This window comes from Mugil cephalus, chromosome 21 (assembly GCF_022458985.1).
Source record: "Mugil cephalus isolate CIBA_MC_2020 chromosome 21, CIBA_Mcephalus_1.1, whole genome shotgun sequence".
NCBI classification, from domain to species: domain Eukaryota; kingdom Metazoa; phylum Chordata; class Actinopteri; order Mugiliformes; family Mugilidae; genus Mugil; species Mugil cephalus.
In genome coordinates, this window is record NC_061790.1 from 18,574,316 (window position 1) to 18,862,673 (window position 288,358).

General features: G+C 41.3%; 13 protein-coding genes and 1 non-coding gene across 22 annotated transcripts; 6 read left to right on the forward strand and 8 right to left on the reverse strand.

Moving 5' to 3' along the window:
* Nucleotides 1-7,569: 7,569 nt before the first annotated feature.
* rpf2 (ribosome production factor 2 homolog) lies at nucleotides 7,570-13,759 on the reverse strand. Its single transcript, XM_047574525.1, has 10 exons — nucleotides 13,612-13,759; nucleotides 12,781-12,913; nucleotides 12,619-12,656; nucleotides 11,670-11,709; nucleotides 11,512-11,593; nucleotides 10,334-10,410; nucleotides 9,863-9,962; nucleotides 9,648-9,750; nucleotides 9,363-9,507; nucleotides 7,570-8,071 (listed from the first exon to the last, which is right to left on the reverse strand). The coding sequence occupies exons 1-10, from the start codon at nucleotides 13,632-13,634 to the stop codon at nucleotides 7,880-7,882; spliced, it is 933 nt and encodes a 310-aa protein (XP_047430481.1). The 5' UTR covers nucleotides 13,635-13,759; the 3' UTR covers nucleotides 7,570-7,879.
* A 4,735-nt stretch (nucleotides 13,760-18,494) lies between these two features.
* Nucleotides 18,495-25,642, reverse strand: amd1 (adenosylmethionine decarboxylase 1). Its single transcript, XM_047573584.1, has 9 exons — nucleotides 25,321-25,642; nucleotides 21,217-21,303; nucleotides 20,378-20,504; nucleotides 20,171-20,273; nucleotides 19,724-19,766; nucleotides 19,340-19,484; nucleotides 19,131-19,223; nucleotides 18,890-19,045; nucleotides 18,495-18,782 (listed from the first exon to the last, which is right to left on the reverse strand). Exons 1-9 carry the CDS (start codon nucleotides 25,431-25,433, stop codon nucleotides 18,639-18,641), a joined length of 1,011 nt encoding a protein of 336 aa, XP_047429540.1. The 5' UTR covers nucleotides 25,434-25,642; the 3' UTR covers nucleotides 18,495-18,638.
* A 1,232-nt stretch (nucleotides 25,643-26,874) lies between these two features.
* cdk19 (cyclin-dependent kinase 19) lies at nucleotides 26,875-74,162 on the forward strand. Its single transcript, XM_047574555.1, has 13 exons — nucleotides 26,875-27,135; nucleotides 33,661-33,736; nucleotides 53,158-53,268; nucleotides 54,021-54,161; nucleotides 61,857-61,914; nucleotides 62,647-62,778; nucleotides 63,901-64,044; nucleotides 64,254-64,323; nucleotides 64,418-64,490; nucleotides 65,619-65,716; nucleotides 65,874-65,952; nucleotides 68,680-68,925; nucleotides 73,097-74,162. The coding sequence occupies exons 1-13, from the start codon at nucleotides 27,008-27,010 to the stop codon at nucleotides 73,220-73,222; spliced, it is 1,482 nt and encodes a 493-aa protein (XP_047430511.1). The 5' UTR covers nucleotides 26,875-27,007; the 3' UTR covers nucleotides 73,223-74,162.
* Nucleotides 74,163-92,769: 18,607 nt separating this feature from the next.
* tab2 (TGF-beta activated kinase 1 (MAP3K7) binding protein 2) lies at nucleotides 92,770-131,474 on the forward strand. 6 transcript variants are annotated; one of them, XM_047573359.1, is made up of 8 exons: nucleotides 92,775-93,353; nucleotides 108,898-109,003; nucleotides 119,575-119,765; nucleotides 120,372-122,052; nucleotides 124,446-124,606; nucleotides 125,631-125,721; nucleotides 126,692-126,787; nucleotides 129,332-131,474. In XM_047573359.1, exons 3-8 carry the CDS (start codon nucleotides 119,664-119,666, stop codon nucleotides 129,469-129,471), a joined length of 2,271 nt encoding a protein of 756 aa, XP_047429315.1. In that variant the 5' UTR covers nucleotides 92,775-93,353; nucleotides 108,898-109,003; nucleotides 119,575-119,663; the 3' UTR covers nucleotides 129,472-131,474. The 6 variants fall into 6 exon arrangements, with proteins under 6 accessions (XP_047429318.1, XP_047429319.1, XP_047429315.1 ...); XM_047573361.1 differs by lacking the exon at nucleotides 108,898-109,003 and having other exon boundaries at nucleotides 126,692-126,772; XM_047573360.1 differs by lacking the exon at nucleotides 108,898-109,003 and having other exon boundaries at nucleotides 119,578-119,765.
* Nucleotides 131,475-132,173: 699 nt separating this feature from the next.
* On the reverse strand, nucleotides 132,174-143,116 carry LOC124998807 (probable ribonuclease ZC3H12D). 4 transcript variants are annotated; one of them, XM_047573364.1, is made up of 6 exons: nucleotides 142,977-143,116; nucleotides 138,761-139,188; nucleotides 135,937-136,076; nucleotides 134,987-135,221; nucleotides 134,794-134,900; nucleotides 132,174-133,586 (listed from the first exon to the last, which is right to left on the reverse strand). In XM_047573364.1, the coding sequence occupies exons 1-6, from the start codon at nucleotides 143,055-143,057 to the stop codon at nucleotides 132,625-132,627; spliced, it is 1,953 nt and encodes a 650-aa protein (XP_047429320.1). In that variant the 5' UTR covers nucleotides 143,058-143,116; the 3' UTR covers nucleotides 132,174-132,624. The 4 variants fall into 4 exon arrangements, with proteins under 4 accessions (XP_047429320.1, XP_047429321.1, XP_047429323.1 ...); XM_047573365.1 differs by lacking the exon at nucleotides 142,977-143,116 and adding an exon at nucleotides 140,421-140,574; XM_047573367.1 differs by lacking the exon at nucleotides 142,977-143,116 and adding an exon at nucleotides 140,266-140,413.
* Nucleotides 143,117-147,405: 4,289 nt separating this feature from the next.
* ppil4 (peptidylprolyl isomerase (cyclophilin)-like 4) lies at nucleotides 147,406-159,040 on the reverse strand. Its single transcript, XM_047573470.1, has 13 exons — nucleotides 158,885-159,040; nucleotides 158,519-158,586; nucleotides 157,240-157,304; nucleotides 156,348-156,465; nucleotides 156,122-156,264; nucleotides 155,541-155,637; nucleotides 155,308-155,424; nucleotides 155,082-155,206; nucleotides 154,866-154,932; nucleotides 151,728-151,839; nucleotides 151,487-151,583; nucleotides 151,181-151,319; nucleotides 147,406-148,616 (listed from the first exon to the last, which is right to left on the reverse strand). Exons 1-13 carry the CDS (start codon nucleotides 158,952-158,954, stop codon nucleotides 148,404-148,406), a joined length of 1,431 nt encoding a protein of 476 aa, XP_047429426.1. The 5' UTR covers nucleotides 158,955-159,040; the 3' UTR covers nucleotides 147,406-148,403.
* On the forward strand, nucleotides 159,011-163,988 carry LOC124998860 (glycoprotein integral membrane protein 1-like). The gene is made up of 8 exons (XM_047573471.1): nucleotides 159,011-159,177; nucleotides 159,328-159,399; nucleotides 159,708-159,807; nucleotides 160,195-160,349; nucleotides 160,694-160,853; nucleotides 160,957-161,186; nucleotides 161,849-162,012; nucleotides 162,118-163,988. The coding sequence occupies exons 1-8, from the start codon at nucleotides 159,088-159,090 to the stop codon at nucleotides 162,221-162,223; spliced, it is 1,077 nt and encodes a 358-aa protein (XP_047429427.1). The 5' UTR covers nucleotides 159,011-159,087; the 3' UTR covers nucleotides 162,224-163,988.
* Nucleotides 163,989-166,013: 2,025 nt separating this feature from the next.
* On the reverse strand, nucleotides 166,014-171,169 carry LOC124999063 (katanin p60 ATPase-containing subunit A1-like). The gene is made up of 10 exons (XM_047573809.1): nucleotides 171,090-171,169; nucleotides 170,862-171,001; nucleotides 170,098-170,302; nucleotides 169,762-169,877; nucleotides 168,988-169,093; nucleotides 168,757-168,915; nucleotides 168,176-168,302; nucleotides 167,859-167,993; nucleotides 167,321-167,447; nucleotides 166,014-166,737 (listed from the first exon to the last, which is right to left on the reverse strand). The coding sequence occupies exons 2-10, from the start codon at nucleotides 170,954-170,956 to the stop codon at nucleotides 166,539-166,541; spliced, it is 1,269 nt and encodes a 422-aa protein (XP_047429765.1). The 5' UTR covers nucleotides 170,957-171,001; nucleotides 171,090-171,169; the 3' UTR covers nucleotides 166,014-166,538.
* A 64-nt stretch (nucleotides 171,170-171,233) lies between these two features.
* LOC124999064 (glycoprotein integral membrane protein 1-like) lies at nucleotides 171,234-174,556 on the forward strand. The gene is made up of 4 exons (XM_047573810.1): nucleotides 171,234-171,423; nucleotides 171,526-171,755; nucleotides 172,418-172,581; nucleotides 172,687-174,556. The coding sequence occupies exons 1-4, from the start codon at nucleotides 171,279-171,281 to the stop codon at nucleotides 172,790-172,792; spliced, it is 645 nt and encodes a 214-aa protein (XP_047429766.1). The 5' UTR covers nucleotides 171,234-171,278; the 3' UTR covers nucleotides 172,793-174,556.
* Nucleotides 174,557-176,580: 2,024 nt separating this feature from the next.
* Nucleotides 176,581-183,308, reverse strand: LOC124999126 (katanin p60 ATPase-containing subunit A1). The gene is made up of 11 exons (XM_047573901.1): nucleotides 183,163-183,308; nucleotides 181,672-181,834; nucleotides 181,444-181,583; nucleotides 180,680-180,884; nucleotides 180,344-180,459; nucleotides 179,570-179,675; nucleotides 179,339-179,497; nucleotides 178,747-178,873; nucleotides 178,430-178,564; nucleotides 177,895-178,021; nucleotides 176,581-177,311 (listed from the first exon to the last, which is right to left on the reverse strand). Exons 2-11 carry the CDS (start codon nucleotides 181,831-181,833, stop codon nucleotides 177,113-177,115), a joined length of 1,476 nt encoding a protein of 491 aa, XP_047429857.1. The 5' UTR covers nucleotide 181,834; nucleotides 183,163-183,308; the 3' UTR covers nucleotides 176,581-177,112.
* Nucleotides 183,309-184,232: 924 nt separating this feature from the next.
* Nucleotides 184,233-189,419, forward strand: ndufaf4 (NADH:ubiquinone oxidoreductase complex assembly factor 4). The gene is made up of 3 exons (XM_047573902.1): nucleotides 184,233-184,453; nucleotides 184,582-184,676; nucleotides 186,934-189,419. The coding sequence occupies exons 1-3, from the start codon at nucleotides 184,318-184,320 to the stop codon at nucleotides 187,243-187,245; spliced, it is 543 nt and encodes a 180-aa protein (XP_047429858.1). The 5' UTR covers nucleotides 184,233-184,317; the 3' UTR covers nucleotides 187,246-189,419.
* A 1,873-nt stretch (nucleotides 189,420-191,292) lies between these two features.
* gpr63 (G protein-coupled receptor 63) lies at nucleotides 191,293-201,411 on the forward strand. The gene is made up of 2 exons (XM_047574493.1): nucleotides 191,293-191,750; nucleotides 197,157-201,411. The coding sequence occupies exon 2, from the start codon at nucleotides 197,272-197,274 to the stop codon at nucleotides 198,502-198,504; it is 1,233 nt and encodes a 410-aa protein (XP_047430449.1). The 5' UTR covers nucleotides 191,293-191,750; nucleotides 197,157-197,271; the 3' UTR covers nucleotides 198,505-201,411.
* Nucleotides 201,412-213,878: 12,467 nt separating this feature from the next.
* ufl1 (UFM1-specific ligase 1) lies at nucleotides 213,879-222,485 on the reverse strand. The gene is made up of 19 exons (XM_047574252.1): nucleotides 222,280-222,485; nucleotides 221,906-222,051; nucleotides 221,725-221,753; nucleotides 221,522-221,619; nucleotides 220,680-220,794; nucleotides 220,378-220,508; nucleotides 219,550-219,608; nucleotides 219,321-219,467; nucleotides 219,030-219,205; nucleotides 218,743-218,922; nucleotides 218,536-218,662; nucleotides 218,019-218,141; nucleotides 217,677-217,797; nucleotides 217,408-217,574; nucleotides 216,388-216,518; nucleotides 216,173-216,253; nucleotides 215,848-215,933; nucleotides 215,557-215,737; nucleotides 213,879-214,591 (listed from the first exon to the last, which is right to left on the reverse strand). The coding sequence occupies exons 1-19, from the start codon at nucleotides 222,354-222,356 to the stop codon at nucleotides 214,379-214,381; spliced, it is 2,388 nt and encodes a 795-aa protein (XP_047430208.1). The 5' UTR covers nucleotides 222,357-222,485; the 3' UTR covers nucleotides 213,879-214,378.
* Nucleotides 222,486-276,785: 54,300 nt separating this feature from the next.
* On the reverse strand, nucleotides 276,786-276,858 carry trnam-cau. The gene has a single exon. It is a non-coding gene; the product is annotated as a tRNA-Met (tRNA).
* Between the last annotated feature and the right edge of the window lie 11,500 nt (nucleotides 276,859-288,358).

Below are 288,358 nucleotides of genomic sequence, written 5' to 3' on the forward strand. Positions count from 1 at the left end.
GCCATCTGGAAGTGTGTCATTAGCCAGCCTTCACTGAGATATGGAGGGAGACAGAGAGCAGATAGCAAGACAGGCAGAGAGGTGAGGAGGGAGAAAGCAGTAGCGTGGGTGAGTGACAAAGAGGCGAAAAGGCAGCTAGTACAGAAAAGTGAAATAAGAGAAGTGAATTCAGATGTCTATTTATCGAGGATGAACTTATCTCATATAAAATTAACCATCTCTCAACAAGAATGATGTGTGTTTCTGAATCTTGTCACATTTCATAGGAGACATACTGTATGTTTGTCCACTGCCTGTTTTTGAATGAATCAGCCACTGAGTGGATGGCAACCACACCACCAAGTTTCAAAACTGCTCTTCAAGGCTTCATAGAATGAAACTGATGAAGGAAGACTTTTGTCGGAAGTGTAACAGACAGGTAGGAACTTTCCTCCGTTGTGTATGTGAATGTCTTTTAGTTGCACCTTTCTGGAGTAAAGCCGTCAGATTCCTGAGCAGTTGGCATGACTCCATGATTCCTCTGACCCTAGACTTCTGACTTTTCTCATCTTCCATACTGCTTAATCCTCACTAGGGTCGCGGGGGTTGATTGAGCCTATCCCAGCTGGCATCGGACGAGAGGCAGGGTACACCCTGGACAAGTCGCCAGCCTATCACAGGAATAACACATAGACAAACAACCATTCGCACTCACACTCACACATACGGTCAATTAAGAGTCACCAATTAGCCTAATGAGCATGTTTTTGGAGGTGGGAGGAAGCCAGGGTATCTAGGTTGATGCGGTGGTTGAGACAGTTTCTTGAGAGTGTATGCTATAGATTAAACGGAAAGAAGAAGAAGGGAACATCTCCTGGTTCCACTTCTGGACTCATATAAAGACTGATGGGGACCTTGTGCCCACTCCAACGGTGCCTGGCCTTCCTGTATAAATGTGATTTTACTCCTTGTGTTAAGAGGCAACTTGTCGCCCTCTACGGGTCTGCATTTGTGTTTGTCTCCCTTTTGCCTCAGGTTTGCCGAGCAAAGCTGCTGCTGGTTGTTATGCTGGGGCTGGACTGCTATCTCACCTGCTGCTCATCATCCAGTCAGGCTGTCAGTTGTTAAAAATCTAGAATCCTGTAGGGAGCAGGGAAGACTGTACTAAATTTCATGCCAATGCATGCAGTGGTTGAGATATTACCCTATAAACCAAAACATGTCAGACACAATGTGGTGACAGAGGAGAAGCAACAACATCCTTGTCCTTTAAGACACTAGGGCACTAGGGCCTGGCAGGCTCTGTGTAGGGGTGCTCGCTGTGGACGTAACCTCTGCAGAAGGATAAACGGCCTATTTTGGTCAATTTAGTTAATTTCCTGGATGGGGTAAAGTATAGAAAGACAAATGCCAAGTTAAAGAAGAAAGACAGAAACTGGAAGAGTCGAGGAACCAAGACAGAGAGACAGAAGGAAAGAGCAACAGACAGGGCTGCTGATGACTGGCTGATAAATGCCACCCTCTCTCTCCACACAGCCATCTGAAGCTGTTTACAGCCACTCAACCCTCAGCAGATGGCCATCCATTTTGTATGGCGAGCTTCCAATCGAAGTGTTTGTTAACAATGGCCCCCAGCCATTAGATCAAAGCTAACAGTGATCAGATGGCATTTTTATGGAGGAGCCCCTCACATGCGGTGTCTCCCGAAAGCTCAACTGTCAATAAATGGGTGCTGGTACCAAGTGCTTATTGATGAAAAGACTCAACTTTACAGGGAGTCAATAGGCTGCAAATGGTGGCGGTAAGTAATTGCCTGCCGGTGCACTGGAGCACATTCCTTGACATCAAAGGGGAACAGTTTATGAATTCTGAAGCCGGTGCTCAGATTTCTGACAAGTCAGGCAGCATCAGTGAGCTGGGCAGCAATGATGCTCTTCCAGTGTCAGGAATTAGCCAATTAGGAAGCTGCTATGTCATAAGTATGTAGCATGAAACCAGTCCAAAGGTTATCATCACAGGAATTCACTAGATCTTAAACTGATCAAGTATCTGTGGGATGATCTACAGAGGCCCCTCCCCTCAACCCAGAGGACCCAAAGACCCCCACTAACAACATTCTGTTACCGTAACATGGGACCCATGTCCATTCTCTGATGAGTCTATTAGGCAGGTTGTTATAATAGATAGATAGATATAGATAGAGAGATTTGTGTATATGAAATGACAGATTTTTCTGTGTGATATTATGGATGGTCTTTGATTATTACTATAACAATATTTATTCGTAGGGCTTTAGTTTTGGGAGACTGCAAAGTTTTGTTAGCAGAGGTTTGATGTCTGTTTCCTCACTGTAAACAATGAATAATAAAACCAATAGTTCTCTAGTATGTAGCCGTGGACTGGTTTCTATCAGACAGATGCTGCCTGTCATGACGCTCTGGAAAGCATGGCCGGTCGAAGCACCTATTCCCCATGCACTGGCTCGAGCAGGCGGCTCAAATCAACCACTGTCTATTTACAGGAACACTTTGATTGCTCCCTGTAGGCTAATGGTTCATCCTCTGTGTTGTGTCTACTCCCAGGTGATGGGAACAGTGGGCCTGCATGGGACCATAATGAATATGCAACATGGCCATGGTCAACATGGCTCTCTAGCATCACCTACTGGCAGACAGGGATTAGATTTAGATGGAGTTAGAACAGTTGCAAAAATGAGATTCTGTCTTTTTAACTGGCTGCTTAAACAGCTTAATATTCATGCTAATGTGTTTGTATCTGTGTAATACTGAGTGTTAACTGTGATTAAGGTGATTGTCAGGGTTGGCCCTATATATTTCAGTTTTTTGGCTTCAAAGTTAAAACAAAGTTATTGCTAACGTTTGATAGTAAACAATTAAAACATCACCATGTGAAACAGCAGTGGTGTTTTCTAGCAGTCATTGGCCCAAATCACAGGCAGGCTGATTGTGCCATCTGCTGCGTGTGCATGAAGTGAATGTGAGAGATGCGAGCTTGTGTATATGCCGTTGTGTGCGCAGTTTTACATAAAAAAAACTGACTAAAGCCAAGGAAGGCCATCTTCCAGGCCACCGTTAGCTTTCTTGCAGCTCCTGTGATCTCAGGCATCTACGAGCCAAATGCTCAGCTGGCCTCCTTCTGCCTTTTGTTCATCTCACTGACAAACAAATGGACTGGGGAAGGGTTTCTAATATATAACATTAAAGAAATAAATTTTTTAGAACAGTTCCAGCTATTCAGAATTGCACAACAATAAACTTGAATGACTTTTAGCCCCTATGTTGAGTTCAAAAATTCAACTTGGCCTTTTCCTTGTTTGTTTTCTTTAGATCTCCATGCAGGTTTTCAGCCACACTACCAGTCATTTGAGGCAGCATCAGAGCACAGCAGGGCTTTGAGTTAAATGCTAACACGACCATGATAATGCTTGCATGCTGATTGCAGCATCTCAGACAACCTGTACACCAACTCAGCCACACTGGAAAAGCCCGCATCCATCCACCAAGCAGATATTGATACATTTCACTCACTAGATCATGGAGCCAGACCAAATGAATGTCATAGGAACTTGGGGAACTATGGGGAATATATATATATATTTATATATAAAAGAAATGAAAGGTTTTACTATGGGTTAGGGTTAGTCAGGGCTGACTTTGATTTGACATCAAGAATCTTGTGAATAGTAAACTTACAAAAAGAAAGGAGTGTGGGCTGTTCTGGACTCACTGCCAGATGAAGTGAGCTTGTGTGTCCGAATGTGTGTGAGAGGGAGTCCAACAGAAGGTAAATCACCGAGCTATTTTGTGCTTCACATACTCCAGACTTCAAAGGGACTTTAAAATGCATTAGTTCTGTCACAACCACCCCCACCATCCATCCATCTCTCTCTGTCTCTCCCCCACTCCGCCTCAGTGTATTCTCAGACCTGGATTCTCTGCAAAAAATAGTCAGATGCAACCTCAGTGGTGTGACAGTAGTAGTGCAGCTTTTCTTTGATGTCTGATTTAAGTGCCTGCTGTGCTGCATAATGAAACTTAAGCTGACCTTTGTGGAATAATTTGGCATTACAAACTCAGAAACAAAATTGTCCTTGAAATATGTGCAGTGTGTGTGTATGCCCTGGGAAACCTGTTGGGGTCCTGAATTTGCACAATAAATTCACGTTGCCATGGGGACAAATTGACAGTTGACCCAGGGTAGCTCCCCTGGCCTCAGAGGCTAATGTGATATGATGCCATTCTATTTGCTGCAAACTGTCCCCATTTACTAGACATATTCAGAGCATGTGTATGATGTATGAGAGAGGTTAGCTAATACTGTGCTTCCTTAGCTGTCACTCCATCTCAGGGAGTCTTTCCTTAAGTAGTACTATGAGCATTTTAAGCCTCACTATATATTTTGATGTTAATCATGTGTTGAAAATGTGTAAGAAAGAACAAGTTTGCACATCCTACTGTAAATTCAGACTCCTCCTTAGTAGTTAACCTTTTGAACTATTTCACTGAATTTGAGAAATCAGGAAAGACATTCAAATAGGATGGGGAAAACAGACATCAGTATTAGTTTCACACGTGCATTCCTAAATGTAACGCTAAACAGGCCATAGGCAGTGGCAATTTACTCATCCCTTGCACCAGATCCAAAGAAGGGGAGGCAGCTTTCAGTGTATATGCCCCACAAAAATGGAACACCTTGCCTGACACAGTTACACGTGCCACATCAGTAGTCATCTTTAAAAACAGATTAAAAATAAAAAAAATCAGAATGCTGTTGAAAAATCTTTTTTCAACAGCATTCTGGTGAGCTGTGCGTGTGTGCATGTGTGGTTGTACGAGTTGGTACGCATGTATGAGTTTTAGTGTGTATGTGGTAAAAATGGCATACATATGATTGTTTACTTGCACTTATACATTTCAATTGATTCCAAACTGATTTTTATGTAACAGTTTAACGGCTGTGCTTTGTTTTGTTTTTTTACTGTAGGTTTTGTATAAAAAAAAAAAAAAATCATTCTCGGTAACATCTCACTAGTTTCCTGCTAGGGACTACTCTGAGCCACCTGAATAGGCTCGGTGGATTAAGGACAATCCCACTCTGCAGGATAAATCTGCATGAATGAAGGAGGACCTTGTGCGGCAGAAAGCTGTAGCTGTTGTTCAACAGAGAGGTGAGGATACTTCAGACACGGGTGACTTTTGGAGAACAATGTGGGCTACACCTTATATCTTCTGAAGAACCTGCAGAAGGAGACTTCAGAAGTCTGCATGGGTGAGGGGCATGATAGGGACAGTGGACTGTCCTTTGAAAACTATGCTCTCTGTTTTCCTGAGGTCCAGTCTCTTCTCACTTAAGGGTAGTCGAGTGCGAGTTGAGTCAACCTTTCAACTGAAGATGACCAGAGGCCAAGAACACTTGTAAGGACATATGAGACAGCAGAGTTGATGGATATGCAGACTTTGCCAGGTTAACTGGGCTGAAAGCTGGTTAGATGTAGTGATCTAGAAAGACTCATCCAAGTGCTGTTTAAAGACGTTACAATAAAAAGTAGGTGAGGCCTTTGGGATTACTTGGACTTTTTCATGAATTGGCCATAAAATGTGTTCCGATCTTCACCTAAGTCACAACAATAGACAAACACAGTCTACTTAATCTAATACTGCACAAAAAATTATATATTTTCGTGTTTTTATCGAACACAACATGTAAGCATTCACATGTCGATAACTGGTTGACCCTCCTTTGGCAGCCAACCATAACCTTCCTGTAGATCAGACCTGCTCAACAGTCTGGACAGGAAAAATTTTGATCTATTCCTATTTACAAAACTGTTTCAGTTGAGCAATATGTCTTCTTGGAATGTGTGTTGTGAAGTGCTTTCTTGGGGTCGTGCCACAGCATCTCAGTCGGGTAGACAGCAATCCGTCCAGACCCTGAGGCAGCAGACAGCCCCAAACCACGATGCCCCCTCCACCATATTTCACAGCTGGAATGAGGTTTTGATGTTGGTGTGCTGTGCCATTTTTTCCCCCACACATAGTGTTGTGTGTTTCTTCCAAACAGCTCAATTTTGGTTTCATCTCTCCACAGAATATTTTGCCAGAATTTCTGTGGAGCTTCCAAATGCTCTTTTGCAAACTTCAAATGTCCAGCAACATTTTTATTTGTTTTGTTTTGTTTTTTATAAAAGATGCAAATGTAATGCATTTTACTCACCAGAACATAAGAAACTATTTAGAGTTTTCTTCTGAAGGCTTGGGCAGAAAATCCTCAACCAAATCTATTTCTTCTCCTCCTTCAGTCAGTACAGTGACAAAACCTCCATTAAATCACACAACTATATTTTTGCAAAGCTAGCAACAGATGCAGTTTGCTAGCTGTGGCTAACGGTGACAGCAACGTTTTCTTGCTAGCAGGCCCTGGTTGGTCTGATTGTTTGAAGTAATCAAATTAAGTAGACTGTGTTTGTCTATTGTTGTGACTTAGGTGAAGATCAGAACACATTTTATGGCCAATTTATAAAGAAATCCTAGTAATCCCAAAGGCTTGACATACTTTTTCTTGCAGCTTCTTTAAATGGCCCTTGGTTGACTCTTTGTAGATCACCACATCTAACCAGCTATCACCATTTAATGGCAATCAACTTATTTTATGCTGCAGGGCCTGCAGAACTGATTTTGAAGGCCTCCAGGCAGGTTTCTTTGACCCTAGCAACAATCATAACTGAAATGTGACTGGATAAGAGCTTTTATATGAAAATACATGTTTAGAAGCAGCGTAGCCAAGGGAAAAGAAATGGAAGAAAGCGAATAGACCTCTAGGAATTATTTAATAGGTATTCATGGAAAATATAATCTTTTATATTATATATTTTTTAGGCCCGCAGTGAAGGTCTTGCAGGCCTTAATGCCCGCTACTGATGTAAACACAGGGTGGAGGCATGGCTCTGCCAGATTTCTTAAGTTACTACTTAACCAAAGTAGTAACAAACTATGGCCTACTGGCTGGACGACAGTTGTCAGGAAATGGAAAGAGAAGATAGCTTACCATACTCACATGGAGGCATTGTAATGTTGTCCATGCACCTCAAAAAAGCTTGCTATAATTACAGCCCAGTTATTCATGCTACTGTTCAGACTTGGAGGCAGACAGTTAAAACACTTAAACTGAGAATTCTTTACAGTGCCAATCTCTGCAAACCTGTCCTTTACTCTGTCGACCAAGGAATTAAGGTTGTACAATGTTCTGATAGGTAGGAGGCAGTCAGGTACACAGGTGAGGATCTGCTACATCCTTAATGACCAACTGGTGGAATGTGAACAGACCTGAAGGCCGCTGATTACCCATTTGGAGTAAACAATGTGCTGCATGCGAGTGTGTATGTGGCTCTTTTTCATCTTGTTTTTTTCAATGTCCGTAGTGTTGAAGACTGATTGACTAGAAATGTGTATGGCTGGCCCTTAGGCACATAACAGAATATAAGCATGGAAATGCTGACAATAAGAACCAATGAGAAAAACAGAAAGTCATAACACGATCATTTCATCTACTAAATGACACCTCTAAACCAACTTAGAATGTAAAAGACACCTTTATTTCTGTGAATGTAAGTGAGGCTTTATAACACACATTACTGTAGAAATATATGAATGAAATCTGACTAAATAAATGAGCTAGTTATCGTTCCTGTGATTAATCATGCTTACACATTCATGACAGTCAGGACAAAAACACCTGGATATTACAACAGGGAAATGAAGAATAGACGTGCATTTTGTTGGGCTGTGCCGGCTCACATGTCAAGTCCTTGACAGTTACACCCGTCAATGACCAGCTAACAGTCTTTTAAAGTGATGGACAAGGAAAAGTACTAGAAGCAGCTTCAGCTCTCCACTTTGGCCACTTTAGGGGCCTGCGTGTCTTGTTCTTCAGCCACTTCCTGTCCCTGCCCCTTCCTCTTTCTCAGGCCCTTCATCTTCCGTGTCTGTAGCTTGGAAAGATCCTGCTTCTGCATGTGCACCCGACCAAATTTGGTACCAAAGGCATCAGTGGAAATGTTCTTCTTCTTCTTGGGCTGTAGCAGAGAGGAAAATAAGCAGATGTTTTGGTTTGATAAATAGACGTTTACTCAAAGGTTTTTATTTTTGCAGTTATTTTGTTGTCTTCTGAATGAGTCCCTCAGCAGTATGTCTATATTAACTAATGACAACATAATTAGTAAAACTGACACACACTATTTGTAGCACCAGCCTTACTTTCCCACTACTGACACCTCTCCCTAAAACACCTACCCACATCATCTTTACTCTTCCCTTTTTAGAATTCTGACATTTATATTAGTAGTCTTTGAACATGCCAGTCCACACTATAACACTGACTAATTAATGATTTCAGCACTTAGTTCAGACTGGGGAACATTATCAGTGTATTCGCTGCAACTGTAGGCAGGCATTTTTCATCCTCTGGCACCACCTTCAGGACAAACATTGTATTTTCCTATCATCCAGTTAAGAGAAACGTGGAATTCAACATTCTACTATTTGGCATTATGGTGTACACCGAGTGGCCTCAAGGAGGCACTCTATGTAATGTCCTGTCCTCTAGATGGGAGCAGCAGAACTGGTAATCAGTAAATACATACTAAAAAAGTTATTCCATAGGAAAGCATTTGTTTTGATTTTGTGTGTAACAATGGGTACTTTTTATCAACTATCCAGTTCAGTATTCCTATTCTCCGCATATAATACTACAAAAATCACACTATACACCTTATTGGAACCACGCTGAGTCAAAATGAATATTTTTCGGCTTCTGACAGACAAATCGGCCAATAGAGCATCCTGCAATTGGCCAACGACTGCAAAATGTCTGAACTAAGCCCCCCTAGAGTTTAACTGTGAACTGTCCCTTTCACTGGCTGCGTTTCAATTACATTTTTTTGCAAAAAAAAGCAATATTTCTGAAATTTCATCAAAGTGCTGTGTTTCAATTGAAAGGTGTTTTTTGAATGAGCTGCAACTCTCGTAAAGTGTTGTCTCATGATATCTCTTAAATTCTGGTCGCGCGAAACCAGTGTCATCTCTGGTGACACCAGTGACGGGGAAATGCGGGAAAAGTGTTTCCATTGTGTGATAAACTTTTATATCGATGCGTCTGAAAAACACCTAATGAGAGCATAAAAATGTTTTAGTGATATTTAAGAGGTTTCTCCAAATGTTGGCATTTCTTTTACCAGTTTTTATCACGATATTTAGGTTTTGGCATTTCTAGGTGAAATGGAAACGCAGCAACTGAAATATCCCATCAAAGGAAGGCTGAGGGAGTCACTCTAGACGTCCAGGAATTCTGTTGTGCATGACACTTACCTTCAAGGCTTTGGGCTGTCTATGAGCCAGCTTGTACAAGTCATCAGAAGCCAGATGCGTTCTTCTCAAGACGAAGTCAAACGAAGGCCCGATCTCCTCCAGCTCGATCCGCGGCGTCCGACACCCAGACTTCTTCAACAGACACCTGCAGTGACATTAAACGTTTGTTTGTCTGGATGTAAGTGGCCAAAATATACGAGTGGCTGGTGCACAACAAAATTCAATCACAGCCTTAATTTCTCTAAACGAGATGCAAGCGTGATGATGCAGATTTCATTTCAGTACCTGTAGCTGCGCAAATAAATTTTCCCATCCAGGGCAGTGAAGTGTAGAACATGTTCTAAACCCGCCAGGCGCACTGCAGGCACAGTGGGACCTCGGAAGAAGTCTGAGACACAGAGGCAGAGAAAAGGACCAGGACACAATGGATCACTGATTCCATGTAATGATCATATTCACATATTGTAGTGACATCTTTAATGAGGATGATGGCTGCATACCTATGAGCAGACTCTTGAGACGTTTGTGGTCGTTCTCTGTATCAAAAGCCTCTCCTGCAAACACCAGCATCGGTTTGGTCCCTTCAGGACATTTACTGGCCTGGAACAGAAAACAAAAACTAGGTTTTAGGAGCTTCAAGAAAGGAGTGAACTGCTCTGAAATCAACTCTCAACTGGAAACTAGCGAGGTACTGCACAGGATTCTGGTCAGACGGATGCAATAGCTCAAGGACCTAAACTCACAAGATGAAGAATGGCTAAAGAATAATTTTTACATTGCCGCTTGTGGACTAAATAACTGACGTAGCTAGGGCTAGAGGTGTTGGTGTGTTTTAACTAAACATCATTTACTGACCAGACTGTGATTTCATCCTGGACCTGTAAAGATTTTGTAATCTCACTAACCCCTGTATAAGATGGCTCATCAAACTTCCCCTAACAGATGACACATAGAGTAACAGTGTTTCTTACCTTAATCTCACTCAGGGAGACGTACTTCTCAATTCCAAGTTCAATCATATCCAGCACGTGGAAGTCAAACAGACGACCTGCGATTAGAGCAAAGGGAAACTGTTACGCACATATCATCTGGTCTGTCCAGCTTCAAAATCAAAACCAGAATTCTGCCTCTACGTCCAAACTTCCGTACAGGCTGGCATTCTACTCAGTGTGTTTATTATCATGAGGCCGGACATAACCTGACCAAACTCCACCCCTCTGGTAGGCGCTACAGATCACTGTACGCCAAAACAATCAGACACAGGAAGAGCCTGTTCCCACAGGCCATCAGTCTGATGAACAATAACAGTAGGGCGCTCCAATCAACTTTTCTGCAGTTCGACCACGCAGTCTGTTTGAAACTGCTTCTTAGAATACTTCATTTAACTCATTTACATGCGTGGTTCCAACATAGCCTGTAAATAAAGAACAGATCCTCAAAAGTAGAGCCAAAGCAAGTAGAGCTCCCTCTGGTGAATGGACGCAGTATAGATCATAAGCTCCAGGTCCTTCATGGTAGTTGATGGGATTTGGAGTAAATCATTTAGTTTGTCTCATTTCAGGTAATTAATATAATGCTGATGCATGTTCAAGTATCAATTTTCTTAAGTTTCCTTTAAGTATTAATTAAATGAAAATGTCATTGATAACACAGGTTGGCATAACTTCACTCTCAAAAATTACTGCTACTACTACGCTGCTCATATCCCTGGGAAAATAGAGCCAGTTTGACCAATGCCAGAAGAATACTGAACATGGATAGTTGACAGAAAGCAGAATGGTGCAAACATTGGTCACACATAAAAAGATGATTTATTTGATCAGTGTGGAAATCTGTGGTGGGTATTGTTCAGTATATCTGGGGGCACATATGCCAAAACATAGATACACTGGCTATGAAAAGTCTATAAGCTGATGTAATAGACTTTTGTCCCTTTTAGAAAGTACAACCGTCACCTGTGTAGTTAAGGTTTTTATTTAATTTTTTTTTCTCTGAGTTGTGCCACATAGAAATCTTTTAAAATAATGTTAGAACAGTTTTGATATGACGTACTTTTGTTTCATTTCTTGTTTCATCACTTAATCCTGCTGATGTAATATGGATATTATTAAACAGCTGAGTGAGCGAGTGAGTGTGAGGTAGACTTTACCAAATATGAGATTATTGGGCCGTTTCTTGTTGTGTGAGCCAAACAGAAACAGAGAGCAGTCAGTCTTCTTGGAGAAAAACTCCTAATAAAGAAAAGATTAGTGAGAAACTGGTGCAACAGTAAGGAAATGTTGTGGGTCTGGGATCTTATGAACTCACCAGCGACGTGGAGTCCTCAAACGGTCGAGTTATGTTCTTCCTGAAATGCACATACAAACTTTATCAAGGCGCAAACTGGACATCACGTACACTCAGTGACAATGAGTTATAACCCTGACTACCCGAATCACATAACGTCAGCAGTAGAGACAAAGTTGTTGTTTTTGCTGTGTCAAATTCAAGCCAAAACAATCAACTGAATCATGCTTTTACATTACTACATGTTGCCTTTACTCCAAAAAAAAAGAAAGAAAAAAGTAAGAAGAAAAAAGCCATTTTGACTCCTGGCATTTACACATCTGAAAAAAGAAATAAGATAAAACTTTAAGAGTCAAATATTTAGTTGTGGGATCGGGTATACAAGTCAGTGACACAAGTAAAGATTTAGTATGTTCTTTGGAAATGTTTATCTTCAGTGTGGAGGACCATGTTTCTGTCGTGGGTCTGGGCTTGTGGTCCTGTTGCAGGTTAAAGGCGCATCCAATGAGAGTGGAGGAATTGTCCTGCACACTGCCTGACAAAAATGTGTCTGAACCCTACTTAATTCATATGCTGGGTTTGACCTCCTCCATGTTTCACTGATGTGATGAAACGGACCCATTTGGAATTATGAGCACTTCCTGGTTTTCACTACACATGAAAGTCTATATATCTTTGGCAGATGTCTGCATCTTTCCACACAGCAGTGTTTATCCTACCATTAAAAGGTTAACTTCATTTAATTTTATCTTCTATATAGCACCAAATCACAACACAAGTCATTTATGGTTAATTTTCCTATAGAATAAAACATGTACTTTCTGTCTCTACATGGACGAGCTTTACAGACATGATCTAGAACAACCAAATACAGAGTTAAAACTGATGAGTCTGTAATTGCCAATACTACTGATAAAATATATTTTTTAAAAAACATACATCACATACATAATCTCCTGATCAGACTTACTTCTTGTAAAGCACAGCATTGGGTTTTTTCAAGGAATACTGTGGGAGACAAAGTATGTAAGTTACAGCTCACATCTTACTATCAAGCAAACCAGCAGATCAGAAGTCCTAAAACAAGTTAAGACAGTGTGATGCGTAAAATCTGCGTCAGTGGGTTACATACTATGTCTTTGAGGGCCTGGGTGATGGTCTGACTGGTGTTGCCGCCTTTCATGATCATGGCACTCTTTACATCCTCCGTCAGTTTGGGCGAACGGCTCTCCAAGAAGCGCTTTGAGCGCTTTGTCTTGGGTTTTCTGGTGATGGAACACGAACACAAGGAACGGTGACGACAAACTGACAGAGCCATTCAACTCTACAGAAAGAAAACTGTCCCGATCACAGGGCTGTCAGTTGCCAGAAATAACAGTAGTTAAAGGTTATACTGTATTGTTCTTGTAGCACTGATGAACTTGGCAGATATTTTCCCAGTATTCTCAGTCAATCTACAGTATAAATTGAAGGTCACTATTATGAGACATCCATTTCAAGACTTTAACACTTTTTTTAAGACTTTTTTTTTTTTTTTTTTTTTTTAAATCACCACCTGTTGATACACTAACATGTGATTTACAAAGCAAATAATGTCAAAAAAAGTTGTTCCTCCAGTGCTTTAATGATATGATAATACAGACCAGTAGAGGGCTGACAACAGGATTCACCATTGACTATTGTAAAGCAAAGAGCAGTTTACACACGAGGGAAATGCAGTTCATCATAACTGCATTTCCCTCGTGTCTCGGTCCCACGGCATAAAACCAGCTTATCTAAAGGGGAGGTAACTAGGCCTCTTAGTGTTTTACAGAACTTTAACTGGAAATGAGTAGCCAGACGACAGGCTGAGCTAACGTTAGCAATCTGATCTTTTCCCGAGCACCGAACAAGCTCATTCTGGACAAGACAAATACAAACATGTAAACACCTTAACAGAAGGCGAACGAGGTATAAAACTTACAATACTCCGCCTAATTGCGTCATTCTGTCTTTAATGGTGTTCCTGGCAGACACAGTGACTCTCACGCTGCCGTACAGTCCACGTGAAACACTGCGACGGAAGACAACAGTGGTTTCTTTTTCTTCGTTGGTCCTCGAACGCGGTTGATATCCGGTCACAAACACGTGGCCGCCATCTAGTGTCGGAACAGCAGCCCGCAGCTCCACCTGTCCACCAGAGGAGCTACAGAGCTGAATAAAATACATAGTTTCACTCTATTAATATTTTTCTTTTCTTCTGCTGTTCTGACAGGACTGCTGTATAATTGTATGAACATAATCCTACAAAACGGCAAAACACACATCTGCGAAGACAGGGGTTTTCATGTAATTTTGGGGAACGACAATGTCCACACCAAAAGACGTTCTGGAACCGCTGGGAGTTTTATTCTGAAAAAGTCAACTAAAAATCCACTATACTCTTGAACCATAGAGGAAGGCACAGTGTACACCAGCGTCAGTGTGTTGGAATGGATCATAAGCTTGTGTTGTGTACCAGTATCATTTGGTGAGGAGTCCTTAAGTGCATGTTCTCTGTTTCTGTTCCTGTGCCGTTCATGGTAATTCATACAACTACTCCAAAGTGTGCATCTTGGCAGTCTATATGCCTGAATGTAAGCAAAAGCAATAAAACATGTCACTGTCAATGAAGCAAAGAAAATGGACATATATCAAATTAGTTGGTTCATATATCAAATTAGTTGTAAGCATTTAAATGTTAAAAAGCATGTTTTGAAACATTTCAAAGACATTTTTTGCCAAACAGGAGAAGTTATTCCATAATTTACTACCATTAAATTGTTATGAAATTAGACCTCTGCAGGTTAAACTCATTTACTTCTTTATTTTTGTTCTTTCTTATCTTTCTAATTTAATTTTCATTAGCTATAACTCCCAGTAGTCTTTTAGATGACACCTAAAGGATCTCAACAGAATTTTTTGCCACTAAAAAAAAAAAAAGATTTTTTAATTGTGTATAGTTAAACCAGGATTAGCATCCTTAATCAGTGACATCTGTGTCATCTGTAAACATTAGTAGACTGAGAGTATTTGAGACATCTGACAAATCCTTAATATGAATGGGAAATAATGATGGGCCAAGAATGGACCCCTGCAGAACCCCACAGAGTAACCTGTGGGCCCAAGTAACCCAAGTATTATCGGCAAAATCTACTTGAAGTGGAAGTATTCATTACAAATGGGCTGCCAGTACTTGCACATGAATGGCAGGACCCTAGGTTTCCCAGCAGAATATATATGACTTGGGTCATTGTTATTATTACTGACCCATTGACTGGCTCCTTTAAGTCCTGTAAGGTGCAAGGTGTTGGCATATAGATCGGACTTGTTTCTCTAGCTCATCCTAGAGATGCTCAATTGGAGTGACATCTGGGGAATTTGAAGACCAAGTCAACACAGGCTCCTCAAAGCATTCCTGAACTGTTTTTGCTTTGTGGCAGAGAGTACTATCCAGCTGGAAGAGGCCACACCAGTCATGGAATGCTGTACCTTAGATTTGCATCTATGTGCAGTACATTAGTAAATTTACACCACGGCCAGTTTGGAAAATACAATTACAGATAATTAACTTACTATCTTTAAACTACCCAGCATACACAAGTATACAAATTTCTGTCTGATTTGTGATGTATTATTCCACTTTTACTAGACTTTAAAAGCACAACTTCACTTGTGGTGGGTTATTCACATCTTTTCTTATCTTGTTGCCGTACAGAACGATGTCAGAGATTCTGCATTGGGGAGGTGCACAAAACCAGATAATTACGGAGAGCCTAGAGCGAAACTATTCTGAGTTTCAGCTTTCATACCAGAACAACTTAATCTACTGATCCGGCAAGCATGTAGGATGGTTTCGGTAGTGTGACTTAGGTTTGGTGTAGTGTGATGCACGGGTTTGGGGCTGCTGCACTCACAGGCAGCTTGCAGTAATGGATTCAATTTAAAATTCAGAATTGTACCAAAGGGAACTTGAAGATAATTTGAGGCCTTTGGTCTGAGAAACAGAATTATGTTTGTTTATGAGGTTTGTTTACTGGTTTGGGAGTGACTGTTAATGTTGCTAGACCATGACAGCAGAATGCGGAACTGCTTTGTTCCCAAATTCTCCAGACAAAAAACACTCCAAGAAGACAGTGACTGAACAGGTAAGTAACTTTTTTTATTGAAGCATCAAGCTCGTAGCACAGATATATTTAGCACATCTTGACCATCCAAAGAATGGCAAAAGAAAGAATTAGAACAGCAAAGTTTCTCCTCCAGTACATCCTGCAACTGCACCCTCTCTCTCTCACCCGGGGGTGTGTGTGTTCATGTGTGTGTGTGTGTGTGAAGGAGGGGGGGGGCAATAAAAGAACATATTCAGAAGATGACCTAACCAGCTTCCCGTAACTTCACAACAAAACTGTTTGGAACACTGGTAAAGAAAGACACATCAGAATACAAATTTGGGACACAAAGGGCAGAATGAAAACAAAAATAAAAATAAAATAAGAAAAAGATTGGTCCGCAGCAGAAATACAAAATATCTTTTGTATAAAATTCTACAACCGTTCAACTGCAAAAATGCATCTCGAGTTCGCTGTATAAAAATAAAAACAAAAATCGCAACGATCCACACTAACAAGGCAGAAATTAAAGTTCCTCGAACTGCTTAGAGTAGTTTTGGACAGTGCTAGTTTAACTTCTTCAATAAAGATGAAGGAAAAAAAAAAAGAAAAGAAAAAAAAAAAGAGGTTAACAGTCGCGGCAGATTACAGTCAAGTCGTGTGACAGCAGGTTGAGTGTAGTTCATGTAAGAGCAGAGATTGGTCCTCAAGAAAAGAATGAAGTCACTCCAAAAAGCCATGGTAGACGAACTAGAGTCAAACTATTCCAAGTTCCAGCTCTTGCATGACAGGTCTGAGTAGCCAAATGCCTCTGGTAGCGTCATCTGCACACATTTCGGTAAGATGTACTGCATTGTAGTACTCTAAAAGCAAGGCTTTGTCGCATCTCAAACTGCATTCTCTGGCAGGAGAAGTGCAGCGAATGCCACTGAGCTAACGACAGTGGAGAAGACGAGCCATGGACGCTTCGGGGCAATGAGAAAACCTCACTTGCTTTCAGCACTTGTCTGCAACTTGAATGAGTTACCAAGAATCACCACCTGCCCAAAACCCATCGGGATGGGGCAGTTCCAACTACGTTATCGGCGAAGCACGAAGACAAGAAAGGAGGAGAAGACGGCGCTACGCTAGACTGTCAAGCAACACGGCACTAGTAGTCACATAGTGTCACAGTTTGTTTTGTTTATTCAAAAAAGTAAAATAAAAATTAAAAAAATAATAAAAAGGAAAAAAAAAAAAGAAGAAGAAGAATGCTGGTTGGTGCACATTTTTGACCGACTCACTACATTCTGGGCACAATAAATCTAATAAAATGGCAGTTAATGCAGCAGGTACATGTGGAATGATCCGGGATCACCCTGGCATGCTCAGACTGGTGGGCCTTTATTGTGCGCTTACAGATTTCTGTATGGGGCGGAAAGAGACAGAGAGAGGATGGATATTATGTGGGAAAAAGAAAAATGCTTTGCTGGGCAACTAAGCAAAAAGTGTCCGATTCATTATTTCCCATTCAGAGTGGGACGCTGGCGCAGCCAGGTGGGCTGGCTCTCGACACTGTCATGATTCTGGGGCCGGTCTGACTCTGGTGAGGGGGGGGGGGGACAATGGCTTGTCAGCAGAGAGCATTGTGAGTGGTGCCCATGTGGGAGGGAAGAGGAGGGGGGCGTGCTCTCCTGAAGTCATACATTCAGCTCAAACCTGGTCTAGGCTTTTCTCTAGAGACGTGTACATTCGAAAAGACGCGTGGACAGGCCACTTTGCATGGCTACATTCAGTCCTCCATTTAACAAATTCACGTGAATGTGGAAACCGAGTGCTGAGTACGACTGAGAGGTGGGGTGGGGGTACAGGACCCAGAAGCTTCCCATAGACACAGCATGACGTTGGGGGGGGGGGCGGGGGAGAAAGGAAGCAGAATGGGTCCAACAAAGTGCGCACGTTGAATGTCTTCAATGATTCATATGCAAGCAACAATAAAAGGCTGTCTACTCGGGGAAACACACGGACTACGTGATTGTCGAGGTGAAGGAGAGGCATGACAAGAGGTGCTGGGAAGAAATAAGAGCTTCAAAAGCCCAGCAAAGCAGAAATCTTCTACTTTAGTGCAGCTCACAGCGACCAAAGCCTGCGTACTGACCAATAAGATGCAAATCTTTGTTCCAACAGTGCAACGTTACACAGCAAGTACGGCATGTGAAAGAAACTCAAATGTGTCCCAACAATGCCAAAATCTTACACTTATACATTCAATCCGACTTGAGACAAGAAGGTTGGCCTCCTTTTCGTACCACAAGGTTTTTTTTTTCTTTTAAATAAAGTGCACTCAATAACTGGTAGTGACTCGTAGACAGCAGTCACAATGGAAAGCTAATTGTTTGGGGCCGCTTTGATCAAATTAAAATTTTTAACAAGGGGCTATGTGGAGTTTACAAGAGGCAGACTGATCTGAGCATGTCAGGGCCCTGGCCTAGTGTGGGCGGAAGCCTTGTCTGTTGGGGATGAGGGGGGAGACCTGCAGGAAGGAACCATTGTACTGGGAACAGGTGGACATTCTCAAACAGAGCGTGTTTAATTCCTCTACATGCACTTCAAGATCACAGCAAGAGTGAGCTAGAATATCAAAACAGAGAAAAGAGCTTTCATGCAAGAGATCTAGGTCACAGGTACAACAATGCAAACAACTCAAACTGGAGGTTAAACTAGAGGCGGCGGTGCCACCAGGACACCATGAACGACGCCAGCAGCAGAGGGGGAGGGAGGAGGGGGAAGACGAAAAGCTCTCCACTGGTGGGTGAAGCCGGCCGCAAGGGTGGAGCCCAGAGGGCCCACCTTTCTTTTTGCGCCTCTTCTTCATCCTCAACCCTCAGCTCTGCTGGTTCTGCTGGCGGTTCTTGGTGTAGCTTGTGAAGACAAAATTGTAATCGTTAAACTGGGCCAACTGGCGGTCGAGGCGCTTGTAGCCCTCGAGCTTCTGGGGAGAAGAAAAGACACTGCGACATTTGGAGCTCTGCAGGAGCAAACACAGGGGAAAAAAAAAAAAAAGAATTACTTCAAGATGCATAAAAAAACAAATAAAATCACAACACTACACACAAGTTTGCATTTTAATCGCACCTGATTGACAAAAAGCGTAGTCACAAATTTTCCTGGCTTGAACACCTCCACAACCTTCCTGATGAGATCATCGTAAGACGTCTGGGAGAGGTTGGTTTCGAAGCTGACGTAGGAGAACTCTGGCTCCGGGGTGATGTGGATGGTCCAGTAGGTTCCCTGGAGAAGCAACACAAAAAGGCAGAGCAACATTAATGAAGTGTCAAAACGTGACATGGATGCAGGAGGGATGGGCCTCACTCACGTCAGTCTTCATTCCATTCATTGAGTATCCACAAGGGTTGAACATTGTGGCGTCTATCACAGAACCTGGTATCAGGTCACGAATTCCACTCATCTGAAAAAAAGCAGCAAATGAGGATGTCAAAAACCCTCGGTTCCACAACCGTTCACATCCAACCACACGCCCAGGTGGATTCTGGGAGAAAATGAAAGAACTCGACATCCACTTACACGAGTGACATCACTTGCAGAAACACCATCTTTCATGTAGAACTGGTCCATGATGGCTGGATCGAGGTCGCTCATCAGAACTTCCAGCGTCTGATCCGCATGTTTGTTCTCCCAGTACTCTGGTAGGTCTAGAGTAAACAGGTACCTGTGGGGGACAGGCATGGAGGCTTTGTTCAGATGACGCCCTGATGAGAAGCTTTTCACCGCCACCTTGTTAGGTGTTTTTAAGTATATGAATCAAAATGTCACGCAGCAACATCATGCTGTGACTGAAACCACTTCAGTAACCAAATGTTGCTTTGTTAAAATTTCTGCTTTGTACACCAACGCTCGCTACGGAAAATTCATTTAAGATACAGACAGTGTGGATTACATGGTGCTTACCAGCAGTCAGAGTTCAAACGTCCCATGCAGTAGGCTGCACCATCTGAGAAAATAAAATAATTTACAAAATAAATAAATAAAAAGGGGAGTACAGAAATATTATATCATGGCATTGCCTGTATTGTCTATTGAATTTCTAGAGCCTAAGGTCACTTGTTCCCTGTCAAATAAACAGACAAGTATGAATACTAATCTAACGAGACATGTCAAAGCAGTGCATGTCAAAATAGTCCCTTCACAGTCAAGCTGGAGGGTTTGAAAAAAAAAAAAAAAACTTTCCATATTTTTCAGCCCTTCTCACAAGAAAAAATTTTAATCAAATATATTCATTATAAATTACACATACACACACTGAGCCTGAATCAGAAGCAGACCATTTAAAAATGCAATTTAAAAACGACTTATTTGCAAGAAGGAGAAACAGGAATGCAGTGCTGGGTTACATACTTGGGAAAATCTGGCTGAGGAAGTCCACTTCCTCCTGGAAGTTTCGATGAGGGAACTCTTGATGGGTAGGCTTCATAAAATTCTTGCGGGAGTAGAAGAAATTCTACAAAATGACACAGATGAGATGAAAGCCTTGCCCATTAGGATTAAAGCTGCATCAATTAAAATGTCCTACATGATGTTGTCACAAATATGAATGTGACTAACCTCGATGGAATCGAAGCCGCAGTACTCCCTGGCAAGTTCCAGCAGAGGCACCAGTGCTTGCAGTAAGAGGGTGGTTCCGCATGTCTTCAAAATGAAACGTCTCTTGGAGACAAACATGCTACTCTCACTGTGAATGGAGAAAAACATAATGTGTTAAACATGTTAACAGCAAGCATAATTCTGTAGCACTGTTTAAAAAAAAAACAACCATCTTTAAGGAAGCCAGACAGCTTTGATCAGCTTAGGAGCGCTGAGTGACACTGAGCCGGAGGAACGCACACCTTTCATGCGGCTTTGGGTGAGAAAAGTTATACCAGAATATTGTTTAAACTGTTTTAAGTTCCTTGTGTTTTATGCCAAGTGGAAGAGCAGTAATTACAGGGAAGGTACAATAGTTGGTTTAAGTCAATGTACAAAATCCATTCAATACTAAAGCAGGTTTAAAGCCATAAAATAAAACGTTTACTGATAACACTTTAAACTACAACCAATACAACAAATGATTCATGAGTGAATCATTTGAGTGTTTTTATATATATATTGGGACGTGGCCAAAAGACATGAAATAAACCCTGTTACATAACTGAATGCAAACCCATTTCCTGGTTGCCAGGATAAGATTTACATAAACCTGCCTGACTTGTTTGTGTGGCCACTTCGTCCATACCTGTCTGCATGGTAGATGTTAGAGTTAACTCTACAATGTGTCATCATCTGACCTGACGTGCACCGTTGCCATCGGTGGCAAGCGGCTTACAGGTGACCGCTGTCTAATCCTGCCTGCCTTCTAATCGGGAAAACCGGGGGAGATGTGCTGCAAGTACAGACCCAGCACTCACCTGAGTATATAAGCTTCCTGCTTGTCAGTCTTTGTCACACTTATGATCAAACAATGCACATTCTCCAGAAGTTTGTCCCACTCAAACCTAAAAGAAAAGAGAGGGAAAGCAACATTTAGTATTTTGCCATTTAACAATTGTTACCTACTTGTTTAAAGCTCTGCTCGAAGGAAGAGAACATATTTTGCTAGTTATATGTATGTGAAACACACACTCTAGAGAGCATGTTAAGTTGTTTGGACAATGTCTTAATAGGAAAAGCACACACAGCCTTCTCCAGTAATACCCTGCAGGGAGACATTTGGCTCCTTGAATCCATGGTGCCAGTGGAGATATCTGTAAACAAAAGAGCAATAATCCCAAATGGACCTTGTTGTGCTGTTGCCTTGAAGACACAGACAAATCACGCATTCATCTGACGGGGGGGAGAGGGGGGGACAACAACAACACAACATTGTAAGTGACCAGACGAGGTTATTAGCAAAAATACACGACTGCAGAACAATGAGGATGTGTGCAGTCAAACAAAACTGAAAAATGACCAGCTTAGGCTGTCTCTCCTGCACAACACATAGACTGCTCCTTGCTGCCTCACTTAGCCCCCCCGCCCCCTTCTCCTCTCAAAAGGCAACTGCAGTGAAAATTCAGCTGCGTCACGTTCTCGCTGCAACCTTGCAAGAGCGGCCTGGGCCCATTCACATTCTCGTGCTCGGCCACTGGAGAAAGCTCGCGAGAAGTGTGAACCTCAAAGGAGAATTTGCCAGCAGCCAGCAGCCAGTGTTGCCCCCCCCCCTCTCCCCCCGGCACAGAGAGAGACAGGACTGTATTAGCCCCTGGAAGAAAGAAATGTGCCCGAGTGGCTAACCAGACTGTAAGCAGTGTTCTTCTAACTGGCAAGCAGGCGTGAACTGTAAATGTTTTTGTCAACTAGTTCAATTACATGCGACAAAAACAACTGAAAAAGACTTACCGCAATTTTATTTTATGCAAGCTGCATACAATTAGATAAAACCACTACTAAAGCAAATATTGTGTGCCAGACTCTTCAGGCAAGTGGTCTACAGTCTTGACTCTGCTATGCAATTAAAATGTCCCACTGTTTCACACCTGAGTGATCCCCATATGAAAAAAAAAAAAAAAAAAAAAAAAAAAATCACAAGGCAAATTACCATGCAAATACCTTATTTAAAGACAGGAAGCAGTAATTGAGCAGTATTTCACAGTAAATCTTTTTGGCCTGTGACAGAACAAACACCAACAATGAGAAAAGGCTTGGCTCCCCTTAGCGAAAAGGTCAAGAACCCTAGTATCACGCATGCCAGCTCACCATCACAGTTTACTGGGACACTTACAGGAACTGAGCCATGCTTGAGTTGTTTCATCCCGGCCTTTTCTGTTCGACAACTCCAGACAGAATGACGCAACACAACACTGGCGACTCAGGTTTTGCCGAGCCAGGTTTGTAGTTATCTTGATCATGGTTGCCAAACTGAGTCTCAAGAAAGTGAGTTTGACACGCTCAGTGTGGTCTGTTTATTAAGCACTGTTAGCAGAGGGGTGGATGAGATTTACAGATGGCAAGAATTTGACTCTACAGGTGGAAAATGTTTACATGGTCCCACGTGCGCTTGCATAAAGCATTTACTAAGAAACAAACCCAATAGCATTGGTGTTTGGTGTAAGCTTGTCAGGCATGATGTGATCCAGATTCATGGCTGTGGCAAGGCTATGTCAGAGTTTTATGGTTCACTATTTTACACATGATGACATCAGAGCCAGTGCAAAATGTGTGCTTCATACCAGAGGGACAACGTTACTGAAGACCTGGGTCAGCTCCCGTTTCAGTGTGAAATGTACACCAGTGGCTATTTCTGGTCGCTCAGCAGGATCGGATTTTCCTCAAAGAAAAAGTGATCTCTGGGAAAGGACCAACTTGGACCATCCATAGCAAGAAGACACAAAAACGGACAATTGCAAATGCAGAAGTCTGCCTGCATGGATGGCTGAGTGTTTCAATGGTGATTCGCGACTAGTTACCTGACATTCACTAGAGGCAGCCATAAGCTGCCACCGAACCTTGAGGAATGGCAGCCGAGGTAATGTGAGCGAGCTCGGCATTTGTGAATCAGATGCCCTTGTGGACTTATTTGGACATTGGCTGACGCCCAGCAAAGCCTGATCCACTGACAGTGTCCCTCTGAGCCTTTAATCTGCCCGCTGGCTATAAATTAATGCCAGTCCCCATTCACCCTACTGGCCACGCATTTTCCTTAAACCGACCTTTGTGATCCCGTTAATGGTCAGAGAAGTCACTGATAGTGGCAGCAGACTGAGGCGAGTGAATGAGGTGCTGGGTTCTATAAATGATAAACCCTAGATGGGAACGGGAAATGTTTCCTCAAACATAGGTGGAGAGGGCTGCAGGATCATTTCTAACCATTTCTGATCAGTGATTGCAATTCTGTGGATACTATGACACCTCTAGTTACTCCGCTCAATTCAAAACTTTATTAACTCCTTAAAGGACAATTCCATTTGGCAGCTCGCACACCACCACATGCTCATAACACAAACGCACACAACAGAGACAGAAAGAAAAGAAAAAGGTTGGCAGTTGTGTGCAACCTGCAACACATGTACGAATTTGGAAAAATGTTTTCATTAAAAGGTACATGTCTTTATCTCAGTGCCCTAATCTCACTATGTAACTTGTTTTACTGGGCACAAGCTTAAATCTCAAGGAACAAGTGAAGTTTGTGGTGCTTGAAGGGCAAAGGTCAGAAGGCTTTCAAGCAATTCACGTGGATTTCCCTGGAATGTCACATCGCTTTAATTTTTTTTTTTTTTTTTTTTTTTTTTTTTTTTAAATGCAGCCAAGTGCCTCCAAGCAAATGGCAGCAGGGAGACCTTCTAACCAATCAGGGAAACTGGGAGGGGAGTTCCCGCATGGATGCAAACGTGACCGGAACAAGGACTACGAGTAATTTTAGTAAAACTTACGCAGCACATCGTGGGACTGCCATGCTGCAGGGTTTGGAGTGCAGGGCATGGGGAGGGGGGGGGTCATGGGATCTCATCCCGAAATGACTCGTGGATGACTTAGTGTCTCTGCCGTTTCAGGCAAATGTTTTTATCCACTTCTAATAGGCTGATGGCAAAACAAAGCCACCGCAGGTGTTGAGAAACCGGACTTGAAGACGATCTACGAATCGGGACTTGTGCGTCTGTGCCACCCAGACGACACGAGGTAACGACCGGCGACCACATGCTTGACATCTTCAGGAGCCCCCCCTCCCCCCCGTCGGTGAATGACGCAGAAAGAAATAAGCTCATTCTAGTGCAAAACAAATTCCATTACCTCCTATTAAATGTCTGAAACTAATGGAGTGGTACACGTCCGTGGAGTAATAAAACGCGTGCGCACCAATATGAGATTTTAAGAGAAAAAAAAAAAAAAAAAAAAGGAAAAAAAACAGGTTCAAGCCCGCCTAACGCAGACAACAGTAAATAAACTTGGCATATAACGACGACAAAGGACGTCACTTATTTAAAACGACATGGTAGGTATTTAAAGTTTCACTACAAGTGAGAAATCAGGGGGAGGCAGGTGAATATTTCAACATCTATTTCTACCGGGAACTAGCTTGGAGTTACGTTAGCTGGCCAAACAAACGGGTCGTCAAAACCTACTGTCAAACCGTTTATCAAACGTTTTACAAGTTATCCGTGGTTCACTGTAACAAGTGAGGAAGGGGTCGCGTCAGAAACATGTTAATAGTCAAAAATGTCTCGGGGTGAAGAATGAATGACTCAGCTCAGAAGTAGCACCGTTCAAGGGGGAGGTGGCCATTTTCCAATGACGACGTTAGCGAGCGTACTGGTGGTGGGCTCCGGGAGCACAATTTTGGTTTCTTTCCTGGCTTGCTAACTAAATATGTACCAATGCGCACGGGGACTAAACCGCCACATGAAGCACGGTTTTATGGCCTTTTTTTTTACGTGAAGTGAGGGCATGCGGCCAAGCATGTGGCTGGCGTTTCCGCCGACGTTTACACACGCCACCGAGGGCTCACACTGCACCTGAGTCACTAAAATGACACAAACCTCGGGATGGTACGGAGGTCTCCGGTTCCTTTGGCCTCGTCCTGCCGAGAGAACCACACTTCCAACAGCTTCTCAGTCCCCTCGAAGAAATGTGCACCGTTATCTTCCATCATGAGACAACAGACACCCAACAAAAAAAATAAAAAATAAAATAAACGTCGGTTATAACGTTTATAGCTTAATTAATCCTTCCTCGGTCCGTTATAATTTATTGAGGTACAGTCCTTTAAGCAGTCCAGGTGTTGATTTTCTTGAGTTACCGTCTTCCCTTTTGCAGAGAATACCGTTAGCGAGTGCTAGCTAATATCGCCGGCCATACTGTGTAAAGCGCTGAATGGAGGGGTGCGCGGTGGTTTTATTTGGCGAAATATTACGTCACTATCAGGTTAAGCCAATCACAATCCCAGCATCCCACTTTGCGATTTGTGATTGGTCCAAAAAGCTATCAATCATAACAGAAAGAAGGGTTCTTCACGTGATGTTAGACATAGCTACACATTTTACTGCCTGTACTTAGTTTTATCTAGATCGAGGTAAAAGGTAAAATCCACTATATTGTAGCCCATACAACCGTTTATAAGATTGATATAATAATATAACCGTAAGGGTTGGTTTTAAGTTGGACTATTTTACGTAAATTACTTCTACAATATACAATATAGTGTATCTGTATATTTTATTAAGGCTTTAAACAAATGTGTAAGGTATCTCGTGTGGGCTGGTATATTTATCGCTACTGCACGTTCTTCATTTATTAATTTACTATAGCACTCCACATATACAATTTTAAATCTGAATTATAAAGTTTCTGTCATACTATGTAGTTTAAACACTGACGTCTTTAAGGGAACAGAAAACACACAGATTAGTATTTATAATCTGGTGCAACCCAACTCTGAAATCCTGCTTTTTGTGATGTTTATACATATTTTGTAATTGTGTTTATTAATGAGAAAACAAGGACGTGTCCTTAACATTTTGCCCACCTCTCCAGCACAAACCACGCGGTTGTCTAAAGAACTATTGATAAACGGATTGCATTAGATAGACTGTACTAAATAAAACTTCTAATAAAACGAATACATCAATTCCTTATACTATTATTATACTCCTCTGCAAATTACTACAAGTACTACTACTAATAATAATGATAATAACAATAATCCGGTAAAAGGGCAGCGGCAGTTTGACTTTGTTAATTTACATCTTATTCTACAAATTAAAAATTAAGAATCAAATCAAGAGTCTTTATTGTCATTATGTCATAACGAAATTGCAGCGACACCCGGCTTAAAATCCACACATATAAATAACGCAAACATTTAAATGAAACACTTATGAAAAATATAAAACAGTTAACAGTAATCTCAAACCGACGGCTGCATTTTTGAAGAGCGTTCATGAGTACGCAAAGTGCAACAAACCGCAGAGAGAAACGCGGGTTGTAGTTTCTTACGTCTGCGCCTAGTAGCTGGCGAACCGCGGCGTCTGCTCCAAAGAACTACCTTACCCAGCGAGCCTTGCGCGCCAATTAGAAACGTCAACGAGCCAGTGAACATTAAGCGGAGCAGACCAAAATCCCAAACAAGGAAATGGTGGGGGAATAAAACGACCAGATTATTTAATTAATGCATGTAATAATTAATATTTTATTTTATTGTAAATTAAGACGTATTTATGGGTTAAAATGGATTACGACTTCAAAACAAAGCTGGCGGCCGAGAGAGAGAGAGTAGAAGATCTTTTCGAATATGAAGGTTGCAAAGTGGGTCGAGGCACCTACGGGCACGTTTATAAAGCTAAGCGCAAAGACGGGTAAGATAACCGTGAACGTTATTGTTTGTACTGACATAAAACTGACTGCAGGATGCATTTTCTGAACACACCGCTCGGTTTTGTGTAGAACGGGGCGTTAGATTTGAGCCTCCCCGAAGCGATAACCCGTGTCTCTGTGTTTTTGTTTTCATGTAACGCACTCAGTCACTCACCGACGGTCCCCCCCTACCCACACACATACACACACACACACACCTCCTCCCTTTCCTCCTCCCCCTCCTTCTCTTCCCCAACACCCCCAAACAACACACCAAAGCCGCGGTGCTGTTTATAATTTGACAAGTCTCTTCTTCGCGGTGGCAGCTAAGGTAGTTTGCCCTTAATGTTTTTAAACGCACTGGGGGACACTGGTATCGCGATAGTGACATTTCAGCGTGTTTTCATAGGCCCAGTTTCAGCTCCGTGCAATGCCAAACTTTTTTTTTGGACTTTAGGTTGATTGTTAGTCTTTCCCCATTTGCTCTTGACAGTCACTGTCAAGCATACGACAGTCCAATGCCTCCAGTGTGTGAATGAAATGTATATAACCGCCACAAGAAGATGGACAGATATGGTCTCACATTTCTACTGCACTGTGCCAACAATGTCACTTATTCGTTACTCAAACTGGCAAATTCCCAACCCACAATTGTACTTGCCAGTGCAGTTTTATTTGAATAGTTCAAGTCTGGAGTTTTCAGATTAAGTTGACTCACTCTGACATAATGTGGGCACAGTTAAATGAAAGAAATGCACGTGAGCAGCCCTTTTCTCTCCATTGTGAGCATTATGTCCTCATGTGAAAAACATCTTTTTTTAATCCTTGATGGATTTTTGACTGTAGTCCACGGTTCAGATTCACAGAATACTCTTGTCTTAGTCGAGGTTGTTTTGTTTGTTTTACAACACAATTTGTCAATGTTGTGTTCAACTTTCAGTCATATCATTTTGCTTATTATCCTTTGAAAGGAGCGTTGCTAAAATGCCTGAAACACTTTACAGTATTGTTGGTTATCCTCAAAAAGCCAGTGTTGCTATGATGGCAGTAATGTCATCTTATTATCATTCCAGTACAGTATCATTAAAATTTAGTCAAGCCATAATTCTATGCACCCAGGTTAAGGGAAGTCTAATATTAAGGTTGCCTTTTGTATCAACCCTCATATGCAATGAACTAGTAACTGTTGGGATAATAGACTGCTCCAGGATGGTAACATACAGATGTGATTGGTCTCCAATACATGTTATTAGTTACTGCTGTTATTGTTGCGTAGAAGCCTAGGACAAGGATCAGGTATCAGTCAGGTGTGTTCTTCATCTGCTTGACTGGTCGAACACACCAGTCCAGCATCGGCTATCACTGTACAATGTTTGTCGACAATATATGTACTGATATTGATGCTATTAGCGATACCTCTTATCGATCTGATTCTTTATCGATTCCGTTATCAATTCATCCTGTTAGTTTTTGGTTTAGGAAAAGCAGGCGTTCGTGGTTTTGTGTAAACAACAGAAATTTTATGAGTTTCTACACAGCAGTTAAGAGCTTGTATGAGTACACAAATAGGAAATTAGTCACTGGATCCTCACTAGCACTCCTCGGCTGAGACTTAGCTGCACTTGTTGACCAGAGATTGTCGAACACATGGCACTATCTGTGTTTAATGCCAAATCCTTCAGCTTGTTGGTGGTGTTGCTGTTCTTGCTTGAAAATACGATGTTGCATAAATTGTACATTGCGCTGTTACAGTCTCTTCTGGTGAAGTGAAGCCACATCTTCGACTGTTTCTGTCTCTCCGCCATCGCAGAGATGTGATGTGAATGACGTTCAGTTTGAAGATTCGGTGCGAAAACACTAGATAAGGGGAATCGATAAGCACGAAGGCTAATGATATCTTTGAATTGAACCAGTTGGAACTGGTTCTTTTAAAGAAATCCCTGTTCAGGATTCCGAGATATTGTTGCACCCATTTCCAGTCAAGTGACACCTCAGTTGAGGATTCCTATTGGGAAAGCTTACAGAAAAAAAGCTCTTGATTGTAGTAGTTCTTGGGGAGCTCTAGGTTTTCACCCTTAGGGAGTCTCCAGAATGCTTACGCCAGAAGTGCCTAATGAAATCATTTCGGTTCATCATTGACTCACTGAGTTGTAAAAGCTGAGTCAAGGCTGCAGGGACTGTCTTATCTGGTCCACCTCGATGACCCTGGGATAATAGAGATGTGATGCGAGGGTAAAAGGTGAACACAGTTATGTCACAGGCGGTCCTTTCTACAGCGGTAACACCTGAGCTCTTGTTTCAGGCTCTAAGATAAAATCCTCAGTGGTTTCATAGATTGCGCAGGAGATACCACGTGTGCCGTTTATCTAAGAACTTTCTAAAAATAATAAACATGTAGCAACAGGTAGCAATACAGTGGCATGGCTAAAACATTCAGTGTTTTTTCAGGTTGTCATTGTGCAAATGCTGGCTCTTTTTAAATTCATCTTAAGACCCTCAGTGATGTAGCTAATGGATGTATTGGTGCTTTGCTCCTTGGAATGGTGTAGTCACAGGAACATGCATTATAAAGGTGCACCTAGTGGCATTGAACAGTACCTCATTAGGAGTTGTGGTACAGCTGTCATTAATGTTATTCATTGCACCTGAGCGTTCCCCGCCACAATAAGTCAAAGGTTCTTTGGTGGAAAACGCCAAATAAGCCGAGCAGTATAGCTTTACCAAAAGGGGTTTCATTTAATCTCCACTATATATCAAGAACTCAACTGATTTAACACTTTTCAAAGAAAGAAAAGTGTGAAAGAGATCACAGGATTTAAAGCACAGATGTCAAAAGCGGCCCACCAGTGGGTTGAAGTGTGAAACTTATATAAGAAGCCTGAATTTTTTTAAGTAACTGATTTAAGTTTATCTACTGTTTTAATAAGAGAAGTGGACAGAACACAACACTGAGACACAGGGCTAGTAGACAAAAATGTGGCTGAATTGCACTTATTTTTGTCAATTTTTTTTAAAATGATGTTTATTAAAAGTAAATATTCTCCTACTTTACTTGTTCTTTTCTGCAGTAAAACAAATGGGAAAGATCTGGTCTGACTCACTTGAAATTGGACTGTATGTGGCCCCCGTACTAAAATGAGTTTGACACCCTTGCTATGACCTAGCTAGCCAAGCTGTTGCCGTACAACAGCTTGTAATATGCAGTATTGTGATTTTAGTTTGTTTTTGGCAAACTAAAGTATACAATGAGAAGTGGAATGTGGAGCGATGCTGCTGTCAGCCAGCACTATAGTCTGGATGGGATTCTCAAAGGCAAGGCCCTTAGGAAGGAGGGCATTGCATATTCCCACATGCCACATGTTCTCTAATGTTTGCTGGCTTCGCACCTCAAGCTCAATGTACGTGTGTGTGTATATATAGTAGATATGAAGCATTCTATGAACACTTCCATTTTTGAAAGCATTCTTAGTTTTCAGTGCAGTGAATGAACAGAAGAGAAATCTAAATCAAATCAATATTTGGTGTGACCACCCTTTGCCTCCTTCCCTTCAAAACGGCATCAATTCTTCTAGGTACTTGAACACAGTTTTTGAAGGAACTTAGCTGGTAGGTTGTTCCGAACATCTTGGAGAACTAACCACATATCGCTTCCTCAAATCTTTCTGTCTCTACATGTAATCCCAGACACACTCCATGATGTTTAGTTTGTGTGAGCCATCCATCACTTCCAGGACCTCTCCTTCTTTATGCTGAAGATAGTTCTTAATGACATTGGCTGTCTGTTTGGGGTCTTTGTCATTCCATAGAATAAATTTGGGGCCAGTCATATGCCTCTCTGATGGTATTGCATGTGTTTCTCAGCATTGAGGACACCATTAATCCTGACCAAATATCTAACTCCATTTACAGCTCCAAACTTTCAAGGAACCTCCTCTATGCTTCACTGTTTTTCTGCAGACACTCATTATTGTTCCTCTCTCCAGCCCTTTGGTGAACAAACTGCCTTCTGCTGCAGCCAAATATTTCAAATTTCAGTCCAGAGCACCGGCCTCCATTTTTCTGCACCCAGTCCCCATGTTTTTGTGCATAGTTGAGTTTCTTGGCCTTGTTTCCATGTCAGAGGGATGGATTATTGGCTGTAACGCTTCCATGAAGACCACTTCTGGCCAGACTACTCCAGACAGTAGATGGGTGGACATAAGTCCCCCTGGTTTCTGACAGTTCTGATCTGATGACACTGCTGGACATCTTCTAATTTCAAAGAGAAATAAGCTTGATGTGTTTTTCATCTGTTGAACTAAGTTTCCTTGGCCGACCACTGCATCTACCATCCTACAAAATCCCTTCAAGTGTACCGTCAAGGATTGATGCTGGTTTGGCGGCAAAGTGTAGTAACATCAGAAGAAAATGATGTGCATACATATCAACACTTCACAAGATCAGTTGACTTGTAGTAGTCACTCTCTTAACACAGGTACACTTCTATGTTTCATGCCACAGCGGAGGAACGAACCTCCTATATGTTCATTTCGGTTGGTGGACTTGTTGGCGAGATCAGCTGTGGGCGTACAATAACAATGTTACCGGTTTTCTACAAGAACTCAGGTCCAAAGTAAACTCTGTTCAGACATTTCCAGTGCTGCTTGTCTCTGGTGGCTTTTTTAAACATGGGGATTATGGTACTGGCATTGCAAAGTACACACCAAGATCCAGTCACCAGTGCATCCGCAAACCACACAGTTCCAAGTTTTGAAGCAGACATGTAGACACTGCGCTCAGAAAGCACCGCGACATAATTGCAGAGGCTCCCACCAAAAGCGCTGGCGTGAAAGCTACGGCGCAACCCGTAGAGACCTGAACAGACAAGCCAACACTTGCCCGGTGGGCGTTGTCAGGTATTCTGTTGGTGTGCTCTGACTGCAGGTATTGGACTTGTGCTTTGTTAGTTTATATTCTGAGTTCCAGGTACTAAACAGTCATACAGTGAGAAGATATAGATAGTTCAGTGCACTTTACTGATGGCACAATACAACAAGCATATGACATGCAAATTGGATCTGACATGATAATGATTCCTTCTATTAACAGTAATATTTGCAGTAATTTACTAAAAATTTCCCCAATATGAATATTTTATATATGTATATATATTAAGTTAAGCATATATATATATATGTGTGTGTGTGTGTGTGTGTGTGTGTGTGTGTGTGTGTGTATATATATATATATATACATATTTTCCCGGAGTCAAATTTCTTGTATGTGGAACGTATACTTAGCCAATAAAACTGATTCTGATTCTGATATTAACACGTTAAAACTATTTCCACCATGATGCTCCACCAACCAAGAACTTCTTTTCTCGTCTGTGGCGGGAGTAACGCTAAAAGGCCAGCAACAGCACAAGCACGCAAAGTGTGCTCTTACATTTTCACCGGTTCCATAATGTTTTTGGAGCCTTAAAAACCTTAAAATGTTGTGCATTAAAAATAAATGTACTTAAAGTCCATCTCTGGCTTGTGGGGTGAATTTGTATCCTCAGTTCAGGAATTGCAGACAAAAACTGAACCTTTGGCCAGCTCAAAAAAATAAACCATCTCGACAATTTAGTGGATTGTCCGCTGTCAGAAGAATAACAGTTGGCTTTTTTGATAATCTGTTCGTGGGTTAACTTGTTCCAAGTTTGCAAACGGAAGAATTATACAAAGGAGTAGTCTAAACTACAAGGACTAAGCTTTTCTGCTGCCTTACTTTTTATTTCAAAATAGTGGAGAAACTATATGGAAGTACACTGTAATTAACACTGTTAATGTTAAACATTGTTTTAAACTGTACAGCTGGATTACTAACAAGACATACTAACAAGATGCAAATTAGGTTGAAGAGGGTTTGATCTTAGCCGCACTGTGACCTGTTTGATATGTGCGGGCTGCTCACTGAATGAAGCTGTTATTGCACACCGTCCATGGCCTGTGTTTACATTTCAATCATGCTTTTAAATAGAGCACGTTTCCTTTTAGCCCTTATTTTCTGCACTGCTCTCTGCTCAGCCTGGGTTTCCTACACTGGATTGCTTGCTTATCTCAAGAAATCAATGTTAGTCTGCTGAATGTGCTCCGCTCTGCAGGCATCACATTTCACTTAGAAACGGGTTTTCATGCGCAAATGTGACAAACAAGGGCAAATGGCAACCCTGCATGGCAATGTCGAATTGCAGCCAGGTCATTGTGTAGTTTCAGTCTCTGTGCATCAAGGGTGATGCAGGGCAATGATCCAGTGGTGGAGAAGGTTGGCGACATCAGAGCAATCAATGGCAAAAAGCTGTCTCTCGTGGCAGGGATCCCTGAGTGGAAGTTGAAAACCTCAAGCCTTTTTCATGCCCTCTACAGTGTTTCTCCTCTTCACAAAACACGTCCTTGTTTTAATAAACCTTATATTCAAGACTTGTTGAATTATGTTTGCTGCACGCTGGAAGAGGAAATATGCACCGTCTAGTAACATTGCTTTTCACTTTTTATTTTCCACAGGAAAGATGAGAAGGAGTATGCACTGAAACAAATAGAAGGCACTGGAATATCAATGTCCGCCTGCAGGGAAATTGCTGTGAGTTACAACTTCCATTACTAACTAATGCCTTACATGACCATTTGCTCTAAGGTTTGAGGTTTCTGCCCTATATGATGGGTCAGTGCAGACATGAATAAAAAGACGCTGTCCTACTAAATGTTTCACATGGTGCACTGGACACAATATTATATATGCAACTGTTTGATGATGAAGAGGAATTTAGCAACTTGCACAAAACTACTGACGATCATCTGTTAATGAGATTGATTTGTTAATTCATGAGAAAAGCATTAAATGAATACTTTTGTTGATGTCTTTTAGCTCTTAATTTAATCTCGGGACATTTCTTTGATTGGTTTATGTTTCACCCATGCTGCTGCTGTGTTAGTTAGTCTTTATTGTTGGTTTGGTATTAGTTTAACTGCTTATGGAATTAAAACGTAAAGCAGATTTTAATTTTTTTTATTTTAACATCCTGATTACATGGTTCCCTTCAGTCATTTTGCCTATTATTATTGCCCCTTTTGCTGTCCCCTGCATACATTTCTGTAGATTGTTGTATCATGAGTATCTCCAGCATACATGGGAATACACATATGTTTGGAAATGTTTGTGTTTTCTTTTTTTTAAACATTTTTGTAAAATAAGACATATTTATGTCAAGAAAAAGACATAGTTGGACATATTGGTTTCAGGTCTGGAGTATGTGTGTTCGTAGTTACTTTGGGTGCTCACTATATCTGACCATTGATCATATACAAAAGAGCTTGACACTTCCAACATGAATGCTGTGAGATTGTCACAAAGGCCTCGGCAGCTTAAACAAACAAAGGACATGTGTCAGGACCTCAAGGATACAAGGAACACAAACAAGTCAACACTCCAACTGGAACTTTGCCATCACCGAGCATTTTTCACCTCTTTTCATTCTGCTGTCAGTCTCCAAAGAATAGATGCAGAATTGTGTGTCACAGCCATTGCCGTTGCTACTGTTGACTGGTGAATGGACAAGTAAACAGGCCATTCTACTTCCTGTTGCTTTGGAGCGCCGGCACACACCTGTTCTTTTCATCACAGGCAGTGTTTGTTCCTTTTCTCCTCCCTCTACATTCTCCTCCATGAGGAGTTTTAATGCAAGAAGAGGACAAACATTCATCCAACTTATAAACATAATTGTTTAAAACTCCTGTGGTTAAACTTTGTGTTGCTCAGAAAGCCATTTTTTCCCAAATTGAACCCAGGGCAACCAGATTTGTTGGGTTCCTTGAAGATTTTTCTCCAGTCGTCTGAGTAACTAATCCAGATCTAACTGACTGGTGGGGAGTTGGGTATTAAGTTATAATAATAATCTGTCTCATAGTGTCTAGATGCTTACATGTAACTGGGAGGAAACGGTTGTCATTGTCTTCAGGAGACTCTAAAAGTCCAATTGTCCTTGTTTCAGGTTATTTTTTGAACATACTATGACCTAGAAGACTGAGAATCTTCATAGACATTCTGTTATCTTCATATCAGAACTTTGAATGTGAGTCTTTCTTTTGAATAATATGCCATTTAGGTCATCACTGCTCTCCCTTTACCTCATGTTATCTTTGGAATAAGGCATAATGATCAGGGCTGTCCATCACGTCATAGAGGTGTGTCTTTTTGACACACCTAAACCTTGCATCGCTTTAGTTGTTGCGTCAACTTTTCCTTATATCAAACATCTCACCGTCTATGTTGAAACAGGAGTTTAAAAAATACAGCACTGGGCCACACAATCATCCAAGGGCAATGTTTGTTTTTTGTTATGATTACTTGTTGGCTGGATTTACCCTTTCACATAGATTCTATCTTGCATTCAAGGTTGGCTGTTTGTATCTTGCCAGAGGGCAAATCAGTAAGTCACTCAGCCAGTCCTGCAGATACAGAAAGAATGTGGCCCCTTTGATAGGCGGATGGGCTGTTATGTAAGGGCCTCTGGCATCCAGTTTAATATGGAGGGAAGCTACGCGCCGTATAGTGCAAACACTGCTAGTATGTGCTGTTACTCCCTTACCTGCATAGCGGCTTTTAAACCCGCTCAACAAGATAAAGATGCTCACAGTTCCTCTTTTCGGCAGCAGTAACCTGAAACTTTTGGCAGAAAGGTTAACCGTGCTTTAACCACTGTTTTAGCGAACGTTGTGGGTGGTGATTTTGGTTTCCTTGAAAATGGATAAAAGATCAAAGGGGGCAGCACAACCAGCATTGAAGCAACTGCCGGGCAAGAGGACAGGTGTCAGAGACAGCTAACTGAACACACAAACCAGGCTTCAGATCAGCGACAGCAGATAATCTAGGACACGTCTCATTTCTTGCTTTTTTTTTTTTTTTTTTGTGGGGTTAAAAAAGTAGGTTGAGAGTACTTACACAGTGTACAAGTACAAGAGTTCTCAGAAATCAGATGGGTTTACAGATGCCAGCTTGTCAAGCGAGTGCCTTCATTTAATAAAGTGTGGCCCTTGATGAGCCAGCAGGAATGAATGCTTATTTAACATGATGGTAACTTAGAAACGGTAACGTTAAAAACAAGACTTTGTCACTTTTTCAAGTGTATTTGTGCACCACTTTGTTTCTCAGATATGCCTCTGCCAAGTTTAATGACCGCTTGTTTAAGCGGTTTTAACGCTAACACAACATTTCTTGTAAATGCTATGATTCAGACATTTTTCACTGACTGTGTCAGCAGGCGAATGAATGCTTAAACGCTGTCTGGTGAGCCATGGTGGGTTGGACTGCTTAGGCAACCTTTAACGTATAGCTGACCAGATAAAAACTCCTAAAGTTGGAGCAGTTCATTTTGACATCCAGTCTTCCAAAGGTAATTGTCTTGTTCGTCTGGTGATATGATAAGAAGTCCACATACAAGGCAAGTTTGTCTAGTACAAAACTACTTTTTTTCTAACTTATTTTTTTCAGATTTTATGAAGAGGGGCTAAGTTAAGCATCAGTATATCTGAATGCAGACATACAATTTTGAGAGTTTTGAGGGGTGAACATCTGCCCATCCGTTTTGACTGCTTTTATAACGCAGTTTGTTTTTATCAACACATCAACTTTTCCCAACTCTGCCAGGCTTGGACGTGTTTCATCCAAACCATTTTTTTAAAAAAAAAAAGAAATCTTGTCATTTTAAATCAGGATTTCGTTTTGTTCTCTAATTAATCTGCAACGTTTCTGCCTGCAGCTGTGTTGTTACAATTCTTTGTTATGGCATACGGGATCATTTGCAGCTAGTAAAAATACTTTCATTCACAATTGCACATGGTGAAAGAGTCCAAGGTCAGTCCTGCTGAGTATCAGACACAGCTTTCTTAATATCCCTTTGTGCTTTCACAGAGTAACAAAGCCATGGAGTATGCCACTATAATGATACTGCTGTTGGGCAACCAGCTGTGTCAACAGTTTTAGTTGTCATTCAGCTCCAGTTGCTGAGAGCTAAAATGAAGGAATACTTTCTACAGGTCTGTAACTTTAACTGGAGCACACAGAGTTGCAAAATCTGAAAATCTATTTGGGCTCTTATTATTTATCAATCTGATAATGAAGCATCCAGCTCCTTACAGTCTTGGCTTATGTCGCTTTGCTTTCTGTTAGCATTTTTATCAGGCATATTTTTAAAACAAAAACAGACTCAATCAGGAAATACGTTTTAACAGATCCATTGTAAGGTTGTGGTAATTGTAAAGATGTTTGGAGACAGATGAAAGCAGGTGACTGAAGGCAGACAGGAAGCCAAGCGGTGAAAAGTGTGGACGGGTGACAGTGCGTTTCAGTGAGAAGGTGTGAAGCCCCACCCAGAGATGGACATGCACTGAAACATATAGAAAAAGAAAGAGTGGTGTAGAAAGGACACAACAAAAGGGACAACAAGTGAAAGAGAGATCATATTTAATATTTCAAGAATGTCCTGGTGTGATCTTGGTGGGGGCTCAGAAGTACGGCGCATGTAGTAGTGGCTGCTGGTTCTTCTGGTTCCTCTGTCTTCAGCTTGAATTTTTCTGTTTCAGTAGCTTCTGTAAAGATGATAATGATGTAGCAGTAAACTACTACTTCTGCTGATTTTAAGCGTGTCAACTCAACTCATCCCATGGCTTATGGGTCATAGGGATGTCATGGAGGAAGCTTGGGCAGTCAGGGATCTCCAGTTCTCTCCATCTTTGGCAGTATGAAGGATAGTCATTTCAGTCAGTCCATCCCAAGATGTTGTCCTTCCAGGACTTCCTCTGTTTGCCTCTTCGCTTGCCTTCTACTGTCTGCTGTAGGATCACCTTAGCCAGGGAGGTGTGTCTGGTAATGTGACCATACCAGGTCAGCTTACGGCATTTGGCTGTTCAGAGTACAGGGTCTTGTTCTCCAGCGCGGGTGGTCACTTGATGTCTAACATATTCATTGGTCTGGTGTTCTCTGTATGTATATCTGAAGTATCCTCTGTAGCATTCGCTTTCAAAGGATCAAAGGATGCATCTTTCACTCGGTGTCTGTCGTGAGTGTCCAGCTTTCACAACCATAGAGTGTGGTGGAGGGGTGGAGAGTACTAGAGACTTGTTGAGAAAGACCTTCACAGAGAAGCGGGTACTGGCAAGTCTGGTCATGGCTGATGTTGCTTTGCCGATTCTACCTTTTATTTAAGCAGGTATGGAAGAGAAAACCAGATGTCAGCAAATAAAGTAGAAGTGACAAATGAAAAAGTGATAACTGATACAGAGACAGAGGGAGAACCAAAAAAACAAAATACTAAACATATGAAACCTTTATAATAAAAACGGACAAGTTGAGAGGAAAGACTAAGGGCACCATGTCCATGACAGACTTATATATATTTGTTCATCCTGTTTGACCATTTATCATTAACTGGGGTGGTTTGCCTTAGGAAAACATTTTTTGCGTCTGACATCTCATTCCTCCCAATGACTGCTAACCTCGTATAGAAAGGCTGTGGTGCAGTTTATTATAAAAAAAACTTTTCATTAACCTGCCCTTCCAAACAAGAGATGTTCGCCAAGTTCATAACACTGATTTACAACATGTTTGAACAGTGTCCTGAAATTCTCAGAGAAGCAGCGCTCCCAAAAAGTCATTTTCTTGCGTTAAAATTTAAACTTATAATGTTTTAGTCCCATATTGCTTTAGATTCAAGTGCCTCTGTTTAATACCAGATTTATTTTCTTATTTTCTTCAGACCGTTTGGAACAGAACAAGCCTGTTCGTTTCTTCTCTTTCATTTGGTCGGCATCTGCCTCTAAGTGGGTGTCAGGTTGCATGCCTGCTCAGCCATCTCTCCCTCTGGTCCTCATAGTAGCTTCACAGCCAAACAGGGTGGAGGGAATGAGTCACATCTTTGGAGACTCAAGTTGTTGCGACAGCATCATGTTATTGAACACCGAGTCATTAGTTGACACATGACGGGTCACACCACTGGCCCAGGACGCTCTCATATAGTGCTGTGTTGCGTTTGATTTTGACATTGTTTCACCTCGTCAGACAGCATTACAGACCTCGTCTCTCTCTGTCATTGTCATGTTACTTGGAGACACACATGGAGAAGCTCTGTGGTTAAAGCGAGATGGTTGATTTGCTTTGTCTTCCTTGCTTTTAAAGAAGTATTTTTAGAAAGCCTCAGCTGTTAAAAAATCAGGCTTTTTTGCATATCCTCTCTAAGCTGTAGTTCACCCACCTACAAAATATTTGTGGGGGAAGTTTGATCTGGAGTCACTCCGCTCGGAATTCACTATGCGTTCCAAAGATTGTGCCAATCACATTGTTAAGGTGGGCAGAGGAGTACCAATGACATAGTTGTACATGTCATCTGAGTGCTGAGTGTTGAGTTGACTTTGCTGACAACAAAATGGCTTCTTTTGGAGAAGCAAGGTATTTAGGTTCCTCTGCTACATGTTAAATAAAAGAGAGTGAGAGCGAAATAACGTAAAAGCTTGAAATAATTGCATATTAATACCTGTGTGAGATAGTTCAGGATTGATTCCAGTGTGAAACTGGCTAAAGTCCACACTTTAAATCTACACGATTTTATTTTATGTTTGTTTTTTTCTTTGGATATATCTGTTTATTTTAATCTTCCGGGGTTATTCCTCTCTAGGTGGATGTATAGGATGGATAGTTATTATCATTATTGTTTCTTTTGTATGCTTGTCACATTGTAAAAAGCTCTCCTTGGTGAGTGCTGTGCACCGTGCATAAGTTTGAATAAACAACTTTGTTAAAACGTAACTTAAAAGCATGACAAATGAAAAGTGATCAAGGCTTCTGTCACATGATTTGTTGCTCTGTAATTGGTTGTACGGATAATTGTTTGGTCAATTATCCGTATGAATTGCATTATTGTGCTTTTAGACATACATACATTTACACAGACAGCAACAAAACCAGCATATTCAAGGACTAAGGAACTAATTCTATGACCCTCAAGATGTTTATGGCAGCATGTCTTTTTAAAACTAATAGCTTATTACGCATTAAGATGACCAAACAACACAAAAATGATCACTCAGTGTGATACACCTCAACTAAAAATATCTATCATTATAAAAGTAGAGCAGCTTTTAAGCACTGTCTTTGCTGCATTTTATAAAGACTATATAACCTCCCACTGAGACACTTGGATCCACATTGAGACACTTTGGGACTTTAAAATGACTGTATTGTATATCCCATGTAAATTGGACTGTACATTGTTTTTTGTAATTCTTTACTACCTCATTCTTATTCTATTCTTAAGATTATTGTATTTTATTTTTTGACTCTTATTCGTATGTCTATATCTGGTTCATATGTGTTCTGTCTTATCTTGGAACTCTTGGACAAAACAATTTCCCTGTGGGAATCAATGAAGTGATCTTGCATCTTCAATCTTGATCTTGAATCTTTGAATCAATTTCTCACAATTATTCACAAATTTGATCAAACATTGACTACTGAAGTTGTTTGAAGTACCTCCTCAGTTATGTGTAGCCTGAGTTTATAGTCTCCCTATGATATGATATCTTTTTTATCTCTCCACACCAGCAATTGCCATGACTGGAGGCTTTACGTTTTTGATTAGCCCGTTTGTTCGTACCGTCCTCTCTCAGGAACATCCTGAGCTAACTTCTTCAAATCCGCCTTATTTACTTGGACTGATATAATTTGGTGATCACAAAATAGGTTCGTGGCCATAACTTGAACTATGAAAGTGACATTTCAATGCAAACCAGTGCAAATTCATATGCTAATATTTCACAGATTTTTTGAGATTGGGAAAACATATTTCTAGCTCCTGTAGTTTTAAAGATGACTTTCTTGTCATAGAAGGAAAGTGACTACAGATGTTTGATCTAGATCGTTTTAGTTCCAAAGTAGACGTGTCTAAATGTTGGTGTACTCGTGGACACCACATGAATACCTTCATGTTATGTAGGCCATTCGGCTTTGCAGAACTACCCTTTTCAAATGTATGGAATGCAGGTGGAAGCGAGTCCCTCCCACCCCTACTTCCCAGCCGAGCGAGTCTCACCTCACGTCACTAAAACTTGGTCTTGCTTGAGAAATCTTTGAGACTTGCCTGGCAGAACAAAGGAGTCTTTGTGCCTTGCAAACCATGTCTCTTCGTTTAGCAAAACTGTGCAGTTCAGCAACTGGCATGCAGCATGCATTGAGGCGGGAAGGGTGGAGAGGCTGGTTTGGCTGCAAAGTGATTTTTGGTTTTGCAGCATAAATGGTCGGGGTTTTTTATTTATTTTTACATGTTGATATGCACGTTGAGAATATGACGCATGAGACATGACATACAAGTAAGAATTATAGATAGTAGTTTAATTTAAAACATTTTGAAATGATTTTGTGCGTATTGCTGGCAAAGTCTACTCTCTTAATCACAGAGTAGAGCATGGCTGCTCTGGGCCATGAACTATGCACCATAATTATTAGACTACTTGGTTGCCTCAAACCATTCTTGTCTAATAAAGCCATCACCCACAGCTCATGTTTTTCAACGGTGCTCCTCTACAGATGTAGAAATTTAGTAGTAGGACCAATACTGTACCAGTAATATTTCATGATTTTCAGGCATAACATTATGACCACCTTCCTAATATTGTGTAGGTCTCCCTCAAGCCTCCAGTTGTGACTCATCACAGAATGGACCGGGGTCTTCTGAGGGTGTCCTGTGGTGTCTAGAAACAGAATGTTGTTAGTGGGGGCTTTTGGGTCCTATGGGTTGAGGGGAGGGTCCTTTGGGGATCATCTCACAGATACTTGATCAGTTTTCGATCTAGTGAATTTGGAGGCCAGGTCAACACCTTGTGCTGTTCCTCATGTTTTTTAAGTTGATCCTAAAGCGTTTTTGTGTGTGTGTCTGTGTCAGGCTGCATCCTGCTGGGGGTGGCTGCTGCCATCAAGGAGTGTCATTGTTATGAGGTGAGGGTGCCTGGTCTGGTGTAAGTGGGTGATACATATCTAAGTAACGTCCAAAAGTTTCCCAGCTTTCCCACTGCTTGTCACAAGATGGTCAATGATATTCATCTCACCTGTCAGTGGTGATAATAAATAATCTGATCAGTGTACACCATATTGAATTTGTCTTTAAACTCAGAAACACAGGGTCCTAACGGACAAACTCCTGCACAATATTATACAAGTTTATGGAAAGTACATGTTAATGTAAATACTCAATACAGTAGATGGGCATTTTGACAACATGTGGACAATGTTAAGGGCTTCTTACTTTTCTGGCTATCATATAAAGTAGCAGTTGTATGTTTTTTTTTCTGAATAAATGAGGCACAGTTCTGCTTTCTTAAGAGGCCACCATCTGTCCATGTGGTTAGGATATTGTGTGCTTACACTACTGATCAAATGTGGTCCCATGTGGCCCAGACCCCTTCAGAACACCTTCAGATGTGGTCTGAGTGATCCGATTTCAATGCTTCTGTAGTTAGAGCTTCCCACTTGTGTCTGGATCACTCATTCGGCATGTTAATACCAGGAACAGGACCACGGACCTCTGGCAATCCTTCACTCAGCCTTACATGGACAGCAAGTTGCATAACACCCACTGAGAGTTCACAGCCTTTGAACCCCTGTGACAGAAACAGCCTGTGTTTAGATAATGCTTGACCAACCCGGGTAAATCGTCTGCTAGCCGGTTGTAGGAGGTGATCTGGCCAGCTTAGGTGGAGTTAATTAACAGATTAAAGATGGCACAGTCAAGGTATAATTAAAAACAGGAACTCAACTATTTTCTTCACTGAACAATGAGCTCCAGATGCTTCCATTGATGAATCATTGACATTAAATGTGGTATATTTGACTATTCTTAGATTTTATTACCAGCAACAATGATGGCAAACCGTAACTAACTTCAGTTATGTGGATAGTTTCAAGTCATGTAACGGTTGCTTCATTTCCGGGATCTCCATTTAAAATCAAAGCACCCAAACAAAAACTCTTGATTGATTAGTATTGTGAGAAATCCCTTCACCCACCTGCTCCGGTTTCACATCTGCTCACGCCGTTTGGTTTGACCTTCAAGAATTGCGACATTGTTCATGAATTTCATTATTCTTACAAAACGGGTCTTGTTTTCCCTGCTGGGTCACAAGAGCTTTTGTTTAGCTAAATATCCTGCCCTCATAAATGTTCCCTTTTTCCTCTCTGCCATAGCAGCACATGTGGGCAGATACAACATGAACACTGGCTCAAAGCTGGAGGAGAGTTTTGTTGTTTGTTAGCCTTCTTCAATGGGAAGATAAGTGCGCAGTTAGTAGTGCAGTAATAATGGTCTACTCCAAGGAAATTACTTCACAGTTATAAACTGGCGAAAAGGTAGAAACATAAAATGACGAGGCTTCGTTTTTTTTCTACTGCAGTCTTCATGTGAGGGGCAGTGTGTGTGTTTTCTGGCCCGCATTGGCCATTCTTCCCCAGCATGCTGATCACTGTACAAACAGGAACATATTTTAGTTGTATTTGTAGAGGGTGGAGGTTGAAAAGCTCCAATACGCGGTTGCCAGGAGTAAAATGACCACTGGTGTCTAGCTGTCAGTTAAATGGAAGAGCTTTTAGCCATGATTAAGACAAACAACATGCAGTAAACTACAACGCTGAGACGTACATATGCACACAGTCTATTTGCCGAGTCCTCTTGAGATGTGAGATATAAAATAAATTGTGCTCGATGTAGAATCATCATAGTTGGGCTGCAGACCGCAGTCCACTCAGCAGTATTTATACACACACTAACTCCAGCTGCTGCTGCTGTGGTGCCTTGCTGAGCCGGTGGCCACCACTTTGTTCATTCTAGAGGGAGAAGGCTTTGGCGTGCTCGTCTCCCTGCACACAGAGCTGCAGTGTTTGTCTCTAACCAGTGGCAGGCACAGAGCAGCCTGCAGTGGATTTATCGACCCACTGCTCGCCAGCCGCATGAGAAAAGTCATTAATCAGGGCTCAGGAGCAGAATGATCCAGGGCAGTGATGTTTTTCTTGTGGGCTTTTCTTGCTCACGAAACTTTCTGCCAGTTTGACGAACTGTGAGACGCAACACTATTCTGGACCATGTTGACTGTAGAGTTGTATTAGTCATAGTCATATGTTATTAACTCTAAGTTTTAGTCTTGCTTTTGGCAGTTTTGTAAATAACAAGAAACAACAGAAAGAACGAAAATGCAAAATGCTGTTTTTAGTCAGCACGTCATGCATCTTTTCATTCAGTTCAAATCTACATTAGGGATGTAGCAGCAGTACACGTGTAAGAGGCTGTGCAATGTTCCCTGGTGATCCAAGTAAATATTGTACTTCACTGCTTCACAGATGGGATAAAATGCACTAATTACAATACAATTTAAAACATTGAGTCAAATGCCAAAAGTATAATGAAACACTCAGTCAGTACCCTGTGTAGTCTAGAAAGTAGAGGGCCACAGAGACGCAGGTCTGGTTAGCAATGTGTCAGTGAGAGCAGTGGGAGAGTGGGGACACTGGCACATGGAGAGACAATGGGGTCACCCTCCCCATTCCTCTTTCTGCTGGGGGCCCAGGAAGAAATGGCAGTGCCAACATCGTCCGTCTTGGCCTCAACATGGCAGTGAGATGAGGAAGTTAGCATTAAATGTAGGAGAAGGACTGAAGCCTACCTGAAACGTATTTGAATGGATATCCAGGTGAGATGGCGAGGAAGTTGTGGGAACAGCGGGTATGTTGTACAGAGAGCAGCGTGACATGCCACATTGATTTCTGTAAGATTGGTTTACACCAAGGTAAGATAAGATGGTTTCAGTCTAACCCTAGACGTCTTCTTTTTGCCCCAGATGCAGGTAACATGTGAGCACATATGGGTCGTAAGCAGCTTCATTCAAAGTAGACTGGGCAGTCCTGGTCAGGATGGGACATAGCAGCAAATATGTGGAGCCCTTCCAGCTGTGCTCTCTATCTGAGGTCTTTACAAAAACATGACCTATTTCATTCAGAGGGTTGGAAAAGAGCTGTGTCTTTTATTGCCGTGTTGATACTAATTCTCTCATTAGGCTTTGTGCTCTTATAATAGATTATATACAGTGCATTTTAAATTATCTTTATATTTTAAAAGATTCTGTTGAATCAAGCAAATCTGGTCATATGTGTTCCTGTGTTATTTAGTATCTCTAGACAAATGAATGATTCACGCCTTTTTACAGCAGACAATATTCAAACAGTATGCCCACAGCATGCCTACAGTCCTCCATCCCTTCACATGCCTAGTAGTGCATAAAAGTGACTCACAGGATGTTTTGGTCATAGAAATTTTTTCTTGCAGGATACCTGGCTTTTTTCAAAGTCATTTCCCAGGACTTTTTTTTTATTATTATTTTCTATTCTTGTATCAACAGCTTGCAAATGCTAAATCTCAGTGTAAGTCCTTGCGGAAACATGTTTATTTACCACTAAGATCAGACCGTGTTTCATGTAGAGTTATGCACTGATATAGGTTTAGAGCCCAGCTTCTCTGTTCTGCTTTGTCATCATGTGAAATGTGGGGTCTGTGTCAACATACAGTACATTAAACATTTCTGTAACTTCATATTGCCTTTGGTAATAGGTCAGTGAATCACTGCCATGGTGGTTGGACTTCTACTGTTTACGCCCATCTACTTCTTTGCCCTTACAACTAATACACAAACATACCTGGAGTAATTCAGCAAAACAATTGTGGTTTTGTTGCCACTATCTCAACACACCAACCAGAGCAATGTTGGAACTTTCCCAGGCAGACAATAAGGTCTCATGTTGTATGTAAACAGAGTACATGTCTGTGAGATCTAATTGGTTTTCTTCTATATCTTGCTCTTTAGCAAATTCACATTAAGATATGCATCTTAATGTGAATTTGCTAAAGAGCAAAGTCATAGGTAACTACTTTGTTCACACACATTAATATACACAGCACATTGTTCCATATCTGGTCTGGGAGTCTTTGCTCTCAGTCATAAGACATATTGTCATGTGTGCCTGAGGAGCTACCCAACCCTTTACCCATTCTATGATGTTTATGTTCTTGAAACCTTAAGATACATAACATTTAAATTTGCCCAAATATTCCTGTTGCTTTCTTTTCTTACCCCTTCTTACCAATTGAAGACATAAAAGTTTAAAAATGTGCCACAGACATGTACTGTAGTTTCAGAAAGATGAAACAAACCGCGGCTCACTGATCTGTATTAACCATAGAGTGTATATAGAGTAGAACAATGAGCTGCATCTTCCTTCCACTTTACAAAAGAGTTACAATAGTGTTGCCATATTGCAATGGTTTCTTATGTTCCCCTATTACCTTTTAGGTAGCTGAAAAACTTTAGTAAAGTTAGATTTATGCATCTACCCTGTATAGCAGCCTACATCTACTTGGGACATCTTGGGACTAATACTCAAAATGTATTAGCTCCAACAGAAACCACACAGTTCCAGTCACCATTGTTTGAAGTGCTGTGTAAAGTCCTGTTCACCTTATATACCACTGACTTTCAGCACAACTCAGAGTCATGTCACATCCAGAAATTTTCTGATGACTCTGCAGTTGTGGTGTGTATAAGCGGTGGACTGGACGATGAGGAGTATCAAGGACTGGTGGACAGATTTGTGGGGTGGGCTGGAAAGAATCACCTGCTGCTTAACGTGGACATGACCAAAGAAATGTTGAATGAATTCAGGAGGAAGGCGACAGATCCAGCATCCTGGATAGGGATGTGGAGGTGGTGGAGGAGTACAAATACTTGGGAGTGACTATCGACAACAGACTGAACTGGAGGACCGACAGTACAGCTGTGTACAAGAAGGGCTGCAAGCAGACTCTACTTCCTGAGGAAGCTGAGATCCTTCAATTTGTGCAGTAAGATGCTGGAGATCTTCTACCAGTCTGTTGTGGCCAGCACCCTTTTCTCTGCTGTGGTCTGCTGGGGGAACAGCATTGCAGCCAGTGATGCCAACAGACTGAATAAACTGATTAGGAAGGCTGGCTCTATCATTGGCTGCACTCAGGAAACTTTTGAGGTTGTGGTGGAGAGGAGGACACTTAACAAACTGTCTGTCTGTCTGTCCATCCGTCCGTCTGTCCATCCATACTTGGGCCACGTTCACACCAATAGGATTTTTGTGTGAAAGTTTTCTTATGTCTCCTGTTTAGGCTGACTGTCATGACGGATCCAAATTTTTCAGTGACTGTAACCACACCTCTGAATGCATTTACCCTTGTTGAGTGGTTAGTTTAGGGCAATATATGCTGTTGCTTTGCCACTACAATGAGCTAAAAAGTATTACGGACTGTAATCTGGACTGTATGTTTGTATATGGCACGCAGGGTTGATGGGCATGCTCTGCCTCTAGCAGAAACAGCGTCACGCATAGGTCTGGGTTATGTACTATAGTACTTCTACAATTAGAGAGAAACTACGCCAAAGAAACCCGGAGAAAAAGAGATAATTTTGGTATGTGTGGATGTGGCCTGGAACAATAGACTCTTACTCTACTACAAGTTTATAATGTCTACTAGAGGGGGACCCCTGCTATGCTAATAATAGTTTGCTCCAGTAATACCCCTTTCACATTGAAACTCCTGAGTCAACCCACATTTTCAGACCCGGGTCGACTTTCACATCATCAGAAGTCACGGGTCAGACCTCCCGCTGTGAGAGCAGCATGCTTTTTTTTTTTTCTCCCTCTAATATGTCATCACGTACATTGCAGGTAAACCGTGGACAGCATGGTGTATTTCAGGTTCAGGTTGTTGATACCTGAAGAATGGACCGGTCAAACCCCCGCGCCTTTGGATTACCAGTTTCCATGATCACTGAAAATATGTGTGGGAAAGTAAGTGGGATATTGCTATACAAGCTCTATGTGCTCTAAACACAGTCGCACATGCATTCCCCGATTGGTCCAGTTTCCCAAACATGACGTAGGGCTAATTCACCTATGTGCTTCCATTAACAATGGTGTAACAACACATTTGATTTGTTTGATTTAAAAAAAAAAAAAATAACAAAAAATCGGTCTTTATGGGAGTAGACCAAAACTTGTTATTGAGCTGAACCGTCTACAATGATACAGTCTGTCAGGCCATTTTTTTAAGTCAGGCATAATGCTTTGGTGAATGCACTAGCCCATGCGTCATTTGTGTATTGTATTGTGAATTAGACTGCAACATTAGTCAAGTACAGAGTAAATGGGTTGAGCTTGTGTCCAATATCCCACCTCAAACCTGGACTTTGTGTGTGAAAGTGGCTTCGATGTCATATTAAGTCAGTGATCATGACAAGTTGCAGTAAGCTTGTCTCACCCTGTGTGGCCCTCACTCCTAAAAGTGGTGCGACGGGGCTGCAGGCATAACGGCCCTAAGCCCAGGGCTCATTACCACAATGACCCATTACAGCCTGCGGATTAAGGCTGTGATTAAACACAAACCTCATTTCCCCATCCAGAGGCCAAATCAAACAGCCCAGTACAATTCCAGTATTATTCCACTCAGTGCCATTTTCCATGCTGAGGCTGGACTGGACTGCCTTGAATGTACAACAAAATGAAAATATAGTATTTTTTCTGCACACTTGATCTGATGTGTATGTTTTTTATGTGTCTGTTTTAGATCAGGAGAACTCGGTATGTGGGGTGGTCCATTTTCTGTGCTTCAATCCAAAGGATCTGTTCACAATCAGAAGCAGCATCTATTGTCTAGAAATGTGCATACAATAACTGTCAAGGCATATGCTTTCCTCTGCCTACTGATCAAACTCAGTAATACAACAACAACAATTAGAGCTTTCTAAATAAAATAACAACAGTCTGTCCTTATTTCATTTTTGGCAAAAGTTTCCATCTCGTGTTTTTAGTGTTTCAGAACAACTGATGTAAGTCACATGTGCCTTGAAACAAAGTATCTCAAGAACAATGCCTTTACTTTGGTTTAAACATTTGATTGTTGAAACACTTGTTGATTGATTACTTGTTTTACAAAAAACATGTATAATTCCATTTTGGAAAGAATCACGCCACAATGTATTTTATATTTGGTTCATTCTAATGTCAGTCATCAATCTAGTCTAAAGGTCTGTCAATTTGCCTCTATTCGTAAGTTGCTTTCTGTCACATTGATGATCAAACCATTTATCTATTAATTAAAAATTTAATAACCAGTAGGCTAATTGCAATTAAACTGTATATTTTCATCAAACGGTGTCTAAAACTCCTGCCTCCTACACCTTTACTGTGCACGCTTCATTTACAGAGCATGACATGGTGGTTACCTTTGCTTGTTTTTATGTGTGTATCAATGGCATCATTGGCCAGTCTGTCAACATGCTGCTTTGGTCCAGACTGAAATAACATATGAAAGTATTGCTCCCACAGAATCCGATACAGACTTTCATGATGTCAAGGGTGATTTGTAGTAATTAGGATTATGTAATCTTCTAAGTTAAGGGTTTATGTGTGTCTTACAATTTTGTTCAGGTTTAGTGCCTTGTGTTTTGTGTTTAGTTCTGGTTATGGGATGAATTCAGTAAACACTGTGCATGCAAAACAACAGCATCTTTGTATTGTCGAACTGGAGATTGAGCTCAAATGCTAAACTGTTAGCATAGCATCTAAAAGCTGCACTTGTAAAGATGACAAGGATTGAAGCCAATGGCCAGATAGTAGAAATTATTAATGAGAAGAGCCTTTGGTGTGCCCTTTAAGCTTTGTAGCTTTGTTCACTTTATAGTTTTGTTTCACTACCAACTTCTTCTGCCAGTGGTTTCGCATGATGACTCAGCTGGGACTTGATAGGATCCAACCAACTCCACCAAACAGCCCCTATTCATGCATGAATTACATATTTATATACAGACAGTTCCAGTTGTGACCAAAGTAAGATGAAGACCAACCACAGCAGGCCCCAGCCAAGATTCCCATCAACATTTCAGTTTTAATACTTATCTACAAATGTTCTCCTGTCACTTTTTTGAACTGTAAGGCAAACAACACATGTTTACAAGTCTTAAGTATTAATCATTTAAACGTTTTATAGAGTAATTTTCTAGACATTCAGTGATTCTTTCCATAATGACTAACTGATTGGTAATAGCAGTAAAGTCTGTTAAGAAAGAAGCTCTACAGGTAACTCAGGATTTGGGTCAGTGGATTCTCTGAAATTGGAGCCTTTCCTTGTGAAGTGCTGACCTGGTTTCAAAGCCACGAGGTATTTACACAGCTTTAGTTACTCTAGGAGTGTGAACTGTAGTGTAGAAGAATCCTTGATCTGCAGGTTCATTCTGGCGCATTTGTTCGTATCTTACATCCACTTCTCCACCTGTGTTAATGTACTGTATGTTGGGCCAAGTAGGGTCATTTTCTTTAATGTATCTTTTTTTTCTTTTTTACACAAATCAGTCACCATTCATAGTATATGAGGATTTCTTTTTTTTCTTTCGTTTTTACTTTTTAACTCAACTGTCAGAGTAGGTAAGCAATGACATGAGCTGTGACTGTAAAACACTTTGACTACCAATAGGTAGAAAGGTGCTATATAAAACAATACCAAAACATCAGTGAATCGAATGTTATCGTTGTTGTGCCATGCACCGCAACAAACACAGTCATGTATGCACAGTTCACACCAGCATTCCCTGATCAGTGGGATTTCCCTCTAGACATATATACAGTATGTATATACACAGTATGTGTAAACGTATATATGTCTATAGGATTTCCCAAGCTAATTCGTGGGGCTAATTCACACATTCCTGGCGCTTCCATTAAAGATTGTTTAGCTACACCATTTGTTTCGGGGAGATTAACAGTGATCTTATGGTAGTGGACCAAAAAGATTTTTGTGTGCAGCTCTCACAGCCCTGGAGCTTGACAGCCTGACAGGGTGCCCAGTGACAAAATCAGAACAGGACAGGCAGGTACATCAACGTCATTGGGTAATTTAGCGGGATGACGCAGAATGCCTTTCACACTGCAGGCGAGCTGAGCCGATTGCCGGGTCATTCGACCCTGGTAGAAATGCTGCAGCAACCCTTTCACTCTGCCCAAAATCTCTGGACGACCTGGGTCAACGCAGGGTTTTCATGCAGTGTGAAAGGAGCTTAGGAGTCAAGGCACCATGTGCTCATGAATAATTCACCCGGTAGGTGGGATATACTGTGAGCCGTTTCAGTTCTGTCTTCCTCTGGACTGGAAGCCTGTCTAAAGGGCATGATTGATTATGGATTGTCAGTCATGGGCCAGCAAATGGCGCAGTGCAAATGGCTGTTGGTGAAATCAGTGAACCAGTTACAAAGATACAGAAAGAGGTGCTCCTTGAAAGCTACAGCAGAGTGTGCAGCTTCAACCAGGATGAGAGTCTTCCATTAGGGAGCTGCCTTGCTGCTAACCTCTAAGAGGCCTTCAGCTGCTGTTACGACCTGGGTCTCTCTGGTGAATGGAAAGACAGGGCTAAACATTCCACGCCGTTCCTTTGAAGCTGGTTATAATTTAATTTAGGACAGCTAATCACTGCATTAAGATGACTAAGACGTGATCCCATTTGGATCACAATACACTCATGCAGTAAATTTGGTGTTCATTGATCTTATAATATAGTTATTAATAAATATATTACTAATAACAGCTGGGATAGACTCCAGCAACCCTCACGACCCTAGTGAGGATAAGCGGTAGTAGACAATGAGATGAGATATAACTAATAACTATTACAATTTTAAATCCATGCTTGAAGGTCTACTTTGTTGTAGGTGTATATTGCTTACTTTATGATGACATACATTTTATCTGGGAGCTCCTGGGATATGTGCCATGCTTTTTGAGGCATTTCACTAGAATGGACATTTTTTAATTCAGTTTGTGAAGATTAGTCCAAACGGTGGTACACTGGCAGTGATGTAAAGTGAAGAAATGGTGTAAGGATCATGAAAGCTAATCAATGGCCTTAACAATCCAAGAAATCCTTTCACAAATTACTAAGTCAGTTATCTCCAGTAATGTTTTAGTATCTTAAGTGAAGTAAGTGCAAAATAAATGCATGAATCCACGACAATGGATCCTATACATTTTGAAACCATTATACTAAAGAGATAACGATGCATGCACAAAACATGTCTCATGATATTTGACTCGGGTGCTGGACCAAAACACCTCTATTCCTTTCAAGATTAATTCTCTGTGCTCATCATTTCAGGGTCATTGTTTCCATGTCTCCATTAAGGGTGTAGTAACAATCATGTTTGAGTTTCTTTTTATATACTGAGACTGGATTAATAAAATTAGTCAGCCATGCTGTTAAGAGGATTATGTGCAGCTGCCTAGCATTTAAGGTATCTGAGTTCATATGACTCATATCTGAAAATTACTTTCAGAGAAACGTGGGCGCTTGTCTCGTGTAAAAGGAATATTTTGCCTCTACAGTAGAAAGCCCAGTGGTCAACAATGCAGACATCTTTAACTTGCTTTAATCCTTGCACTACTGACAAATTGGAAGCCTCATTTCGGGTATTAATTACTCAGTTTAGTATAATGTGACTGAATTAATTCACATCACTGTCAAAGGGCTTTAGTAAGTGCAGTGCAGTGAATTTAATTACCAATCTTATTGCTCCTTGCCATTTTTGCCTTCAGTGCAGGTTTGTTGGAAGGAAACGTTCTTAACTTTGAGCAGAGTGTATATGCTTGTTTGTGCTTGTTTACAGACTTATTTTCCTCACATTGTTGCACATAATTTATGAATGAATATTTTTTTATTCCAAAGCTTGAGGATGAATTTTGTCAATATTGCCACTTTAGTCAGAGAACTGTCATCTGTTCGTTTTTGTTCACTGTCACATGACGTATTCACCATGCCTACAACACAATACTGGCATTAAAGAAAATCCTGACTTGTTTTAACACGACTCTCTTGAATTACTCATTCATGTCTGCTACGTGTCTTCCAGCTTTTACGGGAGCTGAAACACCCAAATGTGATCGCCCTCCAGAAAGTGTTCCTGTCCCACAGTGACAGAAAGGTGTGGCTTCTGTTCGACTATGCCGAGCATGATCTCTGGGTGAGTTTCTCTGTGCCATTGCCACAGGCAACAGAACTGACAGCAAACAGGTTGGTAGTTGTATAGAAACGATTAGTCGATGATTTTCAGAAAAACTATTTATTAAATTGTGTAATGTGAAATGAAACTCCAGTTCATGTGTCACCTTTACCCTTTATTTGCATTTACTGTATGGTGCATATACTAATTTTTATTACCCATTCCTTCTAAATATATCTTTACCTGCTATTCCCAAATATATTGCCAGAATGCCTTTGGAATTCCCGATTTCTTCCTGATTGGCCGTCTTCCAAGTGTTTGTCTAGTAAATTAAACATGAATTAATTTGCTGTTGTTGGTTTTCCAACCTGGCTCAGTGTAAACTCAGGAAAACCTTTTCCCAGCTGTTGGTAATGTTACGCAATGAAATTACAATACTGTACACCGATCAGGCATAACATTATGACCACTGACAAGTGAAGTGATGAACATTGATCATCTTGTGACAATACAATGTTCTGCTGGTAAACTTTTGTACCTGGCATTTATGTTACTAGATCCCAAACCGATCAAAGGTCCCTCCCTTCAAAGACCCCCACTAACAACATTAACTAAACATTAGGCCCATGTCCATTCTCTGATGAGTCACAACTGTTTTGTAGGCACAAGGGAGACCTACACAATATTAGGAAGGTGGTCATAATGTTATGCCTGATCTGTGTTAAACTGACAAGACCGGCACATCTGAGGTAAAACCTTTCTTTCCTTCCTAGCACATCATCAAGTTCCACCGGGCCTCGAAGGCCAACAAGAAACCCATGCAGCTGCCCCGGGGGATGGTGAAGTCTCTCCTGTATCAGATCCTGGATGGGATCCATTACCTCCACGCCAACTGGGTGCTCCACAGAGATCTGGTGAGCAGCTATATTAGCTTCACTGCTCCCATTTCCCTTTACAGACACAAGCTACCGTCAGCACACACTTCCCCTCTGAGCCGTTTCCAACAGCAACGCAGTTAACGTCAGAGTCAGCTAGTTAGTCCAAAAAAATCTTTTGGCAGTCATTTGTGTAATAATATATCAAGGCAATTAATAATATATTCAGATGTAGAATTGAATTGGTGATTAAGGAATGTAAAAAATAATTAACCTCCAGTGAACTTCTGCTCGTAACAAGGTTTATAAGGTGTGCTTGTGAAGAAGAGTTGCAGTAAGGAAAGGTTGCTCATTACATGTTTTGTAGTTGTGCAGTTAAACATTTCCATAACGTATTTGTTCTTCTTTGCACTAAATCAAAGTGAAGCATTTGGGATTTGTGTTATTTATAGTTTAATATGCTATTGTGTGACTAACCATAACCCCTTGAGATCACACCGGGCTATGTGGCCCCTGAACTAAAACGAGTTTGACACCCGTGCTTTAAGCCCATTACACATGTGTAACACAATTGTCACACTGGCGCAATCCAAGTAGCAGAGCAATGTTTCTTTCAGTGCAGGTGTTGTTATGTCTCAGTAGAATTACGGTGTTGTGATTGTCATGACCCAGGAGCAGAACATCCTGAACTCTGAATGCCGTCTGTCTGACTTGTGTATACCCTTTAACCCAGCCTCAGCACAAGGGTAATTCCTGTGTGATTATCTCCACCTCACTTTTCCCACAGTGCTTTGGTCCAACAGAGGTTTCATTCTCTGCAGCAAAGAGTCAGACGTTTGTGCTTAAGCTGAGTCGGTTCTGCCACTAAACAAGGTTTTGTTGACCAATGCTTGCAGTACTTGTTGAAGTTTCTTTGATTTTTTTTGGATAATACCAGTAATACACCTGCTTTTCTGGATTATTTTGTTTGTTTGTGTTCAGCTGGTTCGTATAAAGAAATTCTAACTGTTGGTGCGCGGAGGTGAATTCTTTTTTGGTTTTATTCACCACATTAAAGAACAAATTTGGAACCTGTTCTTCCAGGGACTAGTCCAGGTACTTTCCAATGATCTCAAGATTCCTTCACTGTTTCACGACCTGAGAGCAGATTTTAGATGCAACAATAAAAAACCATAACCTTGACAAGGCTGTGTGCACCACAATCTTGAACTCTTGCTGGCTGTATTTGTCTATCTTCTGTAAATGCTTAACAATACCTAGTATTTCTCCTCCATCAGTCCATCAGACTAGTTCTGCAGTTCCAACCTGTTCCGTCAAAGCAAACTAAATGAAATAAATCGGTTTGCAGTTACAGGTTTGTAACAATTCGGAAAATTCTAAAAGACCTTCGGCAGTTGCACTTGCTTAAAGCCCCGCCCAGAGAGCTTGATTTTGACTATGGTTTTTCTGATGAAAACGTGGGTGAACATCGGTTCTTCAGAAGGTTACCTGAACACTATGTTCTGTAATGGCAAGCATCCTGAGACTGTGACACACCCTTGGGTTGAGCAAAACAACCCACAGTCACCTGTGTGACTCACACTTGCGGTTAATGGCTGTAATGCTTTTTTTTAACGTTTGAATAGGTTGTTAATTTGTCTGCTCCTGTCAAAACTCTGCATACATTACCCACAAGGCAGCTTAACAGAGAACACATTGAGGTGTTAGGCTAGTCCTGACGTAGCCTGGAATGTTGGTTTCCTTTTATTCAGGTGTATTTAATTGATAATATATAATTATATAAATAGCAAGGCGGCCCACCTTTTTTCATGGCTAATAATTGTGACAATTCAATATGACTCCCGGCTTTAAAACAGCAATAATTTACTTTCTCCCTCTCATATCTGGCTGGAAGGAAAAAGTATAATTATCTAAAGACAGCAGATTATGTGGTAAAGGTTTGATTTGATTCCGTCCCTGTTTTGACGTCAGCTCGTCGGAGGCAGCCTGTTCCCAGATGATACTCAGGAGAGAACGGATGACTGGGAACATACAGTCTGAGTGCAAGTTATCCGAGCTGTTTGTTGAAGTTAACTAAAGGTCAGAGGTCAGAGCTGTCACAGTTCAGGCCTCGGTCTGTCTGTCGTCTTCTTTGAATCCAGTAGCCCACTCTTATGTAATCCCAGCGAGCCTTAATGGCCATGTGGCAGCTGGACACTGTGTTATGTAAACCTGCATGGATTAGGGAGCGTGCTCAATCATTCACACTGTCTGTGTGGTGATTTGGAAAAACCTGTGGGATCTTGTTGTGGGCTTTCTCTGGGAATTATTTGGTTCAGAAGTAGTGTATCAACTTTATTTTTTTTTGTTATTTCCATTCGCAGTTGTGGTGATGTGTGCAGTGTGTAAGTGGTGTTGAGGTGAAACGACAGCGAGTTCAGCGAATGCTCAGGGTCAGATCCTTTGGCAGTCGTTCTGTACAAATTGATCTTGTACTGTTTCATGCCCCCAATCTAATGTCCAGATTATTCCCAGTTACAGCATGAAAGTGGGTTGTTAAGAAGCTGGCTGTGGCACAGGGACTTTATGTGTGCAATACTCTCACTTCATCACATCATGTACTTCTTTTCCATTGGGTCATGGAGAAAAACTTTTAAGAAGATTAAAATATTCCTCAATATACCACTACTACTACTACTACTACTACTTCAACTGTCTCTGTTCCTTTGAAAATGTGAAAACCTGTGTGTAAACCGCATTTGAAAAGCTTTCAGACAATCACCTTATGATTCCTGCCACTGTTTTGATGTGTGGTGCTGTGTGTTATTACATACCTGCACTTCAGGAGAACCCAAAACAATTAAATAGCGTCTGTTAAAGACCGGATCGACATTCAGGTGACTGGAATTGTGTAGCACCTGTGGCGGCTGCAGCTCTGCTTTGGTTAGGGCCTGCATGTGGCCGTGAAAAAAGCCAACTTTACAGCATTATTTAACATGTTTACAGCCTGGTCTCAATAGTTTATGTCACTCTTCATGACAACTGTACAGGTGGTGAATTTTTTCTAACTCAATCGTTTATTTTTTTTTTTTTTAATTAGGGTTTAAAATTCTGTATAATTCCAGGCTTTTCCTCTCTGAGTGACAGGTGGTAGTCCTTAGCTAACAGGTAGTGGAGAGTTGGGTGGGCGGGTCTCAATATCTATATATATATATATATACAGTTAATGGGTAGAGAGCACCCAACCTGTGACATTATCTCCTCAGCAGCTGGTGAATGGTTCTAAAACAATTAGGTTTGAGGTTTAGTTTCACTTTCAGCCTGATCCTTTACAAAAGCCCTACCTCTGATTTCATTTTTATCTGAATTGTTGTAAATGAAATGTTTCTTAATATTGGAACCCTGAGAAGAACAGATTTGTTGTTTTGACCAGTCCGTTCAACAGTCCTTTTCACTTGAATCTTTAGCAGATGATGAAGAACACTGCAATGTGGACAGAGGAGAACCGCCACTACAGCAGGCATTAGAAGAACCACAGCTCTCACTGATACTGAATCTCTTGTGTAAAAAAAGATCTATCAAATAATACACTTTCCAGTATGCCGGGATATTACATTGTAGATGCGTACTGTAGTAGTTGGCTGAATCCTTATAACCGCAGTAATAACGTGAAAGTGGGGCAGCCATACAAGAGGAAACCTGCTTGCCGTCATAATATAAAGTCTCCCACAGTAGCCGTTTGGTTGTTTTGCTCCCTGAAGGTCACACCATCCTTATCTGTGCACCAACACTTCCGGCCCCACACAGCTATTCTCACTGCTGCCGGATGAAACCCTGCATTGTCAAGCTCTGTGTGTGACTCTGTGCTGATGTATTGCAGCCAGTGCTGCTGGTGTGTTATTCTGCTGTCTCACTGCCAGGGTTTCCTGCCATTGTGGCCATATGACTGAGGCTCTCTTGTACAATCCATCCTTTTTGGTTCTGGTGTTGTTGATCAGATTATTGTGCGCAGGGGCTTGGCTCTTTGTCAGCATCTGTGTGTGTGAGTAATAACAAATGTAAAAGGAGGGGCTCTGCGTAGCAAACATGGAGCTGCTTTATGGAAACTGCCCCCAGGGCCTCTTGCTGAATTTAATGCTCCTATGAAATCTGAAAAACCCTTGCTATGATTTATGTTGCAAATACGTCTGAGGAGAATGAGCGAAGCGGACGTGGAATTTTCTGTTATTTCCTTTAGCTGCAAGAAAGCGTTCATGACTGCAGTATTTCTGCTGTTACGTAACCGTGTGTTTTTGCATGGTCTCCTTGGAATCAGGCATGTGCTTTGCATTGCACCACTGCATCGTTCCCCATCCCCCCCATTTACATGTCCTGCCACTCCCCCGCCCCCACCCACCCCCACACCAGAGGCACTTGGCCTGCCTCCCCCACCCTCTCCCTCAAGGGTTATGTAACAGCTTCTATATGCCAAGCCCACTACCCCGCATGGCTGGCTGAGACAAAATGCTGACTTAGCACCTCTCACCTTACACTATGCTCTATACTACCTTTGAATACTACTGCACGCCTGGCTGTTTGAAAATACATTTTCCGTTAATTAATAATATAATTTGTGCACAGGTTTTACATTGTGCTGTCTTCACCTTTTTTTTTATCTTGACAGTAATGAGCATATTTATCACAGCTATGACTGAGGTCATTGAGGCTGTCACCTTTTTGTTAAAATGGTGTTTATGGTAAACAGGCATTTAGCTGCTACTTTGTGTGGTGACAAACTGAAACTAACTGGTGGCACTTTTAGTTTTAGGTAGGGACTTAGTGCAACTGAGGAAAACAGTCCCACACTGTGCGTTGTTTCATTTGATTTCAGTTCTGGTTCACCTTCACGCTCACTTACGACAAACAAAGCGAAAGGATTAAACTTGAGATCGTGTGAGCCGATTCAATCATTCAGTGGGCAGTTTCCCATAACATTTGATGCCTTATTTCTGTTTTGCTTCTTTTGTGTATAGCAAGTGTTGTTTTCCATTGTGTGTTCTTAAGCTTTTAATAAATGTTGACCAGTGTAACCACAGTGATTAGGTCGGGACTTCCTACAAACCAGTGAATCACTATTCAGCAAAGAGCTGCTTGTGGTTATCAGCGCGACAGCAGAACTAGACGTTTTGTACTCTGAGAAACACAGCAGCCATAATTCTAGATGTTTGCAGGCTTACACAAGTCAACCCCTTAATATTTAGCCTCTGAATTCATGCTTAAATGTCACACAGTCTTGTGATTGCTCTATTTTGCTTTCACGCCACCAGCAAACGGCAGCAAAATAAACCAAAACCCAGTCTGTGAGTTTCACCCAAACTACATGTACTGCAGTTAAACTTGCATACTATTCCATAGTGGCAGGCAGGCAACAAATAATGTATAGTGAGGTAGCATGTATCAAGATATATACAGACTGCTAGCCTGCTGGTCGGGTTTCAGATGGACTGGGCTTCTAAATGTGTTTTGCCTGGGATCTTGGCACAATATTGTAACATCTTATCCTGTGTAATAATGAAAGTCTCTTGAGGAAATACAGGTGTACAGGTGATATGTATTGATATACATAGGTAAAGATTGTTGCCTTGATACTATCTGCAACCTTCTGTAGGACTGCCTTTCTGTCAGTGTTCTGTTGTGTTGGTGTGTCTCGGTTTCCTAAACTGGCCCAGTTTTTGAGACAAAGATGTAGATGGGTTTGCAAAAGAGGGCCATGTCCCCAAGGATTAGCTTTACGGGTCGTCAGTGGGACAGTGTTTATTTTCCCCAGGCTCTTGATCCATTTATGGCACAGACCAACTGTAAATGATTAATTTCCCTGGATGAATACATGAGGAAGTGTCAATGTTTGGGTGTGCACTACATATATTAAACACATACTCTGCACCTTATCTTTAATTTGGTCTTCTTTGGTCTTCTGTTGTGTTGGTCATGTTGAATTTTAAAGATGCACTGACTCTCAATCAGGTCATTTACAGAACATTCAAGGGGTAATGACTGTCTTTCAAACAGCCAAAATGAATATGCTCAGGCCGGGTATATTAATTTAATCAGGCCTCTACCGAATTTGAAAGAAGAGCTGGTGGGTCTGAACAGCTCGCGCCTTTTGAGAGACGCTTTTCTTTGTGGTTGCCGATCGTGGCGTGTTGTTTTGTGAGCTTGAACAATAGACCTCATTATTAGTACTGTTTCTATAGCAACAAGACAGGTTTCCCAGGCAGATCTGAGTCCACCAAGCTAGAGAGTTCACATCCACACAGACACCCAGGCAGATTGGAGCGACTGTTTGACAACAAGCAGATGCTGCATTCTATCGCATGAGGCGGCAGCTTTAAGCTTCAGAAACGTGCATCTAGTCACATTTTCCAACTAATCAAATGTGTGTCTGTAGGTTTCATACAGCTTCACATGTAATTGTAGGTGGTGTCATTATTGATTATTTTGAAAAGGTTTAACTTGAAAACATGTCCTTTCTAATGTGTGACCCCTGTGTGACAGTCTCATGCTACACTTTTCTTTTCCACTACGGAAAAACACAAACCACAGTTTCATACTTGCAATAATGCATCATACACCTGTGTTTAAAACGAAAGTTTGACTCTACTCTGACCGTTTGGAGACAGTTGTTTTCCGCTAACACAATCTGATTAACCCAATTTGCAACAACATTAAAGGCGAGCTGGTCGAGCATTTTCGATGCAAATGAACCAGATAGCATTTACAAGTCAGTGGAGGACAAACTTGAGCTTAAAAAAGAGTAAATATTGAAATATAATCAACTATTCAAGTAGCCAGAGGCCCATACCTATAGTACCAAAGTAATTGGAAGCATAGATATAGAACAGAATCTGTAAAATATCCCCTCCTATTGCTATCATGTTCACATAATAAATACACAAAAGTAGTCTTTTACACAGCATACATGCTTAAATGCAAATAACCACATGCTGACGGTGCTTTGGATTTGGTTATTTCCTCATTCCCTGAAATCCATTTTCTCACGCAAAGATATGACCAAACACTAAAGTATTTACAAGAACGTAGTGTTGAGGGCATGTCAGGTCATTGTCTCGTTTGCACTGTGAACCCGAACTGAAACAAGATACGTTGTTCACCACTTTGCCTTCTTTGGGCGTCTTTTGATAAGTTCTGATAGCTGCAGACCAGAGAAAGCCCACAAGACCACTGCAGTTGTCAGGCCATCGCATTTCTCTTCATGTCAGCTCTTGTCAAAGTTGCTCAAATCCTTCCTCTGGCCTGTTTTTCCTGTTTCTAACATCATTCATCTAACATTCACCTGCTGCCTCACATGTCTCACCCACTGACAAGCTCAAGAAAACCAAATAAAATTAGTTATTCTCTTCATCAGTGATTATGACCAGTTGGTCATGATGTTGTGGCTGATTGGTGTATGAGATCAGACCCCTTTTCAAAGCTACTGCGTGATTGTCTTTTAGGTTGGTGGACGAACACAATGTTTCCTGACGCAGGCTAATTTTAGTGTGGCACCAGTTTCACACGCAAAACCAGATGAACGCAGCCAGGTGCTCGAGTGTCGAGCCTATTCTCGCGTGTGGTGTGATGAGTTTTACGTGTCCTCACATAATGTCTTGACAGACAGACGTATGTGTTGTCCCATTTTGCTCCTGTCGTAGACGTCTATACACTATTACTGCCAAATGATACTACGTCTAATATTTCTCCCTCTGTGTCCCACAGAAACCAGCTAACATCCTGGTGATGGGGGAAGGTCCTGAACGAGGAAGAGTTAAAATTGGTAAGTAGACTATAAAAACCTGCTGTAAACTGCGTGGCTCATGCAAATTGTTAATGCATACGACCAGCAGGCCCTTTTTATCTACATAGTAACGGATCAATGAGACTATTGGCTTGTCTGAGTGTTGAGTAGCTGCAGCGTTTAACCTGCTCTCTGAGAGGTTGACGGGGAGCTCAGATCAGTGGTGTTACATAAGCCAGCTGGCCAGAGGACTGTTGAAGGGTAACGCTGCAGAGCTGGAGTCTATTTTTAAACCCTGTGCTCCCAGTTATAGTACCCAGTTATTGTCCAGACTCTTTACAACTGGTGCCGGTGAGGATTCACTGGACTGAATAACCCTAACTCCCCAGAGCGATTTCAAATTTGTATTTTCCAATCTACACTCCATAAAGCAACCAAACTGTCCATGTCCTTTAGTGTAGTTTAGTCTAGAAAACTAAGCTCTGTGTTTGCTTTAACTTAAATTATTTACACTTAAACAGTCTTGCACTTGTGAAATAATAGTACAAATGATCCTGGTATTTTTACACTGTGTAATTGAATGGAAAACTCTTGCAGATTTGCTACTCCACAAGAAACTAAGTCCTTTACTAATATATCTTCATATTACAAATTAGATCTTTCTAACTAGATGTTTTGAGGTGCTAACTGAGACTTTGGACCAGGGCCCACTTTCATTCCTTAAATATCCATTTACTAACTGCAGTTCTCTTCTCTACACACCCTCTGTAGCCGACATGGGTTTTGCCAGACTTTTCAACTCTCCCCTCAAGCCGCTGGCGGACCTTGACCCTGTGGTGGTGACCTTCTGGTACAGGGCCCCTGAGCTGCTGCTGGGGGCCCGGCACTACACCAAAGCTATTGGTAAGTCTGGGTCACATGCGAAGAGGTTAGACCTGTTTTTCTGGCAGAGGGGAAAATGTTCATCAACTAAAAAAGTAACAGTAAAGTAAAGTAAATAAAATAAGATTAGGTTAAAATAAAATAATAAAAAGTAAGTAGTATCTAGTAAGATAAAACAGAAAACAGTGTAATCAAAATATGTACTTAATTAGAATTATGAACAAATGTACAGAAGAAGTTGGCAAAACAGTCCAAGGTGATCCAGTTGTTTGTCAGTTGCATAGCAACAGTGGCATGGATCATGTCGCAGGCTGTTGTCTTGTCCGCTGAGGGACGGATGGAAACTCCAACACCCAGGAGTGCGTCTCCATCCGCCCTTAGAGTCCCCTTAGAGGCCGGCACAGACGCACTGTGGTCATTAACATAATAACATATGCCATCGTCATATCTGTCCACTAAACCTAAGATCGGCTGGTTATACGTATAAGCCTTTAATCTGGATAAATTCACAGTTTCATGATATTTACTGTATGTGCAGGACTATCCGTTCACTAGCAGTTAGACTTTTTGCTAAATTGTGCTAAGCTAAACTGTGTGCTGCCTGTAAATTCATATCACTTTGTAAAGTAGCATCAAGAAAATAGCAACAGTAAAGATAACATTTAACAATAGAGGCCACTAGTTTTGAATTGGTTCTTCCTTTTGTGTGTGTTGGTAATGATACAGTAAAAAGCTTTAGACATAACCCAGACTCTACCCACATGTGTATAATCTAAAATGTCATGAAATAATATTTAAACATATTCCTAAGGGAAGCAAAGAGGACAATAGCTTTAATGTGGAAAAGTGCGAGTACGCCAGGTATTACGTGTTTTAGGGAATGAGCTTCTTGGCTAATTCCCTAAATTAGCCAAGAAGCCAGACGTCCAAATCCTTTAAGGATCTACACTTTATGTTAACACACTGTCTCATTACGACACTTTGTTGGCCTTTTGTTGTGTTTTCTAAATTATAAAAGTTCAATAAAGATATTGTTGGGAAAAAAAAGCTTTAGACATTCAGGAGGACTAATGCAACATAGCAAAATGTAACTCAAGAACACTCGGACCAAGTTCTGTGTGTGTGTCTGTGTGTGTGCATCAGATATTTGGGCAATTGGCTGCATCTTCGCGGAGCTGCTAACGTCGGAGCCCATCTTTCACTGTCGCCAGGAAGACATCAAGACCAGTAACCCCTTCCACCACGACCAGCTGGACAGGATATTCAGCGTCATGGGTTTCCCTGCAGGTCTGCACACAATACGCAAACACTGCAAATACACACAGGCAAAGCCACAGCTGCATTTGCCTCCAGGTTTCTGAATACATTTCAGGCGACCCTTACTCCAATGAAGATTCAACAAGCTCACTGATAGCTAAGAGTTGGACACAGATGTGATGGCTTATTTCTTCTCGTCAGTTTGTGGACTTGGGTGTGTGTGTGTTTGTATTGCGCAGATAAAGACTGGGAAGACATTAGGAAGATGCCAGAGTACCCCACGTTGCAGAAAGACTTCAGAAGGACAACGTGAGTGCACGCTGTGATGAGACGACCGAGAGACAGAGACGCGTAAACAGATTATTAAACGTGGTGGTGTTGTGTTTTTTTTTTCACCTAACAGGTATGCAAACAGCAGCTTAATCAAATACATGGAGAAGCATAAAGTCAAACCGGACAGCAAGGTTTTCCTGTTGGTAAGTCTCATCACATCAGTAGATACGGCAGCGATAATTGCATTTCGAGGGCCTCACTATAATCATAACATTAGGATCTGTCCTTTTCCCTAAACTTCCTCCAGCCTAAATTGAATTATTGACTCCGTGAGTTTCGCTTTAAGTCATGTGACTGACATCCCATAACACGATCAGTAATACAAAAACACGGCCATCATTTTTATAACCGCGGCACATTGATGGGGACGGTTTGGCGTGCACCAACGCGGTGTCACAGACCGCAGCAGCTGTGACTGGCCTAAAAAAAAGTGTCCGGACAAGTTTTCGATGTTCCGTATTAAGGAAAAAACCTGAGCTTTTAATCATCTCAACTCCAACATGAGCCGCTCACTTTCATTCACCATTGTGAGAGGGGTGGAGTGAAACTCAACACAGCTGGCCAGTTGCCAACTAGTGTTAGTGATGTCATCGCAGAGGGCGTAACAGTCTACGTAGTGACGCGATAAATGGCGATAAATGACACTAAACACTGAAAGATTATCTGCAGAAATCTGACACCAATGTTTGTTTTCAGATTTTACGGAAGACTTTTTAAAAGGTTGTTGGGTCCTAAGGTACATTTGACAAAGCAACAAGACTCCTGTTGTGTTGCTTTATGACTCAACCCTGAAGTATGTGAGACTTGACAGAGTAAACATGTGGTCACCAGGGAACTAGCATAGTTTCATAGATATGCAGCCTGTGGATATGTGATCTAATGTGATCCATGTAAAGATGGATGAGTTAGTGGTGGCGCGTTTAAATACAGATCTCTCTTGCCCAGCTCTAAGATTAACTTGGTGAACTTGTTTACACCGCAGCTTTAAACGAGACACATGTTTCCCATCAGGGCTGGAAGACAAATCGAGAAATTTGTGAAAAAGCTCCCGTCGGTTTGAAAACGGATGAAATGGGCTTGAGGTGTGCGATGCCTCGGGGCGCATTGATTGTTGCCTTCCCACCCCCAAGCTCAGAGGGTGGATGTGGCGCAACATTTCAAGGGGACACTGGAATAATTTAATTATTTGTGTGAATTGGTCATCTTAATAAAGAGCTCTAGAGTTTCTGACTGCAGCTAATCATGCAGCACTGTGTGTTTTCTGCTTTCAGCTCCAGAAACTCCTCACGATGGACCCCACCAAAAGAATCACATCAGAGCAGGCGCTGCAGGACCCGTACTTCCTTGAGGATCCTTTACCAACCACAGAGTGAGCCTCAGTAAACTTTTGCAAGAGGATTTCTCTTCTCTCCGTCCAGCCGAACAAACATTGGCTTCCAGTGATTTCTGTTCTTAAATAGGAGTGGAGCCACAGGGGCATCGATGCAGAAACTGTTTAACCTCTGATTTGATCTGGTTTTCTCTAGTGTGTTTGCTGGATGTCAGATCCCCTACCCAAAGCGAGAGTTTCTCAATGAAGATGAGCCGGAGGAGAAGACTGAAAAGGTAATTGTCCTGTATTACTCACAGACAGAAGTCACAGGTTGGGAATACAATTCAGAATCACACTCAGATGCTCCATTTAGCGCCTCCTTCTTAGCAGCTTTCAGAAAACTGGACTTGATTGTGACTGACTGGAGAGTGTGATTTATTTTGAGATAACCACACTGCGTCATCACATTTTTGATTTTCAGCTGATGGCACCTGCAGAAAAACCCAAAATGAACATTTAAAGAGCAGCACTTTGACCACTAGTAATTGGCCTGAACAGGATAATACAATGAACTATTTTTCAATAACTATAATAATAACAATAATATGCTGAAAAGGTTTTGCGCCTTTCAGAATTTTTTATGTTTCGGTGTAAGTATTACTCAGTGGATTTTCATACAAGTCTCAAAGGTCGTGTATATTTTTATTCAGGAAAAGCTGGCAATATATCATAGCCCTGAGTAGCAAAAACAAGTGCACTTCCAGGTTTACAGGTTTATTCAGTGCCACATTTTCTATGGAACAGATGAGCAGTTACCAGAAATGTTAAGTTACTGTTAATACTTTCTTGACTAGCTAAATGCACCACCGTGATACATCTGTTTCATTTGTTTACGTAGGTTCTCTTTGCCTACTTAGTCCAAAGTTTCCACCTTTCGTGACAGCAGTCATACAGAACACCTACCCTGGCATTCATGCAATCATATAGTTATTCATTTTATCATGTCCTCATTTCAAATAGTCCTGCAGATTTTGTCAACACAGTAACGTGATTCCCATACAAGACTCAAACCTTTACCCGCGTGAAGGTGACATGAAAATGAAGGCAGGGAATGGAAGTCTGAATCTCAAGGCTGCATTCTAGAGCTCTCGTGTATCAAGAGATCATCATCACACATTTCCTGAAAGCATCCATCAAAGTGCTTAAATGTCCACTGTCAGGTAGTGACATGCTTACATAAATAACTTAAGAATGAAGTACCGTTGTGTGGTGATCAAGTCACAGTGAGAAGAAAAACACAGGCTAGGAGAACATGAGGGTCCAGTTCTGCTCGCCTTTTTTAAATCTTTTTATTTACTGGTTTTACTGGCGGTCCGGCAAGATTTACAGACAGACGCATCCACGGGCAGCCCTGTGGGGCTGGTGTTGCTATGGGCCTGTGCAGCCCATACATTGGCCCTCCTCACTAGCAGAGTGTGTGCAGCTGGAAGCTGGAAAATGCTTGTGCTCCACCTCTTTTTAAATATTCTTTTAGTACAATAAATGTTCTTGCTTAAATTGAGACTTGTAAAGTTTGTTATTAATGTTAATTTTTATCGCGTAAATGAAGGGAGAAAAAGCTGTATCGGCTCTAAGTATCAGTTCAGAAACATCGGCAGCATGTATTGGCCAAGGCTGATGTAAATAAACTGACATTGTATCGGCCCTAAGAAATCCATATCGGTCGATCTCTAGATCAAAACATAAACATAAGTTCTTGGCATAAATGCCATAAAATGGTGGTATCACAGTTTATTACAGTTTATTATTATAAGTGTAAGTGTGTGCTAATTGTCCCCTGATCTTACATTCAGACTATCATTTCCATAAAACTCTGTTTTTAGATGATGGTTTGATCATCTCAGTGTACCAGAAGTCTGTGGACACTTTTACATTGGAACCATAAAAGAGCATATTCAGTTATGTCCTTATCAGTGTGATGTCACAGTAGGACTGGTTCTTAGAAATCTGCAGCCCATCGGAATCAGCAGTATTTCCCCCCATCCCCGTTATTTTTACAGGGCAATAAATCACTACTGGAATTCAGCTGTGACTTTGCCAGAGGCAGGGACACAGTGCATGGAGTAACGAAGTGTAGCAAGAGGCTGACTTTTGTGTATGTCTCGTCGTATCTCCCTGTGCTTTACAAGCAGCTGAAAAAGCGCAGCCTCTGCCAAAGCATAGCCATGGTTTAAAAAGACAGGTCGCTCTTGTGCAATCCAAGGGGAAAGCGAGCACCGAGACACGGATAGATGTCTTCACGCCGCTTCTGAGAATCTGCAGCCACAAATCAGACAAGCAGCTGCTGCCTAGAAAGCAATAAATGATCTGCATGTGGTGCTTCAGACCGGTGACTGAGCCGTGTCAGGGTGCTGGTTTTGTGTAGTTTGGTTTTATGCCGTTACAAACAACCATACAAAAGCAGGAAAAGAAAATATCTTTACAAAACTCGACCATGACACATGATATAATTTTTTTTTTTTTTTTTTAAATGAGGTAAGATGTACGCCCTGTTGCTGCAGGTTTTAACATGCGACCGGGGTGGAATTACACACAGTCCACTCATACTGAGTATCTTTATTTGCTGTGCCTATGCAATCCCAAGCTCCTCCTCTGCTGTGTGGCTGTTATGCACACAAGTTGCAGGTAAATACCCTGAGGAATCCCATTTACATCCACCATTTTATATGGGTGCTTTAATTCTGCGCGTGTGTAAAACCAATTAAAGTAACTCACCTGTACTAAAGACATTACATAACCAATGTGGCCTTTCATGCTGACTCTACTGCAGCTACCGTCAATAAAGTCTGGGCACTGCTACTTTTACTCTATCACTGCTATTCATTCATTTTTTACTATATAAAGCAAATCAGTTTTATTGAGTTTAACCCAGAAATCATGAGAATCTTTTGGGCTCCTTTGCTTCAGTCATATGGAGAAGCCCAGGCTTATTGTGGGTTGTGTTGCGTGTCTTTCTGCAGAACCAGACCCAGCAGCACCAGCAGACGACAGGCCAGACTCAGGCCCAGAACCAGCAGCAGACAGCAGCCCAGCAGGCCCCCTCCCAACAGAGCTCAGCTCAAACCAACGGCACTGCTGGAGCCACAGGGGCCACTGGCGGCGGGGGTTTGCAGCACGGTCAGGACCAGGGACCCCCTAACAAGAAGCCTCGGATCGGGCCCTCCGGGGCCTCCTCAGGCACTGGGGTGCTGCAGTCAGAGTACCAGGTCAGTAGGAGTTTACCGCGGCTAAAGAGAACCAAGTGAACTCAGGGAGGAGGTAATCAAAGCAAAGGTCACTGAGACGACACAATACGCAATGTTTGCCAACGATTTCCTAGAAATGCAGAACAGAATAAAATGACATGATACCACTTTCTATCCAAAAGGTCAACTTTACAGTGATACTGATCTGCGATAACACTTGAACACGTGTTCTACTTGAAAGAGGCTTCAAGGTCTTCACTGCTTACACTGTATTATATGAGTCTGGACAGACTTAGTCTGCTGCTTGACTCTTTTGCTGAAGCACACAAACACAGAGTGGTAACTTTATTCCTTTGTTACCATTACCTAACGTGCTGTGTGTACTTTATTTTGAGTTGATCCAACGTACACCATCCTGCTGCTGCTACAGTCACCGAACTGGAAAATGTGGTTTAATTCACAGCTAAAAATAGTCCTAGACAATACATAACCACTAACATCTAAGTCTAAGCAGCTTCTAATTAAAAGTACTTGTAAACATATACGTCTGTGCCCCAAGGTTGCAGGTTAGGGCTGTCTAAAGGTATCAAGACTAATTCACTCACTTCAAATAAAATGAATAGGTCATTCCAGTCATATCCTGTAGTCCAGCAGGAAGCAGCAGTTAAGCGTGAGCACGCTAGCCTGGAGGTCAGCCTGTCTTCTTGCCCTCAAAGGTTTTGTGTGGGAAAGTTCGCTCCATTGGGAAACGGATTATGCTCCAGGAACAATCTGGTCAGGATTTATGGTGGTGAACAGAAGAGCACCATGGAGTTGAGGTTGTGGGACAGTCCAGTTGTGCCCCTCTATTATATTTTGTATTTCTCTCTATCAGTTGCTGGATCCTAATGGCGTGTTCATATTCATGTTCACATTCATATTCTTGAAAGAATTGAATCTGGCTAAGCTCCAAAACAACAACAAAAAAACAAATGTAACCAGTGGACCAGTGAACTGTAGCCGCCAGTTTGTGAAGTCTGTTTGACATTTAACATGCACAACAGTGGAAGATCAAAGCGTCCTACTTAGATAGGACACATGTATTGTATGAGAATAGAAGTTGGTCACTTACTTCTGAAACTGACAATCCATCAAGTGTGCAGTGGTGTGGAAGTGACCTTTTCACACCCCCATATCACGGCGTGGGATTCAGAGACGGTTATGAACACGTGCAGGACCAGCTATGTCTTTAATCCATATCCAGCTTTCTAACAGCATCCCTATTTGAGTCTGGCTGTTAGCATATGTCACGTGTTATCCCACTTCTCTCCCCGCGTAAAAGCCTTAAATGTCTCAATAAATACGTAAATACTCTAAAAAATGATTCATGAGGTTAGTGAGTATAGCTCAAAATCAAGAAAAAAATTGTGTATACATTATAATGAGTTGATGACTTAATTTTATTTAACATATTGGTCTAAATGAAAATAAACAAACTCAATAACACATGAATTTTCAGTTAACACAATTTAAGATTTAGATAAATTATAAATTATGTACTAAAAAACGTAATAATCTGCATCAACGTTTTTTGAGTAGAAAGAAAGGAAAACAAATAATTTAGAATATAGTAGTAATTAATAATTAGTCATTTGCTGTGTGTTTATGATAAAGTATGATACGTCACATTTCCTGTCTGTAATCTCATTAATCCAGCTATTGAGTGAGATCAGTTGACGTCCCTGCCCTGCTGGTGCTATCATTAGCTCTTTAAAAACCTTCACAACACAGTGAAGGACGTATATGTGCACAATCCCCGTAGTCACCAGACAACAACAGCCTGTTGTCTAACTGATAAGGATTGTACATTCCACAAAGCCCTGCCTGCTGACAGAGCTGCTATCAAATCATTGCAGTGCTGCAGTGCCTGTGAGCTGTTGTTTTTTTTTTTTTTTTTTTTTTTGTGTTTGTTTTTTTATTGCTTGGGCGCCTGTTTTATTGTTATCACAGGGCCAAAGAGAGAACAGAGATTCCTGAGGGTCTGAAGAAAAGGATCTGTGTGCAGAAGTTTGGGCTCCTGACATATTAAGTTGACCTTTGAAATGAAGAGAAGAAAACACAGCAGTAAAAGACAACAACGCATTATTCACGCCATTTACATAAACTCAGCGACACATGTCCAGTCATTTGTTCAGGGTTGTCCAAAATGTTCAGCTGCAAGGGCAGGAAGATCCTGTGTAATTACTGCACAGAGAACAGTGCCATCCGAGTGACTGCTTTGACCTCTCCTGCCTCCGTATCAGCAAGGCCACATGGAGGTGACACTATTGTGTAAGTACACCACCTACAGACATATATAGCCGGGACGGAGGCTGCAGGGGAGACAGCTGGTAGCTGTCAGGCCTCAGCAGATGTAAAAATAAACCAGTGGAGTGGAGTGACATACCAGGAGAGAGGCTAGCTATCCAACACTGCTGTCACTGCCAGCCTCCCACTTTTCCCCTCATCAATACATATCCCAGCCTGCACCGCTCTCCAGTCATTCTCCTACACAGACAGCAGCGGGGTAGCACACGTGACCCGTACTGTGTGTTGTAAACATGAAATGAGTTCACTTAAGGTAACAGGCTTCTTATCATCTTCCCGAACCAATTTCAAGCCTGTTAGCCTGTACTGTGCAGTGTATTGTATTATCTGATAACTGTGTCATCACAAAGTTGAAATCAGAGTCGTTTTAAAGCTTTTCACATGACCCACAGATGCGCTGAGGACATGGAGGTAGTGGGACGTATGCGGTGTGCCAAGTTACTGTACTTTCAATTCCAGAAGTGGGTTTGCCCAGCTTGGTATGACATGAAACCGGTTTAGCTCCGTCTAAGTTGTGTCTTTTAAAGCTAGGCATGCAGGTCCTGTTAGTCTTCTTGACCACTGGTATGCAGTGTCTCTGTTCCACGTTTCCCTGAGCTTAACTTCACACGAGCAATTTGATTAATACTTTGGAAACGGTGGAAGTTTTCAGTACCTTCAGTTGTTCAGTAACAACAAATCAAAGAAGATAAAATTCTCTCACTGTGCAAGAGCATCTGTAGGAGAGACAAAAACTATAAGAATAAATAAGACGAGAGATTTTAACAAGATTTAATTTGTCACAGGGAAATGTATTGTACTACAGTAGAGGATGAGAAAAAAATGACATAAAATAAAATGAAATTAACTGAAATATAAACAGTAAACTTGAGATGTAAACTTAACAGAGGGGGTAGCTTGTATAAACATGAATTTACATTATTTTAAAGCAGCTGTGGACAGAAACACGGGGTAAACACTGGTCTGACTTATTACCATAGTACCTCTCTCATAGTACCCTCTTTCATCACACCAGTGGTATAAATATAAAAAAAATGATACCACTTCACAAAAACCACACAAATGAGCTCCTAGTGGTTGTTTTGAACAGTGCAGGTCATCGATCACAACTCTCATCACCCTGTCATGTGTACCATGGGAGTCATTCAACACTGTATTCATGTAGGGCCACCGTGTTTTACAATATACCATCTGTCTGTTGTTCACTCTAAAATAACTATTTGCAACATTTATATTATTTCACCACATCATTCACAGAAAGGAATAATGTTTTAATTTAATCTATTTTAGTATTTAGCACATTTAGCCCGATATGCAGCAAGTTTTTTCATAGTACTTTGTTGAGTAAGTCCTGAAAGTTAACAAAGAGAATGCAGGAAACACGAATATTGCACATATATTCCTTTTTATTCAAGGAAGTAAATTATTTGTACATATCTTTGAGTTGCAAAAGTATGAGAAGCCTTGTTTTCAGTATCTGACGTGACCCCGTTTTGCACCAACGGAAAGTTTCTGGTAACTTTGCATGAACTGCTAGCTTCAGGTCCTTCCACAACATTCATTTTGTTCTTCTTTAAGGTTTTTTTTGTGTGTGTGCTTGGGGTCTAATCTTTACTTTTCTCCTTAAAGCCAGAATGAAACACACAGATGGCACTGTCTCTGTTTTCTTAATTACCAAAGTAGTATCAAATGGGGAACATATGCAGAATATTAGGACTGAAATACTTTTACAGGCTTATTAGCACTACCCATGGAAATGAAGCTGCTGCACATAAACTGGTTGAACTCCTTCTGAAAACAAGTGATCTCTCTCTCTCTCTTTCCCTCTCCCTCTATCCATCCACAGCACACAGGCTCTCGCCTTGGTTACCAAAGCAACGTCCAAGGTTCCACTCAGCCCCAGAGCACCATGGGATACTCGTCGTCATCCCAGCAGAGCTCCCAGTACTCCCACCAGACCCACCGTTACTGAGGCTCCCAGTCACTCCTGAACCAGCAGAGGAGTCAAGTCCTCCTCCTCCTCCTCCTCCTCCTCCTCCTCCTCCTCCTCCTCGTCTTCACCTGACCCTGGCTGGCCTCAACCGACGTCACCGTACTCCCTCGACTCCCTCTTCCTGTTCGGATCCCCGCCTTTACAGCACGTCATTCCAATTCAGCCTCTTCAACCTGTCTTCACCTTTCATCTTTTTACATGACAGCCTTCTGCATTGTATTATGAAGGCAAACAAACATAGGAACCAAAAAATATATAAATATATATAAATACATATATATATATATATATATAATCCACCAAGAAAACAAGTTCTGCCTCATTGGGCTGGAGAAACTTTTTGAAAGACAACGACGTGAGGTAGATGTGAAGGCGTCAACACTCAGACTCACAACCATGGCACTTACAAACACAACCTTCCTCAAGAGGGAAAATCGCAGCTGTGTTCATATATGTATATTATATAGCACCTTTTTCTATTTGATTTTTTTTTCTCTTGCTTGTTCGCTAGACTTTTCAAGTTTACCTTGATAGTTGATGTCATTATAAATATTGTTATATGTGGAAACGGTCGGATGAGAGGAAACACAGGAGGACATGCTTGTTTCTGTCGTCTCGGATAATCAAAAGAAAATGAGCAAACGTCTGAGCTGACCCCATCCTTTTAAAAACAAGAAAAAATTTAACAGTCACATGTTTCTACACAAAAAAAAAAAATCCGCCAGCTCTTTAGCTGACTAAATTGCAGGGAAATATTCAAAGTAAACTTCTGAGGTTTCTACATTTACAGTCGACCCGTCTGTCTGGATTTGGATTTGAAAATGAAGAAAAGCAGTCGTCTTTTTACGGCTACCTTCTGTATATTCTGATCACTCTTACCACTTTTATTCGTGAGAAACATTTTGACAAGTGAGCTTTGTTTCGGCGTCGTTTTCACGTCTCGTTTGTGGCCGGCAGCTCCAGAGAGTTTAATCGTCCAGGAGCCGCTGGTGGACACTTGACTCAGACACCCGTCTTCTTGTGGACCCTCCAAACTTTCGAGGTTTCTGAACACGAACGTGCGTGCAACCGCAAAGGGCAGCTAACAGGACGCCCCTCCCAACATATGCTTCTCCAGACTGTTACTGCCTGATGTCAGATAGTTTTTTTTTTAAGTGTTGTCAATTGTTATCGCTGTTGCCCTTAGAGTGTGTGTGTGTGTGAGCGCGTGTGTATGTACAGTATGTTTTTTTTTGCATGTTGTTTATCCTTTGACTTACTAGAACCGCACTGAACCGATCTGCAAAGAGCTGGAACAAACGTGGGGTGAGTTTTGTCGCACAAACACTCCCACTTTCTCTGTCCCCCCGGCCCACCCCCCTGGTCACTGAGAAGACATTTGTTAAAGACTTTGGCACATTTAGAGTCAATGGTTGTGTTCTTTAATACATGCCACAAAGACACAAGTTACAGTTAAAAAAAACAAAAAAAGATTAACCTCCCGTATGTTTGGTTTATTTATGGTTTATAACAGACATGTAGAAAATACCATTACTCACTTTCTTACTCACAATAAGCCATCATGAGTATCCAGTTTGTCATTTTGCTCAGCATATAGACTTGTAACAGCTAGCCTGGAGCTTTCAGTATGATTGTTAATTTGTCAACCAGAGCAGCTACCTTCAGTGCTTATTGACTTAAGATTTCACAGCCCGGCTCCGTAAAACATTTAATTTTTTTTCGGACAGCCGGATAAAACACTGACGAGCTAAGCTTAACACACGTACTTGAGCCAGCAATATTCACTCGTTATTTAAAACTCTACTTCAGTCTTGATAACTAGAAACTGGAAAGTCACTTTCTCATGAGAGAAACATGAATATCCTTGTGGACTTGTGTTCAATCTCGTTTTAGCTTTGTTTTGGTCTCAGAATCCTGAATCGCTCTCTCTGTCTCTCTCTACATATATATATATAAATAAGCTAATCAGTGATGTGCAGGTTAGCTTTGGACAGAGTGAGACTAGCTGGTTAGCCCTGTTTGGAGTTAAGCTGCATTACCTTATCCACATGTTGTCGTGAGTGTGTCTTTCCATTCAACTTATGGCTAAAAAGCAAATACATTTCCTGTGTATTTGCTCTTCTGTGCTTATATTGAGTATTTGCATTTGATGCTACTTTACACTTGTCGTGTAATTTTCATTATCCTGGTACATGCAGAAATATCGTTCAGTTGAATTTATCAATATATTAAGTCTTTAAAATGTTTTTTACACATTTCTATTCTTATAATATCGTCTGCATATATGAAAGACCACATGTCTGGTCATTGTACGGCGACTGCATGTTAGAAAGTCTCATCTCATCTTCCATACTGGTTATCTTTACTAGGGTCGCAGGGGCTGCTGGAGCCTATCCCAGCTGGCATCGGGCAAGAGGCGGGGTACAACCCGGGGTCAGTTTAGAGTCACCAATTAGCCTAACGAGCATGTCTTTGGAGGTGGGAGGAAACCGGAGTACCCGGTGAAAACCCACACAGACACAAGGAGAACATGCAAACTCCACCCAGAAAGGCCCGAGCTGGACTCGAACCCGGAGCTTCTGCATTTTAGAAAGTGTGTATTTTAATGTAGGATTTTTACTTGAGTATTTTTGTTGTTTTGTTGTAGGGTTATTTTAATGCTCTCAGCACTCTCAGCTCTCACACACCTCCATCACTGAAGGTAACGATACAGATCAAATCTTAAAAACAACCCATCACGCAGGTCGTATTACAGAACACACCCAGTGACTTGACTGGAGCTTTAATAAATGTTTGCCTCTCAGAAACGTGGCCACAGTGGGATGAGGAAACACTGACACCTTGTGGCTGAAACACAACTGGACTTTCTGACCTTTGGGAAGTTGTTATTGTACAAATATAGACGTTGTTGCCAGGTTCAGGCATTTTTATTTTATTTTATTTTCGTACCAGACATTAGTGGTTTCACATAAAGATGTTGATACAGTCATGTCCAGATTTCCAGTCGTGTTTCACCGAGGCTGAAAGTAGTCGCCACTATGAGGTATTTCCATGAGGCTTTGTTGTGTGTTATGCAGTGATACTAGCAGGAGCCAGGAGGATTTGATACAGTTTCAGGTTCAGGGTTACTTTCATTCGGACTGTGTCAGTTCTGCAAAAAGAAAGTTTCAGTTCTTTAAATATAAAACACCCCTTTTGTGAAAGGAAAAAACATGTAAAATGAGAGCAGGTACATTCAGTGCTTATTGACGAAAGACTACGGATAGGATGTATATAAAAAAAAAGAATCTTTATGCTTTTCTTTACACAGCACGTAATCTTTTTTTTTTGTTTTTGGCTCTTGCGCCGTGACAGTCTGGCAGACACATCAGGTGTGTGGGGGGTGCACTCATATACAATGGGGGTCCAAACCAGCAGCTATTCAAAGTCTTTCTCCTCCCTGTTTCGAGGTCGAAGATTCAACAAGACGCTCTGTCGTAAATTTCTCTCTCCACACAAAACGAGGTGTCACTAAGTATTAACCGAGCACGAGGCTCCGTCGAGAGACAAATTTCTGTCAAACAACTCCTATGCAAAGAATCCCAGACTAAAGCTTTGACGCATGCTTAGGCTTTTGCAGCTGACAGTTCTGCTCAGTTCTGTTTTGATGGGTTGTGTCCATTCCTCGTGTGATACCGAGTACATTGATCTGAGACGGCACTCACTCACGCGTCCTTTTTTCACAGCTTTTTAAAAATGTACTCTAAATGAACTATTGTAAAGAAATGCATATATATGGATAGCATACAATCATATTTATTATTTCCATGCATCTATGAATAATACCCATTTTCTTCTTAACTTTCCTCTGCCTTAACTATTGTAGCTATAGAAAGGGACCTCTGTCAGACGAACCACGACCCACTTGACCGTATTTCTCTTCATTGTAGAGTCATTTCTCCTCCCTACACTCACGTGAAATGACGCCTAGTTACTGAATGTGTTAATGCCGCCTCGGCGTACAGTAGAGTGAAGGTGTCAACGCCGTTGGGGGTCACTCCTTCACTGGCTGGCTGTGTTTCAACTTTGCCATGCAGCTATTCCACAGTGTCACAGTTGTTACAGGAATGATGACGATCCACGTTTTGATTTGTGTGGACGGTGCCTTTATTTTCCTTCATCTAAAGATGTCGTGGCAATTTGTTTTCCGGCTTTTATTTTTATCTATGTATGTTAACCCTCTCACTTGTTGCGTTTCCATTACCCCTAGAAATGTGCAACACGTCAATATCGCAATAAAACAAATGGTAATGAAAACAGCTACATTTCGAAAACCCCCTCAAATATCGCTAAAACATTTTCATGAGACAGCACAGGGGGGCCAGTTCATTTGAAGTTCATTCCCTCAAAGTGAAGTCTCACCTGATGAGAATTTATGAGAATTATGGGATATCCTGAGATGAGACTCTACGAGAGTTGGTGCTCATTCGCAAAACACCTTTCAATAGAAACACGAACAAAGTGTAATCAAAATGTCAGAAATATTGTGTTTATTGTGCAAAAACGGTAATGGAAACGCAGCTTCTGTCTTCTTCCTCACAACCTTTTCCTTGTTATTATGTAGCACGTTGCTATTCACGCAACGTGGAAGCAAGCGGCTAACGTTGACTTGGCTTCGTTGTGTCACTCCTCTAAAGGCCACAGAGAACCCTGGCAGAGGATTAGCTGTTGTTTCGCGCAGCTAATTCGATTCACATGTTGTCCTCACGCGTTACTGAAGCGCAGTTAGAAGTTTGCGTTGCCACGCTGTACATAAAAACACACTTTAAGAATTTCACATTGAGATATTGATACAATAACTGTCTTTTAATGCACTGTCGTTGCTCAGATATTTAGTGGTAAATAAAAAAAAAAGTATTTAATGTTTTTGTTTTTTTTTAATGTGTTGCTTTAGACACTAAACCTCTGGCAAAGCTATGAACGTTAGAAGGCAGATGATGCTCCTCTTTGTGTGTAGATATGAACGGACATGCGTTAGTACACGCCTTTATGAAATCTAGCGCACCTCTAGGCCGCTCTCTCCTCCTACATTTCCTCCTTTTTTGATAGTATTGCATGTGCCTGTCTTTTTCCAATGGAGAACATGAGCACTTAGTGTCGCCCTCCTTACAGTTTGTACAGACGGATGGACGGACAGGCGCTCCATCTGCAAAGCTGAGTTTCTGAATTCAGTGTCCGTCACGGCACTCGAATAACGAGCCTTGTTTGGTTTGAAGCCACCAAACGTGGCACCAGGAGCCATCCGTCACATCGGAGCGTCTCTTAATTGGCGGTTGGGGGAAGAAATTTTTTGCACCGTGGTCTATGAGAGGGAATTCATTTTTATAATTGATCTGCATGCGTTTGCTGTAGCTCCCTCCAGCTCTCGGTGAGTAGCAGAATGCTTTGCAGGTTGGGTGTCTGTCCACTCTTCTACATTCTATCTGTATTATATGTGTGTGTGTGTGTGTGTGTGTGTGTGTGTGTGTGTGTGTGTGTGTGTGTGTATGAGAGAGAGTGTGTGTGCGAGCGTGATTGCACATGAGTTTGAAATATACATACGGCCTCAATGTATTGTCTATTCATAGCATTTATAGATAAGACAGCGATAGCTCGGCGCAGGAAAATCAGAAAAAAAAGAAATTGTTTATTTCGCTGCTTTTAGTAAACTTGTCCAAATTTCTCTGTACAAATGACTGTTAAATGAGAAAAAAGTCATGTATATTTATTTTATATCCTCTATTATAATAAAAGCCTCTTTTGTCTCAAATCATTTTCATCCGCATGGGAGTGGTTGGGACACCGATGTTTACCTTTCACCACTTGGTGGCACCCAAGAGTGAATGTTAGCCACCCTGGTGTCACCAGTGTTTCAACACCAACATCCAGGAAATGAAACAAAGGGCCCAAGAACCACTTAAAGTGCAGCGGTTTCTGAGCCCAAGATAAAAATGTGTTTCCTAACCCTCAACAACTAAAAGAGACTGTGTTTCCAAGCTAGGGCTTCAACAATCAAGATGTCAGTTTGGCACTAAATTAAAAACATAACTTCTGTCATTTCTCTCTCTTTTTTTTAATGATATAATAATAACTTGAATTTCTATCCTTTTAATGTACTCAAGGTGCTTTACATAAGCATGGGGAACGGTTAGGGGTAGGAGCGGTGAAGACAGACAGAGGGACGTCAAGTCAGGAATGATGGCCATGGTGAAAAGGTGGGTCTTTAGAGATGATTTCAAAGTGTGCATGGTTGGGGTATTGCGGATGATCAGTGAAGCCATACTGAAGGCTCTGTCCCCAAGCAAAGCCTGGTGCGGGGGATAGACAGCAGGTCTATGTCTGAAGACCCCAAAAACGTGGTCTAATGACATATTTTAAGAAACCATTTCATACGTTTATGACACAGCACTATTTACCACTGAATTCATGAAGTTAGCACCAATTAGGAAAGGCATTGTAGTTCAACTGATATGAATTTGATGTCAAACAATTCAGATTCTCTAAAGAAGCTTTACCAAACCCACAGCCTGAAGCCCTCTGGGCCAGGACTCATACCCCTTTCACATTGAAAATACTGGGTTGACACAGGATTTTGACCCGCCTTTGGTGTGCTTTCACATTGCCAGCAGTCCCAGGTCTGACCTCCCACTGTAAGAGCTGTGCCGAATCTCCTCTTCTCCTCAGATGCAGAGCAGCTCTCAGATCTCACGGTCTTGCCAGTGCGCTGCCATGAAGTGTTGTCGCAGCCCTGGAGCTTCTACAATGACACAGTCTGACTGGCCATCCAATGACAAAATCGGAATGTGACACGCAGGTACATCAACGTCATTGTGTAAATTAGCGGGTCAACGCAGCATTCCTGTTCACATCGAAGCCAAGCCGATATAATCCTGGGTTGATTGACAGGTCATTTGACCCTTTGGTTGGTTTTTTGTTCGATGTGAAAGGGGTTAAAGAGGAAAATTTCTCTCAGGCGAGGAAAACTTCCAGGAGCAGAAAGCAAAGTTGAACAGAATCCAGCTGTTATGGGTGGAGGAACCCATATGAGCTGGAAGCCAGCTGATTATTGACAGTGCAATAGAGGGAGAATGACATGCTGTAGAGTGTTTTTGTAGACTTCTTGTCCAAAAAACAGCAAGTAATAGACATTCCATGATGGCAGTAGTCATCCCCAACAGGATGCAGCCTGACACAGACACACACACAGAAACGCTTTGGGAACAACAAGGTGTTGACCTGGCCTACAAATTATGGCCAAATTCACTAGATCCCAAAACATATGCTTACCAAAGAATATGCTTTCCAGACATTTATTGGCTTCAAGCATGACATTAGGTGTAAAATCCACAGGCTGCACATTCTATTTGTCAAAGTGGAAGCTGCATAAGCTTCATTGAGAAGATACTAAAACTTAGTCGTACATGTAGAGACTGTATGCTCCACAGGAAACAAAGCTATGCCTGTTACTGGCCCAACTGGTGTTACATGCTGACACAAACATTCCACAAACCACAACCAGAGGGTTAGCGGTTCAGTCCCTGGTTTGCCGATCCAGCGTCCTTGAGCAAGACACTGGACCTTAAGTTTCCCCCAGTGCTTGACACTAGTGTGTGCACAAACGTGTCAGCGTTATACAGTATAAAACAGACTGTTTCCCACTGATTACTCTAGAGTGAATACCTCTGGATCATTTGAGCCGCTCTATTAACCGCAAAGACATGCACATAAGCACTACATTCAGTTCTCTTAGGCTGCTGCTGCTGCAACAAGTACAACCAGTGCAGGCAAGCTGAGACTTGGCATCAACCTCGTGAGTTCTGGCAGAAGTGCTGGGTGAATGGATCAGCCTGAAGTGTTACTGCTGCCACTTGAGGGAAATTTACGACTACTTGCAGAGAGCTCAGCAGAATGCGTTACCACAGATGATCCCATTTCCTACTCAAGGTGCTGCTGTCGCTGCTGAAGAGCTCACCCACACGTATGGACTCTAACTTGAATCCTAACATGGTCGTTAACATGTTAGAATTTGCAACTGCCATCTGTTGTACGGTCCCAGCAGAAGGTGTGCTTGGTTTAGAGCAGCTCCATTAAGAATGAATAGCATCAACTAGTTTGGTTGCTTTTGGACATAACTCAACTCAGTACCACCATTATCTACATGCAGGTACGTGCAACAGTCGGGGCATGACAAAACACATTGCATTGCATAAGATACCGTGACAGACTGTAACAAGGCATGATGTAAACATCAGCGACATACAAAGTGTCCAGACATTAAGTAAGCATGAAATAATATCATTATAAACAACAAAACACACTTAAACTGAAACTGGCAGACCATTTAAATTGTGGATATCAGTCAACAGTTAAACAAACTGCTTGCACAGTAAGAGGTCATCACTGTCCTACAATCTCAATCAATGGAAAAAAAGAAAAAACATTCAAATCCTTACCTGCTTGGTAAAGTGTCCTTCACATATTGCTCAAACAGGAGGCAATGATGCATTTGGGCGAGGACTATTTTCAGCAGAGTTGCAGTTTAAATCCACATTTTATTTGTAACTTTTTTCTGGTGACCAAATGGTGTACTCAGCTCAGTTTGATTCAATACAAATTCAGTTCAATATGATGCGATACGATACGAAACGGTAAAATATGATAATACACAATACTAAACGTTACAACATGAGGCAGGATAGAGTGTGATGCAAGAGGATAGGATGTGATGCGGTAGGATACGATACGATGCGATAGGATAGGAAACGATGCGGTGCGATGAGATGAGATTTGTTTTGATACAATTCAAATTGATGCATTTGGTGAGGACTATTTTCACCAGGGTTACGGTTAAAGTCCACATTTTATTTGTAACTTTCTTTCTGGTGACTGGATGGTGTACTCAGTTCCGTTCGATTCAATTCAAATTCAGTTCAATGTGATATGACACGATGCAATATGAAACAATATGATACAATATGACACGATACGATACAATACAGGGTAGAATACAATGTGATGTGGGATAAGATTCGTTTTGATACAATTAGACCTGATGCATGCAGTGAGAACTTTTTTCTGAACTGGTGTACTCAGTTCAGTTTGAATCAATTCAAATTCAGTTCAATGTGATATGACACGATGCAATATGAAACAATATGATACAATATGACACGATACGATACAATACAGGGTAGAATACAATGTGATGTGGGATAAGATTCGTTTTGATACAATTAGACCTGATGCATGCAGTGAGAACTATTTTCTGAACTGGTGTACTCAGTTCAGTTTGAATCAATTCAAATTCAGTTCAATATAATGTGATATTATCCAAAATGATACAATACGATACGATATGACACACTACGATACAATACAAGGTAGGAAACAATGCGATGTGATGCGATAGGATAGGAAACGTTATGAAGTGATACGATACGATAGGATACAGTGCGGTGCACTGGGATGCGATTCAATTCGATCCAATTCGGCTTGATGCATTTGGTGAGAACTATTTTCAGCAGGGTTACAGTTTAAATATATTATTTGTAACTTTTTCTGGGGACGGGATGGTGTACTCAGTTCAGTTTGATTCAATTAAAATTCAGTTCGATACGAAACGATATGACACGATACGATACGATACGATACATTACAATACGATATGATATGATACTGTGCAGTGTGATGGGATGCATTTCGATACAATTCGACTTGATGCATTTGGTGAGAATTATTTTCTGAACTGGTGTACTCAGTTCAAATTCAGTTCAACATGATATGATACTATGGTTACTATGCGATAGGATAAGAAACGATATGATGCAATTGGATATGATGCAATACTGTGCGATGCGAGACATTTCTACATGATTCAGTTCAGTTCAATTCAGTTCAAGTCTGAAAAAAAAACAAAATCCAAAAGCCTAAAAGCGACTAAATCGAGCAAGTATAAGAAAAACTCCCCTTTAACAGGACGGAACCTTGAGCAGAATTCAGCATATATGGAGGGGCCCATCTGCTTGACACCAGCCAAGCAGAGACAGAAAAAGAGAGAGAAGAGAGCAGCAGGAGGAACAAGATAAACATACAACTGATTAAAACATACGGTAACGTATAAACATGGCATTAACGACAGCACAAGACATAGTTGACGCATGTTACCTGAGAGACTGATGATGGATAAAAAAAAGAACGGATAGAGCTTGCAAACAAAATATTGGAGGAAACATGGAGAGAGGGACACACGGCTAATACCATGCTATACAGTAGTGCGACACAAATGCATGGATGGCAACAGAGAAGAAATTAGAGAAGAGAAGAGAGTGGAGGAAGGGTGCTCAGTGCACCTCGAGATCGGCAGCCTGAACCTACAGCATAGCAACATGACTAAGGGAAGTTCAGGGTTCAGACAAAATAAACAATGTGTTGATGGCCATGAAGGAACACGTCACAACACACACAAACAGTACTATATCTGTTAGTGTGGGAAATCCATCAGTGGATTTTAGTATTTCCTTTCAAAGCTCCTATGATTTGAGTTCTAAAAGTGTATCTCACCTTCATTTTTAATTGTTTTTTTTAATTTTTATTTATGTTATTGTATTTTCTTTTCTTTAAATTATCTTTCCTTTACATACATATACTTCCAGACTTTACCCACACAACACAAAACACAACCATATATGTTGTTCCATGTTGTGTACCACTTGTCTCATTCCTGTCCTGTCCTGTAAGTGTTTTTGCCATTTGTCTTCAACAAAAAAAAAAAGAAGAAGAAGCAGTGGTTACCACAAAATTACAATTGACCCTTTTTGTGTCTGACTCACTCCCACTACCGTGTGAGATGAACTTGCCCTCTTTATCAGCACCGCCTTTCAAGTTTAACAACAAATCTGCAACTAGATGATATTAATCACTTTTTTCCTTTTTTTAAGAAAAAAAAAATGAAATAGAAGTCAGTGTTTAGGTCAGTTCGACCCAGATACAGATCTAACCACATTAGCTACTGACTAAGTTTATCCATTTGGTTTGAACCCTTAAACCACGTATGCTACTTTTAACAATTTTATCCACACATTTTATCTTTCTATTTCATTCTTTCGTCTACAGATGTAAGGTTTTTCCATCTTCACTTAGAACTTTTTAGCCATTCATCTTCTCCTTCTCCCTAAAGCTTCCACATTAAACGGCTATTGTTTAAGCTGTGAATTTCCACTGTTTTCCATTGTCCATAACCTTTAAAAATCATCATTTTCCTTTATACATCATTCAACAGTTGTCTGTATTTAGGCTCTTTTTTGTGGTATTCCTATTTAGTTATTAACTATCTATTTATAACTTTTAGAGTTATTTTTTAACTATTTGTCAGCTACCATTACCTTACTTTTTGCTTACTTTTTGCTTTTCTTCTTACACGTCATTAATATCAATTGTGAATTTCATTCATGAATTTTAGATACAATTAGTCCACTCACTTGGGTAAGTTTTCAAACACAGTCCATCTTTACATTTCAAACACACAGGATAGTATGTAGGTTTTACTGTAAATACACAGTATGTTTGAAAGTGGAACTGAGTTTTTTTGGATTGAAACGCAGAGTCAGACATAAACTAAGCTGAGTTGGTTTATGATGCTGTTGAGTAATGTTGAGTTAGACTTCCACCTCTCTAATGGTCTGCTTCTTTCTTTGCTCAGTGTGGGTTTGTGGTTACACAGTACCAGTTACCAGTTGTGGCTGTGTGTGTTGACCAGCTCGCTGCCTTGCGTGGGATGTTAGACTGATGTCTTGGTGTACGCCTCCTCCTCAGACAAAGTTGTGTGGTGGAGACAGTATTTGTGCTTTCACAGAAGGAGGAGCAACTGTAGAAACACAACAAATAGAAGGATCTATCCCAAGCAGAGGTTTCAAATCAACATTCAACCGCTGTCTTCTTACTTTATTTTGCATAGTCACCGAGAGATTTCTGTTTTTTACTCAAAGTAGTGACCATAGCAAGATAATGCTGTGTGTTCACTACACTGTTGAAAACAAAGGTTTAAATGGTTTGGTGGCGAGTGGACAAATGTATGGGTTGTTTACTCCTCAGGGCTGTAAGGCTACGTGCTGCCACAAGTGGAAAAAGGGGGGGAGTTGTTCTACCACATGGAAGCACTGTGTTCTACTTATCACTGTCATAGGCGTTTTGAATAAAGTCCACGTTCCATGGAGTATTCTACTATTGCGACGGATAACAAATCCCTGAACTAATGTCTCACAGATTCATATTCAGACTTTTTTCAATGGGTCAAGAATGTCCGGATAATTCTCAGGCCATGCTTTCCATTAAGAGGGAACTAGTTCCTGCTCCTGAACGCCCCTCATGTCACAGAAACGGTATTTGACCATTTTGCTGCTTTGAAAGAAAGTCCAGCAAAAACGCATTATGTAAGCAATGCCATTTAATTTGTGATGTCATTTAAGTAGCCAGTTATGGGATGGCGCTGTATAATAACTTTTAATTCACTGTACCTTATCTATTGACGGGCTTGGAGCACCTGGAATGAAATGTGACGTCCTCGAATCAGATTCAGTTCAGTTCAAACTGTGAGGATTCAATTTTTTTTTTATTATTGACAAAAAAAAAGAAAAAAGAAAGAAATGTGCTAAACTAATAAATGCCAGGCTGTCCATTTTTTGGAGGAGCCCAGCTTGTAGACTGACACAGCTGTCCGCATATGCACGCAGAAATGTTCACGTTGGCATGTTTGCACGCAAGGATTAGCTAATCAGCTAATTAGCCACTCTGCTCATTAGCTACTTAGCAGTGGGAAAGTAATATTAGAATGAAGAGTGAAAGGAAAGGGTCACCAAAGTTCTACTGTTTTCATCGTAAAGGTACAACGGTGTCTGCCACATTGTATAAAGATCCATCCGCTGTTTCGATTAGCTCAGACTTAGCTCGCGCTAAAGCGTACACGGCAGTGCAGGGGACAAGTTTATCACCAAAATCAGCCTGGGAAACCATGAATGTCACGACCATCTACTGAATAGTAGACCAACCAAGCGCTCCATGGAGGGACACTGCTGTTTATACTGCCGAGAAATTACAGGGATATTTCTAATGTAAATGGCCACAGCAGCCATTTTTATCTCTTCACAACGACTGAGCTCCATGTCCTTTCTATCCAATGCAGCTCTGGTTAGAAAGTGCTGGGCCCATCCAGAGTGTCAGTTTGACCTTAAGGGTAGGAGATTGGTGTCTGGATCCCCGCCATCACACCACTCACTCCCAGCCCGCGTTCAGAGCACCCTCCAACCACGACTTGATGCTTACACTCTGCAGACCTTGACATTTCAATTGCCTTCTGGTAATAAACCCTCCACTCTGCTCAACGCGGGCCCAGTGTTTGTGTCTTTATCTCTTACCTTTAATTCCATGGCAGTCGTTCTAATGCATTCGAAAGCGTGTTTTGTTTAAACACTGCTTGCAAACTTGACTGAATGCCTGTCTTCCTATGCAATTTGATACTTTATGTTCTTCCACATTCTCATTAAAATGAAGCAAAAGTCACTCTGTGCAGTTTACCCATAAATACTTCTCATTTTCCAGCAGCATTTGATCCACCCAAAGTATTTGTGGGACTCTGGATCAGTAATCGGTTTGCATCGTAAGCCAAGGGAACTTTTTTTTTGTGTGTTTCCTAAAAACATTATGTCAGGGGAAGTTGACAGATGCAAATGTGCCCAGACTTGGTGTAATACTGTTTGGTCAATATGTTCCCCATCTGAGTACAATACCTTCCTTACACTGAGGACACCGGGTTCTACTTTAAGACCGTAGCCGTGTAAACTCATTATAACTGAACTGGGTTAACCTCCACTGGCGGCCGCTTAAAAATAACAAAACCAACACTTGTTAATAGAATTTAGCCTGTTTCTCTCTTTCCCTGAAGCACGACACGGCTCAGAGCCACACCGCCAACAAATGTAACAAATAAAAAACTCTATTTGTCACTGTAGAAATACGTCAAGAGTAAACTGTTTTGTCATGAATGCTAGCTGGGACCGCGGCTGCATTCCTTCTACTGCGAAGGGAACTTGCAGATGCTGTTCCAACAAATCGTAGTTTCAAATCGATTGATAAAATGTTTTAAAACATGATAGGTGAGGAGTTGATAAGCACGAAGGCATTCACAGTGGTTTAGAAACAATGAGTTAGACAATGAAGAAAGAGGGTTTCCATTGCAGGGGCTTTGGACTGGGAGGGATATGTCAATAAGAAGACATAATCCCAAATGTCTGAATCCAGTGAGTCAGACTAGATGTGCACGTATGGGCAGATTTTGCAATGATTTGACATTAACTCTGCCTCTCATCAAGTGGTCACAAATCTTTGGGTTCATGAGAACATTTACACTTTGTAGATGTTCTCAAATTGACAACAGACAGGAATCTGAGTAAATATACATTATGTATGTATTATGAAGAATAATGGCATTCAGACATTTTTTGTTCTTCCAGCCCTATGCTTTAATTTGAAATAAAATGAAAGAAAAGTTCCATTCATGTTTACTACGTGTGAGATGCCCAAATTTCAAGGCCTACGTGCAGACAGAGGACTACAAATGTATTTACAGTAGTCATATAATATACACTAGTCATGCTGATTACGTATGTAAGTTACGTGAAAATGAAAAAACTGTGACGGACTGGGTGTTTAACTGGGTGTTTAACATTTTGACTGAACGAGATCAAACTGGGACTGAACCCCTCTAACTAAATGTGTGCTTAGGAGACAGTGTGCAGACACTTCCTTTCATTATTTACTGTGTTTCCCAGTGATAAAAAGTGTGTTATTGCGCTTACAGTATGTTAATGCTCAAACCTAGACTTCCGTCTATCACTTTTGTATGTTTGAGAATAGAACAACTTCCTGCTGCGTTGGTTTCCCCTGTCCTCAGTGACACTGCTGAGCTTGTTAGTGCAGGAGCGGCTGCACAACCCTCTCCAAATGGCCAGTGGACAAGCACAGAAGTTTGCTTAAGAGGGGGAATAATGACTTGAGACCCACTGCGGAGCTAAATCTAAACTGCTGACCCACGGCAAGCTGTCCTCAGACCGTGAGAAACGGGCCTCTTTCCATGCCAAGAATGTGGGTGGCCGGCCCTCTTGCACCAGAAGGCCTATCTGAGGAGTGTGGCCAGTTGCAGCAGCAGATATCTCTCAGGCTGCTGTTGTTACATGCACACGTTGCCTCCTTTTGTTTTTTTGTTTTTGTTTTTTTTTTTTTAAATTTCCTTTTACAAAAAGTTCTTGAAATCTATGCCTAGGTACGGTATGTACGCACACAAGGAAATGGAACTGGCACCGTGCGTGTGCCTTTCACTTCCACTTGTTAGGCAGCTTGTGAAGTGAGTCCAAAACGGGAGGAGAATTAAACGGCGGCCACGGTCACAAGTTAAGTCGCTGGAAATTCCCAGAGAATTTAGAATTTGTTTTCCTTTTATTTCTTTCTTTTCTTTTTTTCTGATTCTTTGACCTGACACAAAGCAACCCACCCCACCAGCTCATCGCAAAAGTGTGGAAGGCATTGTGCAAAGCTATTGAGAGCCACGGAGGATAAGAGGCTGCACTGTGCTGTCAGTGAGCTGCTCGCACTGAGGGGGATTTCAGCTCCGCGGTCTTCAAACCCGGAGTCAAAGGGTCACGGTCTGTGCGAGATAGCAGGGGCCGCAGCTTGTGTGTGCGTCGGATGGGGGAGAGGGGACGGTGGGGGTTTGTGTGCGTGAGTCACTGCGTTGCGCTGACACACGAGACGCCATGTGTTTCCACACAGCTCACCGAAGAACAAATGCGCCGTCCCCTTTCGAGAGAGTGCCCACAAGCGTCTGTTTTCTCACTCATCCCGTTGTGTGGGTTGATGCGGCGAGCGGGATACATGGTTCATGTTTACCAGTTACGTTGGAAAGGAAATGTAAACGAGACACCTGCTTATGCAGTATGAAGGAAATGGGTTTCCAACTAATACAAAGTTACACCCTGAACTCATGGTAGACGTTTTTTTTTGGTCAACATCCAATATTTTATGTTGAATATGTGTTCCGTCTGCCTTTCCTTTTCTTACCTTTTAAAACAACAGAAGACAACAACAGGGGACAGGAGAAAACAAAAAAAATAAACAAATAAATAAATAAAACAAGACAGTGATAGCAATACAACCAAAAACAACCAGTAATAACACACAAATGAGAAAGGAGTAGAGGGTATTAGTCACAAGTGTTCATGTGATAGAAGCAATACTGTCGCTTGAGTGTGTGGGTGAGTGAAGTGTGTGTGTGGATTATGGTCTAAACCTCATGTAGAATAGGGGGGAAAAATAATATACAACTAAAAAGGGAAAGTAGAAAAATAAAGAAATGACAATAAGAACGTTAATGTTTTTATAGTAAGTTTGAGGGTAAAGCTCTGAGAAGAAGAGGGGTCCAGGTTGCTTCATAGTAGTTACAAATAGCAGGTGTTGTGGAGCAGCTGAGAGTTTTCTGTGAGCATGTTTAACCAGTGTGATGTGCTGAGTTTGTGTCTTGTTTTTCTTGTTTTTTCCTGAGTATGGTCTTTTTTATCAGTGGTTTGGACTATTAGTATTGGTATTATTATTGGGTGCTGGGTTGATTACTGTGAAGTCTCCAAGTAGACAGAGGATGGGGGATAATGAAAGGCTGCATTCCAAGACATCTGATATTTTTTCAATGACCCCCTCTCAGAAGGCAGAGCCATAAGGCATGATAGTAGTTGTCTACAGTGTTTAATGTACATGAGGAGCAAGTGTCTGTGTCTGTGAATCCCATTTTATTTACAGTGAACCCTCGTTCATCGCGTTCCAAAAAGAACCCGCGATAAGCGAAATCCGTGAAGTATTCAGCTTTTTTTCTGTTGTTATCCCACTTGTTTCTTCTTCTTATTTTTTATTATTTTTATTTTTCACCTTCCTCCCTTTTTTCGCCCCTTAACTGACGAGTTACATATCAAAACGTGCGGAATCGGGATCGGTATGCTATTACTTTTCTTTCCGAAAACTTTTTTTAAACTTTAAAATGTACACACGAGCCTTGTGTATTGGTGTATTAATCTGCGTTTTAACAGAATGCACTGTAAAAAAAAAAAAAAAAAAGCATAAAACTGCACTAAAAACATCCGCGAAACAGCGAAGCCATGAAAGGTGAACCGCGTTATAGCGAGGGTTCACTGTATTTTATGTAAGGTGAGGTGAGTTCTCTGGATGACTTTGTACTGTATTAGCTGTGCTGATTTTGACGGTTGGCTGTTGAGCTGTGAGTGTCAGAATGCCGCCTTGTTCACAGTGACCTGACGCATATCAAACATATCATTTACATATCTTCTGAGACACGTCCCTGAAAGTTCGTAACGCTGCAGAGGCCAGTCTAGAATCTGTTGGGGCTCTGAGCTAAAACTTCCAGTTGCTTCCTCTTGTAGCGTCTTAGCTAAGCTAACAGGTCACCTGACTGTGCGCACAGTAGAGACAGACACACTGCTCTGTAGCTCGACTGATAACGCATCGGTTTTATTTAGCACTTTTTCTGAATACCCAAAGACACTTCCCATTTAGTACATTATTCATCCACTCACACAGTCACACCCTGGTGGTGGTAAGCTATCTCATCAAACATCACTCACTCGCAATTATACATTTCACACTGGGAGCTGGGTTAAGTGTCTTGCCCAATGACACAACGGACAGACTAGGGACAGGGTGGAATTGAACCATTCTACCTCCTGAGCAACTAATGTTTAAGGATGGGTACTGATACTCAATATTGGCACCAGTACTGACGGTATTAACCAGAACAAAAAGCAACACAGATGTTGTTGCTTCATGTCGGTGCCACTGAATTTTTAAGTAGCAACCCTTTAACTCTATTGCTGAGCCGATGCTACATGTGATGTCACATCAGTTTTTCACTGGCATGGATGGAAAGGCACCTTCAAAATGCTTAAAAACAGTCAAATGTTTTGAATGTACTTCACCTCAAAAGATGCAGACTCGCCAACCTGGAAGCAGTGCTCCAAGGCAGCTAATGCCTGGAATTTGATTAAACATCTGAATATGCATAGAATTCTTTTGGACACATAGAATTCTTTTGAACGCCAAGAAATGTGCCGTCTCTGATAGCCTGCCAGACCGCATGCTAAGCTAGTAGCATCCCCAGAGAGGAGAGTCCCAGACTTGAGGCCATGAGTCTCAGTCTTTCTGCAGAAAAACTGTTGAAAGTTCAAAGTTGCTAAGTGTTTTTGAAACACAGCTGATTAAAAGTACTGTAAAATCTCTTAGTTGTCTTAGTTGTATTTATATCATTCAAACTAATATTCTGTTCGACTTGCATGTCACATAATGCATGCATAAAAGGCACCGTTTTTGGACAACGTTTGTACATTTTCCATCCTCTAAGCACCAGTTCGGGCACCTTTTAAGCACCGGCACTTTTCAGAAGTACCAGTTTATTATTATTATTGTTAATTTGCATTATCTGCTTCACTTACAACTGTCTTGTTTTTGTTTCCTCCTCTTCCTCTTGAAGCAGTGTGCGGTGTCGTGCCAGGTTGCCCTCCTTGTCTGTTGACAAGCTGAGCCTCAGAGTAGTTGTTGAGAGTGTGGTTTAATATACAAGCTCGGTACAAGTTATACTAAAAACTGAAAGAGGATACTGTTAAAAACACACACACACACCCTTCCCATTTGTGCAGTTTCATTCGCTGCCTGGCAGCATTCACCTGCTTAGGTTGTCAGGCGAAGTGTGCAGATAGATCTGTGGGTCACCATCTTAGTCTGTTTGTGTTCCCGGGTCAGAACTGTTGCTCTAGTGACACTTTCTTACCCCAGAGGTTTAAAATCTTTAATGTCACATGTGCAAGACTGGCACTGAGGCTCTCTACAGTATTTCACGCTCAAGTTTGAAAAGTGTTGGTTCCATTGGGGGGGGGAGTGTTCACTTACAAGCTGTCAGTGAGTGAGGAAGTGGTTTTCTGCTCAGCCCCACTTTGTGGTTCATGCCGATAAGACATAACTGGCCCGTGATGCTGAGGACCAAATAAAGAAATGTAAAACACATATAATATATCAAGTTTTCTCTGATTTATTTTTAGGGAGACTGCATGTCTTAGGAGCTCCTGCACGAAGACAATTGCCTTTAAATACTGAATATCTGCACACTGCCTCTTTATGATCGGAAAGATCAGTGTTTTAGATCAGTTCTTTGAATGGGCCGTCGGCTTCAGGTCAGGCAAGATGGGATCAACTCACCAATACACCGCTGATATTAGTGGTACTGTCTCATTTCATAGCATCCATCCACATTTACTCCGTTCATCTTCCACTACTCCATGCATCACTATATGAACCGTACCAATAGACTCAAGCACAGCTTTGTCCCCATGGCTGTACACACACACACACACACACACACACACACACATCTGAATGTAGTTTTAAGCACTTGACATCAAGCTCCTACTAGAGATGGCTGTCAAACAAAATTTCGTTGTAACTTGTGTGCAATGACCATTAAAGTTCTTGTTGTTCTTCTTTTCCTACTAGCAGACAGCAGCGAGAGGCTTAACCGATTTTGCAATCACAACTTTTTCCTCCTTCCTCCCTCGCCACAACTTTGGGAAACTAAAAAAAAAAAAAAGAAAAAAAAAGAAAACAACTCTTCTTCTCGCGATAGTAACTGGCTGGAGCGGCCGCCATATTGTGTGACAGTATTTTGATTCGTATCTGCTGGAAGTGAGGAAAAAGAGAAAAGTGAAGGGCTGTCGAGGGGAGGGGGGGCTGAAGAAGAGGAGCTGTCAAAAAGGTATTCCCGAGTCTCTGTCAAACGGCGGAGGGCCGAGGCTCGGTATCCCCCCCCCCAACGCTATTTCGAGGACACAGAAGGCCCGGGGCCTCGGTGCAGTTGGCTCTTCGTTTCCCTGCCAGTAACTGGACCCTCCTCGGCTTCTCATCCCCCAGCTCCGCGGCCCTCCGGAGGTCCGGTGGCGGTCTCGGGTGTTGAAGGCGGCCCGGGGAGCGGCGGCGGCGGCGGCGAGACTGTAGCGTAAGTTACATTAAATTAACGAGGCTTTTGCCAGCTAGCAACAGCCGGAAGAATACTGTTTTAATGGCGTTACTGTGAAATTAACGAGCAGTTCGGCGTCTCATGTGGCAAGTCCTTCCAGATACGGTCCCGTTCCCTTTTGAAAGAAAATGGAGAGAAAAACTTTTCAGATGTGGAAAAAAGTTTTTGTCTACAGCAGGCAGCTAGCTGTGATAGCGAACTGGAAGTGTTTGGAGGCTGTGACGAGTTAGCAAATCATTGTCTGTAGCCTAAAAACTTTTTTGTTTTAACTTCCACTCTAAGGGTTCTTTAATATTAACAGCTATGGGTATTATTCTTATGTCTCCTTTGTATTTTAGCATCAGGCTGCCTGGCGCTACATGTTTTGTAGCAAATGTTAGCCCGTGCTCCTTTTTCCATTGAGCTCTCCGTGGTGGATGGAAACGTTAAATCATAAAAATGAAGCTCGACTTCACCTCCTACCCGGAGGGTTTTATCTCCAACACTTCTCACAAGGAAGCCGTTACGCCCCAATTAATACTCTTCGATACCACACCAAAACGATTTTTTGTATAAAATGGGAACTTTGTTGTTGTATAGTTAGAGTAAAGGTGTGTGTCTGCACCAATTTAGCATACATGCACGTTAATGCCTCGTAAGCTCTACCACACACACACACACACACACACACACACACACACACACACACACACCGCATTCTTAAGAAACGCAAAGAGAATGGTTCTGAGGTTTAAAATTGACTGGTTTTAGTGTTGCACAACTGTGGCCCAGGTTAACAGAAAAGGGTTACACTCTTTTGGTTGTTTAAAAAATTGAGGTCATTATAGACACTACATGTTTTGGACTTTCCCGTCAGTGGGTCAGATATTACTCATCTGAGTCTGTTGTGATTGAAGCTGATATAAGGAGAGTAGGTCTTCCACTCCTCTGGCTCAAACGACTGTTGCGTTCCCTTGTTCCTGGTATGGTTAAGACGAGGTGTGTTTACCCTGAGAAAACTTAACTTGTGAGGATGTTGACTTTTCAGCCATGTATTGTTTACAACTGCGTGGCCACTAATGGTGGCAGGATGGATGAAAGTTGTTGGATTCGTTTAAGGTGTTTCAGGGTTTTGATGGATTGTGTCCAAGTCCAACTAAAAACCTGTGTTTTCACAGCAGATATTTGAGATGGCGTCCTAGCTTTCTTTCTGCTTGGTTACTTGAATGATGCACAAGTGGAGACTGAATGATTTATAGTATCTTAGTTAATTAATTAACAATATTAACATGATATAAACACACACACACACACTACAGGCATAACATTATGACCACTGACAGGTGAGGTGAATAACGTCGACCATCTTGTGACAATACAGTGCTTGGAAACTTTTGGACCTGGCATTCATGTGGATGTTTCTTAGACATGTAGCACCCACCTAGACCAGATCAGGTACCCCCACCCCATAACAATAACACTCCTTAATGGCAGCCATCAGCCTGATACTGACACACACATACACACACACAAAAACAATTTAGGAACAACTAAAAAAGAGCATGAAGAACAGCACAAGGTGATGACCTGGCCTCCAAATTCACTAAATCGCAGAGCACACCATCAGAAGGTCCATTGTCTGATGAGTCACAACTGTTTTTGGGACTCAAGGGAGCGTTAAGAGCTGGATCCTCCCAGTGCCGCTGGCGCCCTGTGACTCCTCTGCGACTACTTCTGGCTCTCGATGCGGCACATACTGATGCCTCCATGCCACTCTGTGGCGCCCTGTGACCACTTGAGGGCTGGATCCTCCCAGTGGTACTGACACCCTGTGACGCCTTACCTGCGGTTTAGACACAGAGGCTCCCGCATTAACGCAGACACCTACTCAGACCCTAGAGGGTTGAGAAGTACGACCCTAGCGCTGTAGCTAGCGTGCACCTCCCCAGAAATGTAACGACGCGCTGTGGCGCTGCAGACCGTAAGAGCTGTGATTCGTCCACTATTTCTGGTTTAGTATTTCTGGCTGCTTCTCCATCTCTGCGATTTTTGAAATGATTGTTGCGGATCAATAAAGAATCAGTAAAGTTAAATGAGGAGGTCTGACGATACAAACATTTGTACGACTCGTGTTTAGTGAGATTTTCAGGTGCCATCGTTGAAAGTGTAGCAGACTGACCGGCAAAGAAGGCACGGCGCTGACTAGCGTTTGGGTGGGTTTTCACAGAGTAAGCCAGTCTGACGAGCGCACAAGTATAAATGTCTCACTCTGGCGGAGGGTCTGTGTGTAGGTCAGCGCAGTACCATAAATTAGGCTTTACTGGCAATGACTGCCACTCTCTCCTCAGTTGACGAAGTTCATCAAGCGTATCTTTATTCACTGAGTTGTTTTTGAAATAGTATTTAAAAAAATGAAGGAAGATTTAAGCTGCAATTAGGAAGTGAAAGATGGACGCGACACCATTTTATGGGCCTTTGCTTTGCAAACAACTTTATATTTGATACAGAGTAACATTCACCATAAGTGTATTCTTGTATTTATTTTTGATATATTAAACGGTCATATCTTCACTGTCGTTGTGATAAAAGTGCAAATCCCTTGAAAAATATACCATTGTGGGAATACTGCAGGGAGCTGGGATAGGCTCCAGCGACCCCCCCGCAACCCTAGTGAGGATTAAGTGGTATGGAAGATGAGATGAGATGAAGGAAGACTGCATATCATCAGAATTTTTTCCTCACAACTTTATTGTGAAGAATATTAAAGTTGCCTTGCCTTAAGTTGTGCTGTTAGTATGTAACATAGACAGGTGAATTGGTGGTGTACTTATCAATGCAATAAATTTCACATGGTCTGGGTCAATTTTGACCCGGAGTTTTTAGGGAATCTTGAAACTGGCCATGTTTGTGTGTTTGGAGGTGGATCCTCCTCCCACCCCCAAACTGAGGTCACCAGGCAAACCACCTTCCCCATTCCCTTCAGCCCGTACTTTCAGACTTTCACCTCAGGAAGTAAAGAACAACAACATTCTACATTAGTACCATAAGAACGTTTTAAGAATTATTGTTAACTTTTTGTGTAGAAAACAGCTTTCAGATTTTACTATTTATATGTTGTTCATACAAACTTTAAGGTTGTTGGTCTACTCAGGCGTTTTTCACATAACAACACATTGGTCATTAAAATAAAGCAGAAGCGTACAACAGATTGCATTAGTTATTTCCAACAACTTTTGATTAAATTATTTTTATCCAATTGTATTGAACCAACACACTACGTTGAATGAATAAAATTACCATTTCTTCTACAATTGACCTACTTAATATTTGATAACATAAACAATAATTTTTAACTTGATAACTCAGTCCCAAAACCTTCGTGAAGGTGTCTTCTCCGTGTGGACCAACGTTCTGGAAACACTTACATCACAGAAGCGTAAATTAATATTTGATGTGATCAACAAGAAAAGCTGGAGCTACTCACCAGGGAATCCTTTTTTGACCTTTAAGTTAGTTTTTTGTTCAGCTATGGTCTTAAACTTTTGATCAGCGAATCAACAGCCTGTTCGAGCTTAAGTACACTTTTCATCAATTGTGTACTATCTGTTTTTTGACTCTTGATCCAGTTTTGTCTTTTTGTGCTTTGAAGCTCTGTTTACAATCTGGTTACGATCCAACAATGCAAAATGCAAATTCTTGTAATTTTTCTAAAGATTTTGTTCAGTGTATCAAGGCCTGCAGATTTTTTTACACAACACAGTGAAGACCTTTTAGATCAGTTTTACAAAACTTTAGAAAGTCAGTATGTGATTGAAAAAATGAAACAAATAAGGATTTGAGCAAACGGCAAAGAGCCGAGTGAAAGTGCACAACCTGACTGTTATGGAGGCGTCACACTGTGCCACGTTTTAACACACAAGAACCATTACAAGCCTGACCAACTTCGTCCCCACTCTGCTTGTCCACTACAGACAGAGTGTCAGTCTGTGTCAGTGGCAGTTATTGCCAGTTAGGCATCACAAGTACACAGGTACTCACAGGTAGTCACAAAGGCGTGCCATGAATGCAAAGTACAAGTGCAATTTTTATTGATTATTTGGGGATTTCACATATAAAACAGGAATTGGGTCATTACTGCCAATGTGTGTCATTACTATGAAGTTAATTGTATGTTGTGTAGATATGACAGCTGAATATGTAAATATGTATGTGCGTTTATTGTGGTCATAATTACTCGGTATTCAACATAAAGTTAATGGCGAACGAAAACAAAACCATGTCACACTGCATCCAATCTATATCCCAAATAGTTTTAAAGGTTTTCAGTGGTTTTCATCGTGATTGCATCCCAGATAAACAAAAACACTGCTATTTGGGTCATCGCCATTTCACTGTTTCTCCCTTGCTTCGGTGCATGGTAGCATTCAGACATTTTTGGTGGTCTACTTGGCACTGTGAACCCCCCTCTGGGTGTGTTCAGACTGACTACGTTTCTCCATGTTGTGTTACTTAGGCTGGTCTTCATATTAACATGAGCCAGTCAAATGATACAAAATGTTGGTTGTGGGTGGAAAGTCTGTTGGCTCTGCCAGCCAGTTTGAAAGGTAATCAATCTGTGTCCAATTAGTCTTTTTATCAAAAAAAAAAAAGGACTTACCCTTTGAAAATGGTAATTGACTTTGTGGTGTAAAGGTTTGATCTTCAGACTGCTATTACGCAGTGAAATGACTGCCTACCTACCTGACTGTAGTTTTTATAATCCAGGCTTCCCAGTCTTTCTCCTCTGAAGAGACTAGGCCTTTTGCTGGACTGCTTTTAAATGGTTGATTTTATTCACGACTATTCCACTGCTGTGTCAGCCTCACCTCCAACCAACTGTAGTCATAGCTAGACTGCAAGAGTGTATATCATTCATTAGCAGCTTGTGCCTGTCTTGACTTGCAGTCAACATTGCACTTCCTGACCAACAAGCTGCCATGGCCAACTGTTTATAGGTGCAGACCCCTAACTGAAACCATGTGTGCCTGGAGCTGGGCAAATATGTTGCTAGGAAACCTTGCTGATTTGCCACTCTTTGGAGACTCTGCAATGAATACTCAGAGCCTATATGATAAGTGCTAAATCTGGATTTTGGTGCAGCTAATACACTCGTACAGAATGGGCAACTCCTAATCGCTTTATATGGATAATATAAAGCTAATGTAACTGGGAAAAGTAATCATAAGTGAATACACAGATTGGGCTGTAAACTTTGTGTGTATTACCTATGTTTTCCTGATGCTACCTGACAGGGGTCCTAAGACCACTTTTTGTGTTTGCATCTGTGTGATAAACAAGCAGAACTAACACTTGTGTTTAAGATCTTTTACTGCTGAGTTTGCGGCATGTTGTCGTGCCAATACTTAAATCTTCTGTCCTGAAAAACCTGTTTCCTGATTTGTCATTTGCAGTTTGCACAACAAGTTATCACCACAGAGCAAAGGGTGGGGGCATTTTTCCCCCTTTCACAAGGAAAAAGATAATTACTGCATGTGAGTGCTCAAATAGAGTGCAAACGATTGTTGTTTGGATTGACATGGTAGTGTCAGTTCAACCCGGGAAAATATTTTTCTGAATGTCAGAAGAGATTGTGTTTAAGAGGCTATAAACACTGGCCTACTGTGGAGCTACAACTTGATCCAGCAGCTCTTTGTTTCAGAGACTTGTCGTGTACAGTGTGTTTCCTCCGTTGTTAGAAGAGTGTCACTGATAGACCTGTTATGCAAAATGGGAATCAAGTAGGTGGATGGGAAGGGTCCATCACATTAAGCCCATTGCTGCAAGTCAGGAAGAAGGCTCGGTGCCTCTAACCCTCCCCCTCTCCTGTGTGTGGCTGTCAGGAAGCGAGGCTTTTACTGAAGCCCCCTCCCCCTGTTTAGTTCTCCTGACTTCTCCGCTTTAAATGGAGTCCTCCATTACACAGGCTGTTCCTGGTCCTCTCTAGTTCAAGGGTTAAATTGCATGCATTCAGGCTGACACTGCACAGTCAACTATACCTCTTACTGTCGACTGCTCAGCACTTGTTTACTTTGCATGTTGCAGCAGCTTAGAATTAACTGTGACATCTTTTAAGATGGCACAGTAGGATTTGAGGATTTTTGTGTATGGGGCGTGATTACGCTTTGTTTTGACATGATAAATCTGCATTAATAGGTTTTTTTTACACAGCTTTTCAAAATGTACAGCACCCGATGGTCACCTGATATATGCAAGTCCATCTCTGGGTTGGTCTCCTTCTACTGTGAACATCAAGGCCTTAAGTTGCTACGTTCTTGACTTTCCGGACCAGCTGGTAACAAACATGCTCTGCCTATCTGAGTTTGTCTTTGCAAGAAACAGTGTAGAACTGTGAGTATAGACTGTAAAAAGCCCAAAGTTCCTGTGACATTATGGTTTGGATGCATAAACTTTGGTATTTTGTCTCCATCTTGGTTTTCTGAGATAAGATAGTGGAGCCGAGGGGGAGCGTATCATGACAAATACAATCTATTAAATGAAATTAAAAAAAAAAAAAAAAAAAACGTGTGTCAATTAAACTGATATTACTACAAGAACATAAGCTGAGTTTTGCCACCTCAGTGATCCCAACATTAGGGGATGGCAATCTGACATAGGACGGCAGGACATCCTGACTTTTGAGAAGACTGTGCAACCGCTATGCTAGTTAGGGCTGGCAGAAAATGGGTATATAACAAAACTGCCTTATTGGAAATAAAATAATAGTCTCTTGTTCAGTGATTTATAAATTAACAAGACATTTAGGTTATTAAAATATTACAATTAAATATGTTTGTGAAAGGACAAGGGTTAAAGTTCTAAGAAGAATTGGCCAAGACGGCCATGACAGCTTTTTATTATTAGACAGTTTGTTAATAATTATTGTTCTTCCTCTTCTCCATTTAAATTGGAAGTCATATTTTTTGCCTAATTTGAGGTGCTTTTTGGGGGTCCAGCTGTAACTTGATCTGAAGACCTGCTTGTGGTCTAGCTAGGACGATCTTCCCTACCATCTGCAGCAGAGCTGCAAGCGTACGCTCCACTTTTCCCAGATTCAACAGAACGCTGATATGTTGGCCTGGTTTACAGACATTTGGGGTCAATCTGTTCTTTATCTTTGGTTTTGCATGGGTCAGAACTTTGAGGTTGGGAAGCTTTTAACGCAACAAGTAGTGATCTGCTTGAGTTATTTTAACTTCACCTGCCTCTCCTCTTCTCTGCTCCTCGTTTGTGGAGGGGCTACTCAGAGGCAGTGCTGGAGGAAATGCTGCAGACAACCCCCAAAACTAGTTCACGATCATGGATAAACAGTGATTGAGACTAAAGGCTTATTAGAAAAATGTAGTTAGAACGGGTTGTCAACAAACCAGACAGTTAATGTTCGATCGCTGGAACATGCTACAGTGTCGTTGAGCAAGAGACTGATCCCTGGTGTGTGAATGTGTGTGTGCTTGTTGAATGGGTAGCTGTGTCACTGTGTGTCCGTCAAGTACTTTTGAGTATTAATAGGTAGAAAAATGCTATGTACATTTCTTGTAGACTTAAATTAGAACATTAGAAAAATACAATACTTAAGACAATATGTGGTTTTGAAACTGAAATGCTACATTAAATGAGTTTTAAAATCTCCATATGCCTGTTGAGTTTGCTGATAATACACTAAGAGCGACCTCTTTTTGATTAGTGGAGTAGTATCCACATTAGTGTGTTAGTTTGCTTTTGGATGTTACTGTTGATGGAGTACAGCAAACCAAAGAATGTGCTTATTTTTTTAAGCAAACTTAAAAGTCATCTGTGTTTATGCTTTGTGCTGACTTTAAATGGTGCTTAAATACAATCCTTTATCAATGAATAAAGGATGACCTAAATCAGGCAAGACATTTCTAGTCAAGCGAGGGTTCATTGGCTATTTTATCTTCAGACAGACTGCTGTGAGCAACAGTTTCAGTTCAAAACTATTGAGGTTGTGCACCCATCTGCGTCAGACATTTGTTTAGTAGACGGGATGTCAAACCGCCTAACTGCGTAGATGTTGCAACCCTCATTTAGATAAGGAAACACATACAGTAAGATTCAGTTCCACTTTATGGTGTCTAATGAACACTGTGCTGTTGTAGTATGCCTCTTCATTGTTTCTGTTGTTGCATTATTAAATAGAAGAGTGAATTGCATTAACAGCAGCTACATCCACACTCATAGCTTTTGTTTCAAAACAGCATTTAAAAATAATAATCGCCTCTGTTTCAGCATCCAGAAATAATCTCAATCCACAGAAAAACTTGTGAAACAGGGACAATATTTAGGGCTCATAACGCCTTTATACATGGCACTTAGCACACATTGGTAAAATAATAATAATAATAATAATAATAAGCTTGCCTCCTGCACATGTTTGCACTAGTGACATGATAAAATGCCTTGAGTTTCCTATTTGAATTAAATGAACCAGTGGTAGCCTAGCATGATGCCTTTGTCTTTGACTGATAACATGCAAATTCACTTTTTGTTTTGAGTTTTTCACTTTAAATGTGGGTAGTGTTTTTCTAAGTTTAAGAGGTCCTTGATTGTCGGAGCAGTGGACAGCAGGCATAACTATATAAACAAGTCTTCAACGTGTTTTGAGATGAAAAGTTATTAGTATGGACGCAGCCTGATACGCTGATTTCGCTGTCCTTTCCCCATCTTGGCGCCCCGTTACTCTCCAATCACCTCAACTTCCCTAAACTGACTCATCCTCTGTCACAAGTCTGACAGGTGGCCTAATTCCTCAAAATCTCAAAGTCTGCAACTTTATTTTAGCCTATTCTAAAAAAGATGCCCAGACCAAGTTAGCATGTCAAATAGGCTGCATTATCTCCATTATCTTGGTCCACTCTTGGTAGTTTATCCTGTTATCCTCGAAAGGCGCATGGTACATTTGAGTAATGTATCACAATTGATCACATATTAACCTCATTTTTATTCAGAGTTTAATGAAAACTTTTAAAGCAGACCAGAAGGCTGGACTTTAACTTCTGGGCACATACTGTAGTGATGGTGTTGAAAGTTGTGGTAACAAAAGACACAACTTGCGTCAGCGCTAATTGTTTTGCACTCCTTATAAATGAAATTGGTTCAAAATGTTATTATTGCATTTAGATAGGCCTAAACATGACATGTATACCAGTCTTAATCTAGATCTAGATCTAATCTAAAATCTAGTTATTAAATATTTAAGTGTGTATTCTGTGTTACTCAGTTTTCTACAGTTTTATAGTATCTTGCCGTACTCAGTTTATTCACCGCAGTGTTTTCTCCTCATAGTCTCATAAAAGCAAATGGGTATTGCAAATTAGCATTTGCTGCAAACACTATGCTACTTAGACTGGATAGTTATTTTCAGTTTATCTGTGTCTCAATCAAATAAACCATATATAAATATACTTTACCGGTGTCATTATTTGAATAGATGTAATCCAAGCCAAGCAACGGCGCATTACATTCTCTTTGAAGTAGAGTACAAGGGGCTTTACTTACTCTAGCAGGATGGATATTGTTACTGGAAAACCAATGAATTATTATTCTTGACATTTGATAATTATAATTAGAAGTATTGTTTATTTGATTTAATGTTGTTAACAATAGTCCTTTAAGTGATCAATGCATCGTGTCAGTGCTGTGAACAAACTAGGAAATATTGACTAAAATTTGGGGACAAGAGTAAATTAACTCCAGTATTACCAAAGTTTACAGACTGATGAATTGTTCAGCTAAATAAATTAACTCAAAATAGACATCCCGTGTAATGGGACTTGTAAATCAGACTTGAGCGCGGTGGAATAATTAAAGAGCAGCTTTTCATGCTAATGAAGTGTTTTTCAAGTTTTCCTTTGCAGAAACTCTGCTATGAAATTGGATAGTAGCACAACCATCAATTAAAGGAATATAGTGGAGCTCCTCCACCGGCTGCCTTTGGATGCAACGTTTAAGCTAATTGGAACCAGAGCGGGTGTGTTAAACAGGCATGTTTGGAAAGACAGCAGTGAAGCTCTTGAGACACTTTGGCATTGTTAGTGGGATCAGTGTTGTGCTTGAAAGATTCATTTCCACCCTCGCTTCTCTTTTTATGATTTATTGGTCAATAGAAGCAGCAGACTAGGAGGATTAGGTTGCCTTTTATTTCCAATGAGAAAATGTGCCATGACAACAGCACCATATTGGCATGCAATCTGTTGAGCCTGCAGAAAACTTGTTTACTTCCTGTTGTTGGAGTCTTTGGTGTGATTTGCTTTCATGTAAAATCAGGTGCAAGAACCAACAGGTTGTAGGATTTAATTTGAAAACAAATTGTTTGTAAAATCTAGTGATTTTGGCCTTTAAAACAATATATCTGTGTGTGTGTGTGTGTTGTCTTAAATTTAATTAAAATTTAAATATTCTTTAGTAATTCATTTATTCTTCATTAAATGACAAACCTTCTTAAAAAATATTAAAGGGAATATCAAGGATAATTAGAAATATCATATTTATCCTTCTCTTTTCTATTTGTGTCATACACAAATTTGGCGACATTTCGAATGTTACGCTTTACTACACTTACTACACACCATTCAGGCACTTCTCATTTTGTTAGTAACCCCCAGTGTGACAGCATGCAGGAAGATGGTTCAGTGGTTATCTTTGGCCTCTATGCTCCTCAGAGTTGCGCAGACCAGCGTCTCTGCAGCAGGATGTGTGTTTGACACAAACACTTCCTCCCTGTGTATGTTGGTTCGAGAAACACCTCAGTTTGCATTTTCACAATCAGTTGTGCACCTGATATAAGAGTTGTAAATTCTTAACCGACTCTGAAATTAGTTCTCATCGCCCACTTAAGGAGAAACTTTAGCTATCCCTTTTTTTTTTTTTCCTGATCTGAAACTTCCAGCTGCTGCAAGGTATGAAAATCTGTGCAACACACTCTGCATTATTTAGATTATAGTGCCAGAGGGAGTAATGCACCAGCTTGTGATCTCGCAGAGAAGCAGATGTAAACAAAACACAGATACAGGTTTGCACCAACGAGCTTTTATGCTTGTGGAAAAACAAAAGCAGAAGGCACAACGAGTGTGGATGAGAAAATGGTTGAAATGGTGAAGACTTGGGTTGCCAGTTATTCAGATTTTGCCAGATTTTATGTGTGCCAGCCACAGTATTCTAGCTAGCATCGACCACGAGGGCCACGTTTGCTTGATGCTACTGTTAGCTGCTCTTTTTCTTTGTGGATCTGTCCTTCTCATTGTCTGTTGGGATAATAATGAGGTAATCATCCAGATTTAAAATCCTTAACATCAAACATATTTGATATTATTTTGAGGGTTTAGATCTAGGTTTGTAAGATCCTGTAGATTAGACTAGATTTCTCCTCTGATTGTCAAGAGGGGTGTATTGGGGATGAATCAGCTCAAAACTGCAGTCGTGTCTCCCTAGATTTAGCTTTACATCCTTTAAATTGAAGGATTATCTTATGATACATGAGTAAATAGTCTTCTTTTCAAGGCTTGTAATAATGTTTTAAGGACTTAAGCTGTCATTGCAAGACTGTGGGCTAAGTGTTGGTTTCGCACTGTTACATCCTTGTTTCAGATTAAGATTAAGATTAAATTAAACTATTAACACTCGGCACTGATCTCTACCAGAGCATTTCCAGGCCTACGTTACCTGACATCACTGAGGGCTTTGAGGACAGTCAGGGTGCCATATTTTCTACAGTGATGATGATGCACATTCTAGCTGACCAGAATTAGAGTGACTTACAAATGGTTTTGAAGGCATCCTCCAGTTACATTGGACGTAGAATTGTCAGAGCATTGAGTATTTGCTTGGATGATAGTAGAGCAACCAACTGATACACATCAGCTGACCACATCCTTAGACAACGTGACTGCTTTTGGTGTGTTCACTCGAATGAAGGGAAAAGGTACCCGGGGTGAAGTAGCACTACTGTTGTAATGTAATACATATGCTAAGTCGAGCTCTTTGTTTTTCACATATGAGCTAACAGTTCCCAGCTGCATTGTTCGACTGTCAAGCAACATTTCAGGTAGCAGACTCCCTACTTTTTTTTTTTTTTTTTTTTTTTTACTTTTGTCTCCACAAACACAAGTGCAGCTGAATTAAACACGACACTTCCCAAGTTTAGTTCACATTTTCCACAAATGAACAGCTTTTGGCAGGCTTAGTCAACATTAGCAACTGTGTAAAAATAGGTTTACATAACCCCATGGAACAAAAGGGACCAGACACACTGATCTAATAAGATATAGAGGTATGAATGCAACTTCTAGTTCAGTGATTGTCATGTTTTTTTGTTATTTTATTTATTTTTTGCACAGCAATAGATTTCTGTGGCACTTACAAGTCGATCTATTGTAGACTGTGGCTAAATAAACATCACAGTAGTTTAATTTTAATATCTTTACTGAACTGAATTTGTTTTGTTTATTCAAAGTAAACAAACATTTATGTCGCTGTTTGATGCATGGTACTAGATTATAATAGCTTTAAGTGAATTCGCATCTGTACTCTCTTGAGAATTTCCAAGAATAATTTTTAGTGCATCCATGAATTTCTGTACGTTAGGCTCTCAGTTGCTCGTGTTCTTTTGGATGAATATTGCAGGCAGCTGTCTTATCACTCCCCTGCTTATCATGTGGGCAGGTTCTGGCCCCCATCCCCTCTGACTTCCTCCAACCTTTACTCTCAGATGCAGTGCAGAAACGTTTTTTGTGCTGTTTGTAAATGCCATACAGGGACTGCTCTGTCCTTCATCGGTTTCCCCAGTCTGCCAATGGTCTTTCATCTCTGTCAGGTTTTTGTACTGACAAACTTTGGGAAAGGGCTTTGATCTAGCGCCCTATCAGTAATGGCGTGGGCCTCAGTCTCCAATACTCCCTTGTTGTCTCACTCCGAAAACATATTGTCAGGGTGTGGTGGACAACCACCCAGCTGAAAAACCTTTGTTAGTTGTGGTTCCGTGTGGGTCTCCTATGAAATTCTTTGAGTAGTTTTATACTCTAGTAGGTTAGACCCTGCATTTGCCTGTTTTGCAGCCTACTACAAATTAGATAAAACCACCAGAGCTGCAAGTATATAGTATAAACTAGTTAAGCTTGTCAATCTGCTAGTTATCTTATGGCCTTGATTCGATAGGAGCAGTGAAAATAGGAAATGTGTCCAGAGAGAAAGTATATCCTGGGATCCTACCTACACCTTTGCAGTCAATGTGTTTACATGCACAGCTTAATCAAGCTGTGCGCGAGTTCGACTTTCTGAATGCGGCCCTTGTCCCAGTTTACATGAAATGGCGAACATGTCCTCCACACTAGGTGGCGATCTGTGTCTTGTCGGCGGCCTAATAACTCCCCCTTTCTGGTTGAACTATTGCATCATATAAAAAAACAAAAATTGTTCATTCGGCAGACCGGCATTTCAAGCCACAATAAGATGGATAATAGTACAGCTTTTGTAATCTCGTAAGTAATGTGCGAATGGATTGCCAATCACAATATGTGGGTGTTTTAATCAGACAAGTAGAGCTCCAGAGGGGGAATAACGTGTTTATGTGCACCTAAGTTGTCCAGTTAAAGTCAGTTTAAGGAAATAATTCAGTTCTTCACATGCATGTAAACGTACTGAGTGAGGACTTAGTTCATGGTGCACCTACTAAATCAGGTCAGCTATTGGGGTGTCCTGTGTTGCTTTAATTGTTGTTTCATAAATGCAGACACAGCTTTCAACAGCAATCTATCGAGCCTTTGCAAAGAGAGGAACATAGGTAAAAGCGTATAAAAGTGAAAGACTCGTGCGGAAACTCCTCTTTAGTGTATAGAAGGGAAGTGGAGAACTCAGTCCAGGGATATCCCTGGGTTAGTTAAGTCCACCCCCTTATCTGCCCCCTTCTCCCTTCACACTCATTCTTAACCCCCATATCCTTTTCTTCCCTCTCCTCCATGGTGCCCTTTCGCCCCGCAAACCTACTGGCCTGCTTCTGCTCCTGGTTAGAGATGTCATAACAGAGCCACTCTGCTGTGGTATTCCTTAGTGGAATGCGCCTCTTTGGGTTCTGTGTGCGTGTGTTCTGTGTGTGTGTGTGTCGAGGGGGGGCGGATCAGACCTCGCCAGTGCTGGCATCCTCCTAGGCACACCTGTTGGTGCCAGTCTGGTAAGAACCAGCACTGTGGCATTACTCCTGTTCTCTGTAGACTCTAGCAAAGCCAGAGTGTGGGGTGTGTGGGAAAAGAGCACCATGTATACACAAACCTGCTCATTGTGCAGCATAACACTCATCATAGATGCACATTTGTCAATATCAACTTGTACCATTTAAATTGTTAAATGTTTGTTGAAAACAAAGGAGACAAAGCAATATTGTTCCTCCAGAGCCATCTGTGGCTCACTTGGTGGAGTGGGTTGCCCACAAACCAGAGGGTTAGCAGTCTGATCCCCAGTACATCCACCACATGCTGGATGGTCCTTGAGCAACATACTGAACCCCGTGTTTCTCCCAGTATATGGCACTGCTGTCTGTGTGTGTTTGCACGAGTGGGTAAATGTGTCTTCGTGACTGTGAAGTGTGTTTACTTTTGTATGCAACGAAGCTACGGTGACAAAGTAATTTCCCTCGTCGATCATTAAAGTCTAAGTTTATTAGATACAAGAACATCTACCATGCCGTTTACTTTTAGACATTTAAGTTTTTCTAAGACACTCCAGAGGAAAACCAGACATTGTTTATTATTAAAAAAGGAAGTCAAAGATCATGGATTATCTTCTTCTATCTTCTTCTTCTTCTATCTTCAACTCTTACTCTTATTATTAGGACAATGACTTGGAGGGCTAGAGATGAAACTAATCAGTTTGTGATGTATGAAACAGGGCAACGTTTGCATTTCCTGAAATGCAGGGTGAACACAAGCTACTCTTCACAGACCAACACCTTTGTCTCAATTAGTTCTATCATGTGATTAAAACATAGAGCAAGAAGATATCATGTAAATGTCCCTCAGTAGCAGACGTCTTATGCTACTTAATTGGTGATAGTTATGATGATGGCCCTCTCACTGAGGAAGACAAGTATGACTTGAATGTTTTAAGAGTGCTGGATTAAGACGGAATGGCATCTCAGCAGCAGAGGAGTCACGTGACTTGGCTGCTATTTGTCTTTTGGTTGGCCTCAAGGTGGGGACTGATACTCCTAACAGCTGCGGGAAGCATTTCCGGTGGAGGGTTCTCTCCTCAGCCAAGCAGACGGAGGTCCTACAGAACACTGCAGCAGGGAGGCATCAATAATTATTTCTCCACATTATTGGTGGCACTCCAATCACACGGTTAAATATAGATTTCCATATATTAATGAAGGCCTCTTTCCTCTTATATGCTCCATTATAGCACATGCTTTATTAGAGTGAAGTGTATTGCCCCATTTATATTTGTCATCATTCTGATGAAACAGCATCTGAACCTTTTTTTTCCTGTGTGCAAGGAGCAGATAACGCCACTAGTGGGGAAGTGAAAGGCTTGAATGAGCTGACCTAAGACACAAGCGCTGCTAATGTCCTGCTGTCTGTTTGCTTCAAAGAGCATGATGACATACAGTAAGTGCGTTTCATAAGTAATAAAGGGTGAAGATTTGGCTGGTGCATACTTGGCATGTCATCACTAAGCGCCTGAGTGCAAGCAGTTTCATTGTGTCCAATTGGCTCACGGCGAGTGTTGAGAGAGCGCTGCCTCTAGCTCTAGCTGTAGTGTGCTGGAGGGTCAATCCCAGGCCTGCTGAGCTTCATACGGAGATGCACCAAGTCAGAAATGCTTTCCCCTTAGCTGTTATTGTACATGGAACTAAATCAAGTGAGCAGTTCCAAATGTCGGATATATAATGGACGGTTGAAAAATCAAATGTAAATGTCACTCTATAGACATTTGACAGTGTCTCAGAGAGCAGTTTAAATGATCACATTTGACACGCAAATCTTTAAATACAGTTTACACTATGAAATCTAGTTTGAGCAGATAATGGCTTTCACATTTGTAATTCATGTTTGGTGAGCATCTTCATGATAAAGAGGACTCAAGACTATGCAGCCATTCACTCTTACTCAGCAGGGCTTGGGTTTAAATGTGCATCGTGCAGGGCATTGCTCAAAGAGAGAAATTAAAGTCAATATTTTGCAGATGATATACAATAAATGAATATACACATATACAATACAGTTTCATAAAGACCTGTATTATTTTGCAGGAAGAAATTGTTATGATGTTAGTGGGAGATTGCAGGCTGTGTTTTCATGTCTTTATTGTTGCACCACACAAAAATGTGTGTATGTGTAAGACTTCCTCTTAAAGGTGTGGCTGTGGAATGGGATTGGCATGGAAGTTATGTCTGGTATTTATGTGTTTTTGTATGTAGCTTTGTTATCCCAAAGACAGGGCATTTTTAAGGCACCAGACTACAAACCAGATATTAGTCAGAGATGTCAAGACTATTGAAGATGTTAATCGTGATTTTCATTTCTTTCGGAACTGTCTTAGCTCTTTCTATTCAACGCTTTTCCCTCTGAACCCGCCAGATACTGTACAGAACTCAATATCTAATTAATTGGCATGAGAATTTATTTGTACTCAGTTGTCCATATATATACTAAGCTGTCCACAATGAGGCAGGGGACAGCACGAGAAGTTGCTACAGTTGCTCTTAAACTGACAAATAATCTGTACATAATGTAGCAAAGGCTCACAGCTGGCTTGTAATATCACATGGGCATTATGAGAACTGTTTCTGAACCCTCTTTTTTTTAGCTTTAAACCCACACCACACCCCAGTCCATGTACTCCAAATCATTGTTGGTATTAGATCAGTTTTCACATAACTCCTCATGTTTTTGCTATCTGTGTGTGGTGAGACAAAAATTAGGCCATGTCATTCTGAGCAGAACAGTAGCCAGAGTTTCAGTTCAGCAATCTTTAAATGGTTCTCAATGTTTTGAACCTGGCAAATGTAGTTAATCCGTGGCTAATATTTAGGTAGTTTTAGGTGCAGCCAGCACGTTCACCTTGACTTGTTGTGGATATACTTTAGAGCTTTTCTGTGAACGGTGAAAACACATTTCATCTGTGCATTCACTTGGCGCAGAAAATTATTCTATCTGTCCGCTGGTTTCAGGGAACTAAAGCTGCATCCACATTTCTATATTGTAAAACCACATTTTAAAATAAAAACGATCTCCATCTGAACATGTAAAATAATATGTTTTTATTAAAATGATTTTAAATTACGTACATGCTATGTTTATTCAAGGCTGCATTGTTCTGTTGGCTCATACACCTGTTGTTGAAGAAATAAACAACGCTTCTTGCATTTTCACAGACTACACAGACACAGGCACAGGCACCGGCACAGGCACAGGCATGCTCTAAATGAGTGGCTCTTGAGTTTGTACCTAATTATTTTCAACAAACTTTCACATCCAAGCTCTTCCACCCCTCGTGCACATTGATACCACAACTTTCCCAACGTATAGGCTTCTGTAAATTCTGTTGAGTGGTGCCCTGACTTCTTGTATAAAGTGAGCCTTAGGTTGCTGTTTTTTAGCTAGCATCAGCTGTGTAGTTATACCAGGCTGTCCATGAACCAGATGGTTAGCGGTTCGCTCCTCAGTATGGACCCAAAGTGTCTTTGAGCCTGGTTGCTCCTAGGCATGGTACCGCTTTGTGCTTGTGTGAACAAATGGGTAGATGTGACTATGACTCAGCACCAGTAGGTAGAAAAGTGCTATAAAAATGTAAGACCATTTACTTTAAGAAATACAGTAACAATAGCTATTCATTTGGCCAGATCTCTGCAGTTGTTTAATGCATCCAACTGCTTTAAAAACCCATTTTAAAGTTCTGTGTAGCTGTTCTTTGTGTTTGGTTGCATACAGTGGAAATCTGTACAACTTCAAATGAGTAAGCTTGTGAATACTGAAAATAAGGTGTAATATAAAGCGTGTGTAATAAAGCGTAAAAATAACATACACATGTTCATATAGTTTGGACAGCAGTGTTTGTTGTCTGGTTTATGGATGGAAAAATGACCACTGTCATGTAACCCATCATTCCTGAGACTAGGATTGGAAAGCTTAGCTTATAGATTCTACCATACCTGCTCAAGGAGAGTCTCTGTTGGGGCTTGTCAGCTGGCAGTTAATGTTTCCAGAATGTAAGGAAAAAACGTGAGCATTACCCTGAGACTGTCAGGGCTACACACATCTTCTTCTCACTTCTTAATTTTTGCTTTGTAGATTGTTCACACCCTCTTTTCAATTCTGATTTTCTTGAAGGAAACCAAACAGAAACATTAGTGGTTTAGGATAAGACTTTTCATGTTTTTGAGGTTACTATTTCAAGCTTTGGCTGTGATCCTGATCCTGACATACTGTATCATGCCTAAGGAAAGGAGGGTACGCAGAAGCAGCTGTTCAAAGTATCATACTTTGTTTTTGAGAGTATTGGAAAAAACAAGGATTAGTCAGACATTGTCAACCAGCACATGGTATCCAAACTCGGTGTGACGTGTAAATGTGCATTTATTTTGAGCCGCGATTAAGGTGATTTGGGCACGTTTGGAGTAGTAGGCCTTGTAAATGGTTTTCTTAACCAAAGAAAAAGATGGTCTGTCTTTTCAGAAGTTGTTATATGGAAGCTGGGTATTTACAAACAAATGAGCTTCCAGAGAATGTATTATCTCTTTTGAGGCTACTCTTCTGCAGAATTCTGAAAGCATGTTGGAAAGTGACTGAATTATATTTTTTCTGTTCTTGTTTCCAAAAGCAGTAGATAGAAAAATAGATATATGTATTTCATAAATCTCTTTTCCAGAAAGAAATTCAACAAGTACAGTGGTTTTTATAATCATGCAAATCCAGCCTGCTGTTGATTTACTGTAAAAAAAAAAAAAAAAAACATTTTTCTCCCTTTGACATCTGCCGACTCGCTCTCTCTCTGTCAGTTTTGTAGCTGTATTGGCACCCTTTTATTTCTTTGATGAGAAAAGAAGCCTAGTAAGCCCTAGCCTTTCCAGTTTTAAACCAGATAATACTGTTTAGAACTTCAGTTCTAAAAACTGAAGAAGCTACTTGATGAGTAGCGAAGCGTCTCCTCAAAACTCTTCATGTCCACTTGCCCTTTTTAATGCTTTTTGGAGATACCATGACCTGCATGACTGAAACCCTTCACAGACGTATTGCTACGCACTTTGGGACCAGCACCCTTCAACTAGAGCGGGCCTATGAGAGGACCTTGAGGAAACTTGCCAACTTCAACCACATCTGTTTCAACCTGAGATGCAGGCAACATAAGATTAACCTGCCAACACCTAGGCTCCACAGTGAAGGGCCACAAAGCAGAACAGATTCTGCAGAAAGCTCAACCCCAGCTACTCAACTGGAGAGTGAAGCAGGTTCACTTCACCTTTGACTCACTCAAATCTGAAACCAAACAGTGTTTCAATGCACTGACATCACAGCTACCTGAGGACATTCTGGAGGAAGGTTCCAAGTTTGTGGAAACAGTCCATACCACACAACATATAAAGGGTAAGGCCAGAAACAGAAGTTTTTGTTTTTACAAACGCAACAAAACAACCAACACAAATCGGAGGAACCAACATGAAGGTGAAAGGATGACCGCACCACACAGCTTGACATCCAGGAGAAGTGGGTCCGAGAACCTGCCAGCCCTTGCCAGTGCAAAAACGGCTTCTTCAGCAAGAAATGATCGCGTCCTGATCCGTATGTTCAGGGAAAACCACCGATTGACATCACAGGAGCTCCAACAGCAGCAATCAAACCAAACTGGTGTCCAATGTTCCACCTGCACTGCACGTGGTCGACTTAAGGCTTAAGGTCCTACAAGGCTGTCAAGAAGCCCCGGATCAATGAGAGACAGAGGTTAGCCCGACGTTGTTGGGCCCAAGCACACAAGAACTGGACAAGGAATTAGAAGAAGATTCTGTGGTCGGATGAGTCCAGTTTCCAGCTTTATCTTCCTCCTGCTAATGTGTGGGTACACAGAAGACCAGGTGAAGCATGATCTCCAGCATGTACAGTACCTACTGTCAAACATGGTGGAGGCAGTGTCATGGTTTGGATGAATGAGTGATGCTGGTGTTGGTCATCTCACTGTCTGTGATGGCACATTGAACTCTGTCAAATATTGTGCCATTCTCCAAACCCACATGCTCCCTTGTGCATGTGCACTGTTCCTTCACAAAACTGGATGTTTCAACAAGATAATGCCCTTTGCCACACATCCAGGGCCAGTAGAACTTGGCTGCAGGAGCACAGTATCCAGGTCTTAGAGTGGCCAGCTCAATCCCTGGACATGAGACCCATTGAAACCTGTGGTGAATTATCAAAAGGTCTGTTTCAAAGCACAAACCAAAGAATTTAGAGGAATTAAAAGTAGTAATTAGTAGTAATTCATGAAAAATGGGACAAGATTACCCTCAACAGTGTGAGAGGCTCATGGGGAACATGGCAGCCAGGATTAGAGCTCCACTGTGCGCTAATAGCAGGACTACTAAATATTAATTTGATGTGATGATTTATTTATTTGTTCAGTTTTGAACACATTCTGTTATTTGTTGACTTTGATCACAACAATGTTGAGAACGGACATATTGAAACTCTCAAGAATTTAGTTTTGTTAGTTTTTCTTGTAAATAATAAACAAAAAATAAATATAATTTGTATTTGTTTGTGTCTGTCTAATGCAGCCACACCTTCTGAAACACAAAAAAGATTTTTTCCACAAATATTTCGTGATAATATTTGAGATTGTATGAAATTTTAAAGGTGTCCTAAATCTTTTTTCCACCACTGTACCTTCCAGCTTCTTCTTACCTCGTCCAAACAATCTCCTCTTTTCCCTTTCCTCCTTTCTCCAGCCCACAGAGATGCAACTCTGCAGCCTTTTCAAACATTTAAAGTGTTTCAAGTTAAAGGCTGATAGTCCATTGATTACATAGAGAGGCTCTTCCCTGTGTTTCTAAGACCTCACATTTTCCCACAGTGGGAGGGGTTGGTCAACCTGGGGAGCTGGTGCCCTTGCCTGCTTCCAATCAGCCACCATCTGCAGGCTGTGGTGCTGAAGAATTTTTGATTTCCTGCACACACAGTCCCCCACCACACACATGCACACAAACACTCTCATAACCCTGTTTTCAAAAGTAGGCAACTAAAAGCCGAGCAGGCCTTCTCACTGAGTTGATCCCCGCGCTGTGTGCTCTGTGGGGCCCAGGCTTCATGGCACAGTTGAGTGCAGTTTGGATTCTGCACATAATGTGTGGTTTGTTTCCGTTTTGGAGACATTGCCTGGAATAAAAGAACTGCCTCACGCTGTATGGGTTCTCATGTTTAAGCCTAGCATACTTGGAGTAACTGTGTTGTCGAACAGTGTTATCGTTAGTAGGAATAATTTAAATGAATGAGTGGAAAATATTATTGTCTGAAACTAATATTTATATGCTGAATCTTTCATTCTGAACTATAATCTCATAATAAGATTCAACATTGACACTCTTCTTTTGGACAAACCATTCAAGTTTCAGGATGTTTTAAAATAGTCTTGTTGAATATGCACAACTCATTGAAGTTCATTTTAGTGGGAGTTTAAAGTGTTTATTTTATTCAGACTTGTGACATTAACATAGTGAGAAATCGCTTTATTTCGGTGGGTAACAGCTTTTGTGATGACTCCAAGTTCTTTTGTTAAGACTGGTCCTCTATAAAATGTCCATGTGTGCTTAAGCTGTGTGGGAGGCAAGGTGATGCCTGTGGTTCCTTAGAGTCATTGAATCAGAATTAAATGTACAAAAAAAGAGAGTATGAGTCCAGTTGCATTCTTCAAGAACGAGTAGTTTGTGAGTAATTCACAGAAAACTGAAGGATGGCATGGGAGAAAAATATGGAACTGCTGTTCGTTTGTTTCTATCAGGAATGTAATCTGAGCTAAACTATGCTGCCACAGCTGAGCATTACTGCTTAGAAAATATGACTCTTAAAACTAGGATTGGGTAAGGCCACTGTTTCACCAAATATTATTATCATGTGTAGAGATTCTTTAGCCTGTCAAAGCCAGCCTCAATTCTCATCTATATCGGTATGACCCTGGTAACTCACTATTAGGTTTTCATCATAGAGCTTTTTTTTAACTGATTTTCAACAGAGAAAACCTCTACGAGCAACATGATAGTCGAACAAGCAATCTGAACCATTTTGTTGTAAACAAAATGAACTCCAGGCCATGATGATGCCGTGATGACAACGGCGCTGTTACTTTTCCATCACCACATATTCCACACACAACGTGATGGCAGGTCTTGGCCAGGGAATATTCAGTTCCCAACAGGGTAACTCCAGACCAACCTTCAGCTACAAGCTAGGCTGTAGATTCTCTGAAGACTAATGCTGTAAATAAGGTACTTTGAAATCTGATGCAAACGTACTAATTCGGTATTTATCCCAAAGTTGTCACATTAATGTACTAATTATTTAATGTTACCAGCAAGGCCAATATGTCCTTTCTTTGGTGAGTGTGTGCTGCAATGAGTGCTTCAACAGGAAATCTTGATTGATATTGAATCCTCCAAATGAAGATTATTTTGAATGGCCTTTTCAAAACCGGTAGAACATCAACAATCCTTCGTAATATAATCCTTTGTAAACTGCTCTTTACTCTCTTTAAGTGCATTCTTTGCTGTCTGGCAAATCTGTCACTTAGCACGAATCTGTAAATATTCAATATTGGCCGATCTTATTTGTATTCTTCTAGATCATGTGTCCATAGTGTGACTGTATTAAGCCCTATATGTAGTGTTGTGAAACTTCTTCCTATAACAGTGCATTAACACCCGAAGTTCTGGTAGAGCTGTGGTACTGAGAGGGTACCTCGTAACTTTGCTCCAGAAGGTCCAGCAGACGGCAAAAAACCTGTGCTCCGTACTTCAGAAATGAGCTGGCCATCCTACGCAGTAAACTCTGTAACCTGCCTAAACCATAACATACCAAAGTTTGGCCTTGGCTAATCTAGTCACTGTAAAAATGCTTGGATCAGCCTTGATACAGATCGATACATCTCTAGTAAGCAGCTTTATTTCCCCTCATGAAAATAGCGCAATGATCTCAACTCACTTGACCTGGATATTGGTCCTTTGAGTTCTTTTAGCAGTAGCTGGGTGTTGCATTTTTGTCATTGTGCATGTACACAGAGGTTGGTGTGTGCGCTGGACACGCACGTGCACGTCTGTTGATTCTGTGGAAGACTGGCCAGCAGCCCCAACAACATCCACTGCCAATTAGTTCCTTTATTTGTTTAAATTTTGCTGGACCAAGTCACAGCCGTTAGACATTCCATTTAATCCTGTGGGCTGCTCCTTAAAGCTGCAGAAGACGCTTCTGATTGAACTGAGACAGGATCATTACTTTATCCACTGTAGTAGGTATTTTAAATGCCATCAGAAGACACATCATTTGTGGATTTGCTTTAATGAATCAGCGCTGCCCCGAACAAACATGACACTTCACAAATTGACATGGCGTTTTGTGTTTTTGTTCCCTGTCATGTATGACCTCTTTGTTTGCATCAACTAGTTTCGTTTCACACCAGCTACAGCGTCAGGTGCTGGGTTTAAATTTCCGCCAAAGTCTCCTGCCGATTATTTTTTTCACGTTTTATTTAGGCTTTAATTGATTTGGACATTTTTAGGTGCGTTCAGTCTAGAAGAGTGAATGAGTCCATTGATGGAACATGGCAGGCCTGCTACCTCCAGAAATGAGTGTGGGGCTCTGGGTCAATGCTTTGGCAAAGTGAGTAGCGGCTTCAGCAATGGAAGCTTTGTCCCATCTCTGCTGGTAGTGCAGTGCTGCTTAAGGCCCTGTTTCCCCACTGCCCTACGGGAAAACAAGGACTAATCCACCTCTTTCAGAACCTCCCCCACACATGGACTGACTTCAGCCCTATAATTACCTACAGTGAAGAGGTGTGGATCTTTTTGTTTTTCAAGGCAGGAAACAATCTAACCACATTGTTGACCTGTAACTGGGTCAGCTGCCAAGCAGTTGTTGGATTTTTTTCCCCCTATGAGTTGATCTGCCCAGCCTTCTGAGCAGAGCCTGGATTGTGCTGTGTTGCCCCTTTGCACTGATGTTTCCTTTTGGCCTGTGAATCAAACAGGTTCATGTCAAAAGTACTGTGTGAAGTTAGATACTTTAAAGGCCTCATTTTCTTTTGGCTTTATTTGCTTTCTGCTTTACTGCAAGGAGTGGGCTTTGTTCTAACCGTGTAATCTGAGATGTGGCACCCTTTTCCCTCTGGTTTGCATTTAGAGGCTCTTCTAGCTGCGTTTTGTGGTTCTTTTTTTGACAAACTCCAAATGAACTCCACCATCTGTTTAATGAAAAAAGGTATATTTATTTTAAACTTTCTTCTTCTTCTTTATCTTTACAGTTCCCTCTCTGATGAAAGAATATCTTTATCTGCATATTGACAACTCAGATTTTGTTCAGGCTCCTTATAGATCATATTCAAATAGCTCCTCTTCCTTCTATCAACTATAGGCATTTTGCAATGGCCACTTACAGATTTTCAGTTACATCCTGGCCCATTCTTATAAACTCAAACAAGGCAGACACAGTGCCACATGTTTTATTTTCCTCATCATTAAGTGAGTGTGTGTTTAAATGTATCTTTTGTTCTGAATCATGTCACTTACTCTACATTTACTTGCAAAAGAATTCTGACTTGTTTTTGCACTCTGCATCATACAGGACTGAGCTGCTCAGAACTTGATGGGGTGTGGGGTGTGCTTAATTTGTCACAATGTTTTGATTGGCATATTTGAATATCCCACAGGAAGATATTTCGAAAGAGTGTGGTTAGAAGAAACATGTGGGATAACAAAAAAACATGCCTGTCATGCACTTACACTTCCAAGTTTTCATGACTGTTCTGTTCCATGTTCCATGTCACTTTGTCAGTGTTGTAGTGTCTCCACATGCAAGAGGTCAATGGTCAGAGAAGATGCTTTATACCTGAGGGAGCTCCACATCAGTGCCTGGACTAGATGTTTGTAATGTGGACCAATGAATCAATGGGATATAGAACCAGTGTCTTGACTACTGTAGTGAAGTTGCAAAATGGTCAGTGTTTGTCTTGACCAGCTCTCTGGTATTCATTTATTTCATGCATTGAATGAGGACATAAAACAGCACTTGAGGTTAAAACTCCACCAGCCAACACTTTTAAAGTCCAGAGTCCTGCACCAGGTCGGGTACCTACTGGATAACCCGCAAAGAAACGTGTAACTGGCAGAAAATAATTTAGTTTTAATTCACCTTTTCATAGGCACGATTAATATGAACTAGCTGTGAGGAGAGGCAGCGCAACAGAACTGGTTTCAACAGAAACTTTTGGTTGTTTGAGAACGTTAACGGTCGTCCTGTCAGAAGCTATGCAGAAAATAAATCACCAGCATCTTTGCTGACACTAGCAGCACAAAAGAAAATGCAGCATACAAGCGTGCTTTGCTGCCATTTGGAAAAGGTTTTCCAGTGGTTTATTAAGGGTTATGCAACAAAAAAAGAGTCCCCCACAATTACATAGTCAATAACAAACACACTGTGTAGCCCTGCTGCTCGCTGGCTTCGCTCTGCAACTGCACGTTATTAGCCACGTTACTAGTGGAGTGTAAAAGATGTGTAGGTGGTGAGAGCTCCCAGACCACACTACTGTTCAGTTGAAAAACTTTTTTCTCTAGTAGTTATGATTTCCTTCTTCTTCTTCTTTTTTTTTTTTTTTTTTTAATTTTAGGAACTTGGTGGGGGAAACTTCTGAAATTATTGCTTTCTGTTTTCATCTCTAATATTCTGTGATAATGAAACAGACATCCTCACATGTCTGATGGATGTCTTGTATACCAGAGCTGCACATTGATGCCTTCACTACTTCACGAATGCTTATTTCTTAACTGAACACAGCCTTATCTAGTTCATATGACGAGGTGGAGAGGAATATTCCATTCAGAGAATAAACTAAAGAGAGACTTTTTCCTGTGTACCGTTATTGTTATAAAATACGATTGAGAGAACATAGTTTTCACCAAATGTTTTCTTTCTTTGTTCTTATTCAGAAGATGTTCAAAATGAAAGCTGTTTGCTGCCACAACTGACGCCCCGGTGCACTGAACGGAACAAGCACTCCTGACCTGGCAACAGACGAATGGCCCAGGGAAGCCACCAGATTAACATTCAGGTTTTGCATGACCTGCGTCAAAAGTTCCCTGAAGTCCCAGAGTGTGTTGTTTCCCAGTGTGTTCTACAGGTACGAGTTCCAAAAGATGATAATAAGAAATTGCAGAAATGTCAAAACTGTTTGTGGTAATGTGGAGTTAAATATTTAATTTAAATAATTTCAACTGTTCTCATAATTCATTCCAACAGCAATTTAGTGGATCCGAAATAAGAGATAATCTAAATGTTCAAATATAGACGTTGTTATCCTTGTCAAAAATCTAGCGTTGGCTTCCTTCTATTAAGCAGTAAATGAGTTCACTGATGTTAGTACCTGCGGTCTACACAGACTTACAGCCAATATACAGTCGTGAGAAAGAAGAACTTGGAAAGTTTAGATTTGAAGACGCCCAGATCAGTGAAAGTAAGAATTCAGAATTAAGCAGCATTTTGTTGGGTGTGGTTTCTGTTAACTGTCAGTGCTTTAGTGTATTATTGTCTTGGAGTGTAATGAACTGTAAAGGTTAATTCCATAAATGTAGCAGGTTGCTGTGTCATTGAGACAAAATATATTGGCTTCACTGAGCATTGTAAAATAAGAATAAAACATTAGCTTCTTTGTTTCTTCATCTTTGAGAGTTCTTGTGTGAAACCTGAACTTGACACACTGTTTAATTCCTCTCTTTCTTTCACGCAGAACAACAACAATTTAGACGCTTGCTGTGAATACTTGTCCCAGGTCAGTCCGAGCTACCTGTACAGTGAAGAAGGGAGCCTTGGCTTTTCTGACGACCCCGGCTTCAACAGGTTGCGTAATCACATGACCCAGCTGAACCTAGGTTTGCAGTCTCAAAATGTGCATGTGGCCCCAGTTCGGGACGGCCTGAGAATGAACGGCAGCCGGACTCTGGCCCACAGCCTGAGTGACGGGCCCCTCCAGACAGGCACGGCCCCCAACAGTGACTTCTTTCAGCAGGAGCCCCAATCAGCCCCAGTACAGGTGCCCTCTACTCTTAATGTGTTTGGTGTGATGGAACCCACACGAAAACCACAGCCACCACAGCACCTTGGACTCTACCCTCTAGGTGGCAAAGGAGCAACTATGGGTGCTCAGCAGACTCAGCGCTTCAACCCCATTACCGTGACACTAGCTCCTCACATCCAGACAGGACGCAACACCCCTACTTCTTTGCACATACACGGCGGGACACAGTCGGGCCTCGGCAGTCCACAGGGTAACTCCATCTACATCCGACCTTATGTTAGCCAGCCTGGTACGACCCGGCAAAACCAGCAGCAGGGAGGCAGGGCCCAGTACAGCCCCACTTCCCAGCCCCAGCAGCAAATCTACCAGATCTCACACCCCTCCTCTTTGTGCTCCTGGTCCGGCCCGCAGCACTCCTCCTCCTCACATACCTCACAGCACCAGACCCAGGGCCACCAGACCTCTCATGTCTACATGCCAATCAGTTCTCCCACAAATCCCCAGCCGCCATCCATTCTTCCCAGTGGAAGCCAGGCCTCTTCCTCTGGCGCTCCTTCGTGCTCTTCGTCCTCCTCCTCCTCCTCCTCCTCTGTCATGCCCGGCTCCCTGTCTACCATCAGCCAGTACAACATCCAGAACATCTCTGGTCCACGGAAAAATCAAATAGAGATCAAACTTGAATCTCCTCAAAGGAGCAATTCCACAACAGCAGTGCTGCGGGCAAGCGGTGGACACCGTTCATCCTCCACCTCCTCTTCTTGTCCCTCATCTTCCTCCTCTTCAGCTGGGGTGGCTACTGTTCCCAGCACCCCTCTGTCCATTGGAGGCCCTGGTCTGAGTCGCAGCCAACCCACTGTTTACATCTCTGCCAGCCCGCCTACTGCTGCTACCACTCCTTCTGAGGAGGCCATCGTGGCCTCAGCCGGCTCCCGCTCTCAACCCAAGTTTTATATTTCTGCCAATGCGTCCAGTGACGACGGTGGGGGAAGGAACCCTCCCACAGTCTACATCTCAGCAAATCCTCCCTTGCCAGGGACCTCAGGGGCCAGGAGCCAAGTGAGCATGGGCCCAGCATACATTCACCACCATCCACCTAAATCCCGTGCCTCTGTCGGCGGGGGAGGCACAGCTTCTTCCCCTCGTGTGGTGGTGACTCAGCCTAACACCAAATACACTTTTAAAATCACTGTGTCTCCCAATAAGCCCCCAGCTGTGTCCCCTGGAGTCGTGTCCCCGACTTTTGAGCCCAACAACCTCCTCAGCCTACCCTCAGACCACCACTTTGTGGAGCCAGACCCCCTGCATCTCTCAGACCCGCTGTCGCCACACAGGGAAAGGCCGAGTGAGCCTCGGAGGCTCAGCATGGGCTCTGATGATGCAGCGTACACACAAGGTGAGCAACACTGAGTGTCACTGGGAGGGTAATCTAGTGTTCCTCTGGAAAAGACAATTCACCAGTATTTATGTTCATTACCAGTTTCATGCTTTACAGTAATTACAACACTTTTAGTACAATGTTGACTTCGCTTTTGATGTTCTGTATCAACACCTTTCAGTTCTTATACGTTCAAGTTTGCAAATACTTTAGGTTAAGAGTTAATGCCTATAGCTTGGGCCCAAATACTCAAATATTTACAGACATTGTTGACACTGTTATTCCTTTGCCGCATAGCCCTCTAAAGTCTTGTTACGACTGTTTGTTTCGTCGTTTATGGTTGTTTATCAAAGGTTAAGTGGGTAAAGAGAGCACTTCCTCTGCAACTATCTTGTGCACAGTGATGAAGCAAAAAGTCTACTTTTAATAATAAATAATAGTATACAGTTATTTTTTACTTGCAGTAGAACCTAAATGCTTTTTCCACTCCATTCTGCCAAGAAACCAATTTTACTATGAAGTATACTGTTATTTTAAAAGTCGCTTTGCGTAACATCCACTGTAATGTATTTCTGAGCCAAACTGTGTGTACTCGCTGTCACTATTGTTCAGCCCTGGTGGAAACGCTGCTCTGCATGTTCATTCCCACAAGACAGTTAAAAGGAAAGGCGACTTGCTTAGCGGGGCTCGTGCGATGACTCCTGTGTGAGTCCTCCACGCTGAATGCCCCATCCTTCCCTGAGACTTGCAGATTCTGCTGTGTGAGTCAAACATGTCAGAGCTGACTGCTTGTTTCCTTTTTTGGGCTTTTGACTCTGATTATGTGTGAGTCACTGGCTGTGACTCTCGCAGTGTGGTGACTACCACCAAGAGGGGCTCGGCAGAGATGCTGCCTCTGCTGCTGACCCTCATCAGCTCAGTTCCCTCCACTTGATCTGCTGTGGCTTGCGGAAATGTGCATAGACACTCACTGATGTGCTTGACTGAGTCACATTTGACGCTATACCTGGTACAGACACACCTGTGACCACAAAAGAGTTATTGACACATTAACGATAACCGTCACCAGGACTGTATCTTTTATTGTCTTTGAGTAGAATACGATCCTTGTTATTACGTAACACTGGCCACATGTATCTGAGGGAAAACCAGTTTCAAATGCACTCACATCCTTCAGTCTTTGGCTGGATACTGTTTGGCAGTAAACACTATTCATTTGATTCGGCAACCAGTCCTGAGGGACGCTATCTTTTTTTAATACGTCTATTTGTTTTGAGGTGTTTGTTATTGTGTGGGTTAGTAACACAGTCAGACTCTACACGACAAGATAGAACTTTGTGAAACAGAATCAAATTCATCAGCTGCATTCCAGTAAACCGGGGATAATAATGAGACTAACCGCCACCCTGAATTCCTGCATCTCCAAAACAACAATTAAAACAAGGCGTTGCCAATAAGTTTCATCCTGCATCTCCGTGATATATTTGTCTCTGAAACATAATTTTGTGACTAGCTGAAAAGAGATCAAACAGTGTTTTCAGACAACACCTTTTTTTTCTTTCTTTTTTTTTTTTTGAGGTGACTTTTTGGACAAGTTGCACACTTCCGAGAAAGGGTGGCTGAGTGACACAGAAACATCAAAGGTCTAACAGCTCACTTTCGTTAAGTCGGTGTAAAATACAAGTCGCGGTGAATCTGCTGAAGAAGTTGCCAGCGTAGCACCATTATGTCTGTGGTCAATGAAAGCGCTGGTGCCGCTAGCTTTACGTGACACGGACTCTGATGTGTGAAGAAGCAGGTAGCAGTTTAGGCCGAGGTCGGGAGATTGAGTTCATGTGGATCTTTCCTTCACAAGACAAACAGGTAGGACATCATGTCAGTCGTCAGCGTGCAGTGGCATGTGTTTGTGTACAGCAGGAGAGAGCTGTTTATCATTGAAAGCCTGCGTAGGAGGGATAACAGCCTGTCAGCACATTTATTTAATGAGTACACATCATAATGAATTGTGGGGGAAATGCAGTATGTGACTTGAGTAGATTATGTGCTTGGTTATGGTTCTGTTTTACACACTGAAGCACACTCACTGATAGGTAACAGTAAAGAATCTAATGTAGTTCTGTGTCACTCATTACACACAGCCGGGTATACTCAAACCTCAATTCATCATTGTGTGCAAAGAAAGATAAGATAAGATTGACGTCAGCGCAACTTGTTTTATTCTGGTGTTTTGATCTTCAGTTTCTAAATATGATAACAATAAAAACAACAACCAGTAATGGTAATCTGAAACTATCCCTTAAATTCAAATTTGAGGTTAAATCGTGTTTGCATTTTTGGGAACCGTTTACCAGATCTGTGACCGCAGCTCTTTCGCTGACAACACTGTTTGCTTTTCCCCTCTCATCTTTCAGCATTGTTGGTGCATCAGAAGGCTCGGATGGAGAGACTGTGGCACGAGTTGGAAATGAAGAAGAAGAAGCTGGAGAAACTAAAAGAGGAGGTCAACGAGATGGAGAATGACCTGACCAGGAGACGACTGGAGAGATCCAACTCAGCCTCTCAAATTCCTTCTGTAAGATTTATTCCATTGTATGTGAATGTGCCCCCTGCGCTTTTGTTGAAGCCATTGTAATGCAGTAAGATTTAAGTGAGCATGTCCAGCTACAAAGATCCCCAGACTCAATCAAACCAGACAGCCTTCATTTATATGGTAGGTATCTTTCTCACCCTCGTACTGTGGTGCTACTTGTTGAACATTAATCTCTATACGAAATGTGTGGTAATGTCCAAATTTGGTTTCGATGTTTCCCAGCTAACAGCAAATTCAAACATTTATTAAGGATGTTTGAAAAGGAAAAGAGACTCTTAGCCAACATCTGTTACTGACGGACCGATCAATCTTTCGACTAGAAATGTATGTTATTAAGAGTCGTCATAGATGTTTCTCATAACTGCCAACAAATGCATTTCTTGTTTTTATTGACAGATAAAAGGCTGAACAGACAAAACTAAATGATCAGGGTCAGATTGCCAGACTTGGTTCCTGCTCACAGCACATCAGTGCTCCTACACCATGAAACTATGTTGATTACAGGGTCTGTTTTTGATCTGGCTGATATTGTTCCATATTTTCAGACTGTCTGAGTTGCTCAGTTCATTTTGGAGCAGCAACTTTTGCAGCTACTTACAGAGAAAAATAGCATTTAAAAGCAAAATATAAAGTCACCATATTTATTTTCCACATAACTTAATGCGTGTGTTACATTAACAGCAGGGTCTTTGTTGAAACCCTGTGGGTTCAGATAAAGGGCCGTTCTTAGCTTTTTGTGTTGAGTCAGCTGTTTCTGTCAGCTATTACAGTTTGAGTCAACAGAAGGCGGCTTGGAGGGTTAATTGGCTGCTGTTGCTGAGCTCAGTAGCTCCTTGCTTCAGTGTTGTTTACTGAGTGGAGCCAGTTCTGGAGATTGGAATGGCTCTCCTTCTGACACAGATCTGCTCGTCGGACTTGGCTGCAGGATGTCCTGTCTTGTCCTCCTTACAGTGTTGTGTGTCAGGAGACTAAACGGCCGAGCCTTTTCTCTCTCACTCTCTTTCAGATCGAGGAAATGAAGCAGTTGCGCTGCAAAAACAGGTCACTGCAGATCGACATTGACTGCCTCAGCAAAGAAATCGATCTTCAAGCAAGAGGTAAGGTTTCTGCATTCCTGTCGTTCTCAGATATCAAATATCTGGTACTCGGGTGGTATTAAATGTCCAGTTTATATTACGTATATAATTTGCAATGATGAAGTGAACAGTATGTCATTAAATGAGGGAGGCCAGATCTGATCAAGGCCCTGCAGCTGTAGCAGGTCAGTCAGGCCACCTCATATCCTCCCGGCACACGCAGTCAAGGTGTAGCCATTGTACTGTTAACTACCAGTTCTTCCTGAATTGCATCCTGTTGCTGGTTGGTAACAAGGGATTTATGGGCCCCCTGGCAGCAGTCCACTGCTGACAGAGATGGAGCCACCAGCCAACTGGTTTACACAGGTGAAGGCAGGAAAGCAACTGCTCACGCCAGTGAATAGCGCCTCTCACTCACTGCAGCTACAGATCTGGTGATCGCCTTACAACTCGCTGCACGCAAACGAGACCCAGGCTATGATTTAAACCAAAAAAACAAACAAGAGGTAATAAGTGATTGGCTGCATCAGTCACATTGTATAATTTTCCATGAGAAAACTGTAAGCTGTGTTGAACAGGCAAACAACTGGGGAAATGGCTTTCGCAAGAACTGATCCAAGATCAGAGGAGGTCCACCTTTCAACATTTTACAGACCAAAGTATGTCTACGCAGGGAAAAATATATCTTCATAGCTTCTTCTGTTATGTGCATAAACCTTTGGTTTTAAAAAGTCCATCCTGCTGCTCATTAATTGAAGCTGTTATGAACATTGTAGTACTATCATCATTGTAAATGGTGTGTAGCACATATTTATCTTCATTGTTTGAGTTATTTACGCACATGAAAACTTACTGCCACTCTGATGTAAAAGGCTTCACATAAATGATTACTGCACATTTCTGGTCATACCTTTGCAATGGTATGCCTTCACATGTATTCAGTCTGTTAAATGTAAACCTATAGTTTCATTCTGTTTCCATCTGTGTACAGGACCACACTTTAATCCCAGTGTAATCCATAATTTTTATGACAACATTGGATTCCTTGGTCCTGTCCCACCCAAACCCAAAGGTACTTTATCTGTTGGTAAGTTTAGAAAAGGTTGCATGGTCATGTCTGACATTTCTCGTTTCATAGGACGCAATCCTTTCATTTTATTGGACGTCTTGTGTTCAATTTACTATATCACGTCAGCTCCTTATGCCCCAAGGCCAAGTCAGGCATGTGGTCAGCATTCAGTTCACTCTGTTTGTTTGTTTTTGCATTTTGTCTTGCCGTGTTTGCAGACTGCATTTACTGACACAAGCTTAAAACCTGCCATTGCTAACTTTACCGTCTGTCACTGTTTGATTCATGTGCGTTGTATGAGAACGTGTCGTTGAAGCCAGTGCCACAATGATTCAGTTAAAGTTCACACGTTAATGTTTTCACCTCGCACAATGGCAACAAAAGAGTGAGAAGAGTGACACCACCAAGGTGCTGAATCAGTAGATGAGGAAATTAAAGTGAATTTCTTGAGTGAGTAGCAGCTCAATAGAACTCAATACATTTAATGAGTGGGACGAACTGAAAACATTTCACAGGCATTGATGTGACCTCTTTATGACCGCTCTGACCTCTGGTCCTTCCCCTGCCGTGTCACGTTACGTCTGTCCCTCTCCTCTCCGTCTTCCCCTCGTGTCCTTCAATCACGTACCTCATGTTTTGCATGTTCCACAGATTTTTGCACAGCTTCTGCTTGAGCCTACGTGATGCACATTCAAATTACACACCCTTACTTTTAATGCTGCATTTATTCTTTGAAATTCTGTAGATATTTAAGCTCATATATATATATTAAGTCATGTCAATTAAATGTGTGTTAACTTTTTTGCCAGACATTGTTTTCTTATCTCAAGTTCGTATGGAATGAATGGATAAAACTACACACATTTGGACATTGTAGAAGATGCCAGTACCTGAGAATAGGGGGTGTGCACATGATGTCACAGCCAGCGGATGTCTCTGTGGTTACAGCCACTGAGTGGTAAAAAGTGACAGTTGATCGTGGAGATTAGCAGCAGTAGTTTGAACCATAGGCTTCATGCTGTGTTTTCTGATGAAGTCATTCCTTAAGTTGCTTCTTCAGTTCCGTTCTGGAGGGTCAGATTAGTTTGTGGATGTTGTTGTTTTGGCGTAGTTACAGCCGTCAGTAACTATTTCAGTTCCTACAACAAATAACAATAAAATAATAAAGGGAAATTTTTATGATCACTACACAACATCCTTCTAACATCCAGTCAGACGCTACAGTACTGTATGGCTAACATTACTTCTCAGTAAAGCTCTTAGCGTTAGCATCTTTAAATTGGCTACATTTATCATAACTGAAATGAACTAAAGCTAACTTAAACTAAAACTAACTGAAACTCAGGATAATCCACATCCAGATCCATACTGGTTAGTTTGGATCATTGTTGAGTCCAGTCGTCCTTAATTTGATCTGATAATCCACATTTTCCCAGGTCTCGCTGTATTTGCTGCCACGTTTCACCATGTTTTTGTGACATCGCTGCATACCCTCTATATCCTCTCAGATTTACTGTTTCCTTCGTTCTGTTATGAGTTCACTTGTGTCAGCTGACTAACAGACACAACTGCTGCTATAGTAGAAGAAAGACCATCAGTTACAGTTAAAGGAATGAATGTGGGCTTAAATGGTAGCTCAGTTTTAAGAGAGGACATTGTCGTGCTAAGTGAGGAAGGGATGAGACAGTGTATTCCTTCATCCAGTAACCAGATAAAAGGCCTGAAGTTATTTCAGAGTTGGAAAACTGAATCTACAACATGAATTCAAAGGAACTCTCAGTTCAAATTGAGTTTAGTGTAAAGACTATGATTCATGAGAGCAAATACGCAGACTGTTCGTAAGCATCAAGAACAGAAAGACGACATTTAACATTTAAAAAGCCAGGAAGTTATTAAATAGTGTACTTTGGAGAGAGAGAAACCTCAGGTCAACCTGTACCAGAACTACACCAACAAACAAGGAGGGACATGTGACCTGAACCGTACAATATCATCTTTTAGAGGATTCACTGTCTGGTTGTTTGGGTCCAGACTTCAGGCAGACATTGTCCTAAAGAATTCTACAATAAAGTATAAAATTGAACATTTTATTTATGATCTAGTTAACTTGTCCAATCACGTTTGAGCTCATGTTTGCATTCAATAAACATCCTATGTAGTTTTGTTCAACCTCTCAAATTAAAGCTGCCAGTCTCCACTTTATGCCCACATTCATGATAGAACTGTAAACCTGAATGTTGTTGATTCAACGGCTAAAATAACAAAAAATTAGTCAGTGTCTGAAAATGGGTGCACTATATAATCACAGGAGTCACAGTCAGTGCTGTGGTAAAAAGGCCGTTCAGAAGAAACCTGTTATGATGACACATTGTGCATTCCTGCATGTCTGCACTTTTAAAGCCATTTCTGAGCAGACGCGTTGTGTTTGATCACTGCCAAGCAGGCGACAGTCACATGAGCGCAGGGCACGTAGACACACTGATGCGAAAGCATTCGCACAATCAAAGACCCACGCTGTCCGCGTGTCGCGCTCTGACCTCTCGGTTCTCCTCCCTCTCTAAGACTCGGGCAGTAAGGTTGCGAAGCCCATCGACGACCCGGGCGAGGACGAGGAGAAGCAGTGGAGCTGTACGGCCTGCACCTTCCTCAACCACCCTGCCCTCAACCGCTGTGAACAGTGCGATTTCCCGCGGAACTTCTGAGCCAACGAGGCTGTGATGCGCCGCCCTTTCCTCTGCCCTCCTGTCTTCTACCAGACTAGAACACACAAGGGCCCTTTCTGCTTCTTTTTTTTTTTTTTTTTTTTTTTCATCACAGATGTATGAGAACTCGGACCGTCATTGTGCATCACGCGGCCTGTTTTTTTTTTTTTTTTTTTTTTTTTCCTCCGTTTTTCTTCTTTCTCCAAGGTTTGTAGAATGCTGTCCACCGAAGGCTTGACTGGATAGTGTTTACAGCTTGTGCTTCTTCCTAAAGGCCAGCAGCGTCAGACGATACCTCACCTTAGAGACTCGGATTGCGTGGGGTCACCTCTCCCCCTGTTCTGCTCGACGGGTGACACTTTACCCCCGGGGATACCTTGCTGCTCCCACTTACAGTATTACGAGCGTGGCCCTGCAGTGTGACGTACACACACTTACACGTGCACACAACCACACGGGTGCCAACGTGCCTTTGCTGAGTTCATGGTTTAGTTTTTTCTTTTTCTGTGGTGGCATGACCGAGGATTGGGAACTGTGTTCAGCCGCCGCACACCATCTGAAGGGAAAACCAACAGACTACTCGTGGAAAAGTTTGTTTGCTGTTTCTAAAGGATGCCAAAGGGGGAATAGCCAGTGTCGCTGCCACTCAAACGTGCCTCTTGTCCCCCCCCCCCCCCCCCGCAGCATCCCCGTTCTGTGTCTTCAATCATGAGTTAATGGAAAAAAGAAAAAAAAAAAGAAACGTCATTGCATGCTTTGTGTACAGTACACGGAGGCAGAAACTCCCCTGGAGCTTTTTACTGTACATAATTTTAGAATGTGCCTTAAAAATCTTCTTCCTCACACTATGAATTACTTTTATTTCCTGTAAGTATAGCTTTATAGACTTTATTAACTTTTTTTTTTTTTTTGTCTTGTTTTGTTTCCCTTTTTCCAAACAAATAAGCACCGTGCTCCCTTTTTAAGCTTTTTACTCGATTTCTGTGAGAGTTGAAGCCTTGCAGAAGGAGAGGAGCAGAGCAATTAAAAGCCCTTGCAGTCATCATGAAGCTACATCTGCCTAGTCTGTTCATCGCTTGTGTTATTGCTGTATTCCCTGTGTACGATCTGCAGATGCAGCAAAGTGGAAGGCGATGGAGGAGTCTTTTTTTTGTGTGTTTCCTTTGTTTTCCAGGACGCCAAATATGTTCGAGACTGTTGGGGGTGGGGTGGGGTGGTAAAAATGCAAAATTACAAACTGCCATCTATTCTGACAACTGGAATACAGGTTTGATGTTTGGGGACAACTACACCTCAGTGCAAAGAGACACTCATTTTCCAGTACAATCAGCGTCGATGTCGAAGCTCCTGGAGCAGCTGGTTGGGTTCCAGGTTTCCATGTTGCCACGCGCCTGAATTATGTCTCTGTTCCTATAATGTAGAAGTACCGGAAAGGTCACAATTGTCACATCTTGGAAGCAGACAAGGCGAAAAACCTCAAAACGTAAGCACAACACGACTGTCCACTTTGTATACTCTTATTTTTATTTGGCTCGGTTCATCCTCCTAAGCTTTTATTGATGAGGGTGTTTCTAAAGTTTACTTTTTGTCATTAAGTTACCTTAACTGTGGAGTAGTTACTTTGTTTTTTTCCCACATTTGTGAAATGTTGCCTTGCATTAGTGCCTTTGAATTTGTATCGATAATGTATCCTGTCACATCCAAGTGCCCTTTTAAAACCAAATTCTTAGTATTGTTTAAACCCTTTTAAAAGTAGAAGATGAATTAATGTCTCTTAAGCACTTATGTCATACTTTTCTCCTTTTCCAGCCCAAAGAAAACCTTTTTTTTTTTTTTTTAAAGCTTTTTCTGCACCTCAGTGTGAAGAGGCAGTTTATTCATGTTATATTAAAATGGGAAAAAAATAATTTGGATATCTAAAGTTTTTGGATCTTAGCTGGGAAACTGTCTTTGTAACAGATAAGTTATTTGTAAAAATAATAAAAAAAAAAATCTATTCTGAATGTGTTTTTGTGTCTTTGTAACCCCACATGCAGGATGTTGTCCACTAGATGGCAGCAGACAACAGCAGATTTCAGTTCCACGTGCAAAATGGAGAAATTGGCATTTCCCTTGGTTGAGTGTTGAGTGTTGGCACCTACACCGTGGATATCACCACACAACCGGTCAAGATATAGGTCTCCTGTGGTACTGCATGAAATTCATAAAGTCAAAATGACAAACGTTAGTCTCTTGTTTCACTGGCGCTGCTGTACTGACATTAACTTAAAATGTAAATATTGCTTGGGACTGGGAGAAGAGAATAATACAAAGAAAGAAATACTTGTTTACTGTGTACTTTGACAGTTGTGAGGAACCTCACACTGTTGGAAAACTGGGAAACAACTTAGTTTGATCAAACCATTCTTTGTGGGAAAATGGGAGAAACGTGTTTTGTTTTTTTGAAAATGTGCTCCTACTTCCTTCAACTCTTTGGTTGTGTGTGAGTGATATCCATGTTCACCGGGTTTCAGGAACCATTGTCTAGTAACCGCCAGCGTCTTGGCCTCTCAGATCAGCGGCGCGGGGTTGAACTGGCTCGAGCAAGTCGCAGCAGGTATGTTGGCTTTAGAGGATGGAAAACACCTGCCATGTCATTGCCTCTCGTTCAGCAGCATTTCTCAGCTTTAAACACCAGAGAGCAGCAGAAAGACAGACACGCATACTTTTCAAGTGCTTTTATTTCACAGGTGTCCCAAAAAGTTGAGCGTTCAATTTACAAACAGGTCAATGACGTTCTGTGCAGATGCACAGAATATAGCATTCCTCACTTTGAGGCAACATGGAGAAAACAACACATGCTGCTTTGATAAAACATGTACAGGCGCTACAATAAGTAGCTGGTGTGGTGCGTAGTGCATTGCACTTTTACACTAACATTAAGAAAATGGTGTTCAGTCTGCTACATTTTCCAGGCTTCATCCGATTGAGTCACATTTTAATGCTTAAAAACAAAGTTTGCCACAAGTTGAAGCGAGAGAACCAGTTTTGTCACAGTCTTTTTCTTTAATAATATAAATTCACAGCCATTTTTTTCAGCATTCGCTTTGCTCCTGAGATGAGAACTCCCACGTGATCTCCATTTGAATAACACGAAAATCCTGAGTCTTTATCCTAGAAGGATATGTGGCTCGTCCTGTAGTTCTGAATGAGCGAAATTAGTTTGGGCACATCTGAAACATGCGGGTAAGCGTTCATGACTTGCTCCACTATGTTCTGGGGGAAGAGCGTGCTCAGCTGGCTCCTCAGGCCTTTCCTCCGATCGCTGGACGGGCTCTTTGACTGGCTGCTCAGCTTGATGTCAGAAGGACTACTCTGCACCCATGGGTCACGGGGTAAGTTGCGGGTGTGTCCGTGGGAGGGCGGTCTTAAGTACGGCTCCGAAAAATGAGCCGGGTGCTCCACGTTATGTGGAGGTAGAACCGGGCAGGAGCTCCATGCCTGGTGCTGGTGCTGCTGGTGGTGGTGGTGGTGGTGGTGCTGGTGCTGGTGGTGGTGCTTGAGGGACATCCCGGTTTGCTGGTGACCACACCTGCACTGGCTGCATATGGGCTGCTCACAGGACAGAGGGTTGTTCTGATGAGGGTAGTAGCCTCCTCCACTGCTCAGGCAGCGGCCCTGAGAGTTCCCGTAATGTGAGCCTGGGAAGGAGTATTCGTCGTGGCTCAGGTTGTAGCTGGCCACGCCGCTGCTGTAGCTGCGCGGAGGGTACTCCATGCTGTCGGACGCAGCGTGGAGGTAGAGCCTGGACAAGGAGCTCTCCATGGAGCTGAAGGCTTCGTCTACGTCTGGGCTCGGACAGTGGTGCAGACTTGCGTTGGACTGGCTCCTCGGGCTGCTGGTGTCCCTCTGATAGACGGACTTGTCGCACGGCGAAGCCCTGTGTGCCGAGTCATCTGTGGTGAGGGGCGGAGGAGTGGACGCGGCGTGTCGGGACTCCAGGTGAGACGCGGCAGGTGAGACGCTCTTGGCTCTGTCTCTCAGAGCCCTCAGCTCGTCAGCCACGGACAGCTGCGACTGGTTGGCCCTCTCTGGATGGTAGAACTTACATTTCACTCCGTATGTGCACTTCTTTCCTGAAAGATATAAACACAATAAGAAGAAATGAGAATGGATCTATATTACCACATAGCTGCCACCCTGCATCTCTACAAGAAGCTGCTGTCAGTGCAGGATGTGGAGGTGTGTGACTAAGTGGTGAGGCGCGGCTTCCTGACTCACTAAAGCGTTTCTTTGTGCCTTTAACACTGAGAAATGTGCAGTAAGGCGTCTTGGAGCGGATCCAACTCAACCGGTGAACAACCCACTCCCTTTTGAATCTCTTTCTGACAATGAATGACAGCCTTTCCACCACCTTTGTATTGTCCAGCTGGGGGTTGTGTAAATTCACCCTGAGAGAGTGGCCCAGTAGCAGGAAGTTTTGAGGAGAGCACATCCAGTGACCTTGTCCTTAGACCCACAGGGATGATGTTGTGTTGAAACACACGGTTTGGACCGCAGCGTCTGTTTTTCAGCTAACGCAAAATCTTGAAACTCCAACTTGGGTGCCGTTTCAGGAATTCATACTTCCTCTAAGGACGGAGGAAAAAACATTTTGCTCTGATGAAATACTTTATATTGAGCAAGAACTGTTGGATAATCTGAGAAATATACCACAGTGAGTGTGGGCAGTACTGCAGTGCTGTGCTTTTCTCTGGACGCTGTTGGCTTTTACATGTTAGGAGATGGAACAAGTTCTGTCGTTAACATTGGCCACGATGGCAACGTAGGTCAGCAGATTAGTCCTATGCTGTTGTCTAGACTAACATCACAGCTGACAGTGTTTTACTACCTTGGTTATTCCCTAACCTTTCCTCTTGCTCAACCACGAGGCTACTCTGTGTTTTTAGGGAACTAGTTTTAGACAAAGACTTGCTCTTACAGACACTGCCACGATACATGCATTCAATTTATGTCACAATACGTCCCAGTTGTGGGAGTTGAAATAGCTGCTTCCGTATCTTGTGTCATGTTACATTTGTGCTGCACCCTGGACTGGAATTGCAGGTCTATATCTGGTGTTGCTGCAACATCAGCAACTACAATGCTACTTGTTGAAAATGTGCAGCTGTTTGATGTGTCCGCTGTCACATGACATGCTTTAATAAGCGTTCAGAAATCTTCCAACAACAATCAATGCTGATCCGACTGGTTCTCATTGTACACGGTGCTTTCATTAGTCCCTTTGAAGAGCACGATGACGTGTGACCTGAAGTCTTAGTTAAAACCAGAGTGTGAACTCACCGTATGGACAGTGCTGCTGCCGGTTGTCCGGGGTCCATGGCTTCTTCCTTAGGAAATCATCAATAGTGGGACCATTTCTACCCAGAGGATCGTCTGGAGGCATGAACCTGAGTGAGCACAGAGATGAAGTTGATATGCAAATTTCCATTTTACCCCAGCGTTTGTGCACTTCCTGGTCCGTGAGAGGACTTACTTGTCGTTGGCGAAGGTGTACATCAGCAGCCTCTCCTCTATGAACTTCTTCCACTGGGGGTTCTCCGTCTGCAGGTCACGGTAGTTGTCGTTGGACACGATAATGCCGTCCGAGTCGAAGGCCAGCTTGACGATGTACCGGTCATCATAGCACACCACCCTCTTGCCATTCACGCAGCGGGACGGTGTGTACACCAGGATCTTCCTCCTCTCCAGCTCATGGAGAATATGTTGATCTGTGAAAGACACGTGCAGGACAGTGGTGTTAGTCAGACGGTCTTTAGTCAGGGCTAAAAAACACACTGTAAAACTCTCCCAAGCTGTGATATCTTCTCTTAAAAGTTGAGTGTACTGCACAAAGTCTACGTGAGCTGTTGTTGTGTCCTTATCTCGGTCCCTTATTTGGATTTGCATCAGGAAATTAAGAGGGTGGAGTCGTATTTGGCACTGATTATGCTGAATGTCTTGTGAACTGCTTGAGACCGCTTTGTAATAAAAAAAAAAAATGAAGCTTCTTTATAGTTTAATGGTTCACAAAGCCAGGACACAGACACAGGAATCCAGCAGCAACAGTGACAGGTTACATATTCTCAGCTCATGTAATAAAGTCTCAGCATAAGGCTCAGTGTGTTCTCTTCTTCAGGTTATTCACATGATTCCCCTGTTTTGCTTCTGTAAGCAGTCTTCTCTCCCCGGGACATTTACCTTCTTCTTGGAACTTCAGCACATGTAAAAGCATTACATAATGGGTTGAAACTGACAGACTAAAGCAAATGAGATTCCATGATTGTCATCACATTCTGATCTGTGGCTCTTAGTCATAGTTTCTCAGGGGTACATGCATAACCTAAATGACTTCCTCCAGTTTAATGAAGCATGTCATTCATCTGACCCCACACCAGGTCAGGATGAGCAGACATCGTCATGTCCGCGAAGTGGAAGTGACCGTACCTGTGATAGGGGCCTCCGGCCTCGGCTGCTCCTTCCTCCACAGGGGAACGAACACCGTGATGTCGCGCATCCCTTTGTCCCAGAACCAGTTAACTGCCAGCTGAAGGCCCTGACACGAAAATCCCTTCTTGTCGCCATGGCTACAAACACATGGAAACAAAAACAGTCAAAAGAAGCAGTCAAAAAAAACAAACAGAGAAAAAAAACTACTTCTGCTTTTGTCTTTCCGTGCATGTTGTGCACACAGGCAGCCTCTTCTCTCTTTTTCAGGAAACTGATGGTGTTGCAAGAAATGTGCTCAGAGTTCTCCAAAACAGAGTTTCAAAAGCATGGAGATGAGTAATTTGATGAGACTTTTCACATGCATTTCGTGTACTTGGGGACTTATTTTTTAAACTGGCAAATCAGAGAGGTTTTTTTTGTGCATAACACTATGGTGGTAACATTGGTTAACTGAGAAAATACTTAATTCATGAAAATTTGTAAGTAATTATTTCTTTTCATATTCTTCCAAAGCAGCATTTTCTGACATGAATGTTATTGGTAAACAGCATCGGCTGTAAATGAAGATGAATAGTGGAATAGCTCCTCTAAAGTGAAAACAAAGCAAGCAGAGCTCCCCCTGGTGACTGGCTGCAGTATAGGTCTTAAGCTCCACCTCCTCCTTGTTAGTGGATGGGACTTGGGCCAAATTAAAACACATGTCAAAAACATTTTTTCAAGGGATTCCAGTCATTTTAGCTAGTTAATATAATGACGATACATGTTCTAGTGTCATTGTATAAACAAAATACTTAAAACAAGTACAGTGTATGAGGCAACATTTCCTTGTAAGTGGTAGGAGTAGAGCAGAGCGTAGCATTAGTTAAACAAAACATGTGTGAGTCTGGAGGCCGATATCAAGGCTCCAAACTCTGGCTCCAAAGTTGCAAGATGGCGCTGCCCCGTATCCCCAGGAAAATAGCGTCAGTTTGGTCAATGCAAGGAAGTGGGGACACGTCCTCCATATTTATATACAGGCTATGGTAAACCCTGAACGGGGCCTGACATGAGGCCTCCAATTGGCCTAAAAGTAACATATGAGTCATGGAAGGCAATTGGACATTTGAAAAAACAGAGATGTATAAAAATGTGGCTCGTTGTGCAGGGAAAAAAAAGTTTGTTTCCACCAATAGACAATGCCATGTCAAGTGCAAGAATAAGTGGCCTCAGAAAGTCTGAAATGTTTACTTTGTCACGATCACTAGGGACTAGAGACTCCACTAATATGAAATCTACACCTACCGTTAAACTCACACTAACCAGGATGTACTTAAGAGCTACTGAAGAAGTAAACTGGATGGTTTTGCCTGCAGGAAAATGTGTGTGCGTGTTTCTGTACACGCCTATGGGAGTTCCCCTTCTTCACAGCAGGAAGCGGGGAAGAATTTTGCATACAACAGGTACAAAAGATAACGCTTGGCATGAGGAGGTTTTGGAATAAATCTATCTGATTGCATAACTGATGGGCCATAAAGGGTATTGTGAAAGATGCTTCCTTGTTAGTGTAAACAGCAAAGCGTAACCTAGAACTCTGCCCTGAGTCAAACCAATTCTCAAAGAGAGCTACACATTGAGCAACACTGGCAGCTGCTTTATTTGCATCTTTCATGTATTTGCCGAGTTGAACAAGCAAGTGGAACAAAGCGCTGAATGCTCCTGAATTTGTTTCGGTCAAACACAATGAATGTAGGGTACTATTTATACAGGTTAAATAACTTCACAAATGGACGAGGAAGGTGGTTTTGAAAGACCACGATCAGCGTGTGTGACTCAGACGAGTGCGGTTTAAGGAAACAGAAAGAAGAGTCTGGTGGCAGCCTCCCTCACAGACTCTGAGATTTCACGCCCCAAAGCTGGAGTGCAGTTCCACTGCCTTCCTAGGAATAAAGGTGTGACAGTAAACACCTCAGCCCTCTTCTGCTTCCAGCTCAACTCAAGTCCTTACAGGAATAATGTGTTGTGAAAACACATTTATTTTCCATTTTGATATTTCATATCCTGCTCTCCACCCACTCAGCTATTGGTTTGAACAAATTTTGACTGAGGACTTCCTTGTTACCCAGTTTAGGACAGGTGAAGCTGCCAAGCATGAGGTCATATGGTGTAGAACATTTCAGCGCAGTGTTACACATATAACAAATCACCGGAATCAATCAAATCTCATGTGAAAACTGAGTGGTTGCCGCAGTGGACATGTGATATTACTCCCCAGGCATCATGTCATCTAGAATTGACAGAGAACAGGCACATATCGTGTTTTCACTTCCCACATCTTTAAAGGGGAAGTGTGACGCGATCAAATCTGTGAACTGAAACGAGGTTTGACACAAACGGAGCAGATGTGCACACGGGAATTCATTTCAAAACTCAAATAGTGCCGTTATAATGCCCTTTTTTATTCTACCAGGCAATCATGCACATGAGCGATTAACGCGCCCTTCTTCTTTTATTTCATCATACCTCAAGTAAGTGGTTTTCCAGGAAGTAAAGAGCTACTTTTCTGTTTCTGCCAAAACAAGATAGTTACATTGTTTGACTTGGCCAGAGAAATCCATGCCGGATAAGTACAATTTCTAAATGGACTTACTTTTGAATATTCTCATTTCACCATAGTTGCATTAAGATGTTTCATTCCAAACACGATCAGCTTCTGTAACTTGAAGCCTCTGTGTAATTATTACTGCTACTTGAGCACTTCTTCCTTCAGTGCACCACACAAACATACAAAAAAAGAGATAGAAGTCGCACGATCTTAACAGTGGACCTCCCTGAGCAGACTCACCTCATGGCCACGTTGCTGCCGTCTATCACCACTGGTCTGAAGCCGGCCACTGGGTCTCTGTCTGGTCCGGGCCTGGGTTGGCTGGGACTGGGGCTGCAGCCTCTGGGTACCAGCTTTGGACTGTTGGGGACACTCTTGTTGGTGTAGGTGCGAGTGTGGCAGGTTTTTATCAGCTCCTCCAGAATGTCATTGGTCTGGGCGTCATGGTGCAGGTTCTCCAGCACCCTCAGGATGTCACTGAGAGAATATCCTAGCTTGAGAAATCGCTCCACTTTGGCGTGCTGCTGCTGCTGCTGCTGCTGGTGGTGGTCCATGGCTAATGGCGATCTGTGCTGTTTCCTCTCCTCTGTCTTCTCAGGACGGTCTGACGGGAGAATCCTCCTCTTCGCCTCCTTATTGGGACCCCGCAGCGTCTCCACGGCGACAACCTGTGTTTTGGAACAGTTGACAGGTGTCAGAAAGGAGACAGAGTCAACCTCTGTCACTGTAAACACAGGAAGCACAGCTGTGGTGTCACAGGGGTTTTCAGACAAATTGATTGTGGTTTCATGTGCACAGATAGAATCAGCTCTAGTTACCACAACCTCATGACTGCCAACGCAAACGCAAACACTGGCTGACGTCACGCTGGTTAAGAAAGCCCCCATCTCTCTCTCTTTCACTCTCTCACACATACACAAGGGAGGAAGCAAATGTTCTGCATTGAACCCTGGTCTAATTTTACCTCCAATGTCACTGAGGTCTGCAAAAAACATGAATGAACAAAACTGATGTGGCTGAGTTGGGGCATTAATGCTGCTCGCCTGTCGCCATTCAAACACATGTCATAGTACTTTCTGGAAACCCCCCCTGAACTTCATGTCCAAAGAGAGATCACTCTGATGACTGAGGGTGACAACTGCCGAATGACTCAACCCACTTATTCAATTTTTCCTCCCACGAGCAGTTATTCTGAGTACAAAACTTTTACACTCCTCTCGTACCTGAAACAAGACAAAACAAAGGTCCTGTGACAAACTGAGAGAACCTGACTGACGTCTCACTTTATCGCCTTCTCCAGACAAAACATCACACTGAGAAGCTTTTATTTGCTGCGCTGTCCGTTTGATCCTTGACGTGCAAAGATGCCTTGATTTAGTGTAGTCAACGTGGCAACTTGATATTGGAGGTATGAGGAAACAAAAACAAAGTCGCACTCATGGTTACGTTGTCTTCCTAAAGCCATAGATATCTCACCCATAAAGAAGATTCCAATAAAAGAACAAACTTAAATGTGTTTTTACACCAGCCTACTGCAAGGGACTTTGCACGGGCTTGCTAGAACCTGCACCAAACCACATCCTTTGCTCTTCGGCAGACATTCAGTCAGTCCTTTTCTCTTCTTTTCTTTTCTCGTGCTCTTTTTCAAACTCGCAAATTCCACTTTAAATTAGCCTTAACCTCGTTTGCTTCACATGCCTGACACTTTGCTGCACTTTGCAGCTCTCAGCCTGACACCTACCTACCTCTCCCGGTGTGAAACATGATAAGCCGCCTGACAAGCTTCAGCAAGCCGAGACGACAGCCAGCGTCTCCGAGCTGAGAAATGACATCCAACGCAAACAGCCAGCTGAGCTCCGTCGTCACATCCTAGCTGTATTTTATACTAGCCTGGACTTACACATTCAGCAGGTCCCTCTCGCCGGCTGTGTCTCGCTCTCTCTCTCACTTGCTGTGTGTGTGTGAACAGAGCAGTTCAGTCACTGTTTTGCTGTGACGGGCGCTCTGATCTGAATGTACCTCCTCTTATCACTCATAGAAGGAAGTGAGGGCTGTTGAGAAAAAAACTCTTTGACCCGCAAGGAAGAGAACGCTCCGTAAATTTGTGAGAGCCACTTCCTTGTCCAGGGCAACAGGTGATCTGAAAGCCTCGGGGATTTATTTGTCCTACCTTTTTTTTTTTTTTTTCTTTGCTCTTCCGTGTGTAGTGCGATGTTGAGTGAATGTTGCTAGGAAGCCTGCCAAGTTTCAGACTGAGACATGGCGCTGTTAAGGTTATAGTTATTAGTCATTCAGACATTTTATTTGAAGTTTAAAAATCAAATGGGAATTTTGTCTCTAAAATCTGTAAGTTGCCATAGAAATTTGACTTTAGGGTGTATAATTTTTCAAATACATAGTATGGAGCAATATGAACAATATGGCGACTGTGTCGGATTAGGCAATTATAGTTATAATGAATAATAAATGGATGCCCCAACTTGCCCGGCCCAGTCATACCTTACCAGGTTTTGCAAAGCTGCATTGTCATCAGGTAGGATGTGTCAGGAAGCAGAGTGGATTATTATTATTATTTTTGTTGTATATAACATGCAGGTGCCCATCATCTATCCATTATATAGTCTATTTTATACTCGTGAGATACAAACAAGGAGATACATTCCTCCACTTGTCACACATACAGTTTACAAGAATCCTATTGCAACAGAAAATAAGAGTAAGGACACTGACGTGTAAAAGAATCCCTACAAGGTGAGGCCTAATCACAGCCAAGCGTTAATCTTTACAGCATCTAAACAACAAGGGTGACTCAGGATCTTAATACTTTCGTTCAGAAATCAAAACACAGCAGACGCTGGGGAGTCCTTCAAACAAACACAGACGACTGTTAAACTGCAGTTGACTGTATAGACCATAGGGCTGTCACACACATTCAAAGAGTTTCATTTTGACATTCACACTGACAATTTTCACCACAAGCAAAATTACACCACAAATGGCCCTAACTGAACACAGTTTACCCTAATCATCCCTAATTCTCAGAAGTGCACTAGTCAGTGCATACACTGCGCTAGTGGTGTCTGTTCTCCAACACCACCTGGGGCTCTGCATATGCAGCCGCTCATTAGTCTGTCCGCCATTTGTCTTTACAGAAACAGATACATATTCAAAATGACATAGTAATGACAGCATGAGGAAATCGGGAGGTGAACGGAGAAGAATATGAATAATAGCAACAGGAACAGGAAGGAACAGGGAAAGTCAAGTCACAATGAAACAGCATTTTGAGGGAGGCCTTCATTTTTTTTTATGTTTGGACACTATCTAACCAGGATGTTGGACGAGGAAAAAATGAACCAGTAAGCTGTGTGTGTGTGTGTGTGTGTGTGTGTGTGCACTTGTTTTCCATTAGGTCTTGATGGGCCAATTAGTCATGACACAAGAACATAGAGCAAGAGAAAGAGAGAGGTAGGTTTATGTGAAGAGAACGGCAGGGCGAGAATCTGTGATGAAATTGCTGACTGGAATTTCTTCCTTTATCTTACATGTCTGCTAGGAGATGACAGTGAGTGTTTGGGCGGGAAAGTCTTGGGAAAGTTTGATAAGACAGACAAAAGGTGCGGTGTTCAGTATAGTATCACAGCACTGGAAACCGACGACAACATGCTAGAAGACAAATACCTGGATCAGTCGACCCCTTTTCAATGTTTTAAGGTATTACAACAGACAACTGACAACAGACTGTTAACATTTAATAATTTGGTATGCAGCACTGTAACCTGTAAGAAGAAACATCCATCCTAACCCAAGTACAGACCACATGGAGCATACAACTGTGTTGTTTAAATGTGAAAAGGCCAAGTTATAATGAAAAAATGTGGTGTAAAGAATCAAACGATTCACCACTTTTCCTGTAAATTACTGGATGAGTTATTGGGGCATAGTGGGAACCCTCTGACTTGTCGTTAATGACCCGACTTGTCAAAGTTTTCATTTATCCAGTTGAACATAAAGCTCACATTTAAGTATAGCAGAGAATGGAGCTATGTAAGTAAACAACCATTCTCCGCTATACTTGGTGTTCAGTGCTAATTAGCTGGTGTTAGCTTGCTAACATGTTCAATTAAAGGCTTTGACACCCCAGGCCAACAACAGTACAACAGTCCAACGTTGACTGTAGTTTTTGACCCAGATACAGGCATTGCGAGGTTCTGTGATGTCAGTTTCGTGTGTCCCTATTTTAACTTACCGGGGTAAATATCAAACCTCAGACAATGGCATGTTAATTGCCCGCTAATTGCTGATGTTTCAGTGCAGCGTATGGGCGGATGTGCGCGCGCAGCTTTAGCTAGGTTTCCTTAGCTTGGTCATTAAGTCATTAATTTAAAAAAAAAAAAAAAAAAGTTTTAGCTCACAACAGGAAAATACCTTGGTCACATTATTTAACAGGACTTACCATAACGGTCGAACTGCAGGTCCAGGAAGAGATAAGGGAATGGGCGAGAGGACGGGCTCGCGGGAGAGTCACAATTTGCATCTGCTCAGCTACGAGGAAAATGAGCACGTACGACACGCCCTGACGGCGTTTGATTTTTGATGTTGTTGTAGATGTTTTCAGAGAAAAAAAAATCTAAAAGAAAAGAAAAGGAAATAAAAGAAAAGACCATAACTACCTTTGCATAAGGTTATCTTGATAAGTTCCGTTTTGGAAAAAAAGAAAAGGAACGGGTGGAAAATCATCAGCCATCATGTTTTATGTGCAGAAAATGTAGCCTGTTCCGCATCATTCAGTATGACTACAGAGTATATCTTTCAGTAGTCAAAACATTCTTTCCGTTTGGCATACGAGTTTATTCCATTCGTGCAAAACCGCAGATAGGATTTTATTTTTGACTGTGTGTCACACCCAATTATGCTACATATTTTTATGTAAATTGCTCCAGCTCTTGTATTGTGTTTGCAGTGTTTTTCAGGTGTGTTGGGTTAAAAAGGGGAGCTGTAGGATAATACTCATTCTTATTTATTATTTACACACAGACACTACATGAAGCTTAAGGCCTATGATTCAATCTCATTTTAGTCTATTTTTCATTTGGTAAAACTGAATTTTATTATAATTTTTATATAATTCTATAAAAAGTAGTTTCAAAATACCACACTTTAAATAAATTTAAAAAAAGTTACCATAACAATCAATCTTTCCATACACAGCTACAAGTAGTCAGTATTCTAATAGATCAATAGACATAAAGCCATTAAAACATCTATGGTTCTTCAAAGCACTGAGAGTGCAAGGTAGGGCTTTATAGAACTCTTTTTTGAAATTCAGTTCCCCAAGGACCTTATAGAGCAAGAAAAGGTTCTTAAACATCAAAAGGATCTCCAGAGCACTAAAAGTGGCCCAGAGCACTTGTGAAGAACCTATTTTTCCATACATCGTATGTCAGGCTTAAAGCTCAGATTTTAATACCATAATACCCAGCATTCCCAGGACTGGGCCTTAGCAGTGACCTGTGCCAGAGGTCTTAGTGCCCGTCCACAAAAATCAAGAATCCCCATACCTCGATGACCGTGAACCTCAGTGTGGGAGCACCACAGGGTTGTGTGCTCGGTCCTCTCCCCTGTACACTCATGACTGCATGCCTCTCCAACCCACATATATAATCATCACATTCGTAGACAACACAACAGTGTTCCAGTTCATCTCAGAAGGGCTTTATCAGTGATAATAACAACCTTTATCTGAACATTAAAACAAACAAGGTCACTTAAGACATGCACAGCCAGACTCAAGAAGAGTTTCTATCTAGAAGCCATCATTGCACTGAGCTCTATATCCCCTCTACCCCATCTGCATCATCGACTTTAATGTCACTTTAGACTAAGGGTTCACATTTGCAATGAGTGAGTGGGTGTGTGCACGGATGAGGCAAGGGGTGGAGGGGTGTGTGGAGGTGTGATTTATGATAATGTTTGAGAGTCATCGCAGTTTTTTTGGGTTGCGGGCACGCAATGACAAAAAATAGCATTCTGATTCTGGTAACAATGTTAGGTTGTCATCTTTCCTATCATCATGTGGACAATCTAGGGCTAATTACCAGACCAAAATGTTCCCTAAATGGCCACTCAAGGCTGTCTCTGAAACTGGGTCAATACTCAAACGTTAAATGTTAAAATGGTTAGAGAACAAATAAACATATTACCAGTCTGGTGTCTACAGCTTATGTCCCCATTCATGGCAACTCACCTGTTAAAAATAATTGAATATGATTAATGGTACGGCCCAGTGCCGGGTAGGTTACAATAGGTGGCAATTTGCCACTCACCTCAGCCTCTCCCACTTGACCTATTTGGTTATTTTTGAGTTAATGACTCTAGGCTTCAAAAAGAAATGAGGGTAAGTTCATCTATATCATCTAAAAGGATCATTAAGCAGTTTCGTGTGGTTGGAGACTGTAGTCATCATGGTAGAAGTGGAAAGCTGCCATTGGAGTCAGCCAACTTGAGCAAACTGTTTTGAGCACCATATGAAAAAGGTTTCAGTATTAGGAACTGAGGACACTGTGTTCTGTGGAGATTTGTTTCCAGTGAACAATAGGACTTAGTTAATGCTTCACAGGCTAACAACTGACAGTCAACTCATTCATCTACCGCAGTTTAAACAGGAAAACCAATAATTTGCTGTGCTGCTTCAGTGTTTGTGACATTGCTTCATACGCTCACACGTTCCACTACAAGAATTTTTCAAGCGCAGCCAGCAGGACAGCTGAGCCTTTGTCAATACTGACTACTTTTCTGTTGTTGTTTTGTATTTAGGGTCATTTGTACTAAAAAATTTACTATATTTACATGGAAAATATTGTAAATTTATTACTATTTTATGCGAGAGCTAATTAAGAAAAGCATATGAACACAGATTAAACTGACTAACAAAACCCCAACAGATCAGCATAAAAAGCCACCAACATATTAATGTATGAGTAGAAGGTATGAGCCATACAGCAAAAAAAATACAGCATTTTGACAAATTTCACTTTGTTCAATATTTAGACTGTGTTCATGCGCAGTACAGTATTTATTTTTATGTGGAAAATCACTAAGTCTACTCAAAATGATGCAACTGAAGCTGACCACCACTGACCTCCTGGATACAGTGGCCAGGTCATGTCAAAGGTCACTTGGCCATGCGTTATCTCCCACCCAACCCAACCCAACCCCCCACACCAAATAAGTCAGCACGATGAGCCATTAAACAGCGTGGAGAGGCAATGTGTGCTTTCTGGAGTTACACATGCTGCTCTTGGTTCCTTAAAACGCCATCTGTTCTTTCCCTGCATATTTACACTTCACAAAATGAGGAAGAGGTGAAGCAGATAACAGGGACGGATGGTTTTTATTTCTCTAACCAATGAGTGTGATTTTCCAACATTCTGGGTTTGTTCAGGTGATGGCTTCAGACACATGACTGGTGTGGAGGCGGAGCGATCGAGCGCGGCAAGGTATAACATGAGCTATCAAGATGCAATAGTTCAAAATCTGCTATACTTAAAATCTACACAAGTAAATTAAATAAAACATTCACAGTACACTTGTGCTTCAACGGGTCATACGCATATCTTAGACACAAACGCTAAAGAGAATGTTGATACATTGGAAGGACACTGCCAGTGTCCTTCATTAATCCCAAGTGCGTTGCCATAAGTTGTGGGATGGAATAAAATGCATATTTTCGTCCTGCTCTAAACTAACTACCTATAACCTATTTTTTGAAGATAAACCAGAAACAAATCCTGACTGGGCATTGTTCATGGGACATTAGAACAGGTGCTACATTGCAGCAAGAAAAAAAGAAAAAAAAAATACAACTCATCTGTGACTCCTATACAATGCCTTCACGAAAGGTGTGCTATGTTTGCATGAGTCAATGAGGAAATAATGGTACAGGTATGTGGGAATGACCCCTTATGAAAGGAATCTGGCCTGACAGAAAGGTTTGACAGGCTAGCCCTTCAACTTCACTGATCCCTGCTTCACCCGTGTAAAAACACCAGGGCCATCAGCATGTCCTTAGTCTTGGTTCAATGCCGTTTGCGAGGTGAACTCTGCTCCTTTCACTTCAAAACGCACTCGTACACCTCATGTGTCAACAGCCGTTCGTTTTTTATTCAGCAGCAGCCGGTTCTGGTACATGCTGTGATGTTTACAGAACGTTAAAGATGAGCGCGAGCGTAGGCGGCAGCTGGGGAAGTCTCTTCCAGCGGTTCCATCTGGGGGAGTGAAGCGGTGCAACCCTTTTTTTCCACTCTGCACAGTGCTGTCACCTTTTGGTTTTCATGGGCTCAACCCTGCAGAGTTTACTCAGCTTCACTTTTGTTTCCATTGGTGCTCACCACACACACACTCTCAACCCCATTACACCTACAACAACAATGTGTTTTCGGGAAATTGAAAACATCGTGTGGTGACACTTCCTCAAGAGTGATGAATTGATAGCAACATTATGCCACTGTTTTATGTTAAAATAATGGAGTTGTGGATGGCAAAACTGCTGGTTTGTGGTGAGAAGACGAGTTGGAGTCTGTTTGTAAGGGCGACTGGCCTGTTGTGATGCAGCGCCCCTCACCATTTGAACTTTGAGCCCAGCAGAACTTCACACAGCAGAATGAAGTGATAACCCCTCAAGACCACAGAGGGTGCTGCAGCAAATGCTCCGCAAACGTCACAAAAACTTGTTCCGTGGTTTGGGGTTAGGTCTGCTGAGGACAATTTGTCTAAAAAAAACAAGAATTGGTATTCGATTGTTAAACTAGTGTATGTGGTGTTTTTTAACAAGAATAACAAGCAACCATGAACACAGGCTAAAAAGTCACAAAACACACACGATGTACAGAGATCAAATTTATTCAAATACCTTTCAATTAGATATCTAACATATTATGTCTCTTGATACATTTGATTTTAACTTTTATTACTTTCCATCCATGTTGTCAGACTGGAAGATTGTGCCCAGCTCTGCAACTTTTCCTAACGGTTCAAACCTCGCCCAATCCTTGTATACATTAGACACACCTCTTTCATAGCTCCTGTATTTCCTGTTTACACTTAAAGCGACCTTTATTCTACTTTAACAATTCACCCACATCCAGATCTGGGACTTAAAGGAGCTGTCGGCCCAAACTGTATTCTGATATATCATGTATATATCTGTATATCACGACAGCTAGACGTGATTTCATTTTTACAAACCATTTCAAAAGTTTCAGCTACAATCTGTTTTGTGAACCTCTCTAATCACGTCACATTTAAAAGGCTCCTCTTGGCGTTGCCTAAAACTTAAAAGTAAATCTTTTGAGTTTGTGTCACGAGAAGCTGAGATAGTAATCACCCTGGCTTCATGAGGTGGGTGGTGGGAGACACCAGTGAATTCCCTCAGCCCCTAGGAGACTCTCTCCACCCAGTTAAGTTTCCATCTCGACATTTTATGAAAAAAAAACAAAAAAAACCCACCAGTCAGAAAGTTAAAGGTGGAATATTAATCATCTACCACTTTTGTTCTAAATCAGGCAGTGTGAAAGAGGAAGGGCAAGAAGGAGAGGAAGTCGACAACGTACTGACGGGTAAGTCTGTCATGGTACTGAGTGAAATGAAGAATTGATAAGACAAAATAACACGCTGTGGTGAATTTTTAATATCCATATAAAAAACAACATTTTTCCATTTCAGTTCTTTTTTTTCTATCTTTTTTTCTCTCTAATAGTTGAGATGACTGTGGTTTGGACTGATAGCATTTACATGCTGGGTCATGCTGAATGCAGCTCAGAAGTCTCACAAAAGACACCAAATGAAACATCAGGGAACATGTCCCGTCCCTCACCGTCCTCCCTCATCTGTATCTGCTCCTGTCTTTGTCCTTGGTCCTCCTGGGGGAGCGGCTGCGGCTGCGGCTCCTGTCCCTGTGGCCGTGGCCTTTGTCCCGTCCCTCCTTCCCGTGCTTGGGCCGGGACCTGCCGTGTTTGTGGTCTCTGTCTCTTGAGCGGGACGGAGAGCGGGAGCGCTGGCGGCCTGCCTTCCTGTCCCGCCTGCTCTCCTCGCTGTCCTGGAACGCAACAGACAAGAGACGGAAAAGTTCAGCAGGCGAGCGCCATTATTTGTGTCTTAGCTTAACTACGTTAAAAAAAAAAAAATAATCTAAGCAGACACAGGCTGAATTCATTCAACTGGAGGAGTGATGACTGATGTGTACACACCTATTTTCGAGAATTTATGTTGCAAAAAGTGGAGGTTGTCGCATATTTGAGGACGGTCGTGCGTTCAGGAGACCGCAGTGGTTACAGCAAAATTACACAAAGTGTGATCTGCAGCCGTAACGCTGCTAGACCAGCCAGATTACATCGCTTTGGGTGTTTCAGCTTCACCTGTGGAAGCTGCTGAAAGCTTGTGTCTTCATTTGTTCGTAATGACTGAACAGCTAAGAATTAACTGTAGCCACAGAGGATAACTTCCCTGAGGGTTGATCTGTGACTGACGAGCAAGATACGAGACAACAGCCTGTTCTATTTCACATGGTGTAACTACGTAACATAAGATCATCCTTTAATTCATCCCACAGTGGAGAAACTTCCAGAGCCAAAGCAGCATATAGTTTAAGGACTGTGCACACATGAGCAGGAAAAATAAACATTAAATGAAAAAAAAAAGAAAAAAAAGGTGAATCACATGACTGGAGGGTGTTGGGATTTTGGAAGAGGGACCCTTCAAAAAAAGAACCAAATCAGAGAGACCATAAGCATTGAAGAGGTAAATATTAATGAAGCTAGAGGAACACATTGATATATTAAATGAGAAGCCAGCACCTGATGTCAATTTTTCTTTCTGGTATTATTATTACTGACAAGCCTCTCCTGACAAAGCCAGGAGAACTCGGGAGCCTACATGTCTACACACTGAACCACACCAGAAATAACTTATTTATTTGCACTTTTTCCCTTCTGCAAACAACAGACTGACGGATCGGCTGTTATAACAGCAAGGAAACTCTGAATATCAAGTCAGTCAAAACAAACTGGACTTTGAGCCTGTCCAGACCTAACATTAAAATGTGATCTGGGTGATCCGATCAAATAAAAGACAGGCGTGAACACCCCAGGAGAAATACCATCTTCGACCACATTTAGAGGTGGCCTAGGTCACATGTGTCACGTGAGTTCTGCCTCATTCATTCCGAAAAAAAACATACAGCTGCTATTATAAATGATTAGGGGAAAAGCAGCGTAAGTGATGTCTGCTTATTAGAAATGAAGGCCTTTTAAATCCAAGAATAACATGACAACACGGGTGTGGCAGTGTATTAATTATTGATGTCATGTTGATGTATGACGAAGCACGTGTGGTTACGCTATGTATTTCCTCAATCACCAACATCTTTGATTCCTTTTATTACTAGAGATTACAATGTGTATACAAGCTTCCAGGGTTGGAGTTGTAATCTGTGTTTAGTGCAGATCAAAACAATGTCAGGGTGGAGATCAATAAATAATGAAAAAAATAAATAAATAACCACCGATCCAGACAATGTCAGATGTCAGGGTTTATTCACTTACACACTGTTAAACACACGCACCTAAATCTGGCCACTTGTGGTTGGATCGCTCAGATGGGATCTTAATGAAAGGGGCCAAACACTTGAACCGCATGAGGCCACCAGCCAGGTAACTCCTCACATGTAAACACAGACGGTGTAATACGGTGCACGGACATGACTGTCCAAAGCACTCTCAGGGAATTCATTTCATCAGTCATCATCAACATCATCATATTTCGCTGATGCTCTGCTTAACACTTGGAGGACGCCTAGTAATTATAAATTACAAAATATTCCATTTTCCACTAAACAACGGTTACTGCCTCTTTACAGTAATACCCCAAAACCAAAAAACTAATTCAAATGTATTAATAAACTGAGTAAACAGGTTCTGGTAGGTAGAACCACCTGGGACAAAGGAAGGTGTGTGTTTATCAAGTTATTAGTACAGCTTTGTCACCTTTTTCTGGGAATTACTCCAGATATAAATCATCTTTTGGAAGCAGGCTATGGTGCGTTTGACAGAGAGCTGGCACATTGCTCACACATACACAAACACGTTGATTCCAGTAACCAAGTCCTTGGCGGTAATTGCTTTCTTCCCGAAGTCCCGAACTGTAAGATTTATGTCGTCACATTTGATGTGTTATTGACACAGATTAGCTGATTAGTGGAGGAATAAAGAGAACAGACGTTTGGAGCAGGAACTGTACAACATTAACCAGTAAGTGTCACACGACTTTAATGGTTAGATTTTCCACATGAAAACTCCAAGTAGAGAGGATACCCTTAACGGGCCGTGAATGGACAGACACTATATTTCTAAGACTGTACACTGCACTCTGCCAATCATGATCAAAGACGCTAAAACGTGGATGTTAATGTGAAACGAAACGCTGAGACTCGTAGGTTGTGACAGTAGAGTGATTGGGGAACAGGAAGCTCTTGAAGCGATACTTTATTAAAGGTAGCACATCCCCAGTCATGCCTTTTTTTTGGAATTAAACCAAACTAATAGTGTAAACAGGAAACTGATCTAGAATATTTATTGAATATTTACTGCTGTAAAGAGACTGTACCTTGTGTTTTTTGGACTTCCTGCTGTCCTCGTCATCTGAATGATGATGGTGCTTCTTCTCCTTGTGTTTCTTCTCAGAGTGCCGATGGCTCGTCGCCTCGTCCTCCTCGTCCTCTTCCATTAGCAGGTCGTACTTGGAACTTTTGGGAAAGTTAAGGAAATCTCCAGGAAGACGACCAGGACAATGCTGGAAGGTCAGCCAAAACAAACTGTGGGAAAGTCATTGCTGCTGCATGCACGGTTGCATCCTTGCCAATTATACGCTATGACATGACGGTGGAAAAACTGGATCAGCACAGAAGGATACTCTTGCTTGGGCTTCATTTGATCCTTGAGAGCCAGCTTGGATCGGCTCTCCACGTCCTTCTCATAGGCTTTGAAGTCGTCTTTAGTGTACTTCCCTCCTGGCACACGAACAACACGGCGAAGAAAGAGAGGAGGACAAAAACGCTGAACGTAGAACTAGTTGCACCTTGTTGTACTCTACTTGCTTTAACAAACATAAAATATTCAAAACGCACAAACCACCAACCACAACGCGGTAATACCTTTCCCTTTCCATTTGATCTTCGCAACCGATTGGCTGAAGTCCACGTGGATACGTCGATCATCAATGAGGACGTTGTCCATTTTGAAGTAAGCCTTCTCGCAGTCCTCTTGCTGCGGAGACAGAAGGCATGAGACGAGAAAAGAAGAAAAGAAAAGTTACCGATTATGTAGGAGAAGGAATATAACAGGTCGAGGTGGTAATCAACCAACAGCTGCAGCTCTAATTTACGTATGTCCCGTAAGCCTCCACTAACCAGGCAAGTAGAAGAACCCCTCTGTCTGTCCAGACTCATGTGTCCAGAATATATGTAAAAAAAGACTTTGGAAAAACTGAATAAGAAACATTGTGAATGGAAATATAAAATGAGAGAGGAAAGACTTCTGTATGCTCTCTGAACTTGTTTACTTTTGTCACTTGTGTTTCCTTTCTCGTGCTCTGGTTCACAGACATTTTTCACATACTTGCTCAGAGTCAGGGGTCCGAGTACTGCCAACAGAAGGGACACAACGCAAAAACGAAGGTCACAGACCAACTTTTACTGTGAAGTCTTCTCCTAAACTCAACATTAAGGAAACTAGAACGAAAACTGAATCAAAGTTGTAATTTTTTTTTTTTTTAAAACAAAAACCCCTGTCTGCAGGAAATATGTGGCTTTGACTGGAATTTGTTCCTCACTTGCAGTTCATATTCACAGCTTTTTTGACTACACTACATTATAGAATAGATAGTAATGGAAAATACTGTATGTTTGATCCATAAACTAAGCAGTGCCCTCTAATGGTGTAAATATCAACTGCACTTCAGCTTGTCAAATGTTTTTTAGCCCGTTTCAGCCCAGTCCACTAAAGGTACTGGACAAGCAAATGGAAAAAACAATTCCCTAGAGTTCTACAGAAAGATACAGTGTAACCATCAACATCACTGGAAACACTTATGGTGTGCCTCGTTATCTCGTAAAGGTGCAAATTTATGAGTGTACCACAAGGAAGTTGGACTTGAAAAGCTACAAATAGCAGCAGTCGTAAACTGGCAGAAAATTCCAACTTTAACCTCCTTAAACATTAAAGAAACCCTAGAGATACAAGCACATGCTACACTACAGTGATTTACAAACAACTACAGCCAACAACGCAAACAACCTTGCTGCTGAAATTAAACATTTGTAAGGGTTCAATTTATGGAGCAACTCTGATTGCATCAAATATTAGTCCACCCTTGGCAGACCAAAAGCTGAGAGATTCAAAGACACCATGACCAACCATCACCATCAACACACCTAAATGAATGACTCTCCCACTGTCAGAGCAGACTAGTCTGTGAGTGCCCACCATGCAGTTCCTCTTGCTAGGGGCATGGTTCTAGCTAGGGCTGCTGCTAGGAGATTCAGGGGTCAAATCTCGGGCAAGTTTCCATTTCTGTTACCAACTGGCTCTAGGACAGTAGAATAAAGCGGAAGACATGATGAGGAAGTTACAAAAAAAAAAAAAAAAAAACAGGTGAGCCTCTGCACTCAACTAAAAAAGCGGCATCTCCGCCCATGACTTTTTTCTCGCCTCCTCAGGTGTGGCATTCACTAGCCAGACACTTACACTGCGAGGTCAGCATTCACACCACAATAAAATACTCATCTACCTTTCAGTTCTCTATTATAATGGCAGCAATTCCCCATGGGATGAGAAGCAATATGTCATAACAAGAGTACCGGTGTATGACTCACTTCCATCACTCACATCCAGAAGGGTTTTTCCATCGGTCACATTCACCTGATACACTGTGTTTGCTAAAGTTCAGTTAGCACCTGAATGCAAAATCCTGATGAATGCGTCATCGTACTTTGTAATTTCAGATGAGGGGCGCTAGATGCACCATGCAGATAGTGAGAGGCTGGGAAAGAGACACTGGCTGTGAGAAGGCCAGAGAAGGGCTTTGTTGATCCATATAGGGTTAGAACTACAGACTGTATGGGGCGGGGGCCTGAATTGGGAAATACATTCCGTTTCCACACATCATGTAACATCAAACTTGATGAAAACAAAAGCAGAACACCAAACTTGAATGACCTTTCACCCAACAATCTCCTCACAACCTCTAAGACAACATATCCTCATTTGTGTTTTTGCTGTTGATAAGCTTTGCATCGTAAGCATCTTAAGGCTCTGTTATAATACCGCGGGATGCAGACGCCATAGCCCACACATGTAGCCAACGCCGGTGCGAGTCATTTATACTTTTGCACTCATCAGTCTGTCTCACTCTGTAACACCACCACCCAAATGCTAGTTGGTGCTGTGTCTTCTTTGCCAGTTGGATTAAATCTTGTTTCACGTCCTGCTTCACTTTAACAAGTCTTTACATGTCTTTACATGACTTTTTCATTTACATGACTTTAACAAGTCATGTAAATGACTTGTTGCAGGTCAGGTCAAATCTTTCCTCAGTGAGTTCCATTTTTATTGATCGGAAACAATTGATTTCAAAATTGTCGAGCTGGGGAAGCACCCGGAAATACTAAAGCTGAAACGCGCGACTACCTAGTGAACCAATCACAGCTCTTGCAGTCTGCGCCGCTGGGAGGTGTCCATCAGCTACGGCGCTTGGGTCTGTGCAGGGTCTGCATATTTAGCGTTAAATTGACACAGAAGTCTAAACCGCCCATTACCCTGCAAACAGGCAGCAGCTACGTAGTAGTTCTTTAAGCAATTTGTATTGTCATCGATGCTACGTAAATAAAATTTAATTGAACTGAGTAGTTATTCAACAGTTTTAGAAACAGATCATTTCTGCGTTGTCAAGGTGTGTAACAAAATGAACAATATCACTTGTGTTTGAAGACTGGATGTGATTAGTTGGGCATCGTTTAAGACATTTAAAGACTGAATCAGTGAGCTGTGGAGGTATTGGTGAGCAATACCCCACACAATGATAACCATGTCCTGACTGATACTGACGTAGATCTCTAAAGATATTTGAAAACCCACTTAATGCGATGGCCTATCTCCCAAGTTACTTTAACTTGATGTTCTTGTAAATATAACGCTCAACTATTCACTTAAACCATACACTAGCAATATAATGCACACAACACACATGTACAAACTACTTATGTATTTGTCATGTTTGCACATAATAGGCTCACCTTTTCAAACTCAATGAAAGCGTAACAGAGGGAGTCTCCAGTCTTCCAGTCTCTGATGATCTCACAGCTGTAGAAAACATACCAACACAAGAAATGTATTAGCAGGTCGGGTCAAAGGACAGTGTGGAGCTGAAACAACACATGTAGATTTTTCACATGGACAGAGTATTTATGAGCATTTACCAACACTTTTGAAGACTTGTAGGTTAGCATCACCTTTTAATGGAGCCAAAGCGTGAAAAGATGATTTCCAGGTCCTCATCTGTGGTCACTGGGTTTAGCTTGCAGACAAACAGTACGTTCTCTGGAGGCTTCATGTCTGCGTCGGGGAGGTCGCCCACCTGGAGGAAGAGACGACATTAGAGTGAACAGATGTCACATTATGCTACATTATCTTTGGTGTCTTCAACAAATAACCAGAAGCAGATTTCTTTGAGCGCACCATCTCCAGCAGGATAGCCTGAGTCTTGGCCTCTTTCTCCTTCAGCCTCTCCTCCAGTTCCTCGGCTCCTTTCCCGTCCGTGTCGTCGATCACCTCATCCGCTCCAATGCGCCCACTCTGTACGCACGTGGCAGAAATATCTGCCGTTATATTTACTGCATTTAAACAATTTCCATATTTATTTGTGTAGACACACTAAGGTATATCTTGTGAAACAGTGGTACGATTCTCACGTCTAGCTGCTCTTTGGTGGGCTCAGGAGATCGATCAGGCACCGGCAGATTAGGAGGGTCGTCAAATGGGTCATCCAGGATCACTGTGTGATTTATCCTGAGAAAGATTGCATTCTCTTCTTATCAGTGTAAAACTATATGTGAGGTTTTACTTAAAAGTGCAACATCAAATAAACACACTATGCTTTGGTGGCTTTTTTTCCCAACGTTTCCCATTTTTCCATTGAATATGGCCTGTGGTAAACAAGACTCAATTTGTATTACAATTATATAGAATAGTAACACTCAAATTCCACTGTGGGGTATAGACCTATAGAGCATAATACATACAATACCTATACACACAACTGGATAGTCCTACAACCAATCAGAGCCATTTTGTTGTGAACAAATTCAACTCCACATCACTCAGATGACAGATGAATGACCAGTTACTCTTCTGTCCATCACCACATAAAGTCCACCCAAATGATTTGACTGGCCTGGCAGATCTTTGCCAAAGCAAACCAATGTTCTGTGGAATGTGGAGTGAGTCAAACCTTAAGAGCTGTACTTTCCACATAGACTTAATCCTGACTCACCTTATATCCTGAAAAGGGACAAAATCTTTGTCAACAAATGTCTCGTTGATTTTCTTCAGGACCTCCAAGCCTTCTGTCACTTCCCCAAACACAGTATGAACCCCGTCCAGATAGTCCAGGTTCTCGCTGGCAGTAATAAGGAACTGTGAAAAATGACACCAATAGATCAGTCAGAAAACATTTGAAAATACTGTACGAAGTCGCAGTTTCAGTCCGTCTTATTCACCTGAGAACCATGCTGATCGTTTCCATTGTTCACCATGGACACTGTCCCAGTCTTCCTGTGTTTGATTCGCGGCACTTTCTCTGCATCAAAAAAGCGGGCCTGGTCGCCGTAGAGTTTGCTAAAAACACACAGGAGAGGAAAATGTTTCAATAAATGAAATATATATATATGTGTGTGCGCGTTATTCAAAATTTTTATGAGCAAACATGAAAGAAGGGAATCTATACGCACTTAACGTGTTGACTGAACACCTTCAACAGTTTCAACAAAACCTACTAAACAACGTTTTGTCTCTTTTTTAAAAACATTTATCCACAGTAATGTGGCCCTGTTCTTCCTCTTTCAGCAGCTCCTAAGACAGACAAAGTTGTTGACATTGTCCGAGGAGAGCTGACCACCTTATTTACAACGTTGCCTCCAATGGGAACAGTTACAAGAGTGGCCAGATATTTGCAAGTCAGCACTGTTGTCTTTATCTTGGTTTATCTCAAGCTGAGCAACGTCTCAGTCGAAGTGCTAGCAGTGTCCCAGACTAACGTATGCTTGGCGTTAATGTGGTATTTTAAGCTGGAAGTGCTTTGGTGAAAAGAAAACAATACTTTATGAGGGTCGACTATCCGTCTGTTTTCCCCTCAAATTCCCCATGCAGAGGGCCAACGTGCTGTTTAGTGTCTTCCATCTTTATCGGGTGGTTCTGCTGCTCGTCACTACAGGATCGACTGCCCATTTGAGCATGCCTGACAGTAACTCTACTTGGACAACCTGCCTGAAATGAGTTGCCAGAGACGTTGACGTACCGCAGAATGGATTTAATCAGATTAATCATGACGATATATGATATACAGCTATAATTCTTTTTATCAAGTACTGAACTGTGACGAAAATGACTGACCTGTACACAGATTCTCCACCTCGGCCTGTCCCAGTGGGGTCTCCAGTCTGAACAATGAAATCTCTCTGAAAAGAAGGGAACAGTTGACACAGTTGTGACTCCGTACCTTTGTTCAGCGTAAACTCCTACCATGAAACCTAGTTGAACTGAGAATGGGAACTGAGAATCCTAGAAATCCAGTTTTGCCTTACAATATGGAGAGATGAAAAGAGAAGATTGCAAAAGTTCCATCTGTCATTCCAAGTTGTAATAACTATTATGTAGCAGAAAAAAAAAATCGCACTTTGAACATCACCATAGAGTTATCTTATTTTTTTTCATGCTTTCTGTGAAGCTTGTGAGATGCATCACTCTACTGTCCTCGGCTATCAGCACTACCTTCTCTGTGACTCTACTGGGAATCCCTACAGCACGCTCTCTATCAAAATGTGTGTCATCTCTGTCTGAAACAGGTGTCTCAGTAGGTAGAGTGGGTTGTCCACAAACTGGGTTAGCGGCTGAATCCCCGGAGTGTGCCATATGCCGAAGTGTCCACGAGCAAGACACTGAACATCCAGTTGCTCCCAGTGCAACTGCCAGTGATGTGTGAATGTGTGTGTGTGTGTGTGTGTGTGTGTGTGTGTGTGTGTGTGTGTGTGCTTGTGTGGGTGAATGTGACTGTAAAAGCGCTTTGGGTATCTTTGAGTAGGTAGAAAGTGCTATATAAGACCAATTACCATTCTTATGTCATTTATATCTGTGTGGTCTAAGGTGACCAGATTCTGAAGTCAAATCCGGGAATATTTACAGCTCGGACATAAAAAAAAGAATTAAATGTTATCGAGATGTAATGAAAAAAAATGGGAACAATTACGGTTTCATTTGTTTTTAAATATTTATTCATATTTAAACACATTTAATCTCTGCAATGTCAATAGCAGGCGACAGGCTACCGTAATAACTGTTGTAGTAGTCTGCAACGCAACATGCTCACTGGCGCTTCCTATCCGGCTACCGTAATAACCGTTGTTCTTATCTACACGCAACATTTTTATTTCTCATTCACAAAACGCTGACATTGGGAACATTTTTGGGAATAGTTTGAACCGGCGGACAGGTTATCCAAAACGGGGACTGTCTTCAGAAATCGGGGAAGTCTGGTCACCTTACTGTGGTCACTCTGTACGTAAAAAAAACTTTGTCCACAGCACCCTCATCAGGCGACTGAAGTTTACGTACTTTGTGCCATGTTTCAAAAAACATGAAGCCGATTTGATTTACAAGAGACAGTTTCATTTACCTGTACATTGTGGACGAGGCAGTAGTTGTAGTATTTTATCTTGCATAGTTTCAGGAAGTTCAGGCAAGCTGCAAAAAAAGCAGAGTTGGTTGAGCGGTCATAAGAATTTACCACATCTTTAATATCAAAAAGGGTATATTAATAGTTAGGGCATGCGTTTGTCTATCATTTGTATAGCATTGGTGGCAAATTAACTCTAAATTTAGCAAATTTATATTAAAACGACCAAATGAATAGAGGGAAAGTGGCTAATAGCATTGGCTAGCATCCACTCATTCAATAACTCAGCTTGCCTGTGGCTTACTCGGGTAGTAGCCAGTTAACGAAATTAGCCGCAGGTATGTGCAAGATGCTTCGTTTTCTTACTTTTGGGTCTTTCTTCTGTAAACAAATCAATCACAATATCACCCAGCGTCGTTTCAAGGAGCACCGCCATGCTGATGCTGACGTTCCGTGTCTCGCGAGAGGAGCACCAGTGAGTAATCCCGCGCGCCTGCGCAGTTCACGCGTTTTGGCCAATTGTTTTTGTTGAAGCTTAGCTTGCTGCTAGTAAGTTAAGGCGAGCGGAAATGGAAGCGACGGGGCCAAGAGTTTGTGTTTTGTTTATTTTTTTCGTCTCGCTAACTTGCGCGCAGTCGTCGACAAGGCTCCTGAATACGGTAAGAGCCCGAGCGACGGCAATAAGTGGAGCTAATTTGAGTATATCAACGTAACGTCAGCTCACAGGGGCACAGTGACGGTGGCAGACATGGTGGTCGTAAAGCACTTGTGATTTCTCTTGTTTTACTTGTAATTGTTGATCTCCATAGGAAAACCTACTGATCAACGTGACAGCAGGGACGTTGGCCGATACACAACTGCAAGATTCTAACAATTTACAGGTATACCGCGTAAACAAACTGTATAATAATAAAATATGTGATCCAATAATGATCCAAAGCGGGTCCATTTCTATGATATTAGGGATTAAGACTGTCAGTTAGACTCTGAATTGACCCTAAGTGTGAGTACGAATGGTTGTGTGTCTCTGTGTTAGCCCTGAGATAGACTGGCGACGTGTCCAGGGTGTACCCCACCTCTCGCCCGATGCCAGCTGGGATAGACTCCAGAAACCCCCGACCCTAGTGAGGATTAAGCGGCATGGAAGATGAGATGAGACTACCAGTTGAACTGTTACCTTTTCTTTCAGATCAATTTAAACATATCGGTGGGCGAAGAGCAGGTGTTGGTCAATGACGTCCCAGTGGAGCTGTTTGGTGTCACCAGGTTCAACTGCCAAGCACTTCTCCGTGAGTTTTCTTCACACTTTGCATGAAGATAAATCCAAGTACAAAATCACAGGCTTGTATATACAGTCTGTGATCCATGATACATAAAAAAAAAACATCTAGGTGAAACCATTACGGTGTTAAAAGTCGTACCAAATGGGGTAACCTTTTTCTCCATGTGTTGGAGCTTTGACATCGATTTTATTAGTACATTGATGGCAATAGTGAGTGTGTATGTTTTTTTAGTCCCTCATTTTTCATTGTTTCTTGAGACACTGAATCCATAATCTTAACCGAGAAAGGCTGCTGTTTAATTGATGTCTATGACGAACAACTTATAGTTTGAGGTCATTTCTAAATGTAAACTGCTGTCACAAACTATACATTATACATAATGTTCTTTTGCAGTGGACACCAACAATGGAAGCAGCGAGTTTGAATCTGGGGACTTGGTGTCGACCGTCACCAGGGTGATGGTGAGCCAGAACAGGCTCTACAGCGACTCAGAGGAGGTGGTGGCTCTTCAAGTCTTCAGTGAAGTAATAGAGATGGAGGGCAAAGAGGTAGTCACTTTTTTTTCTCCTCGGGTCATGCACGTGTGTTTGTAAATCTAATATTATGATTAACCGTACTGAGCACCGTGTTTAATGCAGCTCTCTGAGATTACGGTATTACATGTTTGGTTAACTTCACTTGTGTTTTCTTATTCAGGATGTATGTTGTTGAATTTTCATGATTAAAAAACATGTACTCAGAGGAACAGCTTTGTTCATTGAACATGAAAGCTCCTCTGTAAATAGACTGACAAAGGGAACTAAGTGTATTGAAAAATGGGTAAAAGCTACGTCTCCTTTATGTCATTGTGGTTTAATAACTTATTGACTTGTTTGTTGTTGTTATTCTTTAGGTCCAGCAGCCTGACATGTGTGAGGTGAAAATACTGTTGAGCCCAGACTTCCAGAAGCTGGCTCAGTTTACCAACATCTACCCCATTGGACACAGTGAGATCTTCAGGGCTCCCAGGGAGAACGACGTGGTCGTCACAGACCCACCAAATTCTAGAAAAGGTTTTTTTTTTCTTAATATCCTAACAGTTAGGAGGCATACACGCTGTAGCAGTCCAGTTTAGTGTGTGTTCCCAACTTATTCCTTGTGCGCTTTTGAAATCAGATGAAGAGCAGCTGATCTCCCAGACCACTAGCCAGTACCCCCTGAAGCACACGGAGACCACCCAGGAAGAGACGGCAGCTCCGGGAAAGCTCCCAGAGACTCCCCTGCGCATGGACCCTGACCTGCTGTACGACGTCAAATACGATGATGAATTCGACGACAGAGACTCGAGCCAGCCCGATAACAATCAGATGGAAACTCCACCCAAGGAAATTCTATCATCCTACTCTGTAAGAAAAACTCCAGTGCTATTAGGGCCAGTACTCACTGATTCTTTGGTGTCTGCTGTTGCCTTCCAGCAGAAAAATGGCTAGTTGTAAATGTGCTTTGTTATTTAGGAGGAAGAGAAGAGTTTGTGGATCCTAGAGAAGTCAGGCTGGTGCTTGTCAGTCACATATATGATTTACTTGAAGTGACAAATGTCTTGGCTCGTATTAATAACTAAACCAAAATCAGAAAATAACTGGAATTGTTCCAATACTGAGTTGCAATGTTGACTCTGTAGTCTGCATGGATTGATTCCTCTCCTTTACTAGGATGTGCCAAACACCTTGTTTAAAAAAAAAAAAAGAAAACGGAAATTTGTCCAGCAGTAATGATCTGTTTTAGAAGTGAGCTGTGTATTCATGGATGTTGGTCAGCTTCATCCAAAATGGTGGTCGCTAGAGGTAATAATGCTTGTAGAGACAAAGTTAGGAATAGGAAGGCAGTTACTTCAAACCATGCTGTTTGCAGTCAATGACCCATGCTCTCCCCATAATGGTTTGTTTCCGAGCAAAGTGTACACTTATCCCCTTGCGTTGCTTGGAAACTTTTCGTTAATATCTAGAGGACTCGTAGAGCCTCAGGGCAGCAGGAAGTGCTAATGTCTCCACGCCCGTCCTCTCCTCAGGCCATGTGTCAGTGGGTCGAACAGGCGAGGGAGCGCCTGCGTCGGTTCTGCTCCGAATCCCTGCCTCTCTTCTTCCTGGTTATGTGGGTGGTGGTGATCGGCGTCGCCGGATCGGCCGTGATCGTCAAGATCTTGGACGTTTTCTTCCCAAGTTGTGAACACAAGTGAGTTTATTGCTTTGGGCTTCAGGGCGATTTTCCACATTCTGGACAGTCTTCATCTTCTCCAATTATCTCCAAAATACCTTACCTCTTATTTTGTGCTTACAGACACATCTTTCACCTAAACCCTGTCACTCTGATGCCAGAGGATGAGAAGCACAATCTGCTGGAGGACATAGAAATAGAAGCAGATGAGGAAGAGAAGAAGCCTTAAGCCGATAAGAGAAGACTTGGCCAGCTCCTTTCAGTTGGTTCTCATTTGTTATTTAACCTACTGTTTGACAACTTGCGCATAGGAACGACAAAATCAAACTCCCATCAAGGTCCTTTCATTAGCTGTGATGTGATCAAAACAGTCAGAGCAAAATCCTGCATGTTCCTGCTGAAAGTGGGATGAAAAGCCACTCTGGTCCAGTAGACAGTTCAGCATAAAGAATGACAAACTAGGAGGTGACATTTAGCTATGCATGTTACCTCTCGTTTATTACCTCTTGTAAAATGTTGAACTTTAACCCAACATTTATCAGGGTATCTTTGACGCACTATGAAAATGTGAACGTTAAAACTTCAGAAGTGCAACTAAAAGGACCTTCATGTGATACGGTTTTGTCAAGGCTTTCCTTTTCTTCTCCATCCTTATTTTGGCAGTTTGTTGTTACCAGTACATTACAACCCAGGTAAGAATAGACACAGTCTTAAGGAAGTAACTGACGCACAGTCAGCACTTTGTGTTTAACCAATGAACCTGAAGAAGCTGAGCGTTTTATGAGCGGAGTATTTCCATTCCCTTAAAACTCTTTGTTTATGTAGCACTTCTGTACAGGACACTGTTTTTCGCACTATGATTTTGCTGCAATGTGAAACCCCACAACTAAAAAAAAAAAAAAACTCTAAATGTGCTGCGATGCATTCAGTATTGGCAGGCAGCGTCTGATGCCGTCTGCCACCGATATATACAACGTGATGTTAGTTTAATGAGACAAAGCTATGCAGATCACTGTATCAGCGTGTCTTCTGTCACAATTTAGAAGCCGTTGGTCTGAACCTCAGCAGTGAAGAAGCACCACTGCTGAGGTTCATATGTTGATTGTCTTTCTTCACGGTGCCTCTGTGACCATTTGGGGATCCTATCACTAAAAGAGGGTTAGAATGTATTTTACCTGAGTCCGTTTTGTGTGTGGCTTCCTGTTACTAATATTGGAGAATGTAAGTGACATTGTTGATGTCTATGCACCTGAAACATTTCAGACAAATTACTGATATAACTGGACTGAAGAATGACCACGAAGTACATGTGTAAATTATTGCTAAGATGATCATTGTGCACTTGTTTGGAATCTGAGAGTGAAAGTCGCACAGAGGTGGTTAATCTCAGAGTATCCAGTACTCAAGATATTTCCAAGCGCACGGACAGGTTATCTGTCAAAAACACAGCTTTGGTTAATGCAAAATTCAGCATCTACTTGTTTTGTGTGTGTCTGTGTCATTTCCATACCTGTTCTGCTTGTTAAATGACACCCTAAAAGCATCGCTTGTGCACCTCAGAGCAGATGTCTCCCCGAGGCTCATTTAAACACCAGAATGCATGATGTACTGCGTTAGCAAAAAGGTGCATGTGTAGTCTAGCTAGTGAATGCAGGTGGAATGCAGACTGTCAGTAAGTTGTAGGTTAAAACTAGAAAACTGCATGAAGACTCAAAACAGCACTAGAAACCGTTTCAAATTCCAAATTGATCCACTCGATGCTGTAGACGACACTACGCGGATCTCTAAGCTCAAACTATACATTAGGCATGAATTCACGCGCATTACTGAGGAATAAAAACAAAAACTATGTTTTAATTTGCTTTGTTCAAACGGTGTCGAGATCCATGGAATATCTTTTTGACATCTGTGTGCAGAAATTGTATGACTACTACAGCTGGGCTGTGTATTTGGGTCTAAAATCATGCTGCATTAAATGCTTTCTTTACAACCATCACACTGGTACAGCGTATGTTGTCTGATGATTAACTGTGCTTGTGTGTCTCGGTAAGAACAGCTTTTAACAGTGGAAAAAGATGTCGGAGGTCAAATCTGGTTTCCACTTGGACACATTTTAAGGTACTTAAACGGACGTAGAAGCTCCTGTCTGCTAGTATTAGCCTTCCAATCATAGTGCTATGTAACAAAGCTACTGTAGTCCTTTGACAATTAATATACAGATGTGTTCAGAATAATAACAGTCCAACATCACCAACCAGATAAATGGCTGTTTTCTAGTAGAAATGAACAGTCATGACGTGCGTTCTGCTGATTCATGTAATTGAATCGTTAATTGAGGGCAAACTAAGGGCAGTGCAGAGTTAAGGGATAAGTTGATTAAAGACGGGAAAACGTATAAAGAAGTGAAGAAAGTGATGTGATGTGCTTTATTATGGCACCAGAAACCAGGAAGATGTGGGAGAACACAGTGATGATCTTCTCTGGCGGAGATAAAACACGGCCTAAATTTTCCCTTGTGAGAACTGCAACTATTAGAAGACACCTATGTGAAGCCAAGACATCGGCAAGGAGCGCCCGCAAAGTCCCATCGTTGTAGAAACCAGCTGTGATGAAGAGGTTGCAGTTCACCAAAGAGTACAGTGATTGGCTTAAAGAGAAATGATGCAACATTATGAGGACTGATGAAAGCAAGATTGTTCCGTTTTGGTCTAGGGGCTGCAGACCGTTTATCAGATGACCCCCCAAACAATGAAATCAAGCCACAGGACACTGAAGCATGGTGGTGGCAGCATCATCATATGGGGATGTTTCTTGTACTGTGTCATTGAGCCCAGTTAACCCATTCTAGAGAACACGGGTCAGTTTCAATATATTGAAATACTTCCCTTTAGAAAAACAGGAAAAAGAAACTGATAATCATGTGTTATCCAGATGAGATCTGTCCTCAGTTTCCTCTGAAGGCACCAGAAAGCAAAAAGAAAACTCAGGTGAACCCAACAACTTCTTATTTTTAAGTGTGTGCCAACTTTGATTCCTCAAGAACAATACCACTTGGAGTGATTCAGTGATAGAAACTTTAGTCTTTGCTTTCAAAAGAGACCAAGACCATGCAAGAGCTCCAAACTGTTCATGAACACCATTCGATTTTCTTTGGGTGTGTCCTCAACAGGCCTTTTTCCTGAAAAAAAAGCCCTGGTAAGGGGTGAATGTCACAGAGAGGCCATCTGAAATGCTGCTTCTGATGCAAAACCAACAAAGTCAGAGGAATTGTGGAATGCAGTCCAATGGTCCTGGGTTGGAAAACCAGTTCACAAGCGCCAGAAGTATTTTGATTCCATGCAACACAGATGTGAAGCATTTCTCAGGAACTGTGATTACATGACTAAATACTAGCTCAGTGATTCACAGGAAAGCTTATTCAATAAATGTTTGAGTTTGTAAAGAAAAATGCAGACATCACTTTTTCTTAACAGCCTAATATTAACTTTGTTTCACTTTCTGTTAAGTAAAAATAAATTTGTTAAGTAAATGTTTTTTTTCTTTTAACATTATTCTGAACACATTATTCTGCATCTATACAATTATTCCAGCTTGGTTTTAAAATGGTAGTAGTACTTTTGTAGTAGTATTAGTATTGGTTTGGGTCTCACTATGTTCATTTTGGTAGTTTAAATATGAAATACTGTATATAGAGAAACAGGATTGTTCAACGTTGGTGGGAATATGTAATCAGAGAAGTTAAGAACTATTTTGCAGTTTTAATTAGCTGCACAATCAGAGAGCATGCTCTAAGTGAAGAATCACATTTTAAAATACTTTACCTTGCATCCACCATGCATGAACAAAGCTTTCTTGTTTGTCTATAGACAAATACACAAGCTTCTTTTAAAGAAGTACAATCTGACCAATGGACACAAGAGTCGAATCATTATTTCCAGTCAAAGTAAATCCTTCAGTTGTGTCCTCGAGTGTGTTTTTACTCCAGCAGGCATGTATTTTGTAAAAGTGACATGCAAGACTTAGTGTCCATTATTAACTTTATTTATAGAAAAGTGTTATGTTCCTAAGATAGTACATCACCAAAAAATGTGAAAGAACCACATGGTTCCACATAAAATCAAAGTGCAACAAAAAGAGAAGAAAAAAGTCAGGTTTGATTGTCTCTTAATAATCCCACTAATAAATACAACGGTGCAAAGATATTATGACACTTAGCAGTAGTAGTAGTAGTAAAAGGTCTGGAAATGAACTCCTGTCAGTGTTACAGGGACCATGTAACGTTTTATCAGCTCCATCTGATTTGTCTTTCATGATGAACACGTGATGAGTTCATGGTCCTTCATTTTTCAAGCTTTTCTCTTTTTAAGACTTTTGCATAACATTACGGAACATCTTCAAGTGCACTTATGTAGCTACTGTAATAGAGCTGCCTTCATCACAATCACTGACTGATTCAGAAGAATACAGCCACACCAACCGACAGCCATACTCCCTGTCACTCAAACGCAGCACACACACACACACACACTCATGCCATTTTCCTTTCAGCAGGACCCGAACTCTTCAATCCACTTTTCGTACTTCTCCAGGTCAGCTGCAGAAACGGATTTGGACACTTTCTTCAGGGCTGACTCAAAGTCCTCCATGGTGGTGGGCATGTGCATCTCGTCCCTGGAAATGTTGCGGATCTCCTCTGGAGTGAGGCCCTCGATTCTTCGCCTCATGGCCATCAGAGAGGCGTCCCTGCACCGCCACACAACAATGAAACACAATGAAGCAGCGATTCCAAAACAGGCCCGAACTCTCACTTCTTAAGGTTCCTACAGTAAGACTCTGACTCTGAAAATAACAGCACATCTGGGCCAGTGACCAGGCACAGACACATTACTAGTGAAAGAAACCCAGATGGTACAGCACTAAACCAGTCCAGTCTTCTTCTATAAATGGCCACTTTGACGCTGCTGTCTAAGCTTCATGTCTTTTGCAAATATGGCAAAGTAAGCAGTTTCAGACTTTATGGAAAATAAACAGATTATTAATGAAAGTGCTTGTGTTTAGATTGGACTGAGGAAAATACAGAGATTGAATATTATTACTAAGATATGATTTCAATACAACTGTCCCTATCATCAAGCCCCATGTTGAAGTGCAGACTGAATGTGGTGGACCTGTCAAGGAGAAGTAGCTACTAGCTGATACAACCACCAGGGCTGTTCATTCAACACATATTAGCTACATGCCACTAAACTGTGTCTATTCTGTGCGCCTAGAAAATCTACTGTGTAGATAATGAACTCGTTTTGAAAATTCTGGAAAGCTGCCTGACCTGCAGACATTAGTGATGTCAGCTCCTGAGTAACCCTCCATCTGTTCCGCTATCTTGTCCAAGTCCACGTCGCCGGCCAGCTCTAGCTCTTTTAGATTGATCCTGAGCAGCTCCACTCGTCCTTTAGCTGCAAACGTAGAGGTTACAACAGTCACAACAGTGGGCTAGAAACGGCGCTTTGCAATAAACACACAATGAATGCGTTTCGATTTGAAATGTGCTCAACAACAGGTTTTCTGGTTGCTGAATACAGTGGTGTGAAAAAATGTTGGCCCCCTTCCTGATTTCTTTGTACGTTTGTCACAAATGTTTCAGATCATCAAACAAATTTAAACATTAGTCAAAGACAACACAAGTAAACACAAAATGCAATTGTTAGGGAAAATAAAATCATTTCACGATCTGAAACATTTAAGTGTGACAAACATGCAAAAAAATAAGAAATCATGAAGTGGGCTTTTCACATCACTGCTCACTTCACATTAGAGTCTGAAACAACTTTCGCTTCCAGGTTTGTTGCAGTAAGAAATGAGTTTACTTGAAGGGAGAGGGATGTAGATCCTTTTTTCCAGCCGTCTCCTCAGAGCCTCATCAATGTCCCACGGGAAGTTGGTGGCAGCCAGCACCATCACCATCTTCGATGGGTCATCATTCTCAGATGCACCACCGACACCTACATAAGAGCCACAATGACTGACATTCAATCCAAACAGTACAATCCATCTGAAATGTGCACAGTCAGATAATATTACTTGTTCGGTCCATAAAAGCGGCAAAGTTACAATTTAGGACCAAATGCAAGTCTTGGTAAAGAAAACTGATAACTGATGATCTCTGAAAAGTGTTGCACTGCACCATCCATTTGCACCAGTAGTTCTGCCTTGACCCTCCTGCTGGCTTCATGTTCCTCTGACGTCCCTCTGCGGCTGCACATGGAGTCAATTTCGTCAATGAAGATTGTCGTGGGAGCGTAAAAACGAGCCTGGAAGAGGACACACACAAAGAGAGAGACCACAAAAATAAATATTTAAGCCCCGATATTATATCAATGTTGACTGACACATTCACTTTCAAAATGACAGGTTGATTTATTTTATATAAATAAATATTACTGAATTTAGTGGACTTTGTTCAAACTGCCACCGTACAGAAGGAAGTTTCCAGCCTTGCCAAAACCATCTAGATTCAAACTGACAATCCAAGATGAAAGGGACAATCTGAGCAACATGCAGTTGAATTTGTTCAAAACCAAGTGGTTCTGATTGGCTGTAGGACTATCCAGTTACATGCTGCTGTATTTTTTCGACGCATCTGCTGAAACGTGGCCCATGATGAAATCCAAATGGCGTGAAGCCAGCCAAGCTTCAACAGTAACTCATTAATTAAAGAGAACATTATGTAAAGTACAAAAGTGTTTTTCAATGTGCTGATCTTACCATTTCAAAGAGAAGGCGAACGAGTTTCTCAGACTCTCCTCTGTACTTGGAGGTGAGAGTAGACGAGGAGACGTTGAAGAATGTGGTTCTGCATTCAGTAGCAACTGCTTTAGCCAGAAGTGTTTTTCCCGTACCTGGAGGTCCCACCATAAGCACTCCCTAAAGTAGCAAAAGTCTTCCATGTAATTATCCATTAGCACACAAATATACACATTTCCCTTCAATAAGTACCTTCCATGGTCTTCGTATGCCTTTGAAAAATGCAGGCATCCACATCGGCAACACCACCGCTTCTTTCAAGAGTTTTTTTGCATCTTCTAAGTCAGCAATGTCGTCCCTAAAAGGAACAGTTAGATGTCACATTAACAGGTTTTCAGGGGTGTCAAGGCTGTCTTGACTTCTAGTCTCAGTGTAATGTGGTCTTGTATAATGACAGAAAAATGTAAAAATGAAAAGGTTTTTAAAGGGAAAGGTTTTGACTTGTCACAGTAGGTGACACAGATGCTCCAATCCAACAGTCACTCATGAGCAGTCAATGAGTTTCACTGTGGCCTCTTCAAAGGCCGATCAAAAAAGCCAAACAGACGGACTACAGGCTACACTGGATTCATTGGTCTGGTAACACCACAATTTGCAATAGGACTGGCTTGTTAGATGTCAAACTGGTCCCAGAGGCCCTTCCCACTAACAACATTGTGTTTCCAGACATAACAGGACACCCTCAGAAGACCCATGTCCATTGTCTGATGACTCACAAGTGTTTTGGAGACCTAGACAATATCAGCAAGGTGGTCATAATGTTATGCCTGATCGGTTTAAAAAAGAAACAATCCACCATCTTTGATCATTTTCTGGCTTCTCATAATACTCTTTAAATAAGAAGACAACCTAATCTGCCATGGTTTGATCTCTGAGCACTGTGGAAATTTAAAGCGTGTCTTAAAACAAACCTGGTTGTAGAGGAAGGAGAGAACACAAGTACATTACCCACTAGGGGACACCTACCATTTAACGTTTGGATTCTGAGAGATAATATCCCTCTCCAGGGCTTCTACGAGGTCTTTATCATAGCCTGTCCCATCAAACCGTTTCAGTTCTTTCTCCTGGACACCGGCTTTGTTCTGAAACGTCGACAAAAAGAAAAAGAACACAGCACATTATTCCTCTTCCCAGTCCCATGAAGTTAAGCCGTGTGGTCTTCTTTCTCCTGTACGATAAAACTGGATCAACAGGTTGGTAGCGCGTAAACAAGGAGCGCGTGTATATTGTTCAACCTGCAACGCAAAGAGCTGTTCTTCATAGCATGCTCTTTCAAGCTGTAACCACCAACATGTTTTTCACCTTCTCGTCCTTCGCTCTACCAGAGGTGTCCTTTGCCTCTTTTGCCTCCTTCTTTTCTTTGCCTTTGGAAGGTTTGCTCCTCTCCCCGTTGCCTCCCCGAGGAGAGTGCCTCTGCTGGGCCCTCACAGCCACACTCAGCCGGTTGTTGGGAGGTTTGCTCTCTTTATAGGGGTTAGCAGAGCGTCTAACAGGTAATGGAGAATGTCTGTGAAATGAGGTGTGCAAGATGGCGTCAAGGACAACAACCATGGACTTTTAAACACACACATTTTTACCCAGAATAACAGTTTTACTCTAATCAGGGCACTAGCAGGTGATGCTATTAGTTACGGGCTATAAGAAAACACAGAAGGAATAAATCAACAATTTCCAGAAATCACCATTTATCTAAAACAGCTATAGATAAGCTGAAATGGATGGTGCATGGTAAAATGAATCATATATTCTGAGGCATTCCCAGGCTGCATGAAACGCTGTTTTGTTATGGAGAAATACAAATGAAAACAAAGAGGCAGTATGAAGTTTACAGGCCATCTCTGTGGAGGGTACAGCAGGAACAAAACCAGCTCTTACCAGGAGCTCAAGTTTACTAATCTCAATCATATGACTACATCAGGACAAAAAGCTTCTACAGCACCAATCACAAACCTGTGAGCAGCACAGGCGACTAGACCTACAGTGTGCTGTTAAAAACCTATATCAGAGCGAAAGATGAAAATGAGGTAAGCAATGAAAGAGGAGCTATGAATAACTGAGTGCGTTACCTCGGCTCCACATGCACAGGCCTAATCTCACAGTCGTCGTGGTTGCTGGGTTTGGCGGGTGTTGCGTTCAGCTGGAAGTTCTCCAGAGTCGACATAATGTCCTGAACCTGCTGATTCTCTTCATTTATTTCCTGCCACAACTGTGAAATAATCATAGACGCATGCATCAGAAAAATAAACAAACACAAAACTTATGATCTGACATGACGTTATTAATGTCACATTTACCTGCTGCCATCTCTGCTGAAAACTGCTGTCTCGCACCGTGTACACATACTTTTTGATTTGTAAATAGACTGACAAAGGGAACTAAGTGTATTGAAAAATGGGTAAAAGCTACGTCTCCTTTATGTCATTGTGGTTTAATAACTTATTGACTTGTTTGTTGTTGTTATTCTTTAGGTCCAGCAGCCTGACATGTGTGAGGTGAAAATACTGTTGAGCCCAGACTTCCAGAAGCTGGCTCAGTTTACCAACATCTACCCCATTGGACACAGTGAGATCTTCAGGGCTCCCAGGGAGAACGACGTGGTCGTCACAGACCCACCAAATTCTAGAAAAGGTTTTTTTTTCTTAATATCCTAACAGTTAGGAGGCATACACGCTGTAGCAGTCCAGTTTAGTGTGTGTTCCCAACTTATTCCTTGTGCGCTTTTGAAATCAGATGAAGAGCAGCTGATCTCCCAGACCACTAGCCAGTACCCCCTGAAGCACACGGAGACCACCCAGGAAGAGACGGCAGCTCCGGGAAAGCTCCCAGAGACTCCCCTGCGCATGGACCCTGACCTGCTGTACGACGTCAAATACGATGATGAATTCGACGACAGAGACTCGAGCCAGCCCGATAACAATCAGATGGAAACTCCACCCAAGGAAATTCTATCATCCTACTCTGTAAGAAAAACTCCAGTGCTATTAGGGCCAGTACTCACTGATTCTTTGGTGTCTGCTGTTGCCTTCCAGCAGAAAAATGGCTAGTTGTAAATGTGCTTTGTTATTTAGGAGGAAGAGAAGAGTTTTTGGATCCTAGAGAAGTCAGGCTGGTGCTTGTCAGTCACATATACGATTTACTTGAAGTGACAAATGTCTTGGCTCGTATTAATAACTAAACCAAAATCAGAAAATAACTGGAATTGTTCCAATACTGAGTTGCAATGTTGACTCTGTAGTCTGCATGGATTGATTCCTCTCCTTTACTAGGATGTGCCAAACACCTTGTTTAAAAAAAAAAAAAGAAAACGGAAATTTGTCCAGCAGTAATGATCTGTTTTAGAAGTGAGCTGTGTATTCATGGATGTTGGTCAGCTTCATCCAAAATGGTGGTCGCTAGAGGTAATAATGCTTGTAGAGACAAAGTTAGGAATAGGAAGGCAGTTACTTTAAACCATGCTGTTTGCAGTTAATGACGCATGCTCTCCCCATAATGGTTTGTTTCCGAGCAAAGTGTACACTTATCCCCTTGCGTTGCTTGGAAACTTTTCGTTAATATCTAGAGGACTCGTAGAGCCTCAGGGCAGCAGGAAGTGCTAATGTCTCCACGCCCGTCCTCTCCTCAGGCCATGTGTCAGTGGGTCGAACAGGCGAGGGAGCGCCTGCGTCGCTTCTGCTCCGAATCCCTGCCTCTCTTCTTCCTGGTTATGTGGGTGGTGGTGATCGGCGTCGCCGGATCGGCCGTGATCGTCAAGATCTTGGACGTTTTCTTCCCAAGTTGTGAACACAAGTGAGTTTATTGCTTTGGGCTTCAGGGCGATTTTCCACATTCTGGACAGTCTTCATCTTCTCCAATTATCTCCAAAATACCTTACCTCTTATTTTGTGCTTACAGACACATCTTTCACCTAAACCCTGTCACTCTGATGCCAGAGGATGAGAAGCACAATCTGCTGGAGGACATAGAAATAGAAGCAGATGAGGAAGAGAAGAAGCCTTAAGCCGATAAGAGAAGACTTGGCCAGCTCCTTTCAGTTGGTTCTCATTTGTTATTTAACCTACTGTTTGACAACTTGCGCATAGGAACGACAAAATCAAACTCCCATCAAGGTCCTTTCATTAGCTGTGATGTGATCAAAACAGTCAGAGCAAAATCCTGCATGTTCCTGCTGAAAGTGGGATGAAAAGCCACTCTGGTCCAGTAGACAGTTCAGCATAAAGAATGACAAACTAGGAGGTGACATTTAGCTATGCATGTTACCTCTCGTTTGTTACCTCTTGTAAAATGTTGAACTTTAACCCAACATTTATCAGGGTATCTTTGACGCACTATGAAAATGTGAACGTTAAAACTTCAGAAGTGCAACTAAAAGGACCTTCATGTGATACGGTTTTGTCAAGGCTTTCCTTTTCTTCTCCATCCTTATTGTGGCAGTTTGTTGTTACCAGTACATTACAACCCAGGTAAGAATAGACACAATCTTAAGGAAGTAACTGACGCACAGTCAGCACTTTGTGTTTAACCAATGAACCTGAAGAAGCTGAGCGTTTTATGAGCGGAGTATTTCCATTCCCTTAAAACTCTTTGTTTATGTAGCACTTCTGTACAGGACACTGTTTTTCGCACTATGATTTCGCTGCAATGTGAAACCCCACAACTAAAAAAAAAAAAAACTCTAAATGTGCTGCGATGCATTCAGTATTGGCAGGCAGCGTCTGATGCCGTCTGCCACCGATATGTACAACGTGATGTTAGTTTAATGAGACAAAGCTATGCAGATCACTGTATCAGCGTGTCTTCTGTCACAATTTAGAAGCCGTTGGTCTGAACCTCAGCAGTGAAGAAGCACCACTGCTGAGGTTCATATGTTGATTGTCTTTCTTCACGGTGCCTCTGTGACCATTTGGGGATCCTATCACTAAAAGAGGGTTAGAATGTATTTTACCTGAGTCCGTTTTGTGTGTGGCTTCCTGTTACTAATATTGGAGAATGTAAGTGACATTGTTGATGTCTATGCACCTGAAACATTTCAGACAAATTACTGATATAACTGGACTGAAGAATGACCACGAAGTACATGTGTAAATTATTGCTAAGATGATCATTGTGCACTTGTTTGGAATCTGAGAGTGAAAGTCGCACAGAGGTGGTTAATCTCAGAGTATCCAGTACTCAAGATATTTCCAAGCGCACGGACAGGTTATCTGTCAAAAACACAGCTTTGGTTAATGCAAAATTCAGCATCTACTTGTTTTGTGTGTGTCTGTGTCATTTCCATACCTGTTCTGCTTGTTAAATGACACCCTAAAAGCATCGCTTGTGCACCTCAGAGCAGATGTCTCCCCGAGGCTCATTTAAACACCAGAATGCATGATGTACTGCGTTAGCAAAAAGGTGCATGTGTAGTCTAGCTAGTGAATGCAGGTGGAATGCAGACTGTCAGTAAGTTGTAGGTTAAAACTAGAAAACTGCATGAAGACTCAAAACAGCACTAGAAACCGTTTCAAATTCCAAATTGATCCACTCGATGCTGTAGACGACACTACGCGGATCTCTAAGCTCAAACTATACATTAGGCATGAATTCACGCGCATTACTGAGGAATAAAAACAAAAACTATGTTTTAATTTGCTTTGTTCAAACGGTGTCGAGATCCATGGAATATCTTTTTGACATCTGTGTGCAGAAATTGTATGACTACTACAGCTGGGCTGTGTATTTGGGTCTAAAATCATGCTGCATTAAATGCTTTCTTTACAACCATCACACTGGTACAGCGTATGTTGTCTGATGATTAACTGTGCTTGTGTGTCTCGGTAAGAACAGCTTTTAACAGTGGAAAAAGATGTCGGAGGTCAAATCTGGTTTCCACTTGGACACATTTTAAGGTACTTAAACGGACGTAGAAGCTCCTGTCTGCTAGTATTAGCCTTCCAATCATAGTGCTATTGTAACAAAGCTACTGTAGTCCTTTGACAATTAATATACAGATGTGTTCAGAATAATAACAGTCCAACATCACCAACCAGATAAATGGCTGTTTTCTAGTAGAAATGAACAGTCATGACGTGCGTTCTGCTGATTCATGTAATTGAATCGTTAATTGAGGGCAAACTAAGGGCAGTGCAGAGTTAAGCGGATAAGTTGATTAAAGACGGGAAAACGTATAAAGAAGTGAAGAAAGTGATGTGATGTGCTTTATTATGGCACCAGAAACCAGGAAGATGTGGGAGAACACAGTGATGATCTTCTCTGGCGGAGATAAAACACGGCCTAAAGTTTCCTGTGAGAACTGCAACTATTAGAAGACACCTATGTGAAGCCAAGACATCGACAAGGAGCGCCCGCAAAGTCCCATCGTTGTAGAAACCAGCTGTGATGAAGAGGTTGCAGTTCACCAAAGAGTACAGTGATTGGCTTAAAGAGAAATGATGCAACATTATGAGGACTGATGAAAGCAAGATTGTTCTGTTTTGGTCTAGGGGCTGCAGACCGTTTATCAGATGACCCCCCAAACAATGAAATCAAGCCACAGGACACTGAAGCATGGTGGTGGCAGCATCATCATATGGGGATGTTTCTTGTACTGTGTCATTGAGCCCAGTTAACCCATTCTAGAGAACATGGGTCAGTTTCAATATATTGAAATACTTCCCTTTAGAAAAACAGGAAAAAGAAACTGATAATCATGTGTTATCCAGATGAGATCTGTCCTCAGTTTCCTCTGAAGGCACCAGAAAGCAAAAAGAAAACTCAGGTGAACCCAACAACTTCTTATTTTTAAGTGTGTGCCAACTTTGATTCCTCAAGAACAATACCACTTGGAGTGATTCAGTGATAGAAACTTTAGTCTTTGCTTTCAAAAGAGACCAAGACCATGCAAGAGCTCCAAACTGTTCATGAACACCATTCGATTTTCTTTGGGTGTGTCCTCAACAGGTCTTTTTCTGCAAAAAAAGCCCTGGTAAGGGGTGAATGTCACAGAGAGGCCATCTGAAATGCTGCTTCTGATGCAAAACCAACAAAGTCTGATGAATTGTGGAATGCAGTCCAATGGTCCTGGGTTGGAAAACCAGTTCACAGGCGCCAGAAGTATTTTGATTCCATGCAACACAGATGTGAAGCGTTTCTCAGGAACTGTGATGACATGACTAAATACTAGCTCAGTGATTCACAGGAAAGCTTATTCAATAAATGTTTGAGTTTGTAAAGAAAAATGCAGACATCACTTTTTCTTAACAGCCTAATATTAACTTTGTTTCACTTTCTGTTAAGTAATAATAAATTTGTTAAGTAAATGTTTTTTTTCTTTTAACATTATTCTGAACACATTATTCTGCATCTATACAATTATTCCAGCTTGGTTTTAAAATGGTAGTAGTACTTTTGTAGTAGTATTAGTATTGGTTTGGGTCTTACTATGTTCATTTTGGTAGTTTAAATATGAAATACTGTATATAGAGAAACAGGATTGTTCAACGTTGGTGGGAATATGTAATCAGAGAAGTTAAGAACTATTTTGCAGTTTTAATTAGCTGCACAATCAGAGAACATGCTCTAAGTGAAGAATCACATTTTAAAATACTTTACCTTGCATCCACCATGCATGAACAAAGCTTTCTTGTTTGTCTATAGACAAATACACAAGCTTCTTTTAAAGAAGTACAATCTGACCAATGGACACAAGAGTCGAATCATTATTTCCAGTCAAAGTAAATCCTTCAGTTGTGTCCTCGAGTGTGTTTTTACTCCAGCAGGCATGTATTTTGTAAAAGTGACATGCAAGACTTAGTGTCCATTATTAACTTTATTTATAGAAAAGTGTTATGTTCCTAAGATAGTACATCACCAAAAAATGTGAAAGAACCACATGGTTCCACATAAAATCAAAGTGCAACAAAAAGAGAAGAAAAAAGTCAGGTTTGATTGTCTCTTAATAATCCCACTAATAAATACAACGGTGCAAAGATATTATGACACTTAGCAGTAGTAGTAGTAGTAAAAGGTCTGGAAATGAACTCCTGTCAGTGTTACAGGGACCATGTAACGTTTTATCAGCTCCATCTGATTTGTCTTTCATGATGAACACGTGATGAGTTCATGGTCCTTCATTTTTCAAGCTTTTCTCTTTTTAAGACTTTTGCATAACATTACCGGAACATCTTCAAGTGCACTTATGTAGCTACTGTAATAGAGCTGCCTTCATCACAATCACTGACTGATTCAGAAGAATACAGCCACACCAACCGACAGTCATACTCCCTGTCACTCAAACGCAGCACACACACACACACACACACACACTCATGCCATTTTCCTTTCAGCAGGACCCGAACTCTTCAATCCACTTTTCGTACTTCTCCAGGTCAGCTGCAGAAACGGATTTGGACACTTTCTTCAGGGCTGACTCAAAGTCCTCCATGGTGGTGGGCATGTGCATCTCGTCCCTGGAAATGTTGCGGATCTCCTCTGGAGTGAGGCCCTCGATTCTTCGCCTCATGGCCATCAGAGAGGCGTCCCTGCACCGCCACACAACAATGAAACACAATGAAGCAGCGATTCCAAAACAGGCCCGAACTCTCACTTCTTAAGGTTCCTACAGTAAGACTCTGACTCTGAAAATAACAGCACATCTGGGCCAGTGACCAGGCACAGACACATTACTAGTGAAAGAAACCCAGATGGTACAGCACTAAACCAGTCCAGTCTTCTTCTATAAATGGCCACTTTGACGCTGCTGTCTAAGCTTCATGTCTTTTGCAAATATGGCAAAGTAAGCAGTTTCAGACTTTATGAAAAATAAACAGATTATTAATGAAAGTGCTTGTGTTTAGATTGGACTGAGGAAAATACAGAGATTGAATATTATTACTAAGATATGATTTCAATACAACTGTCCCTATCATCAAGCCCCATGTTGAAGTGCAGACTGAATGTGGTGGACCTGTCAAGGAGAAGTAGCTACTAGCTGATACAACCACCAGGGCTGTTCATTCAACACATATTAGCTACATGCCACTAAACTGTGTCTATTCTGTGCGCCTAGAAAAGCTACTGTGTAGATAATGAACTCGTTTTGAAAATTCTGGAAAGCTGCCTGACCTGCAGACATTAGTGATGTCAGCTCCTGAGTAACCCTCCATCTGTTCCGCTATCTTGTCCAAGTCCACGTCGCCGGCCAGCTCTAGCTCTTTTAGATTGATCCTGAGCAGCTCCACTCGTCCTTTAGCTGCAAACGTAGAGGTTACAACAGTCACAACAGTGGGCTAGAAACGGCGCTTTGCAATAAACACACAATGAATGCGTTTCGATTTGAAATGTGCTCAACAACAGGTTTTCTGGTTGCTGAATACAGTGGTGTGAAAAAATGTTGGCCCCCTTCCTGATTTCTTTGTACGTTTGTCACAAATGTTTCAGATCATCAAACAAATTTAAACATTAGTCAAAGACAACACAAGTAAACACAAAATGCAATTGTTAGGGAAAATAAAATCATTTCACAATCTGAAACATTTAAGTGTGACAAACATGCAAAAAATAAGAAATCATGAAGTGGGCTTTTCACATCACTGCTCACTTCAGATTAGAGTCTGAAACAACTTCCTTCCAGGTTTGTTGCAGTAAGAAATGAGTTTACTTGAAGGGAGAGGGATGTAGATCCTTTTTTCCAGCCGTCTCCTCAGAGCCTCATCAATGTCCCACGGGAAGTTGGTGGCAGCCAGCACCATCACCATCTTCGATGGGTCATCATTCTCAGATGCACCACCGACACCTACATAAGAGCCACAATGACTGACATTCAATCCAAACAGTACAATCCATCTGAAATGTGCACAGTCAGATAATATTACTTGTTCGGTCCATAAAAGCAGCAAAGTTACAATTTAGGACCAAATGCAAGTCTTGGTAAAGAAAACTGATAACTGATGATCTCTGAAAAGTGTTGCACTGTACCATCCATTTGCACCAGTAGTTCTGCCTTGACCCTCCTGCTGGCTTCATGTTCCTCTGACGTCCCTCTGCGGCTGCACATGGAGTCAATTTCGTCAATGAAGATTGTCGTGGGAGCGTAAAAACGAGCCTGGAAGAGGACACACACAAAGAGAGAGACCACAAAAATAAATATTTAAGCCCCGATAAAGCCCCGATATTATATCAATGTTGACTGACACATTCACTTTCAAAATGACAGGTTGATTTATTTTATATAAATAAATATTACTGAATTTAGTGGACTTTGTTCAAACTGCCACCGTACAGAAGGAAGTTTCCAGCCTTGCCAAAACCATCTAGATTCAAACTGACAATCCAAGATGAAAGGGACAATCTGAGCAACATGCAGTTGAATTTGTTCAAAACCAAGTGGTTCTGATTGGCTGTAGGACTATCCAGTTACATGCTGCTGTATTTTTTCGACGCATCTGCTGAAACGTGGCCCATGATGAAATCCAAATGGCGTGAAGCCAGCCAAGCTTCAACAGTAACTCATTAATTAAAGAGAACATTATGTAAAGTACAAAAGTGTTTTTCAATGTGCTGATCTTACCATTTCAAAGAGAAGGCGAACGAGTTTCTCAGACTCTCCTCTGTACTTGGAGGTGAGAGTAGACGAGGAGACGTTGAAGAATGTGGTTCTGCATTCAGTAGCAACTGCTTTAGCCAGAAGTGTTTTTCCCGTACCTGGAGGTCCCACCATAAGCACTCCCTAAAGTAGCAAAAGTCTTCCATGTAATTATCCATTAGCACACAAATATACACATTTCCCTTCAATAAGTACCTTCCATGGTCTTCGTATGCCTTTGAAAAATGCAGGCATCCACATCGGCAACACCACCGCTTCTTTCAAGAGTTTTTTTGCATCTTCTAAGTCAGCAATGTCGTCCCTAAAAGGAACAGTTAGATGTCACATTAACAGGTTTTCAGGGGTGTCAAGGCTGTCTTGACTTCTAGTCTCAGTGTAATGTGGTCTTGTATAATGACAGAAAAATGTAAAAATGAAAAGGTTTTTAAAGGCAAAGGTTTTGACTTGTCACAGTAGGTGACACAGATGCTCCAATCCAACAGTCACTCATGAGCAGTCAATGAGTTTCACTGTGGCCTCTTCAAAGGCCGATCAAAAAAGCCAAACAGACGGACTACAGGCTACACTGGATTCATTGGTCTGGTAACACCACAATTTGCAATAGGACTGGCTTGTTAGATGTCAAACTGGTCCCAGAGGCCCTTCCCACTAACAACATTGTGTTTCCAGACATAACAGGACACCCTCAGAAGACCCATGTCCATTGTCTGATGACTCACAAGTGTTTTGGAGACCTAGACAATATCAGCAAGGTGGTCATAATGTTATGCCTGATCGGTTTAAAAAAGAAACAATCCACCATCTTTGATCATTTTCTGGCTTCTCATAATACTCTTTAAATAAGAAGACAACCTAATCTGCCATGGTTTGATCTCTGAGCACTGTGGAAATTTAAAGCGTGTCTTAAAACAAACCTGGTTGTAGAGGAAGGAGAGAACACAAGTACATTACCCACTAGGGGACACCTACCATTTAACGTTTGGATTCTGAGAGATAATATCCCTCTCCAGGGCTTCTACGAGGTCTTTATCATAGCCTGTCCCATCAAACCGTTTCAGTTCTTTCTCCTGGACACCGGCTTTGTTCTGAAACGTCGACAAAAAGAAAAAGAACACAGCACATTATTCCTCTTCCCAGTCCCATGAAGTTAAGCCGTGTGGTCTTCTTTCTCCTGTACGATAAAACTGGATCAACAGGTTGGTAGCGCGTAAACAAGGAGCGCGTGTATATTGTTCAACCTGCAACGCAAAGAGCTGTTCTTCATAGCATGCTCTTTCAAGCTGTAACCACCAACATGTTTTTCACCTTCTCGTCCTTCGCTCTACCAGAGGTGTCCTTTGCCTCTTTTGCCTCCTTCTTTTCTTTGCCTTTGGAAGGTTTGCTCCTCTCCCCGTTGCCTCCCCGAGGAGAGTGCCTCTGCTGGGCCCTCACAGCCACACTCAGCCGGTTGTTGGGAGGTTTGCTCTCTTTATAGGGGTTAGCAGAGCGTCTAACGGGTAATGGAGAATGTCTGTGAAATGAGGTGTGCAAGATGGCGTCAAGGACAACAACCATGGACTTTTAAACACACACATTTTTACCCAGAATAACAGTTTTACTCTAATCAGGGCACTAGCAGGTGATGCTATTAGTTACGGACTATAAGAAAACACAGAAAGAATAAATCAACAATTTCCAGAAATCACCATTTATCTAAAACAGCTATAGATAAGCTGAAATGGATGGTGCATGGTAAAATGAATCATATATTCTAAGGCATTCCCAGGCTGCATGAAACGTTGTTTTGTTATGGAGAAATACAAATGAAAACAAAGAGGCAGTATGAAGTTTACAGGCCATCTCTGTGGAGGGTACAGCAGGAACAAAACCAGCTCTTACCAGGGGCTCGGGTTTACTAATCTCAATCATATGACTACATCAGGACAAAAAGCTTCTACAGCACCAATCACAAACCTGTGAGCAGCACAGGCGACTAGACCTACAGTGTGCTGTTAAAAACCTATATCAGAGTGAAAGATGAAAATGAGGTAAGCAATGAAAGAGGAGCTATGAATAACTGAGTGCGTTACCTCGGCTCCACATGCACAGGCCTAATCTCACAGTCGTCGTGGTTGCTGGGTTTAGCGGGTGTTGCGTTCAGCTGGAAGTTCTCCAGAGTCGACATAATGTCCTGAACCTGCTGATTCTCTTCATTTATTTCCTGCCACAACTGTGAAATAATCATAGACGCATGCATCAGAAAAATAAACAAACACAAAACTTATGATCTGACATGACGTTATTAATGTCACATTTACCTGCTGCCATCTCTGCTGAAAACTGCTGTCTCGCACCGTGTACACATACTTTTTGATTTGTTCGAGCAACCCATGATAGAGAACACTGGCTGAGCTGTAGTTTCCCAGCAAGGCGTATTCACGGGCCAGCTTCACGTTCTCACTGATTTCTCGCAGACTCATCCTGCCATGAAAACACACACAACACGTTGGTTAACTTATAGCCGGTAAAAGTTGGCATGTTACTGACAAACGAGCTTCTTTTTTTTTTTTTATTTTGACGCAGTGGGAGTGGCTAAGTAAAGCAAGACTTCTTGTGAAAAGACTAACATTACAAAGAATTTCTCACAAAGCCAATGTTCAAATGTGCTCGGGCTGTTACAATGCTCACATTCCTATGCTACAGGAACTTTCTCTGCGGAAGTATAAACAAAAATGAAATGAAATTTGAAAACTGCGGAGATGGAGAAGCAGCTGGAAATACTAAAGCAGAAACACACTACTACAATGCAAACCAATGACAGATCTCGCATTACACGACAGGTAGTTAGGCGTAGTTAGGTCTGTGTAGGTGCCTGCGCTGACGCCGTAGATTCTGCGTCAACCTCTAAGCCCCTGGTTCTTGGACAACCCACTGTACTTACTGAGCCACAGCTTCCCTATACGGCATATGATGATGCAGACACACAAGGTGCAACTGCTTCAACGACCAAACAGCAGTTTTTACCAGGCAAGTACATTTTCTCCATGAAAACAGACGTGAAATACGTTACAAAGGTGTTGCCAGCCCTAAAACAGCCATTGACCTATTCATTTTTTAAAGTTCCCGGTCCTTAGTTCTTGGGCCTAAAGGTTAGTGAGAAACAGCAAATAGTTTTGGAAACATAACTAGAAATCAGAGATAAATGATTTTTTATAATTAATTTCATTATTTGAAGTTATTTGGAGCTAGTATGAACAAGATGGATGTTAAATAACAGTTTAAGAATATGCAATATGTATTTATACCCTTTACTGAAACCCTTGACACTGTTACTGACCAGGTGAAGTGGGACAGTAGAGGCAGTTGTATCCCACAACACAATCTACACGTACTTAAGCTTGTCCACTTTTTAGCCACGTTCCCGCATCCAGAGGAACAGCCTGGAGTTAACTAAAGTTAAGTTTAGCATGATTCTCCACAGATTAGACGGAGCCTCGCCCAGTTGTTCACGGCCAAACGCGACACCAAAGTCTCCACGTACAATATGTTAGCGAAGCACAGGCGTGAATAACAGCTTCCCCGCGTGTGGAATAAAATATAAGACGTTTGTTTTCGACTTAAACTGCGTATCTGTTTCATGCTAGTGTACGTTACCACAGCCAACACTCCCTTCACTTTGAACTTCAAACTGGTTTTCCGTTTCAAAAGGTGGAAATGTTTTACGAACGGCTGGTTCAAATACAAGTGTGGGAATCAATTTGAGTCCGAACTGTTCCACAAAAGTGCTTTATGTAAAGTTTATACTCAACTTTTCAGAGTAACACGCAGGGAGTCCTCGCGGCGGTTGTTGTGACGAGTTTTCCGCTGTTGCAGTTGAAAGAGGCTGTCAGCCAGTCTAAAGGAACCTGGACTACATTTGTAGTCCTGTTGATGGCGGAAGTTTTCATTTGTAACTCCAGGCTCCCAGCTCCGTACTACGGAAGAGGATTAGGGCCACTGAAAAAATAATTAGAAAATGTAGTTAGAGCAATTTAAAAAAAAAAAAAATTATTATTATTTATTTTTTAAGTTCTGACTTCTGATCTCTGACCCTTTTCACAGAATTCTGAGAACGCTACTTTAATTATTTACATTTAACATTTAACTATTCTTATTTAATTATTTTGCTTTTCATAACCACAGCGTGTGTACTTATTTTACAATCATCAAAATTTCAAGGAATAAATGTTTGAAATGTTTCACTCTATGTGTAATGAATCTATATAATATATGGGTTTCACATTCTGAAATGAGTGACAAAAAATATTGAACTTTTTCATGATATTCTAATTTTTTGAGATTGCTTACAGTATTTTTTTTTATTTCTGCATTAGTTTCTATTCTATTATTCTTAATTTTTCATTAATTTGGCGTTTGTGTATTTTGAATATAATGAAAGTGAGTAATACATTGAAACATCTAAATTATCCATGAAACTTTCAGGATTTCACCAACAGTTTCTGGAAATGGTCTTTCAAACATAATTTCAGCCTGCTGTGGAACAACAGAGTCATTTTGAACAAAAGGAAATCTATGTTTTCATGTTTTCAATTTCAATGCTTGAAGATTGTATAAGTTATTGCTGACATTTGAGTTGTAAACTTCCCATTGTATAATGCTTATGTATGTGCCTTATTTTTTGTGTGTTTTATCTCTTTATTGTTTATTCATTTATTGACTTTTCTTTTTCAATGTACCGGAAAGAGTGAGAAAGAGATTAGTGGTGTGTTTGGGTTCATTGTATTTGTGTTTGTATTGTAATATGTTAATGACGTAGTTAAGAAAAATGAATAATACATTCCTCCAACCACGCGGTGTCGCTACGTCATTTGTTCGCTCTTTTCCTATCGTGAAAAGAAGCTTCTCGCTCGCCGTCGCCAGTTTGAAGGAACTTTATTGATAACTGTGATCCTAGCTTGTTCGCCATGGGTGCACGGATTACGCGTGTGTTCCGAAACTTTAATCTAGAAAACAGGGTGCAACGAGAAATCTCCAAGGGGAAGCCCAACGTGGCTCCCCGCCACGCGGTCCAGCTGCCGCCGACGGTCAGCGCCTCCGAGGGTGAGAATCTCAAAGCTCCGCTAACTCACTTGTGTAACGGCCGATCATGGGGGTCACTTCAGAAAGTGACTCCCAAACTGCCCAGAGGTTCTGTTATCCTGTCACCGAGCTTGTGCTGTGTGTTTCAGTGGAGGAGTTGGTGAAGCAGAAGAACGACCCGCTGCTGTCCCATCTCAGGAACGTGTACGTGGAGTCCACAGATCCAGTAGCAGCTGAAGCAGAGGTCAGACTGAGGCTGGGTCTCTATGTGTGTCTGTTCCCTAGGGAAATTCAGTGTCCAGTTGCTTCATCACACAGAATAAAATATAATTAAAATTAACGACATTTTCTATAACAGAAAATTCCCACCACCACCGAATAATAATAAAAATGTCACAAAAAGCATAAGTAATGTAATAATGATCATCTACTCTCAATTTACTCAATCATCTTCCTCAATGCCTTTTTTTTTTTTTTAGTTCTTACAGCAGTCATACTTAAAAATCCCAGCTTATTTCCAGGCAGGTAGAATTATTGTATCTGCTTCAGCGTGTGTCTGTTTTAATTTGACGCTGAGTTCAGCAACTTGGTAGCTAGCTTTGAGAGCTCTCTCGTTCATCATTCATGCGGGTTCCCTCAGTAAAGCTGCATGTTTCTCAGTCTGTTCACGCAGTTGAACAAAGTATTCTGTGGCTTTGTTTTGTTTGGAGATGGCGTTTAAGTTTTCTTGGAACCATGGTTCAGCTTTTCTCCACACACCAAGCAGAACAAGCTCGGCTCGGTTGGTTCTTCCTCTAAAAGTAAATCCAAAAGAAAGAGAACTTTGATTGTACTGACTTGAGCTCATCTTTTTTTTTGCTTTCTTCTGACCACTACTCATACAAGGACCTTCATCTGGGTGAGAACTTTCTACAGGACCCAGTTCGGATTGAATCTTTTTTCTTTTCCAGTATTTATCCATCGCTACCCTCTATGTCAGTCAAAGCATCATGACTTATTCTGTTGGTTGAATGGTAACAGGTAGATAGACAAGTTAATTATCTAGCTTCTGCCATCTAGTGGAAGAGGATTTAATTGTTCTGCCTGTCACTTGCATAGACATACCAAGACTAATTATTTGCACTAAATAAATAATAGTTTTCTAATAAATTAAGTGAAATTGGATAGCTTTCTGCAGCACGCCTGGTGATCTCTCACAGCACAGTGGTTGTAAAATACCTGTCGTGTAGAGGGTTGTGGATGTTGTCCACAATGGACCAGAGTTTGTTCCTTGCCTCTGCCACTACCACAGAGCCCGCCTTCTGTATCTGTTTGTCCAGGCACGACGTGCCAACAATCTTAAGCTCCTAAGGAAATAAAGATAGAGTCTATGTTAGACGACCAGTCCAGTTTGTGATCCACCAGATCTCTATATATCACATAGATGTCGAGGTTCCTGTTTCAAAAAAAAAAAAAAAAAGAGAGAGAGAGTCAGTAAAGATCTGTGTGTCACAAACCCAAACTGCATTCCCAGTTATATGCATATATTATGTGTCCACTGCATAGTCATCGCTTTCACAGTTTGCTTGTTTGACCCGTTGCATTTCTAACCAGAGGTCATCCCCCCCAGCAGTAGTATTTAGGCATCCAGAATGTTACATAAAAATCAGTTTTACCTGTTTATCCCCTGACCTGAACCACATGCCGAAGTATCCTTGAGCAAAATACTGATCCCTTGAGAAACACTGAATGTGTGTGTTCTTGTGTGAATGTCACACTAGCTGCATTTCCATCACAGTTTTTCGTGAAATAAAAGCAGTATTTCGGAAATTTCGATTAAGTACAGTTTCTCTTTGTACGTTTTCCATTGAAAGGTGTTTTGCAAATGAGCTTTAACTCTCATAAAGTCTTGTCTTGTGGTATCTCATAATTCTCTTAAACTCTGGTCACCTGAGACTTTTTTTTGAGGAAGATGGACTTCAGATGAACTGGTCACACCACCCCCTGCGTCATCTCTGGTGATGCCGGTGATGGGGAAATGTAACAAAAGTGTTTCCATTGCACTTTTGTGATACACTTTTGTATCGAAAAACCACCTCATGAGAGCATAAAAGTTGCAAAATTTAGGTTTTGCGAATTTTTAGGAGGATTTATATTATAGGAATTTATATTATATGCAAATCTATTCTACAAGGTTCACCAAAAACTGATGCGGTCATCAAGTATGATGTTTCTACTGTGTATACATCTTAAATATCATTTAAGAATTCTGGTATACCTACATGGTAGGCTGCACACATTTATACTATAGTGACAGGACAAACTAATAATGGTTAGTGCAGGTACAAAGCTTTAAATTACCAAAACATTCACCATCCAGCCCTAAAGCCAATCCCAGCTGGCATGTAGCTAGAGGTGGGATGCACTGTCATGATGAACTGGTTCCATCAAACATGTGCGCTGCCTCAGTGAGTGCTGTATGTATCAAAAAAAAAACAAGTAATTTATTCTTATTCCCACAGCCATCGAAGAGAGTGGCCGTGGGGAAAGAAGTGGAGCGGCGCCCCCTCAGGTTCAGTGTGCCGGCCAGCCCGTTAGGCCTGGTGGATCTCACAGATGTTCCCAAAGGCAAACTGACCATCGCTGAGGCCCTGAAGGCCTTGGGAAGTCACCAGCACCGACCCCAGCAATGGACGCCTGAAAAGATTGCACAGGAATATTCTCTGGACTTGAAAGACACAAAGGCTCTCCTAGAGTTCTTCATCCCCTTCCAGGTTGAGGTCATACCCCCCAAAACTACAACTGCCAAGCAGATAAAGGCTTCTTATGACTAGAATCGTTAATGGCAGCCAAATGAGGAAAACTGTACTTGATTTATTTGTGTTTAGTATATTATATTGGGAGAGAAACCTGAAACTGCTGACAGAAGCAGGGAGTGAGTATTTATGGCTCGATGGAATAGGGACATTTTCGAGGTTGATATTTTGATACAAACTAAGGAAAACAAATCAATAACAGACATTTAATCTTGTAATGCAGCACTGGTTATCTGTAATCCTTTTGGAGAATGGTCACTATGCGCTCATTTCCACTTCATTAGGTACACTTACTATAACAGCAATCCATTAAATCCCCTTATATGACATGTTTAATGTTCACTTAATAATAAAACGGCATCAGAAAGGTAGTGATTCAACTCCAAAATGGTCTCCAAAATGAAAAGACGGTTGAATCAAAAGTTCTTTCAGTTATACCAGAACGAATGAATACCAGAACCTCCATGAAGCTAAGATTTAGCATTAGTTTTCACTAGTGTACCTGTTGAACTGGCAGGTCGGTGTAATTTAAATCCTTTCTTCCATGGAGGAGATCCTCTGATGGTTGAACACAAAGCTGGAGTCAGGATGGGGTTACAGCCGAGCTCAGGAAAATGATTTACTGATTTGTCCCTCATTGACGTTGCCAGGCTGTCCTATGTTGAAAGGCCGTGGGCACAATCAAGATAACGAAAATACGTTTTAAATACAAAGACCCACTGACACATTATCCAATAACGTAGCCGCACACAGATCACAGGTGGAAATGGGACACGAGTCTTTGTGTTAAGCTATTACATAACTTCTGCCTCCATGACTGCAATCACTAGAGAGAAATAAATGAATGCATTTTCTGAAGTACTGCAATATTTAGAAGCAAAACACTTGAGCGTGTCCATTTTATGCCACTTTATGCTTCTACTCCACTATCTTTACCCTTAACAAGAATGGTAGTCTAATTCGTCTGAGTCCATTAATTGAATAATACTTCATGAGTACTTTTAACAGCTTTAAGTAAAATTTGCTGATACTACTCGTGGACCCTATTGCAATGCTGAAGGCAGGAGTGTGCTTTTACACACAAATATAGTAATCATACCTAACACACAGGAAAGAGATCAGTATTGACTTTCTCATCTCACTCTGGCAAGGAAGCAAACAGCAGTTTGTTCCCAATGTGGCAGCGGGAATAAGAATGGCAACATCTAGCCATTTATTTCTACATGTGTACATGATGCTTATGAGATGTGTGTAAAGAGCAAAAAAAAAAAAAAAAATAAAAAATACCAACACTGCATAGCTTTGATACTATGATTCACCATGGCAACGGGTACATAAAGAGTAGAGTCTCTATTTTAATCCAGTACAGACCGTGATATTTATTAAAAACAGCAGTGGAGAACGGCGGCAATAAGTAACACATGTGCTGCTGGAAATTGTATTCAGTTTTAAAATGTCTTTATTCAGCCGTAACCTGACCCACGGTCGTATGATTATAAAGTCCAACTTAGTATTAAAGATGTTGTTGATGCGCAGGTGAAAATGTGTCAGTGCAAACAGACTCTGTGTTTCATTTATATATGTGTGTGTCTATATATATATATATATATATATAAACAAACCTTCCTCAACTGCATTGAATTACAATTTATTTCAACATGACCTTCTGCTACACATTAAGACTATATGTTAGAAAAAACATTTTGAAATCTTGGTGCAAAAAAATTATGTGTAAGTCAGTGATGGTGCAATTCATACACGATCACTTTTGACTTTTAGTTTTCTAAATTAAGGACCCCTCCAATCTATGTACAATATCCTTCCGGTATCACAGTCAGGATGCTGTTATTAAAATGAAAAACCTGGGTAGACAACCACTTCCTAGCTCACATAAATGTTCATTTGACAGGAATGGAGAGGCATAAATTAAATCTTAAATCTCTATCTTAGATAGTTAAGCCTGGGACTAAAGCACTGAACATTTATCAGTTTTTGTCAATGTGAACATAGTTTTACCAAGTGTCAAGATAGTAGGCGGCCACGTTAGTGTGCCGTTTTAATGCGTACATTCGAAGGAAGCAAGGTGTCTAAACAATATTATGTGTGAGAATGGGAATGATCTTGCTGCATCAGCTGCTGCATATACGCACACTTTTTAATGAAAATAAATAATACAATTCTTTTCAACCTTATTCTTTGTGTCGCTTTTTATTTCCGACAATCGCGGTGTTAAAATGCTCATATCATAATATCGTGTAAATGATCCAGTGTCATTTGACATTTCTCTTGTTCTACTGTTATTTTGAGTCTAATTCATCTCCCAAAAAACAACACAAATAAGGTTAAAGATGCATGCCCTGGATTTTACCATTACTTAGATTTCTGTTGATATTTAGGGCTTTAAAAACAACAGACTCTACCTCACAGGGAGCTGATGCAGTTGGGCCAGAACACGAGTGATGTGGTGATGTTTCTTCTTCGTGTTTTAAAATCCCGTCCCAACACACACGGCCGGGAAAATTGTGAAACAACTTTTGTAGTAACTTTGTCTCTTTTGTCATTTTTATCCATTGACTGCATACATTTTACCACCCACAGCCACAGCCACGGACTGGATGCCCACCGTCACATCCACGCGTGCCCAAAAACAGCGCTTCCTCCGGATGAAGACACACCCATCTGCATAGCCTCTCCTTTCTATTGGGTGTTGCTAGAAATGGGGCGTGGCCTAAAAAGTCCACTTTTGCCCACTCCACTGGCTCGTGGGGGGGAGGGGGCGGGTAGGGGGGTTCATCAGTTGATGTTACCCAGAGAGAGGGTGGGTTCTGCCGGAAGTTTTGTTGTTGTCTCTTCAAAATAATGTAGACGTTTGGAGCAAACTGCAGTGGGGAAATATTTATGTGCTTACAAGTGGTGTCTTGTGTGCAGATAATGTCACTAGAATTTTAATGAGGTTACAGAAATAATAAAATAAAATGTGAAAAATGCTCTCGTATTTGAGAAAGCATTTATGATGTAAAACTTTAAATCAACTCTGATTCCACTCACAGATGCGATGAGAACAGCCTGGAAAAATTAATGAGATTTCATCTCTAGGACACGTCAGTGGTCAAAGAGGTTTTTCTTGTCATATGTGGCAGGTGCAGCACACAGTGGTATGAGAGGACGTTCCTCTGGGAACATGGAGCTACAATGTAGTCTGGGACACAGGCGTTAAACATGTGGCTTGTGGGCCAAAAGTGGCCAGAGCTCTAAAACAAGTGGAAAAAATCTGGAGTTGTTGTGACTTATAGGTTATTATGCTGTTATGTTACTGGTCCGCCCCCTTGAGATCAAACTGGGCTGTAAAGTGTGCAGACGGTGCAGACAAACAGTGCAAGAACGAGAGACAGTGAAAAGACAAACAATATAATATAGACAATAATGTAATAATGCAAAGCGCTGCTGCAGGCTGAGGGCTGACGGGTTATGATATGACTGTGGTTTTGAGTCTGTGTAAAACTGAACTGAACTGAATTAAATGTGTAGATACACTGATCAGGCATAACATTATGACCACCTTCCTAATATTGTGAAGGTCTCCTTTGTGTCTCCATTGAAGTGCTGACTCATCAGAGAATGGACATGGACCTTCTGAGGGTGTCCTGTGGTGTCTGGTAACAGGATGTTGTTAGTGGGGGTCTTTGGGTCCTAACTTGATCAGTTTGGGATCTAATGAATTTGGAGGCCACCTTGTGCTGTTCTTCAAGTTTTTTTGAGTTGTTCCTAAAGCTTTTTCTGTGTCAGGCTGCAAGAAATCTTGGAATCTTGGACGCTATTTGCTTCACCTGTCTGGTTTCAACGTCGTGGCTGACATTTCACAATTTCCACAAAGCAAATTTTTCACACACAGGTTGTGTATTCATTTAAATTGTCTTGATTCAAAGCTAATATATCTTCTTTTGAGCTCGCTTGGTCGGTCTGGGGAGATGTCTCGTGGGTCTCCTTTGTGGAAGAACTCGATAAAAGCTATTCTTTCAGCCTTTACTTTGAAGGTGCAGACAGGACGTGGGCAGCCCACGGTGAGAGGAGTTCCTAATAGTGTTGTGATCATCTGGACTGGACTCCACACAGTACACAAGGGTTAACAGTCATGTTGGTGTATTTTGCAATGGAGGACGGGTTGCTCGTATGTCACATCTGGAAGAAGGAAAGCGGCGAAAAGACAGAAGAAAGCCGGAAAACCCCGATCTTTGGCTTGTTCGCTCCCTGAAAAAAAACGCGGAGAAACAGGGATGCCCGTGGAAACCAAACTCACAACTGCGGATTTCACTTCGCCCACAGCTTCGTCCGTGTAGGCGGTAGCGTCGCCGACTGCCGCGGTGTCGATAAAATACACGTCCACCGGGTCCTCGCTGAAAAGAAACGAAGCTCTTTGTCCGAGCCGACGAGGAGGAGGCTTCTCTGGGAGGCGGGATGCTCCGTTTGGTCGGACCGAGCTTCAGCGCCTGGGCGCGGGGCTCCACCATGGGAGAATGAATCAGGTAATACCAGCGGCAGCAGAGTGAACCTCCGCGGTCTGTGTCTTCATACATGTGTGTGAATGAGCTAAACTGCGACGCTGTTTTACAAACATGATGCTGCTGTCAGCAGAGTGTTTAACTCTCTGCGGACAGTTCGTCGCCTCGACCATTTTGGGTGTTTATAATAACGAACCGAGTTGTTTTTAAATGAGCGGTTACTGGCGTCTAAGGCGGCCGGCCGAGAGCTGCCGGGGTCGGCCCGCATGTCTGTGTTGGCCGGGGTGGAGGATGGAGAGTTGGCATGGGTAATTACTCCTATTCTTCTTCTTCTTCTTTTTCTTTTTTACATTAACAGTAACAGACTGAGCTCAGTGACAGTGATTTCTGGCCTGTGTTCCAGGGACACCGTCGTATGGCTGCCTGCTACTTTAATGCTCAGCTTTCTGTTTCCTGCAGCTACACAGATCTCTGTGTTATTGTACAAGAACGCAAACCAGTCACAACAAAAACAACTAACAGTGGCTAAGAATGAGGCTTTGATATTGATTTGCTTATTATTTAAGCTAAGGCCGATTTGCTGTCGTCTTAAACTATTGTTGAATAACTTTGAATGCCCCCCGTTGTGCAGCAATTTAAGATTAACCTCAGATATGACATTTTATCTGTCAGCAGTTTACACTGACATAGTTATTTGATTTAGGATCTTAAAAACATTAAATTGAACAGGTAACCATACTGTATTATATTTAAATTTAGAGTAAAAGACAGAAAATATACAACATTATTTTAAAGCTTAATTTATGCTGCTGCATGCTGTCAGTGTATGTACAGCTTAGGGGTTAAAGAAGCACTTACACCAGCGAGCTGCTGTACCTGTGTTGTTATGTAATTACAGCAGCGACTGGCCAGATGTGTTGAGTTTAACTCTGCACAAAATGCCAAGTCAAAGTGATTGGCTTACACTGGAGCTGAAGTAAATAAAATGTAGATTAACAGTTAGTTTCACTAAAATCACTGCAGCACAGAACAGAGAAGGCGTCAGAACAAAGGAGAACTTTGTGTGCTTGTCCAGAGGCTGAGCCAGTGAACAAGAACATGCGTTTCTGACCAGTCCAGGCTGTTAAGCATAATTTCAGCTTCTGCGTTTAAGTGTTACAGACGCTCTGGCGTTAGAGCAAATATGCTTCTGAGCACGGCCACGCGAGGACCTGTCGCACGTACCCTACACCGCTGTGAGAAATTTACACCTGTGCGCTCGTCAGTCTGACTCTGTAACAACTCCATCCATGCTGGGCAATGTGTGTCTTTTTTGCCAGTTGGTTTATATATATATTATCTATAGTATACTGCTATTATATACTGTTTAGTTACAATAACATTACCATCATATCATCAGTTCTACTGCCATCATCTTGCCACTGCACCTTATCCACCTGTGCATCTTATGTTTTTTATGTTTTTATTTTTGCACTTATTTTTCTACCTCAGTATTTTATTCTATTGTATTTTATTGTATTCAAATAGCAGACTGCTATGACGACCTAATTTCCCTTCAGGCATGATTAAAGTTATCTATGTATCCATCCATCCATCCATCTATCTGTCCTTAATTTTTGTTTCTTTGTTTAAATTTCGTCTGAATTCCAAACATGAGTGATATAAATCCTCAGTTAACCTTTCCAATTCTTTATTGATCCAAAGCAATCAATTCAAAAATTGCAGAAACGGAAACGCAGCTGGAAATACTAAAGCATAGTCACGTGACTACTAAGCGGACCAATTAAAGCTCTTGCGTTGCCACAGCGACTAGTTCCGTTTCTGGGGAGGTGCATGAATCCTCTGCAGCACTTCAGTACAGAAGCCTAAATTACGCACTCTCACATATATATATATATATATATATATATTTCTGTTGTCATGACGACACCCTAACGCTAGTTGGCACTGTGTCTTTTTTACCAGTCAGGTTAATTTTTGTTTACTTTTCTATTTCCTGCTTCACTTTCGACAATGGCGACTGAAGCTTTAGCACAAGACCGGACAAACAAATGTTTTTATCTCTCAACCTGCTCACTTAACCTTTCCTTTCCTTTCCTTTCCTTTCCTTTCCTTTCCTTTCCTTTCCTTTTTTTTTTATCCGAAACAGTCAATTTGATAATTGAGATGGAAAAGCAGCCGGAAATACTAAAGCGGAAACATGCTTTACCAAGCGGATCAATCACAGCTCTTGTGGGTATGCACATCAGGCTACACTGTTGGGGTCTGCTCTGGTCTGGGCTGATGCTGTAGCTGCAGTACTATAAATCACTATTAAGATGAAACAAACCAAGAAATCTGCATTTATTTGTCCGATGAGCTCCTCAGTCTTACAAGATGTTTTCATCCAAGTAGCTTCTTTAGCTGTAAAAGACTGCTGGGGATTTGGGGTTTAAATAGTTAGAAGTAAATCTTTGGGTGGTGCCTACCTGGAACTTACATCACTAGTTTCTGTTAATGACCAGATACTCATCTGTAGTTGGAGGAAACTTTTGATCCTGTTTTCCTTTCCAGTGAATGGTCCTCTAACGACCCATCATCATTAAGAGCATCAAGGTGTGAATGGGGGACATGAAACTTTTTTGGGGTGAGGTGTTTAAGGTAGTATTGACAGCCCCTTTCACTCAGTAAATACACGTGATGTCCATTGTTTCCCTGCAATGTACACGATGACGTATTAGAGAGAGGAACAAACAGGTACACAACTCTCACAGTGGGAGGTCCGACCTGGGACTTCTGCCGATGAAAGTGCACCAAAGGAGAGTCGACAATGAAAGATTACTTTAAAGGCACCGCCATGATTTTTGTGTTCATTTATACATCTGATGTATATTGTGTGATCCATCTCTGCACGGAGTCCAAATCTTGTAGTGTTTAAAATAAGTTACAGATGCTGATGGTTAACTACCAAACAGACATTTTTCCCCATTTAAGTAATTTAAATTTGGAGTAAACACGTTGTTCCTTTTTTTTTTTTCTTCAGTCTTCATTTTGTTATCAGACCAGTGTTTCCGAAACGAAACCAAAGAATCTGGTGTGACCATACCTTATTAGTTATTTAGAGACAGATGTGGGTATTTCTCTCACCGGCATGTCAACAGTGTTTCACAGTGTAAACGGAAATAAGTAAGTATTCTGACAGGTTGTTATTGCTTTAAACTATCTCCCAGTACACGCCACAGGGGATTTATTAGGCAGGATTAAAGGCAACCATTTCCCTCCTACCAACTCAAGGTTACAAGATGTGTGAAAAACTTCACTTAACTGTGTTGCTGCTGCAGCATTTGATCGCTACTTGGTGTCTCACAGAACACCAAGTAGCGATCATCCATTTTAGCTGCACATTTACTTGATTGCTTGCAGGCTGAAGTGGCTATTTTAACATTTTAGGTCACTGCACCCTTAAAGGAAGGGAGAGAGCGATATGGCTCTAACCTCCCCATTGAGATAGGCTGCAGCACACTGTGTTCAGTATTCCGATGTGCGGGGCCTATATCTATTTGGAACACGTAAATGAAGCTGGAAGTGGGCCAAGATAAAAACAGCTTCTCATTTGCTCCAGTTCGCCAGGTTTTTATTGTGGCAAACAATAGGCTTGTCATCACCGTGACCCAAAGCACAGTCCGCTCAGAATCACTGCCGCTAGCCTGTTTATGTCCTTAATGCAGCTTTTCACCCTCTCGAGTGTCTTTGTGACATGACGGCGCTATCTGTTCAATGTCTACGTATCCAGGTATCACAGCAGCGGGCGAGCTGGGATTTAGCACGGCCACCGAACAGGTTGACGAGCGCCGTCCTCGTAGTGAGCTCGCTGTTGAACGAACACAGCCACGTAGGACTAACTCCAATGAAAAGCCTAATTCGTCAGCATTATTATTTACGAATGGACCCTTTCCTGCTGTGCAGTTATAATGTGGCATCGCAGCTCAGCCATTATAATGATTCCAGGCAGTCAGACATTACAGCCTCCAGTGTTTATACTAGTGATAAGGTTTTTTTTTTTTATGGCAGTATTTGTCTTGTCCCCAGTTGAACACTAGCTGTCAGTTAGTGACAGCTGCTATATAAAGCACTTTAACAGGAGTCCTTATCACACTTGACACAAACAGAAAAGATTTTCTATTTTACACTTTGGCGAAACGATTTTCATTTTCTTTATACGCTCTGTTTCAGTTTGTGTTTAAATCCTGCCTGTCCTGAATGCACTTTGCACACTCTCTTTGTGAGAGGTAATGAGCAGATTAACAGTAACATGAGGTCTTACGGATGTACACAGCTGTTGTATGCCTATAAATAGTTCTGTTCTAACTCCCTCTTAAATATTCATTTTGGCTTTCCTTTTTGTGTGAGGATTAAACAAATGGATTCATGAACAAGTTCACCAGCATTCAGTTCATCGTGTAGCTGCTGTAATAACCTTTTTACAAGGAGGTCCAATGAATAGTAGCAGTTGTAACATGACCGTAAATGACTGCCTTTGTAAACAGTTGGAAACATCCAAACCAAATAATTAGTATAGATGATCAGTGTAACCTGCACTGACTGGCCTGCGCTCAGCTAATGCAGCTATACATAACTTGAGGTTAGCATCAAATGAGAAAGCTCTGCTGGACATAAATTCAATTCAGCGTATGGATGTAAAGGTATATTTATTAATGACTTTAGTAGAAAGTTCTAAGGTTTCTCTGGTTAATAACCAAACGTGAATACATCTGCACGTTTGGAGGTGAAAGCTAGTCACATAAAACCTACTCTGCTCAGACCAAAAGCTACTTCCCAGCAACGAGCTAGGCTACAAAACAAAACCTAGACTAAAACCTGAGGTACACCAATGATAATATGGCAGAGAGACATATATAAATTGTGCAATGTCAATGTTTCATAGCTGGTAGGAGCAAAAATTAACTGTTGCTGCTGGGTCTCATATAGCTGCTTAAATCTTATAGCCTTCTAATCCTTAAATTGACTCTACAATGAAATGTTATCAAGATGACATGAAGAAGCAGGGACTATTATTTATTTTATCATTTATTTTGACACATTTCATATTTAAACACATTTAAACAGCTATGTCTGGAAAGTCAATAGCAGCGTGACCGGCCACAAAAAATAACACCATTGGAACAATGTTGCGCTATATTCAGTCTACATAAGGATACCATTGTGACCTTGGACCGGGTTAGGGTTGTTGTTTTTCTCATTCATAAAACGCTAAAATCCAGTAGATTTTCGGGGACAGCTTTAGGCGGGGGACAGGTCATCCAAAACCGGGACTGTCCCCACAAATTGGCAATGTCTGGTCACCCTAAAAAAATTGTTGTGTTTTCATTGCATTTACAATTTTTTTTTTTTTTAAAATGTTTACTTTCTTTTCTTTCTTTTTTTTTCCAGAGTCTCACATCCATGAAGATGGCAACATGTGGCGCTGAGTTGACAACCCCTGCACCCGCAGCATCATGTTTGATGTGACCTATCCAGTGACGATGCCTGTTCACCCTGGGGAAGAATGGTTTACTCCACTAGGATTCCCCTCTCAGAGGCAGGGGACATTAACACAAGTCTCTGCTGCCTCATTACGGGGCTGCTGAACCTTTCAGAGAGGCCGCAGATGGAGACCATCTCTATGGCGAACGTTTCCCTGGGCGCCCGGTCTCCGCCAGAACCAACCGCCCCGGGAGTGGACGACGCACAGATGCTGCGAGGCGTCGGCCTGCCTCTGCAGATCGTCTTCTGCGTCGTCATGGTTGCCATCCTGCTGGTGGCCCTGGCGGGGAACGTTGTGGTGTGCCTGATGGTGTACCAGAGATCTGCCATGCGGTCGGCCATCAACATCCTCCTGGCGAGCCTCGCGTTTGCAGACATGATGCTGGCCATCCTGAACATGCCCTTTGCTCTGGTGACAGTTGTGACCACCAACTGGATTTTTGGAGACGTTTTCTGCCGGGTTTCGGCCATGTTGTTTTGGTTGTTTGTGATGGAAGGTGTGGCTATACTGCTTATAATAAGCATAGATCGTTTTCTTATTATTGTTCAGAAGCAAGATAAGCTGAGCCCACAGAGAGCTAAATTGCTCATCGTGGTCACCTGGGGACTCTCTTTCATTTTCTCCTTCCCTCTTGCTGTTGGCTCCCCTCTCCTACAGATTCCTCCCAGGGCCCCTCAGTGTGTGTTCGGCTACAGCACCGAGCCTGGTTATCACGCCTATGTATTGATACTAATGCTAGTCTTTTTTTTCATACCCTTCATGGTCATGCTGTACACATTCATGGGAATCCTGAACACCATCCGCCACAATGCCATCCGCATCCACAGCCACTCGGACAGCATCTGCTTGAGCCAGGCCAGTAAGCTGGGCCTGCTGAGCCTCCAGAGGCCCTTCCAAATGAACATCGACATGAGCTTCAAGACCCGTGCCTTCACCACCATCCTCATCCTCTTCTCCGTGTTTACAGTGTGCTGGGCGCCCTTCACTGCCTACAGCCTGGTGACGACCTTCAGTGACGGGTTCTACCAAAAAGACAGTTTTTTTCAGATCAGCACGTGGGTCCTGTGGTTGTGCTACCTCAAGTCCGCCCTCAATCCTCTTATTTACTACTGGCGCATCAAGAAGTTTCGCGACGCTTGCCTTGATCTAATGCCCAAGTACTTCAAGTTTCTTCCTCAGCTGCCAGGCAACACCAAGAGGCGCATACAGCCGAGTGCGGTGTACGTATGCGGAGAGCATCGTTCTGTGGTTTAATTGAAAGATGTGCTCTGCGCTGTCGAAAACACATAATAATTCCTGTTTTGTCATTTGGTGGCATACTTCTCTTATCAGAATGCCTATTCAGAATGGAAATATCATTGCATTAAAAAGGCAGAAGGCGGAGAAGGTGGCTTATTGCGACAGGAATTAGTTAGAAGATCCAGTCAAGAATGTCCAGTTTAAGTTGAACTTGCAGGAGTTATAAGGCTTGACTGATAAGAAACTACTGAACACTGCAAGCGATTATACAGTAGAGCGTAGAAACTGGGCTGGGTATTGTTAGATTTCCGTCTGTACTACATGCATTATCTGTTATTTATCCCATATAAAACAACTCTAACACTAGGGACATTTGGTGTCAATCAGGGACCTACTTTATAAGATAATGTATAGTAACTCAAGGTTTTCCAAACTTTTCTCTTTGGTCAATGAAGCTGACTCAGGTTCTGCTGTGCAACCTAACCAGGGTACTTCCGTCACGTGACAACAGACGGTTGTGTATAAGGGAGAAATTATGATCTCTAGATCTATTGGAGCTTTAGAATAATTCAGTGAGACAATTGTTAGCATCTGTTGACAGTTTTGGATGTTGCTGTGGTGCGATGTCCTGTACTTAGAACTAGAAGGTTCAGAGGACTAGTACATGGTTGTGGAGAGTGATGCACCTCTCGAGCTAGAATTATGTTCTTTATGTTGTTATTACAGAATAATCCTTAGTGTGTGCTGCAGATTTGATTGACCTATGTAATGCAGGTTAAGTCAGGGTCAGCATTTTGCTGGATGACCTTGCATTATTTGCCCCAGAATGCCAGATATGTTTTAATGCAGTGCTATTGTCAGTCTGACCATTTTATGCTGAGGTTCAGCACCAGTCAGGATTACCAAAATGGCAAACACAACTGGACTCACTGTGTAAAAGACTTTCGTTCAAAGAGACACCCTCACCATCAACCACGTAGATGGTTAACCGGTGAAACCAGTTATCTTCTTATGATTTGAACAGTGTCTAATTTTACTCGGGTGAAGAATAGTCACACGGCAGCTGTTTAGCTATTTATAGCCTGCCGACAGCTGGGAGCTTGTGGCAGAAGTTTACTTCTTTCACAGTTTTCTGGCAAAAAGGTGTAAAGAAAGTCATGTGAGGGAGTATAAAGAGCAAGCACACATATGGAAGAAAAGGAGGCGGATGAATGGGGCCACAGACACAACAGTCTGGGGTTTGTGCCTGTGAAATACATCAATGCAGATATTGTTTTTTATTTCTTACATGGCTTCTTGACATTTTAAACATGTTATTTCTTTCAGTTATTTTCAGTTTTTGGTGGAATTTTCATTTAGAAAACAAAACTACGTTGTTAGGTTTAGGAAAAGATGATGGTTTAGGTTCAAATCAGCCCTGTTTTAATGTCAATTATATTAAAAAAAAAAAAAAAAAAAAGCTTTTCTGACGGGTACATATAGAAGTGATAGCTACTGACATCTGGGTGCTAATAGCACCTCCCTTAATTTAATAAGCTTCTCATTTTGAAAGGGAAACACATGTTTTGGCAGTCCGCAGCATTCAGGACTTCAACACGTCATCATCTACCCCCACTCACTCAAAAGTGAATCTAGAATAAGGCATAAGAGCACTGTTGTGTTGCTGTGGTGATGCCATTGGCAACTAATGTCTGTATAGAGACGTGGGACCCAAGTCCCACCTTCTGCCTTTAGACAAACATACATTTCTGAAGAGGCCCATCAGGTCCTGATGCACTTAATTAAGAAGAATGAACACTTGATGGGGGGTGGTTCTGACTTATCCTGCCACCAGCCAAATGGAGATTACTTGGCTTCCATTCTGGAGAGCTGTCATGTTGTCCATACTCATACAATCTGTGGTCCAGAATCCTTCTGGAGCTTAGGTTAATATTTTCCAAACTTGAATCTTGAGCTTATCTTGTACACCACACTGGAAGTTGCCTTTTCAGCATGTGAAGATTTGAAGCCATTCAGGCCAGCTTATATGGAGAAGAACCAAACAACAGGCAGCTGTTCCAGCTGTTGTGTCTCAAACAGACCAAACAACGGGAACTGTTTGGTTTTACATGGTAGAGGAGCTGAGACTCATCTACACCAGCAGCAGGGGCGGCTTCAGTAGTAGTGCTGGTGTCGTTTTAAAAATGTTTCTTACTCGTGCCAATTCAAGTTGAGTCTTGGTACAGATACTAGATACTTCTTTGGTACCAAAGTTCTCTGTATTGCTTAACACACGAAGCCATAAAACTATTTGCCTGAAATGAATCTAAAATTGTCAAAATGAAACTTTGTGATACCTTAAATTCCATACACAGCTCTTCTTAGTAGGGCTGCACTGATGCCATCACAGTAGCTACGGCTCTTTCTTTCCCTAGTCAGCCCACACACTCTTCTTCTTTGACTGCGCCACAGTGTAAATTGGTTTAATAAAAAGGTAGGTGTCTGAAGGAATCCACAAAAACAAATGAAACCCTTAATATCTAATGAAATGCACTGAATGGCAAATACTGTGTGAGAATACCAACGGGTGAGTTTTATTATTATTATTATTATTACTACTATTATTATTTTTTGTTCAGTTTTCTTATAGTAATTTGAGCTCACCTCTTTTCTTGCCACTGCAGTTGCTGGGGAAGGACAGGGTGTTTAGCTGCATAGAGGATGCTTTTTTAAGGCATGTAAATTAACAGCTTCAGTGGAACCTGATTGTGGTCGTTAAGTGGCCACAGCTCATTTGAACGTGCGTATTTAAATGTTTTGATTGTGCCTATTAATTAGTCCATTTGCCGGTCAGAATGCTGCTATATCTGGTGAAAATGTGCAATTTCAGTGTGTTGTACCGTTGAATGTAATAAAGAAATAGACATTTCTTACCTTGGTAAACTGTCTTAAGTGTTTTTGTTGTTGTTGTTTGAGGATCCCAATGTCCCCAGCTAGATTTAAAGGTTTTTTTAGGAGCTTTTTACAAATGTGCTTGTGCCTATCCAAAATATGTGGCCTTCAGAGCTCGACGCTAGGCTCCTTGAGCCACACAAAGCACAGGCAAACTGAGAAAACCTTCTCATTAATCTAACGGCACGTTAAAGTGCAGCATTTACAGAAATAAAAACTGAGAACACTAATCGGGTACAGAAATGTGGTGTGAATACAGCTGTTGCTATGGTGACTTATGAAGTTGAAATGAAAGTAACGGTGGTTTAGGAAGATTGGAGCGTAAACGGTCTCGTATCATGGTTCAGATGTTGCTGTGGGTGTGGAGAAGTAAGAACAGTCCATTAAAATTTCTGACATAGCACAGATATGATGCTCTTGTGAAACAATACCCATAGATAAGGTGACATACCGTATATTTTAACACAAGGAAAAATTACATTGACAGTCACGTATTTAACAGAAATATCAATAGGTTTGACATCCATATATATTGTTAACTGTCTCTGACACAAGCTTGATGACTGGTTGCTAGAGGTTTGCTGCATGCTTTGTCCATTTAACCCCCCCATAATAATTCAATGGGATCTTTCCAGAACTGGTAAACTTGTTGCTGTGCTTATGATCCAGTGCTGGTTCAGCTTCAGCAACGTGACCCCAAACCATAACGTTTCCACCAAGCTTCAGAATTTTCTCTTTTCCTGAAAAAACATCGAAGCATCACTTTAGCTATGGACGTAGAACGGACCAAACCAGAGGCTTCACGACTCCAGAGTTGCTTCTCTAACCACTAGGCCACAACGACGCCGCACATTAAAAGCAAGTTTTCTCAGATGTGGATCCTTGATGCTGTTAAGAAGATGCTCATTTTTAATACAAAGTCATATTGAAATAATAATAATATAACATATTGGACTGATTTAAACTATTTTAAAATCGCATGTTTTTTTAGTCGACACCATCAAGAAAAACAACAGTAGAACTCATGACTATGTTTGATTGTGAAAGTTATATTTAACTATTTTACAAGCAGACATTTGGCCTTTTAACGGTAGGAAGACTGCGGATGATGCCAAGTGTGACAGTGAGTCTTACATGATTAATTGCACGACCCTGAACCTGAAGGCTACAGTATACAGAATATTTTTCACACCTGCGTTTTTCCTCTACTCAAGTTGAAATGTGAAAAAGGCTTGTTTCCACCAACCCTAGCATTGTCGTCATATAGTGTTCTTTATATAGAGTTACATGTACTGTGGGTTTTACACATTGTGGTTTCTAAATTGAAGGTTGCGCTAATGTAATCACATTAAAATGCAGGGCTATTAAATATTTCCTGCTGGATTCACATACAGTTCTAAATATAAATGCTTCTAATTTCATAAATCCACTGAATAACATATTTCCATTAATGTTTCTTTGTGTATGTAAACACATTTTCTGTGTAAGGTGTCATGTTTTGGAGCCCGGTGTTAATGCCTCTGTGCACGCTCTGCATTAATTACCCTCCTCGCAGTGCATCACCTGTGTCTCCTATTTCCACCCAGGGACTCCACTTCCTGTCATCCTCTCCAGTGAGTGCTTTCACGAGGGTGGCGTGTGTCTGCTGTGCATTTATGCATTACCGCCCCGTACGATGATTTCCCACCAGTCTGTTTTGACTCTTAGCGGGCCAGCCAGTCAAACGCTTCATGGTCCAGTCAAAGGCAGGGTGCTGTGTGGTTCAGCAGATAACAGGAACGCTGTGAGGTGGAATTAGCTGCCGCGCTGTCAACCAGCCTCAAGTCTGTTTGCTGCCTCTTGGTTGGGAGCTCCCCCAGAGCTCTGTGGGGGGGCACAGAGCTGGCTGTGTGGGGCATCCCCTAGTAGATTTATCCAGCCTAGTGCTCACTATTCAAAGTTCCATCTTATATCTTCTCTTGCCCTGTGGATCAATGTCTGTCTCAATGCCAATATTAGATACCTGCCTTAACCTGAACTATAACCCTGACCACTGAGGAGGTGCGCTACAGAAGACATAATTGAAGAGGACCATATTTAAACACAAGTCCATCCTTACTAGATGGTCACTCAGCCACACAGAAGCTGAGCTTCCTGTGTTTCAGGTGACTCATTCCTGAGGCTTATTCACCAGGTTTATAAATGCCCTCTGCTTGCTCCAAGCCAAGCATCTGCCTATAATTTCACTTGCTGCTTGCTTACTTAAGGTTGCAACAACTAATGGACGAAATTCATCAATCCTAAGTATAACAATAGTTGCCAACGGTTTTCATAATCACTCGTTTGGTGCTATGTTAGGATGCGTGGTAAGCATGTTACAAACTTCTTCTAAGTCAGTCAATTCTTTGCCAAAGCTCACATTATTTCACCATCTACCTTGATTCTGGAATGAATGTGGCAGAGACCAGCAATACAGCGGAGATAAAGGCAGCATCTAACATTATTAAAGCAGAGAACGATTTGGAGGAAAAATGGGATACAATGGCAGAATATTTCTGTATGAGCACTGGAGAAGAAAACCATGCTGGAATCATGAATGATATTACCAACACACAGTGATATACAGTTATATACCGTAAGTGTGGTCATCCATTTGTGTGGCAAAGCCAAGGAAGAATCAATGGTGGAATGTATGATAAGGAAAAATCCTCCTAGAAGGGGAAGTCGTGAATTAGTATCAAGTTTTGCAGAGAATTTATTTATTTTAATATTATAGTCTTTTGCCACCATCACACACCATGTTACCTTTGGTAGCAAAATTGTAGCTAGCAGACCAATCTTCTGTAGTGATTACCACATCTTTCACTTCAGATTGGGTACTTGGGTACTAAAGGTTTTTTTTCCATGTTAAACCTGTGATTAACTGGCACCAGGTCTAGGGTGTGGTAACTCCACCTTCCAGTGTAAGGGATTAGGCTCTGACCCAGATAAGAGGGTGTAGAGTGTTGGTGGTACCTTGCACTGGATGAAATGCAGAATCTTCCACGTGCTGAACTGTCCTTGAGCAAGACACTGAAGCTCTGCCCTGCTTGGTGAATGTGTGTGTGCACTTGTGTGAGCGAATAGACGGTAGCTGACAGTGAATCCATTGGCCGACTGGGGCCTTTCTGGGTGGAGTTTGCATGTTCATTGGATCATTGGTGATTCTAAATTGGCTGTAGGTAGACTGGTGACCTGTCCAGGGTGTACCCCGCCTCTCCCCCAATGACGGCTTTCCATGGCTACAGGGGAACAGGGACCATCCCTGTGTTCCCCCAGGTCCTATGTTTCCCGCGTTGTATGTGACCAGGGAACATAGGACCCTTTTTTTAAAAAAGGGTTAGGGTTAGGGTTAAGGTTAGGGTCCTGTGGAACATAGGTACGCTCCCAGGGGAACACATGCCAACCGACACTGGACAGATCTGGACAGTCAATCCCCGAATAAAACCAGAAACAGAAACCGAGAGAAAATGAATGAATAAAGCACTGCTGGTGAATGAAAAGCATGTATCAGAATAAGAAATCAGATAATCAGAGAAGGAAACTACTCTACAACCAGACTGCCTACTTGGAGTTTGCCAAACCCCCAATTAAGACTAGACTAAGACAGACTTCATTGTCATTCAAGTATACATCAAGTGTACACAGAGCATAATTTCATTTCTTTGCTCAGCATAGTATTAGAATATACAACAGCAGGTTAGTTAGGTAAGCTATGTATAGAGGCGGGCGTGGTGATAGCAGAATGCTATTGCATAAAAACCAAATGAACAATTTCAGTAACAAGCTACTGTTTAACATACCCAACATTACTTGACTAATAACAAATACATATTAAAGTAACAGTCAGTAATAGTGAGTGACAACCAAGGTACACCAGAAACACTGAAAGCAAAAAGTGATCATGTAAAATGACAAATGACAAAGACTCTCCAGGAGTTAGAGTTGCCTGCAATGGGCTATTACACTCAGTCTTTCCAACTTTGTCATTATTTGTGCAGACAGACTGCCTCCGTAAAATGTCAATGTTATCAGTTTAAAAGGATTATATTATAATTGAAGACAATAACAACTGAGTAAATGCGCATTAAGTGAAGGGATGTGAGTGCCTTCAGGGGGCCTTCTGTTGGTTGTGTTTTCTGTCCGTCAATTAAAAGTAAAAACGTACCAACGCCAAAGTTTCCTTTGACCCCTGCTTTCTGCTACCCTCTCATATTATGTTGCTCGCGTCAGGGATATGATTGCAAGTCAATAATTTAATTTGAAACAGAATGACTTTCAAAGCTGTCCACCTTTAATGTCAGCCCAAAAGACACATCAAAGGGAATTTAATCTATGTGGACCGTGAGACATGAAAGCTTTAGCAAATGAGGCTGCTGGCTGCTTGTAGCATCATGTGGCAAACACTGGCCGCCCAGAAAAGGTCACCAGGTTGTTATTCCCGGGCAGGTTCCAGACTGGCCAGACCCCCAGTCACCCACAGCAGGTCACTGAGGTTCACATCAGGGACAGATACTGTGGGCACTGAGAAGAGTTGAGTTTGATTCGCAGCTCACTTGTGATTATAAAGGACGGCGTTCTTAATCAGCTTTCTCCCTGGGATTCATTATGCAGCCGGCAGTGAGTAATGAGCATGTTCAGAGCTTTGAAGCTCATTTTAATCATGGCACAGAAGACTATTACTAAGCAACAGGAACTTGCAGATATCTCAAGAGGACACATGGACACGGTGGTTGGAGTGATGTTCATCTAAGCAGAACTGATAAAGTCAAAGAGGCACTTGTGGTTATCCTGCTCTGTGTAGCATGGTGGCATCCTTATAATTCCCTCTAAGTATTGCACACTCGGATGCGTGAACATTCACAAAAACAGATTCCCCTTCCCTAAAGGGAATACAAGGCTTTTGTTCTTAAATAGTGTCTACTTTGTCACACGTTCAGTTGTTTGTGTGTAGACTGAATTCCCAAAGACAATTTTATATCAGCTATTCCATCCAGGTGAGAAAGTGACCCATCATCAGGATTATTTCTGTTTTTTATTTTGATCTTGAAAGTGCTTTAAAGACCTCTGTGTATTTTTATTGTGTTAGTCCGTGGTTTAGAATCATTATTCTGCATGGCCTCATACTTAATGGAATGTGAATGTCAATGCGGTGTTGTATAATATCTCAGACTGCGTAATGCCTGAATATCCAATGCAGCTGACTGCTAAAGGCATTCACTACAAGTAAGAATTATTTGATAGAAATTGTAATTTTCATAAAAGCAAAATACCACAGTGTTTACATGTCTTGGTTATTTCTTTTTTATTTTCCAGTAAGCAGCCATTAGTTTCACACAATTTTCAGATGGAAAAAAGCTAAACTGGTCTTTACACTTTTACTCTTTATTTAACGCTGTGTAGCTGTCTGTGCTACTACTATGTTATCTACACTGATGGTTTATGAGTTTTCTCTTGAAGTAATTACTTAAAAGTGCTTGCTTATGGGCTGAAATAGGGGTTAACATTTTGGAGCTTATCAAGTAGGTGATGTTTTTTTATAGCAGTAATTTCAGTGTCATCAAATGCAATTAATTTCACTTATGGTGGACCTCATGTCATTGTCCATCTTACAAAACACCTGTCAGGGAATGGTCGTTGTCTCTTAAGATTCAGTTGTAAAAACAAAATTGCATACAATTCACAGATCACCGCTGTACCACTGTACTTTTGTGTGTATGAATGGTGTGGTAGCATGTATGTCCATTCAGTGTGTGACTGGCACATCGATGATTATTAAATGCTCAGAAAAGTTATAAATACTCAGAAATAGTGAAAATTAAACTAGTCTTACTGTTATTTAGTATTATCGTTATAACATAAGCACACTAGCCATAATAACTTAGTAGTAACTGAGGTAAAGTTACGTGACAATTAAATGTGTCTATCTACATCAACATAAATTACGTGCACTGTGGTATATTTTAACATTTACTTCAACTTTATTCTCTGTCATTGCCACTTCTCTATGGGTGAATATTGGTTGGTTGTATCTAACATGGCGCCCATGAAACACATGACCAGCTCAGAACCAATCAGCATAGAGGGATAGCTCAGACGGTCCTTTCTCCATTCTTGGCTTGACTCTCTCTAATGTATGGCTCTGCTTGGCTTTACTTTTGAGGAGCTGTTCCATCCCACCATCTGGTTATATATAATATATGGTTATTGTGATGAGTTAGACAAAGCAATATTCAAATGCTCAGAAAATGATAGTCAATAGATTAATTCAAATAATAATTTGCAAAATCCCCAATCACATCACTTTCAGAGAACCTCCCAATGTGTAATTGTGTAAGCCCACCAAGTTCACCGCTACCTCTTACATTGCATCTCCACTGAATAATAGTGGAGATTTGGTAACAGAATCAATGAGTTTTAGCTAGTTTTAATTACTCGCATTTTAACTGACTCAATATCGGTGGCTTTACTGCCTGTACTTGTAGAAATAATAAATCTGCAATAAATTTGATCTGCAATAAGTGTTTTTTTATTTTATTTTATTAACTGCAATAATTCCAACATATCCATTTGATACCTAGATAAAAACATATTTTTGGTCACATACATGTATTATTTCTTTACTTTTACTATCACCCTCACATCCCTCTATTTTCAGGGGCACCAATGTAATTAGACAAGTTAATATAATGATAAATGAAATTATTTAATACTTTGTCAAGAGTCCTTTGCACACCATGGGACTCACGGACAACAAAAGAACATGGTAATTGTCTTTCCCAGCACTCTGTGAGTCTTCCTGCCTTCAGTTTTAGCAGTATGTTCGACTGGGCTGAGTTCAGTAGACTGACTTGGTTTAACTTCAAAAACTGGGATTTCCATAGTATTCAGAGTATGTTTTGGGACACTTACAAAGGTCCCAGAAATCCAGGTATTGAATGTTACAGGGAAAGACAACATGTCCTCTAGCACTGAGAGGACACAAAGGAACAGTGTAGTGAATGTGTGGGTGTGCATTTAAGAATGGAAGAGGGTGGACACAGACAGCCTTGAAAATTACCTTAGAGGAGAGTTTGTTCATTATAAACACACCGATTAAAACCAACGACAGGAGAAGTAAATAACGCTGATGATCCCGTGACAATACAATGTTCTGCTGAGAAACCTTTGGACACAGGCACACACAATAACAGTTTAGGAACAAAAAAAAGAAAGAAAGAAAACAAAACAAGAAGAACAGCACAAGGTGTTGAATTCACTAGATCACAAAGTGATCAAGTATCAGTGGGATACAGAGGCCCCTCCCCTCAACCCATCCTGAATCAATAAGAGACACATAACAAAAGACAAAGCCTTAAAATACTGTCCATGTAGGTAATACTGTAATACCGTAGGATTTTACATAAACAACTTCATTACTTCTATTGACGGGATAAACACAGATACTGACTATATGAGCCACTTATACAGCTCTGCATTCATTTAATGTGGGGAGAGTGTGTGGGACTAACTACTGTTATTAATGCCTTATTCCCACTGGGGCCAAATGCGACTAAATTGGATCCATTTATGATGTTCGACCATGTTCTATCAAAAGAAAGAAAACAAACAAGCCTGCTGTAGTGCAATAAGGTAGTTGTACATTTGAACAAGCCCTCCAACACAAGTGGCCGTATGTCCCAGTGACCCATAGGAGTACATACAGATATGCTTCAGTTAAAAATACTGATATGATGTGAAAATATTCACATCATATCACATTCACCATCTATTTTCTTTATGGAATTTGAAAAACAATATAAATAAAAAGTCAGATTTTATTTGTCTAATGTATTGTGGACCCAATCTCATCCTTACTTCACGTTAGTACTGGAAGGATTTGTTGCTGTATATTTGTGAAACGGAAACAAAATCAAATTTTAATTAATTTAATTTTTTTTTATTTAATTTGTAAATAAATGATAGTTCCTATATTTTCTATAATGGAGAAAAACAGTCAGCGTGATGTGATTTAAAAACACAGAGTAGTGAAATGAATTAGCTGCTTTTTAAAAGGATTGTTTGGTTTTTTGGTATGTTTTAATTTACTTTTACAGATTCATTAAAATGAAAATAGTTTCAACACCTTGGAGTTTTTTCTATTTAACTTTCTTATTAAGCTTTTATTAAGTACAGTTTATAGTACTTCATCCAACACTGCAAATGCCACCTTCATGGCATTTTGGAAACAACAGTTGCACGTTATGCATGAGTGGAGGGAAAACCAGTATTCATATGGTTTTGTTATGAATCATATTCTGAGTAGGTGGCTCTGCATTTGAAACTCTCCTTTTAGAATGAAATTCCTCATTTGACATCTCCTCACTTGCCAAACCCAGAGGCCCCGGTGGAACACGGAAAACACACACACACAAAAAAGGAAAGAGAAAAGAATGTGGCCTCTGCGAGGAGATGCTTGTTTCCATGGCGACGCAGAGCGTGTGCTTGTGTGCATGATGACCTCACACGCCGCATATCCTGCTTCTTCTGCCAGGATGCAGACAGGCTGCCTCCACATGGCACATGGTGCAGTCACATGTCAGGCTCTCCCTTACAGGAGGACTCCGTGTTGGAAACGCGACAGATCCGCAGGAGAGTCCTGAGTTTACCTTCATTATGATCAAAAACAGGCCTCCTACTGTTGGGACATGGGAACACTGAAACTCAAGAAGTGTTTTCCATACACGAGATTGATCGGTTCTCACCAGGACTACGTCTTTCACGAATTCACATCATAAAAACAGTCTGATTGAGTCCATTTATGAGTAGACAACTGTTCAGGCCATTCATAGGAAGTGAGCGTGCATGTTGATGTGCACCATGTCCTGCATGTTTTGCAGACTCCTATTTCCAGTAGTGAGTGTGTATCTGACACGGTAAACCCCCAGCCACCTGTTGCATGTGTAACAGACAAAATAATACAGTTAGATATTGACAGTAAATTGCACTTTGACACTCTATGTATTAACAGACCTCTTGCCATCTGTTGACAGCATAAAAATAACGCTGGCACGTCCTCATATAAAGCTGCTATTTTAGGTGACCATTGCTAATTTAAACACTCCGGAGACACAGAGCAAATAGTGACATTTGTCATTTGAATTTGAATGTGTGAAAAACAGAAGTCATTAAGAGCAATTTTTCACTTGAATGCGCCAATCTAGACACAGGACCCAGAACTAAACAGCGAGTGGAAGAATGTGCCAAAATTGCACTTACAGTATTTTTCTGAAGAAATTTCAGGTTGTTGATAAAATGTTTAAACGTAAACATTTTCATAATGTACTTCTCTGAGCTAAAACTCTGGTGTTGTCCTTACCTACAGGTTACTATGCTACAATGTCACTTGTGGTCAAAACTAAACTGAACTAAAATGACTTTGCCACCCCTGGTCTATGGGAGAAAGGGCTGGTGGTGTGAGGGATTTCACACCTTGAGGATAGCAGCTGTTTTTCATTTTGTTACTTCTGGCTTTGATGATCTTTTTCCAGAAGGCAGCGTGGTGAACCGTCTGTATCCAGGGCAGGTGTGAGGCCTGGAAATGTGAGCGTCTTTCTTCTGGAGTTGGCCAGGGTAAATGTCCCTGAGGGGGAGGTAGTGATGGGCCGATGGTTCTCCTCTGTGCAGATGCTGAACCACACAGAGCAGCAGTAGGACAGGATGCTCTCTATAGCTGACCTGTAGACGTTAGGGAGGAGGAGCTGAGGGAGCTGAGCGGACCTTAGCTTCCTGAGTAGGTACAGTCTTTCTCATGCCTTGCTCACCTGGTGAGAGATGTGTGTAGGCCAGGTGAGGTCAGCAGAGATGTGAACACCAAGGAACTTGAAGACATCCACCTCCTAAACCTCCTCTCCCTGTATACAGACTGCTGAGTGCGCTCAGATTTCCTAAAGTCCACTATAAGTTACTTTATCTTTGAGGTGTTTCAGCCCAGGTTATTGTCATGGTTGTGCTGACTCATTGTTGTTTTTAGATATCAGTCCTGCAATGGTGACACCGTCTGTTGGTGGTGGGGATGAAGGGAAAGTCATGGGTGAACAGTGAGTAGAGTATTCTTAACTACTGCTGTTACATATTAGAGCAACTTTAATGTAGTTTATCTCATAATGCGATAATGCATTACCATTTGTCATTGTGGTAAATGCTGATGCTTGCCGCTACTTCACCAACAGACTGTAACAGTATACATGTACTCTACGTGATCAAAATACACTACAGTGCCAAAAGTGTTCACTTACCCATCCAAAAGAAAGAATGAAAGAATGGGTGGCTCTCAGGAGCTCAGTGAATTCCACTGTGGTGCTGTGATAGGATGACACCTGCGCAACAGCTGTTAGTGGTATTATAACAAATTGGAAGTGATTGGGAACGTGTCAGGCCACGTAGCAGAGCAGGGTCAGCAGATACTGATGAGCATAGTGCACAGAGGACACCAACTTTCTGCAGTCAGTGGCTACAGACCTCCAAACTTCATGTGGCCTTCAGATTAGTTCTAGTGTGTAGAGAGTTTCATTCAAGCTATAATTACCAAGAACAATGCAAAGTGTTGGATGCAGTGGAGTAAAGCACGCCACCACTGAACTCTAGAGCAGTGGAGATGTTCTCTAGAGCGACGAATCATGACCTTTCATCTGCCAATCTGATGGACCAATCTGAGTTTGGTGGTTGCCCGGACAACGGTTCTTGTCTTACTGCATTGTGCCAAGTGTGAAGTTTGGTGGGGGGCTGTTTTTCAGGAGCTGGGCTTGGCCCCTTAGTTCCAGTGAAAGGAACTCTGAATGCTTCAGCATACCAAGAGATTTTGAACAATTCCATGATCCCAACTTTGTGGGAACAGTTCCTTCCTGTTCCAACATGACTGTGGACCAGTTCTGAAAGCAAGGTCCATAAAGACATGGATGAATGAGTTTGGTTTGGAAGAACTTGACTGACCTGCACAGAGTCCTGGCCTTCACCTGACAGAATACCTTTGGGATGAATTAGACTATGAGTTCATCCACCATCAGTGTCGAACCACATGAACGCGCTTCTGGAAGAATGGTCAAAAATTCCCATAAACATACTCCTAAACTTTCTTATAAGAGTTGAAGCTGTTATAGCAGAGTGGGCTGATGTCATATTAAACTCTGTGGATTAATCCATAGAGTTTAATATGACATCAGCCCAATGGGATGTAACTCAAGTTCATATGCATGTCAAGTCAGGTGAGCAACACTGTTGGCAATATAGTGTATGTAGAAGCCTCTGTCTACTTGCTTTGTGTGCTTGTGGAACACTTTTTTATGGTATGGGTAAACAAACATTCCACAAAGAGGCCACCTTTGCGACGATCCGAAGCAAATCCCTGCAGCCAGGTTCCTACATGTAGTGGTAAAGCTTGAAACCAGGCAACCAATACCTGTTTGTAATGTTTTGTGCTAGTATTCATCTTGTTACTAGAATTGTCTTTTTCTATAACTGAATAGCCTACACATTGTGTGTGGCAGGTATCTGAAGTTCCACAACCGGCCACAAGAGAGAGACAAACAACTATTCTATATTTTCCTGGTCTTTAGTTTCCCACTGACAGAAGCATTGTGCAGTGAAAGACAAAATACATCTGATGGAAATGATTAGCCTTATATATACATATATATATATACATAAATAGAGTGACAATTAACAACATGGAAAAAGTCAGGTTGAAACATTTAACATTTAGGGTTATTCCTGTGTAAGAAAATTCATCTGCAAGTGGTTTAGTTTTAAAATGACTTCAAATTTGTCCAGGACTGGTTTTAATTGCAGGTTTCTGCAGGTTACACTGTGTCTACAGTCATGAAGAGATCGATTTAAGTAAAACTACCAGCATGACGTCAAACAGAGCTTGAAGATAATGTGAGGAGGTGGTATGTTCAAGGGCTGATCGATGAGAGGTAGACCTTTCAAAAATCCACCAGAGGACATGTGGTTCAGGTCTGGATCTACCAATTTATGTTCCTTGATAATTGGGTATAAATGAATTAAACCACTCTGATCTGCACCAGAACATCTAAGTATGCTTTGTGATTTGAGCCAGATAACAAGTGAAACACGGGTCCTTTGTCCTGGATTTTAAAATATGAGAGGTGCAACCATTTAAATTTTATTTTTTTTTGTATATACAGATTTGTGGCCCAGCACTACGTATGTTTTTTCATCAGCAGAACAAGTGTGTACAGTTGCTATGGAAGCGTGAATGTTGAACTCTTTATTTATGGGTTAAAGTCCTGAGCTGAAAAATCTAGTGAAGGAATGGTTCTTAATGATGATCTGTATGTCTGAATGACTGAAACTGCTAAATTCAACCTGTAAAACAAGTGAAAACGACCTGTTCTTGATTAATGTTGCTTCTGCTAAAATGATGAACAAGTAGATTTAAGAAAAGTTTTTGAGATGTTTGTATTTTGTATTTGTACATTTGTAAATTAGTTACCAAAGTCAGGGCTACAATATTTCCTTGAAATGTAGAGGGCAAGTGTCATGTAGGGAAAAAATTGACTACACAATACTTGAGTAAATGTTACTGAGTACACAGAGACTGGGTTTGCCAGGTTTTACAAAGCTCTTGAACAAGAAGAGCAGAAGCTTTCAAGGCAGAATAAACCTTCAAGCTGAATCCTGGTCCCTGGTCTGTAGACGGCTGTAAAATTGGAGATTGGACAAGGAGACATGATGAATGCATCAGAACCTCACTGACGATTTTCACGTCAGCTGGGTTTACAGGGAGACAACCCGCTCATAGATTTCTTTTAATAATTTAAGATTATGTCCACGGGGAGATAAATCACAAAAATACAGGATTACCAGCAGGAACCTGAATTTATCTGAATATTTAAGACCATAGAGATCAGTTGTGACATTATTCTTATTTTTGAGCTCTTCATTCTTCGGTGACGGACGCCTTCCTCTGGGACAGCACTAGATCCTTCACCTGTGGCGTCAGGGCCATGAGCTCTGCACGGACGCTCCTCGCCTCCTCTTCATGCTCCTCGGCCTTACTGTCCTCAACCTCCTCCTGCTTCCTGCCCTGACTCTGGCTCACCAGCTGCTTCACCACCAGGCTCTGGTAGGCAGAAAGCAGCTGCTGCTGGTCCTGCAACACAAGGCGCACACATCCGCACACATCAGCACACAAATGCTCTGTAACGCTACAGCTGCAGCAGATGGAGACGACAAACAGCTGCCGAGGCTGAAAACTAGATTAAACAGCCCCTGGATAAAGCAGTTGGGAAGCATTTCGACCACAGTGAAGCACAAACACACATCTGTTAAGCTGAGCTGAACGTTCCCTGTTGAATGGAAATCCACACCTGGTTTTAAAGGCAGTGAGATGAGGTCCGTGTTAATTGGTTTTATCTGTTAGAGTCTGAGCCCTGGGATGTTTGTGACTTACAAATGTGTCCATATGCTGATGCATTTTTACTTATTTAAGCAGTTTACTAAAGTATATTGGATTTCTATTTATATAATGAAATAGGTTTAAAGTGTAGAATGTCAGACTTAAATTAATGTTCTAAACATCTATCTTTCTGTCTTTAGTTTGTCCTCAGCAACTGAGGTGCGTGCTTGAGGCATAGACTTAATAAAGATGGATGTAGTAGAGCTTCATAGGTCATGAGCTCCACCTCCTCCATGTTAGTGGAAACTAAAATACAATTCATATATTTTATCAAGGTTGAATTCAGTCATTTTAGGTAGTTAACATAATTCTAGTGCAGGTGTAAATGTCCATTCTTCTGATAAGTTTTGTTTTAGTTGGTTATTTGACACTATAGAAACAGCAAGTGAGATCATGGCAAGTTGCCATGCCAACAGCTCCATGACAGAGTTGGAATACATAAATAAGTGCAATGTGTAATAATAAATGGAGGTAGAGCACAGCGCAAACACATTGTCCATATTCATATACGGTCATGTGTGCGTTTTAGTCAACACTGAGATGTTTACTTCACTATAGTTTAACTACGTCCCCTAAAATAATTGCACCTTTCATTTGTCATCAGAATGACATTCTGCTACAGACTAAACTGGTCCTGAGTCAGTGAGTGTCAGACGTACCACGGGCATTCGGCCTGTGAGTGTGCCGATGATCTGAGGCACGCAGCGCCCCGGGGCGTGTAGCATGCAGTGGGTGCTGGCTTGGAAAAGCAGGACGCTGGTGAGGTGGAGGATAAGAGCTGGATCCTCCGTGTCCTTCAGCTGCTCACTGAGAGCCTGGCGGTGCAGGAACAGGGCTTGTCTGGAGGACACACATGCAGCCATACCTCTTAACTTTTCTCACAGTTTTAAATAGGGCTGTAAGTAATAAGTACACACTAAAAAAATGAACAAAATGAGCATTCCCATTACCTCTCCTTTTTCTTGTCTCCTTTCTTCAGCATGAAGCCACACACCTCGGCACATGTCTCTATGTTAGTCAGAAAGTCTTCAATGGTCTGTAACAAAGTGAAGACAACAGGTTATGCTGTGCCTTCGGTACAGGCAAATCTAATCTAAACAAATAATGCTGCCATCTTTCTTAAATCACTAGATAAATGCCGTCTGTCTGCCCGCAGCATAAATGAAAGGACTTGGTCAGTCCGGGCTGAATTCACGGCTACTGAAAATTGAAACTACTACTATTTGAAATATGATATGATATAAAATCATTAAACAAAACATCTGAAATACTTACTTTGCCATTCAAGCAGTTATGCAACTTCATGAGAGGCCCTTTAGTCTCCTCTGGCAGTTTGCCCAAAATCTTCACTCTGACCTGAGGCAACACATCACAGTCAATCGAAACGAAACAGGTTGGATCCCAACAAGAGTCGCGTAAGGTTCCAAGCATATTCACTCATTCACTTCGAGTACTTTCAGGCTGGTGAGTAAAAAAACACAGACGCTGACCTCAGAGGTGATGGCGCTGGGATTCTCCACAGACATCATCATGTCAGCAGCCAGGAAGTTCACCAGAATGTTGGCAACGTCAGTGCACACGGTCTTCAGGACGTGCTTGGAGATTTGGACCTGAGTTTCATCTGCACAATCAAACAGTCTGTTAACACCGAACATCAGGCTCTTTTTCTCGTTCAGTCAAGAAAATGAAACAAAAACTTGGGGATAGCTGTGTGTTTGTAATGGGCATTGTTAAAAAAAAGAAATATTTTGACATTTTAGGGACATGCAGGGCAAATACAGGTCAGTCAATATATAACCATTATAACCTTGCCTTTCACAGCTTTAGGGATGTTTCCCCCTCATTTTTGAACCTACATTTCCGCTCCACTTGCATGACAAGCATCTCCTCTGTCCCACAGAACTTAGATATTGTCAGTCACTCACTAAGACCTGTTCATAATATGCAGGACACATCTGTCTCAAAGTGTGCAGAGTTCCAATGGTAGGTGACACTAGTGGATGTATTAGTTTATGATGCTGGTGAGCAAGTACAATAGGACAATAGCCTTCAAAAAAGGTGGACAGTTAGGCAAAGTTAGCTAGCAAGTTTTCTGCTCTATGAAAGGTGGTTTCACTCACATTAGACACATTACCACATGTACGCATCTCTTTCTCATCTTTTTCTAATACACATCCAAAGCTGGGATTTTGAACATCCCTGCTTCAGCACGAACTACCTCATGAAAGGCTTGTCCAAGACTCATATGAAATGAAATGACTCTGGATGGACTATATGGCTACACTTTGACCCAATCACTATTGGAAACAAGGCAACACATCCAGGTAGATGTCACCATGGTGGAGGAGGGATGTTGCTATCAGCTGTTGACCAATTTGGTGCTAAAGACTGACAGAAAATCAGCTCTGAAACCTTCTACTAGAGATTTTCTGATTCTAAGGTGCACCCATGACTGTTTGTGAAGATTGTGAAGACAGCTTGGTGCTGCTTTACCAGTGGAGGAGATTTACCAGAGAAGAACTTGGTGCCTTTTTCAAACAGTCGAATGTTGTTATAAAGGTTGGTGATCTCCTCCTGTAGATCCTTCATGCTCTTCTTCTTGTTGGCCCCTGATGGAGAACTGCTAGATGACATGAACACCGTTCGCAACACCTCCTGATAGTTTTTAGTCAGAGGCCTGTGGACACATTGGCGGCAAGAAAACAGACTGGTTGTCGGTAGTTTACTTGGAAAAGCATGAGCAGAGAAAAGTAACTTTAGAATGAAACCTGTGCGTTACCTTACTAAATGCTCGGCCAGTTCGGAGAGGATTTCTTCGGGGCAGTCACTCACCCGTTGTTCTAAAACAGCTACGATCTCCTCCTGGGTCATAAATGGTGCTTCAGTCTGTTTGTTGCGATCTTGGCAAAGGTAAAACACATGCTAATTAGTCTCACTGGGATAGCATAGTTGCATTTGTCTTGCATGAAGGGAAAAAAGGTCAAAACCCCAAGGGAGAGATCCATAGCCAACCAGCCATTACACTCTTGTTGCAGTAAAAAGCCCCACTGAGCAGCTTAATACACATAGAGAGACATTATCTCTTTTTGAAGATTAAATGGCTTTGTGGCACTTGGCGTACTTTGCTGCGAGGGTCCGGTTTCTTCATCGCTGTCCTCATCTTTCCTCCCTTTCTTCTTGGTTTTGCGAATCCGGATCTCTCTGGCATTACCTCCTCCACCTGCTTTCACGCTGCCGCTGCCCTCTGGGATAAAAACCGTTAACAGATGATATGTATGTCATTCAGAAGATGAAGATCACAGTCATATTGGCATTTGGGCATTAAAATCTAACCAGTCTGTCCTACAGGCAAGTCCATACAGTCCAGACGCATCGACTGTATATAAACATGATGCTTTTGGCCACATTTGACACAGGACATAATTTTTCCCTTACTTCTTGTTTTCTGTTGATAGATGATGATTTTGTCTATTTAAAATATAAGCAGTAAAAATCCTGCAAAAAGCAAACAAATTGGGTGAAAATTAAAAACGGTTACTGTGTGGACTGCTCATGATGGGGCAAACACCGCAGGTTGAAGTTCCTGACAACTTCTATATGTGTGTCAGTGTGCGTTTGGTAGGGAGGATTTAACTGACCAGAAGCCTTCTTCCTGCGCTCTGCTTCTCTCTTTTCCTTTTTAGAGGGCGCTGAGGCCTCTGTCATGACAGACGCTTGTTTCATATCCTCTTCAGTTATCAGAAACACAGGATTATTCTTTACTTCCTGAAAACACACACATATTGTTGGCTCACAGTTGTAAAGTGTTTTCTTCATATGGATATGGATGACAAAGGAGGCTGTACCTTCCGAGCTTTATTCTGCATGGCTTCGTCAAATAAAGAGAGACAGTTGTTGATGAACTTCTCACTGACAACAAATGTGCCTTCCAGCACTCTGCAGGCGGACTGGATGTTAGTGTTCCTAATAGCCTGGCTGATCACCATCCCGATGTCTTCCATCGATAGGCAGCTGGGCAAAATTGGCTAAAGGCAGGGATGAAGACAAGAATGAGTAACAGAAATCACAAAAACATGCTATTTATATTCAAACCTGCAACTTCTCCAATATGATCAGTTGTTACTGTACTGACCTGGAGGTCAGTCCATGTGGCGGAGTTGACTGCTTCCTCAACAGAAGCCTCCACCTGGTCCACCAAAGCCTGACCCACACAGGCTGCTCTGAGGAACAGCAGTTTGTTGGATTTGAAGCGCTTCTTAATGTAGCTGGAGGGATCCGGGATTCCCAGTCTGACCAACGCATCAAACTCTGGAAGAGAAGCATTGTATTCATAGTTAGGAAAATGTATACAGACATTTCACAAAGCAAAGCTGTTCAAGTTCATAGCTGAAAAAAAAATACGCCACAAATAGAAGAAATCTACCTAAATATCCATTTTGCTGGAGGAAAGAGTCGACCCAGGTGTTCTGTGTTTTGGAGTAGATATCAGGGATGTAAACAGCTTTGTCTTGCCGGCCTCCAACCACACTTCCTTTCAGACGTCCAGAGTTAACAAACTCCTCCAAGACAGCTGGCAACAACAATACATGTAACATTACATATAAAAATATGCCTGCTTTCAAAAGAAAGAAAGAAAAAAAACAGACACTCACAATACAGAAGATGTTCTTGAAATCCAAATGTTCCTATCATGCTGCTGACAGGTGTCGGCCTGCAGAATAAAGCAAAACACACAGTCCATTAGAATGCAGTATGGATGAATAAAATATGACACGTCTCTTGTGGGAAATTTTTTGTTTTCTCTCTCCATGTGGTGTTTATAGTATTCGGACAGAGAGCAGTCTATAACAGCCTACAGAAGATGATGTCACACTATCAGGGACAGCAGAGAATCATAAAGGAAAGAGACATTCGTAAACACGCAGCCCACAGCTGCATGATCTTTATGGGTCAATGAAGTGGTTCTCCTTTGTGAAGAAAGCACCTGGTCATCTCCTTCAATTGTAACTTCAATCAAAATGCTGAAATCTGCCACGGTCTCAGGGGCACAGGACACCATCAGACCTCTGAAAGTGTCCTATATCGTGTCAGGCACTAAGTTGATGGCAACAAAGCTTCACGTGGCAGCAGTTACAGTTTGCTGGCCCAAATGCCAACTAGCATGACATTCATGCTGGCTGGCTCTGGTTATTAACATTTTATTACAGAATAATTAGGTTAAATTGATTTAGAATGCACTTGTCTTCCACGTTTATTTAAAAACCTAGGCTAATGCTGCCAGGTAGAACACACCCATTGAACTGTAGCCAATTTGGTTAATGTAAATATCACCTTCAGATTTTTCTTCATTCTTAGATATGATCTCACTTGACTGAAAATTTCTTTGTGTGAATATTGCCATAACAGGAGCCGCCCGTAAATTTAATTTAGTATTTTCTTTGAACATTGAGGGGAACTATCTGGTCTTATCGTGCGTTTACCTTGTGATTGCACTGAAAAGCCCTCTTATTCTGGCTCGGTGACGGGAGACAAAAGCTGGAGTAAATATGACACCTCTGTTGTACTGGTCCATTTCTCCCTGGATGAGCTTCCCGAGACGCTTTGACAGCTCCTAAAAATATATGAGAAAATATAGTTGTCAGTTTTTCCTCAACAATGAAGTCAGAAAGCAGCAACCTTTTAAAAGACCGCAAAGAGGAATCCCTGAAATACATAAAAAGACTGCGTACTTTATGACTATATTTCCTCTGTGATAAATAAGTGCAGGTAAAGACTGACTTGCCTCAGTTAAGAATTCGCCTGGGAGGTCGTAGCTTTTACATAGTTCAGCGATGGTGATCAAACCAGCTTCCTGCAGTTTGTCATTCACCTCCTCGGCCAAACGGTCCAGGTACGTTCTGCGGAACACAAAATCATCCACATCATCACAACAGGTTTAAGTCTCTCCTTTTGGGCATTTACATTTCATTTACATGTTTGCCTCCTAATTTAAAATCTCTACCCCCACCTGTCTAGATCAGAGACGTCCAGACTTTTTTTACTGAAGGCCAAATACTGAATAAATATACAGATTCTGTTGCTATCTCGCAGATCTTTAGTGCTGCCATTATTTAGTCCAGTGTTCTTTGATTAATCTTGTTTTGTGGAGAAGTAATAGCACATGAATAAAGCTTTTTAAATCCTGAATGTTTGTGTTCCTAATAACCTGGCTGCTCCATGAATTTGAGTTTTTCCTAGCAGACTCAACCTAGAAAATGAGGTCTGCATGGATATAGATCAGTCTCTGTTGACTCCATCTGTATTTGGACAAGGTAAAAACTTTTAGTAAGGGTAAAATATTATAATGTATAAAAGCTCTTCAAATTTTCTCACAAAACAGGACATATCTCACAGCTCATTTGCTACTCTTCATGGGTGATCACCCTGATGAAGGCAAGGTGGGCAAAATAAATAAAGCTTGAAGTGACAGACAAGATTGCATGTGCAATATGTTTTGTTAACCCCCGTCTACAGAATGGGAGCCCAAATGTCACCATGTATGCGAGGATGTGCAGTCTGTTCTATATTATATAGACAGATATCGCCTTGTTCTTTGACAACTGTGTGGTCATATCTTATACTCACTCATCAATCAGCTGCCCCAGCACAAGTTGAACCCCTCTGTCACATTTCACGATGTCACTTGCTCTGTTTTCAATGTGGACCCAATCCACATTAAGAATCTGAAAGGAAGATCATGACAACATCCGTAGGTCATGTGAAAAAGAGATTTTTACAGCTGCATTAATTCTGTATCTAAACACAGCAGGTAATGTTGCAACACACACCTGCTGAAGGTCCACAATGTTGATTCTCCCTATGGAAAAAGAAAGATCACATAAGTTCATTAAATCCCATAAAAACTATACCTTATTTTAAATATACAATGCTTAGACATGACAGCTCCTAGCAGTTGTCAGTCGTGAGGGTAAGATTTATTTGATATTAATGTTTCTCGGTTAAAATGACCTCCATGGACGTAGAGTTCATCTCGGATCTCTCTGCTGATCTGAGCTGGGGTGATGTACTCCTTTCCGTCAAGTGTGTGCACCACATCCAGCTTCTTATCCTGGACCAGTTTTGCAATGATTTCAACACAATTCCTCTCCGACAGCCTGGGGAAAAGTTGACAGAAGTGGCGTGGCGTTACCCCAGCAGTTAGACAGACGTGCGTTTTATTTTTCTTGTTTGTTTTTTATTTTTGTAATGACTCACTCGGAAGGATAACGTTCACAACGAAAACAGTTACGTTCAACTATAACTTTAATAGCTATCTTTATTAGCTTTGATGCTAACAGTTGCTCGTAGCAGTCTGAAGCGTTAGTTAGCCTACGTACGATTACCTTTGCACAGTGTCAGCAAACTGTGCTCTCTGGAAGTCGGCGGCAAGGCGACGAATTTCCTCCCACTCGTCCGCCATTATTACGAGTAGATATGTGTGCAAAACTCCACAGCTGTCAGGAATTTCTCTTCCTACCCAGTTGAAAGAGGAGTCAGCTAACTTAACTAAGCAGACAGGCTAGCCGTAGCCACACGTCAACATACAGTGACGTACAACGGAGAGCGAAAAGAGTCAAATCTCACACTGCCAACTTCAGCGCTGACGTAAGCAGACGAAATAGCATAAAATGGGACACACGATAAAATAATAAATATATCATAATATTTTAAAGCACGTAGACTGACCAAAATGTAGACATAAGCTACTTAAGTGGTCGGTAACTGAACTACAAATGCACCGATTTCCTGTAATGATTTTTTACACAGAAGATTTAAATTTGATTTGGACCCTTGAAATTTCTGTGAGATTGATCATTGATCATTGATCATTGATCATTTGTTGCACAAGTGTCCTTATGATTACACATTTTGGTCTTATTAACCCATTGACAACATTTCGCCTTTTGGCCTACAAAGATATTATTTATTTCATAGATAACATGGATGATTTTTTTTTTCCAGATATGATAAACCTTGTGATTATTTGGGGGTATACATATGTGTAAGTGGAGTGGAAGTATTCCCTCCTCATCGCATTTTCTCTCTTTTTCCCTATCTTTTATTTACAGTTCCCTTAAGTGAACTGATGAATAACAAAGTTTAAGTTTTAGATATTATTAGATATTGTAGATATGTTGTTTTTCTTTTTTGTTTGTTCACTGTTCATATTTTTCATTGTTTGTTTTTTTCCATGAATCTTACTCAACTGGTGCTTTAACATAATTTGTATTGTCAGTAAAACTGCACTGATTTAGGGGCAGAGTTTAACCCTTCTATTATTTTGTGGTCAGTTTGACCCCAATCAATGTTTAAACTCTAAATATATGATTAACATCATTTGTTTTTGCCTCATATTGATCACATTATAATAAAAACTGATCAAATGCTATTAAAGGACTATGGCTCTTAAGGTGTTTCTTAGAAGCCTCAACAGAGTCTAATAGTCTCTGGCAGACTGTTCCAGAGGCGAGGGGCTGCAACAGAAAAGGCCCAGTCCCCTGCCTTTTTGCCACGATCTGAGGATCTGAGGGTTCTGGTGGTGGTGTAAGGGATGAGAAGCTCAGAGATATTTGAAGGGGAGGGACCATGGAGACATCTATAAACAATCAGAACAACCGGGCGATAGTGTTTTGGACTAGTTGGAGATGGGAGATGGTGGTCTTGACAGTCTGCTTACAACTCTCAATTGGAATCTTTGCCCACTCTTCACATGCAAAAGCCTCTAACATCATGATTTTTAATGGCTTATGTGACGTCTCTATCTTCTTTAAATCCCACCGAAGATTTTCAGTCGGCGTTAAATCTGGTGACTGAGGAGACCACTCCAGGATATTCCAGGATGTTTTTCTCCACCAAGCTTGTTTTCAAGAGTGGAGTGCGTTCTTGGAGTCAGTCCCTGTTTATTTAGAGCACGTTTATTGTTACCAGCCTTTATTACGTCATCCTGTAAGGGTCATGTCCTGACTAATTTGCTAAGAGCTTGATAAAGTTTTAGGCGGTTTTTCATGGTCAGGCAGGTTTACAGCTGTTCCAAGTTTTAAACTTGCTTATAATGCTCCCAATGGTGTCTCTTGGAATATTACATTTTGGACACCTTCTTATCTCCATGGCCTGTCCGGTGTGACAAAATAATCTCCTCTCTCAGCTTTTGTGGAAGCTCCTTTGTCTTTCCCATGATTACAATTCACCTTGAATAGCTTCATGAGTGGGGTTTATATGTGCATCACAGCTGAAGCAAAGGAAGGGTCATTATACAGCTCCCAAAGGCTTAATTATGTTTCATCTCCACTTCAGGCCACATGAACTGCCAGAAAGCTTTGACAACAATAATTTTATACGGGTGCTGAACAATTGTGATATGCCTATCTTAGCCAAATAAAAATACTGCTACACAAAAAACTGCATCATGCATTGTCTGAGTTGATTTCATTTATCACTCACCCCATAAAGTGAAATATTGTTTTTTGAATATTTCCGATTGTAACTGTAGGTATTTTGGCAGGTTAATGTGTTAGTTGTCATTATGACAAAATGAAAGTCTCCCACACATTGTCTCGATTTTTTGCAAAAGTAGAAAATGTAGGTAGAAGAGAACAGAAGCATCATAATGCATAATTATATAATCTGTTTTTTAATCCAAACGGTGCATTAGCCATACAGCACAAAGGTTAAAAGAAAAAAAGAAAAAAAAACATGTAAAAAAATAGGAAATGAAACCATTGCATTATTGAGCACAAAGGGTCATTATTATTTATTCACACTTATTTTCATTCACCCACCAGTAGGTCATAAAATATACTTTGTATGCTATGCTTGCTGATTACATAGTGAGAATAAATAGCCAAAATAGACCATCTACACTGAAATATGGTAATGGAGCAAACACAAGTTGCAGTGTAAGTCTTTCACCTCTGGGGGGCAGCACACTACAAGCCATTAAACTCCTTCCAGGGAACTTAACAGATGGTGCTGGACCGCGTGAAGCACTCCATCATGTCGGCAAAGACCTGGTAGGAGTGAAACACATAATTATATGTCATGTGCATATTCACTGCAGGCCTATATGTAATTAATTGCAAGTTAATTTTTAAAAAAGCACAATCTCAATGAGAAAACTGTCCCTCTGTGTCTGGCAAAAGTGAACTATGTCTCACAGCCACGAGTGCTCTAATAAGCTGCTGCGCTGAAGAAGTTTAACTTTCTGCACAATTCGCTCCCATGTCAGTGTACAGTGTGGCTTGCAGTGTGGTCCAACAGTTTGATAAAACTCACACTTCTTTGTGAGCTAAAGAAGAAACTAATCAGTAGCCTCGAGCTAAGTTTTAGAATCAGGAGAAAAGTTGTAAGTAGATTTGTTCAAACTTTAGGATATATTATATGATTCTCCCTCTATGTAATTTCTGCCTTCAAGCTCAGATTTAAATGACCAGTCAAGGTAAAGGAACTTTATGAGATTAAAGTGCGTTATTAAGGATTTTTTTTTTTCTTTTCATGGGTTTCGGTGTGTGTGGGTGAGATACAACTTTCCTTGAAATTGCGAAAGTGGAGCTAAGGAAAGTCCTTGTCTGACCCATCTACATATTCGATCATATGCAAAGTGTATTTGTGAAATTCCTCCTCTGTTAGGACCTTGTAATAGAATTTTCCAAGCAGGTTTGAGTGTGTTTGACCCAGTGTGCGCCGCTGATGATTAAGCATCCCCTTGCAGCGTCTCAGTGCAGCTAACATACATAAAGCTGGTCTTATAGGGAGGGGACAAAGCTAACCCAGGAAAGATGAATGTGTTCAGTTAATCTTCATCATAGTGCTGGGAGGGAGAGAGGTTTATTCTTAGTGTCACGTTAAGTATTTGCGGCGATACAAATCTGTAAGTAAAATCTCAGGCCTTTGTCCTTCATTTGGAGTCAGTGTGGGACAGTTAATAAAACTATTGTGTGGGACAGCTAGGAAGCTAGGACACACAACAAACAAACAAACAAAATACTACTATTTTTTTTCTGATAAAAAGTTGACTTACTTTACTATTTTATGTGGTTAAGCTGCCATGAGATCAAATATTTTCATTTATTTAGAATCATACTGTTTTTGTCTACACACTTCTAGTGGGTCGTAGGCAGGTCACTGCATAATATGCCTTAAAGGAAAGTACATGTAACTCCAAATTGTACACTACCTTAGTAAAATAATTTGTCATTCAGCTTTTCCAAAGTCAGGTTAGAATGTGATTTACTTCTCTTTTTTTAATTTTATTTAAATATTTGATTATCATTGCGCTGGAAATTGCTGAAAAGGATCAGCTCACTCACCAACAAACATAGGACATCAGTTTCTATGGATTTATCTTATTTTGCGACATACCTTTTTATTCTATGTGATTCTGTTATGATATTAATTCCTGGAAGTGATGATGCATTGTTACAGAGTATTTGACAATAAAGAATCTTGAATCAAAAATAAAAAAAATTGTCTTATATAAGGAAAAAGAAGAAAGTACTGTATAGTGCAATGTAGCCTAGGCTTTACAACCAATTAGTCCTTATTCTGAAAAAAAAAGAAAAAAAGCCCAAGTTCCAGATCTCATAATGGGATAATGTGCCTGCCTCTTGGCCACAAATATATTTATTAAAAAAATGCCCCAAAAAATGACAAAAGATACACTTTTCTGACAGCATCCTTCTCTCTCTCTCTCTCTCTCTCTCTCTCTCTATCTCCATATATATACATATATATATACACACACACACATAGAATAAATGACTCATCTGTGACCTTTCCTTAAAAAGCTCCGTAACCTTTCTATGGAGTAATAATTAAATGGTATAAGACTAACGTTGACCACACAGTGGGTTCATTACTATCTTTGTCAAAGGACCAGCACAGGAGCAGATCGTTTTAATAAAGTTTTTATAAATGCGTTTTGCGAAGTATTCCTGCTGCTTTATATATATATAGTATTTCATATTTTATTTTATGTATTTATTTACAGCCGCAGACTAGCTACAGACACTGTTGTATGTGACACGCTACAGGTTCATGCCACTGTTACTGTACTTGTGAAAGAATAATAATAAATACAAGAAATTAAAATGAGCCTTATTCCATCCAGTTACATAAGATTAAGTAAAAGTTGACATGCAAAGCATACAGCTTGTATTCAAAGTGTTCTATAATTGGATTTATTAGCGATGCATTAATGCAAACATAGCCCAATCAAGGATAATAATGAGCCATAATGAAGTAAGACGCAAATGCTTTATAACTGGATTGCAAATTTTACACAACAAAGACTGTGGTGGTAATGTAGTGTTTTCTACTATTTTAATCCCATCTTGGGACACAGTGACAAACTTGGATCACAGTTTAAACATTTAAAAGCCCTCTACACACAGCATAAAACATTCTTTATTTAAGGGATCCAAGTTCCTTAAATCAGTGTGTGTCTCTAGGCCCCTCCAGTGAGCAGGGCTGTGTTTATTCATAGTGAAGCTACGCTCAGCCTAAACACAGTTGTTCTAGGATCACAACACGGATCTTTTTTAGGCATATCCTACAGCAGAAGTTGGTTGTAATCTATATCATCTACACATAGTATTTGCTAACATTTGCTACAACATTTCTGTTTTTCTTTCTTCCTGTGAGCCTTATATCTCGGTAACCATACACAGTCTGTAATAGATTAGATGTATGTACACACTCACGAACCAGATGCTGCTTAGTTTATGCTTCTGTTTGACGGCCCTGGAAACCTGAAAGGTGTCATTCACATCAGCGTAATGCTTTATAAACATGCTATACATTTCAAATATACTGTGTGTGAAGCAACTCCAACGGCCTGTTTACAGCACAGACCCGTCACCCGCTCTGCTCTCTCTGATCCTCTATTAAATCTAAGACTAAAGCAAGTTTGATGACAAAAGCATAGATGTGGCTAATTGAGTTTTCAAAAGCTTTGATATTAAGTCTTAAATGAAAAAAAAAAAAAAAACGTCAGATAAAGCGCCTTCTTCTTAAAGGAAGAATAAAGTTCCAAGTCTAATTTCAAACTTCAAAGTGCAGCTTCCCTGACAAAAAAATTGGGTCATATTTCCACAGTGAATAAGCATTGTGAGACTGCCTCTCTGAATCGTAATCAAGTTGAGGTCCGTGAGTAAACACGTTTGTCTCCGCGGTGACAGACCCGTCTCTCCCGTGACTTCAAACAGCTGAACTTCAGATACTGTTGATTGTGTGGAATATTAGCTTTGAAGATGTTCCCGGAAGAAACTGCGAGATGCTTGTTAAGATTAGTCCTCTTTGTTTTCATAAATGCACATGAAATGTGTTACTTTGCATGCAAAAAACTGACACTGAAAACTGAACATGTGCAGGAATGCAGACCGGGTTTATGTCGTAACATAAGCAGATTATGTTACTGTCCATGTAGAACAAGTCAGCAATCAAGACTCCTTTCCACGGACCTGGTGTTATTTTGGTCCACTCATGGTAGGTGCATTTGCGTGATACAATGGCTCCCAGTACGTGGTACTGGTGTGTGAATGTGTGTGGGCTCGTGTGAGCAAATGGGTAGATGTGTCTGTGACTGTGAGAGAGAACACAGAGGGAGAAAAGTGCTGTCTAAATACAAGACCATTTACCATTTCGAGGTAATTTCAAGTTGCACGTGCATATGACACATGATACAAATGTTTATATGCCCTCCTCAAAGCCTGCTGTCATAGAAAGTAGTGAAGGTAGGTTTGAATGTTCCATCTGTATGTATACATCTAGCGCGAACTGATGACGAAGTTGATCTACTAGGGGGCGCCATGAGGGTTACGTCTGTCAAATGGGCAAAATAAAATAAAAATAACTCATTTAAATAGGGCAGTCTCAACCACTTTTGCTCCACAGCCCTATGGGGCTGGGCGATACTGAGGATTTTGGTATCAATCCAATACCATGTAAATACAGGGATAGTATCGCCGATGCTAATACCAATACCGATACTTTTTTTTGAAATGTCAAGATCGTTGAATAACTTCCTAATTTTACCTTTAGTTAGTTGATTATGATTGTGATAAAATACAGGACGAATATTTAGGCAAATAAACTAGTTTTTTCTTAACTCATTACAATATAAAACAATTGCACAGTATAAAATTTAAATATTCCCCCTTTACTACATTGTTTTAGAAAAAAAAAGTCATTTGTGCAAAATAAGGAAAAATGTCACAAAAATATAAATATAACAATGTAAACAACACAACAAAAATGGAAAATAAAGTCTATAACAATGTCAGTTAAGCAAAATGAGTAAACAAAAACAACAATGTAATAATACATGTAAAAACTGCACAAAGAGGGAAATGTTGACTCATTCATTATCCACTACTAAAGTGAGTCTGCATCCTGTGTAGTTTCTTCTGTTCCAAGTACCAACGCATTTCAATAATGGCATCAGTACCAGCTGTATGATGCTGCTATGATGCTAGGATCTGAGTGTCAAACTCTGTCCATATCCACCTTTTACTACAGGTGGAGATGGAGAAGCTCCTGCCACGCACAGACTTGGAGCGAAGCTGCGTTCACATACACACTTTAACTGGACGAATAGAAGAGAAACTGTAATAAAAGTATCGAACTGGCATTGGTATTAATACTATCGATATTTAAATCGATATGCCCAGCACTACCGCCCTATTTGTGCCTGCTACTGCTTTCCGCCGGACACAATATGGGAGAGCAGACTGAACGACCAAAAGCGCAAAATGACATTTGAAACCATAGAGTCAGTGTTGGGTGCTGGTCCAGTCCAGGAGGCAAAGAAACAGATTTTTGGAGTAACAGCTAAGAAATATTAGCATAACCAGGAGAAACGCAATATGGGAGGCCATCTGTGACAAGGTCAATGCTCTGGGGAAAACAAGAGGAACACCGGATGAAATTAAGAAAAGATGGCAAGACATAAGAAGAACAACAAAGGAAAAAATCGCTCATGACAAAACCTCAGCAAAGAAAACAGGTGGCTCCAAAATGGCATTGCTGGATAGTCGATATGTCTCAATTATTTTTACTTCTGTCATTCCAAAACTGTAGACGCAAGCAGAAAAGATTCATCTCGTTGTGCTTACAGTCATGAATGGGCACTAAAGACTGCACCGCAAACAGTTTCAGCTTTGGTATATCACACTACCTGCCCTAAATACTCTATTTGCATGTTTTCTGTTCAGTGTTCTGCGCTGTTCTGTTCCCAACACACATATCTGCATATTCATCAAGGCAAATAGGCTTACTGGACTGGCCACAACAAAGTTTTGCCAGATAAACTTTTGACAGATACAACCCTCACTGCACCCCCTTAGTAGATCAGCTCATGTCATGTAATGACATTGCGTATGTTTTTGCATGTGCAAACCTTTGGTAAATCAGGCCCTTAGTGCTACCATATATCAGGCCAAGAAGTACAGGTCTCACAATGGTGTAAAACTAGTTGTAGACCTAAGATGGTAGATGGGATTATGAATATCAGAAGAAACTAGTTACACCAATTACAAATTAAAAAATAGAAAAATGTATTACCAATAAATACTAACACAAAGCAATACATTTTAATTCCATGACTGATAACATTTAAAATAGAAAATGAATTTATCCTATACACTGTGCAACATGCATTTCAATCAAGAGAAATCAAGTGGGTTCAGAATGAACATTTTTCTGAGGACATTTTTGGAGGAACATCCAAGGTAATAGTTTGGCAGTTAGAATCTGAAGATCAATGGTGTCATAGAGCTGAGGATCAAATGATGAAGGTAGGTACAGGGACAGGACCTCCCAGAGTCTAGAGGCTGATGGTGGTTGAGGAGGGGTAGATGAAGTTGGCAGTTAGTTGAAGGAGATCTCTGAAGAAGACTGTTTAGGATGATCACAAAGAGGTAGAGATGAGGAGGAGGAAGGTTGCGCATCAGACAGCCTCTGGGCGGAGTGGGCTAAAACACAGTGACGAGGATTGAAAGTAGTGATCTGGAAATTGAGTGCAGACTGATTTTGACCGTGCGGGACAATGGAAGAGCTGAGGAAACAGGGCAATAACAACAACAACATCCATCGGAGGGGAACAGATCGTGAGGGGACAGATCTCCCTTCGTGAACTTTTGCACGAGGTTCATTTGTTCATGTGATGGTTAATAGCTGCCAGTGTTCCACATTAGCCAGACACCACTTCAAACACAGTCTAAAATCTGTCCAACCATCAGTGAGACTGCAGCGGAGAATCTTGACAAAGACCACAGGTTAACAACCATGTATTCCGCTGTCTGACTCTGGTATGAGGGAACCCAACAAGGCCTTTTGTCATGTCGAACTTTAAAGGCTTTGGTGCCCATTTTAAACTCTGACACACCACATCTTACAGGTTGTGATTATTTTGTCCTGATTATGTAGTCTGATCATTAAAACCATGCTTTTCACTCTGGGTTAAGTTAATCCTGACTCCAACTTCGAGAATCAACGCCACCACATAAAATAAAACCCAAGGTCTAATGAACAATTCTTTTTCCCCATCGAGTGAATGGAAACAAATTTAGTTTTAATGGCATGTTGTTTAGTCAAATTCAGAAAGTTCAGCTAGTCCAAATTTGACTTGATGTTGCATTCCATAGTTCAGGCTAAAAATATTGCAGGTACAGACGCATGGCTAGCATGAGACCTGATACTGACACCAGGCAGCTCCAGGTGGATTCTCTGTCTGTCCTGCCTTCCAGTGGTGTTGACACCTCAGTCCTCATCTCCCTCTGATTTGTAGAGATGTGGATGTGGGTGGTGGTGACTCCCTGACAGTGATTGTAGCAGTTGGTGGCGCTGACACTTGTAGGTGGAACTTATTTATTCACACCAAACAACCAGTCCATTGCAGAACAGACATCAGCTGCATTAATTTGTGTCTGGGGAAAAAAGAGCAGAAACAAACAGGTAGAAAACACATTTTAGAGTGCTGCTTTCAAAGTATATTTTCATGAAAGGCTTAGCTTTTACCCAAGTTAAATTTAGGTCCTTTCATAGCCACTTCAAAAGACAGCAGTGCAAAATGTTTGCTACCCCACGCCTAAGAGCCCCAGTTAGGTCAGAGTGTTATAAAAAGCTTCGGAGTGCCTTTAGCCGTGGGCTAATTTCACTGATTGCAATATAAAAATGTGTGTTAAGGTCACAGCATATATAAATAGAGACGTTTTAGTGTATACTTAGCTAATTTAACTGTATTTGTGTCTTTGCGGCTTATCTGCCCAATCAGTCAGAGCGGCGGCAGTAGCTGGCAGGGGAAGCAGCAAGTGGGAGCGAGGCGGACAATCTGAGAGAGTGGAATATGGGGAGCTGAGCTGTCCAAGTCATCCTGTAGCCGGAGAGGTTATGGGTGTCCATGCTGCTGCCAAGTGTAATGAGGGTGCAGCAGAATGACCACGAGTCCATGCACAGACTCCAGCAATGTCACTAAACTTCCACCTGTTTATAAAAGCCTCCCTTTTGTGACCTAACAGCACAAAACACGAGTACTTCCTGTATTAATTTCTCATAACTGACTGCGGGCATATCTGACGGCAGACGGTAAAGAAACAGCTTTCAGTTCTTAGATCCAGCCGCAGATGTTATCTCAGCTGAAAAAGGTGACTGTTCCCTTCTTCAACATATTGTGGTAAAAGCGTATTTTGGTCGCTAGCATAGTTAGCTCTTGTTCACTCATTAACATGTCATTGGGCTAAACTTGCTTTCACATGCTACAGAAGAGGATTAGGGAAAAAATAGTTAGAGCAAATGATTTTTTTATTTTTATTTTTAGTTCTCTGAATCTCTGAATTGAGAGATTAAAGTCAGAGCTAAAAAAGTCAGAATTCTGACTTTAATGCCTACCTCGTGTCCGTTTCTCTAATCTTTGTCTTTTCTCATCAAACCTTGAGCTACCACCTCCCCACCAGTGTCACCACTGTTACCTCTCTCAGCACAGCTCGCTCTCCAGTCCGACCAACACCTCCTAACCTTCTGATTATCAACACCATCATCATCCCCACTCACCCTTTTCTTCTGAGTAATGACAATAAATGTTCATCCATGGGTCACAGGGAAGGAAAGGATCTGTAAAGGGAAGGAAATTAAAGGGAAGGGAATGAAAAGAAATGGTAAATGTAAGGAGAGTAATTGGAAATGAAATAAAAGGACAGAAAAAAGGGAATGAAAAGGAAGGAACAAAAAGGAAAAGGACAACAAAAGAACACAAAGAGAAGGCATGAAAAGGAAAGTAAAAAAATATGATTTCGCGGTTCAGTCTTGGGTCATGAGAGGATGAGTCTATCATCTTCCTTTGGCAAGGTCTACGTCCCGTGTCCTTGAGCTCCAGATTGCTTGGATGTGTCATACTGAGCAACAGACAAATTCCATCAGCAGATGTCATGGTACTGTTGTGGGTAAAGGACCTTGGATGATGGGTACATATTATTCCGTCACACATATGGCCTACCGAGAGCATAGTGAAACATTTGGCTGTTGAAAGCTGGACTGAACATAAACAACCCAGTCCAAAACATAAAAGAGACTTACCTTCTACTGCCCATCAGGCTATAAGATCCCATGGATGGAGCAAAAGGGAACTGATCAACCCTTAAGAAACACTGAAATACAGAAATGCCAAAACGACTGCTCACTTTTTTCAAACACTCAAGCGTCCTAATTGATTAAATGCTGCACATAGTTCATGAGCTTTAGATATACATGTATATAAAAGATAAGGTAAGGTACCATTAGGTCTGGTTAACATCTAAAACATAAATATATGCAGCACTTTAACAGAAATAAAGCTATCACAACAGGATTGACAGCATCACTTTAACCAGCCGTAAATTAAACCAGACACTCTTTTTTTTTTTACATCATTTGCCAAATGTGCTTCAAAATATTGAATGAGGAATAAGTGTGGGAAAAAGACTCAATAAAAACTGGATAAAAAGCAAGAGCTGGCTCACATAAAAGAATCAATTCATAAACGTTAAAGCCCCACAAATCTGACCAGTTACAGTGCACTAAATAAATAAATAATTAAACGCTGCAGACTGACACCCTGTTAAAGCTGATGGATGGTGATGATGTTCTTCTGTAGGACCAACGAATCAGGGCAACATTAAAAAATAAAAATAAAAAAGACTTCAGGACTGTTCCTTGATGGGATGCGGCTACTGGTGGGAGGACATGAGGTTGTTGTTTTTATGACCTTCCTGGCACCTGAGACTCGAGGTGAAAGGAGGCTAGCCCTCCCTCAATTCCCCGCTGGATGAGAGATGTGTTGTCAAACCTGAAACTTGGAAAAAAAATCCAATACGGGGTGCTGAAAATAAATTGAAAAACTTGGTAATCTTTCGCGACACTTTCTGATGAACCCTCTACGCAGGTGGAGGAATGATACAGTCTGGCTTGAACATGCTGCCCCAGTATGATTATTAATAGTTATTTTAATTGAAACTATTTTTTTCTTTCTCTATCTTTCATTACTAAGTGCCTTGAGCCACTGTGATGGTTCAGTGTGTGGAGACATATGAGGTGGTGAACTCTTTTGTGGAATGGAACTATCTCATCTTTTGTGTGACAGCTAGTTGAGGTTGGGGTATGGCCGCGGCGGGGTGGGGTTATGGGGTCATATCTGTTTCTCTCTCTTTTTTTTCCTGTTTGTATGTTTGTGTAATTCTATACTTCTAACATTTGCAATAAAAAGAACTGTGGTCGAAAGAAAAAATGTCCTTTCTTGCTACCCACCAACAGTAAACACAAGTTGCCTTAGCCTCTGCAGCAGTATTAGACAAACCTCCAGACACTGACACCAACACTGCTAGAGAGTTTACTTTTGGATTATAAAAGTAATGTTGAGATTACTAGCCATTATACAAAACATTTAACAGGTGATGCATCTATTTTAGCTGTATCATCATGGTAATGTAACTCAAATTTAACAACTTTCCTAAAACACCAAAGCTGAACAGTTTCATACCATACTGCTATTCATACCATTCTAAGTCCAGCTGTACGCCAACTCATCTTTCTATATAAGATATCTCCATGTTACTCATGTTAATGCTCATCCATCCACACTCTTACACACTGTTATTTATCCTTCCTAGCATTCTCTTCTGTGTTGGCCAGGAGACTGATCTTATTTAAGTGGATAAAGGCAACACAGCCACCTCATCGTAAACACACCTTAAATTAGAGCATCTTAGACTTACTTTGCAGTGCAGCCATAACAGATACTCTAAGGTCTGGCAGTCTTTTATTTCTTATTTTGAACATGAGCTTTCATCAGCTCCAACATAACTGGCAGCTTCATCCCCCTTTTTCAACATTTATTCTTTAACCCAAGAGTGTCTGGAGTCTGGACCACATAGGTGGTGAGTATGTGATGTCTGGTGTTAGTGATCTGTCTTGTTACTGTTGACCTCTTCTTTTGAGTGTGAAAAATTAAAAAAAAAAAAAAAAACACTTATTATGCATATTTATCCTATGCGTATAGGGTATATTTATTTTTTCTATTTTGTTTCATATTATTTTGTAACTATCTTATACTGATTTTCTATTTGATAAAGTCAATAAAGTCTAAAATGAGTAATTCTTTTTTTATCCTTTTTTTCTTGCAAATTTTGTGTTTTTCTTTTTTGTTGCAACCTTTATTATAGCCTTATCAGATCATAAACAACCAGCATTTTTTTACCCAGCACACCCACCCTGCGCTGTCTTAATAACTGTATAACCGTCATCCGCTGGCTGGCATGCCCCCCCTCTGCAGACAATGGAGGATGCATGTAGTGAAAAGATAAAAACGTTTTGAATGCCGTGCTTGCTTCCGACAGGGACTTCCAGATTTTTGCCTCCTCTGTTGATTTTTCCTTTGCGTTTAAAGTTGAGAGAAAATAAGCCATACAATCCCTGCGAGTGCCTTTAACACATTCTTATGTGTAATCTTTGCTTTACTTGTATTAAAAATACTGCTCTCTAGTAAAAGTGTGCTAAATTTAATCTGATAATAAAAATGCACAATTTTTCTTCAATCTAACGTTTATTTGTTGTTCACCTCTAGGGTGAGCTGTCATTCCATCTTTGGAGAAAAGCGGAGCATGAACTCCCACCAAGGTTGTGTCCCACACAGCGGGGACTCTGTGGTGCTAGTTATCCTTTCCTAGGCTGACAGCAGAGAACTAAAAAAAAAACATGCTCTGAGGTTTCACCCCTCTCAAACCCCGTAGTCTCTGGAGGACAGTTGGTCTGAGCTGGTTACAGGCACTGCTGTGACACCTAGTTTTTGCGGGTGTACAATTAACTTTGGCCAGGACTGAATTTGAGGCTCATCACTAACGTGCGTGAGCGCAGCAGTGTTGCTCGTAACCTTGTCTGAAGTCTGCAGATTGTCTGTATTTCTCAGTTTATTTAAACTTTGTGGAGCAAGGTAGAGCCCAGGGGACTGACTTTGTCCTTCTGCCTTGAAAGCACCATCACATCTGAAATTCCAAGAGCAGCACAACTTAATCAAGACCAGACTGAGTTTCTTACTAGATATATATCGACTTTTGGTTTCAGAGGCTCAAGGTTTTAGGTTTATACCACTTTTTGTGCGGGATGCTGCTCAAATAGATACGCACCATCAGCCACAGTAACACAGTCTTTTTTTTTTTTTTTTTTTTTTTTTAACTCAGAACAAGACCTTTCAGATGTTTCACTGGCATCCCCGGTGACGACACTATTGCCTCTGTCCTGACATGTCATTGCTGTTCTTTAGCTACCTGCAGAAGGATTCTCTTGACTGGCCATGTGGGCAGCTCCAAAGACTCTGTCCAGATGTACTTTCCTGACAGGCATCCCTGTTTTTTTTTAGTCCTGTTAAGGTGGCAACACACACCCTTACTGCTACATGCTACAATTTTTCATATATAGGTAATAAGGCATGACAGCATGCTTGGATTACCACTGGACCTGTGCTCTATAGACCTGCCCAGTGCCTTTGGGCATTTCTGGTAAGTAAATAAAACAACGACGAATAGATGCAAAACGACCACAGAAAACACATCAAGGTGACAAAGAAACACAAAGTTACATAGAAATGTCTTAATCCTTGCCTTAAGGTTGCAAAATGACAACAACTAATGCCAACCAATCAGAGGACATCCACAGAGAGACACAAAATAAAGTAAAATTACTACAAAGGTACAAAAATGAAAAAAGAGATGCAAATGATGAAAAAGAAACAACAAAATAATTACTAAGAGACACAAAGACTGGTAAAAAATACTTCAAAAACAGACATGAACTGAGTAAAGGATGCAAAATGATCACAAAGGGATGCAAAACACTATACAATTATACAAAAAAAAAATAAAGGAGCACAAAATCTGAACAAAGTGACCACTCAGAGACCTAAGCCAGCCACAAGACAGAACCAGGCACAAAATGACAATGGCAAAGATGACAAAACATGCCGAACAAAACGCTTTGTGTCTCGCTCTGGCTGTGTGGTTAAAAACGGGGAAAAAAACTGATTTGGCTCATTTCTCATAGCCAGTAAAAAGAGACAATAAAAATAAGCTGCACAACACTATGTGACTACTTCATGAATCATTTACGTAGTGGAAAAGAAAACACTGGAATGGAATTAATAGAAAACCAGCATAGACTGCACGGGTCAGATTTTCCCTCTATAATTGAGGCTGGGAATCAATACCTGTAATTACTCTCACTATGCTGCTTTTGACTCTTAGCCCTGCAGTTAGAAGGAAGCATTTTGATTCCTTTCAAGCTATTGTTTTGCATGGCGTGGCTCCGGTAATGAAATACAGACAGGAATGTATACCGTTTCAGCTCCCTCAATAACTATGGGTCAGATTCTTAATTTCAGAATTATTTTGAAAAGGCTAAAATACACTTCTTTTCTGTGAAGTTGTGACATGTGAACTTTAACTCACTTATGCAAATGTGAATCTACAAAAGTTCACAAAGTTCAGAACGAGTGGGCGACGCTTCGAAGACCCTTCCAACTTAAGGTCTGGAAAAGAAAAGAACACATTCACGTCAAGCTATCTAAATACTAACCTGCGGTATATTTGACTTGTGGAGGTGCACGCTAACTGAAATGGAAGGGTCAACTCTCAGAGGCACTTTGTTTCTCCACAACCCTTGTATCAATACAAAATGTGGCAATACTTTCAGGATTCATTTTTATGCATGACTGAGCCTTAGCTAAGATGTTTTTTTTTTTTTTTTTGCATGGTGAGAAAAGCTTGCGGTTCAAGAGTCTGTAAATAGACTCTTGGCTGTCCTGTGTGTTAGGACTGGTGGAAGTCAGTGAACCCAAAAAAGAATGTCGGCTAAACGAAATGTCCTGCCTCTACACCTGATTCACATTAAACCCATTATCCTTGGTCATCCACTCAGCCTGTATCTATTTTTCATAGCTTTTACATGAGGGCATAGACTGGCAATGGATCTGCTATTTATTATGAAAATACATTATGAAATACATGAGCTTATTCAGAATCACTATCCTCGGGGTTATATGAGATGAACGGTTATGGGAATCTGTAGGATAATACGGGAAGGATTACACAATCACTTTTAAGATAGTAAAACTCAACCGCCTTCCAACAAAATGGCACTCAGTTATTTAATGTGAAAGTACTGTAGTTTCACCAAGACAAGAGGAGAATGACACTTTATTAGGTACACCTGTTCAGTTGCTTGTTAGCACAACTAGCTAATCAGCCAATCACATGGCTGCAATTCAGTGCATTTAGGCATGTAGAGGTGATCAAGACAACTGTAGCTGAAGTTCAAACCGAGCATCAGAATGGAGAAGTAAGAGGATTTAAAAGACTTAGAACAGAGAATGGTCTGAAAAAGAGAAAATATCCAGTGAGCAGCAGTTGTGTGGACGAAAATGCCTCGTTGATGTGAGAGGTCAGGAGAATGGGCAGACTGGTTGGAGATGATAGAAAGGCAACAGTAACTCAAATAACCACTGGTTCCAACCAAGGAATGCAGAATACCATCTCTGAATGCACAACACGTCCAACCTTGAAGAAGATGAACTACAGCAGCTACAACCACTCCTGTCAGCTAAGAACAGGATACTGAGACTACAGTTGAGCATGGTTTAAATACCACAGCCTACCCGAGTATTGTTGCTGACCATGTCCATCCCTTTATGACCACAGTGTACCATCTTCTGATGGCTACTTCGAGCAGGATAATGCACCATGTCACAAAGCTCATATCATCTCAAACTGGTTTCTGGAACATGACAATGAGTTCACTGTACTCCAATGGCCTCCACAGTCACCAGATCTCAATTTAAGAGAGCACCTTTGGGATGTGGTGGAACATCCCATCAGGAGGAGGAGACTCACATCATAGATGAGCCGCTGACAAATCTGCAGCAACTGCTGATGATATCATGTCAATATGGATCTCTGAGGAATGTTTCCAACACCTGGTTGAAAGTTATGCTATGTAGAATTAAGACTGTTCTGAAGGCAAACGGGGGTCCAACCTTTAACTAGCAATGTGTACCCAATAAAGTGGCTGGTGAGTGTATATCTGTGCATTTTTTAAGTGTGAGAGTCTAGGATCTCGATGCAATGGGTACCAGCTGCAGAAAAAAAACTCAGCTAAGGTTGGGTAAGGCCTGCCAAGCATTTCTACCTAAAGTGAATAGCAAGAAACAAAGAACATGTGACCATATGTTGAAGACTGTATTGATTTATATTTTCCTTCACGTTTTTGTGTTTCCTCCCCTTATATCTGCATTTGTCTCCTCACCACACATCACCCCGTGTATTTGGGTTCTTTATCCAAGCACTGACACACCAAATGCCATTTAGTTGGTACTATTCATTGATCCCAGTCCATTGCAGCCCTTCTGCCAAACTGTATATTCCATAAAGCGGTCAAAACTCAGTTGACTCAGTAAAAAACTCAGTAAACGTAGTGGCTGGACTTTTGACCACTTTGTTATTTCTGTGCTTCCTCCGTGCACCTTGGAAGTAGGTGAAGTAGCACCAGAAATACATTTTCACTTCTACACATTTATTAAAGCTGTCTCACTTTCATGTGGTATGTCGCCAAAAATGCACACACTTGAAACACAATCAAGAGAAAGAGAAACTGAATTATAAAAACGTTTTTGTAAAGCCATCACCTGTTTCATTTTGAAAGTTGTTTTAATGAACAAAATGTTGTTTTCTGCAGAAAATTAAAATATTTGTGAGATAGATATGTAAGAATCAGTAGTTTCTATTGCACTGATTTTCATTCAATTGTTTTTTTTACAAGAAATTTGTTGAGCAAAAAAAGCTCTTTACTGACCTGCAAGATTCACTCAATGACAATAATTCCCTTCAACACCAAGTGCCAACATCTTTCACCTCACACTAATTATTCTGCTTTTCGCTGTTGACCCTGACACAATGTGCACAATTAGCTCTGTGATTTCTCTTCTTGTTGCTGGACCACACATAGGTGTTACTTATGCCACACCGCACACATATACCCACTCATATGTGGGAGGCAGAGGAGTTTGACTCAACCCTCTGCAGTTCAAGGGAGAGGACGGTCCTCAAAAGGAGTGTGAAGAGTTCAATTCGATTTATTAAGACGAGGAGAAAAAAAATCCAATGTTGAGAATAAAGGGATGTGGTCCCTGCTGGGACCTGTATCTTCTAATTCATTTGCATAAAAGGTCTGTACATCAAAAGTCAAGGATGACCTCTTTAAAATATTCAAATGCGGCTTCAGTCCCATCACCACTGCTTCTATCAAAGGCAGATGGAGTCAGGGAGAGAACCAGAAAGCTGTTTCTCTCCTCCTTTCTTCCCCCACTGGTCAGCTCGACTCTTCTTCTGCCTGCAGGCCTGACAGACTGTCATTCTATAGGGCATCCCTCCCTTATCTCCCTGGAGGATATCATGCTGACAAGCAACAGCTGAAGTGAGCATGACAGTGGATGTGTTGAGAAAGATGTTTTCCCATATAAAGGAGGAGCTCCTCAGTCCATAATGTGGAGGAAAAAAGTGCTGCAGGAAGAGCCCAGACAGCACTGACTGTCTGACTACAACATGGGGGCATGAAACATAAACTAGTTAGTTCTGTTTACCAGTTTATTTGCTGTGTGTGTGTGTTTGTTCCTGTGTATGTAATTATAAGGAAAAAGTGCTTTGTGTGTGCCAGGTGCTCCTCTGTGTGGGTATGGATTTATTTTAGCCCCCACATATGCTCGGAGTAAAGTGTAATAAATCAAATTAAAAACTAATTCTTCCGCTTTGTTTCTAGGGAAAGCAATCTCTAGTGTGTATCATCGTACACAGATTGCCCATTCATCATGCACCGTAGTAAGTCGAACAGCATTGTCAAATCCGCAAATATCAGGTGAGGAGTGAAGTCAGACCGAAGTTATTACTAATGAACACGTATTTAGAAAAATAGATGGTCCTTGAATGAATAACATTACAGTCTGACTGGCTAATCCGTCATTAATCATCCTGATTAATCAGCTGCAATTAACTATAAAGAAAGGGCTGTATGCTTTTGTGTGATACTAACGCGTTCTCATTAAAGCCCGGAATCTTAATGGCAAATTCATCACAAATTATTCCTCTTTTTACTGTGTCTCTTGAGGATTGTTTTTAAATGACAGCATTTAATTAGTGCTTTTCCTAAATCTCAGGGATCAACAGCTTTGGTGATCCACCAGCGCATTTATTGCAAGGAGAACCATCACTCATCGCAAAAAGACGCTGCACACCAAAAGACGGTTTCACCCTTGAGGATTTAAAGTTTCAGATCACCCAATAAAACCTTTCTCATGCAGTATCATTTGGTTTTACACCATTGTCCAGAACAATGTGGGTGTCTTGAAGACCTTATTGTACCATATCACGCCAATAGATTTTCTGTTTCAAAGTCTAGGCTTGTGGTTTCTAGAGTTTCAATAAGTAGAATGGGAGGTAGAGCCTTCAGCTATCAGGCTCCTCTCCAGTGGAACCAGCTCCTACTTTGGGTTCAGGGCACAGACATGTCTCTACTAACACCCCATAGTTATGCTGCTGTGCTTTTTAATCATCTGGTCACTTCCATACAAGGTGCTATTTATTTAATGTCAAGACACATTTCCACAACACCGTGGACACTGGACTCCATCCTACAGGGCGCCTTGTCTTATATGGTCCCTTCAAATGGCCATCATCTGGCAGGCATATGTGCTGCGCCGCAGCCAGGACAAACCAGAGGGTGGCAACCTTCATGTTGTAATAATGATGAGTTCATAAAAAGGGCATGGGGGACCCAAATCCAGGACACACACACACAAGGACAAGGCAGGGTGACATAACAATAGTTCAATTTAATGAGGCTAGAACAAAAAGTGTTTCACTGTGAGGCATGATGATCCAGACAATCCAGCCAGAGTGGACATCCCAGGGAAAACCAGCAGAAGATTACACAGGGTGGCATTTCACACATGACACTTTGAGCTATGTGGTGTTTGGAGGGTTCATGTGCAATCTGTGGCTCATGTGTTTTTCAGTGGTGATGCACTGAAAGGTCGACACTGTCCGCGTGCAAGTGTGAACTAGTGATATAAAGCAAGAACACTTGGACCAGTGTCTTCCATCTGGCTTTCACACCTTTCATGCCCTGCATGTATTTCATTACTGACCTCCATGCTAAGTTGTTGAATGGGCACAGTTTTCCATTGGCTGGCACTGAATCACTGAATCATCACTGACCGGCTGCAGTTTTGGTCTTTTTAACATATAACATCGTCACATTTCTCCCTGTGGCGTGGCAGCTCCACCTCCATTGTTGTGTGTGAATGGGCAAATGAGAAATATTATTGCTCTGAGTGCCAGTAAGGTGAAAAGCCCTATAAAATAGCGCACCAGGTAATCATGCCTTCAATGTGCATAGTTTATTGCGCAATTGTAAAATTATACATTTACAATGAACTGGCCTTTTTAAACCTTGTAGAAAAGTAAATGATCACATTAAACTCAAAAGATGGATTTGACTTAAAATGCATGTCAAACTGTTACAGTATACAGTGTAGTCTTATGATCAGCTTTGACTACAAAGTGTTTTGTCTCATTTGTTTCTGTTTAGCTGACTGGGGTCTGAAACTAAATGACAAATCTAAGAAATGGTTTCCTCTCTTGGGCCTTGCAGAGTATATTTTTTGTGCTGTTCAGAATTGTTGTCCAGTGTGCTGCATTTCAAGGTATTCACCTTTGGTGTGGTGGTGGTCAGACTAATTGAAGTAATATAGTATCGATTTCTTTTCCCTTTTCAACTGTTTGTTTTTTTTCCCCTTCACAGCTGCTTGGCTCCAGGCTTTTGAGCGCCTAAGCAACCAGTAATATGGGCTTTGATGGACCAGGAGCTGTGTCCCATTGTTAATGACCTCGCTAATTATCTGCACAATAAACATTATCTGGTCATTTTTCACCCTGAATAAACCTAACAGACATTGGCTGAGCCTGCTATTGATACCTGAAGGCGTATAGAGGGTGGATTTGGCTAAATAACCCTGCTGAAACGCTTTTATATTTTATTGTGTATAACAACATTGTCTTCGCTGTGTGGCTTCTCACTAACATATTTTAAATCACCGTCCTAATATCCAGAGGAGGGCTGCTCTCTCTCCCTTTCTCTCTCTCTTGTTAGTGCGAACAAAATGAACAAGGGTTTAATTTATGCCTATATTATCATATAAAATAAGTGACCTTCAGTGTGAAATGAGCAGTGGTGGGACAGCCATTCATCAAATCCTAAGGAAGGGCATATGAGGTGGTGGTTTTCTGTGCTTTAACTGACCCATTCCTATGATGTATGATAAAGTAAGTAATGTTCTGGCCAAAAATAATGTCTTGAACAGCAAACGGGTCATTCTTCAACTACTGAAGGATTCGTGTGTCAGGTGGAAATAAGCCAGGTATTTTTGCTACACCTACAATGAGGAACATAACCAAATTAAATGCTATATATATTATTTTTATTACAGAAAATATGTTTTGTATATTTCCTTCATCCCAGGGTCAGGTTTCAGACATTTAATCCCTCATAATATAAGTCCACCTTTGATCTAATAGTAACATTATAGACAAATGATACATAAATAGTCCTAATTTTAGTGAAATTTATCATGTATCAAGATATATTAGTATGTTATGTATTTTCTCATAAAAAGAACACCTGTCCTGATGGGGTCACTTTTCAATGTTTGTAACAGGAGAGCTCATGGCAGGAGAGCACAGTTGGCTCCATGGAAGGAGACATTTCTAAACAGCTCATATTTCCTTTGAATGCACAAATAATGAGAAAAATTGTGTTTTACATAATGTATTTTAAGTTAATTTAATGCAAACTCTAAAACAGAGATTTGCATGTTCATGAGATTTATACGTTTTTGTTAATTGGGGTGAAAAAGGCGTGTTATATATATATAAACATTCTGCCAAACTCCCACCAGGTTCACTGGGTCAGAAGAAGAGGGTGAACTCACTTTGTCCCTCTAATTTAAAGCATGCTGCTTCCTCTGACCTAAAACCACAACCTAAACATAGTTATCAAAGGTTGAATAACCTCGTGAAGGTGACAGAAATAAATATATTCAGTTATCAAGTCAGTGACGATTGATGATCATATGATTGCACAATGCTCAGTATATATGTTACCTACTACATGGGTTTATATTTAGGCTTTTAGAAATATATTTTCATTGTCAGATGTGTTGAACTGTAAATATAACTAAACATCTTAAATAGAGCGTCAGCTTTCATTGGCATGAACTCTGAAATACTGTATATTCATATTCTCAGTTGAGCATTAACTACCCACCCTCCCCCCACCCATGAAGCCGTACACGAAAAATAAATGGAGTGGAGTGAAAAGTATAATTTACAAATAATATATAAGAGGCCTCACCAAAAACAAACTAATCAAACTCAAAATCAAATCAAAAGTTGTTCTAACATGTTAACAAAATAGACTACGTTTACATCAGGAGTCACTGCGGCAAAAATGACAAATGGGAGTTTTGGTCTCTCCTAAGCCCTTGATGTTAGATGTTCGACTGCTTGTTGCTCAAACTCACATTAGAAGCCTGTTGCCAGTGTTGTCAGATACAAATGGCTTCCAGCATAAAACCTGAATCAGACGAAATTCACTCAAAGTTATAATACTTGTAAGAATGAAAAAATGTGACAATTTGCTATCAGACTGTATAAATGCCAACCCCATGGAGAGGTACATGCATTTGTATTAGACATATCTGCTGTGTTCAGTTTGTAGCCTATTTACATGAATCAAAACATTTGAATGCTGTATGTATCTCTGTCCCTAAGAGTGGTGCATTGTTCAAAGAAAAATGTTTTTTTTTTCTAATTACAGAAACTGGCAAGTCTAACAGCCTCTCTTTTTCTGGAGCGGTGTAAAAATATTGCAGTCACATAGTAATTATTTTTTAATCAGTAAGGTCTGTCGCAATGTGCCACTGATTCCCTGCCTACATGCTCGTGGCATGGGCAGGCCTTTGAGCGGCTGGAATTAGTTGCAGATTGAAATGTCTTTTTCTACATCCAAAGGGGATTGGCCAACTTAGAGGAGCACTGAAAACCCTGGAATTCAGTTGGCCAGCTGCAATCTGTCTGCATCTGAAGCTATTCCACTGGGAACCCATAATCATGGATCAGGAAATGTGAAGAATTCAGAGGGGGCCTTTGATAGAAGGCAACGAAGAACAAATTCTGGAGAGCTCTCAGTTTAAGACATCTTTTGAAAGGCCTTTCTCTGAGGAATGTCATGGCGCAGCTACTTCAAAGTAAAAAAAAAAAAAGAGTGAGAGAGGAAAATGTAATAGAATTGATGCCTGTCTTATAAGTCCTACTGCATTGTACTTAGGTGAGAAAGTCATTCATGTAATTTCTATCCAAGAAACTCTTATTTTTTACTAGCTTATTATTTGTCATATACATTGTGATGCTGCACAATATCTTGTGTCAGAGGAGAATGTGACACGACTTTGAAAGCGCCCTACTCTCTAATCACTGTGGTTAACAATTTATGTAAGGTACATCATCTGCACTGAACAGCTGCCGACTTGTAGGTTCCTCAAAGGATGAATTATGCTGAGCTTCTGCAGAGCTCAGACTTTTACCATACGACCACCAAGATCTCCACTTATCCTGGGAATTATCATACATACATACACAGCATGACATCACTTTCCTTTCAGGATGAAATGTAATTAGTTTAGTCATCCTATTATTTTTAAACCAGCACCAGTGTCGTAAAATAAATAACTGAATTTGAATCTGTTGTATTTTGTGTCAAAAAAAGTAAAGGTAATGGTGACATAAATGATACAGATGCCAATATTTGCATGTTAGAACTGTAATTTTGAACACGTTATGCTGACAGTGTAACCCAGTGCATTTTCCTCAATGATTGGTGGCAATAAGATCACATAGCATAGCATAGCATAGCATAGCATAGCATAACGCAACAAATGTAACTGTAAATATAACTGTTTCTGAATCGAGGTCTGCAAGGGCTACTGCAACTGTTTTATTTAGATCAGCTATTAGCCAATCTGTCCATAGTGATGACTTTTATCCCATCATATAACTGGCTTAATGAACTAAGAACACACACACACACACACACACACACACACACACACATAATAAAATATGATGAATTATAGAAAGTTGTACTCAATGTGCAGCTTGTAGATTTGTACCTGTTTAGCTGTTCTTTACTGTAAGTGAACTGTAGCCTGTCCAGGATGCAAACACTATGCACAGTAACACATATAAAATAATAATAAGACCATGTCCAAATACAAATGCTGAAAAAAGGTCACCTGGACTTAAAAAGCTTCGCCATTCATCCTGGTTAAACCGTTTCCTGTAACTACAGGTAGTTTTCTGGTCATTAATTGACTTCAGTCATGCAAGTTTCCACAGATGTTCTACTTTAAACTACTTTTAGAAGGAAAGAAGCTTCTTGAATCAATGGAGAAGCGTCTTTGAGAGCGTCTACAGCTCCAGTTGCCTGTGTTGTTTTTTGTTGTTGTTATTTTTTTTTTGGGTGGGGGGTGGGGTGGGGGGGGGGGGGGGGGGGGGGGGATACTGTGACCTGGATGACTGAGAGCCTTCCTTCACAGCCAATAATAACACAACACAGTGATTATAAACTGCAAAATAAATCTATGAATTCAGAAAATGGATGAAAACAATAAGTCTTTTTTTTTTGTCCAGCTGCATCACATATCATATCAAACATATTTCACACAAGAGGCAGTTGAATTGAAGACATTTTTCCACTATATTGTGTTCTCTTATATTTAAACTTTTTTAAACACATTTTCAAATAGTACTCAGTCGTTCGAGCGGTTGTGCCGGACCGTGAATCCCCAAATAAATCACATGCTGAGAGGAAGGGAAATGAGTAGCTTTTAACTATTCAATCAATTGTTCCAACTTTGAATCCTTTGGAAATCCACAAATGCAGTTCAGTCCTGTGAGTCTGTCTGTACATTACATACTGTATGTCTCCCAACTGTCTACATCTCTATCTTTGTAATTTAGCACTGTGAGGATGTGACTAAGCAGGCGTTAAGCAGAGCTACAGATATTGCTGCACATTTGGCTCAAAATCAGCATCTCTGTTTTCTCTCTGTTCAGTTCCCATTTTTTCCTCTCCCTTGGGATGGCAAGAATTTCAGTATACATCAGTCAATGCACCGGCTGCAGTAACCACTGTTACAGGTTGCAGGTGAGAGTTTAGCACAGCTTTAGTTAACAGCTTTTCATCCTGTTGTCACTTCCAATACAGTGAATCGAGTTGAACATGGTTTTTGATCAATGCTGCTGCTGTTCTGCAGACAATGAAGTTGCCCAAGAAGTGATTGAAGAAATAATCCAAACCCTAATCATGCTCTTAACCTTTTTGCTAATTGATAGCAAGGACTAAACAGAGATGTATTTTCTTCATTTCACTGAGAAAAGTTTAGAACCGCTGTGTGCAGCAGATTGTGACACCAGCCATCGGCATCTTGGAAGTTCTTGAGTCTGGAAATTCAAGCATGGGCTAAGAGGTGAAGCAGGAGTTGAACTGGATCACTGGCTGGCTCAGGACACCCTCAACAATCACTCAGTTATGCTGCCATAGGTTTAGGCTGCTCGGGGACTTCTCATGAGGCACTGAGCACTTGTCCTCTACTTTCTTCTCTTTCATATCAAGCACTTATCCTCTAATTTCTTATCTAATGTCCTTCCCTTCTCTCACTTTGTATCTCTACCTTGTTGACCACGAACATATTGGCCTCCATATGAGGTGAGTTCTGCTCAAGCTTTTTCTTGCCATCGACGCCTTAGAGTTTACACTGGAAATTCTTCCCTCACAGGAAAATTCTTTCCCTAATTGCCAATGCTTCTCCAGTCCTCTGAATGTGGCCCAAAAATGCTACCAAAACCCATGATCAAACCAGGGATCTTTAAAGCTGTTTAGCGCCCTCTCAACTTCAGCTCTCTTGAGAGGTGGTATAAATAAAACTGAACTGAACTGAATAAACCGAATTGATCTAAGGGAAGGTGGTGACACCTACATCTGGCATCATGTTATCACATACATGATACAAACTTAAAAATGAATCAATTTGCCCCATATAGTTAGATCATTTTAATCAACATTGTTGGACGTCAGAGATGCAGCATTAACTTAACTGTGAGTCTATTTCAAACTGACAGCGCAGTTGTGCAGTAGACAGCACAAACTAAAAATCTGAAAATAATATTGTACGTAAAGTGGGCGTATGAGTACATTTCTAGATACTGAGGTTCCACCCCCAGCAGAAGATCATATTAGAACTATATGGGCAAATTTCAGCTTCATGTTTGGACCATGAGCCTTAAATACTCAAAGCCCTCTTCCCTTTAAATGTGTCATTGCATGAGTAGCTTCCAACATTTACTACCTGATGCTGACAGTCCAGCAGCATGTTTGTTAAAAACATTGGTGCGGCTGCTAGAGAACTGAATTACTATCAAATTATAATGACAGACACACTCATTCACTTAAGGTCATCAGTCAGATGGTGTATATATCATCTTCACGAGCTCTACAGGCTTGTTGAAGTTTTTTTTTTTTTTTTTTAATTGGACCCTATTGCATTGGTCAGTCATGCTTATATCCATGGACTGCTCAGTGGTATAGTTAATCTCCATGTTGTCATATCATACAGTTCAAGATAATTCAGCTCTGGGTGAGCAGGCAGGCCAAGTATTGAGCCTACTAGCCGCTCCCAGATTACCGGCTCCTGTGTGCCGTGTCTTCCTGCCTGTTCTCTCACTGTAAATGAATGATTACCAGGTGGCTGGTGCGCATTGTCTAAAAAGGCCTTAAAGCCCATCCGCCACCCCAGCAGTTAGTCATACCCCTCTCTGACAGGATAAATGGCAGCTCCAAAGAGAAACAAGCAAAAACCACAACTTCCCAGTGACCATGGCAACCAAGTTACAGAGCGCACAGTGAGTTTGGCTGTCAGAATATGCACTGGAATAGGACAGGCAGAGAGGGAACACTGAGATGGAAAAGTGGCAGAATAATGCAGCCGTGGACTTTCTTAATTCCAATGCCACTGTGTGTGTGGGAGCTGACTAACGGGCACACAGACACACACACTGAAACACACTCCTCATGGCCTGGATTTCACCCCTCATCGAAACATTCTCTGCTGCACTGTTATTCTGTCCGTGGCAAATCAGAATCAGAATCAGCTTCATCGGTCAAGCATATGTGCACATACAAGGAATTTGACTGAATTTGGCTGAAGCACTTAAATAAAATAAAAGCATGAAAAATAGAAAACTGTACAACATAAATTAAACTTTCAGAGTAAAACAGGAGCAGATATATAGCAGATATATATACATTGGACTTGAACAGTAAGTACATACAATTAATGAGAGTTATTGTTTGTGAGAATGACACACCCAGTGACTGCTCAGATTTGGTCAGAGCGACAGCCCAGGGGAAGAAACTGTTTTTGTGGTGGGTGGTTTTGGCGTACAGCGCTCTGTAACTCTGTTTGAAGCAGGGGCGGAGTCTGAACAGAATGAAAACTGGAGGAAAAAGTCCAGCACCGGATATTCCTATGTGCAAGAGTTCCTTTCTGCTAAATTTAATGGCAAAAAATGCAGAAAACAACTCTAAAAAGTGAAAAAAGCAACAAGTACCAGAGAGCACAGTACTGAGACGACCCTTCACCATCTTGGTTCTAATCACCCAATCAAAACCATCCAATCAAATTCAAATGTGGCCACTGATGTGACACATATCAGTGGTTTGAAAATGTTTCCCTAATTTGCAAACTCACATCTTAATGTTCCATTGTGTTCCATTCACTTGTTCTTATTCTTTTACAGAAAATTCCTCCCGCTTCCTTCCCATCACCCCCCATCAACAAATATTTTGCATTGTGGTTGATGCACATTTAAGGTCAAAAGGGCAAGAGGGTAAAAGTTCATCCTAATCGACACGGCTAAAAGTTTATGGAAACAGCCTTAGCTAAGAAGTCTTTTGATGTCTGAAGTGCATTCAGAATGCAACTTTATTCTTGACACACATTTTAGGAGAGCTTCGCCCCAGGACTAGCACTATGAAATTGACATTAATGAGAACTGAGCAAGGGGAGGAAGATGGTGATTCTCAACTTTCTCTGACTCCTTCTTTCAGAATGAACCTCCAGACAGACTGTATTGGGTTATGAATGTCAACTTTTTACAGCACCAAGCTGGCACCAGGACACAACTGCTTATGCAATGCGAAAAGACTTTAATTCTCAGTGAGAAAATGGTGTTGTTCAGTTTCTCTATTCCAAGAAGTAAACATTTTAACCTCTACATGCTGTGTATAGGTTGGCAAGTATGTTCATGGCCAGATTTTGCCACAAGGGAAGTGGCAAAATCTTGTGGTAGATTAGTGCCACCAGTTTCCGGTGTAGCAACCTTCCCTAATTGCTACAAAGCCTGCATACTTACCTGTCGTGGCAATTAGTGGCACCAGTTTCTGGCTCTTACAGAAACAAGTCATGCAAGTTTCTGATGGGTTTTACCTACAGAGTTTCCTATTTAAATCTCAACTTCCAAAACTCCAGTTGCCTTTTTTCAACAATTTTTGGATTACCATGACCTGGATGACTGAGAACCTTCACAGACAAGGCAAAGTGTTTTTAGTGACTGTATTATTCCCTATAGACTTAGACTTAAATAGACTTTATTGATCTACAAAGGAAATTGCTTGGTTACAGTAGCTCAGTTTCACATAAAAAGACACTCCTGAAAATCACTAGTAAGAAGAAACCAAATAATTAGACTTTCATTATTACACAGGATAAGATGTTACAATCCCTTCTACCAAGATCCCAAGCGAAACACATTTAGAAGCCCAGTTCATCTGAAAACCGACCAGCAGGCTAGCAGTCAGCTACCAACTAGCAAACAACAAGAAGACAACAGCTAACTAGCCTAGCCAACAGCAGTAGGCACCTTCCTTCACCAAAGTTTCGTTAAGTTAGGCCCACGACACCTCAAGAAGGCTTAACAGTGAGTTCCATGCTGCTACCACACAACCATGTCACTTTCAACTACTGAGAGATTAGCTTAGCCCTACTACTAACAAAATCCGCTAGCCTTACCTTTAGCACGCAGAAACTAAATAATAAATAAACAAGACACACATAGGAAGGATAAATTATAAAGTGTAATACACATCTCTGAAGCACCATGGTCAATAATTTGCTCAAGAAATTAAAATATACTGCAAGTCAAAGACTGCCAAGCTAATTACTAAGTGGGTGCATATCCCTTTTGTATAAGGATATAGATTGATTGGGCTTATGTAGTCCAACAGCAAAATAACAACTTTGCACTTTGGCTGTTTCATAATCCCAGACAAACTGTGAGGAGGATGAACTTTTCTGATTGTAATGACACTCTGAGCATTTCTCTACCTGCCAACCTTGAAACATATTGGACATTTCTTGCGGCGCACACTGTGCATGCAAACATATTCAACGCATGCAGATCAACACATCCCCGGGGACTCATTCGGTCTATTCACACACGCTTGCTACGCTTTGGCATGCAAAGGAAATATCGGGTGAAGCAAGTTTGTATTTGAGTCTAGTGTGCATGTTGGTGGCTGTTGGATCGGGGACATATTAAGATGAGGGGGCCTTGAAAATACTGGTCCAAATGTTTATCAGCCTTACCCTCAGTTCATACAGTGACTTCAGACAGAAACCAATGTCTAGACTCAGTTGGGGCCGATATTACTTTGGACTTGTTAATGAAGCCACTTCACATTGCTAGAATCTAACTGCCAAAGCTTTTCCCTATTACCTCAATGAACATCATCACCCACTTGATTTGATTGTATTGAACTTGCCACACAGTTTACGTTCCTCAGTTTCTTTGTCTTCCTAATAACAATGAGTTTAGAGGTTTTCAGTTCCACAGAGACAGAGAATGCTTGACAATTTAGATGCAAAAAGACACACTTGCTGGGTGGTTTCCTGAAGGTGGTCTCCACAGTTTTGTGTTGGCCTCTATAGCAGCCATATTAGAATGCATAGCCAGAGAATAATATCTAACTTGATAAAGCTCTACCTGCTGTGACACCATGCCGCTAATATTCTCTGACAGTTTCACATCCCTGCAAGTCTCTCACACACACACACACACATAGACACACACTGAACTATCTTTGGTTTCAATTTTTGCACTAATCTCTCTCAGCATTATGCAAGCCCTGCTGCTCACTTACCCAAGACTATCCCAAGGAGCTTTGCTTTAACGAGATAATCATACTGACGATCAGATTGACATTTCAGACACTCTCTCCACTCATTCCATCAATAGGGAACCCTACTTCTATCATTAGACCCATATTAGACTTGGCAGATTATCATTTAGAGCAACTCACACTTCATTGTGAAGTACTCACAGATGATTTTTTACATCCAAAGTTTTTCAGCCATTCTCAGAGTAAGATTAACACACATATAATTTAAATTCAATTAATTTCTCCTCTTTTAATCCCACGGAGGGCCAGAGATACAGAGATCCTCCATTTCTTTCCCTTAGTGCCAGTTCCTTAGTGGCAAAGGCTTAGGAATCAAATCCAATTATTCAACTCAATATTCGCTTTGGGGTTCCTCTCTGGGTGTCCTTGCTTGTGGTCATTCTGAGAAAACCTGGAGGAAAGAATCAATTCTTTTGTTTTTAGAGCCTGACTGCACTTATAAAGAGAAGCAGCTTCAGGAAGGGAGTGGATTTCTACAATGTGATCAGGTATCTGATGACAGGAGAGAATGATTCAGCCCTTGCCTCATCTCTGTTATTATTATTGTTATTCAAAAAGAAATTTCATGCTCATCTTTTTCACATGTCCTTAAGTTGACAGCTGCAGGCCACGTTGCTACTGGAAGCTATAAAAGCGTCCTGAGTGGGAAAAGGAAAGTGAGGTTTTGTTTACATTTAATTTTCATTTTGTTTATTCCTTCAGGAATATAACTTTCAGAGCTAATGACGTGTAACTGGAGGCAAGGCTCATTTGTTACAAGTAAAATGAAAAAATAGGTATAATATAAGATACGAAGAGGAGTCATATGATTTGTGGATTTGGTACAGTATGATTATGAAAATTAAGAACTTTAACTGTCATTGCAAACAAGTTACAGCGGAATTTTGTTTAGATAGAAAGGTAAATCTCATCTTAGAAATTTCAACTATACACTGATCAGCCACAACATTAATACCACTGACATCTTAAGGCAAATCAGTGTTGTGCTGGGAAACATTTGGATCTGGCATTCATGTAGATGTTACTTAGACATGTACCACCCACCTAGACCAGACCAGACACCCCCAATCCTTAGCAATGACACTCAGCAGGATGCAGCCAGACACACACACAAAAATAATTTAGGAACAACCCAAAAAAAAAACAAAAAAACATGAAGAACAGAACAAGGTGTTGACCTGGCCTCCAAATTCACTCGATCCCAAACTGATCAAGTATCTGTGAGAGGCCCCTCCCCTCAACCCATAGGACCCAAACACCCCCACTAATAACATTCTGTTCCCAGACACCACAGGACACCCTCAGCAGACTCATGTCCATCTTTTAGTTTGGATACTTTAATCGTCCAGTGTGAGGGACTTAGCGGCATGTAGCAGTGAGGTTGTAGACTGCAACCAACTGAATGCCCCTTCCTTACCCACCCCTTCCTAAGCCTGTATAATAATGTCCACTTCAACGTAAAATTGTAAAAGGCTCTTTCTAGAAACGCTGTTTGGTTTGTCCATTTTGGGCTACTGTAGGAACATGATGGTTATGTGGAAGAGCACAAACACACGCTCACTATGTAGATATGATGGGCTTGTTGGGCAGTTTTAATTGTATAATGTGCGGTTACTTATTTTATCCATCTTATCTAACAGGTGAAACACGACATCTATTAGTATCCATGGTGACAGGGGGTTTCTGCTAATGGAGTAGATTTTAGAGTCATATGTAGAGTGTTCTCCAAAGCCATGAGTCTGACTTCATATGGAGGCAGACTCCATAGTGAAGGACCAAAGGGATCTTAGGACACTTATACTGTACTGTAGCCCAGCTGTCTACCATGAAGGTAGCCCCATTATTAAACCCGTTGAGAAGTACTGTACTGTTAGCCAGCAGCTAAACCAGAGCATTCTCTAATAGTGCTCCACAGTATGACATAATGTTAGCTTAGGATTGTTATCAAGCCACCCACATCACTATAATGTGAACAGGATCTCAGGCGGTTATGACAGCATATTGACACGAACAGCTACTGACTTCCATTAGCTGATATCAGCCACTCATGCGGCTGTTAGACTGCTGAAGTTGAAGCAATCAGATTGTGGCGACGCAGCCATTTCCTGAAGCTGATTTGTTGGAGCATGAATCTGCGTGCTGTGCATGGTGTCAGGAGATTACAGACACTCCCAGGCTGACTTGGGCAGCCAGCCTTTTAATAACTCACAGGGCCTTTAATTTATTTGCACAGATAAAATGCTCAAACTTGAAAATGCATTAATTCACTTAAATAGATATGCATGCAATCACACACACATATTACTAGTGGGGAGACTACAGGGCAGGCAGTTTTAAAGGATTTCATTACTCACATTTACAGCGGTTTAAATACGAACCACAGACAATGCTGCTTTCTCGCTACAAACATGCCTTTAAGTGGCTAATGATAGCTTGAATAATCTCAATAAACGCTTTACTCATGCTATTCAATAATAATATTGATCTGCCTGTAAGGCGTCGGCAGCTACAAGTCTGCAGTACATGCAATTTAATGATCCATTAAAGGTCACACAGTACTGTGCAAAAGGGCAAAATAGCCTATTAATACATTATTTTTAGGAAAAATCCACCATTGTTTGTAGTGGGTGTTAATCATTGTTGGACCCTGTTGAACCACAGCAGTTGTGGGAGGGAGGTAAATGAGAGCCAATCCAAAGACCTTTGAACATAGGAAAAGCCAGAAGTGGCTGGAAGAACAGCTGCAAAAAAAAAAAAAAAAAAAAAAAAAAAAGTTAGCACTTGGATGGCAATCACCACACTATCATTGAATCAGTGGAAATGATTTCTTGTAGATATTCTATTATTGGAACTTTCCACTGTGAAACTAAATGGGGCTTAATGTCAGACAATAGACTAGCCTATTGGAATGACATCTTAAAATATGAATTTGTACTCTTTGTTATTTTAGATTATAGATGAGATAGAAGAGGCCCACATACGTATTTATATTTATTTGAGTACGTGGGTGTTTATATGTATGCGTGTGTTGCATGTGCTGGTAAGCAAATTTTACAAGTTTTATTATTTTTATTATTTCTCTTTTTATTCCAAGGGTGGTTATTGTGGGAGGCGAGGGATTGGAGGGAGGCAATGTCTGAGTTTGATTCTCATGAATGGGGTAATCCAATGGGAGGGGATATTACTTTTTCTAAATTGAATATAATGCATAGCATAATGCGTGACAAAGAAAACCGAAATAAAAACTTCAAAAAAAGGTGACGTCAGAGACAACTGAAGCTTCTGTGTGGAGTGACAATGAAACTTTCCCCATATTATTTTACAGATTTTTATAGGATACATGGACGTTTTTGTTTTAAACACAACATTAGACCTCCCTCTCTTTTCAACAAAAAACTGACCCATTCCCTGAACCACAGCGAAAGACATTGCACTCATTTACACCATAGAAGAAGACCGCCTCAAGCAAACATTTTGCAGAGGTAGCATTACCCCTTCCAACACAGAAAAACACAACAGAAGATTAGAAGGAGGTGATGCCAATGCTACAATTGGGTTTTTTTCCTTTGGTGCCTCTCCAGATCCTCAGCAGAAGAATAACAACTTTATTATAGAGGAAGGACTCACTTAAACGGATGTTGCAAGGCTGCATAACCACACACTGTTCTAAACAGCATACTGGAGATCTTTTTGTTTTTGATTCACAACATCTCAAAATGCAACCGGTCCATTGCACTTGATTACTTTTTAACAAATACTCCACACTATATTTGCGAGTGCTGCCTTCCCTTATTGTTCTTGTTCTTAATGCTGAATTGACAATATACCATGTTTTATATTGAACACCGCTGAAAAAAACATGCATTGTCTTTTGTCTTGTGTTCTTGTAGACAGAAAAATATTTTTTTTTTGGCCATATCACCCAACCTAGAGGAAAGACAAATGCATATTGCCATCAACTTTTCTACTTTATTTGTCACTGTTTGACTTGAGTGTCTTCAGTTCTAACGTCTTGGTGTAACGGCACCTGATTGAACTATTAGCGCCGCCAGCTGCATCCAAATGAGTTGATGGAAACTGGTATTAATTTTTTTGTGCTGGTTACATCACACATACAGCTGCAGCAGAAAGAGTGAGCGTATGAATGCAGCCTGATTTGCATTGAGGTAGTTTTTCTCATCAACATTTTGAAGATACCAGCGTCATTTTTGATCATTTCTTGTTTCATCTTCGGGAGCTCATCAAGAGATTTCAAACAATATACGAAATGTTTCAGCTTCCCAAATGTCATTTGCACTCCCCTCACATTCTTACTGCTAAACACTGTGATCACGCGCAGCATGGTGCCTGAGTGGTTAGCGCTGACTCCTCACAGCAAGGCCTCTTTGTTTGAATCTTGGCCTTGGTTCTTTAAGTGTGCGGTCGGCATGTTCCGGGTGACTTTGTGCCAGTTCGCCACCACACCAAAGCACACTGCCCATTTTATGCACTTTTGTGGCAGTCAAACAAAAGCTGTCTGAGCTTAACCATGGAATGGAGAGACAAAATACCACATTTTGCGTGTGATTCAGATCGTTCACATGGTCTTAAGTGAGGAGACAAAGAGGTTTGCTGTCTTGTGGAAAAAGAAACTTTAGCATAGATCCATAAGTATATCAGAAATCCAGTGGAACCATTCCCATTTATTCATTCAGTTACTTAGAAATGACACATGTATACTGTACTGCATGTTTTATTTTTAACAAATGGTCCTAAAACAGCTGGACACTTGTCGTTTTAATGATTGCTACTTTAACTACTGTTTTCAGATGTGTACTGGCTGGTCAAAAAAAAGGTCAGCACGAAAAAAAAAAAGTTCACTGAGTCTAAAATTTGATTGCACAGCCTTAGCTTTGATTCCATCAGCATTCACTGTGGCATTGTTTCTATAAGAAGATTCTGCAATGTCACAAGATTTATTTCCATCCAGTGTTGCATTCATTTTACACCAAGATCTTGTTTTGATGATGGGAGAGCCTGACCACAGTCCAAAGCCTTCTCCAGAACATCCCAAAGATTCTCAGTGGGATTAAGGTCTGGACTCTGTGGTGGACAATCCATGAGTGAAAATTATGTCTCATGCTCCCTGAACCACTCTTTCACTATGTGAGCCCCAATAATCCTGGCATTGTCATCTTGGAATATGCCTGTGCCATCAGGGAAGAAAAAAATCCATTGATGGAATAACATGGTCAGTCAGTATATTCAGGTAGTCAGCTGACCTCATTCTTTGGGTATAATGTTGCTGAACCTAGACCTGAGCAACTGCAGCAACCCCAGATCATAACACTGCCCCCACAGGCTGGTACAGTACACACTAGGCAGGATGGGGGCATCATTTCATCTGCCTTCATCTACCACCACATTTCTTCCCGGAAGACGATGGTTCCCCACTATCCTTCCAGTTTTAGTAGTTTCTGCTTCATTCTCCTTTTTTCTCTGTTTAGTTCATGCCAATGATTTGACCCTTCTCAAACAGACTAACATCTACTTAGCTACTTATTGCATCAGTTGGGGTTAAATAACTTGTTGCCAGCTGAAAGATAATCACCCATGCAGTAATTATCCAATAGGAGACTCGTACCTATTTGCTTAGTTAAATCCAGATGGCAACTTTTTTTTTGCATATACATCAATCCGTGGATTCATTTAGTCTGCCAGTGGGCTTTCTTGTTTACGAGTTCATTCAGTTGCCCTGACGTAGTAAATGTCATGTGATCAGTGTTGCCGGATGGGAAATTAAGAAATATCAAACTGCTGTCGCTTTCAGTGATCTTATTTTGACACATACCACTAAAAGGATCACACACAAAAAACAAATGTATTCCATGTGCATGGAAGTGCAGTAGTCTAAGGCGTTCACGTATTTTTTGGGGAATGCCAAAACTGTTGTGTTTTGGCCTTTTTTTTAAATAGTTTTTATTGTATATCATACAGGCCCTAAAACTATCGTATAAATATAATAATTATCATATATATCTGGTAACGCCATATGTGATATTGTGGGTTATTTTCCTTTGTTTTCATTAACAACTGAACTGAACCACAAACATGATTCTAATAGATATTTCTGTATGTGACTTTACCACAGAGAACACCAGATAGGAAATTTGTTCTAGTATTGTATTATCATACAGCCATAAATGTTAGACTGCCCATGATGACTGAATGTGCAGTAGGAGCATATTCTATGCCAGAGAATACGAATTAACTGCAATTACCTTGAATCACAAGTACATTACCTACTGAATCATATATTCTAATAACAGTGTGTGATGTAACATTACATTATAAGACTCATTTGAAAAGTCTGGAGACTAGAGGTTTATTTATCATTACTTTGGCCACTTAGTTTAGTAAGCCATATCATCTGTTTTCCTGCTTGTAAGACCTGTTATACTGCCTTAAATTGTATGTAGGGTATATATACTTATCTACAAATTGACCTATATCTTTATAGTTTTGTATTTTTAAATGGCAGCATTTAGAGATCTAGAAACCTGTTTCTGAAAAAAATTAAAATAAACTGGCAACGTAGCTAATGCCGGTTTTTAACACTACCCATGATACTTCTTTGAATGGATGCACGAAGTCGGAGGAGCTTGGGCATGAACAGTATTTCCCTAATATGTATACCCATTCAACATTTTTCTTTCAGTGATACTTCAGACAAAAACAGAACTTGTGTGGATTAGATAACAAGACAGTAGAGGTTATATCACGGTCAAGCATTTCTGCTCATATTGGTTTTGAGTTTCATAGTGCTTTCACATTCAGAAAACTGTTTGTCCCCAGGGGCCAATTAAGGAACCTTGTTGTTGTTTCAGTAGGTGCTGCCAGGTTTTTATTATTTTAATCCTTGGCTTTATGTAGGAGATGTACACTCACCGGCCACTTTATTAGGTCACGTTGCTAGTAAAAGGTTGGACCCCCCTTTGCCTTCAGAACAGTCTTAATTCTTTGTGGCATACTTTCAACCAGGTGTTGGAAACATTCCCCAGAGATTTTGGTCCATATTGACATGATAGCATCAGCAGTTGCTGCAGATTTGTCGGCGGCTCATCTATGATGTGAGTCTCCTGTTCCACCACATCCCAAAGGTGCTCTCTTAGATTGAGATCTGGTGACTGTGGAGGCCATTGGAGTACAGTGAACTCATTGTCATGTTCCAGAAACCAGTTTGAGATGATATGAGCTTTGTGACATGGTGCATTATCCTGCTGGAAGTAGCTGTCAGAAGACACTGTGGTCATAAAGGGATGGACATGGTCAGCAACTATACTCAGGTAGACTGTGGCATTTAAACCATGCTCAGTTTGTACTAAAGGGCCGAAAGTGTGCCAAGAAAATATCCCCCACACCATTACACCACCACCGCCAGAACTGTTGATACAAGGCAGGATGGATTTTGGTGAGTCTGTGTGAACTATAGTCTCAGTTTCCTGTTCTTAGCTGACAGGACCAGTCTGTCCATTCTCCTCTGACCTCTCACAACAACAAGGCATTTTCATCCACACAACTGCTGCTCTCTGGATATTTTCTCTTTTTCGGACCATTCTCTGTAAACCCTAGAGATGGTTGTGTTGAAAATCCCAGTAGATCAACAGTTTCTGGAATACTCAGACCAGCCTGTCTGGCACCAAGTCACTTAAATCCCATTTATTCCCCATTCTGATGCTCAGTTTTAACTTCAGCAAGTTGCCTTGATCACCTCTACATGCCTAAATGCATTGAATTGCAGTCATGTGATTGGCTGCTTAGCTATTTGTGTTAACAAGCAATTGAACAGGTGTACCTAATAAAGGGGCAAGTGAGTGTACATTCTATTCTCTTCTTTTACACTCAAAGAAGCAGCAGTGTGGCTCAGTCCTGCCTATCAGCATACAGTACATTAAAAATACAGTAACACCAGTCTCCTTACTGCCTACCTTATACTTCAAGTTTTACCCTTAATATTTATGTCACGTGTAATGTTGGATGTGTTGTTTGGTAAAAACAAAAATACACATTTTTTTAGAGTGGACTGTAGCAGGGCTGCAATTATTTTTTGATGTTGTAAATGTGTACGTGATATTTTATCGACATGTGGCCCCAATTATGGCTGCTGCCGGTGTCAGGATTGCCAACAATGACAAGAAAAGGCCTGATTTGGAATGTCAGAGAGAGGCAGCAATTAACACCAACCACCGCAAAGCCAGTGGAGAGGCTGCGCCTGATGCGCATCATGCACATGAGCAAGATCTGCCGGCTGTCAGGCTTTGGTGGACAGGGCCTGGGAGTCGCTGTTGGGTTGTCATCTGTTGCAAGTTGCAAGCAGTTTGTTTCAGCATGGAGATCTATAAAAATGTTGATTTCCATTAGCTCTAAGCGAGTAAAAGCACACTGCCGATAAAACAGCTGCGGGAGGCACGTGCAGCGCAGTGGTTAGCGCCACGTCTTCACAGCATGGATCTGAGTTGGAAGTTTTCATGTTCTCCATGTGCCTGCAATTGCCTACATTTCATAGATGTGCATTAATTGCTCGTTCAAGTTATGTTGCTTTAGTGATTAGCAAAAAGTTGAAATGGCTATTTTGAAAATGGTTCATACATACGTAGAAAGAATAACTGACTGTTTCAGCCCCAGATCTCATCTCATCAGTACGGATGTGGTCAACAACAGATGGCTAAAACTGAAATTTAGCAGACTGGGTCATATTTATAGTCTGTGCCGTGCAAAGGAGAACATGTAGAGGAAATAAATAAAAGCTCTCCCGTCCGCAGAGTAATATTTGTGAGTCTGGTTTAAACAGTCTCCATGGATGCAGGCAGGGCCTCACACACTGGATCTGGGATGACGGGAAATACTTTAATTTCCTTAGTCCTTTCCCTGTAGACAGGTGTGGATTAAAGCTGTGGTATTTCTCAGCATGAGGCAACAGCAGGTAGGTAATCAAATAGTGTACCCCTTAGCATTTAATACGCAGCTCCAATGTTACAAGGCGGGATTGGCCTTGTATCACATTGTTTAGACTCCTGTGCCACATCCTCATCGTTCGGTTGGGTTTTAAAAAGCCCTCCAAGTTGGCATGCAGGGGCAACAATTGCTAGCAGGTGGCAGCTTCTTTCAAGAGTTTAAGGCTTACCTCCAGGCAAAAGAGCTGGTTAACGTAAGTGTCTCCAGATGAGAGGAATAATAAGCAGCTTGCTCCATCCGAGTGAGGCGATAGGTGAGAGGAGCTATGGTGCAATGATAAGCAATTTCCCAAGATAACACGCTGTACTGAGTGTGTAAGGAGACAGAGATCGATGCATAATATGACATCACACTGCCGTTGCTTCGCCTCAGTTATGTTGCGGTTGCCAGGGATGTGGTGCTTAACAAAGTCACCTCTCGCTTACAGTTCACAAGCGCCGCTTGCTAATTAGGTACTTCGGTGCGTTCTCAATTAGGGCTTCAGAGGACAGATGCTGCCTCAGTTCTGGACACGCAGGCTGGTAAACAGAAAGTTGCCAGTTTGAATCCCAGAATGAGTCCAGGAATCGGAGAAGGGAAGCAGTTGTCTTACTCATCTGACAGCAGCTGTCAAGGTGTCTCATTAACCCCGATGGACTTCTCTGAGGCGCGTCACCAGAAGCAGCTGAGGACGGTGGCTGCAGCTGGGAGACGCAACAAAAACGGATGGTGATTTGGCAAAGGCCACACTGACACTGACATCATTAAGAAACACTGGCCTGTTGCTCAGTTCCTGTGAGACCACCGCATTTGTTACAACTGACTAACCTGCTTTATTAAGCATTGGAAATATCACTAGGTTACAGATTACTTTATAAATGTGTTTCCAGCCACCCATTTCTATGCATTTTCAGCTTGCATATTGCACCACCCCTTAATTTGTTGACTGCCCTTTAATCTATAGGTCTTCAACAGGGGGTCCATGACCCCTAGGGGGTCCACCAAGGTACTGCAGGGGGGGGGGGGGGGGGGGGGGTCGCAAAATCTTTAGTTGATTAGACATTTTAATATATATATATATATATTTTTTTTATTTTTAACCTTTTTTATTTTCCCCCACAATTTTGAGGGAATCCAATATATTTTAAAGGGAACAATGGAGGCAGAAGACGTTATCTCTCAGTCGGCACTTCACTCATTCACATGCAATACAGGAGCTGTCACGCCGCCACACAGAGACCTGTCAATCTAAGTCTCCTGCACACAGTAGGACCCGCCCCTAACGTTGCTGAGCCAATCATAAGGCCACATATAACACGCTGAGTCTGTCTGACGCAAATTGGCAACGATCCCCTTCAGTTCCCAGGTGATATTAAAACTTGCATCTGTCTATTATTTTCTGTATCTGTCAGTTGTGTACACCAGTCAGGTATGTACAAAAAATAATAAATAAAAAATGAATGTGTGAACCTGTGCATTATTTGAATAACTTAATATTAAATGCAAAATCATGATAATGTATGTTGATGTTGATGTATATTTATAAATAGAACTAGGTAAAGTTTAATATAGAACACATATAGTAGGTAGGGGGTCCCTGCTTAATCCCTCCATCAGTTGGTCCTTGGTCTTAAAACTGTTTTAGACCCCTGCTTTAATCCACCGATATATTTATGTGTATCTTGAACTAAAGGGAATGTCAGTGAATGTATTTTATTATGTGGATCCATTTAGTGTTGGCTTCCATCTGTAAGAAAAAGGAGGAGCGAGTTCATGCAAAGCTGGAGGTTGTGTGTGTTTGGGATTCAGCCGGCATGGTGTGTGTCACCGCATTTCACAGCGGCGGGGGGTCACAGCAGAGGCCATCCCACACTGGTCACATGGAACACACATCCCCTCTGCCGCCCTGTCCCTGATAGTTATCGAAAATGGAAACCACTCAATATCAGTTGAGATGGAAAAATCTATCAGTATCGGCATAATGGTGACCACAGCTCAAAGGATCTCACTAAACACGCTGAATGCCGGCTGCTTTTCAAAGCCGTCATTAAAATTCACTATTTCCCGGAGAGAAACGCTGAGTTCTTACAGCCGTCCTCTGACTCACTGAAAACCAATCAAGCTTCTTTTTTTTCTCGTTTTTCCAAATGAGGGTGAATCCCTAATGTAAGCTCCAGCAGTCTGGAATGTATCTTTATCTGCTATGAACCGATGAAGTGCTCACACTCTGCTCTGTATCTGATTCTACTCACTTCTCACCACTGAGCCCAACTTTATTTGCCTCTTTGGAGCACTAATCCAAAATGAATAAAACGCTCATAATAGAATGTTATCTTTCTTCTTTTTATTTTTTTTTTTTATTTTTTTTGTTATTGCTAGAAAGTCAATTATCCACAAATTATTTCATTTATGTCTGTGTGTAATCTGAGCAATGAATATCAACGAAAGGTGTCTCCAAAGCATTTTGTAAATGAAAACATTCAGTCGGGAACTGTTAGAAAGAAAAACAAACACCACCTTGATGTGGAATAGAAGTGGCAAGATGCACGAGCAAAGGCTGTTCATGGACACAGGTCAAAAAAGGCCATTTGGAAACACATTTTCGGTATCCTTGTGCTTCATACCCATCAGTGCAGCAATTTTCTTCAGAGTGGAAGTGATTCAAACTGCAAGCAGCGTACAGCAGAGGCACCCACAGCAGACTGACCCTTCATAAATCCTGCTGCGGCTGTGCCACATGTCAAAACTACAGCTCGCTCCAGTAATGACTGACAGTCTATGGCAGGAGGGAAATAAACAGCTGATGAGGGCCTGCCTGGGTTATTACTGTTTTTTTTTTTTTTTTTTTTTTTTGGTTATAATTGAATTTTGATGAAAAATATTGTGAGGTTTAAAAGTCAGCATTGGAGAACTGAAAAAAACTACATTTCATCAGTTTATCCAATGATTCAATTTCATCCAACCTGAAAAAAGTCAAATTTCTGTCATTTTGTTTTCATCATGTTTCCTTCTTCTGGTCTTGAAAACAAACGTTTATTTCTTGTATTTTGTTGTCGTCCTGAAACGTAAAGTTGACGTCTTTGAATGGAAACATTAGCTCCTTCCTAATGATACTATTTATCACAAAAATACACAATTTACTGAGTGTGCAGTGTTCATTAATAAATGTGATTATTAAAGATGTTGTTTACTATATTGTGCTGTTAATTAGTGGAGATAATGCTGACTGTGTCTTAACCTCAGTGGCCAGAGGTGATCTGGACTGAAAATGCAACTGTATTATTATTATTTTTTACACCTACTTAGAGCGTAACATTAATGGAAATCTATGTTATTTAACTTTATAGGTCCGTCTGCATATAAGAAAATGCTTACAACTTGCAAATTACTCGGAAGCAGCATTGCCACATGAGCTCTTAGTGTCTTAGGTATTTATTTATTTCCCGTGGCACAACATAAAGGACGACTCCCAGGTTCTGGTGCCGAACGAGGTTCAGACAGAACTTTCTGAGGTTACCCATGTGCCTGAAAGGGCCCTGTGCACAGTGGTTATGGAGTTGTGCTGTGGTAGGGCTTTTCAGTTTTGCAACATTTTATTAGGAATCCTCATGTTTGTGCTGGTGATGTGCGGATCGATACTGATACAGTATATCAATACTTCCAATACCAGGTCTTTATGCTCTAAAATCGATTCTCAAATCAAAATATCGATACGTTTGATACTTCAGTTATTCGAGGTAATGTAGTTCTTAACAGTAAAACAATTATTTATTTTAATGATCTTATTCTTTTACTTATTTCCTTGTGTGTGTTTGAAACAGCATTTTCACATATTTTGTACGATTGTGAGGTTGTTTTTTTTCAATTCATCTTGGTATTGTTGTCATTATTACTGCATTAATTTTGCTGCGCTTAAGGCTAACACACGCAGGGTTTCACAGTGAAACCTTCTGTTTGATTTCATGTCAAGGACAATCAAACAGGGTCAGTGTGTTTTAGCTGACCTGTGCGTGTGTGTGCGTGCGCGGATGTCTGGACGGTCAGTCTTGTCACAGTCACAGTCCTCTAAGCATTATCGACCGGCAGCAGGGCGTCTTTATCTCCTGCCATGCACCGAGCTCTCCTCTCTGGCAGGCTGCTGGGCAGCCCGGCCGCTCTGGCACGGCATCACAGCCCCGGTTTTGGAGAGAGCTCCAGCACCGCAACACTCCTGGGTTGTGCTGAACTTTTGACCTCCTCTGTCTTGGAGACAAGTGTCACAGCTCTGTAATCCCCTAATCCGTTTCCATAAAGAATATTTTATATATTTACAAGAGCATGCTGCTGAGGAACAGGTACAGACTTGATCCTGGTTCTACCACTGAGACAGGCGAGCTCTTTCTGTTTTTTTTTTTTTTTTTTTTATAGAAAGACTAGAAATTTCACATTATGGTGAAGGGAAGAGTGGGTTTCAGTTTTAGCCACCTCCACTTACCATCTGTTCTATCTGCCTCATATTGCCTTAGTGTAAAGTAAGCCTGTTTCAGCATGTAAAGCTGTGAGAACAGGCGGAGCTGAATGCAACTGAGCGAGTGACCGACTAATCCCCTTAACACATGGGACAGCGCCGGCTCCAGCTCTAATTGATTCCCGAAAATGGCGGGCTGAATCTGCAAGGGAAATGAAAGGTTTGCGATTCCTGCGTGGGTTGAATCCTCCATCAGCGGCGGCCTCAGCCAGACTCTCCAGGTGCTGCATGTGTCAATACGTGATCAGAAGATGAGAAATGCAGATTGCCGCCGCCGCAGTGAACACATATTTACCTCTATGCATTACACTCTTCACTCCTTTAAGGGAGCAAAGCTTTTTCAGATTTCTCAAAGCAAGAAGTTGCTTGATTTTTCCTCCCTTTCCTTCCCCTCATCCCTCTCGCTCCCATCATATATTTATAGAATCTCTTTCAGGGGGCTGGGGAGGCAGAAAAAGAGATTATGATGGTTTCTCCGAGGACAGTCCTTCGTGCCAAACTTCTGTACCAACCCCCCCTCGCCACCCATCAGCACTTCGGTTCTCACCCAGCCGTCCCTGGTTAGGCTGTCAGAATTTCTCTCCCAGACATCTCAATTTGTAAACATCTGAAATCATTTCCATCTCACACTGTGACATTCTCGCAACATGTGCAACCAGATGCTGCAAATGAAAGCGGCGCAGCATTATGCCATCAAATGTGAGCATTTGGCCTTGGATGTTTGGCGCTTACAAATGGGAATTCATACATCAATTTAAGCGAGATGAGTGTCTGCATGGGCTCGCGTGCGTGTTCGCATCCTCTTTTGTTCTCCGCTCTCGTATTAATGGCTGTTGACTCTCATTAAGTTTTCAGATGTGTTTTCATAATGGGATTACTCAGGCGCATGAAAACATCTAATGTGACATGCACATGGATGCACTGCCCTAATCAGCACTTACTGCGCACAGTCCTGGCTGGATTTGATAGCACGTATGTACTTGCAGTGAGTGCAGTGAGGCTGAGTCACTGTGTGGTCGGGAGACTCCGTCATCGCCTCTATATAAGCCCATGTGTTTTTGGACAGTGGAACATTTTACAAAAGCATATTCTAGTTATATAATGAGAAAGGCCACGCAGACTCTCAGCTTTAATCTGAGGCAATTAAAATCCACATTATAATCATTTAGCTGTCAATATATTTTTTCAGCCCTTCAGAATTCACGTGGCTGCTTCCCCACCTTTTTTGTGTGTGTTGTTTCCTTTTGTTGTTTATGCCTGTTGTTGGAGCACAGGCGCCGAGTTAACCAGGCTAACTTTATGAATTATGAATCCCCTCATTTTGAATTTGACAGGTTGACAACATAAATTATTCTCCTGTCTGGCACCCATCTAAATCTAGGCTATAATATGACTGATCGTGACCCATTCCAAGCTTTCTTTAAACTTATTTTCTTCCTGCCCATTTGGTACAAGTTTATCAAGTTTGATTTTATTGTGGTGAACACTGCCGAAGACTTCTCTTTATGCCTACCTCCTACACTGTGCTCTGCACTTGTCTGGGTGCCTTTCTCCACCACTGTGTATGCTTACCAGTACATTCTTTTTTTTTTTTTTTTTTCACAGAATAAGGAACATCTGTCCCCTCTGGTGAATGTGGGCTTTAGCTTTATTTCTTTAACTCTTTCAGTCCATCCTCAATTGACGTGACACCACTTTCATTAAATATTTGCCTGCCTTCTTCCCACTAATCATTTTCTCGTCCCTGTGCTTCAAAGTCCTTGTGATCCGGTCACTCCACTGCAGACTGTCCACCCCATCTCCACCTCTCCATGGTCATCCTAGAAGTCTTCATCAGAGGTCTCGTTCAGCCACCTGCCAGGTCCTTCTTCAGCTCCTCTGCCACCACAACCAGTGTTTAGACCCTGGGGGTTCTGTCCCTATCTCCCTGCATTGTCTGAGATTCAGTTCTATGACGTCTTCAGTCTCGGACTGAACTATTACCTTGGCTCCTGTGATTGACAGACACTCTCAGGAGAGCGGGTGAAGTCACTGGGTTTCCTGCAGACTAGAGATGCTGTATTTACAGTGATTCTATAATAATTCCTCTGCAGTAAATGCTCCAGACCGCCACATAGAGAAAAAAGGATCATCACAGTTTTTGTTTTACTTGTATAAATTCAACTCACTTACAGCCACAGCTATACATTCAGTGCAGCCAGCAACAACGACCGTCCACATCAGAGTAGATAAGCTGCATCAAAAGTTCACAGGTGAGTGTAGTGGATGTACCACAGGGACATAGATAAATGTGGCTATACCCTCAAGCGCCATTGCGCAGATACTGGTTCCAAATGTGCAACAAAATGCTCCAGATCCCTTTTTGCCTCAGTGGAGATGCTCCTAATGGATCCATGGTAATTTCTTTTACACACCTTTAAAAAATGTTTTCCTGTTACACCCTTAAACAACATATCTCACATATACTGTGGACATTTTCAGAGAACTCACAGGCCTGCCACTGAGTGGGAGTCTGACAGACAGCTGAGTGAGAGGAATGCAACCCACTGTAAACAAGATGGTCGTTAGCTTATAAATAGCATCTGGTCAGAACGATCAGTACTGAAAGCAAAGGGGCCAAGTTATCAGAACTAGGCCGAACCAAGTTTGGAAAGGCTGCAAAGAAAAACCAGGTTGGGGGGTGGGTTAGGGAACTGTGTGTGTTTGGTTGTGGATGGTTTTCCATGTGGCTGAATAGTCCCTAACATACATTTCCTTATGTGCTCAGATCAGATATTTTTTTTCTGGGTCTAATATTTTGGTCTGAGACTCTCTGAGTCTCTCCAGTGGAATCTTCACTGGACTCTGAAGCCACATGCAGGTTATTATTTGTGAAAAAATCAGATGTGGAATTACATCTATAAAACCCTTAATGCTGGCATTTGCAGTCATATTGTAACCAGGGCTGTCAAAATTAGCACATTAATAACACATGCATGTTTTGTTGTGATCCAAGCCCAAAATGTAGTTTGGGTAATCAGAAGGTGATTAAATATGCAGTAACGCTGGGGATAGCAAGCACAAACTGAAATGAAATCATAGCACTGTGAATAATTTTACCACAAAAAAAAAGAAAAAGAAAATCCCAAAAGAAGCAGACAAAGAAAGCAAGCAGAAACACACACAGAAATGGATAAAGACATGAGTCTTTTGACTGGGAAGTTCATCTTCAAAGCTCTGCCAGATGTTTCTCTCAGCAAGAAGTTGTTGATGTGAACTGAGTTACAAAGTGAGCAGCGAGCTGAAATGCTGATGAGAGTAGCACCAACTTGGAAAATGTCACTTCCAAGGACATTGTGGAGTTCCAAACTACATGTTGTCATGTAAACAATGGATAAACAATTCTCCAAGCTGCCCATGTTTCCTCTTATACTCTCACACTGTAACATAAGATCATCAGCTATATCTTGCATTATTAGATTCTACGTGTTTCCTTCAGTTCGATGTATGTATCTATGACAGAGGTTAAGTTTAGCTTTTCTTTTTTCTTCTCTGTTTCTACCCAGCTGGTTTTTCCTGCCACCATGCTTACTCTGGAGGTTTCAGGCTGGTTTTTGTAAGGCGTCTTGAGACAATTTGTTTTGTTTTTGATGCTATGTACATAAAATTAAATTGAATTTAAAATGGCAAATGCGCACGGAAATAGTGTGATTAAAAATGAAGTCCTTTTTCAGTCAAGGGATGATATCATACACAAAGAAACCAACAAACAAAGCAACAGTTTAGTTTTAGCATGGCAGAATTAGTTCCACAGATAACGTAGTAAAACGTGCTTTCAACAAAGAAACAAATAGGCTACAATGCAGGGCTACTTGTCAGACTGAGAAAACAGTCTGCTTTGATGACTGACTGACTTCCTTCCTTCTGCTTCCTTGTGCAGGGGTCACCCCCCCTGGTGTGCCACCCCTCCTTCACCCACATGTGTAAATCTGTTGGTAAGAAAGAGGCACCTGCTCGTCCGTTTACTGAGAGGAACATCAGGCTGCGTGGTGACGTTCCTTCTATTTTTACTGTCTGTGAGAATATGGCTCATGGCACCGAATCCTCTTTCACACTCTGCTGTCGATGCTGACAACACGGAGACAGTGGGAAGCGCTTCACGTGGATTCTCTCCTGTGACACCGTGACATTTTTATTTGTGTAGTTTTGACAGCTTGTCCTCATCAGACGGTCAATTTGAGTCATTTAAAGCCAGTGTAGCAGAAATAATTTCATTGCTAACGCAAACTCCCTTGAAAATGTGGAAACTTTCAAATTAATCCTTCAGGCATTCTTGCCATCATGCCTCATAGACCTGTGTTCTCAGTGCACTGCCCATAAAATACATTCCCCACCAAAGAAATCCACTGTGTCATTTTAGCATGAGTGCCCCGGCATCTGTCCCTCTCCGCGGTACATCTGGATTTGTCTTCAGTCAACGCTCCAGAGAGCTTCGGTAAGGCTGGATAGATTTCCCAGTGAACCATCCCAGACATGCAGGGTGACGCAGCCCCAGCAAATCACACCCAGCATGTACAGTGAATAATAGTCTGTCTTGGTTTTTGCATTTTGGTTTTATTGATGCACCTGATCCCAGTCTACACAGTTCAATTTCACAATCACAAACTGAATGCACAGTAGACCAGGTTAGAAACACACGTGTAGAGTATGTCAGAACCGTAGACTGTATAAAAATGGACGGCAGAACAGCTCCTCAAAAGTGAAGTCAAAGCATGTGGAGCTCCCCCTGGTGACTAGCTGCAGTATAGGTCATAAACTCCAACTCCTCTATGTTAGTGGATGAGACTAAAACACTAAAGTACAGGATGGTTTCAGTCATTCTAGACAGTTAATTGAATACTGATGCACATTCAAGTATCCATTTTTCAGAGAAGTTTTAGTTTTAGTTAATTATTTGAAGCAGAATGTGACATCATGATGACTACAAGGTGTCATGCTCCATGAAGCGCTACCGTAGGACCATGACAATTTACTAAAATATATAAATAAGTTCAGTGAATTGATCTGGAGGAAGTGTGGGCAGGTCATCAATATTGCAGCTCCAAGGGATGCATTGTCCATATTTATATTCATTCTATGGTCAAAATGGTGCAAGGAAAAAACGGATCCCTTTTTTTTCATGAATGTTATTAGATGGATGCTCGTACTAGTACCGTACTGCTAGTAGTGAAAGGAGCTCGTCAGTTTGTCCATGCATTCCTAAGCACTTCCTTTTGACATTTCACTTACTGTAATACATGACACCCACTTGCTACTTGCCTGACACTCTGCACCCCTTCACAGATACAATTAAAACAAATGTACTTACTGTGTCTTTCAGTCATTACCAAGGAGCACTTGAGATATTTGCTTCCTGGAGCAGAGATCCGCATTCGAGAGAACAATTTTGGGAAATGTTACGTTTGTATAAAGTGACTAATCTTTTTAATCCCCCAGTCAGATCGGCCTTTAAATAGAATGACAAACACATTGGGGTGGATTAAGTGGGAGAAAAGGGCAGCCGGCTCTCCACAGCAAAACACTAAAGCGCAGTGACAAAGTAGGCTGAACAAACTTCACTTCGGGGTTTTTGAGGGGTTGAGGTTTGTGCCAAGCTCGGTTTGACAACAGTGACCTGGTATATGTCGGTAGTAAACATTTTCTGAAACGCACTGTAGGGGTGTCTACTTCAAGCAGATAATGAGGTGGCACCCATTAAAACATCAAGTGCAGTTTTAATACTGTAATTAATACTGTAATGGAAGCTATTGTAGACCCATCATAATATACATTTCAATAATTCCAGAAATATTCCTACTTACTCAGTCAGTAGTCATTCAAAACTGCAGCAAATCTTGCCTTTTTTAATGAGCATGCTTAAATTAGCTTGAAATGAACCTGTAATAATTAAATAATAATGAAGACTTTGTTGTTTGTGGTAAAGTCGAGCTGTCAATCAAGTTAAATGAACCAGCAGATGCTTCACAGTTTAAGTCTGCCAGAGAACAGTGGTGTTACAGCTGGAAAGATTGATACAGTATATGCAGCATATACCTACAGTGTACATATACTGTACATACACCGATCAGCCACAACAATAAAAACAACTGACAGGAGAAGTAAATAACACTGATCATCTTGTGACAATTCAATGTTCTGCTGGGAAACTTTTGGACCTGGCATTAATGTGGATGTTACTTAGACATGTATCACCCACCTTGTTTGTGCTGAGATATAAAATCATGAAGAACAGTACAAGGTGTTGACCTGGCCTCCAATTCAGAAACATTCTGTTGAGCCACAACTGTTTTGGAGGCACAAGGGAGACATACACAATATTACACATATCGTAATGTTATGCCTGATTACTACAGGTTGAACTTTAGATACAGACATTTAGAGAAATACATTCTCTTCTTTGGGCAACTCAGAACTCTGAACCAAGACCATGCTGGGGATTGTTCTGTTCTTCTCAGCCATGTGACATCGGTAACAGTCAGATTTCACAGTCTGTGTGTCAGAGTCAAATACTTGAGTTGATCTGGTGTGCTACCATCTTGTCATCATCACGTGACATTTGGTTTCTGTGACTACTATGCTATATACTATTAGCATCAATTAATTCATGCTCTCTCCCACCTTGGCTGATTTGAATTCATTGATAATACTGCCTGTGTTTATGTTCTCTCCCTGCACAGGTATCTCAGGGAATCAAAATGTTTCCTAGCTTTAAATCAGAGAAAGCAAAATGAGTTGCAGTCTACTTTGAAGGACGCCAGGTTGATTTGCTTGTTTGTGCTAACCTATATCTCCTGGATATAGTTTCAAGTGCACTATACAATCCCTGTCCCTTTTCACCTTAACAAAACAAGAAAATAATCATTCAATCAAATCCCAGAATACCAAAGTGTTCTAATCCATAACACCAACTATAGAAAGTATACTTGGAGCACAGATTGAAACATGAGAGATGATGTAGTCATTTATGTCAGAATACAGCATGCTTAGCATGAAAACCCTCACAGAAACAATCATGTGTGGAAATGGAAAGCATTTGACCTTTTTATGACCCGTGAGCTCTGGCCTCGTGACAACTCATTGGGTGTTCATTTTAAAATGCAGGATTGGTGAAGAGATGATGCCAGTGGCTGTAAACTCTTGCTCATCCCCGTTGTGCTACAAAGTCCCCTGTCAGAAACCCAACAGGAGGCTGTTGCCAGCACACTGCTTTCTGCACCCATCCACACTTGAGAGAATTTTACCCCTCAAGGGAGTGAAATAAAAAAATAAAATAAAATGTAAATGCAAGAGGAAAAAAAATACCAAAAAAGGTGACGAATAGAAGAAGGATGTGGGAATTGGATTTATGAAAAAAAGATGGGTTTATTTCTGCCAAACATTGTATTAACATTTCATGGATCCGCATGAAAGGGTTCAGGAGAAGTAGCTGAAATCAATTATACAATGATAAATCTTCTATTATCCAAAGGCCCTCAGAGAGGTCCAGTGATGTTCACATAACAGGTGCAGCGATAAGATCCAAAGATCCACTGTACTGATTTCTCCCTTCCTAACAATATCTGCTGCTGTATTTATAGTAAGACTCGCGCATTAAAATATTACTGAAAGATAATACTTGGCTGACAAATGCGGTCTTTAGCCACCACCTTAATGCCTATAATTCATGGCAATATAGTGAATTCCATCCAGCCTTCATCCACCTTGGCCTTTTATCAGTTTTCGAATTGAATTTAAATCAGCACCTCACTCAAAACGGATTTAAAGTAACCTGCTCAGAATATTCCCAGCTTGTGAGCCTTTAGTCTTGTGCCTGGAATGCCAAGCAACAATTAATCCCCCTGAAATGGAGCTCTGTGGCATTGACTTGAATTAAGGTCCTAACATGAAGTCAATCAAGAGGATCAGTGGGCCAGTGAGTTGAATAGCAGCAGCCCTGCCACCTCAGTGAGCTAACTGATGGAAAATGAATGACGGGCTTGTGTTCCAGTGCTAACAGTCTACCACATGCCTCAGTCACGCTGTCGCATCCTGATCAAGACAAATTGTTCTTCTTTATCGAATGGAATGGATCACTTGGTCACTAGAAATGTTTGAAAAATAATCCTGCTTAATAGAATTTGAAGTAAAACAAAAACATTTAATTTAGTTTATTTGCAAATAAAGTGTAGCATCAGTTTAATACATTTCTGGGACTATTGTCACAAGATTGCCAGTGTTATTTACCCCTGTCAGTGGTCACAATGTTGTAGCTGATCAGTGTATAGTGAAGAAAGCAATGATTCATACTTTAAATGCCTCTGAGTAGTTGCTGCTGCTGCTTTAATGGCAGCTTTGCACATCAGTTGCAATAAGCTACAATAGCTTAACAAGTTGCAGCAATTCAATGATTTTCAAGTGAGCCATGTTAAAACCGGTGGGATCTCTTGCCTTCTTAATGTATTTGAGACAATTGGTTGCATTGTGCAGTTGAGGTGATAGCATTCAGCAAATCCGGCTGTTAACCGTGTTGTAATCTATATTATGGCAAGAACTGGTAAACTACAACAAGAGAACAGTCCATTATTACTTTATGGGCTGTGACATACGGAGCCAGTGGTATCAGGGGGTCGGTGAGGGTCTGTGGGCGTACGTTTGGGCAGTGTGCTCTGCACCACTGGACCGAGTGAAACCCCTGCCAGTGGGTTTTCAGCCACTTCAGCACATGGAATAGGTTGTGGAATGGTTAGTGGGAGAGCGAACCAGTGCACAAGAGGAAAAACAAAAGCAAAAGGCTCCTTTCATAATATATCTTTATCTCATATGGAGGTTTAAAAACGCAAATATGAATACAACAACATGAGTTTCTGCATGATTCAAGAGAGGCCAGCTCTCCCTTTACGTAGCTCGTCTTCTTAGCTTTCTAGCCTCCCAGCTAATAGTAGCTCTTCTGGTTTCCTCTTCTCAAAGACGTATACATCCTGCTTCCTGCTGGTATAGAAAATTGTTTCGTTTTTGTTCTGCTGCTTGTCGATACATATTTAGGTAAATGTAAGTATCTCTGGCTTTTGTTGCCAGTAATTCTGATGCCAGTTTGGTGTGTCCATACCTTCATACATAAACTGTCTCATTATATGTCGTCATCAATGAAATGCTGTGAAACAGTGTCTTTGCACCCCTGTTCATGCTAGATTCTGTGCATATTTGAAGACACTAGCATTTCACATTATCTTTTTATACTCTGTGAGAACATACCTCCCACATTTACAGTGACTTGTGCCCAGAAGCCACCTGTTTGCCTGCAGACCCGCTGAGAGCACAGTTAAATCTGCATTGTATGGTGTGATAGAATGGCAGCTTGAAGCACCCAATTATTAGTGCACAGGTCGTGTTAAAATGGAACACCTTGTGATTTGTTTCCCTCCCCTTTCTCCCTGCCAAAAGAAGTTGAGAAATTAAAGGCTGAATCATTTCAGACCGATCAACTAGCATGCTGTAATAAGGCTGGGAGCCTGGAGAAAATAAACACCTTACATAAATAGAAGCAGGCAGTTACATATGCAGAAAATGTCAGCCTTGCACATCATAGGTGTAGGATGGAGTTGGCAGCCATGTAAAGCCAACCTATTGGCCACCTGCAAGATAATGAAGTGAGAATGCAGCAAGTGTAGAATTGACTGTGCTGAAATATTTCATTAGCTGCACTCAGTGCCTACATTGTTCCCCCCAGAGTGCACCTGACCAATTCCTCAGGTTAGTCGTCGTCTAAAAGTTAAAGAGCTGGTTTAGTCATTATTCCAAGTTTCCCCAATACCCAACAGTTTATATGATTTTGACTTCTCACTTTTTTTTACTTGGTTAACTCATAGACTGCATGAAGATAGACAATGGAACAGCTACTTAAAAGCCAAAGCAGGTAGAGGTCCCTCTGGTGACTGGTTGCGGTATTGACCATAAACTCCACCTCCTCCATGTTAGTGGATGGGACTTGGGCCAAACTAAAAGACTAAAATACATGTCAGATATATATATTAGGTATTTTAGGTAGTCAATATAATACTCAGGTGTCCTTAGTGTATTTCATACTATAGGACCAGAATGTGACATCATAATCACTACAACTTGCCATGTCAACCACTCTCGGTGACGAGAGTAGGAATAAAAAATAAATAAATAAGCACAGTGTCTAACGCACAATTTCTTTGTAACTGGTGAAGGTATAATAGAGCGAAGTATTAATTCAACGAAAACATGAGTGAGATAAATAAAATAATAAACAATAATAATAAGTATAACAAGTAGTGAGGTGGAGCCTGTTAGGTGCCCACGCCTGGGGTTTGGGTGCTTGTGCAGGGGACCACGGTGATAACAGAGGGGAAGGTGGTTCAGCGACCTTTCGGCCCTAAACTGACCAGAGTTAACGCCTCAAAAAACAGCTGCCCCGTGTGAGGCTCGAACTCACGACCTTCAGATTATGAGACTGACGCGCTGCCTACTGCGCCAACGAGGCTGTCGGCCCCTCGCGAAACCACCTTAGGTCGATAACTGAACAGGTCAATATCATCAGGACTTTTTGCTTTTCACACGTAATTGAACATGGCACCACCAGATCTGGCAAGGGGTAAGGGTACTCAGTATTTTCTACTGTCTCTTATTCTATATGTTCTGTGTCACTTTAAATTTACTAATTTTAGTAGAGGTATCTGTCTTATGATAAACAAGAGAGGGCTAAGTGCTCAATGCTATACCTGCTTTATAATCATCAGTCATGCCTGTGAAATAGTAAATTTACCGGTCACAGTAAATTTAATTGAAAACCCAACACTTGGAGGTGCTTCATGAGACTGCCTGGCTGCAGAAGAAATGGGAGACTCCTGCAACAATCTCCAAAGGACTTCATGTGATCTCTTAAGTGGAAGCTGATCTTTTTTGTGTTGAAAACAAAAATACAGGTTAATTAGAATTACAACTTTGGAATTAGCACATATTTTAAAAAATATGGTAATTGAGAAGATGCATCATGCACATCCTCTTGCCGAAGTGCTGCACCAAGATCCCTATTCTGGATTTAGGCATTATCTACGGAATGATTAAAAGCATGGAATTCCCCACTGTCTACTTCAGTCAGGAAAAAGAGAAACATTTTCCCAGTGCATGAAGTGTGAATTCTGTCTCTTCTAATCTTAATAATGGGGTGCAAGTTGTTAACTTGGGACTGGGAATACTAATTTATTCAGTTTTCTTTATGTATTCCTTATTTGCTGCACCACTTATTGACTTATTTGCATGTTGCTTTGCAAGTTCACACAATAAATAAAAGATCTATCTATCTATCTATCTATCTATCTATCTATCTATCTATCTATCTATCTATCTATCTATCTATCTATTGATACTACAACAGATCTAAAAATATACTGTAGGCCTATATATTTTTAATAATCTTGAAAACGGGCTACGATAAAGTGGCAGGGTTATGTTTTCTAGCTTCTTACCAAGACGAGCGAAAATGGCAACAAGTACACTCCCGTTACAGTTACAGAATGATCTTTCTGTATCTTCCCATCCTCCAGATTTTGTACTTGCCAAGTCAGAGCTATCTAGTAGCCCAAACTCTGCATATTTTGTGTTGAAAACAAATTAATGGGGGACGTGAAAACTTCAGATTGACGTCTGGTTCACAATGACTGAAAAGATCCAAGATTAAATATATATCAGGGTTAAATTTGTCCATGAGCCTGGTTGTTAGGAATGAAAAAACAACTCAGCTTCACATTTTATGATTTTGGATTCTCAATGGAACATCAAATTAGACGGTACATGGATGTGTTATTACTATCCTTTACTTATCCATGGAATGAGCTGTCAGGTTATGCCTTAAAATTAAAGGATGCTTATTTTGAAAACACCAAATTGACTTGAATTAGGCGGGGCACCTCCTCGACAGGTCATCAGTCTATCGCAGGGCTAACAAAAGTCCATGAGTGTCCCTCTCTTGTGTTATTCTCAACTTTGTCATGGGAAGTTTTGAGTTTTCATGTACAGTATTTGCTGATGTTCTTAGAAATGGCAGAGATGAAATATTTCACTTGTGACGAAAGTATCACCTCCACACTACCACCTACATCCATGGCCACAGTGTGACTTAAAAACACCCAGTGAAGCATTCATTGCGTTGGCTGATTCGGCACCAATCATATCCATTGTCTTGCTTTCAGATATGGTTATCATTTTGTACTTTGCCTCCTGTCCAGTCTTGATTTGTTCCTTGACGCTGATTTGCTCTGACATGTCGGCATCCTCTTTCTTGCCCACCAGTGGCTCATGAGCCAGCCCTGCAGTGTGTGTCAGCTATCAACTTCTCAACACCGTCAATCGGCCTTCGACCTCCAGGTCTGCAATCTGCCAACCTCCGTGTCAGCAGCACCTCACTGACAATGACATGAGTCACCCAGAGTTCAACATTTTTCCTGTGCCCCAGCATCATGAGCTAGTTGACAAGCTCGTCGCACATGGACCACGAACAATCCTGTAGCCATACAAGGTCAGAATAATACTGTGGAAGTCCTTCAGGTAGGTATCTATTCATTTTGCTACTGTGCCTCATATCACTTTTCAATAATACAACAGGGATCTGTTCATAAAAGTTCATAAAAGGCACTCCAAGACCCTGGAACTGTCAGCTGTTTGTTGTCTCGTGGCCTCTTTTCAGTTTCAATCCTCTGTTGCCTTATCTTTGAAATCAATAACGCTAGACTTAAATTACCTGAAACTGAAAATATTTAGGGAGCAGACCAACATGAAGGCCTCTGCTTGCACACTGACTACACAGATAAAAGATATTAATTTCATGAGAGTGATTAACCTTTGAAGGATGCTCGATGAGCCATAGTATGCTGTCTTGTATTTGACCCATCTTCCAGATCATTAATGTTACACTGCAGAAGTGGAGCAGAGCAGATGAAGATGTGTTATGAGATTTAATGAAGGGCTCTTTAGCCTCTGAGAGCAGATCTTGTTCAGCGCTTGAATAATAGAACAGCTGATGAATAAATTGCCATTGGCCAGTTTGCATACAGTATATGGTGAATTGGTGTGTTCAAGCAAGTTCCCATTTTGTGATAATGTACATATACTGTCTGGATTTAGTTATTTATGCATCTGTTTTTCTTTACCCCAAAGCTCATTTGAATATTATTCATTTCTTGGGGGTGTGGTGAAATTGGGGTGCATGTGAGTGCCATTTTTATTAATGTATGGATTTTAATCCAGCCATCGTGTCACTGTCACAATATCGGCATGTATTCATAGTTTACAGAAGACAACAGCAGCATCATGAAGTCAAACTGGAGGGAACATCATCTGTTGTAACCTTATCAGACATACTAAGAAAAAATACACATCAGGTCTGTAGGGACCCTGCAATTTTTCAAGTCACAGTGGAAAAAGCTTTAGTTAATTGCATAGTAACCAAAATATGTATAAAGGGTTGTACAGACCAGTCTACTTGTCGTTAAGTCCAAATCACTGCTGTGTCATGATGCCTTAATCACCAGGTCAACTAGTCACCAATCGCGCGATAATATCAACATAGATATACTGTAGATATAAGACAGGTGAGGAGTCCAGTGGGTCATTGCAGCAAAGTGTGTGGAAATACTGATGAAGATGAAGCCCATTCTACCTTGACATGTCACTCCTGAAATTCAAAACAAAAGTACTACTGCAATGCACACTCATCAGAAAAGGCATCCACTAATGCTAGCAGAGGAACGATCCAAATCCCCTTGACTGCATTTAATTAACAGCTTCACCAAACGGCCTGCAGAAACATGCGCTTTCGTGTCAGTGTTTCACACTTTCATACTCAATTAACATTCTATGGATTAAGTACGCAAGTACCGTAAGAGGCCATCATGTAACAATGTGATGTTTTAGAACGAAATGACAAGTTAAAGGATACTGAGCTTTACTCAATAATTATCATGCTACATGTGGAGTATGATATCTTTTCGGTGTCTGCATAACAAGGTCCTCTCTGTGCAACAGCCTCTATTGGACAGTGTCTGCGTGTCATTAATTTGTCCCTGTGCCAGCGCAACTAAGGCACGTTCTTTAACATTCAGAAAGTAAAATGACTCAAATGTCGATAAAATCGTGCCGTTACCCACTGACTCAGATTCTTCCCAGAATTAGAGCAGAGTCCTTCATCACTGTTTCTTATGCTAGCACACAACACAGTGTGCACTCTCAAAGACCTCTATTGTAATAAAGCAGAAATTGAAGCAAATTTGTCCCTGCTTATTTCAAAGGGGAAAATATCACACACAGTAATAGATCTTGGTGCCGCCGTGTTGCTGTGTGTTGCACTGCCACAGTAAAGAGCTCTTTTGAAGACAGACATCAACTGGCTTGCCTGGTGTGATGCTGAATGTTTTATTTTCCAACACGCTTGCCCTCTTCTGTCTGGCTTACGTATGCTTGCACACAACAGAGTGATATCAACAGTGCTCCTCTTAAACCTTTCAGAAGGATTATGGTGGGATTTCCCAATAATAACGTGTTAAGGTGTACTCACAATTGATCATTTGAGGGATGTGACTCAACAGGGATTATATTGTTATATAAATGGTAAATTATATATATATATACATACAGTATTTTCTGTGCTCTGGGTAAAGCCTTGTGAACTGTTGTATAATCAGAATTAGTTCGGAACCTCAATATATGAAAATGTTAGTCTTTAAATGTCGGCGCTGATTGCATGTATCACTTTTCAAGTAAAAAATTGGTGAATATATTGTTCCTTTTTATAGCCTGACTCATGTCATTAGCCTAATAGCATAATCGCCTAAGTCCTATTTGAATGTTTTCGGAAAACATTTTTAGCAAGCACGTGGTATTTTTTATTGATGTCAGTCAAACAAAAATACTTGCAATTATGCTATTAGGTCAAATGCCTGAATCCAGTCCAGGCACAGAGTTACATATCGTTAGCCTGTTATTTATGAAAAGAAATATTGACTTGTGAAGCTGGGGGTGAGGGAGTTTAGGGAAACGACCTACTTTGAACAAGTTCAGCTGCAGTTCATGAGCGGGAAACTAAAAGAGTGTTTCCCATATAATGCATCTCAACTTGACTTTGTTAGAGTTGGTAAATTATTCATTACCACCGACCATTTTCAATGGAGCTAATTTTGTATAAATATCCAGCTCTGTGTATGAGCTCTGTGGCTCTTGAATGTCCATACCCATTATAAAGGAGTTCAGGGGAAACTTAAAACCGGATGTTCCTTCAGATGAAACCTTGGAAATACTGTGTTTTTTTAAATTGGTTTGTTCAACAGTTTACCTCAGCGAGGCCCTGAGCCAGGCTGCTTGCTTTTCTTTGACGTTACTTTCCTGCGCTCTAATTAACACAATCTTTCAATGTCTGCCATTTCTCAGCAGACCAAACAAAAGTACAAGAAGATGAAAGCATGTAAACACGCTGTGGTGTGCGTGAGATGATGTAAGTAATAAACCAGCTTCTACTTCTGCATAGCATGTAGAGTACTCTGAGGTATGAAGGACTGCGTTCAATTACTATAGAGCAATTCAAAATGTTTTCCATAGCCTCTCAACACCCACCACACCAGGAGGTGCTCTGTCGGCATATATCACCTGTAATAGTCATTTGAATAAGTCTCTCCTCCATTGGCCTTGTGTGCAGGCTCGACTTGTTTACTTCCCCATTGTTCCAAACACGTCTGTGGGCATATGAAGACCTTTAAGCTGTGACAGATGCTGAGTGCCAGAACTCTGCCAGTCAGCACAGGATTTTCTACAAGTTTCACAAACCCAGTGAAAAGCTAATAAAAAAATGTTGGTATGAAAGGGTTTAAACATTTTTTCTTTACATTGCAGATTATTCGAAATGATAATGAAAAGTCGTGCATGCCGCGCATTCTGTAACCGTTCCTCTCTTATTCACTGAACTTATTCACATCCCGTCCTCTGTATTTTGCCGGTCATCTAAAAATCTACATAAGCTGAATGAAATAACAGCCCTGTTGCAGCACAATAACTCTGTCAACATCCCTGCTCCTCCAGCTTCGCACCTGCTCCTCATTAAGGGCCATAAACAAAGCTCCCGCTGCAAAGATTTGAAGGAAAACCACACCAGGCTCTTATGCAGAATGCACACATCAACCCTTCTCCTTCCCGGATCCTCGCGTTGTATCCCCCCCACCCCCACTCCCTTTTTTTTGTTTGGGAATTCTTGTGAAGTTGGCACACTTCAAAGCCATCCGATTGACAGCGCTGCAGACTGTGAGATCCTCTTCATCTGCCTGCCGGAATTATGCAGACATCTCTCTCGAGCACCACTTCAGATCCTTGCTCTCTTTACTTTAAATATCTGGCCTCTGCATGGCACCCTGCAACATGCTGGAAAAAAAAATAGCTGCGAAGAAGGGAGGGGGAGCAAAAAAGAAAACTGAAACAAAAAAAAAAACAACAAGGCAGTTTAACACAATACAGTTGCACGCTCTTTACAAGCTGTTAAATGGAAAGATACCAGCAGGCGTGCTAAGGATGGGATATGTTGGACGGAAAAACACAACTCTTCCTCATGGTCTCCTGGGCAGAAGACTGTATATGGTGAGAACATAAACCAGGCTGCTGGCAAATGACAAATAAGACCCAGCACATACGCACAGCTAATGAATTTTCTGCCTCATTTCGTCCCTGTCAGTCTCCCACCGCTGGGTGATCCTCCGTGGTCCCAGGTGTCATCTCCTCATTCAGACGAGGCGATCCGAGTTGTAGTTTGCCCGTTGAGCATGTGTGGAGCGGAGTCTCAGCCCTGACCTCCCTCAACACCACCATGCTTTCTGCTCCGTAGACTGCTGCACTGCTCCTGTTCCACCATCCATCACGGCTGTCATAATCCTATCTGCTCTAATATTACAAACAAAGCCAGGGTGCCGGGGTAGTTTATCTGTTACACAGTGTGGTGTCAGGATCCAGACTTCAGTGTCTCCCTGGTGGCTGAACCATGATAATAGGTGGCATCAGCAGATGCCAGCTTGTAGATTGTAACTGTATTTAGATAAAGTCTTAAAAACACACGCCCACATTTAACATGTTTCTGACAAATACTGGCTGTTGAATAGGTCCCCAGATGGCAATCTGATTGCGCTTTGGTAACACTGATGTAATTCTTACTGTTTAAGAATGCCATCCAAAGTCAAGGCACAGCCGCATGACAGCTGAACTATGCCTGCAACGAGGTTTTATTTTTTTAAGTCTTTGGTGAGTTCATCAAATCCACCTGTCACCTTAGCACTTATAAAATAGAAGGATGTAGGGAGATGGTCAGTGCCACCAATGGGGCCTTTTTACTGAAGTGATTCACTGTGCGTTATGTGCATAATGGTTTACTAGCACAAAGTCATCACTAATACACTTCAAAATGTTTGTCCTGATTCTCAACTGCCTGAAATCTGCGACCTGGTTGAGCTGATCACAGAGAAGACGGGCGTGAACACTCCCAGTAAGCACTGAGATCAAATTAGAGACATCTGATCACATTTGGAAGTGGTCTGGGTCGCATGAGTCCCCATCCATTAGAGACAGCTGCGGTTACAATATTCCACTTCTCACCAGATGATGTCGGGGTTTATTTGCATACAGAGCGCATGCATGTTAATGCCAGGTCTGAACACACGTACCTAAAGCTGGTCACTTGTGAGCGGTTAGCCCAGATTGGATCGTAATGCAAGGTCTCAACAGGCCCCCAATGTGATCAAGGATTGGATCTCTCAAATGTGATCTCGGTGCATACTGGGGGTGTTCACGCCAGTTTTTTCTGTGATTGGATCATCCAGACCAAACCTTAATGCAGGCTCTGAAAAGGCTCTATGTGCCTCAACCGACTGGAAGCACTGCAAGGTGTCACTTTGAATACCCTTAGGATAAGTGGATAATTGTGATGGCATTTCTGACTTTTCTTAGATTTTTTTACAAAACAAAACCAATCACTCAATTAATGGAGAAAATAATCAGTGTATATAATTATGTTAATTAATGTTTTTACAAGAGTAATTGTCATAGTGACATTTTTATGTATGAGCAAATTTAAATATACTTTGGAAACTTTCAATACATTTTCGTAATTATATTGAGAAACATTTTCAGTGCATTTCACAGTGTGGTAGTAGTACCTCTGCTTAAGCAATGCTACCGCTGCATCCTGTTGCATTCTTTTGCATGGTACTTACCACCACACAGTTTTCTATATCATTTTTCTATACTCTGCTTCCAGCTTGTGGACGATTAGCTACAGAAGCAGACTTGCTACAGTAGGGTCACTGGTTACTGGTTCCATGCCTGTAGTATCCTTGAGCAAGACAGCTGACCAATGACCCCCCCACCGCCTACTGCCTGCTCCCAGAGGGGCCACATGGGTGGCTGCCTACTGCTCAGAGAGCGCCCGCTGTTCTTTGTGTGCACGACTGGATGGGTTGGAAGCAGAGATGATAAAATAGGGAGTGCCATTTTTTTTATTTTATCTTTAAACTAAAACTGTCACTGCACACGTGTACGTATTAGCATAGAACATCACGTTAACAGTGGCTTTTGGCTGGATCTATTTAACAGCAACCTCTTCTAGGGAAAGTACGACACCTTTCTGACAAGCAATTTTACACATTACACTTTATAATAATAGTGCAGGGTTACGTTTAGATGGATAAAAAAAATCAGTTTTAAATGTTAACTTGTCTGAAGATGATAACATTATTCTAACTTGAATAAACTGTTACAGAACTAAACTAAGAGACTGGTAATTTGTGGCTTGTTTAAAAAAATTGTTGACAGCCTCCAATAATTTCCTCTCCAGCCCTGAGCTGGGATCATTCTCACCGACCTGGCTTCATCTGGCTTGCCTAGAAAGCAATGCGCTTTTATCAGAAAGCACTCCCAGTTATTACCATGTGTCTCCTATTAGACATTTTATGTAATACGCATCCTCCTAAGAGCAAGCATGCCCGTTGGATGACAATTACAGCCAGTAGAGTTAAAAAAAGAAATTTGCTGCAGTGAAAGCTATGATTAAGACCATCCAGGGTAGATGCAATCAATATGCTCTTACCGACGCTGCTTTGTAGTATGAGCTGTGATGGCTGCAGAAATTACAACAGCATGATTACAAGACTAATTGGACATAACAGAGTAATTGTGAGTTAAACCACAACAGCCGCAGTGGTATGAGGAACATCCGCTGGAAACACAGAGGATGAGTGTGCTGCTGCTGAGCTGGCTTTTCTCTAAACAGCTTGTAATAATGTCAGCGGTACAGGCAGAGCTCACATCACAACCCCTCAGCAACCTGACACACCCACATCCCTTTGGTACGATGCACAACAGCTGCTCTGAAACAGATGAACGGTGAGGCAAAGGAACCCGTCTGACCGTTTACCTCCAGCACCATCCATCATCTGTGACAGCTCTCCATCATTGCTCATATTAATAAAGCCATCCCATCAATATTGTGGGCTGGGATATTCCCCAGAGTGCTGGTCTCGGTCCTGGTGCCTTTGTATAAATGTGTACCATAAATCTAACCTCCCAATGAATGAGTTCTCATAGTCTGCAGAGATGGTTATTAGAGAGAATCTGAATGGGTTTTAATGGAGTTTCTAACCATGCAGTAGCACGTACAGGGAAAGAATACTTACTAGGCTTGTATGTCCATAAGTGCTGAAGCGGACTTTTTTTTAACAATGTGCAAAAATCTATATATGTTATACACATGCAATGATATTCAAAACACACCTGAAAAAGGCTGAAAAGTCCCTGCACTAGAGGGAATCAAACTTAGGCAACCAAAGACACTAATTTAATTTGGTCAACAATCATCAACAGTTGGCTCTAAAAATACAAGAATATGCTAAAACTTTTCCCACCGTGCTGTCAACTTTAAAAAATGTCTTTCACATTGCTTGAGCACTTCAGTCTCAAAATGGTTTTACCTTGCTGTGGCACTGGAAGAACCAATTGTTAATTGATGCACACACACACATGCATTCAGCCACATTTGACATTTTCTGTTTTTATTTATACATTATTGTTAGTCACAGTTATTTTTATGTAGTTGTATTTTCTGATATTTAGTGTTTTATAACATCATAAAATTGTAATATTAATATATTCGAATAATATTATAAGGTGGAGGCTTAAGCCCATCACGTGTTTTTGCCTCTCCCTGCATTGTTTTATTATCTTTTTGTCATATTTTATGTGTATTTTTAAAAATTGTGCAAAATAAAAGAAATAACAAAAAAAAAGAAGGAAAAAGAAGGTCATGAAGTCATCAAAGTAAATAAGAAACAAATACCAATCATGGGGTGATCATCCCTTGCTATGGACCAACTAAGTCTAAGAGAAATGATGACCTGATAGTTTTACGTACGGCCGTTAAAAAAAAAAACTATTGGGGTGTTTAAAATAGAAAGATTCCATCCTTTGTGGACCATAAATACTGAATTTAGTAAAGACTCAAGATATCTAGTGGCGGTCCAAAGGGAACCGACTTCAGGGTCAGGTCGAGAGGTCACCAAAATTATTCAGAGTAAGCCCTTGGGAACTATCAATATGTACACCAAGTTTGTGTAAGTTTGATCGATATCTGTCAAATATATTGAGATATACAGTATATATTTGAGACCATAATCTAGAGGAAAAGTAACTCAAGTAGATCTGGAATGAAGGGCAGTGGAACTGAAGGAGAAAATATCCTGTGAGCCACAGGGGATGGGTCTATGTCGTACAGTTTAAGTGAGTGAAAATGCTCCTAGAAGGTGACGTAACATTCACATTTTACTGTAAGACATTCTGAGATGCTTTTATGCAGAAATAAATTGTTAAACGATATATGTACATCTCAGACGTAGCAAACAGTCAGTTGGACCAGACGCTAATGTGTTCAAGCCAAGTGTTCCGTGCTGCTGTGTAGCCCTCAGGAAAGCTGGGCTACAGAAGTGCTCCACCTCTGGGATGCTAGGTTGTCACCATTCGGCAGCAGTGCTCTTCAGTTCTGTCGAAATATAGGTCTCAAGCAGATTATATAAGTGTTAGTTTTGAAAGTCTGTGAGGCATCTCCTTGATGCGGATGTGACTAGAATGAGGCATTGTTGGAGCTCTGTGCAGAACTTCTGAAAGCAGAGAATTTCTTAGATGTAATCTCCTTTTCCCGGATGAAAGGCCCAGTCATAACGGACCATCTCCTGCTTATGAGGCCTCTGTGGAGCAGGTCTGTAGCTTAGAAGGAGATTACAATGGATTTACTCCTGATCTCGCACACTCCTTTGCAACTCCACCTCCCCCCACCCACCCACCACCACACACTACCTTCACCTCCCAAAAGTACCACTCTTGTGTGTGATTGTCGCCGGCTTTGTTATAGGTATGTGAAGCCATCGCTGATTTGTGATGAGATCGAAAGCTCTGAGCCAAAGTGGAAGGCATGCTGTGTGGTCAATCACACAATCAACATGGATTCATGCTCTACACAGCAACGCACAACTGACAAATAGCGATTATTCCTCTCGGCTTAGGAGTTGGTGGAAATCTGGGTCACTTCATGATAATGGGGTGAGGATGCAGTCACAAGGATGAGGTCACTCTGGGGAATCGTTCAAATCCCCCTCTGCTCTGCTGATGAAAACCCTCGTCGTCTCTCCACAGAAACGCAATATAGGTCATCCTGCAAGTATCTGTATGCAGCACATACAGAGGAGGGTGGTGCTGGGGTTGATGATGAATAATTAATGTGAGCGAGTAGTTGGTGAAATAATCCGATGTGCACCAAATCAACGGGACGAGCAACACCTAGCTGTGCTTGCAGCGCAGCCTCAAAGGGCATGTATCAAGGGACCAGGCTAAGTTGTTAGTGATTAGTCATGTTTGTTACTACAGACGTCAGGACTCTCCCTGATGGAGGAAGTACAAAGAGCATGAGGGGGAAG

What these genes read in the sequence shown, in the direction of transcription:
- rpf2 (XM_047574525.1), bottom strand. Translation starts at nt 13,634, where the DNA reads ATGACGCAATTAGGCGGAGTATT. An exon ending in ACGCAATTAGGCGGAGTATT is followed by an intron (nt 12,914 to 13,611) that starts GTAAGTTTTATA and finishes TTCCATCACCAG; the next exon opens with AAAACCCAAGACAAAGCGCT. An exon ending in TCTCAAGAGTCTGCTCATAG is followed by an intron (nt 9,751 to 9,862) that starts GTATGCAGCCAT and finishes TCTGTGTCTCAG; the next exon opens with ACTTCTTCCGAGGTCCCACT.
- amd1 (XM_047573584.1), bottom strand. Translation starts at nt 25,433, where the DNA reads ATGATGGAAGATAACGGTGCACATTTCTTCGAGGGGACTGAGAAGCTG. An exon ending in GACCTCCGTACCATCCCGAG is followed by an intron (nt 21,304 to 25,320) that starts GTTTGTGTCATT and finishes CTTTTCTTTTAG; the next exon opens with GTTTGAGTGGGACAAACTTC. An exon ending in CCTCAGCCAGATTTTCCCAA is followed by an intron (nt 19,767 to 20,170) that starts GTATGTAACCCA and finishes TTATTTTCTCAG; the next exon opens with ATGGTGCAGCCTACTGCATG.
- cdk19 (XM_047574555.1), top strand. Translation starts at nt 27,008, where the DNA reads ATGGATTACGACTTCAAAACAAAGCTGGCGGCCGAGAGAGAGAGAGTA. An exon ending in CGTCATGGGTTTCCCTGCAG is followed by an intron (nt 64,045 to 64,253) that starts GTCTGCACACAA and finishes TGTATTGCGCAG; the next exon opens with ATAAAGACTGGGAAGACATT. An exon ending in GATCCTTTACCAACCACAGA is followed by an intron (nt 65,717 to 65,873) that starts GTGAGCCTCAGT and finishes GGTTTTCTCTAG; the next exon opens with TGTGTTTGCTGGATGTCAGA.
- tab2 (XM_047573359.1), top strand. Translation starts at nt 119,664, where the DNA reads ATGGCCCAGGGAAGCCACCAGATTAACATTCAGGTTTTGCATGACCTG. An exon ending in TTTCCCAGTGTGTTCTACAG is followed by an intron (nt 119,766 to 120,371) that starts GTACGAGTTCCA and finishes TCTTTCACGCAG; the next exon opens with AACAACAACAATTTAGACGC. An exon ending in CAAAGGTACTTTATCTGTTG is followed by an intron (nt 126,788 to 129,331) that starts GTAAGTTTAGAA and finishes TCCCTCTCTAAG; the next exon opens with ACTCGGGCAGTAAGGTTGCG.
- LOC124998807 (XM_047573364.1), bottom strand. Translation starts at nt 143,057, where the DNA reads ATGCAAATTGTGACTCTCCCGCGAGCCCGTCCTCTCGCCCATTCCCTT. An exon ending in GCCGGAGGCCCCTATCACAG is followed by an intron (nt 135,222 to 135,936) that starts GTACGGTCACTT and finishes TGTCTTTCACAG; the next exon opens with ATCAACATATTCTCCATGAG. An exon ending in TACACCTTCGCCAACGACAA is followed by an intron (nt 134,901 to 134,986) that starts GTAAGTCCTCTC and finishes GTGCTCACTCAG; the next exon opens with GTTCATGCCTCCAGACGATC.
- ppil4 (XM_047573470.1), bottom strand. Translation starts at nt 158,954, where the DNA reads ATGGCGGTGCTCCTTGAAACGACGCTGGGTGATATTGTGATTGATTTG. An exon ending in ACGATCAGCATGGTTCTCAG is followed by an intron (nt 156,265 to 156,347) that starts GTGAATAAGACG and finishes CATTTTTCACAG; the next exon opens with TTCCTTATTACTGCCAGCGA. An exon ending in GATCAAATGGAAAGGGAAAG is followed by an intron (nt 151,584 to 151,727) that starts GTATTACCGCGT and finishes TTCGTGTGCCAG; the next exon opens with GAGGGAAGTACACTAAAGAC.
- LOC124998860 (XM_047573471.1), top strand. Translation starts at nt 159,088, where the DNA reads ATGGAAGCGACGGGGCCAAGAGTTTGTGTTTTGTTTATTTTTTTCGTC. An exon ending in CGACAAGGCTCCTGAATACG is followed by an intron (nt 159,178 to 159,327) that starts GTAAGAGCCCGA and finishes TGATCTCCATAG; the next exon opens with GAAAACCTACTGATCAACGT. An exon ending in AAGATTCTAACAATTTACAG is followed by an intron (nt 159,400 to 159,707) that starts GTATACCGCGTA and finishes CTTTTCTTTCAG; the next exon opens with ATCAATTTAAACATATCGGT.
- LOC124999063 (XM_047573809.1), bottom strand. Translation starts at nt 170,956, where the DNA reads ATGTCGACTCTGGAGAACTTCCAGCTGAACGCAACACCCGCCAAACCC. An exon ending in TTCGCCTTCTCTTTGAAATG is followed by an intron (nt 168,303 to 168,756) that starts GTAAGATCAGCA and finishes GTCCTCTTCCAG; the next exon opens with GCTCGTTTTTACGCTCCCAC. An exon ending in ACTACTGGTGCAAATGGATG is followed by an intron (nt 167,994 to 168,175) that starts GTGCAGTGCAAC and finishes GCTCTTATGTAG; the next exon opens with GTGTCGGTGGTGCATCTGAG.
- LOC124999064 (XM_047573810.1), top strand. Translation starts at nt 171,279, where the DNA reads ATGTGTGAGGTGAAAATACTGTTGAGCCCAGACTTCCAGAAGCTGGCT. An exon ending in CCCACCAAATTCTAGAAAAG is followed by an intron (nt 171,424 to 171,525) that starts GTTTTTTTTTCT and finishes TTTTGAAATCAG; the next exon opens with ATGAAGAGCAGCTGATCTCC. An exon ending in AAATTCTATCATCCTACTCT is followed by an intron (nt 171,756 to 172,417) that starts GTAAGAAAAACT and finishes TCCTCTCCTCAG; the next exon opens with GCCATGTGTCAGTGGGTCGA.
- LOC124999126 (XM_047573901.1), bottom strand. Translation starts at nt 181,833, where the DNA reads ATGAGTCTGCGAGAAATCAGTGAGAACGTGAAGCTGGCCCGTGAATAC. An exon ending in TTCAGCAGAGATGGCAGCAG is followed by an intron (nt 181,584 to 181,671) that starts GTAAATGTGACA and finishes ATTATTTCACAG; the next exon opens with TTGTGGCAGGAAATAAATGA. An exon ending in CTACATCCCTCTCCCTTCAA is followed by an intron (nt 178,022 to 178,429) that starts GTAAACTCATTT and finishes CTACGTTTGCAG; the next exon opens with CTAAAGGACGAGTGGAGCTG.
- ndufaf4 (XM_047573902.1), top strand. Translation starts at nt 184,318, where the DNA reads ATGGGTGCACGGATTACGCGTGTGTTCCGAAACTTTAATCTAGAAAAC. An exon ending in GACGGTCAGCGCCTCCGAGG is followed by an intron (nt 184,454 to 184,581) that starts GTGAGAATCTCA and finishes TGTGTGTTTCAG; the next exon opens with TGGAGGAGTTGGTGAAGCAG. An exon ending in CAGTAGCAGCTGAAGCAGAG is followed by an intron (nt 184,677 to 186,933) that starts GTCAGACTGAGG and finishes TTATTCCCACAG; the next exon opens with CCATCGAAGAGAGTGGCCGT.
- gpr63 (XM_047574493.1), top strand. Translation starts at nt 197,272, where the DNA reads ATGGTTTACTCCACTAGGATTCCCCTCTCAGAGGCAGGGGACATTAAC.
- ufl1 (XM_047574252.1), bottom strand. Translation starts at nt 222,356, where the DNA reads ATGGCGGACGAGTGGGAGGAAATTCGTCGCCTTGCCGCCGACTTCCAG. An exon ending in ACATTGTGGACCTTCAGCAG is followed by an intron (nt 221,620 to 221,724) that starts GTGTGTGTTGCA and finishes TCTTCCTTTCAG; the next exon opens with ATTCTTAATGTGGATTGGGT. An exon ending in TCACAGGCCGAATGCCCGTG is followed by an intron (nt 214,592 to 215,556) that starts GTACGTCTGACA and finishes CTTGTGTTGCAG; the next exon opens with GACCAGCAGCAGCTGCTTTC.